Here is a 271,683-nt window from a genome sequence, read left to right as displayed (position 1 = left end):
AGGTGCTCCAGCCCTCTGAAACTGAAACTTTCCAACTATTTTTATAACTTGCTTTAATGCTGTTTAATTATATTTAAAAGGAATCATGCTATTAATGGGAGAGTTCTGCAACGGAAGATTAAGCACAAAGACTTAAAAGTCTTTGTGGCTCCCCAATGATGCGACTGCAACAGAATCTAAGTTTCTAGCCCTCCTAGTTCATAAGCAAGACCCTGACACCTAGTGTGGTTTCTCTGCAGAAACCTGCCTCTGAGTTTGCAGGCTTGAAAAAAACAGCTGAGAGCTCTCTGGTAATTCCTGTCGGTGTTAATCCCAAAATTGCTGCTGTAGCAATCCTGTTCGTCACGGATCTCAGGAGCTCTAAAACCGTGGGGAAGAAGATAGACAGGAGAACCTCAGCAAAGATGCAGCCTGACTGCTGGGTAAATACCCTTTATCCCTGGGACTGAGGGGAGGATGGCGCTTGCAGCTGGGTGTGAGTGCCTGGTCTTGGTGAGTCTGCATCATCCCATTGCCTTATTCCGACCTGAAACAGGAGATGCTGACAGATTAAAAATTGTCGGGTTTGAAGGTTATTGCGATACTGCTATACCAGCTGTAGCACAGCGATACCTAGTGGCAGTGTGAAGGTAAATTCAATGCAAATAAGCTGGTTTTCAGCCAGCTTTGGTCTGAGTGATCCCCTTTTGATAAAACAACAAAAAATGGGGGTAGGGAGTAGAGATGCTACAAGTTTCGGGCCAGGGAGCTACCTGGGCCTGGAGCTGTCCTTTAAAGTAAACGAATGGGGAGCCCCATCTCAAATCCTGGGGTTGTCACTGGAATTTTGGGCTGCTATGAAAATTCCTGCCTAGGAGAATTTTTTTCGAAACCCAGAACAAGACTTCAGTCCCTTACAAATACACTCTTGTCTGAGCTGGTTACAATGGGGAGCCTGCTACACAAACAGCCTATTTGTTCTTTCAAGTTGCAAGAAAAACAGAATACTTCTGGAGAGTTACTCAGGTTTAAGGACTGCTTGCATTTTTTTCTTCAAGATAAAATATTTATGTGAAATCAATGTTGTTTTCCTTATAATATAACGTTTTTCAATCCTAAATAACAGATGCTCCTGTCACTGATTGCTAAAAGGTGCAGTTCAAGAGGCAGCAAACCAAGGTGCTCTTTCCCAATTTCACTGGGTTAGACAGAAGACTGCGGGAAGTGAGGCCCTTGTGGGAAAGCAGGCCAGGCCAGCAGAGAGCAGTATTTTATCAAGAACACCATTTCCCCCTGGACAGGGTGAAATAGTACAGTATTTATTTCTCATAGTTGAAACGTCTTGCATATATGTTCATCAACGGTGCTGCAGTCAGGAGTAGAGACCCCAAAGAATGGGAATGTAACACTGTGGGTTTTTTTCTCTCCCGTGAAAGCATCATTTGTGTGCACGGGTAACAGTTCTCCGTCTGTTCTTGGAAACGCCCTTTGCCCTATCTGGGGCCCTGGGAGGGACAGTAGATGGTTTAAAAGGTTTTGCATTTGTTCCTGAGACTTTCTCATGCACAGTACTGTGGTCATTCCTAGGATTAACTCCAGCCGTGTAATCTGAGGTTTGTAACAAATTTTCAAGTATGGTGTCTGTATATTAAATATATTACTTCTATGTGCACATTTAGAGTCATAGCTTGGTATATTATATACATCATACCTGAGCTAGAAGGCAGGCTATTGGGAACCAGTTATTTGGGAAACTATCACTGTCACTCCAGTGTTACAAGAACAATTGTGCTGGATGTCTGGATGAGGATTAATAAACAGTGATAAAAGACAAATTGTACAACTATGAGCAGCTGTATAATGAAATGTTATTTTACCAGTTCAGTCATGACTCTCGCAAACAGTAACAAGACTACATTATAGATAGAAGTACAAGGTCAGTATTTTGGCACAGTGCACCCATGATTGGTATGTTGTTTTGTGCAAGCCAGGTAGTAGCACATGCCAAATTACGCAAAATGCTCCAGCTCCTCACATCCTCAGAGAGGCACGCAGGAGTTCAACCAGCTGACACGTGGCCAGCGACAGAATTCGGGCTGCCCTGTGTGGACCCCGATGCATGTGTGCAGTTTTGAACATCTGCCCTCTGAGATCTGCACAGTTAATTCAGGCTCCCTGTGCAGAGCTTGGGGCTGCCTCCCCTGCCCTGCCTGGGGACTGGCTCTCCCAGCCAGCAGCGCAGGTTTGGGAAGTTCAAAGCGATGAGGAGTCTGTTCCTAGCTCGTGGCTGGTGCTGGTTGCTACTGCAGCTGGCGCAGCAGCCCACGGGTGCTCAGGCAACAGCCTCCCAGCTGCTGTTGCTCTGCATCTCAGTCCCCAGCTGTGTCCTGGGCCTCAGATGCTCCCGAGCCGCTTAACTGGTAATGCTATTAATACTATTCCATGTTTAAGGTACAAAAGAGTCCCTCAGGTAACTCCCTGAGATACTCCATTGTAAGATTTTGGAGTTCCTCTGCTAACAGCATTCCAGGAAGCCAGAAGTCCTATCCCACGGCAGGCAGAGTTGGGATTGCCTGAAGAAGAAAAATATTGTGGAAATACTAAGGGAAGGTAACCCTTCCCCTCCTTAGCAACTAAACCTATGGCTCAAATTCCCATCCAAGATCTATTTTCTCCCTTCATCTCAAAGAACAAATTAAACTACTGCTGACCTTCTGATGTGGGGAATTGAAAATTAGTTCGATTTTGTTATAGCTTTAGTTTAATTTTGTTATATAATTTTGCATCTATGTTAAAGTAAGAGTTAAACACTGTTATTCAGTTTAGTTCTGTTCTTTTGTAATCTTGCTAACAAGGACTGTTGTGGCTCAAATGTAGCTAACAAGGACTGCTTGTGAGACAGACGAAGAGAAACAAGGACTGATAAACAGAACTTTGTTATCGGTAAGAAGCAACTCTCTAGCTGAAACTGCTTCTATAGTTTGGGACTCAGCCAACACAGACAACTCAGGAATTTTTGAGCCAAAGGTGAAAGCACACAGCGAGGAAGACTACGAGTCTTCATCCAGAAGACCCCCACAGACGACCACCAGACGACACTGCGCAAGCGCTAAAGGGGGGTGGAGTATGATAATGAATTCCTAGAAATAATTACAATAGTCCAGCCTACTTAGATAAGCTTTATAATAAATAGGTGCATGCTTCGTGACTCGGTGTGCATGTTGGGAGGAGCGATCCCCCTTGCACCCAGTGCCGCAATAAACATACCTGCTTTATAACTCTCTGAGTTCTGAGGTTTGATTCTGCACGTCAATTTGATGACCCAGATGGGACCCTGTCCGTCTGGCTGCGGGATCTGCTGAGGACGGGACTCCTCTGGGCGCCCCCGAGATTTCTCAGGAGGACTCCCCTACTCATCCAGGTCATCGCGGGGACAGACAAGGACCATCACTGGCGGACCAGGTATGTTTATACTGTAAGGGGATACCGGTAAGTCGTGAGGAGACGTCCCACGCGAGGTAAAGAGCATTGGTGCTCGCCCCTGGAGTGGGGGTTTGAGGTCCCCATAAGATGGTGGTGGGGGTTTGAGGTCCCCGTAAGGTGGTGGGGTAAGACTTGTAAGTCTTGTACCCCGACTAATGGTAACTTGGGTTCTGCTGACTGCGGTAGCAGGAGTTATATTTAGTATTGCCATAGTTATTGTTATATGCTGTAAAAATTCGGTACCATGTGTTGTGTGAAGGATCATACCATCTAACACTATTATAACACCTAATAATAAGGCCTTGATGTTTGTATGAAGTGCCGGGCTAGCCCCAGAATGTACGTGTATTATTGTGCTGTTATTGTGTGTTAAAAGCATTCAGTGAGTGAGTGATTGGGCGAGTGAGATGCAGCCTGGCTGCAAAGTGAGTGTGGAGTTCTGATCCGCAGTTCCGTGTTCTCTGCAAGGAGAGCAAGCCAGAGACTAAGGAAGCGTGTGGCAAACTGTGAAACAGTGTTACTTGAATCAAGTATTAACCCTTGGTGTTCTGTACATGGGGATTTTTCATGTAACTCAATTTTTAAGTGTTTTGTTTGTGAGAAAAACGTTTGGGTACAATTTAGAGACAATTGTCAGTGTACATAATGTGAAAATTGGTCTGACTGGGACAGGATTGATCGCTCAGGTGGACTTAAGCAAGCAATTTGAGGAAATTTAGGAAATATTAAAAATCAGTGAAATTCGGGCAATAAAAGTATAGCTACAGAATTCTTGTTATTACATGGGAAGGGACATAGGGCAGAGTAGCACTGTGGTCCCTCAATGTGGAGCTCGTACTAGCTCCTGGCCACTTTGTCACTGCTGTTGCCTATTTGTTCACACTCAGTGTTCAAAGTGTTAGAAGTACATTATTTTGTCAAATGGAAGACAGGAGTTTTATGTTAATAATTGTCTTGAATTTAGGTGTATTTGCTGTGGGGCGAGTACACCTCTGCACCTTCTGCCTTGGATAAGGTATTACTGCTGTCGGTTTAATCAGACTGTATTCCTTAACTAGCAAGGGAGGAAGACAGGGAAAGTTCCTGCAGGATACACTAGGAGAGCAAAACATTAAATAAATAATAAGAGGTAAACAAAGTGGAAAGACAGTGAAAAAGAGCCTTTTAAGCTGTATTTTGGCTCACTGAAAAGATATAAGAAGACCACTAGGCAGGAGTGTGAACAAAAGGACCTTAATAAAGTATTGTAATCAGTAATGGCTTTGGTATAAATTAGATGATAAAGAAAATAGCCCTCTAATGGATTAGAGTTATAATACTTTGTTGCAATTGATGTTATTTTTGAGGGGGGAAAAAAAAAATTAAAATAAAGAAGTGGGATAAGGTTTCGTATGCAGCCGGTAACTATTTCTTGGTGGCTAAAGTATAGAAGTTTGGTTAAGAGTTGGAGCTGTCGGTGTTAAAAGGATTTGTTTAAGTGCAAAGTTGGTTTGTCGTACGTTGATTAAGGGACAGAGAGGTAGACGTGGTAAATAATGGAGATTTCACAGAGCAGAGAGATACGGAAGAAAAGCCCTTTGGGCTGTATTTTGTATAAAATAAGAAAAAAGAACAAGGAAGTTGAAAGGGTGTTGCTCAGCGTGTAGTATAGGGCAGAAATGTACTAAGTTGGATACAATGAAAGATCCTGGAGGGATCATGTATCTGACCTGCCAGAACATTACTCATTGGACAGTCAGCAAGAGATGCAGAAACTGAGAGTGGCAGACAGCACGAATTTGGAAAATTTACTAGATGAGGCGTGAAGAGTGTTTAGTAACAAGGAGGAGGAGGATCCAAAGAAAGATAAGCAGATGTTGTTAGCAGCGTTACAAAAAAGTAAAAGAATCAGATGTTAGTAGCAGTGTTACAAAACAGTGAAAGATTAAGAAGTGAAGAACCTGAGAGGCCCTTGGAAAGAAACAAATGTGTGTTGTAGGCAGAGGGGACATTAAAAAAATGAGTGTCCAGAAAGGCAGAGCAGGAGGAAAAGAATACAGGCCCACATCAAGGAGGATTGACGGGGACCTGGGGAATCTAGCCTAGCGGATCCACTGGATGTATTAAAGCTAAGGAAATGGCAACAGAGCGTGGAATTTTAGTTGATACTGGAGCAACATTGTCAGTTTTATATTAGGCTTTGACACCTGTAGATAATGACTTTGTAACGGTAAGGGGAGCTACTGGCCAAAGTGAAAAGGCATACTTTCTAAAACCTCTTGAATTCAAATTAGGGAAACAATTGGGGGGTACACAAATTTTTATATATGCCTAATTCGTCAAGACCTCTATTAAGACGAGATTTATTGGAACAATTAAAGGCAGAAATAAGATTTGACAAAGGGAGAGTAGAACTCTGGGTGGGAAGTGACCAGCTAATTGAAGTTTTGAGTTTGACCCTTATAAATACCCCCATTGGCTCAGGAGTACCTGAGGAAGTCCAGAACCAGGTATACCCAGGAGTATGGGCCACAGAGACACCAGGAAAAGCGAAAAATGCCTCTCCAATAATAGTCAAACTTAAGCAAGGAACACGGCCTGTAAGGATTAGACAATATCCTCTTAGAATGGAAGACAGGGAAGGAATTCAACCAGTGATCGACCGGTTCATCAAAGATGGGTTATTAATAAAGTGTGAATCAGAATATAACACTCCCATTTTACCAATTAAAAAACAGGTGGTAGTTATCGAATAGTACAGGATCTCAGGGCTATCAATAGAATTGTTGAGGATCTGCACCCTGTTGTGGCAAACCCATACACATTATTAACTAAACTGATACCTGAATTGGCCTGGTTTACCATCCTGGACTTAAAAGACGCCTTCTTTTGCCTCCCATTAAGTCTAGAAAGCCAGTTGTTGTTTGCATTTGAATGGGAAAACCCAGACTCCGGAAGGAGGACACAGCTGACATGGACTGTGTTACCCCAGGGATTTAAAAATAGCCCCACTCTTTTTGGAAATCAATTAGCTAAAGACTTGGAACAACGGGAGCGACCCCACGGAGCAGGAACAATATTACTATATGTAGATGATCTATTAATAGCCACTGAAATGAAAGAAGTTTTTATAATAAGGACAATCAGTCTGCTAAATTTCCTTGGACTTAACAGCTATCGAGTTTCTCCACAGAAAGCCTAAATAGCTCAACAGCAAGTAACCTACCTTGAGTATGAGATAGCTGCGGGCCAACGAACACCGGGGACAACAAGGAAGGAGGCCATCTGTCAGACCCCTCGACCACAGACACCTAAAGAGCTCTGCACGTTCCTGAGAATGACAGGATGGTGTCGTCTATGGATATATAATTATGGACTCTTGGTAAAACCGCTCTATGAACTATTAAAAGAAAAAACTCCTCATCTGGAATGAGGAAGCAAAAAGAGCATTCCAACAGCTAAAGAAAAAGCTGATGGACGCCCCTGCTTTGGGATTGCCAGACACTACTAAGCCCTTGTGGCTGTTCTCTCATGAAAAGCAGAGAATAGGCCTAGGAATCCTAACCCAAAATCTGGGACCATATCGGAGGGCGGTGGCATACTTCTCTAAACAACTTGATGAAGTAAGCAAGGGTTGGCCCAGCTGCCTGAGGGCTGTAGCAGCAGTAGTGCTGAACATTCAAGAAGCATGTAAATTTACACTAGGCCAAAAGATTACAGTACCGGTATCTCATACTGTATCAGCAGTATTAAAGGTGAAAGAAGGACACTGGCTCTCACCACAAAAGATTCTTAAATGTCAAGCTATCCTGATAGAGCAGGATGGTGTGGAAATAGTGGTTACTAACATTGTCAATCCAGCATCTTTCCTCAGCAGGACCACAGGGGAACGAGTATCGCATGACTGCTTGGAAACGATTGAAGCAGTCTATTCCAGCCAACCTGACCTAAAAGAGGAGCCACTGGAGGACGCTGAAGATTGCTGGTACACTGACAGAAGCAGCTTCATTTGACAAGGAGTCCGCAAGACAGGATACGCGGTAACCACTACAGATCAGGTAATCAAGTCCAAAACCCTTGCCCCAAACACCTCAGCTCAAAAGGCAGAAATAATAGCCTTAACTCGAGCATTAGAACTAGCTAAAGGCAAGAAAATTAGTATCTGGACGGACTCTAAATACGCCTTTGGGGTAGTCAATGCTCATGGAGCTGTGTGGAAAGAAAGAAAACTCCTATCTACCCAAGGAAAACATATAAAACACGCCGAAGAAATTCTTAAGCTCCTGGAAGCAGTGCAGCTACCCGAGAAAGTGGCTATTATGCATTGTAAAGCTCATCAAAAAGGAGACACCGCTCAGGAACTGGGCAATGCCATGGCGGACTGCGAGGCTAAAAGAGTAACGGAGAAGAGTGAATTGGGGGTGCAGTCTTTAGTCCCAGACAGTAAAGTACAAATTGATTGTGAACCCAAGTATTCTAAAAAAGATAAAAAAAATTAATTAAAGACCTAGGGAGAAAAATAGAGAAAGGTAGGTGGGCAAAAATTCCACAAGGTAAAATAATAATACCATTTACATTGTTATGGGCTGTAGTTATGGCACAACATAGAAAATCTCATTAGGGAACAGAGGCCCTGTATAAATATTTGAACCGGCTGATAGTCACCCAAAATCTATACACTACTATCAAGCAGGTAACACAACAATGCGGGGTTTGTTTACAAAGTAACCCTAAGACAAGACATAAAGCCCAACTAAGACAAATCGGGAAAAGTAATTACCCAAGACAGCAGTGGCAAATTGATTTCTCAGAACTGCCAAGAAAAGGGGGGTTTCGATACCTGCTAGTCTTGACAGATACTTTTTCAGGATGGCCAGAAGCATTCCCTTGTCGAACTAATAAAACTAGGGAAGTAACCAAGGTACTATTGCAAGAAATAATACCGAGATTTGGGGTTCCTGCCGTAATCTCATCAGACAGAGGCTGACATTGTATTGCCAAGATCATTCAACAAGTTAGTAAACTTTTGGGAATAGATCGGCAATTACATACCCCATATAATCCAAAATCAAGCAATCAAGTAAAAAAGATGAACCACCTAATTAAACTGCATATTGTAAAACTGGGTCAGGAGGCTAACCTGTCTTGGCCCCAGTCATTGCCATTAGCACTCCTAAGAATTAGAACCAAACCCAGAACCAAAAAGGACTAAATGCTTTCGAAATAATATACAGGAGGCCCTACATTGTACAAGCAGGAACATCAACTCAAGTTGGGGATGAAATATTAACTAGCTATATAATAAGTCTGCGGAAGCAGCTTCGAAAAGTAGAGGAACTGGTCTTAGGAACTAGAGCCCGAGGTCTTAATGGGCCTGTACATAATATTGAACCTGGTGACTACGTATATATCGGATCTCTTTTAGATTCTCCATTAGAACTGAAATGGGAAGAACCGTTCCAAGTGCTGCTGTCATCCCACACAGCAGTCAAGATTAAAGAACAGACATCCTGGATCCGTCATACAAGAGTGAAGAAAGCTCTTCAGCAGCAATGGAAAATAACGTCCACTGGACCCCTGAAGCTCCGCATTTAAAGACGCTAATATGGACTAACCAAGCTAAGCTAAGAACCTTTGCAATTATGTGGGTGGTAACTGTGCTGAAACTCATGAGGGTTAATATTTGAGAATGGCCTTGGTCAAACGCCTATTTTTAATATACAGGAATTATGGGAAAAGACTTAGAGGGAATGAATCTAGCAACTGTCATCATATATGACAACAGGGAATTGCAATTACATGAATCAGAATGGAAGCATTCGATGCATAGACAGAAGGTCGATAAAGGCAAAACAATACATGTAGGTTACAGAATCTTTAATGCTAGCAGTAGAAAAGATTTCCCTCCTTTAACCCAAGTTACTATGAGAAGATTTTCTGAACAAAGAACAGAACCCATAATAGGTGGGGAACATTGTGCATCTCATGTTTGTTTGTTCAATTTTATTATAATTCAATCAGTATCTGTTGTCTGTTTAGGGAGCACTGGCAAAGGAGACAAAGCATTATCATTTAAATTTAAGTTGAACATATCACAGGAAAAGATTTCGACTACGGCTATACCTGTGCCCATGACGGTGTCAACTTCTCCTACAGCCCAGAAAATGACAGCTTCTTATGTATATGAAGTGGGCCCCTATATAGTTAAGCGTATGGGCAAACGGAAAATGATAGTTCATTAAAGAAAGTGGAGCTAATAATGATTCTCACATCTCAAAGGAGAAAAAGGAATACAACAGGCCTTGTGGGAACGGGTTTAGGAATTTTGAACAGTGTAAATTCCAAGGTGCTAGCGAATAAGTTATCCACCATTACGCAAGATTTAAGTAAAATACAACACCCGTTACGATTGTTACTCTTAGCCGTAAGTAATAACCAATATCTAGTGTCAGATATACTACCCCAATGGGAAGGGCTAAATGAGAAAAACCTGAGATCCATAGTTAAAGCTGTAGAAACCACTTAGAATAGTACCTCCTTGGCCTTTAGCTGTGTTCAAGCTCAGTTATAAATACAATCTATGACAGCAGCTATTGTCAGGGAGGGAGAACAAGGCATATTACCTTTGGAAATTCGAAAGGTAATTTGGGAAAATGCAACACAATTTAAGAAGAACTTTCAGTCTTGGTGGAAATTACTTAATTTTAAATAGAATCCCTTTAATAACATAGACACAGCATTTGTGTTAACAATATCCGAGGCCACCGTATATGACATTTATCCTATTGTTGCATTAGGGATATTCCTTAATGAGACTTTGATTCACCCTTTGGAACATGAAAAATGGACAAAACAAAATAAGAATAAGTGGCTAACAGTTAATGTACAAACATGCATTACAAGAAAACACCAAGGCTAAATTTGTGAAGGAAATTCATTACAGGCCCAAGATATCTGACAGTGACAGTGCCAAATATTTTGCCAAAACCCCTGAGGAGGGTAACTTTATAGCAAAAAAATTTGCAAAAAGAAAAAGAAAAGGGGGGACTTGATGTGGGGAATTGAAAATTAGTTCAATTTTGCTATAGCTTTAGTTTAATTTTGTTATATAATTTTGCATCTATGTTAAAGTAAGAGTTAAACACTGTTATTCAGTTTAGTTCTGTTCTTTTGTAATCTTGCCAACAAGGACTGTTGTGGCTCAAATGTAGCTAACAAGGACTGCTTGTGAGACAGACGAAGAGAAACAAGGACTGATAACCAGAACATTCTTGTCTGTGAGAAGCAACTCTCTAGCTGAAGCTGCTTCTATGGTTTGGGACTCAGCCAACACAGACAACTCAGGAATTTTTGAGCCAAAGGTGAAAGCACACAGCGAGGAAGACTACGAGTCTTCATCCAGAAGACCCCCACAGACGACCACCAGACAACACTGCGCAAGTGCTAAAGGGGGGTGGAGTATGATAATGAATTCCTAGAAATAATTACAATAGTCCAGCCTACTTAGATAAGCTTTATAATAAATAGGTGCATGCTTCGTGACTCGGTGTGCAAGTTAGGAGGAGTGATCCCTCTTGCACCCGGTGCCGCAATAAACATACCTGCTTTATAACTCTCTGAGTTGTGAAGTTTGATTCCGCACGTCACTTTAGTGGAAAAATTGGACAGTGAGCATGAAGCTTGCTTCCCTATGGATCTGGGTCCCACACCCCCCTGACCTCCCTGCTGCAAACCACACATCTGTGGCGTTTGCTGTGGTATTCTATCCCCACGTCCTCCTGGTGTCCCTGAGCAGGACAGGGAGCTCTGCAGTCCTGTCACTCACCTGAAACCCCACCTGGCACCTGCTGCTCTCTGATGCCTTCCACTGCGGTTCCCCATCATTCAAGACAGGACTTGACATATACTGTTGCTTCTTGGGAGCTGCATCTGTCCCCGGTCAGAGGGTCGTGGTAAACATAGTAGATAAATGCCAGGTTGCCATTTTCTTACCTACGGAGAAAGCATAAATAAGATGTTTTTCTGTCTTCTCTGGATACCCACCAGTTTTTGACACTCATAGAAATTAAACATCTTTGAGACATTTATGTTTCTGGCAATTGTGGCTGAAACTAGTAACCAGTTCAAAAGTTTTGGAGAGGCAGCAGGTGGGCAAAACAATCACATAAGCTTCCTGTTCTGCGGAAATCATGATCAAAACATGCCTTTGCCAAATTCATGTGTAGGCTCTCCACTGAACGCTTTGCTTTTCTGGCTCTGTCTTTGCCTTTCTAATGATGCTTCAGTGATTTTGGTGATCCGAAGAAATATGTCTTTTTGCCTTTCGGGATTTTTTTCTCAAGCTAAAGGTATTGTGTGGTGATAAGTTCAAATGCTGAAGCACTCTAGAATTTGGCCAAGTAATTATATTTTGCTCTTGCTCTGCAGTAGGGTGTAATAGCTGGTCTTAGTGGCTTTGCATTGGATTTGTCTAGAATAAATGCTGGACAGGCTGCACCACGTTCTGTGACTGTATCACAAAGGATGTCTCCCAGGGAATGTCACTGATGCTTTCGTTAGTGGTTGTGGCTGTAGTAACACAAAACAGAAGAGCCAAGCAGGTCTCTGCTGTTCCTCACTGCTCTTCGTACCCCATGCGCAGACATGAGCTGTAACTTTGCAAATGCTGCCTCAGCGTGGTGTTTTTGGTGCCCTACAGGCTGAAGTTCTTCACAAATTTATCATGACCTACATAATTGACCTAGATTATGTGTCTATTTGTTAAATAGGTTGCACTAATTAAAACATGAATGGGGATGGGTTAGTGGTTATTTATTTATTTGGAGGTGTATGTCTGTTGTCTGCAGTGAAGTATGGGAGGATCATTTCCAGATTTCCCCCCTCTGCCCCCTCTGTATTTGACCTGTGCCTTGGATTATTGCGATAAAACATGAATCGATTCTGCTTTCAGAGAAAAAAAAAGTCATCTAGGCAAGGGGATATATCCTCGTGCCTGTCTGTATGCAAGAAAATTAAGCATGAGGGAGAAAATGCAGCAAAACTTTCAAGCCCTTGACTTGTCGGGCAGTGAGTAGGAGCTGAGTGTGCTTTGCACTTCGGTCACTACTGAGACACCTTTCTAGGCTGGGAAACAGCCTTACTGCACCCTGCTGATACTTGAACATTTTATAATGAATGGGTTTATTTCTCCTTGCACTTATGCCTCACTTGTAGGAACTGTTTGAAATCTAGGCTGACGTTGAAATGTGGTGAGCAGTAATACCTTGGAGTTCAGTGGAATTGCACCTGCTCCCAGCAACCGTGAATTTTGCTTTTAACGTTTAAGACCGAGGTCCAAAGCCTAACTGATTGGCCTCTAGGGGCAGATTTGGATCAAAGCTTTAAAACAGATGTCTGCTACTACTAACAACGCCGTCAGGCGGTTTCCACTGCTGTGTCCTCATTCATACAGACAGGGTGCGCAGAGTGTAATCTAATTAAGGAGAATTCCCCAGATTTTTTTCATATCTGCTATCAGTGTGTTTTTAACTTCTCCAAATTCATTAGAAATGCATCCATCTGTGGGCTGTCATGTAGCACTGTGTTGAATATTCTTCGTAATTCCTTCAAGAGACTTGTTTTGAAGAAAAAATGGATGGGGAGGATGAGTAAAGCAAAAGCAAATTGCTACTATTTTTAACTGTTCATGATTTCAGGAATTGTCCCCCGTGTGTCATGCGAGGGATTGGTTTCCAGGCAGTCAGAAAAGTATGTTCTACCAGTGAGTGTGTGAGCCAAGTATTTGTTCAGATATATATTTTTCATTAGCTCAATTGGTTGTCAAGTGACACAGATTTGTCTAGCTGAACAGACAGCCTGTGCCTTGACCAGGCTTTTGTTAATAAAGATTTTTGTGATCTTGTCATAATCTTGGAGTCTATTATGAATATTCTGAGTGAGAAGAAAGTCCTTTCTCACCTTATCATTCTGCTTCCCCTGTAGAAAATTGATCCCCCAACCTCTTCTATAGAGCTTTGGAGAGCTATTACTGTATGACCTATGATGTTAAGGTTCAAAAAAGCAGCTTTTGGTAAAAATGCTCTGGTTTTAAAAAACATTTTGGGCATGTTATTTGAAACCTAGAGTAATTTAACTTCCAACTGACCTCTTAAAGTTCCCCTTCACAAACTAGGGCCAAATTTGAAGTTTGATTGTGTTGCTCAAACCCTTCTCCAGTTGAGTTTTTAGTATCTCCAAGGATGGAGACCCTGTCCCAGGACTGAACCACCTATAAAGTGAAATTCATTTCCTGATATCTAATAGGAACTTGCCGTGTTCCAGCTTGCGACTGTCACTTCTTGTGCTGTCACTGAAGATCTCTGGGAAGAGCCTGGCCATGTCTTCTCTTCCTTAGGTAGATGCAGGCAGCAATAAGCTCCCCCCATTGCCTTCCCTTCTCCAGGCTGAACAAACAAGTGCTGAATGGAGGGGTAGGGTCTCTCTCCTCTCGTGCTGGCTGCCTTTTTGCTAACACAGCCCAGGGCATGGTTGGCCACCTTTGCTGATAGGGCATCCTGCAGAACCTGGTCAGCTTGACCCCCAGGGGCTTTGCCATGGAGGTAGCCCCCAGTCTGTCCCTTTGTGTGGGGATTTCTGCCTGTCCTGGGGTGGGAACTGGCATGTGCCTTTGCTGGGCCTCATGAGGCCCCTGTCAGCCCACTTCTCCAACCTGTCCATGTCCCTCTGAAGAGCAGCCCTGCCTTACAGCTTGGTGCAGAGCATGAACTTGCCAAGTGTACATTACATGTCATCTTCCAGGTTGTTAATGAAGACCTAGATGGGCTTGACCTCTGAAAAATGCCCTTAGTAATCAGCTGGCAGTTAGACTGCCAACTACAGACAATAGTTGTGGGTTTTGTGCGATAGACTTGCATCTTTGCATGATTACTTGTTTTCACACTGTTTAGTTTCGTGATGAATTTTCTGTGTGTGCCTTATAATATTTTCAATTACTGTTATATAAAGCATGTTAGAAGAAATTGAAAATTATGAAGAACAGAAAACTAACTGTCTTTCCTCAGTATTGATAATATTCTATTGCTCGAGATGTGTAGAAATGGAAATATGGAAATAAAGGTGGCTGCCAACTCCCCTCTACGTGTATAACGCAAGGTATCCAATCTTAAAATTAAATCTGACCTGAGGAGTTACTAGCACATGTTTCTTCATTGTACAACAAGGAGACTGGGTCAGATTAAAGAGCAAAAACTACCTCTAGAGGTCCATTTCAATGTGACAGTGCTGTCTGAGGCAGCACAGCCTTCTCTTACACTGCCTGTCTTGAGCAACAAGAGGAGCTGAAGCCACGAAAGTCTGAGACCCCAGCTCTGTGGCTTTTGCTCTCTGAAACTTTCATGTCAGCTTTGCGGAGGGAGATGTAAACAGCTGTTCACAGCTGCTGTTCTTGTATTTATCTCAGAAGCTGAAGAGAAACATCAGAAACAAACCTGAACATTAATTTAGTGTATCTTAAAAAACATGGCATTTTATGCAGAGGACTATGCCCAGCTTAAACATCTGCATCACATCCGAATGCGGTATTGTTTTCTTCTTTGCTGAAAGTCACTTCTCATGTGCTGAGAGCCACTTTTGGAGGTGCTTTGCTGTCCCAGTGCCCCTTGAGGAGGACTCCACTGCTCCCAGTCCTCCATGTGGTTTTGCTTGACCCTGTACATTTGTGAATGCTTAGAGTCTCATAAGAGAGAGCAATCCAGAAGGTCACTTTTCTGCTCTGAAACACTGTGAACCTCTCATTTCTAAGGAGATGCCCAAAGTTTTGTGTGTGAAATAAACATCGTGCACCTTTGAAAGAAGTATTCTCAGTTATTTTTTTCATGTCTTGCACCAACTACTGACAAATAAATATCAGTGGCAGCCTGTTGTTAGCCTTCAATCATTTACGCTTTAGGAGCTGCTGGACTGTTCTCCAGTATTTCTAAGCCTCCTTGAAGAAACAAACTGATTTTCAGTGGTTTAGTTCCTATAAAAGGAACGTATTTGCTAGTGGCCCAGTCACAAATTCACTGTTGGTTATAAAGTACTTGTATGCCAGGGGGAATGCAGAAGTGCCTGGATGAATAGTTACGATCAGCTCAGAGAAGCAAACATAGGAAATCTCTGCTTTTCAGCCTGAGGCACTTTAAGAAGGCTTTTTTCCAAAGTCAGCCTCCCTGCTATTTTGAGGACTGGGCCTTTTGGGCAGCCAGAAATGCAGACACCAGAAATCATTAATTGCTTATGAATATAGAGTTTTTTCTCTCGTACAACATTTTTTCTCAGTAAATGGGGTCACCTACATGCCTTCTAACATAATTTATGCAAATAAATTTCCTCTTGCAAAATGTAATCTTAGTCTCTTTGATGAGCTCAGTTACTTTGATATCGTGATGCAGAAAAATTATGCTGTAAGTGAGATTTTGAGAATTGACTTTTGACATTAGGCACCATGGTTTGAGCCATGTTCGGGCCCAACATGAAGCCAAAACTGTGCATTTGTTGGAGAATAAGCAACTGAAATAATTTCTACATTTTAGTAGAATGTGTAACTGTGGTTGCCTGGGAAGGTGATGTATTAACAAGTTAAAATATTTTGGTAGGGTAACTTTGTGAATTTAGAAAAGCTATTTTTTGGTTCAGCTAATGAACTGAGAAGCGCATCAGTTACAGAACAGTACTTTAAATACCCTAAAGGGACCCATTTCTAAAATTTTCTGAGTAGTCTTTGGTGAGTAGTTTGGCTGTGGTTTTCAGGCAGTTGTTACCCCATGTCTTGGTGCAGAAAGCAGTTGCGAGGAAGCTTCCTCTGAAGAGGATGCAGGTGTTCTGTGTGCTGGCATGGAGCCTGGTCTGAAGGGGGTTTCTTAGCCCTGGGGAGATGCTGAGAGCTTGGCTTACAGCAAAGTCTGGGGGAACAGAGAGGGCTCAGCATTTTCACACTCCCTTTGACGTCGAAGCCAGGCGTTGGAGACAGTGAGGTGGGAAACACAGTAAACACTGGCCTTCATCCTTGCCAGTGTGGGCTGAGGGCTGGGTCTTCTGGATCAAAGAGCAGACAAGACCGCAAGCTTCACCTTCCCCACACCCCACTTGTCTTCCTCTAACTGACTTTGGAAGCTGGGACAGTGAGGAACCGGAACCACTGCTGGTGAGTGAGTGGGAAGCAGAAGCAGCGGTGGCTGTGTGGCCAGCTGAGGATGCAGGAGCTGGGATGATGAAGGGACAAGCCTCGGAGCTGTGTCCTGCTGACCTGGATGCAACAGCCCGCTCCTGCCCCTCAAGCCCTTCTGTCCAGCCCATAAGAACTACTAGGGAAGCAGACCGTAGCAAAACCAAGGGCTTTGCCAGAGGCGGGAGAGGTTGCCTGTGTTAGGGACTGCAGAGCCAGAGGCCTGCTCAGGAAACGTACTGGCTGGCCTTCTGAAGTTGGTGGGGGAAGCCCTTCTCCTGGGCGATTCAGCTGTTGGAAGAGCACAGCATCCCTCAGGGATGGGGGAATCAGGTGCTAAACCTTCCCTGGTGTTCCCAGCGTAAAGGGAAAGAAAAATGTGTTTGGGTCGACCTGGCACCAGCCCGTCTACCCCCCTCCCATGAAACCCACTTCACCTCTAGCTTGTCCTCATGAATAACGGGGGTTTGAATTTACCAAGCAAAGCGATCGGCCCCTCCAGCCTGCTATTCATTACTCCAATTAACAGTCAGTTGCCTGAAAAATGGGCCAATCTGTTTCTTGGGGAGCCGCATAGAAAATCCACCAGGCAAGCCAATTAGCATACCAGCCCTCACTGTCTAGGGAATTTAATTTAGTTATTTGGTTGATCCAAGTACCAAAATATTGTTGTTTTGTTATGGAGCATATAAAGTTAGTTAAATGGCTGAAATCCCCCGAGGCCCATATGCTGCTGATATTCTCTGCGTCCTTCCGAGCCGGCAGAGGCAATAAGGCAAAACTGTTTTGTCCTGCACATGGCCCCTGTATTTTCCTGGCAGGACACGGCAGCTGGACGGAGGCAGAACAAACCTTCGCCACCCGGGGTGGGCGGGATAGCTTCCCTCCAAAATAGTTGCACACTTGAGCAAGCCTATTGTCTGCCCAGAAAGCATTTCAACTGCCTCTTACCAGGCAGCCAACCGCGCACAAAAAATACGCGGAGCCAGCGTTCGGACAACCTGTCTGCGCAGCGTATTGTGTGGGGGCAATTAGTTTGCAAATTGCCCATTTGCACATCCGCGCATGAATTAGTTACATTGCTCCCACAGGATTTCTTATTCTTACCATTGCCATTAAGGAAGGCCCATGAATAAATAAGGTGATTTGGACTAACGCCTTGCTCCCCACACGCATGCAGTTCTCACCTCCTTCCTTGGAGAGGACAGGCAATGGGTGGGATCCCTGGGAGGGAAAGAGTGGTTCCCAGGGATGTTGCCTCTCTATTTCTAAGCCTCTAGGTTGCTGCTGGTGCAACGGCGGCATGCGTTGTGCAAAGTTTTTTGCTCATTTAATAGCTTTCTTTTTTCTTCTGGCGAGAGAAAACATGACAGCTGTCAGCTTGTACTGCCATCACTGGTGCACACGCTTTGTGCTTGGAGATGTGACCCCAATCCTGTAACTGAACTACTCCTTCATTTCTGGAGAAATCCCATGTTGCGGTTTCAATTGCCAAGCAAGTACCAGAGCCACCAATATATTCAGACTGATTTAACAACATCCATTTTATTCTGGTCGGAATTTGCTGGAGCTGGTGGAGAGTCATGTTGGAAGGAAAGGAGTGTAACTGAAGAGACGATCGTGCTCAGCATTTGCATCACATTTATTTCTCCAGATCACTGCCACCTAATCAGCAGAAGAAAAATATAGATGAGGTGTGGCTCTGTCTGTCATACTTGGGCATTTTGGTCAGACATTTCAATTAATCTCTACATGCCAAAGAGTTTGTGCTCTTACCACCTTTGGTAATCTCCGCAGGTGTCTAAGGGTTCAGATATCCATCTGTGAACCTGCTGATATTTCTGCACCATTTCGAGGAAGGAGAAGGGCCCTGCTGAGCTGGGTTTTACCTCAGCTGCTTACCTTGCATGCCTTGCAGCCCCTAATATAACTATTCAGCTCCTGCTGTATCGTCATCACCTTCTGGACCACTGGATTTCAGCCAGATGTCCAGAGCCTTGGCAGTCTGAGGTCTACTGCCAGGGCTGTGAAAAGTTATAGAAAAGCAAGTTGTGGTCAGGAGGTGTGAATGTGCCACACGGACATCTGCATTTCTTCTGGGAAATCTCAGAGGCTGCTGTTGTAGGTGCTCTGACCTTTAGCTTCAAGTAGCTGATCAGGGTGAAGACAGAAAACCTACTGCTCTGCAAATATCTTTGACAGCCATAAAGACTGTGAAAAATACTGTTATAACAGGAATTTGCTCTTGAATTATTTGGCTCAGTGACTGACTTCAACGAACGTCTGTGCCTTTGCACCAGGTCAGCCACTTCATTCCTGTCCAGCTTAGCACTGGTGGATTGTTCTCTGACACATAACTCTGGTCTGGTGTATCTTCTTTCGCTGCATTTGTCATTGCCTGTTTATTGCAACAAAACTACATAAAAAGCCCACAGGCATTGCTGTACAGATACACAGTGCCTGATTTTCTGAGGTGCTGCAAGCCTGCAGTGTTCGTAGCTGTCAGTGGGAACCGGGTAGAGTGAAGCACAGGTGAAAATCAGACCCATGTCATGAATCTGTGTAACTGGTCTGTGGTCAGCAGCGAAGCATCCCAGGTTACTCAGTGTTTTCCCAAACAGCCAGTATCTTGCTGAGTGAGGCCAGCAAGGTGTGACCAAGGCAGTATGATTCCCATACTGCTTTTGCAATTTTTGTAGGACTATTTTTTTTCCACTAGATTATTTGGAAGGCAAAATGCAAGGACTCTTCCTTTCCAGTTGCAGAATTTGTGAAGGCAAAAGAAGTTGCTTCTTTCCTGACCTTCTCCTCCAGGAAGTCAACATGTATTTTCTTGCACACTGATTAGGTGAATTACCTATGGCGAATCCCCCTCTAGACCTCTGATGCTCAGTTCCCAGGGGCCACAAAACAACAACAAAACATAACAAAAAGAGAAGAATCTATCTCTGCCTCATATCTTTATGACCTAGTTTCTGATAATGCCTTTTCTGGGGGTGAATAATTTTACTGTACCCCATGTACGCATGACACCATGTATGAACAGCTAAGTTCATAGCTGGTACATTTTTCTGGCTGCTGTAAATAACGTTAGGGAATCCATGGTGAAGAATATGTCCCTTCTTTCTTATGCAAATTCATCTCACTTCAGAGAGATAATGTGTTCCAACCATGGCATTTTATTCAACCTTTTCTTCAGCTATTTTAGGCACCATCCCAAAGGACTGTCTCTAGTCACCGTTTTTTTTCCACGGAGATGTAGACTTGCATTTGGCTGTAGCTTCTTTGAAAACAGTGGTGTATTTCTGCAGGTGGTTAAATTTGTCTGCATATCTGACTGTGCTATTTAGTGCTCATTTTTGAATCCTCTGCAAATGTGACGAAAACCCAGTAACATTTAATGTTTCTTTGCAGCTGGTGGTTAACCATACTCTATTGGGCTGAGAAGAGGCTGCTGTTGATTTGAAGATTTAGCTGTTAAATAGATTGAAAACTGTTCAATATAGGCGCAGACAATGTTCTGCTCGTTCTCTCGTTTATTTTAAAACCAGAATGAAATCAAATTCCCTTGAGAAGCCGTAGTATTATTTTATCAACATGCTTACATTCTTTGAGCCAACTTCTAATCTGAAGGAGAAGGATCATTTGTATTTTCTGAAACCATAAAAAGCAGGACTTCCTTGGTGCTGTGTTAGCTCTCCTGAATTCTTTACAGGTTAAGTCGTCTGTTAGCATTGGAGTATTTCCCCTTGGAAAGTTAAGGAGCTGGTAGTTTCCTGCAGCTATCACCAAAAGATGTGACCACTGCTTCTTCCCTTTTTTGAAACTGCAAAAGTTTATTGACTAAAAGAAAACTATTCTGAACCATGAATGGCAGCTTAACAGGCAGCGTATTGCAGCAAAGCTAGCTAATGAGCAGGAGATATGTTTGCTCTTGGTAAAACTTCCTTTTTACTTTCTTTGATTCTGTTAGTCACCTTTTTTTTCAATGCTTTAAATTCTTTTTTATATTCCTATATCAGTTCTCTCCATTTCCCGCCTGCCAGCCAGTAACCATAGGTGCAATGATTTAATTGGAGCTACTGCAGTTTAAAGCAATTAATGATATGATCCTATGTTTCATCCCATTGATGGTCCTAAGAGTTGAGGAGCTCAGGCTGTGCATGGGGTAATGAAGGACGAGGACCCAGCTTTCCTGGTACAGGCCACCACTTTTTGGTCATAACTGTGGTCCAAATGCTTTGGGGTGACTGCTGCATTTTATTAAAGAGACTCAACTGACATAATAATCAGATAAAAGGATCATTTATTGTCAAATGATTATGGAGCTGCATTATGTGATTTCATATCTTTTCCTTAAAAATCTCTGCATTTCAAACCAGCTTGCGGTTTTACTCTGTGCCATTAACACTTTGGTATTACACAGGAGTATATTTCACGTGGCAAATTCTGTGGAGTATGGATTATGTTATCAGGAAATCAATAAAAATTTCTCAAGCTGGTTTTGGCTCTGCTGGTGGTAAATGTGAAATTGTATGTCCTTAAGCTACAGCAGCGGATTGGATTCTTAAAAATGGAATAGGGAAAAATGCTTTTAGGGTGATTTCTTTACAATAAAAACATGATAGTCTTAAAGCTAACTGATAATCTTTCTGAGTCTGTTCCACGTGAAGCAGAGGAGCAACAAAATTCCCAGCTGATGTAAGTCAACATAGTCCCATTAGCTGACAAAGCTGGGTCAGTCCACAGCAGCTGAGGATCCAGCCCCGTGACTTTGAAAGAATCATCGTCTTGCTGGCAAAACCAGGGAAAAGACTATAACAGGATTTTGTGAGGGCTGATAATATAAGAGAGCAAATAAGATGGGCTGGGGACCAAAGAGGACGGCTGTTTCATTTGTCATTTACTGAGTTTTTTTTTATTGGAATGTCTACCACTGTGGGCAAGTTGTTTTGTAGAGCTGCTCAGGTCTGTTAACATTTTTTAGTACTCTTTAGTATCTGTCTCTGTAGTGGAATTAGACTCAGTATACCTTTAATAACAAAACTCCTGAATTAATCTCCTTTAGAGGTCTGCGTGGCATTACTAGCTATAATCTAACCCTTCCAGGTTATTGTAGATGGCAATATGGGCATATTGTATGGGCATAAAACCTTCTTTGGGAGAATTAGGTATTTTCTCATTATGCACGCTAATAGCTTTTCACTGAATGTCACCAAATTTCCATGAAAATCTGTTTGATTTTCCCTGGCAAGTTGCAGAGTTTACCCAGTTTATGAAAGAGGATCTTAAGAATTGTCGCTAATGAGTTATCCTCTAGCTGCTTCTGAATTATGCAGGTGAGATACTCTCCGATGAACTGACGGGAAATGAAAGCGGTTCGCCTTCAGAACTGTGCGGGAAAGGAAATACTGAAGCAGATGAGTCCCTGCTGTATGTGGAGCCATTTCAGGACAACGACCTGGTGCTCGAAGCATCCACCCATCTCCGTTTGTTGCTCTGCCTGCAGGACCTCATTGCCACATGTCCTGAGAAGATGTGCAGCCACTCCAGCTGACCACTGATCAGCTGCTGAGAAGGTGTTTAAGGTTTGCAGGGTTGCATGTAGGCACCTGAAGTCTGAGCCCCAGGCAGCTAAAGCTTGTATTGGAGCTGGTCTTTTAACCTCTGTGTCTCAGCTCCTTTGGGGAAAATAATGCTCCATTTCTCTGCCCTTGTATGTCCAGGTTTACCAAACCCTTCAGGAAAGGGCCCTTCTCTTGCTTTGCTTGTCATGCTAATAATAAATAACCACAGCAAGGAGACCGGAGTGACCATGGCAAGAGGAGCTGCGATTGCATCACTAGCAGCAGCAGGCATCTCCTGCCAAGGAGGTGACCTCTCGTTGTGCCACAGGTCCCTTACTAATCTTGGCCCTATCTGGGACATTCAGAAACGCACAGGCAGCAGGGCTGTCGGGGCGGTGGGTGCCTGGGCGCCTGTCCCCTGCCTCAGGAGACAGGCGCTGACCGGTGCCAGCTACGGCGCGCTCGTCGCAAGGTGGGTCAGGGAAATCAGGTCACAGCAGAGATGGGCTGCAGCTTTGCCATCTGTAGAAGGGTTTGAGAGAGTCTGACATGCCGGGTCAGTGGCAGGTGTCCAAGGCGCTGGGGAAGTATCAGAGACTCCTGTCCCTCTTGGGTTATGAAGGACAAGGAGGACTCTGCTGGCAGATGGTGTCCCCAGTCCAGTCTGCAGGGTGTCTCCTGCACCCAGCTACAGCTGCAAACCAATGTTGGTCTTTATGCTTCCCAGATACTGTATTCCTGGAATATTTGTGTTTATAGAAACTTTTTGTCGAGACCATTGTTGAGACATGATTATATGCCAAACTCTGAAACACCATAAATGGAACAACCCATTTCCCAGCACGGCTTGTGCATGGCCGTGGAGGAGAAACAAGGTGGAGGATGATACAGTTTTTAGTACTGTGAGCTTTTTGATGGCTGTGTTGTGAAAGACGGGCTCTGCTCCAGGGTGCCAGGTACACAGGACAGACCTGGCAGGGGTATTCCCTCCATGTCCTAGAGAGCTGAGTTGTCCAAGGGCTCACTGAGAGCTTGTGGCTGAGCTGGAAATCAAACTGAAGCCTCTCAAGTGCTTGAGACAAGTTGCCTCGACCTTCCCTTTCTAACTAGCTCATCTCCGGTCCTGTGTGCCGTTTGGCTTGGGCAGCTGCCCAACACTGGAGAAATCCCATACTCTTGCCAGCTAGTTTTACTTCGGCTTTAATACATTGCTTTTGCTTTTCAGAGAGTTGAACGGGGCTTGGCTTAAGAGGGGCTGAAATGCCATCACACGCTCTGCACCTCATGAGAGGAAGTGTAATTAAGCCACCCACCTCTTAAATGCACGACCTGCCTTTGAACAATCAGGGAAAGCCACCAAAAGGGTTAAACACTTTATTTAGATGGCTTTGTTTGTTACGTGTGTGCTTTGCTTGTTCTGAGAATTAACGGAAGATAAGCTAAAAGTTCATTTATAAGAGTATTAAAGGATAATTATGATGGAGTAAATGCAGCGGGTCAAAAGGCATTATGATGAACAGAATCATAATATAGGGCTTGGGAAAATAAGCTAAAATGTACAATGCCTAACATCACACGCTGGACGCCATAGAAATTGTACTTCTTCAGTTTTCCCTCCACTTCTTCCTTCCCACTCTAAATTAAAGTTGCGTCCATCAGCACTCTGCTGTTCACGCACAAACACATAATGATAGTCAATTGCAGTAACTTAAATTAAACTTTTGGGCAGGCATAAATATGTGACCTTTTAATATCAACAAAATGATAAAAAAGATTTGGTAGGAAATCTGTTTCAATCAGATTAGAAGAGAAGTGGGTAAAGCTGATTACAAGCCCGCTAAACACAGTATTTGGGCAGTATTTGTTCAGAAACAATAGCGTTAATTCTACTTTAACAAGTATTATCTGGAAAATCAATAATTAATGGGAACCCATTATCAACTTGTAATTTAGCACAGAGATTAAGTTGGTGGAGAAGTGAAAGCGAATTGGCAACCTGCTTTTATTTGACCTGTCAGGCTGATGGATTTGCAAGTGACAGCAGGTTTCGTATTTTGTGAAAGGAGAGGTGGTAGAAATAAGTCAATTTGGGCCTGTTGCTCTTCGGCACCACCATGCCCTCCCTCTTCCTCACACTTTGCAGAAGAGCTGCCTTGTGCAGCCAGGTCGCTGCAGTCCAGGGGCCGACACCTTTGGTGACGCTTGCTCCTGGGGCGAGGGAGGACATCGCCCCCGAGTCCACGGGGTGGACGGAGGGAATGAAGGCAGGCAGAAAGGTGCTGTTTGCAGATGGTGTGAATGGGTGTGGTCATAGCATCTTGGCTTGGCCATCTTGGCCCCCTTGGGAAGGGGTGTCCCTGGCTCATGCAAGGGAGATGCCTCGCAGCTTGCCAAAGTGCCCCCTACCGCGTGTTCTCCTTGACTGGCAGGACTTGTAACGACATGTGTGAATGCATGTGAACGGCCAGATTTTCCCCAGCCGGCTCCTCCCTTCCCCCCACCACATCATCTCTGTTTGGGGAAACAACCTTATTTGTCCTCTGTGCTGTGTTGGGACTCAGATGTCGCATGTGCGCATGTGGGTCAGAAGTGGTGCACGTGCGACTTGTCGCTGGAGTAGGTCATCGCAACAGATGCCAAACAGATAACAGTTTTGCGAAGACAACATGCTTCCAGAGGATACAGATGTTCTGATCAAGGATCTCTGTGTGTGCGTGCACGTGTGCGTGTGTGTATGTGCATCTCTCTGGGTATCTCTGTGTGTGTTAGCCGAGACTAGACCAGGCTTTTAGAAGAGGAGCATTGCTGTTTGCTAAATTTCAGGTGGACATCAGTGAGCCACCATTTCCACCTTGCTGCTAGCCTGCCAATCTTCTGCTCCTGGGCAGAGGCTCTTTTCTCTTGGAACTGAGTTACCTACCTGGTCTTGGGCAGAGCAGGATGTGGTTTGTGGGCTGTAGTGGTTTAGCACAATGAGGGAGGGAAAGGAGATGATCTGGGGACACTGGTAAGCCAGTGCTAGAGGGCTTGTGGAATGCCTGGTGGAGCTGGACATGGATGGGTAGACATCTGTGATAGGCATGTTCTTTGCCCTGCTCAAAGGCAATGGTTAAAAATGAGATCAAGGAGGACCCTGCTGACACAAGCAGTGGCCTGTGGATAGAAGAGAGGCAGGCATGCAGGGACATACCACCTCTTTTAGCAGAACAGTGGACAGAGCTGGAAACGGTGACGTCTTGGGCTGGCCTCACATTTCCCACCAAGCCTGCCCTCAGCAGTAGCATGGGTGAACGACACTGCGGCAGGATGAGAAGCCCAAGAGCTGTACATGTCTCTCTGTTTCCACTGGCCATGTCCACCGCCTTTGAGCTGCAAAGCTGGCTGGTCTGGTCCTTACAGAGTGGCTGAAAGGCTGATGTCCAGACACTGGCTGGACGTAGGCTGGCCCTGGGGCACAGTGTGCAGCCTGGCTTGTGATGAGGGCTTCTTGACAGTCAGCAAGGCGGGATGCTCTCAGCGAAGGGAACAGATTGAAGGCAGATTGTGTGGGTGAAGCAGCACGGTGCTACACAGCTAGGGAGTGGCTTCAGAAATGGCATTTAATCATTCAACATTAACACAAGACATCTGTCACCGTCCTCAGCAGTGATGGGGCCACACAGCAAAACAATATGTTCCGGCGCTCCTAATCACTGGAAAAACACTACTTTTGCAGAGAGTTCTTTTAGTGCCCAGCACAAATCCTTCTATTTTATTATAGCAATCCCAGCCAAATCCTCCAATAAATGGAGTTTTTATTAATGTGCAGCTGTTAAATCAGAAAAAATAAAACTCAGAAATAAAAAATGAATCCCTGAATAATCGGACTGATCCCAGGCAGTAAGAACAAGCAGGCTGACCAAATACTTACAGCTTTTTGGTATTATTTAAAAATATGATCGGGGCTTTTCTTTCCCCCTCTTTTTTCACACAGGCCTGATTAGATTTTGCTCAGGAAGATCCGGGCCACTTCTGCAAGCTGGAAATGCAGCAAGGAGGAGTGAGAGGCGCTGGGATGAGGGTCGCATCCAGCGCGTGTGCCTAGTATTTGCCTGCTGCCATGGCCGGGAATTTGCTCTGGCCAGGGAGGAGAGTGGCAGGGTGGCACCATGCCCAGGTCGGCTGGGGTCCAGCTTTGCAGAGGGGTCCGCTTGCTCCTATGGAAAAACAAACAGAAGAGAGCGTCAAGAAAAGAGGGTGGAAAGAGGTGAGTGACAAAAGCCCTCCGACCGTCGCAGCTCACATCAGAAGGATGGGGCAGTTTGCTTTCACCAGTCACAGTTTAGGGCTCTTTGCCTTGAATAGGAGCTTGCCAGGTGAAATGTCACCCCCCAAAGTGCCGTTCTGCAGTTAAAAAGGAAGGAAAAGCGATCCCGTGACGACGTGGTGGGTGAGGCAGGTACTGAGTCGGGGGGGAAGAGCGATGCCTGCCCTGGGTTTAGCTGCTTGTCCTTTCCCCATGCACGGGTCCTGGCCTGCCAAGGTGTCTACAGCTCTCGAGTCATGGGTGCAGAGGCCTGCCGCAAAGCAAACAAATCTCCTTCCTTTCTGCTCACTGTTGCTGCTGGGAGACCTGGTCCAACTCCGCTACGCCCACGGCACAGCCACGCGCCCGCACGGGTGCTGGAAGCTGGGCTAAACCAGGTCCCAGGCTACAGTCCAGCTGGCAATGAAACAACCGTCAGGGGCCATTTCCTGATGGCTCCAGCCCAAAGGAGAGTGCTGAGCGAGCAGAGATGTAGGAGACCTGCCGGAGCGGCCATCGGACGCGTGCATGTGTTTCCAGGTAGCTGAGACCTCAGACAGCCCTATGGGGAACCACCTGCAGCTAAGCCGGGGAGGGCAGAGCCAGGCTGGCAGCCCCCCCAGAGCCCAGAGAGCTGTCATCCTGCCCGAGGCACTCAGAGCTGAGCTGCAGCCATCAGGACAGTGCCTGTCACCGGCGGTCAGACCCTGTTCACCCACAGGCACTGCCTGGGGAACGCAAGGCAGGAGGGCGTGCCCCGAGCGGATAGCACCCTGCCCACGAAATGGCACGACCACCTCCGCTACTCATTCTGATTAAATTAGAGCTGAAGTAAAGCCCTAATTCTTCTGATTAAAGCTTAGAAGTTAAGCTCTTCGGGCAGGATGCGTGCCTTGCCCTGTGCTCTCCTAAACCACTTTGTCCACTCGATGACACTAGCAGTACACTCCTATCTGTTTCTTCTCAGACACACATGATGCCCGGTCCACAGGCTGTATGGTGTTCCTGGGACACCCCACCACTTCTGTCTGAATAGTGGCATTTATACGTGTTCACCCAGCTAGTTTTGGCTATAGTGATGACTTCGGGTGTCAGGGATAGAGGCAGATTTAATTGACGCTGTTTTAGCCTTAGTGAATAGGTGTTTTACCTCAGGGTGACTCTGTTATCAAGCTTCGCTGGAGTGCTCTGTACCCTGCTCTTTTTCTCTGCAAGACTTTCTGGGATGGGATCGTGCAAGAGGCTTGCCTGCATCGCGCTGGCATTTAAGGAGGAGCTCTTGGCACTTGCTTGGGAAGCCTGTCCCTGGGCAAGACCTGAGCTGTGGTTTCAGCAGGGGCTGGAGGGACATCCTTAGCACCCGACCTCCACATACATCCAGCTTCTCGAAGGGAAGCTGGGAAACTTCTGCCTCTGACATCTTTTGTGGGGAAGCTCTCCCGTCCCTCCTCCGCTGCACCGCGGGCAGAGGCACAGCCTGGTGTTGCTTGTCACAGATCAATGCATTTACCCATGTGGAAAAATGTCATTACCACCAGGGCTTGGCTTTTCTTTCCCCTTGAACCACTCCTGCTGTGCTGGTGAGGGGCTGGCTAATCGCCTCTTTTCTCAGGTTGTCCCTGGGGATGGCTGCCGTGCAGCTCGCGCTGGTGCTCTCAGGGCTTCGCCCAGCCCGGGCACCTCCTTTGCCGAACAAATGAACACTCAGCTGCCGTGCAGGGCCACAGGGCTCTTTGTTACATCTCCCCTCGTGAGCTAAAGAAACAAAGCGGGGGGGTGTCACTTAAAAAGAGAGGGAAGGGTGGGCCGTGTGCTCCCAGCTAGGAGGGGAGACGCAGGTAACCTGCCCGTGTGTGCTCCGGACCATTATGGTGCCGGGGTGGCCAACGAAAGTAAGGGAAGTGGGGTAGGACACCCTCAGCGGTGGGCCCACTCCTGAGTGGGCTGCATCTATCCCCGGAGATGCTCTGCTGGGCTGGGGCAGCAAACACCCCAGAATGGGGCTGAGGCAGAGGCTTCCTGCCCTGGGCCAGGTTGGGCGACAAGAGCAGAGGGAAGTGTGTTCCCTGGGCTTTCTGCCACCGCCACACGTTCACCTCCCAGGAAAGCTGCAGGAGCCGCAAAGGAGGGTGAGTGGGGGGATGCTGAAGGAAACCAGTAATGAGGCATCTCTCCCCCAGTGAAACCAGAACCTGCTCTTTCCAAACAGGAAGAAAATATGTTTATTCCACTTTCAAAATCCAGCAAAATCTCAAGCCAAAAGGGAAGACTGCAAACAACGATCCCAAAATGTAGAAGTTTATTTCTTCCTCTTTATATTTTCCTTCTCCTTTTTTCCCAGAGCGTGATGATACCAATAATATAAGTTCTTATTTGAGGTGATGAAATAACTGTTCGTTGTTGGCAACATTCAGTCTGTTCATTTTGGACAATATGTTCCCTTTTGGCATCAAGGTCCACCTTGACTATGTTGGAGGAATCACGTCAAAGCAAAGACCAGGAGCTGGTAGGAAAGCTGGAAAGTCTGTTGTGCTAAAATCTGTCCTTTATTATAAGAAAAATTAATCCCAAGTGAAAATTTTACACATTTTACAACTGGTTGGTGCAAACGACAGAGTTAAAGAGAAAAGAAGAGAAAAAGATGGCTCAGGAGTCACATGGGTGAGAGCACGGCTGAGCTATGGCAGGAGAAGCGCACAGGGCAAAGTCTGTGCGTGTTGAAAGCTGCTCTTTCTGCATCCGGAAAGAAAATCACAGAATGCAATGTCAGAGTGCAGAAAACACGTCCCCAGGAGCGCAGAGGGAAGCTGGGCATGAAGAGCTCTCCTGCGGGGTCAAGTAAAACAGGTGGAATGAGCTAGGGGAACCCTGCCTCTCATATCTGTATTTCTAACACCAAGTAATGTGATTGCCTGCAAAGATGAGGCAGCCAAGCTCGTATGCCTCTGCTCATACCAGAAGGAGGATCCATGCCCAGGGATGTATTTGATATTGTTTTGCTTTTAGTTCTGTAGGTCCTTTAGATGGTCTGCTTGGGACAGGATTGCTTCAGTAAAGGATCATCTGCTTGTGTAATGCCAGGTGGGCTCTGTGAGACAGCCACATGTCAGTCTCTTTAGCTAAAAGACCCTGGTTTATGTCTCTTGGGAGTCCGGTCCTTGGGGGCTGGGGAGGCTTTGAAATTCATTAATGCATTATCTGCTCTATCTGAAAAGAAATGGACAGATTGCGTGGTGTTGGGAAGCTCCAAAATCTCCTGGCCTTTCTGCCAATGCCCTCTCCCCGCCCAGCTGCAGAGAGGAGGGAGCTGGGAAAGCCCAGGGTATCGCTTGTCACGGCAGACCCAGCGCTGCGTTGCAAGCCCAGGCCTGTGCTGAGGACCCGGACCTCTTTGCACAGCCGAAACCTCTGAATTCACCTTCAAGCAGCGGCGCTGCATTTTGGCACCTGTTTGCGTTCAGGGGAGCCGATCCTGAAAGCAGTATTAAAGGGAAGAGTGAGAGTCGCCTCCTGCGCGCGTGGTGTCCCCTGCTTTAATTAGGTTAGCTTCTTTCATGGCAAGTGCTGTCATACCAAGCTGAAAAATCAATACCATATGGCACAGCACTCAGATAGCAAACTTGGAGATTAATTAAAGGAGAAGCAATTCTGTCAGGTCTCGTAGCATAGCGCCTACAATTAAGCATGGCTGAACTGGTTTGGAAATGCAAAGGCTAGGCAACACCTTCACCCTGAGCTGAGCTGGACTATCCACCACTTTGGGGTCAGCATAAAGTGAAATCCTCCTTTCTCTACCCCCAGGGGAGACACATTAGAAATACTGAAATCACTGTTTCATGTGTTTTCCTGGATTTCTCTGTGTCTGCGGGGCCAGCCACTTGCTTCCAGCTTGCTGCAGGGAGGTGGGAAGGGATTTATTTGTTCTGGGAGGCTTCTGCTTGGTGAGTTGCTGGGCATGAACGTGGCAAAGGTGCTGCCTGGGGGCTCACCGTGCTCCTGGGCTGGGAGCTGGGAGAGCCATGGGAGGCAGCAGAAAGTAGAAAATGCAGAGAGGTTCAGATGTTGTAACAGCAAGCGCTGGATAAGCACTTAGTGGAAGAGAGGGGTGGCTTGGAGGCTGGGTGGGTAGAGGTGTCTGGGAGGGAAAGAAGGCTGTGAGGTGGAGGAGAGGAGAGGCAGGGAAAAAATCGACCTCCACGTCACCAGAGGAGCAGCCCATTCTCACGAGCACCATTTGCAGCCCAGGCACTTCTCCTTCACTCCTTCACCTCCTGGGACGCAGTTGTCCCTGAGCTGTTCCAACTCCCCTTGCAGTCACAAACTGTGGCTGTGGCTCTTGGGGAGGATGAGTTGTGTCCTATCTCCCAGCATGTTGCTGGGTATTTGAGGGCCAGCCAGGTCAGGAAACCGGCCAGAGTCCTGGAGCCAAGACTAGATTTCCCATGGAAGCAACGGGTGGGCCTGCCACAGACTGGGGTATTTTATGATCACCCGGAGTGAGTGCGGAGCATCAGCAATGCCCACGGCACCTGGATAAGAGGCCTGCGCTAGGATCCAGCAAGATTTGGCTCACAGCTCTGCCCCTGTCCTGCTGCCTGGCCGCGGGCAGGTCCCTTCCCACCCCTCTGTCCATTCCATGTAACGGGCAGAGCAGCTGCCCCGCCGCTGCTGGCATCCTCCAGGCTAAAGCACCACCAGCTCCCCCAAGCCTGCACATATAGATGGCAAACGCTAAAACTGTGGGTGTCGGTGGAGATATTCTGAAAGACCATGCTGGGCTTTAAGTTATTTTAACTTATTTTAACTTATTTTCACTTATTTTCATGTCATGCCATTATCTGATTGAAGGCCAAACATCTGAATGAAGACACGGGCTGACAGTCTCCCAGTCTGGAAGTTAAGAATCTAGGTTCAGTCCAAAACCCACTAGGGTCAGTAAAAATCCTCCAGGTAGTTTCACTGTCCTGGCGTTGGGACCTTCATGGGACCAAAATATTCTCTGCTCTCCCAAACATAAAAGAAAACTGAGGTAGTGGTGAGATGTTGTTTTCCATTAAAAAGAATAAAAAGGAAAAAAAAAAAAAAAAAAGAAATCTGACTCCATTGCTTGGGAAGTTTCATTTCCAGGGCACAGACCAGAGTGGGACAATGTCTACTCCTCTTTTGGGAGATGCTGATTTAGTGAATGTAGCAGCTATTGTGTGTGCTTGGGAGCCTCACAGCCGTTTTTCTTATGCCGATATTTTCTTTTCTTTTCTGCTTTAATGAGTGTTTCTCTAATTGACTTGATGATTTCTGTTTAATTAGCACATTTTGGAGGAATGATCAAAAAATAATACGATAAAGTAATCGGACAAGCATAGTGCGGAGGAATAATAGCTCCTTTGTGGGGCTAATTGGAGCGGACAGTCCATCGGCTAGTTTGGGGCTCCTCACGGCTGGATATTCCCAGCCTAGCTGTGCCGTGTGCCCAGGACTTCCAAGCACCCACATCGACCCAGCTCTGGTAGTTGTTTCGATTAGCTTTAATGAGCTGTGAATGAGCACCAAGGAGAACCGCGTCTGGACCTGCCCTGCTTTGCTGTCGCCCAGATTTTGCAGAAGGCTGCGGGAGCTCGCGGAGCTCGCTCAGGACCTACGGCAGGCGCAGAGCCCCGGGTACAGGCCTGCAGAGGATCCCCAGGCAGGGCTGTGTCCCAGCTCACACACCCTACGTGGGACAGGAGCGAGAACGGCGGGTAAATGGGACTAGAGAACAACAACAACGCGGAGTGGAAGCGAAAAGCACCAGCAAGGAGCAGCCAGAAATCGGAGCTACAGCTGCTGTGCCTGCTCCGCCTGCATTTCCTCATGAACACCCTGTCCCTTATGTTCCCATGTATCACCTACAGGATTACACCTCTGGGATAGGCCCCAGTCTCGTCCCTAGGAGCAGGGACAGGGCTTTCGATGGGCCACCACCTACAGCTCCTGGAGACAGGCTCTGCTTGCTCACCGATTGCCAGCCATGCCTCCAGTTGCGGTTGTAGGTGTAGCACCTTGATGGTCATTTGTTTGCGCTGTGTTTGGCTAGGAATTAATTAGGAGATGGGCTCCAGGCTGCTGTGACAGCTGTCTGCGTGCGGCACTTCCCAGCAGTTTGATTAAATCTGCGACACTCCAGATGTGAGAGCCCTGTGCGTCGGCACATGGTTTGCTCTTAAACTCCACTTAAACCGTGACTGCTCTTCTGGTTTTAATCAAAGGCAAATGCCTTAAGACAGAAATCTGTGCAGAGGAATTAGCAGGGATGTCTCTGGGGCGTGCGGAGCGGGACATGACAAGGGACACCCCACAGCCTCTGATGCCAAATTAGGGCTGCCGACGCGCTTGTAGTGAGCTCGGCTGGCGACGCTACAGCGCTGAGCAGGTGGCGTGCACGGCCGGCTGCGGCTGCGCTCGCCCTGCACACCCTTCCCTTCGCCCTTGTAGACTCGAGCTAGAAACGAAGCGCTTCCCGCAGCCCGGCAGTGCTGGGAGCACGGATTTCCCCATGCGTTTAACCTGGCCATGCCGCCTGCCCCTGCAAACCCATCACCCTAAAACAGAGGATATTTGGCCATGACGTGTGTCTGCTCCTAACCGGCCAGGAGCGCGCACGTAACCCAGCCCTCAGCCCTGGCTGCAGCCTGAGAAAAGTCCCATCACCCGCATGGCGAGGAGGAAGCCCGCCTGTTACTGGGAGGTGGGGATTTAACCTTGGCAAAATACAGATGTGTCTCACTGCAATGCCCCTCTCTCTACTGCCTGCTCCCCTAACGACAGGCTGTCTCTCAGTTCCTTCTCACCCGCGCGTCAGAGGCAACGCTTTCACAACAGTCACTGCTTCCCTGTGCTCCCAGCAGGACAGGGAGGAGGTGGAAGAAAAGCCCTTTTCTTCCTGTCCATGCTGACCACCGAGGCAGGGACCTTCCCCCAGGCTCTCACCCTTGCCAAACTCCCTGTGTTGCCGTCGGCTGGCTGCTCGCCCCGCTGCGCTCCACTCCTGGGCCATCTTACACCCACGCAAGGTCCACCGTGGCTACCAGCCGGCTGGCTGAGCTTGCCGTGCAGAGCAGGCACTCGAGCGCTGTGGCGTTGTCATCGTCCCTGGGGACCAGGCTCCAACCCACGCCAGGTCTCCAGGAGCTGATGCAGCTGTGCAGCATGGAGCCGGCGGGGAGCACCGGGCTGTGACTGCCAGTGCGGGTCCAACGGGTGGGTTCTCCATCCAGCCTGGAGAATGGGAGCTTCTTCCGCCCCGAGCTGCCTGGAACTGTCAGATTGACCTGATTCATATCTAAACCAGGGAGGTGAAAGCTGTCTTATCCCATTACTAATCCCCTAAACCAGGCCCTTCAGTACCTTCTCCTTGCTACACCCTCCTCAGCCGTACAGCAGGTGGCTGCGAGGCGAGTGCACGGCCTTCCGGGGTTTCCCCGAGTTTCAGATCCCTGCAGAGATGGGGGCCCCAAAAGCCCACCAGCCGCTGGCTCGGGAGCCGTCACCAGCTGAGGAGGGTCTGCCAAAATGTTGCAGCTGCCTATCGTCCCCCACACAGACTTGCACGCCTTGTCTCCAGTCACTGCAGGGGACAGCCCCAGGCACCCGTCCCATCCCGTGTGCCCCCACGGTGCCATCCTGCAGGGTGCTGCAGGGCACGGTGGGTGCCTGGAGCAGACGCGGGGAGGAGGGGACCCCTCGGGGACTGCCCCACCTTGCTGTGCCCTGAGCCTACAAAGCACAGCAGGGAGCAGGGCGCAGGGGACGGGGGTGCCGCAGCAGCGGCCGTGGGCAGCACCCACCCACCCACCGCTGGGACATGGGTCTGTGCCGGGGATGGGGTGCTGGGGCACCCCGGGGCTGCCGGGTCGGCTGGCGCAGGCGCCCTGCCCACGGAGGCGGGGGGAACCCCGGGGAAATTAGAGCAAGGGGCGATGTTTGATGTTCTGCTCTTTAAGCGATTAATAATCTTTCGGCGTCGGAGAATCGGCTGAAAATCTTCCCTGGAAAATAATGAGCAGAGAAACATTTACTGATTAGTCTAATCCCAGCTAATCCTATCCGATGAGCATATATCAAGATATCCTTTAACTGATTTATTGTCCGAAGGAGATGGCCCTCCCCGCCACGGCCGGGGGAGCCGGCGGTGGCAGCAGGCGTGTCCCCCCACCCTGTCCCCCGGCCCCGTCCCAGGAGCGGGCATGTCCCCCGTCCCCCGCGGCCCTCCACCCTGGCCAGCAGCGCCGTATCCAGGCCACCTCGCCGGCGCGGGGAGATTTAATCGCTATTTCCATTTCTGCATCTATCGGCTTTCTCTTGGGTTTGAGCTTTTATGTTTCATAAACTGATTAGGAGCAATTATAGGCGCTTTATCCCCAAACTTTCCAAATGCCTAGGCCATATGCATATTTAAGGCTTCATCATCTCTCCCAACAGCTCAGCCTGAACGTAAACTGCTGAAAACAAGCTGATTCTGGGACAACGTCAAAAATTAGGGTTTTATCCACTAATATCTGCTTGGGCAGGAAATTTGTTGTGGGTGGTGGCCGGATTACAGCTTCTAATTACTGTGGCAGATCCTCCTTGCCTAGCAGTGAAAGTCTCCGATTCCAGCAAAACCGCGGCAAAACCACTCCGGAGAAGGGAAGGTGCCCGAGGGGCCCCCGGGGTGCCCTGTCCTCGGGTGGGGACGCCCCAAGCATCCCTGCGTCCGGAGCACATGGGGACCTCCAAGCTTGGCAGCTTTGGGAGCGTGACCTCCCCCCCCCCCCCCCCCGCACCCGTTTGCCTGTCTGGGTGCGAAGCGTGGTGGCCCGGAGGGTCCCCCCCAGCAGCCCCCAGCGCCGGCCACGGCAATTATCCTAAATGAAAGTTATTGTTCTGCTAATCCCGGGAACAGCTTGCGAGGGGAGATTTGGGTCTTTCTTTAATAACGCAAAGTTAATGCGGAGTCCCCTTGTAATTATCTTTATCAGAAGGACCCTCGGTTAATCTGACCGTCCAGCGAAGGCCCGGATCAGGCGGCCCGTGTAAGCCGGTTGTAAATCATTTCCATCAACAGATGAAGGCAAGAGAGGGGAAAAAAAAAAAATAAATATTGCAGCCCAGGTGCAAGAATCTGGGAGCGAAAGGGAGCAGGGAGGCCAGGCGCCTTGGGGTGGCCCCGGCCCCAGCGGTGACACCTGGGGTCACACAAGGTCCTGCTCCGGGGTGGCCCCATCTCCGGGGTACGGGGCGGCCGGTGCGGTGTCCCGTCTGTGGGCGTCTGCAGGGCCGAGGGGTGGGGGTGCGGGGGGGGCCTGGGAGGGAGCCCGCGGGGATGGGGGGGCTACGGGAGAGCTGGGTGGCCGGGGGGGGGGGGTGGAAGCGGAGCCGGGGTGACCGCAGGGGACCCGGCGGGGGGACGGGGAGGACCGAGGGGCGGGGGCCGAGGGGAGCGGAGGGAGGGACGGCGGGAGGGGGCGGGTGGCCGGGGGGCCCGGGGGAGGGGCGCGGGGCTGGGGGGGGGTGTCCGGGGCCCGTTAATCCGGGGATTGGGAGCGGCCCCCCCGCCGGCCCGGGGTGTGATTGGGGCCGATAAAAGGGGCGGCGGGCGGCGGTGCCCGCTCCGGTCCGGGCCAGGCGGCGGCGGCGGCGGCGGCGATGCCGGGCCGGGCGGAGCCGTCGGGGGGACGCGCGGCGGCGGGGCCGCTGGCGGTGCCCGTCCCGATGGCTCCCGGGGCGGCGGCGGCGGGGCGGCCGGGCGGCGCGGGGCTGCGGGCCAAGGGCTTCGCCATCACCGACCTGCTGGGGCTGGAGGCCGAGCTGCAGCCGCCCCCGGGGCCCCCCCCTCCTGCCGCCGCCGGTGGGTACGAGGGCAGCGGGGCGCTGGGGCTGCTGTGCGGGCTGGGGGGGGCGGGAGCGCCGTGCCTGCTGCCCGCCCCGCTGCCGCTGCTGCCCGCCCGCGGCCCCCGCCCGCCCCCCGGGCCGCCGCCAGCCGCACGCCGCCACAAGGAGAACATCTCCGGTGAGCGGGGACCGGTGGGGGGGGGCGGCGGGGAGAGGGGACCCCCGGCCCGGGCGCGCTCCCCGCGGGCGGCTGCGGCCGTGCGTTGGGAGCCGGGTTTGGTGTCCCCCCCCCCCCCGGCTCCCGACGGGAAGGTGACTCCTGCCCTCCCGCACGCTGCCGGCAGATGAGGACAGCCTGTCCGGGGACACCAGCGACCTGAAGATGTCCACCTCCCAGGTCAAGAGGAAGAAACGCCGGCACAGGTAGAGCCCGAGAGCCAGAGCTCTCCCCATTCTCACCTCCTGGCTGCTGCCAGCGGCCTCCCGCTGTCCCTCAGCTGGTCCCCGCGCCGGGGCAGCGGGTGTCCCCAAGGAGCAAAGACGAGACCCGCTGCTGGGGTGGGGGGGACCATTTTGAGGAGGAGAAGCCCCGCTGCTCGCCGTCGGGGTCTGGACGGTGTCACAGGGTGCTCTCTCCTCCGGGCAGGACGGTGTTCACGGCTCACCAGCTGGAGGAACTGGAGAAGGCTTTCAACGAAGCTCACTACCCCGACGTCTACGCCCGGGAGATGCTGGCCGTCAAGACGGAGCTGCCGGAGGACAGAATACAGGTAGGCGGCTGCGACGGTCCTCTCTCCCGCTGGAGTCTGCGGGCTGCCGACACACGGCTGTCTCTGCTACTCTGCGGCCAGGGAGCACAGGTGGTGGGGACGTGGTGGCACTGGGATGCTGCAGGTGGTGGGGACGTGGTGGCACCGAAATGCTGCAGGGTGCTTGCGGGGGTGGCCCTGCTTCCACCCCGCCCAGGCACCAAACAGGCTCCCAATGGAAATGCAGACTCAGGGGACGGACCTGGCTCAGCTGCTCACCGCAGGCAGCTCAGCTCTGTCCTCTGGAGACCCAGCTCAGACGGGAGCTGGGAGCAATTCGGGAGCTGCTGGGCCAAGCCATGTCCCACTAGCTTGCTCACTAGCTTGTCCCTTTGAGGGACACGTGGCATCTCTTAGGGACTGATCCTGCCCCACTGTGGAGCAACTCATTGGCTTACGAAGGGGGTGGTGGTCTGGGCAGCAGCCAGGTTGTATCTACACCCCTTGAGCCTTCAAAGCCAGAAAAGGGGTGTGGAGAGGGACCTGAGCACCCTCTGTCATCATCGGTCACTGCCTTATGGACCCCTTGTTCTGGAGAGGTTGGTGCTCCATGTGGAGGCCCTGCGGGCAGGCGGAGCGTAGGGTGACTTTGGCTGGGATCACCCTCCTATGTCACGATCAGCCTCGTGTAACGTGTGCTCCCTCTCCCCCCCTTCCTCCCCTCTCTCACTGACACCCACGTGTGTGCCCTCCCTCAACCCCCTCCCTACGCTCTGCCCTGGCCGCCCTCCCACTGCCGCCTGTGCATCCACACCCGGTGCTCGCACACCCAAACCCCTCCACACACCCCCGCGGCTGTCCCCTTGCCCTGGACGCACGCTCCCACGTGCCCGACGGGCCCTGGCCGCCTGGCCGCGGGGGCCGTCTCCTCCCCAATCCCACCCCTCCGTGCTCTCCTGGCTGTTACCCCTGAAGGTTTGGTTTCAGAACCGAAGAGCCAAGTGGCGGAAGCGGGAGAAGTGCTGGGGCCGGAGCAGCGTGATGGCCGAGTACGGCCTCTACGGGGCCATGGTGAGGCACTCCATCCCTCTGCCCGAGTCCATCATCAACTCCGCCAAAAGCGGGCTGGTGGGATCCTGCGCCCCGTGGCTGCTGGGTAAGTGGGAGCTTGGGGCTTTGGGGGGGCAGGGGGCGGCTGTGGAGCAAACGGCCCTTCCTTTTCCCTATGGCCGTCCTCACCTTTTCCCAGAAAAGAACTTGGCTGTGAGCAGTACTCAAGGCTGCCAAGCGCCCTGGCTTTCCCACTCCCTCCTTGTGAAGAACAGCTGGGAAAGGGAAAACCTCTTGCTGCGGTGTCAGACAGGTGCCCGTACCGGGTTAGGTATCGCTTTCTAGTGCGAGCAGCCAGTGTGGGAGTTGCAGGGCGTCTAGCAAGCCATCACCCTCCCCCCAAAACTGAAGATAATGCTACCTCAGAGCTACGCTCCACTCATACGCGGTCCTCACTGAGGTGGCACTCAAAATCCAGGCTGGGATGGGCTGTCACAGTACCCCTCTCGCTGTACGTCTTCCCCGCTGCAGGGGAGGTACGGACCAGTTCTGCCAGAAGCCGTCCTCTAGGGCTGCGGAGAGCAGATGGTGGGGCTGTGGGTCGGGAAAGGCTGGTAGCGAGCGTGAGTTCCCCTCGGGATGCAAGTGAGAGCTGAAGGAAGCAGCGGGAGGTGATGCTGAGCGGTCCTGGGCAAAAATAAGCAACTGGCTCCCTTGGCTTTGCTCTCTCCCCTCTGCAAGGCATGCACAAAAAGTCCATGGAGGTGAGCAGGAAGGCAGAGAGCCAAGAGAAGCTGGCAGATGGCTGGCGAGCGGAGCAGGGGGAGGAGGAGCTCAAAGGGAAGCAGGCCAGTTCCCAGAAAGGCTCCGACAAGCTTGGCTCTGCGAAGGATTCGGAGGACACTGCCATCGACCTCTCCAGGACAGCCAAGCATGAGAAGAGGGGTGTGCTGAGGCAGTGCATCAACGGGGACCCCCCCATGGAGCAGAAGGACAGGGACCACTGAGCTTGGGCTGCCCCGGAGGAGGCCATTCCTCACCATGTCCTGGCGAGATAATATTTATTGATTTATTGATACATATATATATATATTTTTCTTAAATAATTGAACTTTTATCTGAATTCAGGGCATTTTAAAACGGGGCACTCACGTCCCCTTGTTCCCTCACTTTCAAGCTGTTCGCTTCTCAGCAGAGGCAGGGTGGAGGGTGGGAGAGGTGTCCCAGCGAGGCCAAGAGCAGTGTGAACGCGAGACCGCGCTGTGATCAGCACGGACGTCGGCTGGGGGAGAGCTGCCCTTCCCCTCTGGGCTGCGGCCAGCGAGGAGCACGAAGAGAAGCGATGCAACGGAAGTCACTCCCTCCTCAAATGCGCGGGTGCAAAGTCGGCGCAGGAGTTTACCGACGCCTTCTCTGAGCGCTTCCACCCCTGCGCAGCGCCCACGTGGCGAGCCCCTCCGCTTTGAAGATGCAGTTCTTCCACCGCAGTTCTTCCACCGCGAGGATCAGCAGGGGTTTTGAACACGGTAGGGTTCATCCTCAAGCTGGTGTGACCTGACAGACGCGCTGGTTTATACCTCCTGAGGATCTGGCCTGCCAATGCAGCCTTATCACTGGATTTACACTGTATAGCTTCCTTCACTCGTATTTGGGGGAAGGGGGTGAAGACACTTTTGTTTATGCAATGGTCTTGTACACTCTTGAATGTTATCTGCCATACTATGCATAATGGAACAGACCTTTTTGAAAACCAAGCCATTGTACCCCAGAGCAATGAAACGATTTTGTGAATTGACATAAGAAGATATTTTGTAATTGTCTGTAACAAGTGTTACTGTCAGAGCTGTTTCTTGGTCGTCCTGTATTTATGTCTAAAAGCACTTTAGTGATCTGAATTTTTGAATGTGGCTCTTCCTGTTTTGTCCACCATTTATTTATTACCTGTTCATAAATAAAATTGTGGTGTATCTTTGGTTTTTATGCTCTCCATTGCAATTTGTACCTTCCTTTGGCACATCTGCTAGTAGTTGCCAGCTTTGAGCAGATCCTCTGCAGACTCGTGCCTAAACCGAGCTGGAGAGCTCTGCTGAGGCGCTGTAGTTGTTCTAAGGGGGCAAAGTGAAGCCCTCGTGTGTCTCCCCAGAACTGAGGTCTAGTCCAGTGGCCTCCACATGCCAGAAGGTGATTGATTTGTGGCAGTCAAAGAGCCAAACCACGGCTGATGGGTTAGCAGACGGTCTGAAACGGAGCGCACAGTTCCTGAGGGAAGTCACGGGGAGAAAGTTTCTCCACTCTCCCAAGGGCTGTTGAAAATCCTCCTCAATACAGCTCAAGTGTGAGGTTCTTCTGCCCTGAGGGCAAGAGAGGTGCCCTGCTCCTTCTCCTGCTGCTTTGGAGGCTGCAGGGTTGGGCCCCATGTCCCCGCATCTCTTGTGGTTAAATACAAGGAGCAGCTGCTCGCTCGGGGCAGGTGAAGGCGTGGTGGGAGGTACAGCTGGGGGCACCTCTGCCTCCCCGGGGAGGCACAAAGAGCAGCTGCGTGGTCCCAACCGCACAAGCACCCTCAGCGAGGCGCAAGGGGGTCTTGGCCATCCAACTGCCCGACTCCGGGTTGCGACGGGTCCTCATCTCACGGCCGGGCTGAACTGGCCTACATGCGTGCCGCGACAGCTCTCCTGGAACACGTCAAGGTTCATCTGCTGGCCGAAACATAATGGAAAATTATCAAAAGGTTTTATTAAAATCTAAGTAATTCCAATCTGGAAAGTTTCCTAACACAGCTCGGGGGGGGGGGGGGGGAGGGGTATGTGAGGCCATGTAATGATGCTGTCACCTGTCCCCACCTCTGCTGTGGGGTCTGGCTCCCGGCACACAGGCAGCCACAGGCGGGAGTGGTGGGATGCCAGCTGCGAAGAGCAGAGCAACGCAAGTGGCATCTGCAGATTTCCCGGCTTTCCCCTCTGCTTGGCCAGGCCCGCCTGGGCGGAGAGCGGGGGGAACATATGCACAGCAAACACAAGCTTTGCAGCAAAAAAAAATGTTTGACGGGGGGGCCGTGGGGAGCACGGTTCAGGAAAGGACCGGCCAGGGCTTATTGCAGCAGCAATTAGGCTCGCCGAGAGCCGAGACTTAGCACATTGGAGGCCTAATCCCGCCTGAGCAGCATCTGCAAACCTTTTATTTGGGCCGTGCCACGCTGGCACTGGGTTCCTGCAATCATTTTTTTTTTTCCTGCCCTGCCCGCCTGCAGATGGCCTGGCTCTTTGCCCTGGTCTGGGCGCAGCGCTGTGAGAGCAGCCACATCACCGCCACAGCTGCTGCAAGGGGAAACACCACGGCCTTGGTCCTGCGCAGGGCGCGGATGGGTCTCCTGGTACCGCCTGGTGGGCTCCCACCTCTCACCCCTCACCATGAAGGGGGAGTCACTGGGAGGGCTGCTGGCCTGAGGCACTTTCCGTGTGCTGGGAAGTAACCGTGGGGTGCAGCCAGGTACGCTGGGGCTCAGGTGAGCCCTTGCTGCTCCGCTCACGGGGTAAGAGCCCAGGGCAGGACACCTGAAGGGAGGTACTGGTGGACGACAGCAACTGCCTGAGGCTCAGCTCCTGGTTGCCTCCAGGAGCCAGTGGCAGGGTCTGGTGGGGCAATCCTCAGAGCAGGGACAGTCACTCGCCTCAGCTGCCTGCGCTAAGCCTGGCAGGGAAGTACTCGCTGTGGTTGTAGCGGCAGGAGGAGCAGGGCAGCACATTCCTCTTGTTGCTTCAGATTTGACCCACCCTGAGATTACTGGTAGCCAAACCTGGCCACGGCTCCTGAAAGTGCCGGTTCCAGCCAGGGCAGGTTACGACAGCGCGACAGAAGAAACCCTGACCTGTGGCAACGGCTGCTGCTTGCTCACCTCTCCACTGCTGCAGTGGGCTTGCCCATGTGAGACCCAGCAGCCGTCTTGGTGACCGCACCGGGGCCTGGCTGGCATCAGCTTCCCTCTATTAGCGGCCCTGGGGTGTGCCTCAGCCACACCAGCTGGGTTCTCTCAGGCAGGAGATCCCTTCAGCATGGCCCAGGCAAGAGGAGTCGGTAACGCCACGACCACCGCCCAGCATCCAGCGCTGCCGCAGCCTCCCTTCAGCTCACCCGGGCACATCTAGACCTTTCCGCAGCGCCACACGCACAGCGCTAGCCGGGGACTGAAGTGACCTCCTAAACCAATCACGGAAGGGGGACGAGGAAAGGGAAAACAGAATAAAACAAGATTATTTTGGCACGTCTATTGGCTTTTACGGGATTGGAGGCTGACTGTCAGGCACACAGTGCACGTCTGCGGGTTGCAAGGAGGCGGTGGGGGTGTCCTGGTGATGGGCCCAGAGCAGGCCAGAACCGAGCAGGCTGCAGGGCTGCATTTGCGGAAGCATCGTCATGGTGCCCACTTCTGCACAGCTTAGTAATATTAATTTCTAACGGGCACTCTGTCTTGGCCAGTCCTCCCGAGCCACTGGCTGGATTTTCAGACCGGGAGGTTGGGAAGCGAGTAGGAATGTTTTGCCGGTGCTCCCTCGTGTGGAGCTGTGTGGGAAACCATTTAATGTGAGACAGAACAGCACTGTCTCATGACCCTGAAAAATCAGCGCGTCCTGCGCCTCCCTTCTCTGTTCTCAGGAGATAAGCTGTTTTCACACATCCAGCTGCAAAAGATCCTGGAAGACAGCAACTGTGAACTGGCATTCGCAAAGCCACGAATCCAAAGCTGATTGGCTCTAGTAACTTGTATTAGTGTAGAAGGTATTCACTTGAGCAATAAAATGATTCTGATGGAGCACAAGACTGGGGTCCGTGAAGTCATTCACCACAGAGCTGGGCAACGGGACACAGCGAGCAGCCCAGGAGTGGGGAAGGCTGGCTGGAGTCTCAGGGCAGCCAGGGGCCGGGAAGGCTGGCTGGAGTCACAGAATCACAGAATGTTCGGGGTTGGAAGGGACCTCTGTGGGTCATCTAGTCCAAGCCCCCTGCCGAAGCAGGGTCACCTACAGCAGGCTGCACAGGACCACGTCCAGGCGGGTCTTGAATATCTCCAGAGAAGGAGATTCCACAACCTCCCTGGGCAGCCTGTTCCAGGGCTCCGTCACCCTCAGAGGGAAGAAGTTCTTCCTCATGTTCAGACGGAACTTCCTATGCTTCAGTTTGTGCCCGTTGCCCCTTGTCCTGTGGCTGGGCACCACTGAAAAGAGTCTGGCCCCATCCTCCTGACACCCACCCTTGAGATATTTATAAGCATATATTAGGTCCCCTCTCAGCCTTCTCTTCTTCAGGCTGAACAAGCCCAGCTCCCTCAGCCTTTCCTCGTTCGAGAGAGATGCTCCAGTCCCTCACCATCCCCATAGCCCTCCACTGGACTCTCTCCAGTAGCTCCTCAGCTTTCTTGAAGTGGGGAGCCCAGAACTGGACACAGTACTCCAAATGGGGCCTCACTAGGGCAGAGTAGAGGGGAAGGAGAACCTCCCTCGACCTGCTGGCCACACTCCTCTTGATGCACCCCAAAGTCCCAGGGGTGGCCAGGGGCAGGGAAGGCTGGCTGGAGTCCCAGCGGTAACCAGGAGCCTCACTCCCTCCCCTCAGCCGGGCAGGTCCCTGTCCACCCGCGGGGCGACAGGCAGGGGTGTCTGCACGCAGAATGAAAGCACCGCGTGGGGTTGGTTTTCCATTACCCCCTACAACGAGCAGCCCCTGTCCGGACCGAGCCGGGGACGGCCGCGGCGGGGCGCTGCCGAGGCAAAGCAGCCGCGAGGCGCCCGCTCATTGCTCCCCGGCCCGCACGGGGCCGCTCTGCGCCGCCTCTCGATGGCCTCGGCGGAGCGTGCAGGAGCCCGGCGGACCGCTCTGCGCCTGCGCGCCGCGCCCGCTCTAGCCGCGCTGCTCTATGGTCGGCGCAGCGGCCCCATGGCGGTGGCCGTGCTGCGGCCCCTGGACGCCCCGCTGGCGGAGCTGGCGCCGGCCTCCGCCCTGCTGCTGGCCCCGGCGCCGCTGTGCGCGGCGCTGCGCGGGCGGGGCGGCGGCGGGCTGGTGCTGGCGGTGCGGCCGGCGGGGCGCGGCGGGGCGCAGGCCGTGCTGCTGAGCGCCGTGGCGCTGGAGGCGGGCGGGCGCCGGGGCGCGGAGCTGTGGCTGCGGGGGGCCCTGCTGCGGCGGCTGGGGCTGGCGGCCGGGCGCCGGGTGGCCGTGTGGCCGGTGCGGCAGCCGCCGGCGCTGGGCTGGGTGCTGCTGGGGGCGGCGGGGCGGGCGGGGCGGCCGGCGGGCGGCGGCGCGGTGCTGGTGCGGCGGGGCGAGGCGCTGCCGGGGCCGGGGCCGGGGCCGGGCCCGCTGGTGCTGGAGGCGCGGCCGGCGCTCCAGGGGTTGCTGGGCAACGGCACGCGCACCGCCCTCGCCCCCCCGCCGCCGCGCGAGCCCCCCGCCGCCGCCAGCGCCCCCTGCCGGCGCCCCGCCGCGCCGCCCCTCGTCTCCCGCTTCGCCGCCGGGCCCGGGGGGGGGTGCGTGGCGGAGCCGCGGCTGCGGGCGACCCCGGCGGGGGGCGGCGGCGGCGGGGCGGAGGTGTGGGTGAGCCGGCGCGGGCTGCTGGCGCTGGGGCTCTTCCAGGGGGAGTGGGTGCGGGTGGGCGCCGAGGGGGCGTCCCGCTGGCACCTGGCGTCGCTGCTGGCCCGGCCGCCGCCCTGGGAGTACCCGCGGGCCGCCCGCCGCGGACCGGCCGACGGCACCGCGCTGCTGGCCCCCGCCCTGGCCTTCAACCTGGGCTGCGACCCCGCCGCCGCCGCGCAGCTCCGCCTGCGGGTGAGCCGGGGCCGGGGGTCGCGGTGGGTCTGTGTCTGGGGGTGTCCGGCTCTCACGGCTCCCGCTCTCCCCGCTCTCCGCAGAGGTACGAAAGGTGCGGCGCGGCGGACGGGAACGGCAGCCGGTCCGTGCTGTCCGTGCCCGCCTTCGCCACGGAGCTGCACCTCGAGATCGTCTGCTCGCCGGCCTACAGCGCCCGGGGAGGCTACGACAGCGTCCTCCGCAAGCACTTCGGAGCGCCCCGGTGAGCTGCCTCCCTGCCTGGGGCCTGGCCGCAGGGAGCACCCTCGCCCTGGCTCCGAGACGCCCTGGCGCAGCGGGCGCTGGCTGGTTTGAGACTGTCCGCGTGTTCCGCGGGCGCTGGCTGGTTTGAGACTGTCCGCGTGTTCCCGTCTTCTCCTCCTGGGTGTGCTTCGCTCACCCGCGACACCCCTTAGCCTGTCCTTCGGAGGTCCTCTTCAGGTCTCCTTCCTCGTGGTCTCCTCCCCAGTGCTGCCCACAAACCTCCATCCTGGGGCGTGTTCGTAACCCCAGTTTCCAGCTTTGAATGGAGTTGAGTAATCAGGGAACTGGATGTGTTGCCGTCTGCTCTTACGGCACCTGCCCCCGAGCCTCTTTCGTTTGGCTGTTGAGGCTTTCTGTTGGAGCTGCGCTCGGCTGTCCCAGGGATCAGGAGGCTGTTGTCTGGAAGAGATGTTCTGTAACGGCATTCACCTCCTGTGCCGACCCCAGAAGGTTCCCCTTGGTAGTCTGGATGTGCCTCCTCGCATCCAGTGCATGTGAAGTCTTTAAGGGGCCATTTGTAGTTTTATTTACAGGAGAAGAGTGAGTTGGTACGAACAGCTACGGTATTTTCTGTAAAATGCATGTGGTACGGGGCGGGGAGTGCGAATGACCAGCAGGATTTACTGTCTCTCACCGGTGAAACTCCCTGGGTGTTTTGTAGGCTTGTCCAGGAGGGAGACATCCTATGTGTTCCAACGTTTGGATACGCCGAGTTTTTAGAAGTAAACGCGGACAAATTCCAAAGGTAGGTGGCAACAAACTATGGCTGTATTACCTGCCTGTTGCAAGAGAAAAGATACTTTTCTACTGTTGACTCTCTTGAAACAAGACAGTTTATTCCGTTCTGACCTGCCCCTGGAGTTTAGAGTTTATCTGCCTGTTATTTTAGGGGGAAGAGGGAAATGTTGGATTATGGAGGGCTGCAGCTAAGAGGGAGGCTTCCCTTAGCTCACTGAAATAGATGTGGAGAGAAGAAAGGAAGAAGAGAGAAAGAAACCGATGGGGGAAAAAGAATGAAGAGGAGGAGGGGGTGGCCTGAGGACAGCCAGTGCCACATAAGGAAAGCACAGTGGAAGCTGGGCTGGTCAATGCGTGACAAACAACAAAGTGTGAATATAAACCCTTACAGTTCATCTTAGAATAACTTTGTTTGGCTGCCAGTTCTGCCTTATTTGGTTTTGCTCGCACGGCTTTGAAACAGTTCTGTGCTAAATGAGAGAAAGCCACCTTTGCATCAGAGTAGAGGTGCTTGCAGCGGGATTTGGCTGGTGTTAATATAAATGCTTCAGCCGTGTCACTGAGGGAGCTGCCACAGGAAGCCAAGGCTTGCGATGCGAAGAATTGCCTTGAGTCATTCATGCAGGGTGTACCAGCGATGTGTAACACTGCTCAGCTCCACTGTGTATTTTAAAATTTTAATAGTTCTATAACAATACTGCAATGAGTATTTTCTAGGCTGTTTCTTGGAGGGAGGCAGGACTATAGGAGGCATAAGTCTTCCATTTGTGCACTAGTAGATTAGCCATGTGGCAAGCCAGAGGAGACAGTAGAGTTCGTGGGACCTAAGGAGCTGTGTTGGTGTGCAAGTGGTGCAATGATTCAGAGGGTGGAGGAAATCCTGGAGGAAACCTCTGCAGATGCCTTAATCTGTCCAGTGGTATATGAATGTAGCAAGAAGTCTTTTTCCTGCAAGGTGTCCAGGGCAGGATGCTTTTAAGACACTTGCGGTATTTGGGCAAGTCCTGGTCTGCAGCCTAGAGGACCCTGCGCTGTAAGGCTTTATACGCTGCGGGCGAATCTCTGCGGAGTTGTAGCGAAGGAAGCGATGGCAGAAGAGAGAATGTCCTGAGCTCTGAGACAGATGAAATAAGGTTAGCGCAGCTGTGCTTGTGGGCTGATGCCACCCGCAGAAGCTGTAACTGTTGACGGTCCTGTTGGTCTGTCTGGCCAGACAGCACAGCGGGGTCTGTAAAGGATCCGTGTGGGTCCTGGGAGAGGGCAGGAGTATCTCTGCTCACCTGTGCCTTTCAGCTGTCTGCTTGTTGACATCTGTGTTGTTCCTGCTTTCAAGATCTTGACTCAACAATTTTGACTGCTTGGTTTTTCCCTTAGGTGGCCAGAGCTTTACTTCAAAGTGAGGAAGGTTTTAGGTGCGGTGGAAGGCGAACAGTCTGAGGGTTACCTGGTGGACACGCAGAACACCTCTCTGTATCTGGTAAGATGTCACTGGAGAGCAGGGAGAGTGTACAGGAGATCTGAGGCTGAGGTTGCACTGTGGGTGACGAAGGTGCCTGTGGAGGCTTGTGTCTCCTGCCACTGAAAAATGCCATTTCAGAACAGACTTTGTCGCTTGGTTTCTGTCTTTTCTCAGGCAGTGGTCCACAGAATGCTATTTTCCCTTCCTCACAGGTGGGTTCAACAAACAGTGCTGTCCCATCTGCCCCAGTCTATAATAGCCACGAGTTCTGGAGCAGTTTGTCTCCCGCTGGGCTTTCTGATGTTGTGAAGCAGCTCTGTGATGCTCTTCGGCCTCACCTGAACAGTCGGTGAGTTACAATTCCTTGTAGCAAGCCCCAGCAGGGCTGGGACCCTGCTCCTTGGTCACCAGGAGAACCACCTGTGTGTTGCAGGGCAAGTGCACTGAGCGGGGCCGGCAGCATTCTCCTCTCAGGGCCAAGCGGCAGTGGGAAACTGATGGCTGTCAGAGCTGCGTGTAGCTGCCTCAACCTCCACCTCTTCAAGGTAATTCCTCCTGTGGTCAGTGGGTTGGTGGATTTACAACATACAAAGAAGTACAGAAATGTTCTTTAAGGTAGCCATGCCAACAACCCCGCTGCCACCGTGGCATGAGGCTACGCAGAAGCTGCATATGGGCAAAAGGAGAGAAGTGTGCTCGGGTGTATATTAGCAGCTCGCTCTGGCATGAATTATGACTGCTGGTGGGCAGAACCTCAGAGCAACCTTTTGGATCAGCCTAAAGGTCTGTCTAGCCCCCTGGCCCGTGTCTGGGACTGGCCAGTAACAGACGCTCGGGAAGAGAGCATAAGCATGAAGAGATGTTGTCTGTGGCGTGTACCCTCCAGTGCTCCGGAATCAGGAATTTAGAGATCTCTTGGCCCAGAGGGTGCGTTTGTACTTTTCTTTACTGACTCTTGCTGTTACTGCTGTTGTCTGATCTGCTTTACAGATACTGCAATACACAGTTGTGTTTCAGCAGACTAACTTCCTACAATTTGATAAGGCACTGAGTTGATGCTATACCCCAGAGAGTGGCAGTAACTAAAATATACTGAGAGAAATGGAAGAGGTGATAAGGGCAGGAATTGCAGTGGCACTGGGTGTTTTCAGTGTCCCCGCACAGACTGAGCAAAAGGCATGTTGGAAAGTGGGGCAGAGATGATGCTGAGATCTTGTCTAGCTGGGTGGGAAGCCTAGGAAAGCAATGCAGCCCTTGGTTTGGTAACAGCATGTGTGCCAGATCTGGTTCAAGATCTCGCAGCCTGTAGAAGAGCTGCCCTGTAACTGTGTTCACATTCACACCCCACCCCCCCACGCCCCCTGCCCAGAGCAAAAAGGCCCCCGGATCTTCCATAACAGTAGTTGTTCTCCATTCAGAAGCCCAACATAAAAATGAGGTTTCTTTAGAAAAAAAGACTCGGCCAAGATAAAGGAAGTGTTATGTCTGTGGAGGTGAATGAGGGGACACCACACCACAACGTAGGCCACTGCATAGATCGTACCAGGATGGGCTTGAGGAAAGTAGGTGGAAGACAAAACAGATGAACACCAGGGGAAGGGCAGTCGCTGGAAACAAGAGGCATCTTTCAAAGGGCACAAACCTGTAGCAGGTTAGAGTGAAGGATAAAGACTCTGGGATGACTTCACCACTCGTGAAGAATACATGTAGTTTTTGCAACGGGGAGTCCTGTCCTGTAAACCTTCAGAAGGTTACTTGAAGATGTTACCAAGCACGTGGTGAAGGTAACTTGACCAACGCAGTCTACTTGGGTTTTGAAAAAGCTCTTTGGGAAACTGAGTGGCGGTGGGATGTGAGTGAAGGTCCTGGCATGGATAAAGTGCTGGTTAAACATTGGGAACGGGATAGGAGTAGTTGGTGAGTCTTCACAATAAGCAGCGGAGCTCTGCAGGCATCTGCACTGGGAGGTCAGAAGTTACCTGGGAAAGGGGGTGAATTCTGATGTGATGGTTTGTTGATAAGTTACTACATGTAAGATTAAAGGGAGACAGACTGTTTTTGGACTAGAGGAGGGCTTTAATGAGACCAAGTGACTGAGGAGTAAAATGTCAGGTAAAATTTACTGTAGTTAGTTGTACATAGAAAATGATAGATTTCAAGTTGACTGTCACCAGTTGGTGTCAAGATTTTGGTTTTACGTCAATGACTCCATAAAGCTTGGGCTCTGTTCTCCATGTGTGTCAAAAATTGGATCACATTTTAGGAAACAAACTGGAGAGGAGATGCTGCTGCTGTGCAGATGCATGTCTTGCCACAGCTTGAATATCTTGCACGGCTCTGGTCTCCCCATTGCAAAAACATAAAGCTGACTGGAAAAAATCAGAGGAGGACACTGGGGAGCACCAGGGTTCTAGACCATTTTCTGTGTGGTGAACAGCTGAACAGGCTTTTCGTCTTGAAAAAGTAGAGAACTTAGGGAGAGTTTGATACAGGTTTACAAAATCTTGTGTGGTCAGCAGAGAGTGGAAAGTGTTTGCTTTTCTCTGTGCCAGGACGAGGCCTGGGGCTGACAGGTGAAGCTAGTGGGAAAAGGCGAGCTAAAGGAGACGATTCTTTGTGTAGGCAAAGAGTATTTGGAGGAGAACTCTACTGTTACAAAACCACATCAGACTGGGAAATCCCTTTTGGTGGGAATGGTAGGTGCCTGGAAAAGTACTGAGGGGAGAGGGTCATGTGTGCTTACCCTGATCTTCCTGCAGCAGCCACTTGTGTTCATGCTTGGAGACAAAATAGCAGGCTAAGTGGACTCTCAGTCTGAACCAGTACAGCTGTTCCTTTGTTTGTACAGCTATGGCTCTACTGCGTAAGCTTCATGGCCAAAATGAGGTCTGGCCCCTGTCTGTCCAGCACTGGAAGTTCTGGGCACGAAGGCAGTCTTCAGTGACTTGTTAAAAATACTGTTTGCCTTCTGCACGCTGCCTTTGTTCACTCTGACAGCCTGGGTGCATCCCGCATATTCTTTGATCTCCTTGAATCTGCAGAGTTAACGTTTGCAAAAGTGAGGGGATTGGAAGTCACGTGGTGACTTTTCTAGGAGAATTTTTGAAACTCTGGAAGGTCTTGGAAGAAGGAGAAAGGTGGAAAGAATAGAGCTGGAAGGTTCCTTTTTGTGGAAGGAAATCATAGGCTTCCTCCTTTTTTGTGGGTATTTTTAGAGTAGACTTTTCTGGTTTTAAAACAGTAAAAAAGTAAACTTTTTTTTGAAAAAGTAAACTTTGAAAAGTAAGCTTTTTCTGATTTAGAGAAAACAAGCTGAGCATTTTGGATATTTGGATTTTCTTCTTCTGTTCAGAAGTTGGGTCCTGTTAAGTTGACATTACTCTCTCTAACTGCTCTTTTCTATCCAAGTAAAAGCCATAGCAGTGGGTCAGTGAGAGAGGCAGATACAGCCTTGGCCAGCTGCCGTGCAGCTCATCTTCTGGACACGATCCTTAGTGGTGCCGAGCTCTTACTCTTCTGCAGATGCGCCGTAGCTCTTGGGATCCCATACAAGGTTGCAGAAACTTCACAGTATCTGCAGATCCATCCGCGTATAGGATGTGTGTGGGAGCGCTGTGGCACTGCTGTGTCCTGGCACGTGGCCTCAGGCCCCAGTGTGATGCTCAAGGCGACACGTCTGGTTTTGGCCTTGTGTGCTGCTTTTAAAGAGTAACACTCTTACTGTTGCAGCTGGAGGTATTCGCTATCCGTCTTATTCTCTTGTCCCAGCTTTTACACTCTCCCCTCCTTTTCTCACTTACTGCAGCGCTCACATTACCATCCCACCTTCCCTTCCTCTGACCGTGCTGCCTGCTCTCCTACCAGGACACAGTAATTCTTCCACACCGTAATCTCCACTGCTTGATGATCAGCAGTTTTTTGTCCTTTCTCTCTGCCCTTCTGCAGATACTGCTGCCGTTTGGCTGTGCCTGCCACAACCCTAACTCCTGTTTTTTTCTGTAGTACATGGAGCACGGGAGTTTGTCTGCTCTGTGTCCCCGTCTTTACCCTTTACGTCAGCTCTTGAGGCTGCGGCGTTCTCCCTGCTCCAAGCTCCTTTTTCCAAGGGTGAGGCCCAGGGAATCCCAGAGGTGGTTTGTCTCTCCTTGCGCAAGCTCGCAGCACCAGGAGGCAGCACTGCCTGTTTCCGGCAGTGTTCAGCTGATGTTCAAGGCTCACCAGTCACCTCCCTTTTGGGTGACTTCATCAAGTGTTTAGTTTGTAAACAGTGTCTGGGCTTCCAGCCACCTCTGACTTCCCCCCTGCCCTCCCCTTACCTTCTACCTTCCTCCTGCACTTTGAGCCTGCATGGCACGGGGTTGAACAGTTTCCCAAGCCTCCCCCTCCACTCTTGGCACTGTTCCTCTGAGACACCTTGTTCTCCCTGTCTTGGCCTCTTCCACAGCTCTCCCATCCCTTCCAGCTTAGGTTGCTGAGCTGCGACATCCACTGTATCGACTCGTCCGGCCCCTTGGCCTCACCTCTTTCACACAAGACCCTCCTGCCCCCCTCACCTCCTGCAGAGAAGCAAGAAACAGCCATTTTTCCGTGCCAGAGACTCCCAAATATGTCTATTTTGAATAAGTCCTGAATGTGTCTATTTGCTGTTTCTGGGAAACATCCACTTGGATCTTCTTTCAGCTGTGAACTGCCTGTGGAAAGCTGTGTGGAAGTGAATGTTGTCCTGGGTCCCTCAGCTGTCCATGTTGCAACCGCTGCAGACTGTGTGTCGTGTGGTCTTTCTTGCAGGTTGATTGTGTGAGTTTGTGCAGTGACACCAGTGGAGCCACAGAGGAGAAAATACAGATGGCCTTTGCAGAGGCCCAGCAGTATCATCCATGTGTGCTCCTGCTGAAAGACATCGAGGTGCTTGGCAGGGACCGGGACAGGCTAGGAGAGGACCCCAGGGTCATCGCTACTCTGAGACAGCTGCTCCTGGACAGAGACCCGGCACTGAGGTATGGACGCTGCATGTTTGCTGCGGGCATCTGAGGTGGTTTTTTGCTTCTGCCATTCCTAGGGCAGCAATCACCATCACATCAAGGTGACTGATTGCTAACATGCCCTGTTTTGTTTTTAATGCGGTGGAGTCTCTCCCAGACTTGCTTTGTTTATTTCAGAGGGCCCTTGTTCTTCCAGCTTAGTGGCAGAGGCAATCGTAGAATCATAGAATGGGCTGGAAGGGGCCTTATAGATCATCTAGTTCCAACCCCCCTGCCATTGCCGGGGACACCTTCCACTAGACCAGGTTGCTCAAAGCCTCGTCCAGCCTGGCCTTGAACACTGCCAGGGATGGGGCATCCACAGCTTCTCTGGGCAACCTGTTCCAGTGCCTCACCACCCTCATACTAAAGAATTTCTTCCTCATACCTAATCTAAACCTACCCTCTTTCAGCTTGAAGCCATTACCCCTTGTCCTATCACTACATGTCCTTGTAAGAAGTCCCTCTCCAGCTTTCTTGTGGTCCTCCTTCGGGTACTGGAAGGCTGCGATAAGGTCTTTCTGGAACCTTCTCTCCTCCAGGCTGAACAGCCCTGACTCTCTCAGCCTTTCCTTATAGGAGGGTGCTCCATCCCTCTGATCGTTTTTGTGGCCTCCTCTGGACCCGCTCCGACAAGTCCATGTCTTTTCTGTGCTGAGGGCTCCAGAGCTGGATGCAGGACTCCAGGTGGGGTCTCACCAGAGCAGAGCAGAGCAGAGGGGCAAAACCACCTCCCATGCCCTGCTGTCCACACTTCTTTTGATGTAGCCCAGGATATGGCTGGCCTTCTGGGTTACATGCGCACATTACTGGATCGTGTTTTTTCTCATCAACCAGCACCCCCCAAGTTCTCTTCAGGGCTGCTCTCAGTCCATTCTCTGCCCAGCCTGTATTTGTGCTTGGGAATGCCCTGACCCATGTTCAGGACCTTGCACCTGGTTTTGTGGAACTTCATTGAGGTTTGCACAGGCCCACCTGCCAAGGTCCCTCTGGATGGCGTCCCTTCCCCTTAGCGTATCGACCGCACCACACAGCCTGGTGTCATCGGCAAACTTGCTGAGGGTGCACTCAATCCCGCTGCCCATGTTGCCGACAAAGATGTTAAACAGCGCCGGTCCCTCTACCAACCTCTGAGGAACACCACTGATCTCCACTTGGACATCGAGCCGTTGACCACAACTCTTTGAGTGCAACCGTCTGGCCAATTCCTTATCCACTGAGTGGTTTGTCCATCAAATCCATGTCTCTCCAGTTTAGAGACAAGGATGTCGTGCGGGAAGATGTCAAATGCTTTGCTCAGGTCCAGGTAGATGATGTCGGTTGCTCTTGCCTTATCCACCAGTGCAGTAACACCGTTGTAGAAGGCCACCAGATTTGTCAGGCACAATTTGCCCATGGTGAAGCCTTGTTGGATGTTGCCAGTCACTTCCTTATTTTCCATGTGCTTTAGCATAGTTCCCAGGAGTATCTGCTCCATGATCTTGCCAGGCACAGAGGTGACACTGACTGGCCTGTAGTTCCCTGAGTCTTCCTTTTTATCCTTTTTAAAAATGGGGGTTATGTTTCCCCTTTTCCAAACACTGGGAGCTTCCCCGGACTGCCATAACTTCTCAAACATGATGGATAGTGGCTTGGCAACTTCATCCGCTGGTTCCCTCAGGACCCGCAGATGCACCTCAGGAATCGGGAAGCTTTGTTGCCAGAAGCTGGTTTCTGAGTTGTTCAGGTGGGCAAACCTGGAGTGTTGGCTGTGAGGCATGCCAGGAGTCACAGGGACCCCGGAAGGGAGCTGGACCCCAGGAGAATCTTGAGGCTGATCACAGGTACCAGGGTGCAGGGAGGGAGACATCAAGTGAAGAAATCAGATGTCACTGGAAGGGCCTTGACTTGGAGACAGAGCTCCCAAAGCAGTTCAAGGGCAAACTGGAGGCAAGTGGCTGCGAGACACCTTGGCCAGAATGTGTGCATTTCTCAGAGAAGGGCTAGCTATTGGAGCGGGACTTGGCATGGATGGTGGCAATGTAAGAGGGAAACTTCCAACATTCAAGCTCAGGTTGGGCGGGGCTCTGAGCAGCCTGATCTAGTTGAAGATGTCCCTGCTCATTGCAGGGGAGTTGGACTAGATGACCTTTAAAGGTCCCTTCCAACCCAAACTATTCTATGAGTCTGTGACAGAGCTGACACCATGCGCTGTCCTGTCCCCCTTTTCTCAACAGCCACCCTGTCCTGGTGATCGGCACAACCTGCAAGCCCCAGGATGTCCCTGCAGACGTGCAGACTGCTTTCCTTCACGAGGTGAAAATCGAAGCCCTTTCAGAAGAGCAGAGGAGGTTGATGCTGAGTATGCTGACTGGCAGCCTGCCTCTGGGCAAAGAAGTGAGCCTGTCCAAGCTGGCCCGCAGGACTGCAGTGAGTGAAACCACAGCACCGCGTGGGGATGGGCAGGCCGGGAGCACTGGGCCAACCTCCTCCCCTACCTGGCCATGCTGAAAGGGGACAATTCCCACAGCACAGTGGACTTCTTCAGTGGTTAACCCTGGTCCTCAGACATCACCTTTAACTGCAGATTTCTTGTGCCTAAGGACTGCACATCTTTTGCAGAGGTGTTGGTCTAGCTCTGCTAGAAGACAGAGCCTATATATATATATATATATGTATAAAAAAAAAATCTAGAGCCTCTAACCAGGGCACAGAAGCTCAAAGAACAGCTCTGTGAGAACTTTTTCGCCACGCACGGCCTAGCTGGAGCTGTGGTCAGGGACTGAACTGATGCTGTTTGTTTCTGCATTCGCAGGGTTTTGTGCTGGGAGATTTCTGTGCCTTGTTGTCCCACAGCAGCCGGGCTGCTTGTACCCGCATCCAGGCCTTGAGGTAGCACAAGGCAACAGGGCAGGAGGCAGGGGAGGGCAAGGGGCTGCACCCAGCCTGAGAACGCCAGGAGTGGGGCAGAGCCTGAGTCCTTCCCTTCTCTTTCCTCATCAGTTTTCCAGGTGGACTGAGTGAGGAGGTGGAGAGAGATTTTTGCACTGCTGGGTTCCCGGTGCTTGAGGAGGATTTTAGTGTTGCGCTGGACCAGCTGCACGACGCCCATTCACAGGCAGTGGGAGCCCCGAAGGTAGGATGCTGGGGCAGGGGAGGGGGGTTGGTTCTCTAGAGCCTGTGTGGCTCAAGACACCTCTCACAGACCTCGCCAGACGGGGCTGTGCTCTGGCACGTCGCTCCTGCTGCGTCCTTCCACGTATTCCCCCAGCCTTGGGTGGGAAACAGTCCCGCTGTGGGCTTTCCCCCACGAGTGCTTTTCACCCTCTTGGCTTTGAACTTGGTTAGGGAAGCCCTTGCCGCTCTAGCTGGAGACGGCTCAGCTGGCTTGTGCCATAGGGCTGCCAGCTGTGTAGCTCAGCCTTCTGAGAGGCAAAGGCAACCGCAGGCTGGCTGCCTCCCTGGGGTCTCTCCAGCCGCCTGGCATCTGGGAACAGTGAGGCTGGGGCGTAAGCTGGTGAGAGAGTTTCCCCATGTGTGTGAGAAGCCTTATACTTGATCCCAGCCTTGGAGGCTGCTCGAGCTGGCACGGGCTTTTCTGACAGCCGGGCGATTTGAAGAGTTGGGTGTTCTTCAGGGAGAGGAACGTGGGGTGTCAGACAAAACGAGCAGTCACCTTCCTGGGAGTGGCGTGATCTGCCTCTGGCAGCTCGGCACCCAGGGAAGCAGCTTTTGGGGTGGCTGTTTTTGCTGGGTAACGTGCTGTTAGGACCAAGTGAAGTGATCAGAGCCTCTTCTCCACACCTGCGAGCGTGAATGACTGCACTCAGTACAACAGGGCATGAAATGCTGGCCTTGGAGCAGTTCTTCTGGGGCTTTCCCCAGCTGCCCTCTTGCAGTCCTGCCCTAGCAGGGTGACACCTTGGTGGTGTGATCGCCCGGGAGCTATTCTGGGACTTAATTCATTCAGAAATTTACCAGAGACTGAAATGAGCTCTGCTTTGAGGCCTGTTTGCCGAGTTCGCTAAAAGACAAATAATATCCACAGAGCATGCTCGGCAGCGAGCTGTGTGAATGGGAGCTAATTTTGTTTATATTTGACAATCCTATATTGGTTTCTTAGTAATTGGCTGTGGTTCAGAAAGCCCATTAGCAGACCTGGATACTCTCAACATATGTAACTTTCAATTCCCTGCTTGCATATTCTAGTTAGTCACACATTTGTTTCCAGTTACAGCTTGAGCCTCCTAGAGAGAACTAATTGCAAACCTCCCGTTCCTAGCAGTGTCTGCAACATGTCCTAGACTTACGATGCCCCTGAAAACAACCTTGCTGCAGTTTTCCAAGCAAGGAAACGTCTGTAGAGCTTTTCCTAGTGAAGCAGTATAAGCAAGAGTGCAGGGGAGAGGGCAACCCTTCCATTCACCAGCACTGAAGAAGGAGGGCCTGTGACCTTTTGCTTTAAAAGATTTTTTTTTTTTCCTGGAAATCCTTATCTTGCCTGACCTGATTTTCCTGGTGGACTTGCTGGACAGCTGGAGAAATAGCATGAGATAATATCATCTCAAGTAGTGAAGGAAGGAGAACCAAATTGGCTGAGGGGGAAAAAAATTTTGCTCTGGACTATTTTTAAGCTCCCCGCTTGTGCTGGCACCTGTTCCCCGCCCAGCCAGCAGCTGGGGGGAAGTGTTCTGGGGCTTTGCATTCTCTGCGTGTTCCCAGGAGAGCTGTGCCGACTCTCACGAGGGCCTGCCATGCAAACTGTGGCATTCCTGCTATTTCTGAAGCTGCGAGCAGAGCAGCAGCATCCTCCAAGACTATTTTGCTCAGCATAAAATAACAGAAGTGGCATGGCTCACCCCTCTCACATTTGCTGTCTTTCCTCTCTTTGCAATGATCCCTTGCGTGTTTGCAGTTGACCCCGTCCCTGTCTATTTCTTGTAAGCATCCATGGACTTTGTTCTTGCATCCCCCCCTTTCAGAAGCAGCTGGTTTTCCGTACAGCATCCTCCAGCATGTCTGTGTCTCACATCCTGCTTCGCGTGACAGAGGTTCCTGGTAGCCCAGGCTTTGTCACTCTCATGTGAAGCCCTTACAGAGTTTCACTGCCCTGGGATTCAAGGTGCCCTGAACACAAGTAGCTCGTAATTGCTAGGTCCAGGTTTCTTTTTCTTTTTTCTTCTTTCTTATTTTTACCTTCCCTTTTGTGTCCCAAGGGCTGTCTGCAGCAGGGCTCTCTCCCCACAGAGCTGCAGGCAACCCTGGTAGATACTTTCTGTGGGGTACTTTTGCGGACTGGTGATGTGAGGTGCAACGGAGGATTGGAGACGAGACAGTTTGCCTGGGGACACATGCAGTTTGTTTTCCCCATTGCAACGCTCAGGAGCAGGAAAACGGGGCTGCTGGGGATCTGGCAGCAGGGATGTCTGTGCGGCGCAGTGTGGGGCTGACTCCCTGCGTAGCCACACACAGCTGACGGCGCAAGGGGCTGATGTCTGGTACCCCACTGGAGCAAGAGCTGCGCAGGCCTGCTCGGGGCTCAGGAAGAAGTGCTGACACGGACTCTCCCTCTCTTGGCAGATCCCCTCCGTGTCCTGGCAGGATGTTGGTGGGCTCCAGGAGGTGAAGAAGGAGATCCTGGACACGATCCAGTTGCCTCTGGAGCACCCGGAGCTGCTGTCGCTGGGTCTGTGCCGCTCTGGTCTGCTGCTGTACGGGCCTCCAGGGACAGGGAAGACCTTGCTGGCAAAAGCCGTGGCAACCACATGCGCCATGACGTTCCTTAGGTGAAGAATGGCGGGTCATGCAGTGGGACTGACTTTCTCCTGGCAGTGGATGGGAGTGCTCTAACTGACTCCTCCTTCTCCCTGCCCCACAGCGTGAAAGGGCCAGAGCTCATCAACATGTACGTTGGGCAAAGCGAGGAGAACGTGCGTAATGGTGAGTGGACACGTCCTGCTCCTGCATGTGGGAAGATGGGGCTTTTCTGTGCTTCTGGAGGGAAGGAGGTAGTGCTTAAACGCCTCATCCCAACTCCCACCCACAGCTGCCAGCAGGGACACAAACCCATCTCCTACACCCAGTCTGTTCCCTGCCTCGCTGCAGCTTCCCCTTCTGCTCTCTCTGCTCCTGTCACTCTTGTCCTTGGTGTTCCTGATGGGACAGCGGCCCCTCAGAGACACAGCTGAGCCTCGGGGCCCATTGTGCTGGGTGCTGCCTGTCCCTGCTCCCGCTGAGCCTCTCAGGCAGGAGCAGTTAGTGGTGGTGAGGCAGTGGGCAGCTGCTTTCCATCCACATCGCTTCCCTGCTGGTGATGTAGCAGGTCACGTTGCTGTGGACCTCCAGGTCTTTCTCAACTTGTGTGCTCTCTCCTCCCAGTGTTTGCCAGAGCCAGAGCAGCTGCTCCTTGCATTATCTTCTTTGATGAACTGGATTCCCTGGCCCCTAGTCGTGGACGGAGTGGAGATTCAGGGGGCGTCATGGACGGGTGAGCGAGCATCATGCATCCTTGGGAGAGCAGCGTACCTGCGTCGGCTGGGGGGGTGGATGCACAGGATTGCCCTGCGAGGCAGAGGCCATCCCAACTCTTTTTCCTTTGCTGCTCCCTTCAGTTCCTCTGCATGGCCTGTCTCCTCTCTCTGGACATCAGTACTGCTGTTTGCGTTGCCACAGATTGCCCAAGCTTGTTGTGCAAACATTTGGTTAAGACAGAGTCTCGTCCAGCTGCTTCTGTGGCTGCTGGCTGCTCCCTTTGGCCTTTCCAAGGTCATCTTTCACACCCCTGCCGTGCTCTCCTCCTATTAGCTGCTGTTTCGCTGCGGTGGGAAATCTTCCAGCTGCCTCTGAAGCCAAGTATGCACAGCTTGGAGATACCCAGGAACAGGGTTATTTCCCCCAGGCCTCTTCTGCTGAGCGGATAGTCTCCATCCAGTCTTCCTCTCCATCCATGAGGGGTTCTGCAGAATTTTCCAGTGACAGCATGGGTCCCCAGCGTCCATCTTCACACACGCCGCACACACGAAGCAGCAGCTGTGGAAGGGGCTGTGTGTGGTGCCCATTGGTCGCCTCAGGTGATCCCAGAACCTGGTGGAGATATCCCCATTCCAGGTCTGTGCAGCTCTGAAGTACTGTGCTGCCAGACCGGCTTAAGCCCCGTGGCCGCAGAACTTGATCTGCAACGTGTGCCGTTCACCACCCTGAGGACTGGTTGGCAGCACCGCTGGCCTGCCAGGGTGTCCCCAGCATGAACTGGCAGGGTGGTCTTGCAGCTGAACTTGTACCACGTAGCAGGGAGAGTTAGGACCAGCCAGCACATCCGAGTGGGGAACCCGAGCCATAGCTATGCGTGCCTGCCTGTGTTTGGTCTGTGTTGCTGGTGTCTGACAGCAAGTGTAAGCACGTGTGGCCATCCTGGAAGGGTTTGGAGCCAAGCGCAGGCCTTGAAGGACTCTCTTGGCACCAGGGGTTTGCACTCACTTTGCAATGAGCCCGCGGGCTCACTGCCTGCGCTCAGATGGAGAAGTCTGTATGGCTGCGTCAGGGCTCTGCAGGGAAGAGAAGTATGAGCCGAAGTCCAAGACGTGGGACCTGCCGGTGGCCTCGCTTATTCCCCTTTTCATTTTGTGGCTGAAAGTGACTGGGTGACTTGCCAAGGCCTAGCTGTGAGCATTCTGTCTTGTTCCCTGCAGAGTTGTCTCACAGCTCCTGGCTGAGCTTGATGGCCTTCACTCCACCAGAGAGGTGTTTGTCATTGGAGCTACGAACAGGCCTGACCTCCTGGACCCAGCTCTGCTCCGGCCGGGCAGGTATGTCGCATCCTACCCTGCCTCGCTCCAGGGCAGTTCCCCAGATCTCCTCAGGCAGCAATGGGCATGACTGTGTCCCCAACACATTAGCTGTGCAGAGACTGTTCCTAAAGCCCCCCCCGACCCTGGTTTGGGGGGTAGATAGAAAGCCAAGAGGAGGCCAGCGCCTATGGCTGTAGCAGCAGCACAAGATACCACTGCTTGTTACCCCACCGCTCTGGTTGTTGCGCCAGCAGCACAGCAGGGCAATAAGGGACCTGCCATGGCACCAAACTGGTGGGAGGAATTGGTCCCCCAGGGCCTGTTCTGCAGAGCTCTGCTCCCTCCAGCGTGCCCTCATACCTGCGGCTTGCCCATCCTGGGGCAGGACTTTCTGCCTGCTGTTGTTGGACCTCATGTGGTTCCTGTCAGCCCGTTTCTCCAGCCCACCCTGGTCCCTCTGAAGAGCAGCCCTGCCCTCCAGCACATGGACTGCTTCACCCCCAAGCTTTGTATCATCCACAAACTCAGCAGCAAGAGGAGCTGCCCCAGGGCCACCCTTCAGTTTCTGGTGCACAGCGCTGAGCATCAGTGGCAGGTTTGTCCTGGCCTGTTGTCAAGTGTCTCTTCTCTCTGCCGACAGGTTTGACAGGCTGGTCTATGTGGGCATAAACGAAGACCGAGAGTCGCAGATGCAGGTGCTGAGCGCCGTCACCAGGAAGTGAGTGACCCTGTGCTCTCGCAGCGGCCTTCCACCACCCTCCAGTGGGTTGCAGTCTTCCTGGGGTCTATGCATAGTGTGCTTCAGCTTGGCTTCGTATCCGAGCCCTGGGGAGCACCTCAGTCACTGACCCATAGCCAGCAGGTAGGGGAAGAGGATGGGGCAACTTCCAGAAGCAGAACTGGGGCTGGTTTTCATACAAGATGGGAGCAGCTCAGCTGGCTGTCCAGGTGAAGGCATTGGTAGAGTTCTGCGGTCACCATGTGCTTCTTGAGGAGCTCAGGCATATGGTGTGATGAGACTGCAGCGCACCAACATGGCAGGAAGCTCCCATTTGCTTCCTGTAAGAGTTCCTCTAGCACATCTGCTGCTATTTCCAGGTCCAAGGGTGAAGGCAGCTCTCTTCTTCTCACTGCCTTTCCTCCTGCGATGCTGCGGGGTGTTCAGCCCGTGCTCTGTGCGTCTTTCCAAACACTGGTTGTGTGGGATCACCGAGCAGCGGGGTTTGGCTGCTTCCCCAGGTGCTCTGAGCTCCCGACAGCATCCCTGGAGGGAGAAAAGCCAGCCCTGCAATTCAGGTGCGGAGGTACCACCCACCACAGCTGGGTGAGCACCTGTGAATCTGCCTCTGCAGGGACATTCTGTCAGGGATAGCTGTGGTCGCTGCTGCCTTTGACGATGACCTAGCAGGAGACGTGAGAGCGTGGGCTGGCAGCGAGCACCTCTTCACGCTGTGTGGCTTGGCAGTCACACCCTCCAGCACCGTGCTGCTGTGCGTGCTGAAGGAGGCTCGCTGTCTGCAGCGTGGCTCTGATGGGATGGCTGGGTGTTACAGTGGTTTGTACTGTCTGTAATTAAACATGTTCTTATCCAGCCCTGGCTGCAGGCTGTTCCCAGGTGTGTGGAACACTTAATTTCTCTGAGTGAGAACTCAAAGTTGCCTTTGATCCTGCTGAGCAGGAGAGAGGGCCTCCCTGCCAGGATGTTTCAAAGAGAAGTGACTGCGTTGAAAAAACCAACCAACCAACCAACCCCTTTGATTTTTTTTTTTTTTTTTTTTTTTTTTTTTGAGCATGCAGAGCACAGTCCAGAAGGGGCTAAACGTGGGGCCTCTGACTCCTCCTGCCCACTCATGCTGGCTACCGTGTCTCTCCTGGTCTGGTTTTATTGTGGCTTTCACACCTACAGTTTTCTCTCTTGGCAGGTTTAAACTGGATCCTTCTGTGAATCTTGCCACCGTTTTAGAAAAATGCCCAGCTCAGCTGACAGGAGCAGACATCTACGCCCTGTGCTCAGACGCCATGATGTGCGCCGTCAAACGCAAGGTGGAATGGATCGAGGAAGGTAGGAGCCCAGCCCCTACCGGCCCCACGTGTTGGGGCGGCCCAGCACGGGGGCAGAGAGGAGTGTTGCCACCACCGATAACTGGGCTTTGTGGGAAGAGCCTTGGTGGCTTTGGGACCAGGTTTGAATGCTAGGCTCTGGGTTACTGGCAGACCCCCAGTTTCTGCGGATGTGGTGATCTGCACCTCCAGTGCTTAGCTCCGGAGGGAAGGAGAGAGACACAGGTTTTCACTCCGGTCTCCAGTGGCTGGAGAGAGGGCTGTTGGATTGTGCCAGCCTGCAGCCAGACCCTGCGCTTGGCTCTCAGCCTTTCCCTGTTCTCTCTCTCGTGCAGGGCTGGATACCGAGAGCTCTGCTCTGATCCTGACCATGGAAGACTTCCTGCAGGCTGCTGCGAGGTTGCAGCCGTCAGTCTCTGAGCAGGAGCTGCTCAGGTACAGACTCATCCAGCAGAAGTTTGCCGCGCGCTAGTGCTCAGCAGAGCCGGGACTGGGGGAGCGACGGGGATGCTGTGTTTGTTCAGGGGTGCGCGAGAACTGGCACACACACACACACAGGCACCCGCCTGCTCTTCTCTGGTGTCGCCCGGGCCCCCTTCTGCTGAGCTTGAGTGAAAAAGCGGCTGCGCGTTTTCTGGAGTGCCGCTGCTGCAGCTGGCCGCGGCTCGACGTGGTCCCTCTGAATCAATACAGGTTTTCGGCACTGGGTATTCTCTGCCTGGCCTGGGGTCGTTGCTTGCTGCTGGTGTCCGTGGGGCTCGGGAAGGTCCCCATGAGCCCTGTGGCATGCTGGGTGTTGTAGAGAAACCAGTGTCCTGCAGGTAGAGGGGGGAAGCCCACGGCGGATGAGGAGAGGCCAAGGGAGTGGGGCGAGCTGAGCTGCCTCTGCAGAGGGAGCCCGGTTCTCCCCGGAGGCTCTGGGTGACAGGACAAGAGGCCAGGGGGGGAAGCGGCAGCGAGGGAATCTCCCACTGGGTACGAGGAAGGCCTTGTCAGGGGGAGAGGGAAGGCTCCAGCCTTGGGAATACTCAGCCCTTGGCCGGAGCAGCCCAGAGGTGCCGTGCGTGCACTGAAGTCCCGAGTCCTGCCTCACTTTCCTCGGCAGCCTCTCAGCAGCGGCCACCACAGGCACGTGTGCCTCCCTGTCCGGCCTTTGCCAAGGATGCCCAGTAACTCCACGCCTGAGCTGTGCGTGGCGGCCAGCCGCTCGGCAGCTGCCCCTGCCTGGTCCCCGCAGCTGCTGGTGCGGATGACGGGCAGCCCCGCATTAAGGCTGGGGCCTCTGCGTGCCCCAGCCTGAGGCATCGTTGCTGCCAGGCTTTGCCCTGCTGCCGCCTGCACCGGGACGGCTGGCAGCGGCGTTGCCGAGCCAAGCGTGGCCATGGAGGCCCAGCCCCCCGCCGAGCTCCTCCCGAAGGGCTGGTTCTTCAGCAGCTGCAGGCGTTCCGTGCACGGCGACCCAGCTGACGCGTGACTTCAGTCCTGTTGCTCTGGCACCCGAGCGTGTTCGGGCAGAGCTGTTCCTGACCGCTGCTGGGTCTGGCCACCACCTCTTCCTCAGGGCGGGCAAGGAGGGAGCTGCAGCCGCAGCAAAAGTGCCGCTGGGGCGTGCAGCGCCTCCCCACCCTGGAAGCGGACACCACCCCGCATGGGGCTGAGGGGTGTCAAGAAGAGGGGTCAGCACCTGGCTGCGGGGTGCAAGGGATGACACGGCTGCAGTACAGCCCCGTGAACGGTGCAGCAGGGGGCTGGGCAGGGCTGTGCAACCACCCAGGAGCCAGACCACCCTTGTCCCTGCAGCAAGGGGAGCCCCAGACCCCACATCACAGGCACCTGCAGCTGGGGACGTAGCTCGCGGGTGAAGCTGCGCCTGCACCCACCCAGTGCTTTCCCCCAGGTTGGGCACATCCTTCCCCAGGAGTCCTGAGGGCTGTCCCCCTCACCCCATACCCTGCCCACACACGGACAGATGGACCACGGGCTCCAGTAGCTCTCACAAGTGCTCTTAATTAAGGGGACGGGGCTCCCCGGCGGCTCTCAGCAATGTCCCCAGACCCCTGCTTGTCCCCAGAGCCACTCACGGCTCTCAGCCACCACAGTCCTGTCTCCACGGCCTCCTCAGGCCATCTTCTTCACGACATGGATGAAGTAGCAGGGGATGTGGGCCTGCCCCGGCGTGTAGGGCTGGAAGTCGCCCAGGACGCTGTGCTGGCACTTCCCCTGGAAGGCACCTTTCAGCAGGGCAGTGAAGGCCTCCAGCCGGTGGGGGTAGTACGACAGCCGAAACTTGCTGCAAGAAGGCAACAACGGTGAGGTGAGGGGACAGCCACCCCCCTCCCTGTGCCAGGAGCCACCTCCCCGCAGCCCCCTCGCACCTCAGCTCCGGGGTGGCCCCTGCCTCGCCGGGGGGGACCTGGACCGTGTAGTCCAGGGTCACCATGTGCGCCTTGTTGTTCACCAGCAGCACCGAGGTGGTGATGTCCTTGGTCAAGTCACTCTGGGGACCGCAGGAGGACGCCTGTGTCCTGCGGGGACTTGGTGGCCCCCGGCCTGGGCACAGCCCTGCACCCTGCCCCGCCTGCCCCCCTCGGGGCCGGGGGCAGTGGGATGGGGCAGGGTCTGCCGGCCACCCACCTTGTAGTAGATGTTCTTGCCAGGCGGCGCGCAGCCCGTGGCCAGGATGTGATCGTAGTTGCGGTGGTCGATGATCAGGACCCCCCCGGGCCGCACCATGCTGGCAATGTTCTTCAGGGCCAGCTTGTGGTCACTCTGGTCCCCTGGGGGAGGAAACCGTGGTGTCCCCAGACAGGCTGTACCCCATGGGGGACCATCTCACCCATAAGTGCACACAGAGCTGCTCCCCCCCCCCCCCCAGCTTTAAGAACCCACAGCCCCACCCATGGTATGAGCTCAGGCATGTTCTCAGCCTCAGCAGGGCAGAGCTGGCCATGCGAGGAACCCACCACCCGGCTTGTAGCCCGAGTCTGGGTGTGTCTCCAGCCTCGCCAGAGACGTGACATCAATGCACACAGCTCCACCAATGCCACAGGACCCTATGGCCCCACTCACGACACGAACTCAGGCATGTTCTCAGCGCCCGCCCCCCCCGAGACAAGCCATGACACAGCAGCTCCACCGTGTGTGACCCGCTGCCTCACTTATGGCATGAGTTAGGGCATGTTCTCAGCCTGCTGGCAGACCCTGTGCACACGTATCTCAGGCCCCCCCACCTCACCTTTGAAGTCCGGCAGGTGCGCGAAGGAGTTGCCCAGGCAGATGACTGCATCAAACCCGTCCCCTGGCTTCTCCAGGTCCTTCTCCAGTGTCAGCCAGTTGGCCTCCTCGATGACTGCGGCACAGGGGAGCGGGTGAGGGCAGGGACACCCCGACACCCTCCCCAGCACGCTGGACACCCCCCCCCCCCCCCCCCCCCCGTAGCACCCACCCGCGGGTGCCGGGCCCGGCAGGCAGCTGAGGGCCCTGTCCCGTCCCTGCAGCAAGGCCACCCCGCCGGGCCGGCGGCACCGGGCTCGGGGTCGGGGGGCAGCAGAGGCCCCGGCGCCGGGGTGAGGTGTCCGCGCCCGCACGCCCCCCCGGCCCCCGCACCCCATCGGTCGAAGGGCTCCTCCTTGCGCCGCTCCCAGCGCTCCTTCAGCGCGTACTTGAGCATCTTGTCGCTAGCGTCCACGCTGGTCACCTGAAAGCCCTCCTCCAGCAGCATGATGGAGTCCACCCTGGGGACACGGCCGTCAGCGGGGCCGGGGGGAGCCCCGGCGTGGGGCCGGGGGGGGAACGGGGGGTAGGGGGCGGGCGGTCGCGGGGCGCGGTGCCTCACCCGGTGCCGCAGGCCACGTCGAGGACGGAGCGGCAGCGGTGCTGGCGGAGCAGCCCCAGGAGCCAGCTGCGGTACTCGGCCGTGCGGCTCCGCGTGTCCCCGATGTACAGCTGCCAGACGCGGGCCGCCCGCCCGTCCGCGTACTGGTCCGGCAGCCCCTCGGCCGCCACCCCCAGCGACCGCGTCCGGTACACGCTGTCCACCATCCCGCCGACACCGACACCGACCCGGCCCCGCCGCGCCCCCGCCCCCGCCCCCGCCGCCCCGCCAATCCCCGCCGGCCCCGCCCCCCGCCAATCCCCGCCCCCCCTCTGGCTCGGCGGCGGGGCGGGGCGAGGCCGATCGCCGCCGGTACCGGGGGTCCCGCAGCAGCCTCCCCAGCAGCGGTTCTGGGGAAAAACGTCTTTATTTACAGCCCCGGCCGGGTGCGGGCCCGACGGGCAGCCGGCTCCGCGGCACCGCCCGCCGCCTCCCGCGCCCGGAGCCCCCTCAGGATGGCGCCCAGGCTGCCGCGCCCGGGCCGGGTGGGGAGGCCCCCCCGGGGTGCCGCCACCAAGTCCCTTTGGCACCCCCAGGGCAGGCGGCCCCGCGGTGGGGGGTGCCGGGCGCCTACAGCTCGTCGGCCGGGCTGTGGGGGAGCGGGGCCTCCTCCTGCACCCCGCTCTCGTCCAGGGCATCCCCACCCTCGCTCTCCTCCTTCCGGCCCTTCTTCTTCTTCTTCTTCCCGCTCCTCTTCTCCCTCTGCTTGTCCCCCACACTCGCCAAGTCGCCCTTCTTGCCAGTCCACTTCTCCGCCAGGCAGCCTGGGGAGCAGAGGGGCCCTGAGGGAGATGCGGGGCTCCCCGAGCCCTGGGGGGCTCCCCAAGCCTCGGGGGGCTCCCCCACTCCCCCCCCCCAGCCTGCGCCGCCCCGGCAGCAGCCGTGACTCACTCGTGTCCTTCCCTTTCAAGACGTGGTCGGCGCAGAGAAACTGGGAGAGGTCCTCTGTCTGGTGGTGCCGGTACCAGTCCTCGATCACATCTTCGTACTCCTCCACCAGCACGTCACACTGGCGCAGAGGGGAGAGCCCAGCTCCAGCCACGCGCGCCAGGGCAGGACCAGGACCAGGACCAGGGCAGCGGGTCCTGCCGACACCCCCGTTCCTGGCGGCGCGCCCCCAGGCCCTCTCCCCGCCCCGTGCTCCAGCCCACAAGGCCACGGTGGCCAAGCCCAGCAGGCCGGGTACCTGCTTTTTGAGGTCAGCCACCTCGGCGGAGGTCTCGTTCCACAGCTCGTAGGGGATGTCCATCACCACCTTGACGCCCTTGTGCACCAGGTTGTGCAGGGTCTCGAACGTCTCCGACATGCCCTGGGGGAGCAGAGCTGCTCGCTCCAGTGCCGCTTCTCCCGCCGGGCCCCCGCACTCCCCACCCAGCGCCGGCCGCATGGCCCTGCCCAGGGACGCCGCTACGTGCACACCAGCCAAAATCACGGTCCCCAGGTCCCAAAATCAGGGACTCCAGGGTTCCGCCTCCCCCCCCCCCCAAGGACAGCACCCCACGCTTGACTCGGGGGGCACCGCGGCCTTGCAGGCTGGGATGGGAAGAGTGAACCCCGGTTCGGTGTCACAGCAGGGCGAGGGGCGCTGGGGAGGAGGGGACCGGAGGACAGCCCTCACCTTTGCGAACCTGTTGCTGCCGCTCCTCTCCTTGTGCAGGTTGTAGTCCAGCAGCCGCTTGCAGATGTTCTCCGTCACCTCGATTAGTCGGATGTCCCTGCGCGGAGAGGAGGGAGGGCTCGGGCTTGGCACTGCGCCCCACCAGCAGCCGGGGCACAGGGCGAGCCTCAGCCCAGCCGGGCGATAGGGAGCGTTTTGTGGCTCCCGGGCTCCCCCAGGCAGAAGGAGCACCCCTGACTCCCCACCCCACCCCAGGCTACCAGCCCTGGCACGGTGGAGGTTTCTCAGAGGAGCTGGGTGCAGCGCAGCCGGCCCACAGGCTCCCGAAGCCCCCGGCTCTGCAGGCCGCAGGCAGGAGACCACAGGTCCCGCTCTCACTTACGACTGCGTGTACTTGACAGCAGAGCCCTTCCCGTCCAGGAAGCCGTACTTGGTGTCGATCACCTCCTTGGTCTTGCCGGTCTCCTCGAAAGCGGACTTCAGCTCCACCGCCACGTACTTGCACACTGCGGGAAGGAGAGCACAGGAGGGGTTACGGGGTCTGGCCACTCTGGTGGGCAGCGCGGGACGGGACAGCAGCAGAGACAAGTGCCAGGAGTCGGGCGCGCGCGAGCCACTGCCAGCAGAAAAGAGATGCCTCAGCCATTCAAGGAAATAACCGGGAACGGCTCAGCGGATTCCGCTAGAGAGATCCCTTCAAGCGGCAACACCCAAACCAAAGCTTCAGTGCAAGCGCATCCACGCAGCCAGCTGCTACGACACAGCTGGGGAGGCAGACGGCACCAGTGCTGCCTGCAGCTTTCTCGGACGGCTCCACTTCGCAGCCACCGAAGCCTCTGTGCCGCGAACCGCTCCCTTCCCACTGGAAGAGGACGGGGTCTTCCCGCACCGCCCGCCCCAGCGTGGGTCACAGCTCCTCCTCGCCCACCCGGTAACAGTTCCCCCGGTGCTCTGGGGACGCAGGGGCTGTGCTGGGGACCAAGCAGCCGGCGGGGCGCAGCGGGACAAGACGCGGCCACCAACTGCGCTGCCGCACGAGGGGCTGCCACCTCCAGCAACACTGCACGAGCACTGCCTCCAGCAGAGAGCACAGCACAGCACGTGTTTGCTTTTATAAAACTAAAAAAAAAAATAAATAAAAAGGAAACAAAAGCTTTATTTCTTCTGTAACAGAGTCTAACAGAGCTATAGAAACAGAAAGCAGAAGAGAAATGTCTCGGGGGTTTACAAGTGGAAATGAGGCGGGACGGAAGCCACAAAGCCAGGCACGGTGTGGCCCTTCCTCCCCTGAAGCCGGGATCCTGGGAGGCTGGAGAAAGCTTTGTCCTGTGCTGCAGGCTCCTGTTTGCCGGGAGCCACCTCTTCTTCAAGCCCCGCTTCAGGAGCAGGGCCAAGCCCCAGGTGGAGCGGTCTGACAGCGACGAGCCACCGCATCTTCTCCCAGGCAGCGACGCGAGCAGAGATGTGCCACAGGCAGGAGGAGAGCGAGGCAGCTTCTCCAGGGCTGCCGTGCACGTGCCGAGAAGCCCCGTGAGCACCTCCCGCATGTTCCTCTCTCTGCTGGCACCAGGGCCTGGAGGTGACCGCAGCCATTCTGAGGTGGGATGAGTGCTCCTTCCCTCTGGATCGGGGGCTCGAGGACGTCCCTCTCCACACCACAACCTGTCGCCAGGAGCGCTCACTGCCGGATCCAGTTATCCAGACGCTGCCCGCGGCTATCGCTGCGTGCTGACACAGGTTCTGAGCCTGGGCAGGAAGAGGAGCAGCGCGCGGTCAGCGCTCGCTGTGAAGCTCCTCTGAGGTTACGCGGGCGCCGCAGCGCAGACATCAGCGCCTCCAGAGCTGCCTCCCCGGCAGGGAAGGCTTTGCAAATTGCTCCGGAGTTTCACATCTTCCTTTTATCTCTTTGCTGTCAAAGCTCCACGTGCCCCTGCACGGCAAAGACAGAGGAAACCGCGGCAGGCAGCAGACGTCTGTCACGACCCGAACCCCGGGCTGCCTGTGAAACGAGGGGCTGCTGAGGGAGAAAGCATCACCGAGGCCCAGCTGCGAGCAGCAGAGACGCCCAGCCCCTGCTGCCAGGCGACCTGCGCCCCCCGGGAACAGCAGGGACGGCCCGGGCGCCCCAGCACCCCTCGCCTCGGGAAGGCCGGGGGAAACGCGTGGGTGGCTGCTCCCCGCCCGGCACACGGCAGCCCGCATGGGTGCAGCCGGGCCTCAGGGCTGCGGCCGCGGCCTCCCCGGCCCCAGAGCAACCCCCGGCCCCGGCGGCCCCCCGGCCCCGCTTACCCTCGCACTTGCTGGGCAGCCGCACCCAGTCCGAGTCGTCGCCTCCCGCCCGCGCCGCCGCCAGCACCAGCAGCAGCAGCGCCTCCGCCGCCGCCATGGCTCCGCTTCCGGGGCCGCGCTTCCGGGAGCGCCCCTCCCGCCCTCGCCGGGAACCATAGCAACCGCGCGGCGTCGGCCAATCCCAGCGGCGCGCGTGGCCCGCCCGGCCAATCCCCGCCTGCTCGAGAGACGCGCGGGCCTGCTCGGCCGCCGTAGAATCGCCTTTCCCCCCACCCTCCCGCCCCCGGGTAGCGGGGCGGACTTACCGGGCCGGTCCCTCAGCGGCGGGCGAGCAGGGCGGCGGTGAGGAGGGCGTCGGAGAGCGCGACCTTCAGCAGCACCACCCGCACGGCTGCCAGCAGGGCCGCCGAGCCGCGGGCCGGCAGCGCTGCGGCGGAGGGGACGGGCTGAGCGCCGGCGGCGGGCTGGCCCTGACCCGCCGTCCCCGCCCGGAGCCCCGCAGGGCTTCCCCCCCCCCGCCCTCCCGGCAGCTGAGGCTCCCGCTGCGGCGGGGCGCGGGGACTCACCGGTCGCGCCGCCGGGACACGGCTCTGCCGCCTCCTCGGTGCCTGCGGGGCGAGAGCGCAGCTGCGGCGGGGAAGGGGGGGGGCCGGGGCCAGGTGCGCGGCACGGCCGGCCGCCACCCCCTTCCCGCCGTACCGGTGATGCGGACGGGGCTGGAGCTGCGGGCCGGGGAGCTCCGGTCGGGCCCCACGTGGCAGGCAAGGTCCCCCAGGGCCGGGGGCTCGTCGGGGAGGAGGGCGACGGTGCAGACGGTGCCGCCGTCCTCCCGGGAGGCCCCGTAGGCGAAGGACTGCAGGGCGCTGCCGTTGCCGCCGGCGATCCAGACGGCCTGCCCGGAGCCGGGGGCCAGGTCGCTCACCACGCAGACCACCAGCCGCCGGCGCTGCCCGCCCACCACCATGCTCAGCGGCGGAGCCAGGCTGGGCGGCGGCCCGGCGCCCCGGCCAGCTGCGGGGTAGGGAACACACCGGGGTCAGCGGCACCGCGGCACCCCCGCCTCCCACCCGCCAGCTCGGCCCGGCCGCCCCCGGGGCTACTCACGGGGCAGGAGCGGGAGCAGAGCGGCGGCCAGCAGCACCCGCGGCAACCCCATGGTCCCCCGCCTCCCCCTCCCTCCGCCAGCAGTGGTACCGCCCCGCCTCCCCTCCCGTGGCACCGCTTCCCTCCCCCCGGTGGCACCGCCCACCCCCCCCCCCCCGCAGCGGTGGTACGGCCTGGCGGCGCCATGGAGCAGGAGCGGGACCGGACCTCGCCGCCGCCCGCCCCGTCCTTCGCCGAGGTGCTGCGGCTGGTGCGGAGCGGCCGGGAACCGCCGGGCCTGCGCCGCCCCGGCGCCTCGCCCACCGGGGACAGCCCTACCGCCTCCCGCCTGCCGCCGCCCGCCAAGCCCTGGGAGAGCCGCCCCCGCCCCCACCCCCGCCCCGCCGGGCCCTGAGCCCCGGCCGGCCCCCGGCAGCGCGGCGCAGGAGCACAGAGGTGACGTAGAAACGTACGAAAGAACTCTTAACGAGAAGCGTGACGCCAACCGGGCGGCCGCCCGCCCGCCTTCCCCCCCACCCCCCCACCCACCCCGCGGCGGCGGAGGTAGCGCGGGGCCGGGCCGGCGTCCAGCGGGGCTCCGGGATCGGGCGCGGCGAGCGGGGGCTGAGATCCAGCGTCGGGATGCAGCAGTCTCCATCCGGAAACACACACAAAAAAGAGAATCCCCGAAACACCACCGCGGTGTCGGACGGGCGCGGGGCTCGGCGACGCCAGCCGCTCCCGGGGCAGGCCGGGCTCGGCCACCTGGGGCTCCTGCAGCTCCGTGCCGTAGAACTTGGTGCCGCCGCCTTCTTCATGAGTCTCAAGGCAGACGTATCGAAAGAAAACAAACCACGTCCAATCACTGTCAGACGTACCCATCATTAAGGCATACGTTTCGCAAGGATTTTTGTTTAAAAAACCAAAATCTCTTATTTTTTTCCCCGTCATTTCCAGCATTCGCTTCATGCCGTTTTATGACCTCTTTCTTCATCTTTGCGGCTGCAGCCGGCGCTCGGAGAACAAAGAGCAGCCACCGCCCTCAGACCCAGCAGCCTGGTGGGAGCAGCAACATCGCTTGATTTCCCCACGCCACGTCTCAGTCGCTAGTGATCCTTTAGGAAGTGCGAACAAGCCTCAGCAGCCACGTTTCCTCACACCCACAAGCCCGGCGACCGCCCCGTCTCTCTACAAACACCAAATTAATCTTGCAAACGTCGGAAGAACCTGAGAACTGACTCAACGCTTGAAACCCGCAGGGGGCAAAGGCAGGGCTGACGCGCGCTTCCTCCCTCCTGGCAGCGTCGCCGTGCCCGAGGACAGAGCTACTCCACCTTGAGCTTTGTTTTTATGTTCATGGCTGCCAGCTCCGCCACGAAGTAACGGAAGACGTGGGGCACAGGGACAGCCTCGATCATGTCCACCTCGCCGCAGACGGAGCAGGAGTACCTCCTGCTGCTGGTCACAGAGGAGGAGTGCGGCGGTTTCTCCAGCACGGGAGAGGTCATGCTACCGCAGCTCATGCAGACGTAGGCGATGGAGCCGTCCGAGCAGTTGAACAGGCGGTCTTGCAGCAAGAAAGACGTGCCGTGAGCCAGCAAAGCGTCGCGCTCCATCTCGCCGAAGCGAATCCCACCTTCCACGTTCCTCCCCTTGACGGGCTGGTTGGTGACAGTGTCTCGGGGCCCTGTCGTCCTCACCTGGAACTTGTCCGAGACCATGTGGCGCAGGCGCTGGTAGTACACGACTCCCACAAAGATCTCCGCCTCCAGCTCCAGGCCGCTGATGCCACTGTACATCTTTTCCGTCCCAAAGAAGTTATAACCTGCGCTCACTAAAGTCTCGCCGAAGTATTTCAAAGCGGAGTTCTTCTCTGTGAAGGTGAAGGGAGTGGCGTCGTAGGAGACGCCGTGCAGTGCTGCTGACTTCCCCGCCATGCTCTCAATTAACATCCCGATGGTCATACGGGAGGGAAAGCCGTGAGGGTTGAAGAGGATGTCGGGAACCATCCCGTTCTCTGTGAACGGCATATCCTCAACTGGCCAGAGCTGGCTCAGGATACCTTTCTGGCCATGACGGCTGGCGAATTTGTCTCCGACAGTTGGATTTCGGGGAACCCTCACGGTGATGCAAGCCTTCTTGAATTTCCCGGTGCCGCGGTCGTTACTGCACAACCTGACGTTGTCCACAATGCCGACTTCCTTATTCCTGTGCAGGCGGAAAAACAAATCACAGCAAAGGATGGTTTTTAGCTAGGAAGGGGAAACAAAGGAAAAAACCAAACCACTTCATAAGTCTCACAAAATGCCCTGGGACAGCTGGGGAACACCACCATTCTTGAAAAGTACTGTTCAGTAGTGGGGGGAATCAGACTGCATAAGAATCAGGGCAAGGAAGCAATAAAGTGGCATCACACAAGTGCCATTCGTTTGCTTTTTCTGATACTAGAGGCACAGCTGCAACTTTCAGGTGAGCAGGTAATGTGCCACCCATGATGTAAAATAAAGATCATTTAAACCAGGTTTCCCTGTATCGCACTGTATCTGACAAACTGCATCCCAGTGCCATCTGTTCCATGTTAAGGCAGCAGTCCCTCTCCCTACCCCCAATAAATTCATGCCATCTTGGCAGGACACTGACATAAAATATCGGGTTCAGGGCAAAGCAAAGTTGAGAGCAGGAAGGGGAGGCACAGTGTGAGCCGAGAGGGCTCTGCCAACAAGTGCCTTGTTCAGGGATGTGCTGCTTCTCCAGGTGAAACCTCAGCCCGATGCTCCAGGTGCTAGGTGTCTGCTGCAGGCTTAACGGTTGTTACAGAGCTTTCAGCCCAAGCTCTCCACTCGTTTTGGAGATGACAGCTAGGGAATAAATACATTTTGTCCCACGGTAAGACAGGGTTACTATTCTTCTCCTTTGAAGTCCTAATGAACACGGTGTTTGCGGAAGGCCTGTACCTACGTTTAGCTATGTTTCAAAGCTATTATTTTGCCATGTCCAAATGCAACCAGGGTACAGGCCATCCCCCCCAAAAAACAGAAAGAAAACTGTGCTTCATTAGATTCTTCCAAGCGTGTTCAAACTTCTGGATTCAAAGCCTCCGTCCTTCCTCTCTTCCAAGCCACACATAAGACCTAGCAGCGCACGCAGCACTTAGGAACTCCCTCTTAAGGGCCCTCTGGGGCGGGGCAGGAGCCAACACTGAGAGCTGGGAACCTCATCTCTCTGTAGGACCAAAATAACCGTCTGATTTGGACCAAGAATGAACGCAAGCTGAGCGGGAGAGAGGTAAAATAGCTCTCTGGATAAGGAACCTGAACTAAGGCTGGGCTGGCATGAGAGAGAGCTGGGGAACGGGAGCGCAGGGTGGGAGAGCCGAAGGGGGCTCCACAAGTACAAGGATGAGGCTGAGCTTACAGATCCCCTCTACCACGTGCCGAATCTCTTAGCCCTGCTCTAGGACCAGCATGACTCACTCTATGAGTCCACAGCAGTCTCCCCAGTGCAGCTAAGGCATCATCTGTTATGGACTAATAAACAATCGTTTTCCCAGTAATGCCAGTTACTGTGTTACTCAAGTGCTTCTCAAACCAATTCGCCCTCACAATGTGAATAACTACACAGCATTATCCTCACTGTCGATGCTGTAGAGAGATACAGCTGAGGCCCGAAGTTGTACGGACAACTGGGAGTACAGGATGCATTTAAACATTATCAGCTTTTGTCAATGTTTTTGCTTCCCTTTCCTGAAAGGATGAAGAGGATTTTAATGAAAGCCTCAGCAGCCTTCTTTCAACTGAAGTTCAAAAATCTTACAAAACTTATCCCCAGAATATTCCAGGGAGACGGAGGGGTGCAGTTGACACATGTTAATATTCTAGCAGTTCGGAAGCTGCAATGTTTATAAAAATGCTCTTTGAGCCCTAACCCTGTAATAAGTTTGCTTACAAGGTTTTCTGGCAAGTCCCTGGAACCAGACACTTTGTTTTGGTTTTGTCTGGTGTTTCCTTGGGTTTTTTTTAAGGTATGCTACCTTATGCAAGTCAATTAACAAAAAGCTGCTGAAAACGACTGCGGGGGACGGCCAGAGGAACAGTCCTTGGGAGACAGCAAAACATTTCTGCAAGCTCTTTTTACAGGCCTCAGATTCTCCTCCTGGGATAAGCCAGGCTCTGCAGCGTACACTGGCTTAGAAAATAGCTGTGACACACACGTGGGAGCCACCTACAACATGAACTTTATGCTCTCTCTGTCAAGACATGGGTGCTGTCGCATGAGGAGAAAAGGGAAGGCCTGTGGGAGAAGATACTGCAGCTGATCAGGGCCAGATGCCCTCAGACTGCTCACCACCGGGTGTGGGAAGCCAGGAGGGACAAGCTGTACTTACGGGTAGTACATAGTGAAGTTCTCCCCTGTGCTGAGGTTCACGAAGCTGTAGAAGGGGTCCCCAGGCTGCAGGACAGAGCCAACAAAAGGCAGCCCGTCGGCATCCAACTTCTCTGTAATGTTGGGATCACCAGGCTTGATGCCAAATACTAAATTATCGCCTGCCCTGCTGGCTTTAAGGGAAAGGTCAATGCTCTCCATCTTGATAACACTACCATAGGCAAACCCTCTCTGCCAGGATGATTTGTTCACAATCTAAAAAGAAGGAACAAAGGCCTGTTAAAGACTTGCTAATAACTTCAACAAAGAAAGCTTACCTTTTTAACACTGCCTTCCTAAACAAAGCCTCCCAGCAAGTCAACGTTCCAAAAGGCCCAAAACTCCTGTAACCCCTGTATTTTTCAGTTCTGGAAGGCCACTACTTTGCACAAGGGAGCTCTGCTCTACTCTCAGTACCTCCAGCATTACCTGCGGTAACAACACTTAACCGCTGTGCTCCTATGTCTGCCCTAACAGAGTACATGGACTAGCACAAGCCGAAAACAGGCTCTTCTCAGCTAGGTACCACCATTTTTCCCAGTGCCCCACATCAAATTCCTTTACAGGGCAGCAGGACTCCTCCTTTTGGTAGCTTACCATTGCATCTTCCATGTCGTAGCCACTGTAGGAGATGACAGCCACAATGGAATTGGTGCCGATCGGATAGCTGTCCATACCGTAATAGTCATACATGCTGGGCCGCACCAGAGGGCTCTGGGGAGTGTGAAGGTGGTACAGCTTGTTATCCGAGCGGTCCTTGTAATTATAAACTGGAAACCCCATGGTTTGCTTTCCTATAAAGAAAGTTGGATTTATTCAGGATCAATTCAAAGCTGATTTGTGTTTCAGGATCAATTCAAAGTTGATCTGTGTTTCATCCTCCATGTATCTTGTTAAGAAGAAAGCTGGAAATACTTGCAATTTAGCGGGATTATCAATCTTAAACCCCTTGGAATTTAGTAATTGCCCTAAGTCCAGCTGTAAAAGTTTCTATGAACCACAACACTCAATTCCTTTTGCAGCATTTCATAAGGACTTTTTGTAATTTTGTGTCTTTTCTGCAATTTCAAAATCTCCAATAATGTTGATGTGGTGTTTTTTGGTTTTGTTTGTTTTGAGTTTTTCTTTCTTCCTCTTCCCAGAGTTTTCCATAATGAGGCACACCTTACATATTTCCAGACCAAAAACCGTTTGCTTCTGCAGTATAGACTTATTGGCAAGGAAAACAACTTTTGAACATAGTCACATTGGTGCCTTCAGAAAAAGTATGAAAAAGTGGCAGCGTTTTAAGGACATCTTTCTGATAATATTGTCAGAAATGTAATATGCTAGCAGTCCTATTGAGGTAGTAAGACCTACTCTCTTGAAGTCCCTACCCACACACTTTCTCTTAGCCTGCCTTTTTTTTTTTTATAAGCTTCTTGCACATCACTTGCACTTCAGCTGATTGAAACTCTACTACATACCCTATCCCAACTTCTTTCAGCCAGAGAAACTGACTTAAATCTTTGTCAAATAGTTGTCAGAAAAAAACCCTCCCTGTTGCCACAGTGCTGTGTTACTGTCTTGCAACAGATGCCTAGCACATGTCCTCTCCACAGCTGCAGTGTCAAGACGGCAGTCGCTCACTGCAAACAGGTGGCAAGGAAACCTCACACTAACTATGCAGAGCATCTACTGCAGCTACCAGTCAGAAACAGGTTAACCTCTGTCAGTTGTGGGGATGAGACGACGGTTGGCAGCACAGCTGTCAGACACCACCAAACAGCTGGTGCAGTGTCCTTCACTCGTCCATACGATCAACAACACCAATTTAAGAAAAAGCAAGCAAAACGTACTAAAGGCTTAAGGAGAACAACATCAGTGCAACAACCTAGAACTGCCCATTGCAAGGCAGCCAGGACGATAAACCTGACTTCATTTACTTTGCCATGAAAAAAAATGGCTGTTAATCAACATCGATGTTGAAATAACGGCTGGGAAGAGCTGTTATCTGGGAATGTGGGAAGACACGCGAGAGCTTTTTTTCTTCCCCCTCTCCCTCGCCCAGTGACTTGCAGCATTAGGTACTACAGTACATACCCATCTGGCACTGGTACATGTTTCGTGGACTTTGGTTGTGGTCGGAGAAGGGGATGAGGTTGGCCACCACGCTCAGAATGCTGTGAGGGAAGAGCTCCTGGTGAGTTGTCACTCCGGGCACCACCTCGGACTCCAGCGAGGCCACATTCATGAATATCTGGAAGCATCAAATCGGACAACACTCATTTGCTTCCTTCTTTTAAAAGTTACTAAGCAAAACAAAGCTGCCTCCAATGTCTTTCTACCCATTTCAGTTTTAGCTGTGGTTGCTGTCTGCACTTTAGTGTACTAGCAGGCAAGGGAAACATGAGACAGCTGTTAAACTACCTATCACCAATGGCAAGGAAAGCAAGTCTGGAAATACAAATCTGCAGTAATGTGCCCTCCTTCCTGTCTCCCATTTTAATTGTTCCGAATGGGCAAGTTCCCTGGCAATCCACTGCTTGGCTGCCCATGGGCAGTTTGGGGAACATGATATAACACAAGATGAGACAGTCACACAAGACAGCAATTCTTTGCCTCAAAAGCTTCACTAAGTTAATACTGAGAGCAGATTTCAGTATCTCAGAAAGATCCCTACAGTCCCTCCAAGACACTTATTGGAAACCAGCTAGCAGGAAGTGAGAAAACCCTTTTGCCACCTATTCTAGCTCTTCAACACAAGCTCCCTATGTCCCATCCTCAGCTCCTTCCACAAATATTTTCCAAAACATTGTTTTTGATGCCAGGTACCTCTGCAGTAGTCAGTGCTCTGTAAAGGAAATATGCAACCCCCACCTGTTCCAGAGTACCAATCCATTCATTCTTTCCATAGAACAGGTTTCTGACAGGCCGCACCATCCGGCAAGGTGTGGTAAAAATGAACAACCCAGGATACAGACTGGGTTTTCCTGTCATTTGGATAAGGACCACTTCTGCCCGTGCAGGAAATCTCTTCTCTTGTGTTATCTGTTTTTGCAAAGAAATGCAAATTTAGAAACACAAACCAACACTGGTTTAGTTAGGCTGCATCCAACAGGCTACACAATGAAAATGCCCACCACATGTGTAGCTACTATTATAAAAGGGTGGAAAAAACATTTTAAAAATACTTGCAGAAAAATCTCCACCAAGGAAAGGACAGACTATGTCTATCTTACCTTTTTCAATAAAAAAAGTTCTTCTAAAAATGATGACTTCATAGACCAACAGACCAAACAAATGGATATAAATAAGAAAAAAAGAAAAGCCCACTCCAATATTAACATACAGCCAAAGATAACTTATTGTGTCAGATTAAAAAAAATCCTAAAAAAGGAAGTTTAAAAAAAAAGTTCCAAACATGCCTATTTTTGACAACTGCATATTGAGGATGTTTAGCTAAGGAACATTTTAAACAAGACAACCTTGAAACGGCGGAGGGTTTCTGCAATCTCAGGAGCCAGCTCCCACTCCACCCAGCCCACCACAGAGCCATCCAACACAACTCGGTAACACTCCGTGTAAGGCTTGCTTGGAGTCGCATCAACAGGGGTGACACCTGTGAGAAGAAGGGGTTGGTAGAAGGAACAGCCAAAACAGCAAACAAAACACAGAAGTTACTTCTGCAGGAAGCCTCAATCCACACCAAAAAGCTTTCTGAGGCATCAAAAAGCTCAGACCTACAGGGCAAAGCTGCAGGTTACTTAATGGAAAATATAAAATGTGCACAATTAAGAATGCTGTTCCCCTCCCCATTTTTCAGATTGAAATAAGGATTCCCATTATTGTGGTAATAACAAGTGAGCTGCAGTTTAATTCAAGTCATCAGCAGCATTAGAAAGTCACTGCTTGGTCCACTTTCTTAGCGCTTGTACCGTGTAATTCCTTGTGCTTAAGCGAACATCTTCACTCTGCAGCATACAGCTGAGAGACATTTGCATCGAACTTTACACTCTCCTAAAGGCTGACACGCCTGTATAAGCAACGTGGTACTTACCACTAAGCAGCAGTATGGGAAGAACAGGTTTAAACTGATTTCACCTTCTCAAGTTAACAGCTTACAGTGACGGTATCTAGAGAACCTTTCCCAGATACGGGTTTGCAGGGCAGAAAGGTAAAAAGGGAAACTGCTTCATTAAATGATCAAGCCAGCAAAGCGTACCTAGGGAACATAACAAAGGTGGAATGTCTGTCACGGGCACCATCTCGGTCACTATTTCACACACAGCTGTCATGTGGTTCATCAGACCGCAGGGTTCTCCATCTGGGGTGTCCACAGGGCACAGGAACCCCCATGATTCGGGCAGCAGCTTGCGGACAGTTGTAGTTCTCATCTGGGAAAATGCTGCCCCTCTGTGTATGCAGCGGAAGTGGGAAAGGTAGCGAACGAAATTGAGCTTGTCTCCCACCACACACAGACCGCTGTCCTGCAACATGCCCAGGCCTAGGGAACAAAATTGAGATTTATGTCAGGTTGTCATCCAGCTTTAACAAATAAAGTATGATGTTACAAGGTGGTTTCTTATTTTTCACTGGCAAGCCCTAAAGATCTCACACAGGATCCCAACAGAAGGAACATGTGCTGCTGCCTGTGCACAGGCAAACTGGTGACCTGCAAGAGGCCTAGGGACTTTAAATTCCCACCTATTGCTTAAAATCCGACTCCTTTTAGAAACACGTGACAGTCATTCCCAGTGAAGTGACCTGGGGTTTTGCAGCTGGTACTTTTTGCTGAAATTCTATGGCCTTCTAATCTCGCTCCATTTTCTAGTGGGCATTCCATTACAACATTATCACACTAGACACTTCAGGGTAGCACCAGGCAAATTTTAAACACGCACTAGCGAAGCAGTTTCTCTCCATTTAAGCTCACACAACCAATGGGGCAGTCCTGACAAACAAATGCCCCTTCTCTGTCTTACGTTGCACCTTCCAAGAAGAAATCATCTTTGGGAAAACAAATCACAATATGGTTGCTGTTTTGGACAATGCTAAATTTAGTTTCAAATATTTATCTTTGTAGAGGCCTTGTTTTAATAACTAACCTGTTTTGTACCATGCATAAAGTCTATGCTTGAGGAGAAATCTTGCCTGTTTCCTCAACTATGCCTCTCCTCACACCACCTTCATTAATTCAGTTACAGCGTACAATGTCTGCGTAGAAGCAGTTGTTTTCAATCAACATTTTATGTTGTTTCTCATTCCATTTAGCAGGAAAAAGCCTGAAGACTTACCGGTTTTAGACCGCAGGTTTCCAGTTGCAAGAAGATATTCAAATGGCTTGGTAAAGTCTGTTGCCAGGCTGAATGCCTTCACCAAGCTGTCCGCATTTATGCTGATATCTGCCTTTTCTGTTCTTTTCTCCAAAACGAACTTAACAGATTGCAACCAGCTTTCAAGCCTCTCCTACGGTTTAGAAATGAGAGATTTAAATTTAGAACAGCAAAATAAAAGCTCAAATTAGAACTTCACATCAGTTGCATCTACTACAGAAATCCCCTGAAATCAGCAGGATTGACAGCTTTTAGTGAACTGACAGTTTTCCAACCATACTGCCCACATTGACTTCATTTATCAAAATGCTGTGTCACACCAACACAGACCTCCAAGGAAAATACCCATCAAACAGCTTAGTAACCACTTCCACCCAGACTGGTAAAGAGTCTGGCAAGTGAAGTACAGTAACAGAATTTCATAACGGCGACTAATCTGACCACAAGAACAACTCCACCAATCAGCCTCCTAAACACAGTGACGAAGAAAAAACACATTATGAAGTAAGTTGAGATACCAAAACTTGAAGGCCACAGACACACAGTAAACGTTGCTGCGAAAGTCTGAGACAGTTAAAATGAAAATCTAGTCCACTATAATTTTATCACTGCTGTGATCTCAGATACTATATGAAAACAGGAAAAAGGACATAAGATACCAAACAATGTTTTGAATTCTTAGTAAAAACCCACTGTATCCAGCCACACTGTGTCTAACTGTACGCTCTAGTCTATTTTGGATCTTTGCAATCAAAACAGGGGCTGTTAACTCACTCCCCTGCTGATCTGACAGGGTCAGACAGGAAAGCAACCTTCTCTGGTTCCTGCTGGCACTTCCATATAGCACTAAAATGCTTCACAGAACTCACTTTTTATTTTATTTCTAAACCCACTGAAACCACTCAAGAACTAGAGAGCCTTTAGTAGTCTTTCAACAAAAAAATGCTAAAGAAAATTTTGGCTAAAATGGAAAAGAAAGGTTAAAGAAGAGTTATCTAATATCTCATGGAAGTATCTTTATTTGGGGATGGGAACTACTATTTCACAATTATTTTCATGGGACAATCAAGCTTCTGAACAGGAATACTTTCCTGTCGGTGTCCTAAAATGAGGAATCCCTAGAAATAAACTGAATTAATATTGAATTGGGATAGATTAGGAAACAGCATTTTTATATCACCAGTAATAAATTAACAAGTCAGAAGCATGCTATCAGCTTCCTGATCCGTAAAGGAATTTAAAGACGGCCGAGTTATACATCGCGAATGAATCCTCACTTTTGCAACACTGGGGGGGAGGGCAGTTATTCGCTTGCACTTTTGCCACATGAAACAGCAACATCACCACAACAAGGCAGATCTTTACCACTCCTGTATCAATTGATACAACAGAAGTATGCTCTTTCAGAACCCTCTTCAAATACCAGAAGGATGGGTATTCCTACTTCCTCAGCCTCCCACCCCTGAATGGGGCACTTTCATTTGTTCTGGAAAGCTACAAAGCTCTTTATTCCAGGTTTTGTACAGGCTTTTCTTCAGCATATTTAGTACCCTACTCCGAGACAGCCAAGCCTTCCCTGACCACACTGCCTGGCTGCACTACATCCAGCACTCTCTCAGCCGTCACAGCATATCCAGGCTCTCTGCTCTTCACTCTGGCTCCTGCACTTCTCCTGTCCCCGTGGTCACTGTGGGGTCTGGACTGGATGACCATTACATTCACAGGCTTAAATCCCTTCAGACCCTACCTTTAGAAACATTAGGAAAAGCTGTCCTGGGGTAAGCACTTCTTGATTCATCAGACTGTCTGGATTATCCTCCATGCACTCCCCTTTGGCAAAAGCATACAGCTTCCGGGTCATCATACAGAGCAGGTAAAACTTTTCAGTTCTGTTCGTGAGGTGTATGCAGATACACTTGCTGGAGAAAGAGAAAGCAGGAGGACAACTAATGCTGTATCTTCACGGTAGCTGTTCTTCAAGTTTCTCCTAAACAATTGCAAACCAAATTTTTTGGCTAAAAAGCCTTACGAGGCACAAGCTTTTCCAGTTGCCCTTAGTATTATTTGAAAATTCCAAGAAGTAATAATAAAAAAACCCCAGAGACTGAGCTGAAAAATTATCAACTTGTCTTTTTAAGGGGCTAGTTTGTTAAGGATAGATCTGGTTGGTGAACCTTGTAAAAGGTTGATTTTACACCCTCCCATGTCAGAGGTCCTTGTAAGTTTACAGTTTATGTAAACAGATACTTCAGTCAGGACCAGCCAACAGATAGGGTTTGTGCGTTATTTTACGGTAGCTATGACACCAATCATATACACGCGCATATCCACATACATGCATCCCACCCAAATCTGAGCTGGAAACTAGTAGCAAACCACAAAACATTTCTGTTTAACACCATCAGTGTCCTGCCGCAGAAAGTCCAAATCTCCACTCCTGTCAACCCACATGCAGAAGAACTGTGGGCTGAACAGCACTCTAGCACACGCAAAAAGGAAAGCCACACCTAATTCCCATTAAATTCCCTAACTCAGCCACTGCTTTCCATGCCACTTGAGATCACTTGCTCTCCAAGACACAAGCGCAATAGTCTCCTGTCAGCACTGCAGGATTTTTTCAGCTTTTCACATCTGCTCTACATTGCCCCCTACCGAAGCCTTCACAATTTCACTGCAAAGCAAGACAAAACTCCAAAGGTAGGTTCTGTCCAGGGAAGGCACAGCTCCAGCACTCTTATACACGGGGTACTTCCCAGAAAAAGAATTTATTTAGGTGAATGCCTGTCACACTGACAGTCTCAAAGCCAGCTCTTCCCTTCTTGTCTAACTTATTCCATGGAAGAAGCAAGATTTTAAAGCATCTCATTTCCACCATTTTAAAAGATAAAGGCAATTCTCATCACAGTTGCCAACAACTGTGTGAAACTGATAAAAAAGTACCACAAACTGCAGTATTTCTGTTCAACTTGAGCAGTCACAGACCTAGCTTCAACCTTCTCCTCCTTGATCTTTAATATTTACGTTTGCCATCAAATACATCAGAAAATCATATCTAAATAACAACTGATAGCCTCTCCTGAAACCATTTTGGGGATACTTGTGTCAATCCATTAAAATACGTATCTCTGAACACCACAAATAGAGATTATTACAGTATCCTGGAGTCCCGTCAAAAACTGGCCAGTGGCTATAGTGGCTATATAATATATAATAGAGGCTATATAAACGCACGTGAAAACCGTAACAGTGTGATGTAATATGGCAAAGTATTCTTAAATCTGCCTATAATTTCAATACAATTACACTGAAATACACACTCCCACATGCATGCATACATACTTCAAAATGAAATCTGCAGCCTGTTCATTGCTGTACCACTCAGGAAGGTTAAGTTTTATTCTGAAGCTCTTTCCCAGGTATTCGAGGACGTTTTGCTGTGTAAAACAGCCTGCATCCACTACTGCTCTCATCATCTCAGTAACGCAGTTAACATAAAAGGTGTCACTTTCCTTTCCTTTGACCAACTCTTCAAAAATCTGGTAGTCTGGGAAATTAACTAATGCCTGAAAGACAGAAGCGTATCAGATCAGAAAAACAAAGCCATAGCAACATCTGTCTATAAAATACAGAAAAAGAACCAGGGCACTCCACTGATGCAGGTTTTCAGTCCTCTGGAGATACCCTTCCACCACACAAACTGAAAAATACTGTGAGGCTGAGGTGCTTAGGGAGTAACGCAGGGGATATTCATACTCTGATGATCATCACAAGTACTCCCAACCCAGTGAGACCCTTGGAAAAAACCAAACTTGCACCCTCTCAATTAACAGGCTTCTCTTGTTATTGTTTACTAAGATTTACTAGTATCTTTACAGAATAGGCTCACTTAGAAACATGAATTTAATTCACCATTGCCTCAAGCTGCTACTTATTCTCATGCAAACCAAAAGGCAATTTAGCCTTTTGATGAAAGCTATTAGAACGAATCCACTTTAGTTTCAGCACTTCATATACTAAAGCTCATAGTTCAATCCAGCATTCTTAGCTCTTGGTGTTATAATGGTTTCCTAGTTTTTTCTTTACATCAGGGTTAAGCAAATATGTTGTCCACCAATGACTTCTGTATTTACTGACAAATGTGCCTCATCTTTAAGCAAACTATTTGTTCATCACGTTAAAGTAGGCTTCAAAACGTTCAGGAAAAATTAAAGGCTGCACAACAGGACACTAAGGCAGATTTCTTTATGAAAGAGAGCAATGTAAGCTCAGTTCTGCCGCTTGGTAATCACGATGTACGCAATTTGGAAGCAGCCAGAGTATGTGCTGCCTCTTGTCCAGTAGAGGAGAGCACTGGGATGATTACATAGCAAGAAGAAACCAGAATTACAGCCAGAACAGCAGTGCAGCGGGGCCACAGCAGCAGCAATCTGCCGCAGTGGGGCCTGGACAGGACACAGGAAACCAGTACAGAACTGAGCTTGATTGATGCAGCGGGGGGATGCAAACCCGTGGAGAGTAACTACTTATGGAAGAATTTGAACTTCAGATGACAGGGCCTGCTTATCCTGAGATCTCATGAGCTACCAGAAAGTCAGTACAATTCCTTTGCATATTAAAAGAACAGGTAATGAGCTACTTTAGGTAACTACTTTTGCTGAAACCAAAGTTGAAGAAAAGTGTTGAAGAAAAAGTGAAATGTAATGTGCAACAGCAATATGAATACAGCAGGCTGAAGGAAGATGATAAGAATTCACTGAGGCTGATTTACATGATGCTTTCATCACGTAGTACCACAGGCCTCTGATTTGCTCTAATATCTAGCTGCTGTAGTAAAACACACAGCTGAAGTACTCTGGCTCTGCTACTAGAAAAAGTCTTCGCTCAAGTGAAACTTTTGCCTGCTATCCAAAGAACAGTTTACATCCACAAAATATGCTCAAATTGATCCTTCCAGATCTTCATTGCTTCTAGTGCCAATCAAAACCAGCACTTTATTCTTCTCCTTAAAAAAAAAAAGCAGCTGGTGCACTGGTTTCCTTTCAGATGGGACAACCTGCCTTTAATCATTAATGTTGTTCACTCCTGAACACTCAGCTGTCATTCTGTTTCAAAAAGATTCCTGAAATCTTTCACATTAGGTGACAAACTCTTACATCCTCCAAGAGCCATTCATCCAGAGCATTCATTAGAAAAAAGCCATGAAGCCCTTGCATAACTCTCCCCTCGTCTCTTGATTCTGCACAAACTTCCTCTGCTGCAGATGAGTGTTACATTGCAGGCATAGGTCTGGACTATAGTTCTGCAGCCAGTATAGAAAGGATGACTGAAAATACTTACCATGGAATTAGCTTCTTCTCATTGCTTGAATAAAAATGCTTAGCAAAACTTCTGTATTTATTCAACACAGAAAGCACAAGCATTAGCTGTTTACCTTCAGAGCAAATCCCAAGGGAAGGAAGAACAACTCTTTCTGAAAAATGAAATTCACCATGATGCAACCATTCTCCAAGTAGTGAAGGTTCATATTTATCGCAGTGTGCTCATCCTTCACACAGTGCATCACTACTCCTGCAAAAATGAACACAAGCAGAGACCAACATGAGCTGTACAAAACCAACTACCCGCATTGCTGTGACATGTCCGAGCAGGTGCGAGACAACTCATGAGAGAAACTTTGGAACTTCAAGGCTCAGCATGCGAAGCAGATCACTAGTTTCAGCATCAGTTTCCCACTTCAAATAAATACACCAGCTCAATTCAGTTCTTACTGGACAAATACCTCAGGACAGCCAGCACACTTGCTGAGAAGCTTGGAAGACGCATACAGTTTTTAAGAAAAAGAAAGCCCCAAGCCTCAACTATTCAGTCTGTAACCTTAGGCTGTAAGATACAACAACACCAAGTACTCTTCCTAACTGCACTCTGGGTCAAATTTTCACATCTCTGTGTTCATGTGGTACTGCTGAAGCAGTGTTTCCTGGTCTTGTCCCATGCTATCCACTGCAGGACAAAGTAAAATAAAACAAATGGCACTTACAATGGTACACAACGGTAAACATTTACAATGGCACTACCTCAAAATTATTAATGTGGAATTACAGCGTGTGCTCAAGCACCACGGTCCAGTCAAATCAGCAGCTGATAACAGCCAAGATTAAAACTCTAACTTTTCTGGTTAAATTAAGCTTTACACTGATTTTACTGAGTATGCATGACAAAGGTATGGGACAGCCAAGAACCCAGCTGATCTGCTTCACGTAAGTTAAATCTGCCATCTCAAAGTACAGATAAACAAACTCAACGAAACAAGTTCAGCAGTTTACACTGACTTCTAGTGAAAGTGGGGTTTTAGTTACACCTGCCACCTAACAAAACATTACGTGTGCTGCAAGGCCTGGCATACAATCTCCTCGCTCAGCATGGGAGGCTCAGACTGCTCCCACCAGGCCAGCACCTGCTGCACACTTGTACCACTATGGTGGTGCTGACCCTTTATTTTCATATGTAGTAAAACCTATAAACATCGTACAAGAGCTACATGAAAACAAACTACCAAAAGTCAGCTGTAGATGGTCACTCCTGTTTGTAGTTACTCGCAGGATGCTGCAGGAAACTGCTCAGCTTACCGTACTCTGTGAAACCAGGGCCTCTGTTTTTCCATTTATGTCTTGTCATTGCAAGAGGGAAATTTCGCCTAGGCATAATCAGCATCCTAATAACTTTTTCTAAGCCATTAATTATAAAGTAGCCTCCCATTTCCTGGCGGAAGAAGAAAAATCATTTTAACGTGATTTGAAATTCACAACCCAGCATTTTAAGTAAAAGACAAAAATGCCTGTTATACAGTAAAAAACAAAAAATTGATGTTTTAACTATGAAATACATAGCAAGACATATGTTTCAGCACTGCATTTGGAAAGGCTGCAGTCCTTGCCAGTAACTATTAGAGTCTAAACGTGGCATACAGTGCAAGGAAAGGGATGAATGTTTCACAATTTAAAGGAAGAAAGAAAAAAACCCCACACCCCTGTGTAGTCAACTGAATGGCTTTGAAGAGCTGACATTAACTATTTTTTTAATAAATACTCTGAAGTTCTCATTTTGAGTTTATAAACCCCAGAGATCTTCAGTGCAGAAAACCACTTTCTGGTCGTATACAAGCTTAACACTCATAAATTTATAGCTCCCCAAACTCGCAGCCTCAGCTGCTGGTTAGCAGTTGGGAAGTCGTATACTGGAACTGCAGGTATTAGCACCAAACAGATCCCTGTACTCAAAGACACTTGTGACTGCACGCTTTTCAGGATGCTGTATGGAACCACCATTCAGGGTACATTCAGAGAAAACAACCAGTCAAACTTGAAATAAAATACAAATGCTCAACTTCTGTAAAGAGAAGCTGGCCTGGGATACTGCTCACAAAAAAATGCAGATTTTCCTGACCCACAAAATCCCTGTTACCTCTTCCTCCTCGTGGTGCTGTATGAGCTCTTGTGGAGAAAGATTATAAAGGTTGCACAACTTGGACTTCACCATGATTGGAATATAGCCCAGGGGCTGTTTAATAGTCCCCTGCGGCATGCCATTCACCGACCAGCTGATGTCCACCTGAAACGACACAATGCAAACAGTGAGCAAATTTAGTTGCCCTTTCAATCTTCCCTGTTATATTAACTGTACATTCAATATAACCACAATCTGTTTAACAAAATTCCATCATTGTAAAATGGTCTGAAAAGCGAGAAAGAAAAGCGTGCATGAAAGAAAATAATTTCTGTACAATAACAAGATCTGTCAGTGGGTCTGTAGAAGGACCCCTTGACTGCAAGAAACAAAGTGATAAAATGCACTCTGGGAGCAAACAATCCTAACTTTATATGCAGAACGACAGGCTTTAAAAGAGTTGCTGCTGTGTAGGAAAGAAACACCAGCACAGCAGTACAAAAACATTGGTTCAACATCTGGCAAGAGTTAAAAGAGTAAATCGAGCCTTAGGAATCACTAGGAAAGGGAAGGGAAATGTTACTGTGCCCGCTGAAATCCACAGTGCAGCCTCACAATGAGATCTCTACGCAGTTCTGGTCTCCAGTTTGAGCAATGACCAAAGGAATAAAGTGGCTCCTGGACAAGCAGCCACTCAGCAGACCAGGGCTCACTTCTCCCCCTGGGGAAGCGAGAACTGCAGGAAGAATCTGAGTGAGGGGGATACGGTTAAAGGCAGCGTGGTGGGAGCAGGTAATGGCTACATCTGCAAGGGCAGGGAGCGGGATCGACCAACCAACCTGTCCAAGCACAAGGCAACGCCTTCTCACACAAGGCACAGCAAAATGTCTGGTTCCAACTGTTCCTAACATTTACGCGGATTCAAAAACTAACTAAACAAACCAACACTGGAAAATAAAGATGGGAAACAATTCAGGTATGAAAAATAAAAGCATCTCTAGCTCAGGAAAACCTAAGAGCCACTGGGAAAATGTCTGTGAACAATCCGTGAGTACCCCACTTTCATGTTCAGGTAAGATACTGCACGTACAGTCACTTTTCCCACTGTTCGTTGTGATGCTTTGGGCAAATTAAAAAAAAAAAACTGAAATTGCAAGCAAGCATTCCCTCACACTGGGTGCCTCATGCAAATGTGCAGCTCAGATGCAATTACATAATTTTAACAGAATACAGCAACGGCTGGGCAATCCTTTCACAGTGCAAAGGAGAGTGTTTGTTGTGGATGCTTCTTCCCAAGGCAAATTTCAGAGCAACTCAGGAAAATGATGAAGACATAATGTGAATGAGAGGGACTTCTGCCAGGGAGCTACACTGCTTTTGAAAACCGGATTCCTGCAGAAACAAGATTCGGATTATCACGCTCTCCGGGACGACACAGCTCTTCCGAGCCAGCCGGCTGACGGCAGGGCAAACTCAACAGCCGAGCAAAGCAGGCAGCTATGGTCCTGCCGAGACAGGGCCTGCTACGAGCTCGGTTTGACGGGAAGCTTGTGCCGTGGGCTCGTCCTCCACCGACACCCGAGACCCCACGCGGGACACAGAGCTCTTCGAACCCCCCCCCCCCCGAGGGCGGTGAAACCGGGAAGGGGTCTGTAACCAAAGCCCACCGACACGCGTGAAGGGCCCCCGAGGGGAGCGGCGGCGGCGGGCGAGGACTTACGGCGATCCTGCCGCGGTAGGTGCTGCGCAGGCCGCGGCACTCGGCGGGGAACACCCTCCGCTCCTGGCAGATGGTCCCGGCGGGGACGGCGGGGGGGGCGACGGACACCCCCGCCACCACCAGTGTCACCCGGCTGTCCTTCAGCGCCAGCTCCAGCGGCGAGAGGTCCTGCAACGGCACCGGGTGAAGCGCGGGGGTTGGGGGGGTGTGAACGACACGGCGGGGGGGGGGCGGGGGCTGGCCCCAAGCCCTCCCGGCCTCCCTCCCTTCGCCCCCCAGACCTGCACGGCGCGGTAGACGCCCTCGCTGACGGCGTAGTTGAAGGACTCGATGTGGGCGCCGGTCAGGTCGCGCCGGGCCCCGCCGCGCCCCGGCGGCCGCGGCCTCAGCCGGTGGGGATCCGCGCCGCGCCCCGCCATGCCGGTCCCGAGCCACCGCCTCGCGCCGCCTCACGGGAAGCGGCGGGGGCGGGGGCACGCGGCGCCGGGGCCGCGTGCACGGCCGGCCACGCCGCCGCCAGGCCGCCTGGGGGCGCTGCGGCACAGGCCGCCCAGCAGGCGGCTACCCGCGCCGTGTCCCCCCCGTTAGGCACACCCCGCACCGTGTCCCCAGCCACGCGCACCCCAGCGCCCCTGCAGCACCCCCCCCATCACTCCCTGCCGCCTCCGCACAGCCAGCCCGCTCGGCAGCTCCCACCGGCGCTGGGACAGCCCTGGGTGCGAGGCCCGCGTCCCTCCGGCCACGCTGCCGTCTCGCATTTGTCGCCCCGAGGTGAGGAAACCTCTGCTGCGGAGCTGGGCTGGCTCCCGGGGTCCCACATAGGTTTCCTGGGGGACCCGACACCCCGGGGGCTCGCTGCCCCAAGGAGACACCGCAGGCTATGGGGTCTGCATGTTTTTAATGATGGTTTAGGAGAGATGCGGATGGAGTCTCCGGAGATCCACCAGCTCAGGCACCCGCCGGCCCCACACGCGCATGCTGACGTGCGAGCAGCCGGGGACACATACGCTGTACGTCCCCCACCATCCTCTCAACACCAGGGTTTTCTGAGGGCTGACACAGCGGGCACTGGCCTTGAGACATGATTATGAACCTACAGATGGCAGAGGATCGCTCTCCTGGGGGAGAGCTGCACGTGGAGAACAAGAAACGGTGGGAGCAGGGACATGCAAGCAGTCCTGAAGGGTGCTGGTCACAGCAGGGCTGGGAAGCCGGGCCACCTGGATGAGGTGGCTTTTTGAGACTTTCTTAAGACTTCTCCAGCGTTTCCCATGGGCTGTGGCCGGCCACCAGATCTCAGCTGGAGCGCAATAGCTGTTACATGGTAATCGCGACTAATCTGGTATGAGACAAGCCACATGGGAGTTACCTGAAACCCAGAGTCCAGCGGGAGCAGACCCTGCTGGAAAATGCAGCCAGAGCACCTGGGCCTGAAATCCTTCATGGCTGACATGAAGGGATACAACTAAGACAAGAGACATTCTGCAATATGGCAGGTGTCTTCTGGAAACCCAGCACCATCCTTTGGGAAAGCTCAGGAAAGAGGGTAACACCTTTTCTATTGACCTTTTAGCTGAAATAAGGTAGAAAACATATCTTTTTGGGTATTCCTAAAAAAAAGAAACAAAAGTCTCACAAGGGCTTGTGAGCATCACTTGCAGGGTGCACCCACGGCTGCATTGCTCAGGCCTCAGCCATACACGCATCCTCTACTCCACCCCATAGCTAATATTTTGGGCAAGACCGTAGGCACTGTGCCCTCCGTCCTTTATAATTTACCTCCTGTGCTTCACCTTGGGGAGCACTTTGAGAGCAGGTGGTAAATACATGTGATGCCTGCTGTGTTCCTCCAGAGGCTGTTGCTTATCTCTGAAAAATTCAGCAAACAAGCCAATGACTACAGCACCCCTCAATCGCCATCTCCCCCAAGCCCAGCTGAAAAGGCAGGGTGTGAATAGCTGCACTGCCTGTGGTGGCGGCTCTCTCATCAAGCTGAAGCCCCACTTTCAGCTGCGCAGGAACAACGGCCAGCTGCTGACGTGCCACAACGCAACCTGGGGTGAAAAAGGGGGAAGGAAAGGCCTTGGAGTTAGGCAGAGGCTGCTGAATCACTGCTCCTCCCCCCGGTACCAGCTGCTCTGGTGGTGGCCGCTGCTGTTCCCTGCATCCAGGCAGCTTTCTGGCCCTTATCCCACTACATTGGCAGGAATCTCATGTTACTGTGCAGTACGGGACCGATTTGTTTTTTTTTAAATTTCCCTACTGAGGGAAGAAGAAGGATGTAGCACCCCAGAAAATGAGCACTTCTCATTTCATCACAAGGGGGAAAATTTTCTCTTCTCACTTTGCGCTCTGTTCTCGTCTGCCCTCGAGCTTGTGAGAGCCCAGTGTCTCCTCAGGCACAACCTGGGCCAGGGTGATTGCCATTAGATCTTCCCTTTGCTGGGCAAAAAGGTGTTGTTTTTAAGCTCATGTGAGCTAACATGAAAATGTCAATGGAGAAACCAGACTTGGCACTCAGGGTCTTACACTGCAGGGGAACAAAGCCGCAGCCCCTCTTTCAGACAGCTCCTGCTTCCCTGTCACTTCTCAGCGTGCACCATTGCACCCTGTGTCCGTCACCCCTCCTGCAGACGTGGATCCACGACGCGCTTCAGGGCATTGACCAACTTCAGAGGTGCTCGTGCAGCTCTTTGGGATGTGCTCTCTCTGCGACGCTTCCATGGGGTTTTGCCAAGCCCTCTGTTCCCTCATGGATTTGTATGGCCCTATGTGAAACGGTGCTGCTTGTAGATTCACAGCGTGTCGCAATGAATGTCCACCCCATGACAGCATGATCAAAACGCATCGCTCCAAAGAGGCCTGGACACTTCAGCCCTGCCTACAGAAAGGTGCCAGGATCATCTGCTAGCACGAAGATCTCTGAAACTGAGCAGAGATCAGTATGCCAAAGCACTAGGATCTTCTGAGGGAGGCAGAAATCCCTTTGCCTGATTCACTTCCCATTACACACAGGCAGCCAGAAGCTTGTAACCTCCACAATCTCTTCTTGTCTGTTTTGGGTAACAGGAACCAGTTCATTTTGGTGTCAACCATCTTTCCCTCCCAGAGGCAGCAGAACACAGCCCTGAACACCCCCCACAAAGCCCACTGCTGTTACAAGCGCTGTTATAGTGCTCTGCAAAGAGCCCTAGCTTAGGAGGGACATGCTGGTCTCACACTGAAAATTCAGATACGCTTCACAGGGTGGACAGTATGCCAGGGATTTAGGTTATAATCAAAAGTAGCCCTGAGCTCTGAAATTCAAGGACCTTGAGGAATTTAACCTTCTCTCCTCCCCGAAAACACCTGCCTTCGCAGCTGTGTGGCAAACCTGTGGAATCTCTCTCCTGGTCTGTGCAACCTCGCCCACCTTCCCCCTAGCTGGGACCGAGCTGTGGACTGTGCTCAGGGCAGAAATTTGTCAGATGGAGGAGAATAAAATTGGCTGGATCAAATGGGATAAAAATCATTCGGGTTGAAAGGTTTCAGATTCAAGCCTCAAATGCATGAAGGTGAGAGCTGAGAGAAGAGCCTAAATTCACTGCGGTGTCTCAGAAGAGATCGTCTTTCTGCTATTTGAAATGCTCTTAGCACAAAAGTGATGCTAGAAATCCTACAGCCTGCCAGTGAGCCCTGAAGGGGTCTCTCTACCCCTTTTAAACAGAATCCGACTGCACAGACTGGGATGGACACTGATTCAAATCTCATTAGGAAAAGGGATAGCTATAAATAAACAAAACTGCCTTCCTTGCTTGGGTTAATTCACCACCTGCAGTTCAGCACCCTTTCGCCAGCCGTTGCCTGGGTGTTCAGCCAACCAGCTTGGAAAATGACCGAAGGAAACTGAATTCTCGGTGTTCCTGGTTTTCGGCATCCTGCGATGCAAGAGAGCTTGCTCCTTTCTAGGTAATAGAGCAGGAACAAAGGAAAGGAGTCACCTATTTAGAGCTGAGCTAAGGCACTAATGATGCAGTAGGTGAGGAAAGAAGAAACACAGCAGGAGGAGGACAACTTCCCAGCCACGACGTCCTGGAACATCATCATACTCTTTGCTCAATTCCCTTAAAAAAACCCAATGTTATCTCTATAGAAAAGGAGGAGCTAATACAGTATTACAGTATCCCTGTTGGGGTTTCATTTTAAGGTTATTTCGTTGTTCTCCCAGAGAGATTTGTTTCAGATATCAAAGTCACGTGTTCTGTTTCTAAAATGGATTTTGGTGAATGCAGATAAGAGTTGTCTGAGCAGCTCTGGCTCATCACAGCTCTGTGTAGATGCCTGTTTTGTTGTTTTTCCTTATGATTTTCCAGAAAAGAAGCTTGTCTCTGTCACTTTTTGGCATGATACTGAGATAAGCCACCGAACTGTGCTGACCCGATGGGTGCAGCCTCTCCCTGTGCACAGCAGAGGCATTCCTGTCGTCGTCACAGCTTGATAAAGACTGATGATGGCTGGCTTGTCTTCTGCCCAGTGTCATTGAGGGGGAAAACGCTAGAGATGGCTACGTCCACAATTCCTTGGCAGAGCTCTCCATACAGCTTCCTAACAGATGAGTAAGAGAGAATCAGATGCCCAGGCAGGACAAACCAGCAGGCCCCCAGCCAATTTTTACACAGACATGCGTTTTCCCAGCAGGATCTAAAAGATCTAAAAGATCCTGCTCCCATTACAGGTAGCTCCCGGGTGAGAAACGGGAGGAGGGTGGCATCTCTCGCATCTCCTCCCTGCCTACCCCAGCAACCATCTTCTTTTTCAGTGGTGCTCCCATTCCCAATATTCTCTGCCAGACAGGACCGCAAAACTCATTATCTAAGTTCACTGTCAGAACAGGCTCCTCAGCAGAGTCTCCACACTCTCAGGCCCCAGACTCGAGTCACTGCAAGATGCATGGAGGCAGACAACAGCTGAGCATCCCTGTACCGGCCTTCCAGCTCGGGGAGTCATGACAATCACACCAGACCCCGTTCATGTGGGGACGTGCCCCAGAGGGACTGCTTTGATGCATTCATGGTTTCATGAAATGCTGCACTAGGGTGCAGCTGTGCACATCAGCTTGTGACCAGGCACAGAGGCTGCACCCTCTGGAAGCATGGGATACATTTCACCATGGCTCGTGGAGCAGGATTAGGGAGAAAAGAGACAAGGTGTTTCAGAAACGAGTTAACAATAGGTTCAGTTTCCGCTGAAGCAAATACACATGTAACCTCCCTGAACATGCTGGCATCTGGGACATTTTTAGTACCAAAGCTGTCTTTACTAGGATTAATGACATCTTTCACCCTGTGCAGTTGAGGCCACGTGACGGTAAAAGACTTTTTCAGCTTCTGGGAATGTTACTTGCTTTCAGCAGCCAATTTTTGTCTCGTAAATGGGAACTGTGTGCTATGGGTGTTATAAATTAGAATAGCCCTGAAGAGGAGAAGCCACAAACAGCCAAAACCTACCTCAGCTGCTTTTGATGGCTTCCAAGTGCTCACAGAGGTACAAAGCAAACAGGGTATTGCTGCAACCCAAATGCACCCAGCAACAGCCAAATTCTGCTCACACAGCAACACGTGGTGAACCGGGCATCCCAGACTCAGAAAGCTGCCCTAGCTCCGAACAGGCTGCTGAACAGGCTGTCTGGTAGGTGTGACCTGTATTTTTTGTTTACTGTTAGTAATGATCTTATCTAATCTACATCTAACCTACATCTAATCTAATCAAATTCTAATGTAGTGATGTACAGCCTGTTTTGTTTTGCTGGGCTCGTACACGATACAGATGCCTGTTTAGCAGCGCTCTCAGTCACGTAATACAGCACATCCCTCTGTGCCTATGCAGAGATGTTCATGGCCACGGCTGTTCGGCTGTCCCAGTCTCCCTGTGGCTGGTGGAGGCTTTGATCCGATGTCTGCAGCATCCACAGTGTGCTCTGAGGTCCCGCTGTCTGCAAATTCAGCCATTCACTTCCAGCTGCTGCCCTTAATGCTACTCATTTATCATGTGTTCAGGTAAAGACCAGCCACCAGTGGCTCCACAAGAGAGACTGAGAAACCATCTGACCCTCAAAGCGTTAATTCTGCAACATAACTTCAACCCAATAGTGTGAATAAAAATATTGTTATATTCAAACCCACTTCTCCAAAAACTGAGGTTAGTGTCCCATCTCACTTGGGAAAGAAGATGGGACTTACCAAACACAGAGACAGGAGCAACAAACTTAAATCAGCTGGCACTTAGAGCATGGTTAGCCTGGTATGGGTTAGTCTGGAATATTCCCCTGCCATTCCCTTTCTTCTACCTTTTTCACCTGGAGCTGGGACACAGCCACGTTCTGGGTGAGGCACGCAAATGGTGGCATCGCAAGGGGATCACAGAACCCGATTACTCACTGGGCACACGCCGGGGCCCCATTGACTTCTATCAGCCAGACCTTCAGCTCCTCATCCACCATGAAGTCAAAACCAAAGAGCTGGAAACTCTGGTAGTGAAGATGCTTTGTGCTGATTGCAGGCTCTATGCACATAAGGCAGCTTCTGTGAAGGGAAAAACAAAAACCCAAGATTAAAAGCCCTGCGGACATACCTGCTGCACTGCAGCTTCTGAGGGCACATGCACATTACAGTTAAGTGGAGGGCTCCTCTCTTGCCCTGGGATTGCCCCAAATTACAAGCTACATCCAACACAGATCATGGTAACCAGGTCCCTGCAAGTGACATCATGCAACCATCAAAATACACATGGGGACACCCCAAGTTAACTCCCAAAGAGCTGGAGAGCAGCATCCACCCTCACTACTGGATTAGGCAAACTGAAAAACATGATGTGCCCTCAGAGCCTGGGGCAGAAGGCAGAGCCACAAAGGGCTGCACCAGGTCCCCACGGAACTGGCATTGAGAGCTCATTTACCTCTAAGTCCCTCAAAGATCATGTCATGTATTTTTGGTGTAAGTAACGGCAATGGGAAACTTGCAAAGTAAATTCCACCATGAAGGATCACTTTGTCAAGACCTGGATTCTCTGCAGCACCGTGATCTCCCAGATCTCTCTCCAGGCACACTCTGTGTGGACCGAGTAAGATGACCTATGCCAATGAGATGTGGCGCTGCTTGCTGGTGGTGGGGAAAGCAGTGAGATCCTGAAGACTGGAGTCCTGCTTCATTTCCCCTCTTAAACCTTACACCTTTTTTAACCTCAAACTCTCCCAGCCCTGTCTTTTGACCTACCCTCTTCCCTTACCAAGCGATCTCACTCCATCCTTCTCCAGCCACACCTGGCAAAATGCAGACACACCGACGCATGCCTCTGAGAGGACAGCATCTACGGAGGTCCCTTTTCATTGCGCACTGACATTGGGGTGTTAATGGCTTTGAAATTTAACTCTGGTTTGCAACTCCTGATCCATGCAATTGAAACTCCTGCCTTGTCAGTCTGTCTGCTTCTCAGGCTGTGTCCATAACACATTCCCTGTCACTGAAGGGTTATGTTCCCCTATGCAACAGGCAGCTGGCTACCTTATTATGTGTTTGATTTGCAGTAAGATGCTATTCTCAAGCGTTGTGTTCAGGGCATCCATCAGATACTGGTTGAACTCCTCAAAGAACATTTCATTCCCTTCCTCATACCGCCCGTAGTTTTTGGAATATTCCTTCTGAATGCAGTGATTGGTCAAGTGGCAAGTTTTGTCCTGGAAATTAGCACTGTTATACGGTTCGGAAGAGGTCCGCAGGACACCCTCTCTGTAGAGGTAGATATTATATTGATGATCCACGAGAACCCAGCTCCTGGGGGGGCGAGAAAACAAACTCTAGTCTCAGTGGCTTAAAAAGAAACAGCATGAAAACTGATACTGGTACAAAAGCAGAAAAGGTTACCTAATGTCAAACTTGCGATGCCCTGGCTCTAAAAGCAGAGGCTTCTCCAGGTACTTCTGAATCACGTGAACCTGTCCCTGCTCATCGATGAAGTCCAGGAGCTCTGCAGCCTCTGAAGAAATCAGGATCCCTTCCCCTGTCACAGAAAGACGAAGATAAAATTAGGCAAAGGATCCCCCTGCCTCTGCTGGAGCTCTGTCAAGGCCCAAGTGGACCATGGCTCATTTGCCCAAAAAGCCAGGCGACATACAAGAACCCATGGCCCCAGGTCAGTGCCTAAGTGATGCCATGTTCGCTCAGGGTCAGGCAGTGCATCGGCGGAGGGAGCTCCCAGTTACTGCACCACAGGGTGTTCAGCTCCCCAGTAACCGGAGTTCACACAAATGGCAACTGAGGGTACCTGAGATGGCATGGCCTGCCGGGGGCTTGTCTGCAGAGGGGTGGCTATTTAGGGACAAGCGAATGCACAGCAGACAGTGACTTTGGCAAGCAGTGAGGCAGCTGCTTGGTTTGGGGGATTTTGTTTCCTTTTCCATCATTTTTTTCCAGCTGGGCTTGCCAGGGGAGCATGTTCAGCACTTGTTGAGTTTTGTTTTGTTTTTCAGCAGTTTGGAGAACAGGGGTTTTGGCAGTTTGTTTGTGAGATTTGTCTTTTTTTATTATTTGTGGAGGGAAGTTTGTGGGTTTTTTTATCCTAGACTCAGACTTTCTCTCCTTGCCTGGCTTCTCTGGCTGCCAGAGACAGTCACACATGGACACTTGCACAGCTTGCCCTGCTTACTGAGCTGTTACTCATAAGACAATAAGTTACTATTAAAATCATTGCTGAATTAGGAAAAGAACTGTTTCTAAATGTTCATCCATGTAGGCAGTGTTTTTCCCTGCTGTGGAAGCTCTTCATTAAAGAAGTTAGATGTGCCTTTTAAATACTGCCACATTTTGGCTGAAGCTGTCACTGTTCATTTATTGCAAGAGTCCAGATATGAAACCACTGTTGCAGAGCAACGAAGAGAGAACATATCCCTTCTGGGACTTGATAAAGGGATGGCACAGTGCCACACGAGGGATAAACCAGCTCAGGTAAAATTATCTAACGCTTCTCTGGCACTATGTCCACTCTTCAGGCATTTAGTTAACTTGTTGGACTAAAGCTGATGACTTAAGTCTTAATTTTGTGCTGAGTTTTTTGGAGGAAATACTGAGTGAAAAGAAACAAACACTGTTCAACGGGGCATCGGAAGAAGAACACAGTTTTGGAGCACAGGCGGGGTTTAACAGGATCATCCCATGGAAAACACTCCTAGCTGCGACTTCTGAAGGTCGCTGTTGGCACAGCCCTGCAGGTACTTTCACTGTTGCATGCTTTGTATACCTGTGAGTCACAGCTTCCCAGCACCACCGATCCCCTACCCATCCCAGAGTCCTCCACCGAAAGGAACTTCATTCATCAAAGTATCTTTCTCTCCCATGTTTTACAGCAGGGGGAAAGATTGTTAGTCCCCTGCAGAGCCAGGCAGAAGACTTGCATCCGTACAACCACAGGGCTGCATGCTGGGGGAAGGGGGGAAACAACATCTCTGCAAGCCAGTAGAACCCCTGCAGTGGGAAGATCAGCAGACACCCATTCCACACTGGACAGACAGTGAATCAAGGGGGAGGTTAGCTTCCCTGTGCACCCAATTAGCAACCCAGGGAGGCAGCAAAGCAGCTTATATGGGGCAGCTGTCCCTTCTCTTGGAGAAAACATCAAAACCTCTAACCACAGTTGAAAAAAATCTCTCATCTTTTAAGTTAGGACATCCTAAACCTTTAGTTTTCCTTCTATTGATGGATGACCAAGCTTCCACTAGACCTGTCCTGAGTCAGGGGCTGTGCTTGAGCTGGATCTGCCTCATCAATTAATGTCGATAAGCTTTCTTCTTCATCAGAAGTAATCCCCAGACATTTAAAACTTCACTCTAGAAGATTAACATGAGGCTCTGCTTTCCACTTTAATTCCCAGCTTGAGTTCTGCAGCACGCTGATGAATATGGAAGGTTACTCTGCTCTAACGCAGAAAAGATGGGATCACACTTGAATAAAGTATGCGGACAGTTTAAACCTCCCCATCCTGCAGCGAACCACAGCAATAGCCTCTTCAGCTGCCCAGATTGATTCTTTGCCTGACAGTTATACTACACAGAAAAGCATTCCATTACTGGTGTAACAAAAGGACTCATCTCCCCTTCCTCCTTGATGAAAATAAGAATACTCTTCTGGTGCTTCTTGGTAACACAGCCAAGACAACAGAGTGGTGAAAGCAGCATGAAGGACAGTTTCATCATGCAGCCTCCCTGCAGCACCTCTGGCTTTCACATTCTCTGCTGATTTTTTTTAAGACTGCATCAAAAGTGACTCTGCAAATAAGAGTGACACATGTGGGCTTGTTCCCTTTGAAAAGACCAGGTCCATCCTCAGGCTGGGCTATGCAGCCTGGGGTCTGCACACATGGCAAGGCGAGTTTTCATAAAGCGATTCATAAAGCGATTCTGATAATGTGCCCGCGATAATGTCGTAACTGACACACAGTAAATAGTTACCAAAACACTGCATCTACAGCTGTGTCCAGCTATCTCATCTAATAGCTCACGATTTCTGTAGAGTGAGTGATGCGATGACCCTGGAATAAGGAAGGACACATCCTCACTTAGGTATTTATTGCCTTATTCAAATTAAAGGGACATACAGACACTGCGTTGCTTGCCTTTGCCCTGGTACCTTCCCCCGAGGCTTAGGTGTAACCTCGATGCACTGAGCTGATGGCTGCTCAGCCAGTCTCTCAGTGTGACCATGGGTAGCCCATTGGCACCACGCATCTGGGTTTGGTTGAAAGGCAAGCAGCAGTATTTCTGCCCAGGTAAAACCAGGCTTAGCTGCAGCACGGAGAGCTGGGCTCCTTGTCCTTGCTGCTCTCCTGCCTGCTGCCCTCCTCCCTGTATCCTGTGCTGCTCCCAGTTATCTCCCGCACTCCACATTCCCCTTGCCTGCCGGTCCCTGCTGCCTTCTCCCTGCAGCCAACTTTCCTGTATTTTCAGGTGCCTGAGTAGAAAAGTGGGGGTCCTTTCACTGCCATCCTTGTCCTTAGGTAGCATGTGCATGTTACAATGCTCGTCAGGAACCCCATGCCACCAAGCAGAGAAAGAGCCCTGTGCTGGCTTGACTGGCATGATGTTGGTAGGCGAAGCCCTTCATAGACAGGCTAGACATCAGCTGGGCTCAGCCAAGCCCCAGGACTCTATCGATCAAGTAAAGAGTAAGGAATAATGAGAAGGTGGCTCATTTTGCTGCAGAATGAACCTTTGGCACCAGCTGAGGACTTGGCGATCCACACATTGCCTTCTTTGCCTTCCCGCCGCCTGTTGTAAGCTGCCAAGAAGACTTCCCGCTCATCTGTCCTTGTGTTGTTTATGAGATGGCGAATTCCATTCTGTGCTGGAGCCACGGGGGTCTTCAGGTTTGTCGGGTAAATCACATACGACTCGGGGAACCATGTGCAGGACTCCGATAGTTCAGGGCTTGTCTTGATTAGCCTGGGTGAAGAGAGACAGGCTGTTAATCTCCAGCGTGTCCCCACCCGCATGGACATAATTTAGTAAGCATCTTTAATAATTTGATAAACAGTGTCCAGGCCTGTTTTCTTTCAGAGTCAAGGGAGCTGCCTGCTTCTCTGAATGCTCGCTCTGTACTTTGCATAAGGCCCAAAGCAGAGCTCATGGCTTGCTGACTCTCTCTGTGCATCTGTGCCTCTCTGTTGAAATGGCAGTCAGTCACCGACACCCTAGCAACCGTGAGGAATGTCATTTGTGGTCCCTTGGTTTCATAAGCAGTTTGATGCATGGTTGACCCTACAGTTAGAAAGGTCAGCCAAGCTTCGGGAGAGAAAAACAGGTGTGCAAGCAGTTTCCATGCTGCCCCTAGAGCACAAGCCACAGAGAAATCCAGCTGGGGAGTGCCGTGAGTGCTTGTTTAAAAAATACTCTGCTACTTCCTGACAAAGACCATCACCACTGTAAAGCAAGCAATTGGGACCAGGTTCTTTGCAGGGGAAGGAGAGGCCCTGGGTCAGCACAGTCTGCAGGACTGCATCAGCACGAGGCAGCACAGACACTAACGTGGAATCAGATGCTTGAAGGAGACCAAGAGCTCTGACGTGAAGATGTCCTAATGGCCAGAGTTTGCACAGGGACAAAGGTTATCTACAATGAAAGCTCATCCACATTTCCCCAGCAGACCCTACCATGGCTGGTCATGCAGAAATAACTCCCAGAGCTCTTCCTGGAGATGTCTCCAAGCATTTGTTTGACCAACAAATCGGATTAGCTAAAGGCATATTAGTGCCTCATCTCTGTATGAAACAGAGAATAAAAGGAGTAGGTTTTAATTAAATGTCTACAGGGAAAAAGAGCATACATGTGTGGCATTTTTTTTTCTTCTTTTGATTTGGCTCTAATCTGATTCACTACTCTCTATGGTTTCAAGCAGATGTAATTCAGTGGAAAGAGCATTTCCCCTGAAGATACAAAGAGGTCTTTGTGCACACAGAGAGCTCTAGAGACCAGCACAGGAGTCTGAGGACAGCACATGCTACGACACTCCCAGGGCAGCAGTATTGTGAAATACCCTTCCAAACAGGTTCAACGCTCAACAATAGTTAGAAGAAAAACTTCTGCAAATCCCACGTAACATTTCAGCAGATTTCTTACTTCACCAGAGATGCTTTGCGGCACAGCTTGTCTGCTCCCCTGTAGTAGTTCACCAGCTGCACAAGTCCGGGTTCGTGGCCTAAAAAGGGGAGACAGAGAGGTCAGACAAACTTTTCAGTTAATGAAGGAAAAACATCTGCTTGGTGCAATGGACCTGTGCAGTTAAGAAGTGAAAGGAGGTCGTTTCCTTGCCCTGTATCACAGAAACAGGCTCTAGGCTGGTACTGGGTCCTGTGGTTTGTTTCTTTCAGTTACGAAAACCCATCCATTTACCCAAGTCTGTTTTGAACCTGACACTTCCATTTTCCAAAGGAAAATAATAATTTCCTAATTCACACTGGGAACCGGCAGCACCACCCAAAAATGTTCTCCATTTGCTGGTGGCAATTTTTAAAAGCCAAGATTTCAGTTACTCTCAAATGCAACAGGAGGACGCAGGGAAGCAAACCATGATACAAAGATCACGGCCTAGGAAAGGCCCTTGTTTCTTTGTCACATACAGCAGGACTACCTGTCAGACCCGGTATCGCAAAACACTGGGAAATGATAAAAGATTTGAAGTCTTGCTTCTCTCTGGCAGCTTGCAGCAAGCCCCCTTGGATAGCTGGGGTGGGAAGCGACCTCTGGGGGACTCTGCTCCAACCTCTTGTTCAGTGAAAGTCCGAGCAACTCTCAGCACAAAGATCCTGCTGCTTCCACAGGTCCTTGCCCCAGTGCTTGGCTGTCATTCTGTGTCCCCCTGACTATCCCGATGGCCCCTGCTGGAGTCACTCCAGGGTGTCTATGCCTTTCTTGTACTGGAAAGTCACAAACTGGTCCCAGTATCCAGCTGTAGCATCACAAGTGCCAAACAGAGTGCCAAACAGATGGGTACCTCCTTACCAATACTGGACTTCACGTCACAGCCTGCCTTCCTTCACTTTCTCACACCACACGAACACGTGCTCAACTGGAAGCTCCCTGGGAGGACAGGATGGCAGCAGTTGTCCAAAGGGTAACGTGAATCTGGGCAACACCACGCAGCCTCTCCCACACAACCAGCACAGTCAAACATGGATGTGCAAGAGGCAAGTGATGCCTGGGGCAACACCTGCGTCACCGGTGACAACAACCGACAAGAGCATTGACAGGGAAAACTTGACGGAAAACGGCTCTGGTTTGAAATGAACTGGGACCAAGGGGATCCTCCAAGCATGACAGTTGCTTCCATCTTCACCTTCTCTTTTCAAAATAAATGCTTGTGGGAATGATTTAGACCCTAAAAAAGGATTCAGAGTTCTAGTTATCTTTCTTGGTGTTTGCCTGGGAAAAAAGGCAAGGAGTAAATATTACCTTAAAGACCAGGCAGCTGCGAGATCACAGAGAGTGAAAATGTATTTCAACCCCACGGTCACTGTCCTGACCTGGCTCACTATTTTCTTCACAAATCTTTCAATAAAGATAGCTGAAAATCATCTTCCAGAAAAGATCTGTAACTTCAGGCCATTCAGTGTGTAGCCAGCACTGGGAGGCACTAATTTACTGAAAGAAATTAGTAAAAAATGTCAAATTTCCTTCCGTTTCCAGTTTATTGATTTTCCTTGGCTCCTGGAGGAATCAAGGTCCAGAAGGAGATCCTACCATTCTGGGTGGGCTCTGCCCCACAGAGGTCAGTCCACCCTGTCACCAGTGACAGAGAAATGGGGCTGGTGAAAGGAAAACAGCTGAAACCTGGTTTGAAACCACTGCTGTTGGGTAACTCTGATCCACTGCTCATTTCCTGAGCATCTCCATGGAGTAGCGGGCTGCGATGTGGAGTCTGGTGGTCAGCAAGGAGGGACTGCGAGGGGGGAAGTGGAACAGGTTCTCGGGCGTGTTGCGAGGTCTGCACCATGCATTTAACAGGGTTAAAAAGCTGCCAAGGCACTGTGCAAACTGGCAATCCTCCTGTGCCTGGCAGGGCGTAGTCCAGCATCATCTACAGCCTCTTCCTCCTTTCCCTCCCGTTAGCACAGACTGCTTTTCCATTAGATAAGACGCAGACACTCACAGCTTAAGGGCACGATCCCTGAAGAATCAGGGTATCAGTGAGAGCAGCAGAAGTCCCTGCAGCCAGAGGCAGCAGTGCACGCCAAGAGATCCCACTTCTACCCCTCTCCCACGTCAGATGATCAACCTTAGCCCAGGTAATGCAAATCCCTGCAGTTCCCTGAATTAATGTCTGCTTTCACTGAGCAGAGCCTTCAGGAAAACCAAACCAAGCCAGCTGTGATGCAACAGTTGCTCAGGAGGCCAGCTTTAGGAAGATGTACCAGAGAAGACACAGCTTTTTAGAAAAGGTACCAAAATGACCGTGTTATTTTTGGTCTGAATCTACTGATTTCAGGCAACCATCTCCTGCTGCAGGAAGAGGGGTTAAAGAAGCCAGTACCAAAGTGTGGACCCTCTCCATGGGCAATAGGTGTGTCTTGGCTGTAAGAAACGGTTTGAATTTTTGGGGTATCCCATGGCAACACAAGCTGACAGGCTCACTGAAGCCCTTCCATCACCCCAGGGCTCTTTCCAAGGACGGAAGGGGTTAGCACAAGGTGGCCAGGAGCCCACTATGACTGGGCATGCTGTGCAGGCCCACTCACACTAAAGAACTGTACTCGTTCTGCAGCGAAGCCCGACGCTCACAGGCTGTGCCCGCTGGCCACACTGAAGCACCGGTCTGCTCGCTGTGCCTGGCCGCAGCGCGTGCGAGCATCCTTGCTGCCTAAGCCTCTCCTGGTGTCTCCCTGCCTGCCGCAGACCCCGACGCTGGGGGGGTGACCAGATGGCACGGCCATGTGACGGGGACTTTCCACTCAAATGCATGTGGAGAAGAGGGAAGAGGCACTGGAGCTGGTGACTTGCAAATCTGCAAGAGCGGTCAGCGGTGATCTAGCGGCGCTGGATCTCAACTGTGAGAAAGCGGCTGCAAAAGCCCTCCTGCCCCGGAGCTGCTGGGGTGAGGGGGCTCCTCCCGCTCCAACGTTTCCGCAGCCAGAAGCAGTGCTGCAAAACCGCCCCAGGAAGGAAGAAACCAGGGCCAAGAGCAGGCAGGGAGGCCAGCAGGGTCCCGTCAGCCGTCGGACGCCGACGCGGGGTGGCTGAAGGAGGGAAAGCCACTGCTCTGCTCGGGTGTGCAGTGCCCTCATCCCAAACCCGCTCCCGACAGGCCTGGGGAGAGGAGCCAGCACAGCATCGTGCGGGGAGACCTGACAGCCCTGCGGCTCCTGCCGGCTGGCCCCCGGCCGTGGGCAATGACGGGGCACCCCTGCTCCCCGCCGGTGCACCCCACAACGCTGCCAGCGCCGGGCTCGGCTCTCCCCGCTCCCCGGCGGCTGCTCTGGGGCTCTCCAGCCCGGCGGGGCTGGGGGCCGGGGCGGCAGAGGGGGAAAAGGTACGGCTGGGGGGCACGCAGAGCCCGCGCCGGGCAGGGCCGTGCCGCCGGCACCGGGGAAAACGGGGGCCGGGAGGTGGGGGCTGCACCCCGCGGGTCTGCGACATGCGAGGGGGGGGTCCCCGGATGCCCTCCGCCCCACAGCCCGGACCCCACGCTGGTACCCCCGCCCTTCGTTGCGGGCGACACCGGGGCCAGCCCCTCCCGAACCTCGGGGGGCTCGGCGGGGGCCGGGGGGCTGCGCCGAGCCGCGGGGGACCCCCACCCAGGCAGGAGGGGCACGGCCGCCGCCCGGGAACCGGGCCGCAGGATGGGATGGGGGGGAGGAATGGGGCGTCCGGGGGGGACCCTTACCCAGCCTGCCGAAAGGGAGCCGGTTCCTCTCGCCCAGCATCAGGTTGAAGCGGGGGTTGTCCCTGCGGAGCCGCCTCCACTGCCCGCTGGCCAGCAGCAGCCGGCTCACCTCGGCGTACACGCTGCTGCCCTCGTCCCGCACCACGAAGGTGTACATGGCGGCGGGAGGGGGTAACGGGACGCCCCACCCCGCCCTACCCTACCCCCGGCGGCCCGAGGGTCACCCCAGGCCGGGCCCTGCGCGGCCGCCGCCCCCCCGGCCGGCTCCGCATGGCCGGGGCCGCCGCCCCCTCGCTCCGCCACAGCCTGCCGGCGGCGGGGGCTGACCCGGAAGCAGAACTGCCCCGCCCCGAACAGCAGTGACGTAACAGAGGCCGCCCCTCCCGTCCCGCTCCCCGTGAAATTCGGTCCGAGGGGGGCGGTCAGCAGCGGCGGGGGCCGGAGCTGCTCTTAGGGAGGGCCCTGGTGGGCCTGGGCCTGCGGGCTGCCGGCAGCGGCGGCCCTGCCGGCCGGGAGCTGGGGGAAAGGGGGGTTGTTCCCCCCGGCTCGGTGCTGGCGGGCCGGGGCGATGAGCTGCTACCGGCGGAGGGAGGCCTCCGCCCTTTGCTAACCCAGTCCACTCCTCACATCTCTCCTGATATCTTGCCGTTTTCCTAAAGATGCGGCCTCGTCTTCCCGTGCGTTGTTACCTAGTTTGGTTTTTCCATGTGTGAAAACCTCTCTCTGTTTGTAGCCGTCCTTTCTGGCCTCCTCGTAAACAAGTCTGCAGCGACCAAAGGCGACTTGCCTCACAAATTCAGAACCTGGAAATCAGATTTTCCCCTGGCCCCAAATCGGGTTCGTCTCCACAAACCTGTCAGTAACAGAAGCTGTGAGTTCCTGATTTGCTTAATGCCCTGTTTTTCCTCGCAGACCCCATGCGAGGAATAACATCAGCACTGCGTGCTCCTGTTCATCGCTATAAACCATGATGTATTCCCAACGAATCAAGAACATTTTGCTGAAGGAAGCTCAGAGGTGCAGTAGACTGGTCATGACCTGCACACTGATGCTATTGGCTTTTCTGCTTTGACAGAACAAGCTGTTACGTGATTCAAGGACAGAAAAAAAACAAATTTAAAAAATGGCTGCTATCTCATTCTCTCCTGCTAAATTGTTCAGAATGTTTTTAATGAAATGCTTTTCCAAAACATTTTCAGTGAAATGCTTTTCACTGTGAAAGAATTGTGGACGGGGACAATAATTAATGTTTCTAAGCTGGTATAATAAAACACCGGTTTTATTAACAGTCGAAGGAAAATACAGAGCACTTATCTGTAGGCCAAAGGGATGATAACAATATTCAAATGAAAAAGAACTGCTGGATTATTTTTCATCGACTTGGACTGAACGCCAAATTGGAGGTTGTTAAAATGGAACGCCATTGTGTATTCCATTTATTACTGGGATGAGACTTGGGATACTGAATTCAGTCTTTTTGAAGCTAAAAGTTTTTTCCTAAATATAAGATGGGAACAATGAGAGCTTAAAATACCTCCCCAAGAAAAAGAAAAGGGTTTTAAAGCAATATTGTCTCAACCTCACCATGCAGGAATAAGCCATGGTAATGTTTTAGTGCACACCTTGGTCCGTGAGGAAGAGCCTGCTCCTGCATGAGCAGAGTGGGAACGGGAACTGTCAACCCTCAGCCCCATTAGCATGGGACCTCATCAGTTGTCCTTTTGACAAGACTAAAGAGAGGGGGAAGAAATCAGGACATTAAATCTCACCTTTCTCCTGCTCTGGAGCGAAATTTTACCTTCTTCACTGAAAGTTTTCCTGAACTGGCACTTGCCAGGTTGTGACATAGTGAATTTCACAGCTTGTCTTGCCTCCTGTCCTGGATGGCTCAGAAGAAAAGTGCTGTAGCGTTGGCCTGCTCAGCCTCCTAGCAGGATGGCCAAAATAAGGCAAGGCTGTACTGCTCCGGGGTCAGAAACTGACAACAGCATTAAAAATATAATTTACTATACTCGCAGGCATATAGAGAAGATGTGAAAACTGTGATTACTAAATGTGAACTGGTGAGACATATCAGGCTTGTCCAAACCCAGAAATTTCTACTAATTTCTGCTCTTTGGCACAGTTTGCGTGGCACCTCATGGCACAAGCAGCTTGGGGTATCTCCACCACATGTTTGCTCTAGGAAGGGGAATGCCCTGAAAAGGTGCCCAAACAAGCACGCTGGACGTGGCGCTTCTGAAGGTGTGTTGTGCTCTGTTATCAATGTCAGCGTGTTGCAGCGAGCCGATTATTAGCTCCGGCCAGCTGCTGATGAGCTCAAGGCAGTGCACAGATGCTCTTTTCCCAGGGATTTGGCTGGTTATTTGACTCGATCTTTAAGAAATACGCAAAATTGTCTCAGCCTTAGGGTGGTTCCGAGGAGTTTGCTTTCCTTTTGTTGCCTTAAAGCAAAAAAGGTGATGGAGAAAATTTTGCCAGGTGGTTTATTTCTACTAGGAGGTGCTCCCGGACCTGGGACTGGATGGGCCTCTGCACCCGCCTTCGGATGCACCCCCGGTTTGTGTTGTCCTCCTGGGGCTGTGCGTGGCTTCGCTCAAAGGCCCCGCAGCCCAGGGAATCACAGTGTGCCTGGGGCTGGGCTGCTGGGGCCATTCCCTCTTCCCAAGCTAGGAAAGCGCTGTTTGTCAGGGTTCCAAATTTATAGGTAATTTGGTGGCTCATCTCTGTTGTTTACAGAGGTAAGAGCAAGATGCAAAGGCATTCCCTAAATTTAAGATCAAAATGTTAGACCGGTAAGCAGAATGAAGTCCAGTAATGAGTTATTCAAAATTCCATGCAAAAGTTCCTGTAGTGAGGTGGGTTTGTCTTTTGTTTTTGGCTTGAAGTATGCTTATTGCTTACACGTGAGATTTAAATAATCTGCAAAAGCTTTGCTGCTTCTTTTCTATGTGGGACAAATGTTTGCAGTGGTCCCATTCTCAGTGAAACTCCAGCATGTGCTTTTTGCTGGCTTTGAGCCTCGGTGTGAAAAACGTCCAGACCATTTCCAAACTCAAGAAATATTTGTAGCTACAGTTTATGGTTTATCCACCATCTGGTTAGATTTACTTGAGATTATTTGGTTTTCACACTCAGTGTTTTTTATCATTGCATTGCACTTCTTGTGGTTTGTAAACCAATGGATTGTCATTTCTGGCAGGCTGTGCAGTGATCTGAAAGCTGCTGCTAGTCCAACAAGGCCAAAGATGGGAAGAGCTTAGCACAGGGTGCCTTTATTTCCAGACCCTGCTAGACCTCTGCATTCTTGCTCTTGGCCACACTACAGAGTGGGCTTAGCTCCCTCGCGCCCAGTTCATGATCCGCCACCTCCCTCCAGTGTCCTCAGCCCCACTTCCCTGCAGAGGGAGACCAGGTGGACAGTAAAGGCTCTTTTATTGACAGGTCAGAGCACGGCTCAGTTTTGCAGTCCCACATAGTGGCTGTCCCACGGAGCCCCTCACTGCCGCAGGGAGTGCAGCGGCACGCCCTCAGGAGCACCGATTTGTGGCGGCCCTTTCTCTCTGGAAGGAAAGAAGGCACGTTTGGGCTGATGGACAGAAGAGCAGGGAGCCTGACAGCCCCAGTCCCCACCGGGCTGTCCCTTCACCCGCTGCCGCCCACAGATGGGGAACAGGAGGCCGCAGAGAGGGATGTCCCCCGCCTCCCTTCGCAGACTCCACGTGCAGGGCAGGATGGAGCTGACTCACTGTGCCTTCTCGATGTCCTCGATGCCCTCGGGCAGGCGCACGTTGAGCGTCTCCGGGAGCAGGAAGGCCACTGAGCCGCAGCACACTGCTACACCACAGTACGTCACCTCCGGCAGAGACCTCCACACCTCATCCAGCAGAAACACAAGCGGGGCCAAAGACCCGCCGAGGCGTGCCACGAAGGAGGCGTACCCCATCCCATTCTGCCTGGAAAGGGAGGGCACCGTGGTGGCGCAGACCACCACGCGAAAGAGATGGGTATTTCTTTCATATCAGACCTTGGGAAAAAGCACAGAACCTCTGCCCCTTCCCCCTGTTTTTCCGTAAGTGCTGAGGCTTTTTTCCCCCCAGATTTTTCCTCTGCCAGTTTTTTTCTAGGTTGGTTTTTTCCTTTCTTCATATCTTCCTGCGGGGATAATATTTCCTAGAGAGCAACTGTAGCTGCTGTGAGAAATAGATTTATGTCTATTATGAGAAAGAAGCTGCATTTCCACACTAAAAATATCTACTTGAAAGTTGTTTCCACTTTAAGTGTGTAAAACCCCGAGTGCATCTTCTATCCATCCCCTAGTACGGGGATGTAAGGGCTAGGAAGTCTTCCGATCTGCTGAGAGCAAACCGAAGTCCCTTCTTCTCCCAAAGTACTTCTAGGCAGGTGGCATGCACTATAGATACCTGTGAGCACCTTTGGTCCTGCTGTAGCTGTAAGCCTGGGAGAGCTTGGAGAGGAGGCCAAAAATAAGGCCTGGGAGCTATTCCCTGACTAATTTTCAGGGGATGGGTGGCATTTCATGCTAACAACAAGGATCCCAGGACCTGCTTGTGCATATGCAGAGTGAGTCCTGCAGACAGTACCAATGTTTTTGTGTTTATCTGTCAATGTCTTTGAGCACGTAAAAATACAAACCAATGTGAGAAGAAAAGCAGCAGATCAGTGTGCCTCCTCCAGTTTAAATACGTGCCATTCTCCACATGCAACTGACTGGTGAAAGTTAAAGGACTAAATGACAAAGAAGGGTACTCTGGGCAAGGAGGGACAGAGGTGAAGCAAGCTACAAGGCCTGCTGTGATCCATGAGGGTTTTTTTCAGACTTTCACAAAGAAACCAGTGAGGTGATTCCCTCCATCAGTCTCAGCTGTATCCCAAACTATGCTGCTGCTAAATCTGGTTTTATGTCACCATTACCCAAGTATTTCAAATAAGCTTTCTTTTTCCTCCTGAAAGGCTGTTTAATCCCTGCTTTAATATCATCTGATGCCCAGAAGACTGTCAAATGTGGTAGTATGTGTGCCTTCTAAAACCTGATATTTCAAATTGTTATTTTGGGGGTTTTTTAACAGTTATTGGCAGATTATCACAGGGAACTAAGACTTTACTAAGCACAGAGGCCTTATGGAGTTCAAAAATCTTCCCACACAGAATACTCGTCACCTTTTGATACATCTGCCTATCAACATAACCTAACCACATATAACCTAACCACACATAACCCAGGTATAAAAAGGGTAGCTTTCTGCCCCTTTCTTGTGAGTATGTGTAATCCCTAGAACCTGCTACTTGTAGAGGCAAGGCATCAGTCCTCCAGTCTAGCCAGCAGCATGTCCTGCTGTGCTGATGTTGACGACCTGAGGGCGACATCCCACCGAAGTTCTGGTTGTGCATGCAGGCGAGTGGCATCTCTTACCTCAACACGGTGGGGTAGAGCTCAGAGGTGTACAAGTAGACGGTAGTGAATGCAGCTTCTGAGAAACCTTTGCCCATAATGGCTACTACAGAGCGCAAGGAGGTCAAGGCTAGGAGGAAAGAAAAGACATTTACGACAACGGTCAAAGAGCAGCCTCTAGGAAGAAGATTCTTGTGGCCTCAGGTACGAGAAGGAATGTGAAGGAGCTTCGTAGCCCTGGAGCTGCTGTCTCCAAAGTCTGGTTCAGTAAGCTTAGTAACTATTAGCCCGAGTGGGAGCTGAACTGATGGAAGGATAGGTCCCGACATTTCCCATTGGACAATGTCTACAGTAAAGATCGGCACTTCACCTTGCTGTCACTGGACCCTCACTAGCCACTTCACAGTGACTGGAGACCATCTGTTGCCACCAGATATTAGGGCTAGCCCACATTAGCAGCCTTGTCCTACAGATGCCCTTTAGGTGGAGGACGTCTCCGTAAAGAACTGCCAGTGGACAAGATCTATGGTTCTCCTTCTCTAGCACTGCACAGAATGGAAACCTCCCCTTCAGCAAGTACTGCATATAGCAGAGGAGCATCTCACGCTTGGGAATGATGACGTTGGCTCCTATGCACAGTCCGGTCAGGATCAGCGCCCACGCCTGACTCTGCCGTCGTCCGACTCTGTTCACCAGCACGTACATGATCACCTTGGCTGGAATCTCAATGATGCCAAAGACAAACTGGGAGAGATACATGTTGAGCCCAAAGCCAGTTAGGTTCATGCTCATACCATAATAAGAGAAAGCAACACCAAACCTGCAAAGAGTATGTGGACATGAGGATTAGGGAAATCCAGCTGGGGAACTGCAGGACAAATCCCCTGTGTGAAGTGACACCGCTTACCACACAGCCCCACAACACAGAGAGATCTTCCGCAGGACTGGTGTCCTGAACAAGCTGATGTAGGAGTAACTGCCTCCTGGCTTTTTGTCTGTTGCCATCCTTCTGAGGGCCTGGGAGAGGTGGAAAGAAGGAAATGCTCAGCTGCTGTACTTTTAGGATCCAGACATGAAACCCTAGACAGGCTGAGGCCTTTGCCCTTCCCAGCTCCACCTTGTATTTTCCATATGTTCCCACTGCAGAAAATTCTCTGGGCATGCATTGTCAGAAGCACGTCTTCCTACAACTTTATAGATTGCCTACCATTTTAGAGCTCTTTTTATTCCCATGGCCCCTATGTCCCTCTTAACTATATACCCCATGTAGCAGAAAGGGTTGCAGAAGAATGGCAGATCGTGGTGTTAGCAAAGTCAGTTTTGGCCAGTTCCACCCTCTTCCCCATGTGGTTGCCTGCCATTGTGTCAAGTCTCAGCAGCTAACAGTGAGCTGCATGCTTTGTTCTTATTAATGCATTTATATAAAATGTGATTATTTATACATCTGTTTATATAAATACAGACTATATTAAAAAGTCAGGCTGTGAGAAGTAAGCCCTGCCTATAGGGAAGAAGAGAGTGCTTTTTCACAAAGTCTTTTAGCAACTGAATTAGGGGTAAGTACCAGGAGAGTTTGTAAGTTCTACTCACTGGCTGAGATGCAAGAGATTCGCACAACTACGGGTCTGCAATGCAGGCAGCTGTACCTAAGCTAGTTGCCATAGGCTCACTGTGTAGGTAATAGAGATCACCAGTGGGAGTGACAGAGTCATTTTATCCTAGAGCGAACAACTGCATTTGGTTAGAAGAACTGTGTGCTAACCTCCATCAGCTATTCATTAGATTGCAGACTGTAAAGGAGATTGCAGACAGTGCTGATGTGGACACCTAACATCAGGAGAGATGAATTCACAGAATCACAGGATGGTCGGGGTTGGAAGGGACCTCTGGGGATCATCTAGTCCAACCCCCTGCCAAAGCAAGGTCACTTAGAGCAGGCTGCACAGGGCCACATCTAGGCGGATTTTGAATATCTCCAGAGAAGGAGAATCCACAACCCCTCTGGGCATCCTGTTCCAGTGCTCCGTCACCCTCAGAGGGAAGAAGTTCTTCCTCATGTTCAGGTGGATCTTCCTACTCTTCAGTTTGTGCCCGTTGCCCCTTGTCCTGTTGCTGAGCACCGCTGAAAAGAGTTTGGCTCCATCCTCCTGACACCCACCCTTGAGATATTTCTAGGCATTTATAAGGTCCCCTCTCAGCCTTCTCTTCCTCAGGCTGAACAAGCCCAGCTCCCTCAGCCTTTCCTCATAGGACAGATGCTCCAGTCCCCTCATCATCCTCGTAGCCCTCCGCTGGACTCTCTCCAGCAGCTCCTCAATTCCTCTCAGGACAGCCTTGCTTCACCATGTCCAAAAATCATCAGCAAGTGCAGAGCAGGACAGTTAAAACTGATAAGGTTATGAATCACAGGAAACCTTGAAGAGAGAGTCTGGTTAATTAGTTACATGTATTCTCAAATCAATATTCTCTTCAGAGAAAGCAAAGCCTCAGCCAAAGCTTTTGCATAAACACTTAATCCCAGCCTCAGAGCTGCATAAGAAACCTACAACTTAGATGGTTGAAGAGGGCCTGCAGCGTCTTGGACCAGAGGATCATCTTCTCCAGTGCCTCGTCTTCAACAGCATCCTGCAGTGGAGCGTACAGAAGAGCCGGGCAAGCATGCAGAGATATTCCCCTTGAAATGTCACCACCTCCAGCCGTTCAGGGACTTTCTGAACCAGACAGGGTGTCCGTCTGTTTAGCAGCTCGATGACCCTTTCCCACCTTATCTACTGGTTTGCTGAACCCACGTTTTTCTTGTATTTCTGTATACCTATCTCTGGATCTGGTAACTCCTGTTAATACTGCAGTATGCCAAGTAAGTTATTTTTTTTAACTTTTACTTTTTTTTTAACCTTTTTCACAGACAAATAAGTCCTTTCATCCAAATGCATAGGATGAATCATAGCACTGATAACAGACTACTTCTGCAATGCTGAGAATTCCAATATTAGATTCACGTTAACTAGATGGCAGTCTGTCCTCTCTTTAAGTTGCATGATTTGCTATTAAAATGGGTAACATAAGACATTAACATGGAAAACATCTTCCAGTATGTATTATTAGCCAGATTTCTTGGCATGTGGAAGGATAGCTGGGAGAGCCAGAACAGCAAGAAACCCAAGAAACAAAATGCACTTATTCAGTGACGGCTGGGGAGGGAAAAGGGTGAGGCAACCTGCAGGCCTACCGCATCACCTACCATTAAGACAGTGCTGAACAGTTATGGGGGCTGGGGACTTGCAGAAATACCTAATAAAAGAGAAATCCCAGCCCAAAGAGCTCTCTGATTAAAAGAATTGTACAAAATGAAAGAAAGTGTTAGGAAAGGGAAGAGGAGAGATGTAAGTACCAGCATGTTTCACTAGGGAAGAGCTAAGATTTTAGTTCTAATTGTGTACTATTCTTTGCAGTTTTTGGATGAGTTACAAAGCTTTTTATACTGAAAGAATTTCACACTGGGAAATTCCTTACTCAGTTCTATAAGGCAATGCTATTAAACCTGAGAGTACATCAGTAACATGCTGTGTAATTATCCAGAGATGATACATCTTTCAAAGTTCAGTCTCTGAAATACAGAGTCCTCAGCCAAGGCTGAATGAAAGAGGTTATAAGTTGTTATTTTTACGTATTTGGTCAGAGCTACTGGTTTTGTTAAAGGCAAGGAAGGATCACACTAAACTCCTGTCTGCCACAACCAGCAAATTCAGAATTTCTCACATTTTCTGTCGTGAATCAAAAGGGCTAATCATCTCTTCAACAGCTATTGAGAAACTGCTTTTAAAAAATCACATGCTAGCCAGAAGAGGACAGCAGTGTGGGTGCAGGAGCGCTGGGTGCACACAGAGATGCAGCTGGACCATGACAGCAAAGCACAAAGCTCCTGTAATGGTGCCAAGGGTTTCCTATCTTCCTCTTTTGGTAAGAGGAAAAACAATGGACATTAAAGGACAGACTGATGTTTAATGAACCACAAACTTCTGTAACTACTGGATTTCACAGCTGAGCTTTGTTGCTCTTGAGAAGGTTGAGACAAATCATGTGGACCAAATTAGTCAGAGTTGACGCACGTGCAGCCATCCAAGCCTGGCTGTGAAGCGTTGTTGTGAGCACTGACTATGCTCTGGTGTCTCTCCTAAGCGAGGGACACGATTCTGCCTGGCCCTTGAGTCCTCCCTAGAAGTGGGACATCACTTGAGCTTATCACCATCCCCTGGAGCATGTTCTTAAGTAAGCATCATGGACCAAGGTCTTGACATTTGTGAGACTGAGTGCAAAAATACATTTGTAAGATAGAACTCAGCATGAGATGAAGATCTTCAGATCAGCCTCATACCTTGAGCTTTGGAGCTGAAAATAGGTGGCTATTTTTTGGGGTTCTACTTCCCCTTTATTTGTTCAGTCATCTAGCTAAGCATCTTCACTCCATCCTTTGCACATCTGGGGTCAAGTAAAAATGAATTTAAACCAGTGGGTGCATGCCTGCTTTGCCCAATGTCTCACCCTTGCCTTGTTCCTTTAAAACTGCTGACAAAGCTGTGACTGACTTGAGAGCAGAGCTTTAGCCAGGGGAAAAACTTGTTTATGCTGAATGTTCTTTACACCCGCATTCATCACTGGGGCATTGTCATGGCTGACAATCTTCCAGTTTCCCATGTACACTAAATGAAGCCTGAGGTGGACTAGCCTTTACATTTTTGGAAAACACTACATGCAGTATCTCAAGTGCAACATGAGAGAAAATATGCTAACTACATGCTATTAATGCATGTCTGCTTCCTACTAGCACTGTACCAACACTTGGCAAACACTACGGCAACCGAGGCGGCAAACACTAAGCTGCACAAATTGCTCAAGCGCCTGAACGTTCTCCTCTCTGTTATGGCAGTGATGCCACTGCCTTATTTCTTTCAGGCTGTGCTGCTCTCTTTCTGCCAGTGTCCAGTGCATTGAGGCTTCTTGTCATGGTAATAATGAATGGAAAGACACTGCACCTAATGAAGGGGATTTCTGACCTTATGGGAGCTGAGCTGCTGCTTTATCTTTAGGAGTGGATCTAGCTGCTTTCTAGACTAAAATGGAGCATGGCACCCTGTGGACCACAGTGCCTCACAGATCCCACTGCAAGCTGAGCATTGCTTCAGGTGTCAAATAGAAGTAAAACAGAGAGGAAATGGGAGAGGAAGAACCTGTGTCTGGATCTTCAGTTTCTCACCTCTGGTGAGACAGTGAAGTCTTTCCTTCCATTCATTCTTGCACATCTAAGCAGATGCCTGTGAGCTTGTTTCACTTTGCCATTGGCTATGAGCCACCGGGCAGACTCTGGGACCCACCTGGTGCGAGGAGAGAAGACAGTGTTCCTGTTGGCACTCCACGTTTTCCACCACACATACATAGCCCTGGCCGAAGAAAGGTGGTCTTCTCTACGAGGCTCCAATCTCAGCTAAAAATAGCAACTGTGGTGCATGAGAATAATAGTAATGGGACACCCTTGTCACATGTACATGCTGTTCTACCCTTAAAGAAGCACAGACTGCTAATTGAAGTGTGTCTAGCCAAATTTTTTTATCATGTGAGCTCGAGTTTTCTGAGCTGGTTGAAGTTTCAAACTCTTCTCAATTAAAATTGGCCCCAGAGTTTTTGTATTTACAGATTCATGCTTTTTGGCACTCTTTAAACTTTGAAATCATAGGAGATTAAAAATTATTATGTAGGAAGGATTTAGTGGGCTCTGTACTTACTTAGTTAATTGCTAAAATTATTTGGTTTTCGCCATAATCAAAGCCTTCTGCACAAGAAAGTCAATGGGGTCTAAACCATTGTGGCTGTGGCCCCCAGTGAAGTACCCATGCTAGTCACTGAGTGACAGGGGGTGCTGTACTGCTGTAGAGCTAATTAGCAACTCTGAGATGTCTGCCTAGCAGACCTGTGTAGGGTGGGAGTCCTGTGACTCTTATTTTTCTGTCTGTTCCAGCAAAAGATCCAGCACTTGTCATAAACTGGCATCTGCAACTCCCTTTTCTTGGACTTCTCTCTGATCTGCTGTCACTATTCAAGCAACAGCTGAAAAGGATGTGTAGAGAAAAACATTTGCAGAACTGGTCTTCTGGAAAGTTTTCAACTCCTTCCCATAAGATCTATTATAACCTAATGCATCTTGGGAAATACAAAGAGTGAAGGATGGCATTTTGCACTCATTGCACGCATCTCCAGAGTATAATGTTATGTCTTTTGGTTGTCTAACGTCTCAACTGAGTTCTGACATTGTGTCAACAATATCTACAGAGTGTGCTAAATTAGATTTTTATTCCATACTTCAGGGACTTCTAATTATCCAACAATTGCTGACCTCTTGGGTGCTTGAATTTTGATCAGACTACAGAATAATTTGTAGGAGAACTAATCTCCGTAAAAGGAACTAACACAGAGGAAAAAAAATCAGCTGTCATGGAAAGGGTGGGTCCAAATGTATCTGTGAATTTCAGCACTTCCTAGGACTCATTTTTTCATGGCTGGTTGTCCTAGAGAAAGAGCAAAACAACTGGAACTAAAAAAGCCAGCAGAACACATATTTTAGTTCTGTTGAACTTGATCAGCAAAATATCAGATGCTTCCCTTTGCCAGAAAACCCTCATCACCAGCAAAACAATGCATCTTTTTGGAGCCATTGATTAACAACAGCATCAGTGTATATCTGATTTTTTATAAGTATCATTTGACATTTTTCAGCTAGATCTGTGCAGCTATTTAATCTACTGCTTCATGCTGATGGACAGACATAGTAAGCAAGCGAACCATAGTCTCTAGAAGCCTCTTTGATGGTAGCTGAAAGGCACTTCAGCATTGGGATATCACTCTTTCTGCTCAGCGATTATGCATATAATTTTGGGGCCCATATGTCTAACAATCAGAGCTTATTCTGCATGGTTTCCAGCCAGAGCTCCCCATTGCCCTGAGAGATACGTCTGTGATTTCTGCAGTGTGGTCCAGCATGACACCGATGTCCAAGAGGAACTGAACAACCACCGTTAGGTAGAGGAGACTCAGACACCCATTTATGAATGTTTTCAGTGAGGCAGTTGTGGGAATACCTGCTTGCTTATTTCAACACGGGACTTTTGTATAGCCAGGAAAAGGAGCTGCTTATTCAAAGGACTGTTTTGGATCATCGAATAAGTTGATCCCATACACTTCACATTATAGTCACAGCATCAGTGTGATGTAGACCTGTATTCTAGTCTGTGTTACTACATGATAAAAAGAAGAAGGAAAACGAGTTTCTTTGATTAAATGAACCATCTCCCATTTTAAGGCTTAAGAGATGTCAGACATTTCTTAAATAAGGCTACAGGAGGGAAATAGCCCACAGAAAGTGGATGCATTTGACCCATCAGGATGGTTACGCAGCTGAGAAAGGCCACGGGAAGTGCAGAGATAAATGCACCTGACCTAGCCTGCAGATGTCATTGGCTCATATGGAAAAATTGGTACCAGCTGTATCCTCCCCAGTGAGGTGGGGACAGAGAATGGATAAATTATTTATCTTGGGTCTACCAGGGATTAAAGCCAGGGATGTGGCCTGGCCTTGCCTCCCTTTATTGGGATCTCTTTGCTTGCTCTGAGCCACATCTGACAGTGCTTGCAGCACCAAACCCTGCTCCTTTGAGCTGCAACGTGTCCCCCATATGCCTGGCCTCAGCCCCAGTCCTGCCTCCTCCTTGTCCCCAAAGCCGTGGTGTGACCTTGGCTCCTGGCCTTGTTGGAGGTGAGGAGAGATGAAACCCAGGCCACCTCAGTTTTCAAGAGCTGCCACGCCTGGGCTGTCTGAATGCAGGACACAGATGAGTCCTGCTCCTCTTTCGGTTGCTGGAGCCAACCCTAGGGTCAGCGTTGCAACATTTGCCATGCTGACAGAGCAGAGGAGGCGAACCGCAGCCCGCTCCCATCCCCACCAGCCGTCCAGCTGCAGGTCACTGCACTCACCACAGGCAGACAATGCTCAGAAGACAAGGTCCTGTTACGGCTACTAATAGCCAGTGCCATTCCCGCACCAGGTACGCCACCATGGCCAGCAGCATGTTCCCGACGCTCCAGAACATGCTAATCAGGATCCCGGAGAAGGTGCGGTGCTGTATGTCCACCCACTCCATCCCTGCAAGAGGGAGGCAGAGTTCAGCTGGGACACACAGGACTTCTCCAGTAAGGGGTCTGTAAGGGGTCTGCAGCAGTTGTGAACAAGGATGAAGTGAGGTAATGTCCCTGGTCTTCTCCTCCGGGAGAGCTCCACTGTTTAGCTAACATCTGGCACATTTAAAATGTTCATCCACCTCTTGCAAAGCTGTAAGCAACTAAAATAAAGCCTTAAAAGAAGAAATACTGGATATATAGGAAGAAACAGTGCTAAAAATACCTTAGGTGATACTTTTTTTTAATCCCATTCAGTAACATTCAAATGGCCTTCTTCATCAAGCAGATGATATTTTTTTTCCCTAAACATTTTGCCTGCACAGTTTCCCATTATTCCAGATGAAAGAAATATATTAAGATGAATTGTCGTTCGTGTGGAATCTACCCAAGGTAGACACTAATGCCAGAACAGATGGTGGTCTCCTTGCTTGTGTGTGTGAACTAAAAGCCAATTTTCCTCTGGAGATCTGGGCATCTTGCTGCAACCTCTAACAATCAGAAATGTCGCTCCCAAGCTCTACTTTGCCTTGAGGGCATCAACCTTTACAATGATAAAAAAACGTAGCAGGCCTGGGGATTTGTCAGGTCTTGTGTGGACTTTTCCAGTGTTGAAGCCATTTAAGCCTGATTTTGGCTGTATCTGTAAAAATCCTGGAAATTTTTGCTGCACTTGCAACTTGCTTTTGGGTACAATGAGTCTTGCCTAGTACGTCCCAACTGTAGCTAGAAAATCATCCGGTGTTCTGTTGGGTACCCTGAAGTTTGGAGCTTGTTTGTATTATGTAATTACCTAAATTCCTCAGCTTCCTCAGCTTCAGTTTTGCCTGGCTCTGTATGATTTTCTTTTTTTTTTTTGGTGGTTCTCCCCCCCCCCCCCCCCTTCTAAAAATACAGATTGGGAACTTATGAAAACTGTGATCAAACTCAAGACTGGGGAGGTAGAAACACCCCACGAATGACACACCATCCTCCTCCTGCTGAGGACATGGCAGCACTGATAAATTGCCTTAACAGCAGCTTTGAAGGGTGAGAACTCAGTATCAGAGGAAAGGGGCAGATACTTTGGTCTGTGGCTTTTATTGTGCTACTGATTATCCTTAACAGGAATTGGGTAGCATGGATTGCAAGTATTAATGTTGCAACAGAAGTACTAATAAGTGGTTGTTATATTTTGAGCAGACTGTTAGAGCATTAATTAGACTAACAGAGAATTGTAATTCTTGTGTCCTTCCAAGAGGGATGTTCTTTTGGCTGCCTGTAGTGCAATTGCACACATAATGATTTCCAAACTCCTGTTCCTACTAGCTCTGCCCTGTCTGGTAGACAAGTCCCTACCTATCCACTGCCTGCCAGAAGTCACCCTGTACAACTGAGCACCCACAAACCCCCCCATACTTACCGAAAGGCAATACAATAAGGGAGACGCCGCTCAGGCCCACCCCGGTCAGGGTCCGTGTGATGGCCAGCATGCTGTAGGAGATGGAGGCGGCACTCAGCATCCCAAACACGACGGAGAACACAAGCGACAGCAGGAGCATGGCTTTCCGTCCGAACCTGCCATGAGTACAGGCTGGGTTACAGCGACTGGAAACCTGTCCTGGGAGTAGGGTTTGAAAAGGGGCAAACCAGAGACTTCAGAAGGAAAATGCTCTCTCTGCAAAGAACGCAAGATGCAATGCCCTAGAGAGGAGGAAACAGCTCTGGATGTAGCTGGTGCCACAGTGGTGCCATCTCAGTCAGAGGGCCAGCCTGCCCCATGACCATCAGGCACAAGGCTCTCCGATGGAAACAGCAACACTGACCAAAACAATATTTCACAGAATCACACAGACTCACAGAATGGTAGGGGTTGGAAGGGACCTCTGGGGATCGTCTAGTCCAACCCTCCTGCCAAAGCAGGGTCACCTACAGCAGGCTGCACAGGACCTTGTCCAGGCAGGTCTTGAATATCTCCAGAGAAGGAGAATCCACAGCCTCTCTGGGCATCCTGTTCCAGTGCTCCGTCACCCTCAGAGGGAAGAAGTTCTTCCTCATGTTCAGACAAAACTTCCTATGCTTCAGTTTGTGCCCGTTTCCTCTTGTCGTGTTGCTGGGCACCACTGAAATGAGTTTGGCCCCATCCTCCTGACACCCACCCTTAAGATATTTATAAGTATTTATTAGGTCCCCTCTCAGCCTTCTCTGCTTCAGGCTAAACAAGCCTCATCCTTTCCTCGTAGGAGAGATGCTCCAGTCCCCTCATCATCCTCGTAGCCCTCCGCTGGACTCTCTCCAGCAGCTCCTCATCTTTCTTGAACTGGGGAGCCCAGAACTGGACAGAGTACTCCAGATGAGGCCTCACTAGGGCAGAGCAGAGGGGAAGGAGAACCTCCCTTGGCCTTCTGGCCATACTCCTCTTGATGCATCCCAGGATGCCATTGGCCTTCTTGGCAACCAGGGCACACTGCTGGCTCATGGTCAATTTGTCATCCACCTGCACTCCCAGGTCTTTCTCCATAGAGCTGCTCTCCAGCAGGTCCACCCCAAGTCTGTGCTGGTGCATGGGGTTGTTCCTCCCCAGGTCCAGGACCTTGCACTTGCCCTTGTTGAATTTCATCAGATTCTCACTGAATGGCAGCAGAGCCTTCCGGTGTATCCACCACTCCTCGCAGTTTTGTGTCATCAGCAAACTTGCTGAGGGTGCAACTAACTCTTCATCCAGGTCATTGATGAAGAAGTTAAACAAGACTGTGCTAAGTACTGACCTCTGGGGAACCCCACTAGCTACAGGCCTCCAACTAGACTCTGTGCTGATGATGACAACCCTCTGAGTTCTGCCATTCAGCCAGTTCTCAATCCACCTGACCGTCCACTCCTCTAGCCCACGCTTCCTGAGCTTCCCTAGGAGGATGTTATGGGAGACAGCACCAAAAGCCTTGCTGAAGTTGAGGTAGACAACATTCACTGCTCTCCCCTCATCTACCCAGCCAGTCATGCCATCATAGAAAGCTATCAGATTGGTCAAGCATGATTTCCCCTTGGTGAATCCATGTTGACTACTACTGATAACCTTCTTTTCCTCCACTTGCTCAATGATGACCTCTAGAATGAGCTGCTCCATCACCTTTCCAGGGATGGAGGGATATTGAGCTCCCCTGTTCAACACCATCATCAAAAGCAGTGACGTCATCTTGAAATCCTATGCTGCTGGCGCACCCTACTCCCTCCAATGGCTGTCACCATGCCTGGCTCAGAGTGTCCTCCTGTGGCTCACTTAGGACCAGCCACTGTCATGGCCCTCGAGGAGGAGAGAGAACTGTGACATTTCCACCCCAATCCTTGGAAGGAAAACAAAGATCCCAAATGAAAATAAAAGGAATCCAATTGTCAGCCCACATGTGCAAACAGCCCTGATGTCCTAAGCGTTCTATGAGGAATCTGCTAGTAGGTTGTTCCCCAAGGGTTTTGGAAGTTGTAAGACCATCTTACTCCTGGTGCCAAGTCCTGTGTGGAGAGTGTGGAGAAATGCAGAAAATCAAATACACAGAAATGCACAAGCATACACACACACATACACAGAGAAATATGTGTGTGTGTATTTCTACGCAACCTATGAAAATCTGAAAATCAAAACGCAGCACAAGGCGTCAGTCTTCTGATGAACTTCAGGCCTGCATGTGACAAAAGCTTAGATTCAAACTGGAGTAGTAAATTAACCCCGTCAACAGGTAATGTGCAGTCTACAGGGACTGAAATCCTGGTCTGATTCTGGCATTAGGGCTCTTTTAGTGGTCATCTGAGAGGATGGTGGCAAGAACGATTGCTCCAGAGGAAAAAGTGATGTGCTGGGACATAATGACACAATAACTTTCCTAAAAAAGATCATAAATTACTTCATGCAGCAGCTATTTAATGAATCTACTGGAGAAAAAACAACTTGTGGCTTGGGCCCAGGTAGTTTGGTGGATCTGCTGTGAAATTTAAGCAGAGCCAGTTTGCGAAAGTCATTGTAATGCCTCTGGGTTGGAGTAGCAAACACCCAGAAACACGCCAGAGGTGGATATGCTTTCTGATAGAGTAACTGCCTAAGAAAGCAGATACATTTTTTAAATGAAGATTTTTCTTGAAAATACAGTAAGAAGGATATAAAACTTCAAGATTCCCTGCAGGGCGCAAGGCAGCTATTTATGGACCCATTACTAGACTCTCTCCGCAAGTGCATGCCACCTGCTAGGGAAACCACAGGCAAGCTGGCAGGATTGAACTGCAAGCTACAGGGAGGCTGCTAGAAATAATGCTGTTAAAATTGTCTTCAAAGGGAGAGGTAGGAAAGCACAACCTCTGAAAGATTAAATGTAGAGAATACAACAAAAGGAGCAAACTGCACAAGCATAAAAATTAATAGAAAAGCCATTTTCACAAATATCCCAATCTGGGAAGTCTGCCAAAGCATCATATAGCCAATTCAGTACAAGGACAAGGCACAAAAGGGGTGTTTGGAGAAGAGCAGACAATAACAGAAACAATATATATATATTTGACTATATATGTTCACAGTAAGGTTGTCGGAGGGTTTACCAGGGTAAAATTTGTCAGTAGGGATGTTCTCAAATCCAAATGTCTGTAGAGGCTTAGAACAAAACAAACCTGAACTGTAGGAAAGTGTGAGGACCAGATGGTTTTCACCCTGGAGCACCAGAGATGAAATCTCTGCATTACTGTTAGCACAAAGAAATGAGACGTCTTCTCTGTTAGAGAAAAGGAAGGCTGCTAATGGGACGTCAGCTTTTAAGGGGTATTAGGGAAGATGGGGGACACGGCACCTGAGGCTTAACAGACCCACCAAATTTACTGCAAATATACTGGATTAGACAAATTTACTGTGATTACATAGGCTGCAAGCCTTTCCTGACGTGACCTGCGGGCCCTGTGGACAGGTAGCCCAGATGGGGAGTGCACACCCAGCTCTGCTCCAGGCTGCTCTCCAGGGCATGGCTGGCTGCCACACCCTTGCCAGCTGCTGCTTCAGCAGACTGAAGGGTCCTGGCCTGCCTAATTGGAACTCAAGCCATAACCTGGTCTTTTTTGTTAGCTTCGCCAAATTTTCTCCATTTCTTCTGTATCGGTTTGAGACGGGGAAGGAGGGTGAAGGGAAATCAAAACTGCACACAGTATTCAAGATGTGGGGCCACCATGCATTTACGTGTTACTGCATAGTGATATTCTCTTTGATTTTATATTCCTTTCCTAATGATTCTTAATTGTCCATTTGCTTCCCCAGCCACTACTCATTGCTGAGTGGATGTTTGCCTAGAGCTGTCTGTCATAACCCCAACATCTTGCTTCTGAGCAGCTACGGTCAGCTCAGAGGCCTCAATTTTAAATGAGAAGTTAGGATTGTTTCTCTCTTTATTTTAGATTAGTCTACTCTGAAATATTGTCTTCTGTTGTTCCCATCCAGTCACAGAGCTCTTTAAGCTCCTTCTGCTGTTCTCCACACTCAGATCTCGTCTCTATCAGCCTGGTCACTCAGCATCACCTCCCCACTTACTCCTTTTCCAGATAATGTTCTGATTTCCAGATAATTTTCCAATAAATGTGCTGAAAAGCACACAAATCCAAACACAGGTTCCCACAGGTCCCTCTCCATTGTTATAACTGAACACTTCCATCTCCCTGCTCCTTCCTGGCTTTTAATCAATTTTTTCAGTGATGCAGAGACCTTCCTTCTGATGCTAGGGCAGCTCAGTTTCTGTAAAGAGACTTTGGCAAGGAAAATTCTTGAAATCTGTGTAGATGGTATCTCCCCTTTTCGTGTGCCTGTTAGCAGACTCAAAGAAATCTGGTATGTTTGTAAGGCATGAATCTTCTGCAGCCCCCCCCTGATTCTTCATTAGTATGTCATATCCACCCATGTGGCCTATGGCTCAATTTTTCAGAATAGTTTCTACTAATTTGCCTGGTACAGATAGATGTCAGGCTGCCTGGAACATATTTCCAGAATCTTTTTTGGAAACCAGTTTAAAACCAATTTGACACATGATAGCTTCCCAGTCCTCTGCTGTGGGGGTCCCACAATGCCAACAGCGTTCCAGCTTTTTCATCCCAAAGGTCCTGTAGGGCTGTAGGGTGACCACTCCCTGCTCCTGGTGCTTTACTGGCATTCATCTGATGTATGTCTCTATGTCGCCTTCTATCAGCTTGCTTCAAAGCTCCACCTCCGACACCTGCCCCTACATGTTCTCCCACTGTGAGCGCAAACTCATTTATGTCTCACACTACAGCATTTTTATTTCCAGATGCTCCTTTTATGTCTTGATCTACTGGCTCTTCCCCCTCGCAATCCATCTGAAAACCAAATTATTTTTCATTTTGCTCTAGCAGAGACCCCTTCTGCCTTATTTTGTCCTGTTTCTTTTCCTGATTCTGAATTTCGTTCTCTCCAGTTGTTCTATAAAACTGTTTTAGATACAAAGCCAAGGCACGCAGTTTGAAGATCAGCCAGACGTCTTGAGTCCTTGTAAAAGTACACTGACATACTCGTAGGTGAAGATAATGGATGTAAAAATTCCTACCTTCAGCGCTAATTCCCTGTGTGCTTCATACTGTGAAGCTGGTTCCCCTCTGGTCTGCAGCGATTTTTTAGCCTGCTGTACATTAATGCTTGTTTGCTCCCACAGGAAAGAAATTGGGAAGCAGTCTCCTGTGCAGGAAACTCCGATGTTAAATAATGAATAGCGTACAGCGAATAGCCCATTCTGATTGCATGCCTGCACTATGTGTTCTCTGGTAGGTTTCCTGGTTCTGCTGTTTGCAAAAATATTTAATTGCTTAATTGATGCCCTTTCTAGGTTATTATTCAGACTTTTTTTGGGGTTTATATTATCACATTCTAACATTTAACCAGAGAGAGCAGATTTGTTCCTGTTTTCCTCATTGCCTCAACTCTTCCTCAAGGAATGCCTCCCTGCTTATAAGAACCTTCTTTACCCTGCTTCTTTAGTAATGACTGAATCAGTTTTTGCTTCCTGGAGACTTTTTTTTTTCAGCTATGCCAAGCATTTGCTCTGAGCCCCTCACTTGGGTGTCCTTAACAAATTTCCATATAACTTGCAACGAGTTCACTCTTTTAGCCTCTTGTTATGGCTTTCTTCTAGCCAGTTTTCTCCTTTTTTAGACAGTTGCCTTTTCTGAAATTGGTGGATTTTTTTCAATTTTTGCTGTTCCTGCAGCAATGCTGACCACAGTGGTGTGGGCTCTGTTGCAGTGTATCTTGCCATGGGCCATTTAGCCCCTGCGTTGCTTCCTTGTACGACTTTAATCCAATTATCATGTGAGAGGCTGGATTCTCCCTTTACAACTGTGTTTTCTCCTTCTCTGCCCCTCTGATTGCCTTTTGTAGGTCACAGGTTTGTGAAGTCCTCGTCATGAAACTGAAGCCCTGGAGGAACAGCCTGAAAGGGGTCAAACCTGTCTGAAAGGTATCCAAATACCACGGCCCCCGTCGTAACGCCAATGAAGAAGAAGGTTGCAGTCGCCTGGTTCAGTCCGCGCTGCTCGCACACGAGGTCCCACTGAAACACAGGGCCAAAATGACACTTAGTGCCCATTTCAGTCTCTGTTGCCCTTCCCTCTGGTGGTCACCATCATATCAGTTTACATCGGCCTAATCTGGTTGAGGGGTAGAATCCTGCACTAAACTGTGCAGAGGACAGTGCCAGAGTCCTGAAAAATGTAAAGCTACGTCTTACAAAACTCAGAGGCCTCCCAGTTATCTATCCCCACTGTGACAGCCTCTCTGTGGACACTCGTTGGGCATCAGTAAGTTTTCCTGGGTACCACTCATCATGGAGAGATCCCCTTTTTCCTCTCCTGACCCCTGTGATAGCTGCTCTCAACCTGCTCGGGTGTAGGGCTCCCCCAGCTCCCTCCGCATACTCCTGGGATTGCCTTGCTGAGATGGGCGATTGCAGGGTGCCGCACTGCAGTGAGTTTAAGATATGCCTCAATCTTAATTAGGGAATGTTATGTTGATATCCGGTTCCTGTTGCCCTGACCAGTTTCCTCTGAAGTTGTCCATGCAGGGAGGAAGGAGGGCAGAGGGGCAATCAGACCAAATACTTGCTCCTGATGCTAACTTACTCATTTCTTACTGAGAAGTTGGTCTAGACATTCTTCCTAATTAAGTTAATGAGCATTGCTTTACTTTCTTGGAGGTGCAAATGTCACTAATGATTACAGAATGCTGTGCTGAATCTGCAGAGTTAATTTTCTATACGTTCAAACTTTGCACAACGTAATTTAATCATCAACCCAGCCTCACAGCCTCTCTGACAAGACCAGCCAGACCTTGAGCAACCGTCCTTAATGCAAGAGCAAAAGACTTCAGAGAAAGCCCTGGTCTCTTGAGCATGTCCTGGGGTCACTGCATTGTGGGTGCAGCATCACAGGGCTCCATGCTCAGCATCTGTGCTGCAGAGCACCTCCTCTGCCTTTTCCCCAAAGGTGCTTTATACCTTTCTCCCTGAAGCAGTGCAGAAATCAGGTACAGGCCTGGTGCACCCTCAACGCCATGCCTGCCAAAACCAGGGGTGGTTGGGTGGTGGGGAGGAGGCACCAGCTCTAGGTTAAGCCTTGGCCCTGCTCTCGCTGAGACAGCCAGCTGCTGTCATTTCAAACCCAACCATGCCCCTTTTGTCCAACCAAATTGTCCTCTTCCCTAGGACCTTGTGTGCTTTGGGCCACTTTTCAAGGAAGGTAAAGCATTAACACTCAGAGGTATCACTGTTAGCCTTAGCAAAGCATTTCAGAAGGCAGGTGGTTAATATTTGATGGGCAGGGACCTTGGGCAGGTTCAAAGTTATGGCTGGCCAGCATGCTGCATCTCAGTGGGAGGCATTTGGAGAGCACATTGGGTTTGACAGCAAGAAACACTGGTGGTAAGAGAAGAGAGGCAGCACAAACTTGGGGAGAAGCGGGGGAAGCCAGAGATTAGTGAGGAGGGGTGGCCAAAGGAGTAGAAGGGTTTGGAAAATCACGAAAGCAAGTCGTGGGCTCATATGAAATCCTGGCAGGGTGTAATCCTGTGCAAGTGCCATGTGGCCCAAGCAGAGAAAATCCTTCATGTGTGTCTTCCCCTCACCTCCTCCAATCTCTCAATCACCTGGAGAAATTAAAATGCTTATAACAAGAAATGTTGGCTTCTAATTATCAATCTAAGCAAGATGCTCATAATAATAATAATAATAAATGTTGGCTTCTAGCTCTGAGCTTCAGAGAGCTTCCCCATCGCAGGAGATCTTCTCTAAACAAGTCATTTCCACGGGTTACAATATAAAGATTCCCCTCTGACTCTGTGCACCCTGTGAACATTTCTCCATCTGCTTCTCAAAACACTGAGCTAATTTCATTTTTGGCTAGATCACAGGCCAGGCGTTACCTGGGTGGAGATGGTGGAGGTGAACTGCGAGTGGTCATAGACCCATCCGTGCTGGCAGTGCTGGATGATGGAGCTGTTTTCTGGTTGCAGAGAGGAATTGAGCAGCAGGTGAAACTGAGGTTGTGAGAACATCTCACAGGACCTGAAAGTGCCGTCGGGCTCCCGGGGGATGCTGATGAGCAGAACTTCCTCCATGGTGAGGTTCACAAATGCCTCTTGGTGTGGAATTGCACAGTGATGAGAGGGGGTAGCAGCAAGAAAATTGTGCAGCAGGAAATGCATGGGAACGTTGATCCTTGGGAGGCAGAGGATAAACAAAACCAAAATCTGGAATCTGCCAAAGCCCCCAGTTTCCAGCAAGAGATCCTCAAATTTCATGTCTTCTGTGGAGTTTGCTCATGCAGAGCAGCTATATACTGAGGAGCAGCAACATGAGCCTGAAAAGCAGTCTCTGTCCTTGAAGCTCAACTTCCTGTGGCTTTTCATATAGCCACTGCGTTGGACTTTGAGACCTTGCTGAAAGGTTGTCAAAAGTCACAGTGAAACTCTCCATTTGGGGTAGAGCCAAAAAAATTATCCTGTGTGCACACCATACATCCATTTCTAATGGACCCAGCACAAGGCACTTTCAATTTTTAATGTCCTTTTCTCTTTGTTGTGGTGTTTGGGAGGGACGTCCACATTAGGAAAGGAGGCTGTGGGAAGAGTGCTGTGAAAGCACAGTCGTTTCTAGTTGGGGGGGGGTACCATGCAGCATCTCAAGCGCTGCAACAAACTCTGCCTAGAGTGAGCTGGTCACCAGCCAGCCCCGCTGGATCATAAAACAGGGTCCCAGGAGAGCAGGGGTGACCCACTGTGTAGGGATGCCCAGGAGTACCAAAGCCTGGTTGCTGTGCATCAGATAAGCGGGTTTTGGTATGGCTTGTGTCAAGTCATGACCCTGGGAGCAGGGAGTATGGAGAGGGTGCGAGGGTGCCCAGAAGAGAAGAGAGCTCAGTCTCTGGATGGATGCAAACAGGGAGGTGAGCACTCTGGAGAGAAAGGGTGGGATGCAGCTGAGGGCCACCTGCTCACCAGTGTCCTCCAAAGGATGGAAAAAGTCAAACTGTTTCCCCATAAAGTCCCTTTCTCTGCCTGGAAAAGTGCTTTCCCAGGGCACATGCAAAGAAGTGATGAGAGAGGCTGCCCGTACCATGTTGGAGGCCATGACATACTCCTGCAAGGTCAGAGCCACTTGCCGGTGTGCTCTAGGGACGATGCGACACCCAAAGGGGTGAGTGTGCAGCCCCTGGCAGGGCCACAGGTACTGCTGCCACCACTGCATGGGTCTTGCACCATGGTTCTTCCACTGCCTGCTTCAGGGAGCGATTTCCTGAAAGAGGAGGGTCTTTAATGTGAATTTCCACTCTTATGCTCTTAACTGAGAAATGAGCTCTTTATTCAGCCAGAGCCACTGCAGAAGAACAATAATGGACCGTGCGTCTGAGAGGCTGAAAAGGTGGCTGGTCATCAAAGGCATAAACCACACAGTTGTATATCACACAGCTGCTGGGCAGAAGCTTTGACCCCAGGGTGGCAGGGAGCAGAAAAACTGCTTAATTTTTTGAATAGTTATAGAAACAGTGCCTGGAAAATGCAGCAACTGGGGAGATGTGGCATCAGAGCTGGCACAGTTTGGTTCACACGACCAATATGGTTCAAAGAAGAGTCCCTAGTCCGTGAGCCAGGAACAAAAAAATCCAGCAGCAGTGGCAGCTCCAGGTACCCCAGGCCTGCCAAAATTTCCAGGAGCTGTACAACTTATTCCATGGCCGGCAGAGACCTAGCTGGAGGACGACTGGCACTTCAAGACAAGATAGATACAACTCCCTGCCTCACAGCTGAGCAAGCTTAGGAAAAGTGATGAGATCAGGGCACATAAACTGGGAGCAGTGGGAGAAGGGGCTCTGCCCTGACTGGCTGGAGAGCCTGCAGGACCCTTTCTTGAAAGTCCCTTAACACCCTCGCCACATCTGGGTGCAAGACATGGGTATGCTTCCCTTGCAGCGAGTGCTCTGGCCAGGCTGGACCCATGGGGCATTCCCTGGGGATAACACATCCCAGACAGTCGCGTCCTGACAGGTTCAGGGAGCTGCATCATGCAGCAAGCAGGGGCAGCACCCCATGGCCCGTTCAAAGGCCACAACTCCTTTGCAGGGTGCACGTGAAGTGGCACAGTTACTGACAGCTTGCTACAGGTTCTCTCCTGCGGCATCTTCACACTCCACACCTCTCTCCTCACAGCCTGCGTCCTCCCTGCTGCATCAACCCTGCAGTCTTGAGTGCTGTGGATGCTGATGTGTCATCCTGAACCTTTCATAGAATCATAGAATCATTAAGGTTGGAAAAGACTTTCTCCAAGCTGCTGTTCCAGGACATGCTCTGCTTTAAAGCAGCTCTAGTTTGGCCATCCACCTCGAAAGTGGTGATGTTTGGTGTCAGGATGCAGGCGCATCAAGAGGCCGGGCATAGATAAAGTGCAAGTGCTGCCTGCTGCCAGGCGCTGCAGAGAGCTGCCTGTCTGCCTGCCCCAGTCCCTGCAGCAGACGACTAGCGAGAAGGGCTGTAGAGCAGCAGGTAGAGATGAGGAGGTCTGAAAAAGCTTTTTGGAGTGCCTTCTGCTGTGGTTGAATGCCCAGGCTGAGTGTCACCCAGATATTAAATGCTGCAAGGGCGCAGAGCACACTGGACAGGATAACGCCATGGGATCACACAAATAAGGCAAAGGACGCCACGCTGTCACCTTAGGAGATCTTTGCTCTTTTCAGTAGCATTTCTGGCTGTCCTTGTTTAACTAATGTGCTGCCCCAGTCTGCACTACAAGCCATTTCAGTGCTCATCCCAGGACGAGCATGAAGGAAGCATACAGGAGTGAAGCAGGGGCATCTGACAACGCTCTGCCTCCGGGGTTACAATTTAAGCTGAAGTTGAACTACAGGACAAATTGTTTTTCTTCACCACTGGTCTTCTAAGAGCAAGGAACAGAAACTCTCACTGATATGCTGTTGCATATTTAAACTGCAAAGCAGCCTCCCCATCAGAAGTGAGGTTATGGGTCATTGCTCTGCAGCTCCTGGGGCTCTGTTGTTCATACTGCAACTGCTTAAAATGTACATCGGTTGATTGCTGTATTTCTCTAATCCAAAAGTGTTAATTTAACCAGTGAACAGATTTAGTTAATGACCACCAAGCATACAAATGCTGTGTCTGACTATGCCCTACCACTTGGTTAATTAGACCCAGGACCTGACTCTGATGGCTTGCACTTGCCTGGCAGTGGTGAGAGCAGAAGGACTTTGCTGCTGCTTTCACCTATAAAGCTGGAAAGAAGAGTTTACTTTTTACTTCATGAGTGTACAATTTTCTTCTGCAATCTTTCTTTCTTCTCCTTGTTGGGATGCCAGCTAGATGTCAAGAGGGAAGATTATTAAATGACTCAGTCACTAATGTCCTGGCTTTTCTGTTTCCAGCAGTAATTTCATAGCACCTTGTGTGGAGCTGCAATAGGCTGAATGGAAAATAGTGAGGGAGTTGATTTGTTCCTTTAGCGATTAGAGCCACCCCACAGGTATCTCAGCCGCTGCAGAGTAGCTGGAGATCTGATCAGTTGTTGCAGGATGGTGCTTAAATGGTATTTTTCTCCTATGGGAAATCTGTAGATCCTGAAATCCTCCCTCTCCTCTGAGTTATGTCTGACTGCCATGACAATATGTGTCCATCAGAGCCAATGAGCTAGACTAACCCTGGTCTCAGAGGGCAGAGTTGTCCCCATCCAACTGCAGCTCATCGCAGGCTGGGGTGCCTGCAGGAGGGAGGTGCGCCACACACAGGAAGTCTCAATTTTTTGGATTATTTGCAAAGGCTGTTTGGACAGTGAGGTCCTACAAAGCTGGCCAAAGTCAGCTGAGGATGCCCACAGTATCAGTCTAAGGTGCACCATACAGCAGCAGCATGTCCAAACACTCTTGGCAGGACGTATGCGCACCAGATTTTGTAGCTCAGTTGGAGAAAGCGGAGGAGAAGTCAATGAAGAGGTTCTGGGCCTCCTGAAGATTATAGAATCATAGAATTGTTTGGGTTGGAAGGGACCTTAAAAGTCATCTAGTTCCAATACCCCTGCTATGGGCAGGGACACCTTCCACTAGACCAGGTTGCTCAAAGCCCCATCCAAGCCAGCCATGAACACTTCCAGGGAGGGGGCAGCCAAAACTTCGCTGGGCAACCTGTTCCAGTGCCTCACACCCTCATAATGAAGAATTTCTTTCTTCTATCTAGTCTAAATCTACCCTCTCTTAGTTTAAAGCCACTATCCTTTGTCCTGTCACTACATGTCCTTGTAAAAAGTCCCTCTCCAGCTTTCTGTAGGCCCCTTCAGGTACTGGAAGGCTGCTATAAGGTCTCCCCGGAGTCTTCTCTTCTCCAGGCTGAACAGGCCCAAATCCCTCAGCCTGTCCTCATAGGAGCAGTGCTCCAGACCTCTGATCATTTTTGTGGCCCTCCTCTGGACCCACTCCAACAGGTCCATGTCTTTCCTGTGCTGAGGGCTCCAGAGCTGGACGCAGGACTCCAGGTAGGGTCTCACCAGAGTGGAGTAGAGGGGCAGAATCACCTCCCTCAACCTGCTGGCCACGCTGCTTTTGGTGCAGCCCAAGATACGGTTGGTGACAGAGGCACTGTAATAGCGGGACGATGTGCAGAGCAGAGGGAGCAATCTCTGGATCCAACTCCCAGGCCCAAAAATCCATTTGGTGTAAGAAGAAAGTGACTTTGTGCCATTCTGACTTGATGCCACATTAACAAGACTCCTATACATTCCATTACTTACAGCTGTTTTGTGTGCAGACATTTTACTCAGTTACACAAACAAATAACAACTGTTTTGTAAGTAAACTGGCTCTGGCCAAAGCTGCTTTTCTTGCCTACCAGAAATAAGAACATTGATCCTGCTTTAATGTGAAACTACGTGAGCCATGTCCACATCTTCTGCCACATGTGATCATGAGTCCACAGCCAGCCCTCGCATCCTGTCTGCTCCCTAGCCAGACCCCACAGACCTCTCGTGCCCCTTCCTATGGTTGTCTTATGGAACTTTTTTCTTTATTCTTTAATCTCACCAGAGCTGTTGGGAAACTGTAGCAGGGCTGAGATTCAGCCCAAATTATTAGGATGGATTTTACTGAGGGAAGAGCAAACCCAAACTACTCCTTCAGCCAGGGAAAGGACACAGCAGGAATGTAAAGTCCAGGCAGGATCAAATGTTTTCTGGGGTGAGATACCATCTGATTAAATCACTGTCACTTGCAGAGGATAATCCTGCGTGAAGTGAAACATTGCCAGGAACCTCGAGACACAGACCCACTGATTTGAGGAGCAGCGCACAAGGAGCGGATGAGCCAGGAGCTGGGGGGACTCCAGTGCTGGTCATGCTCTCCCCAGCAGGGCACAGTCCCATGGGGTCTCAGCATGGCTGGCAGAGCCAGTGGTGGGACAGGCAAGCAAGGGGACACAGCAAGGGGATGAACCGGTACCACGGTCCCTTCAGGGAGCCTGGTCTGAAGCAGGAGATGGGATAGGAGACAAGGCTATGAGGCAGGTCCAAGGTCCATGAGACAGGGACACATCTAATACAGCTCAGATAGTGATGGGACACCCAGGCCTGAGCTTAAATGAGGTCCTGGGCCATAAGCAGAATGTGCATGGGTGGCAGGTGTAGGGCATTTGACACCCATTAGTGCCTGTGAGGCCCTGTCATGCTGTATCTTAAATGAAGTTCCAGGGTTTTACATTAAAAAAGTCAGGCAATGCTGCCTGGTGAGCTTGGAGCAGGCTTTAGCGCTGGCTGGAACACTATTTTTGGAAAGCCTGTGGAGACATTAAAGGCGTGGGAGTGAAAGTACACCCAGTCGCACACTTTCTTCCACTGAAAGAGGAGATGGGGAGGCTGGATGCTGAGAGTGATTTGTAGGTAATTACTGAGTGGGTGAAGCGAGGTCTAACACTTGTCCTGCCGGTGTTTCTCTGCCCGCGTGGCTTTGTGCTCATCACATCCCAGCATCTCCACAGATCCATCCTGCCCTCCCTCCCGGGCCATTCCCAATGGGTCCCTCCCCAAAAGGAGTAAAGAAAAGCTGCAGAGTGCCCAAGGGAGCTGCCTTCACCACACAGCACCAGACCTTCAGCATTGGAACTGCTCCGTCTTCCTGCACTGATCACCTTCCTCCACTAATTACCTTCCTTCCATCAACTTTCTCATTTAAACCTAAGCATCCCCTAGCTCCTATCTCGACTGACCAAGACTTCAGTTTTGATTTTTCTTCCCTGTGTTTGAGTGGGGATCTTCTGCACTTTGCAGTTTCAGCAATACAGGAACTGACTCAGGCTTCGACCCCTCAAATCGATAAGAAACTCAACCAGTACTCGATCTCCAACACTAGCAAGAAGTCTGGGAAAGAATGTAGGGATAGGGCATTTATCTAGTATTACTTTCCAGATGGTCTTCTTGCCTCCAACCTATTCCTTGTTTGAGGATGCAGTTTCTGTGACTGCTTCTATTAGATTCATTGTCCCAAACTGGATGCTTATTGACAGCTTTCAGTTTACACCTATGTTTTGGGTTAAAATTCCAACATAATTTTATTTTTATGTACTTTATATGCCTGCAGACAGGTTGTATTGCCATGTACGTAATTGCTGAAGGTAATGTCATGTAATGTCATGAATGTAATTACTAACATGCATTTCATGTCTTTATATCAGTCCATCCCAGTACACAAGCTTCTGAAGTTCCTCAATTCATCTCTTTTTGCGAAGCATCTTGAGCCATGCATTAAAACTCTGCAGCCCCCGCTGATCTGCCTGTCCATCTGTCCTGCATGTGGCATTGACAGTACGTCAGAGCATGTGATGTGGCTGTAGGGAGCTCTTCAGTGCAAGCAATGCTTCCTTGGCAATGTTGGCTGTTCCAAAACATTCCTCCTGCCCTCACCAGCTGGGTGTCCTCCTGCTCACCAAATGTCCCCTTAGGCAGTCGCTGGGGTTGCAGATGCAGTGGCTGAGCAGGGAAGACTGCAAGCTGCCTGCACCGTGCCCAGCCCATCCAGTGCAGGCATGTTCAACAACAGCAGATCTTGATGGACTCCTTCCTATCATCAACCTTACCTGAGCAGAGAGCTGTTGCTTTGATCCTCACATCATGCAGCTGGGCTTTTTTTTTTTTTTCTCCATTTCTTGCTGAAATTAGAGCTTGGTGGCCTCTTGACACCACAGACTTGCCTGGGCTTCGTTGATGCATCTATGGACAGGACTTGTGGTGATGCCACGTCTGGGTCTGCAGTGATGGCTCCATTTCAGCCAGTGTCCCCCATGGGCAGCTGTGGGACAGGACCCAGGAGGGTGGCTTGGTGGGTTTGCTCTTAGTGGAGGGCGAACTCCTCAGTTGCTGTTGTGCTCTGCACCTCCACGCCGGCCTCAGAGGCTGAGAGTCAGACGTGCAGCCGCCCCCCGGTCTCCTGAGCAACCTGGTGGGACCCCAGCACTAACCCTGCTCTGAGCAGGGGCTGGCTCTAGAGATCTCTCCGGGTGTCTTCCACCCCGAATTATCCTGTGAGCCTATGAACATTATGCCACAAGGTTTTGGACTAGTTTTGCCTGTTATTTTAAATCTGAGGCTTTACCTCATTGTGTTTTAAATATGAATTAGTGAATTTAAACAGCTGGACTCCATTGCATTATTTTCTTTGTCTTTGAGCTTTTTTGTAACTAATGAAACCTGTGTAGATGCTCTCTGTGTTGGTCTCTTGGTGCTCTCTGCAACCAGACACATTTTAGCAGCTTCCGTGAAGCTGCAGGCTTGAAGAATCCTTTCTCCCGTCAGTGGTCCTTGGGTCTAGCTGACTCCAGAGCCCCACTTTGAGAGTCCATCGCAGCTGCCCTCTGACATTAGAGGGCAGATGAAGGCAAGGCCAGGAATAAGAAGTGGGAGCTGTGCTTCCTTGCAGTGCTGAGGCCCTTCTGTGGCTTGCCTTGCCCACACTGGGGCTTTTCTTGTCTTGAAATATCTCAAGGTGGCTGTGTCAGGTCCGTAGAAGAAAGATCTCTGTGCCCAAAAGTCCCTTTGGTTTTTCCAGCTATATCTGATGGTCCAAGAGAAGATATCACCTCCTCCTACAAGCCTGTATTTTCCTATTTTCCTGTTCCACTAAGAGCAGCCTGTTTTAGTTTCTTTCTCCACTTGGCTTCTCAAAGGCAGAGTGCCTCAGCCAATGCTGTACCCGGCACCTTGCATCCGACAAACACGCCTGCCAGAGGACCTCTCATTTCACCATCTAGGGAGGGTGATGGAGCCCCTCTGGCAACCCCTCCTGCTGGCAGCCAGTCCACGCGACTCTGAAATGTTTCTGTTTCCCAGTTGGTGCCACTCAGCTTTAATTTTAATCTGTCTGCTCCTGACATGGACTGTAAAGAGCTCCTTAGAACCCAGTGATCCCTTCTAAGGATTTAGATTCTGCACTAGAGTCAACTGTGTTTTCTTTTGGCTGTAGGAGAAAGAATAAAATCCGTCATCATAGGAACATCTTTCCAAGGGAGCACTTCTTTTTTCTTCACTCTCACCAATTTTTCACAGCTTTTTAAAGCTGAGAGGAGCTGACGGTGTTCTGCTATCAGATTGGTGTACCTAAAGGACATTAAGCTTTCTGCTGCTCCTCAGTGCTCCTTAACTGGTTTACGATGGGCTACTTTATCCCAGCTCGGCTTAGTTGTGCCCTGGGGCTCGGGGGGGTTGGCAGGATTCACCTGTGAACTATGCAGCTCAGTGTATAAATGTGGAAATAGTGTGTTTTGGCATTGTTAGTCAAATGCTGTATTAGATTATCTATGCAATGTAAAAAAAAGAAGCCACCATATTTGCCTAACAAAACCAACTTCCAGAAAATTGCGTTGACTGGTGCGAATTATATTCTTACTCTGTAGGTATTTTATCAGCTGAAATCTCAGACAAAGCACTCATTTGGTGTGTTAGACCATGATGATGCTAGTTGAGGTATTTTACCATATACTCAAATGTTTCAAATAGGTATTTTAATCCCAACCACAGTCATGAAACTAGGACAAAGCAAATTTGAATTTCTTGTCCTCCCCATATCCTCCTGCTGCTGCCTGGGAGCATTAATGCCTAGTAAACACTGTTTTAACCAGTGATTTAAGCCATATTTAGATTATTCTTAGTAGATAGCCATCTTCACTGGCTAGTGGCCACACTTATTCCTGCCTGGGCCTTTTTTTTTGGTTACTGTTTTTTATTTATTCATGGAGCTGAATATTATTTTACTACTTGCTCTCTGCAAAATCCAATTCTTCTTTTGACTTTGCTTGCTCTATTTCTGCACCACTTGATCTCTGCAATCCGTATCAGTGGCTGATGGACTTGCTTTGCTCACTTTTTGTAGCAGTGAGTAAATCTGCCTTATTCATTGTATTGCATTTACCATGTCTTGTATGATATGTGTCAGTAAATGGGAATTATGACGCAACTGCCAAGACTCTTGCTGTCAGCCTCATTCTTGCTCCTTCTTCCACGGGGATGGCCAAGTGGGACTCTACAGTGACAGAGTTTGCTGGGAGCATTGTTCATAAGAGTGGCTGAGCCTGCCTGTGGATGACCTGTGCTGGTGCATGGGCAGGGAGTGAGAGCCCCTGTCAGCTGGAGCCTGAAGCATCACCAAGAATCAGTGAGCAGACGCCAACCATGCCCCTGGATCCATGGGAAGACCTGAAGAGACATTTTCATAGGATTTGGGGGTACTGTAGATAGTTGGCTGCAAGCCAGGGAGCCCTTTGAAAACACTTGTGAGAGTGAGCATGAAAAGAAAGACCTCACCACACAGTGAGGTGGACGGAAAGCTATTTATAAACCCTTTAATTGTTACACTTCCTTATCTAGCAGCTCTCAGTTTCCTTCTTTTTCTAGGTGCAAAGTCCCTTTCATGTAGGTGTGCTTACCTGAGGGAAAAGGCAGCAAGAGATCCACATCAAAGCACTTAAGTCCTTTGTGTTCAAATATAATAATCTAGTGAGTTCTTCCTGGGGTGATTTCTCTCTTCCCTCCAGATATGAACTCCTGACAGTTTTTGTTCCTCTATAAAAAGTGATTCATGTTCATGTTCTTCAGCTCTAAATCCCATCAAACTCACCAATACAGTGAGTTCTCAGAATTAAAACCTGTCTTTTGACATATAGTCGGAAATGTAAAATGCTCAGGACAGCATCACTACAACTGGTCTAAATCTAGCACATGAAGTAGCAATGCCTCTTCCTGTAGGAAACAATCACCTCCGTGCTATAACAGCTACCAGCTGTCACATCCAAGAATATGTGGGTCCTACCTTACCAGCAGCATTTGTGAAAACCTCCCAAGCATTCATCTTTCTCACTACTACTTCTTCTTCTTCCCAAGTCCTTGGATAATGGCCATATGGTCATTATTGGACATTGCCAGGATGTGTCCTCTCATGTACTGTCTGCCATCCCTTGATTTCCATCTGTCTGGATCATGCCATGTGTCCAGTTAGCTGTAAATGCATCTAAGGTTGGAAAGGGAACCTTACAGTTCTAGACAGAGAAATTCCAGACCTTGAAGCTACATGTGAAATATGCTAGTGTTGATCACATTAAGAGTGTCACACGCATAGAAATACAGGCATAGCTACCCACAGGGTGATCTGAATCAGACACAAGGTGGCTCAAAGGAAGCTCAGAAGATAGTTGTGGTGTCAAGCTAGGTTCATGTCCCGTTCCATGGGGACAGGATGCATAAATGCCTTTGTGTTTACTGGTGTCTTAGCTCCTATTTTTGCTAGCTCAACTCAAAACCCTCAGCCCAGGGTTCAGGCTTCGGGGAGCTAAGGACTAGATTTTATGCCAAACCCTGGTTCAAGTTTAACGAGAATATCTCTAGGTTGTGGGAAAGACCATTGTGAAAGACTCCGTGAGCTAAAACAATGCCAGAGATCAAAACTAAAAACAGAAGCAAAACTAAAATTGTTGAGATGGTCACACTGAACAGCACAAGGACTCACAGGCGAAAGCCTCAAAAAAAGCAGCAGAGAAACTGAGATGGCAACAGAGCAACAGGAGAATGAGCCTGTTTCAGGGAGCCACGGAAGCTGACACCCACTTGCCAGCAGACGTCTGCTGTGTGCCTGCAAGGTGGCTGTGAGTTTATGAATGTTTAGCCAAGTACGTGTTTGAGCCCCGTACTGCCTGCGTCAGGCTACAAAGGACGGCTGTCTGCTTGTAAGCTGTGTCTAACCCTGCCTGCGGAGTGCTCAGTAAAGGTGCCCAGGTGAAGGTGGTGAAGGGGTGCGGTCTTACCAATTGATGAAAATGATCCTTCGTAGCTGCCCTGTTCCCTCTTCCCAAATCCAGGTAATAAACTGTACTACACATACCTGGATGGGGTCCACACGAGGGCCACCAAGCAACTTGCACACAGTCAAACAAGTGTTGTAGGAGCCATCCTCAGCTTAAATGTCAGACTGTCAGAGAGTATGAAAAGTCAAACCGTGCCAAGTTACGGGTTTGCTTCTGCTCCACTCCCAGCACATTACTGTGCAGGTCCAGCTGCAGCCGCAGCTGGCTGGTCACATTGGGAAGACCATATAAAGCAGGAGAGCAAGAGTCCAGTCATGTAAAATACTGGCCCTGGCCAGCTCTGGAGTTCAGTGAAGATCCCCCAGGCAGGTCCCAGATGGACTGCATGAACCAGCCAGGCATGGGTCCTGCAAATAACTGCATAAATGTTACTTAGTTGTGGCTGTTTTGGAAGTAGATAACTAGTGGCAACACCAATAAATGGGAGAAGACACCAATGAAAAGGTAGACGGGCTTTTAATGGCATGATCAAGAATCCCCTCGTAATAACAAATCTAATGACGACTGTGTCTGATATGAACAAGAAATGGCATCATCATTTATTTTTTTTTAAGATGTGATCTGAAATTATGACAAATGCCAGGTGGATCTGTACACAGACAGGGCCTCTGTGATGCATGCCAGATTTTATGGCCAATAAATTTGCCATGCAGTTGAACCGGATTGTGGTTCCTCGGTCGGAGTCGTACATTCTGTTTGCAGTGTGTAAACATTCTCCAGCTGCTTTCCTAAAGAATGCAAAGAAGATATGTAGAGAGATTTTGCCTTGGGACCCAGTCGCATTTCCAGGCAGGCAGTACCAAGGAGCAGTAGTCCTGTCTCCAGGTCAAAAGACTTCATCAGACTGTGCCAGAGGCGAAGGAAAATGTCGGTGCTCCAGATACAGTGTCTGAGTGTAGAGTCACGTGCTGTCGTGTTAAAAGGAGATATACAAAATTATCTGCATTTCCAGCTCCAATTCCTGTCCAGAGAAGAAGCAGCGCAGGTCCCATAGCACAGCAGTGTCGCTGACACTGGTTTTCACACACGCTGTTACTCCTGGACTCCTCGCCTAAACCCCCACATCCTGCAGAGCTCATTGCACCATCTGCAGGCGATGGTCCCAGAGCCTCTGCCTTGCGCCCCAGCAGCCATTTACCCAAGCGCCGAGTAAACATCAGCCCCTGCCTCCTCCAGTGACTCTGTGTCAGATCTCCTTGCACTTCGGGCAGAGGCAATACAAGGTGAGCCAGAGGCAGAGCCCCAAGCTGATACCAGCCCAGCAGTACCCTTGCCAGAGCAGAGATCTCACTCCTGCATCCCCCTCTGGTTTCGGAGCTAAGAGCAGGAGCAGTTCTCCCCTTGGTCCCTGCCAGGAACCCACCTCTGGATTTGCTGTGGTAGCTTCCTTCCTCCTTTTAGCACAGAGGGCATCAATACATACTTTGAACCTGCTTTCCAGACATTTGCAGCTGCATAAATAAGAGGGATAAGGTCGCTCCTTATGACTCGGAGCACCAGCCTGCATGGTGCAGGGCGTGCTGCATAGGTTGGCAGCTAAGTCTGCCTCAAGCTTCGCAGAAATCCAGGAAGGCTTCAATCCCTCAGCCAGAGAGGGACTGACCTGCAGGGAGTATACGGTGACTCTGAAGACAAGGTTTGCTAGAGGAGCTGTATTAGGAATGAGCGGACAGGAGAGTTATGGCATACAAATCACTGTCATTTCATGGGATCCTGGCTGTCCTCGGGATCATGGCTCATCACAGCCTGCAACCAGGGCTATTCTCTGGCCTCACAAAGATACAAACCCCAACGCTCATGGAGATGCTGCCAACATGTCTTAATGTCAGCTGACTCTGCTGTTACTGTCAGCACGGTCCCAGCCCCTCAGAGTGCAGCAACAGGCTGAGCAAGAGTGAAACAACCATTCAGGGTTCTGCAGAGGACCTTGGGAGCCCGTGGGCACCCACCCAGTATGAGTGGTACAGGTACGCACCACAAGAGGAAAGGGCCTGAACAGGAGCCCAAGCTCGCGCTCTCGTGTGCAGATGTTGGAGTAGCTGGCAAACAGATGGAATCAAAGGTGGATGCAGACTCCCAAGTGGTCCCTGTGTGCTTTGTGAAACCAGCCTAGTACCGCTGCAGCACAGGCACATTTCAGTTAAGCCAGAAGAAATTCATTTGAAACCAAACTCATGTCCACAATGGGACTTTTACTGTGTTCACAAAATTAATTTAACTGCAGTTGATTAATCTGTGGGGAAAGGCCTTAGGTGGGCATCGATGTCTGTGCACATGGAATAGTGGTGGGATCATGCCATGGGTCAGTAAACTATTCAGAGAAGAAAGGAGTATGCTAAGGAACCATCAAGCTGCTACTGGAGCTGATAAGGCTATCAGTAGATACTTAGCCATCTTCTTACAGAGTGTCTACACTGAGAAAATACCTCTGTGTTGGAAAGGAGAAACATCAAAGATTTTCTTGCCCCAACACATCTTGCTTTGGACTGAAGCGTTTCACTAGCAATCAAACCATGCTTGTGTTAGTCAAGGGCAACCATGTGAGCAGGGACTTTCCAGACCCCGATCCATACCACACAAAGATGTGTGGCAGTCCAGCAGTTATTACAGCTCTGACGGTAAGCATGATGGCTGCCAGCCATCCAAGCTGGGGTGTTTTGCCCCTAGTTCAGGCTCGAGCGAGTGGAGCCTCACAGCTCACATGTGCTTTGGTAGAGCGGTACCCTGTTGCTCCATCCACATCCACCGCACACAGCAGTCAGTCTTGCACACATCGGAAGTCACATAGCATCAGAGCACTTCTTTGAAGGTAGCAAGATCTTTTTCAACTTTTAGCCACTATATATAATGGGTCCTACTTATATATATTGTTATAATAATATGTATATTATAATATACTTTACTTAGAAAGGGCAAGCAAAGTCTCCTGCCTGTCACAGATTCCAAGCACAACTGACTCAGAGAGGTCTGCTACCGAAACACCTTTAGCAACAAGACAAGCAGAAGTGTTTGTGCTGCCAACCAGACGAATCAGTTACGCAGCTCCATCCGTGTGTTCAAGCCCCTCCATGGCATTAGTCTGACTTGTACCATCAGCCCTTTCACTCCCTCTGCTCACATAACCTGTCATCACACTGGCTTAGTGCTGAGAACCGTCTGTCAGATTCACCATTTGGCACATCGCCCCCGTATCCTTGTTTCTTTGCAAACATCTCCTGGCCAGACAGCAGCCATTGACTCTTTTTTTACCAGCCAGCATGCCATCTTCTCAGCTGGCAGATAAGAAAGCAGGCGGGACCTTCATGGACCCCAGCAAAGTGAAGACTCTCAGCAGTGCTTGTCTCATGATACCAGGCAGTCCCAAAGACACTTAGACTCCCAACACATATAGGACCCCACATTGCTCCCCTGAACAAGTCCTGTCTGTTCCTACCAGCTGTGCAAATGCACACACAGATGCAGGCATGGTGGCAGTTTGTCCCAGGAGTCCACTCTCCCCTACACATGGGCACAACTATCTGCAGCTGGCCAGGATAGACCATGCAGCAAAGACACCGATGGGGAACCACGTAGTGTCAGGCTGTTCCCAGAAATTCCCACAAACGTGGGAAAGTGCTGGGGAAGCCTGCTTCTCATCCCCCGACCCCAAACAGTTTTCTTTATTCTTCCTGGCCATTTCCTCTACTCAATCTTCTCTTTGCAGTGAAGCAAGGACCCAGCCACACACCACCAGCAGCGCTTGAGCAGCCCTGTGTGTTCTCGAGGCTTGACAGAGCTTGCACACCATGTTTCATGGCAGAGAACAGCAGGGTCTTGCCTCTCCCACCTTTCTGGGATGTGACAGCCCACCATGTCCTGTGATGCCCAGACTGGATTGTCTGACATCCCTCAGCCACCTAACTTCTTCCTAACATCACAGGCCTCATCCCCTCCTGCCCCCCGACATGATCTCCCGTGTTTGCTCCAACTATGGCAGGTGCCCTTCCAGCCTCCCTGCAGGGTAGAGGAAGAAGAGGAGGATGAGAGGACCCAGAGGAGTTGTTGACACTCTTGCAGGGCTGTTTTCACAGTAACACGAGCAAAGAGCATCACTGCTGGTCCACCTGCCTGCCAGAAAATCTCTCCAGAGAGACGCACAAAAGGAATGGGAACTTCTGCAACCAGGGTATGCTGAGCACCCCAGTGACGGGAGTACCCTGGGGTCACCCTTGCCATTGAGCGATTGAAGGATAGAACCTTGAAAACCAGAGCCAGGGAGGAGATCCAGAGCAGCATCCGCATGGCAGGGGCTTTCCTGAGTCCCTCTGGGGACAAAGCATTGCTGCAGTCAGCCAGCTTTCACTGCCATCGCGCCTGATGGCGCAGCCCACTCCAGTCCAAAATGATCAGAGGAGCACCGTGTTCTCGATGCATTCTCCTGCTTCCCTCCGTGCCAGGTACAGCTGGGAAGCAGGGCTGGGCTGGGGCAGGCAGGCTGGGAGCACAACCACGAGGGGAGACAACTCATGCCAGTTCCAGATCTCTGTGGACGCAGCTGCATCCTCAGCCCAGCCCCATCAAATAACACTGGGAACGGATGTTATTTTCTGTGCTGGAAATCTTCCACTGGCTTTCTGAAACCTGCAGGAGCTGATGGTGGCTATCCAACATGTGACAGCTTTGGCATGTGCCCATCAAGCCCAGGAATCTATTGCACCACAAAGAGAGACGGTACCTTGGTGTCACCAGCATCCTGCCTGCTACTTGTGGTTGGGTCATGGTAGGAAGACCTCTTAGAAGACTGCTAGGTTTCTCGGAAAACCTTTTAATAACAAAAAGTCCCCGCATTCCTGTGAAATATTTCACTGGGGCAGTCGCTTCACAACTAAAAGCCTGCCTGATTTCTTCATTGGCCATTCTTGGCTACTCCGTCTTTCCTGCTCTCATGTGCCAGATGGAAGCTCTCTGCCCTGGAGCTTCCTTCCTGACTCGGGTATAGCTGGGCCACAGAAAAGTCTCCTCTAAACTTTCTCTTGAACAAATTGCTTGAACAAACAACACATTGATTGTGCTTCATTGGTTTGCTAACCCTGTTAATAGTCCTATAGCCCTCTTTCCAAGCTCTTTCAATGTAATTTTTGGCATGTGCATCTAAGACACGGATGGAGCATCTGGTAAAGGCTTCACGACCAAGTCTTACCACCTGAACACTCTAAAATGAACAGTCCCTCAACAAATTAATGAGTACCATTACGGTTTATATTTCTGGAAAGAATCTGTGTTTGGGTTTATTCTGTTTTCTAGTTTCTAAACACACAGGGCATATTTAGGTTGCCACTTGACCCACGCTTCAAACTCATATGAAATTATAGTGCCACCAGATGATGTGGTCACACTCTCTGTCCTCTCATTCGCCCGCTTCTGTTGTGTGACCAAATGTTGAACCAGACTGATGAGCTGAACCAGATGAAAACCAAACCAGCAAACCAGAGCATTTGGTGTCACACTGGATCAGCATTTCCAGCCACTTCACCAAATAGCTTCCCCAGTGTAAGGTGGTGGGACAGTGCAATGAAGCAGCTGGAATTTGGAGGAACCACTGCTCTTGGTGGTAACATCAGCTCAGTCCATCAAACCACAACTTGACCTTGGAGTTCCCAAAACTTGTCTGCAAAGGTGATGGCACATTCTTCGACTAGAAGCTGTGCTTCTTACTCTACCAGGGTGAAAAATGTCAATGGAAAACAGAAAACACTTTGAGCTAGGTGAAATAAATTCTTACCATTGGCAACACTGAGACTGTCATATAGAGGTAATTCCTGTCACCTATTTCTAGACATTTCCCTGTTCAGACGTCCAAGAAGCACCCTGCTCTCCCAGCCCCGTCACAGCTCTCATGCTCCTCTCCAGAACAGTTCCTGTAGGTGTGAAAACTTCACGATTCCTTGGACTTGATGGCCCTCAGCGTGACTGTTTGTATTTATGTTCAAATGAATCAAGGTTCATACCATCCAGATTCCTCTATCAAGCTTTGCTGTCTGCAAACAGTAAATATTTGCAGCTAGTTGCAGCTGCGGGAATAGGTGTACAGAGCAGCCGTACTTTTGTTCAGCCTCATGCAAAGCCTCTTTTAGGCATGACAGTGGTGTGAAGCCCGAAGTATTTGGGTCTGGAGTGTTTCCCCCTGTGAGGTGTGGGGAAAATTTTGTGACTACTTCAAGATCTCATCGAGCTCGGACAGGTGTGAGTCCTCCTGGCTTTCATTTTCAAACCTTCCTAATTAGTCTGGGGGCTAAAAAGTTGGCTGATTTATTTCTAGCTGAGCGCTAAGCTTCTGCTCCAATAATATTACTTGAGGAGCACAGCCCTTGCTTTTATGTTCACATTGTTAGTTCTCACGCAACGTGTGGAAGAGCTGAGCACCGAGAAAGACATACGCCCGACCTCCGCAACTCAACCCACTGTACTTGCGGATAGAAATGCACAAGGTACCCACGGTGTGCCAGCAAACCTCTCCTTGCAAAGCAGCAGCTTTTGAGTATACTACAGGATAATAATTTCTCACCCTGCCGTGTAGGGGAACTTTCAACCACAGTGCCAAAATTCACAAACACCAAGAGCGTGACAATAAAGCACAAGGAATTTAGGTGCAAGGGGCACCCAAGCTAAAGGCATCCAGTGACTATTCACATCTTCAGGATGGAGCTGTGTTTGGTGGACTACGGGTCTGTGGCACCAACCACACTCGGGTCAAGAGGAACCACCCATGTTGGGAGATGTGGTCTCCATGGATCACAGTTTGGTATTTGAGACAGAAGCGGCTGCAGTGTGCTCCCTTCTACATCAGTTAGCAAGCGCTCTTGATTTCCCAGCAGGCTGCCAATACATCCCTACTTCCATCTAAATACCCACAACACCGGCATCTGCTGAAACAGCAGCAGTGTCGCTGAGCAGCAACGCCAGACGGCCTCCTCTGCGGGCCATACTGGAGCAGGTAGGAGCATCCAGCAAGACCTGACTGTCTGCTGTTCCCACCTACAGAGGCATCTCTGGAAAGGAGAGCCTCCTCCACCCTTCCCCTGCTCTTATCTCAGCACACAAGGACGCATCCATCCCTCCTGGCTAAGCTGGTGACAATACCTTGCTAACACAGGTGGCAGGAGGCAAGCCAACGCTCAGGTAGATGGTGGTGGCTAAGGCTGGTGTTTTCCCAGCAAGGAGAGAGGAGGGAGCTGCCTGCGGGACAGGAGCCTTCCTCTCCGCAGGCCTTGCTCTCATCACCTCTGCTCCTCTTTCCAAAGCCAGGGTTGGTGTTGGCAACTGGTATTGCTAACAGAGAGAGGGGAATGCCTGGGGTGGGAAGAGGGTCAGGCACTAGGCAGGCTGCCTGGGTGGCTGCTTGGTGCTGTGCGTTAGCAAGCGTGAGCTGCGGGCTGGATGTCTCCCTTGAAGAAGAAGGCTCCGTGGCTCAGAGGCTCTCAGGCTCGTGGGAGCTGATCGCGACGGTGTGGGGTGAGAGTGAGTGAAGCATTGAAGTACAGCTACTGCTATACACTCGTGGGTCCAGCATGGAAGGCTGTGCTGCAGCATCTCAAGTGTATACTATATGCAGAAGTTACCCAGTCTGTTGGGCTGGCAGAAGAAGATCATTATCTGGCAGCTGCCTTACTTTCCAGGGACACCTGCTTTCCTTTGGTTGCTGGACTCTGAGTCTGGGTTTTTCCTTTTTGTCGTTTTTTGGCCACACCAGGAGAGGGCAGGGAATCTCCTGTCGGCCCCAGGGCCTGAGCTGGGGGCTGAGGTCGGGGGGAAGGAGGAACTCGCTGAAGAGCAGTCCCTGGCTTATGCTGTCGGCAGGGAGAAGGACTTTCCCTCCGAGGCGGCAGCTGGCTTCTGGGGGAAGCACTGGGGTTTCTTGAAGGAAGGACAGGGCTCCGAGGCGATGCACAGCTGGACCTCCGTGAGCTGCCCCGTGGAGGAAGAGAAGTGGAGCTCGGCGAAGGAGGAAGCCGACTTTGTATCTGCATTGTTCGGCACTCATTTGGGACACTTCCAGTCGGTCTCTGTGCCTGAAGCCTGCAGAGGAAGAGAAGGGGGACGATGAAGGGGATGTTCTGCAAGGGGCTCCAGGCTCCTGGCAGGTTTGGCCTGAATGTTGCTGGGCAATTACAGGGAGTGTCCAGCACCAGGATGACAGGAGCTATGCTGTGAACAAGATGGGGCACTGGGTTGAACACCATCCTTTAACTCTCGATGCTGTTAACTAGTAAGTGTTTGCCCTGATTCTCCAGTACCCTCTGGGACACACAGGCATGGTTTGGCGGATAGCATGTATCTGGGACTCTTCTTAACATATGGCATGGATGCAGCAACCTCTGTCAAGGCAGGAGATATGGTCTGGAAACATGGACGTAAGCTGGATTGCACCAGCTGGCCTCTAACGGTAACTGAGCCGGAAGGTAAACCAACCCACAGGGATCCCCTCTTTTCATCCCACGTCTCTGAAAGAGCAGAATTTGCTGGATCTGTGGCAGAGTCGCAGCAGCAGCTCTGCTCCTGGGCTGGACTTCCAGCCCCAAGGCCAGGCAGAAAAACCAAACACTGGTGAATTCAGAAGGTCCACCTCTACTTAGACCTCTGTGCTTATCTGATAGAGAGCCAGGTACCTCCAAAAAAAATCAAGGTACAGGGATGTATAGGGAATTCAGACCATGTGGAGGTGGCCCACACTGTTCCAGGTCACTGCCAAAGCCCACGCATGTGCACCTCCCCCTCTCCAGCTCTTTGCATGCTGGCTATCTTCTGAGCAATCACAACCAGCAACCTCGCAGCCCTTGCAGCTCTCATCACAATAGCCAGGCCAGGTCTCCCTGTAGAGTCACGGCCATGTCAAGCATGCTGCAAAACTGAGAGCTTGACACCCGAGGGATCTGCTATTAGCAGGATCAGACCAAATGAAAGAGCTCGTGGAAAGGAAGGAGGCCTGAAAGCCAGGGCAAGGGAAGAGGGGCTTGGCCCTTTGGCCAGAATGAGCCAAAGAAGACAGAGAGGAGGGAATTTCACACCCCGGTGAGCTGAAATGACTGTAGGAAACATGGATGGACCACACATTCAAGCCAAGTGAGGGGTAGAGCAGTGGGAGGTGAGCAATGCCCTGGCTGCACCTCCTGAACAAGTCCAACCTTTTGCATTGCTCACCATTTTGGTCTTACCTGTAGGCAAGAGCTGCATCGTGCAGCGAACTACACTGCACTGCTGTCCCGACGGCCACGGAGCTCTCAGACTTCACTGCCTCTAGCAGGGTTTTAATTGGCGTGATGGGCCGAGGAATTCTGCTCTTTGTGCTTATGGGTCTCTCTTCTTTCCCCAGGAGGGCAGACTTCTCCTTCCCTGCCTTCCTTGGGATGGAGTCGTCAGAGTCGTGGGTGTCCTCCTCAGAACCGGTGGCCGACAGGGTTTCTGAGGCCCGCCGCCTCTCGTCGCTGGAGGATGCTGAGGAGGAGGCCCCTGAGGCCAGCCGAAGGAGCCGGTTTTGTCTCTTCTCCATCACAAGGCGAGCCAAGTCAGGTTGCTTTGCCCTCTTATAAAGCCTCTCTTTGGCCGAGAGTGAAGTTGAAAGGTCTGAGCCGGTGTCCTCCTCAGAGAACAAAATGGGTATCCGACTTCGATACCTGGAGCCCAGAGGTCTCCTGGGGCCCTTCTGCGGTGTGTCAAGGAGGGTCTCCACTCGCTTAAGGTGTTCTGCCACCAATGCTGACTTCTCAAGGTCAAGCTCCCTTGCAACCATCTTGCCAGGCTCTTCCAAATCCAGTGAGAGCGCGACGTTGTCGGAGGGCTCTGGCTTGTCCTCGAGAGGCTTCGCTATGCCGCTGGGAAGGGCCAGCTGCTCTCCCACTGTCTCCAAGGTGGTTTCAATGGGATTAGCCGAAAGTGCGCAGCTCTCCGTCTCTGCCCCTTCTAGCCCTGAATGTATGCTTCCGTTCTCTACCAGCACCAAGTTGTCCTCCAGCTCTTCTTCGATAATGACCTCCTCAAACTGGCCTGGAGGGCAATATTCCTCATGCCTCATCAGCTGGCCACTGGAAGACATGACATTTAAGTGGGTCTTTTCAGCAATATGAACAAATGTGCGCTCGACTTTGGTAAAGGGGGAGGAAGCTGTAGCCACTGCCATGGGAGGCTTTGGTTCAGATTTAAGGACTGAGGACAGGGTCCCTGGCTCGGATACATCCAGTTGGCTCCCCATAGGCTGTGGCCGCTCGCTCTGAGGTGTCAGTGCAGCGAGAGTGCCCAGATCGACTTCTGGAGGCAAGTCTGTGGTCACCGGAGACTTTTTCAGATCACCTGGTGAAAACAGCACTAGTGTTTTTGAGCCTTCCTCCAGCTCCAGGTCCCCATCAGCGGTAGATGCTCGACCCTTGGATCCCTTCTGGTCGTCAGCCAGGAGCGTGGATGGTGCACACTCCTGGCTGCGCTCCGTGCTTTTTTGACTCAGGTCGCTGCTGGAACCACTGTGCATGTCAATCTCATCCCCTTCCTCCTCCACCTCCTCCTCCTCATCTTCCTCCTCCTCCTCTTCTTCCTCGTCTTCTTCTTCCTCCTCTTTTCCGTTAATTTCCAGATAAGGTTCCAGAGGTTTGCAAGGAGCAGTCAAGACAACATTTGAGAAATCAACTTTCTTTATCCGCTGGGATATCCTAGGCTTTTCCCAGTAGTCTGACACATCTTTTCTGAAATCTTGATAAGGCAAACTTAAAGGCACCGCCTTGGGCAGACCATTCATTTCAAATGACTTCAGCATATATGCCTGCAAGAAGACAGATGTGACAAAAGAAAAGGGTTAGTATTCAGCCATAGCATTGACACAGAAGACATCAGGATCAACAGCAGTGGGAAGCATCAGTGGAAAGCATCTAATCCATCATGCTTCCAAAACACACGTCTGAGCAGTGATCACTCAATCATTCAATTCATACAAACCTTGGAAATGAGAGACTCACAGATTCTTATCAAAGAAGGCAAAAAAACGTGCCAGAGGAGTTCCTTTGTTAGCAGTCTTTAACTTGGACCTAAAAGAGCTGTTGGCAAGCAGTTCCTCAGGATTTTTTCATGTTTCCCAATCTTCTTTAGTATCTATATATTTACATATTCACTCCTTCCTTACTGGAACCATTCAGCAACTCTCTTTTATGCCCAGGTCATAGTGAACTGAAGGGGCCCTTCTGGGCTACATAAATTTCCCGATCACTTTCCAGTACCACCCACCATCGTCCCTGGGGCTACACTTGTAGCGCTCCTGTGTTCTCCTGCTGTGCTATTCCTCCCTCCCATCTGCTCCCACGTCCCTCCAGCAACTCTTAAGACTGTCTTGTACAGGCTTCTGCTTTCATTAAAATGATCAGCAAGTAAGTCACGAAAGCTGACACATAAAGTATCATTACTAGACTCCGGGGTGTCCAACCACTAAAAGCAATGGGAGGACAGGACAGTTGGTGGAAGCAGGGTTTCTTGAGCAGCAGCCTGCGGTGGAGAGACTGCCCATAAGGTGCCAGGAGTGGGCTGTGAAATGATTGCAAAGAATACTAACAGAAAAGCAGCAGCTCACACACTCATGCACACGCTGGACCAAACAAGCAAAAAAAGGGCAAAATAAATAGGAAATGTCCATCAAAGTTTGGCCTAATTAACAATTAGTTGTAAATGAAAACCACAGCAGCAGCACTCCGCGAAATAGATTTAAAAAAAAAAAACATTTAGGTCATCCTTCTATAAGAGGGCTGGAAAATCAAAGCCTCTCCATAATTTCAACCTGTCAATAATGCATCATGTGTTACCCTTGAAAAGTCCTAATCATGAACAGAAGGGCTCCAAACATCTGCATTTTCAATTGGCATTCAACAGCGTCAGAGGGTATTTAGGCTACACGACTAAACAAGCACCCGTTTAACTATGGGGGCTACAGAGCTGCCAACATCTAGCACAATCACCTGGCTATGGGAACAGATCTTTTTGTCTCTAGCGGGTGGGGAAAAAGCCCTCAACAGCTTTTTGGTTCAATGACAATTTCAAATTGTGCTGAAAGTCTGCGTGTTCTTCTGTGCAGAGCAACTGCCCTGCTAGCATGCCTGAAAAATGTAAGATCTTTATGCTCATGTATAGCAGCAACATTTCAAATAGGCTGGTGGGCAGCATCAAGCTTTTATACATGGTGATAAGTTGTTATCCATTTCATATTTCTTTTTATATCTTATAAATTAAAACACAGGCTGGTTTTGGCAACGCCTCTGGAGTAAAAGCTTCTTCTCTTCTTTCATTAAAGCTGAAGCCTGGCCCCAAAGATGGCCCTGTGTTAGACTGATTTGGGCTTTCACTGACCCACTCTACCTTTTGTAGCAGGATGACAGATGTGGAACTTGGACTAGCAAGAGGGACTTGCCACCCGTTGCAGAGGAAATTACCCACTTGGCTTCCTCCCTCCGGCATTTCTTGGAAATTAGTCCATTCAGCAGCCTAAGATTGGATTCTGCCTGTTGGCTGGATTTGGTTTTCCCAAGAAATACACCCACAGTGCTATTCCTGGAGTCCTGATCAAACAGATGTGCTTCCCCAGTGGGACTGGGACCTGATAAAGAAGCCCTGACCAACACCTTGCCTTGTGCTGAGCCTCCCACTGGAAAGCATACCCCATCCTCAACAACAGTTCACCTGCTGCTCTGCTTCACCCTATTTTCTAGATGCTGTGGTTGATGGTAGAGTTGGAGGATCACTGGTTTCTCTTTGCACGTGTAAACCTTAGAACCTCCTCTCAGCTATTAGGAGCTTGTGTCATCTCATCTGCTTTCTGGTCAAGGAGAACTGAATCCAGTCCTGCAGTGCACATCCTATATAGACCAGCAATATGGTTTCTGTGCCCTGCGGCATGTCCCATCAGCAGCCCTGTCTCTAGCAACTCCTCTTTCTTCAACAGTTCTTTCCCTTGCAAGACATCAGATGTTTTCTGATATGAGATTGCACTAAGCAATAAGGTATGACATGGAGCTGGACAGCGTGACATTAGTATAATAAAAATAACGGTTCTTTCCTTCTTCTGCTCTGCTGTCCCTTTGCTCTGTCATTGAGTTGTGCTGTAGATACCTTTCTAACCTCCATGTACTTCCATCTCTGGCTGTACAACTTCCTTGTGGTATTTGGCAAATGGACTGCCTTTCTGTCTGTCATTTCATTTTCCCCACGTATTTTCTATTTTCCACTGTGGACACTGCACCTTAAGCACAACAGTGATTGCTTGGCTTCTACCTACCTTTGGGAGACTTGGACTGCTTAACCTGTTGCATGCAGTACCCCAAAATTGCCAGAATGCATTCCTTAAAGCAGCCTGAGACTGTGGTTGTGTTGCCACTGTAAATGCACCATGGAGAAAATCCAAAGAGCATAAATATGCCAAAAAATATGGAGGACAGAAGTTACCTACAAACCCAACGAAAAGAAACTTTGTTGAAATGTGTCTTGGGTCAAATATTATTTTAACATATATTTTCTTACCTTCATTACTATCATCACCTGAAGCTGTTAACAAGGAAGACTGTCCTAGGGCATCAAAGTCTGAGACTGTCTTCATTGTTCAGTTAATGTGATCAGCAGCTAGCTGCAAGCGGACCCCCTGCTGAACCACACACTAGAGAAACGTGTGTCCTCTCTTGATAGCCATCATGTGTCTTTTGTACTACAACACACTCAGCTGCTCCAGAACTATTCCGCAATGGCTGGAGAAGAACTTTTCTGCTCTGCTGTACCAGTGGGGAAGAACTGTGGGAAGATGCTAGAAGATCAGGAGTGGAAAGGCTTAGCCTGCATCTTAAAATTGTAGAATAACAAAAGTGTAAGGACCGTCTGGAGGACTCTTCTCCAACCACCCCTCAAATCAGGACCAACTTCGAGCTGGCTGCTCTGGTCACTGTCCAGCTGAGTTTTCAGTATCTCCAAGAATGGAGATGCCACAACATCTTTTGGACCCTGTCCTAGTGTTTGCGGCTCTTCATGGTGAAAAAGTTTTTATTTATATCTAATTCTTGTATCTAATTTTCCTTTCATGCAGCTTGTGTCCATCACATCTCATCCTTTCCCTAGGCACCACTGAGAGGACTCTGGCATCATCCTTTCATCAGGTAGTTCAAGAAAGAAATAAGATCCCACTCCAAGCCTTCTCTTTTTAAGCAGAAACCCAGCTCTCTCAGCCTCACCTTATGTCATACGTTTTTAATTTGTAATCATCTTGGTGGGCCTCTGCTAGGCTCACTCCACTACGAGCAGGAACTATGCCGTGGCTGAGGCAGCCACCCCATTTTAAAAAGCTACCAAGACTGTGAAGTAAGCAGAGCTACACTGGAGCTGGCCAAACCTGAGTCAAAGGGAGTTCCTTTGCCTCCAGCAAGCTCTGATCTCTGCCTATGTTCCTCATTTTCTCTGAAGACACACTGCCTGTCCTTGGACAGTGAACCATTTTTTCCCACCTGCCTGGGCTCAGATCTTCGCTCGGGGCTCTCTTTTGACTTGTCAGTCAATTGTCCAGGAACGCGTGTGGCAGCATATGTGTCTGAGCGTAGGTTCCCCATAAGGTCTGCGCCTTTCACCTCTTTAACAGTCTGTCTCTCCATAAAACCTGAATGCATTTAGATTCAATTTGGCTGTTAACTAATTTGAGTAACAATATGTATTTGGAAGGCAATAAATATCCCTGCTTTGCACAGAGGCCACAGTCAGAATATAGAGAGGAATCAGAGTCAGGAGAGAAAAAGATCTACCTGCTCGTATTTGGCAGAGGCAGAAACCACCCCCTTCAAGTCCATCTCTGCCCCTGTGCTCATGAACAGCTAAGTGGAGTCTGGGCGTTTGTCTTTACTGTAAACTGGTGAGATTTCAAATTAGCAGGATCGTTGGCATGAGGACATCCTCAGACGAGACTTACATCACCCAATATGGGCAGCAGTAAGGTTCCTACATCCCAGTGATGCTGCAAACACTGCAAGAATCAGCACAGATGCAGTCTCTGGTTTGCTACAGCAAGTTTACAACCATGCATTAGAAGTTCCCAGGTCTCCTTGAAACCAAGAACGCAGCCAGACGTGTTCTTCTCAGGCAGCAGCACGGAGCAGACTCACGCTGGTGGGTTCAGGAGCAATTCTGGCATCCAGCTTGTTAATATGCTCTGATATGTCCTGCCCCATGCCATGTCATGCACACCCTGCCCAGGTCCCTACAGTAATGAAGTGACAGTACCCGCTCTGCCTGCATGGCTTTCTGGTGATCTCACAACTCATGAGGATACAGAGAAGAGACCCTACAGCTTGCCTGTGCCTATGTCCCTGCAGCAGAACACTCTATGGCACAGAGCAGATCCAGTGTCCACCAGAAAAGCATGCTCTCGCAAGCAGTTCCGCACCTCATTAGGGAAAGGGAACAGTTTCCCACGTGAGCATTATCAATTTTGCCTTACAGTGTAGAATTTTGGATTTTTTTCTCCCAGCTCCGGGTTTTAAACATTTAAAATGCAGTAATATGTGAAAAAAATACCAGCAAAAAAACCACCGGGTAGAGGGAAAAAAAAATCACAATATTTGCATAATATAAACCCAGGAAATGCCATATCTCCTCTATCTACTGTTCTGTTCCAATCCATCCTCTAAACCATGTCTCAGACCATGGTTACCACTACGGCATCAGTGCATCCTTCTGCAGTGTTTGACAGACGTACACATCTGCCACATGCCAACAGGCTCACCAAGGCAAACTAAAACACACTTTGAGGTGTTCATCATGGAGCAGATGGGCTTTGGACCCTGCTAGAGGCAGACTCAGAAGAAGCCTGACCCTCCATACAATTCCCAGGACAAAAATGGGACTCACAGATTGTACAACCCTCTAAGGCAGAGACCACAGTCTAATCCTAGCTCTTCCTCCCCAACCATCACCTGCCTGCACGAACAGCTCTCTGCCTTTGAGGAGCTGGGGTCTCGTGCTTCTCTTTCAAGAGGGAAAGTTTGCACCACCCTCTCCACAGATACCAGAGCCTTTGCACGCACCTACTGCCCTGCAGCCTCTCTGTCCAGCCACTTTTAGAATAACACTGAACTAGTAACTGCGCACTGCACACCAAAGCAGACAGGGTCTATCGCTGTGTTCCCTCTTCCAGCCTGATCCCAGACAGACCAACAGTAACTGCGGTTGAACCACATGCCACTCTACAGCAGAAGCTGCTTTCAAATAGGAGTCACAATGAAAGGCAGAGCATGGTCGGATCCACTGAGCAGCCCAGGCAGGAGTACATTACTTGCAGGACAGCCACAGTTTTACATCCATCTCTGGGGCTTCCGGGGGGTGGAACGGCTGGAAGTTTACCAGATGTTCTTAAACACCTTGTCAAATGGGAGACAACCATCCACGCACCCTATGCACACTGCGCTGCCAGCCAGGGGAAGACGCCCAGGGTGAGAAACCAAGAGAAATGTGAAAAACTCTTTCTGCTGTGTTTGTAAGTGTTGAATTGTACCGGCTTAAGTTTAGCCAGTTGGGATGCTGGTAACCATCAAGGCAGAGCTCTGAAAATGTACGTAAGTTGGGGCTAGTTGTACCCTAAAGCTGCAGTAGGACTGGGTTCAAGTCAGTGAAATCGGTACTAGCCTAAATTTGCTTAAATTGAGCTCACAGCATGGCCTTCCCAAAGTACATGGAACACACCTCCAGCAGTCACAGAACTTTGTTTCTATTCCCAGATCTGTCTTAACTTCAAGTTTTCAGTCATCACATTAGTAAACGATGATTAAACTCTCACTGTTCTACCAGAGCTCCTTCATCTCCCTGCCTGGTGCTGCCATGTACCCAAGGATAAGCAAGGGACACCTTCCCAGAGCTGGAAAGCAAAGGGAGTAGAAAAACAAAGCAAGAAAGCAAATAAAAAAACCCAGCCATCACCAAGGTGCTGCCTTTGATTCTTTAATAAGGTTTTGGTAGTATACAAGCTTTTTTTTTCCTTTTTTTTTTTTTTCTCCGATTGTCTGGATTAACATACATGGATTTAAAAAAGGCACAAAATCCATTGCACAGCTTCTGTTTTGTTTGTTTTTGATGACATTGCCTGTTCGTTGTGGTTTCAAGTGTAGGATTTTACAGTACTCTGCAGCATTTACAGCATGGTCTACATACAGGTAATCAATGCATGCTTTTATACAGGAGACAGAATTCAAATTCTCTCTCAGTATTTCTATATACACAATAATACAGTGTTTTTCTTCTGAAAAAAGCTTTAAATTGGTCTTGCATGCTCGGTGTGCCAGAAGAATTAGTGCAAGCATATATTACAGTGTTATTGCAGTACAAAAAGGGGTTGACCTTAGGCTCTAAAGGGATTAGATACAGGAAGAATAAAAAGACTCAAGGAAAACAAGCTTTGGATCCCTTTAGTCAACTACGTCCTTCCAAATGGATCCCTACTCAGTACCGCCTTTAAAGCTACAGCAGGCTGCTTCCCCTCCGACTCCCTGCTGCCCTCCCCCTGAGACGAACTTCCACAGCTTCTTCAAACCTTCTGGCCCTCGCAATCGATGAGGACTTCTGACAACTTGAGGAAGCCCTTCTGCTGTGCCTCCTAATGCCGGAGACCTGCTTGAATGGGACTTCCCTGAGATCCACTGCTTCAAGGAAACTCAAGTCTCAGCAGATGAAGTTTCTCAAGCAAACCAGGAAGCACAACGGATTACCTACAGCTTTTGTCTCCTCTCAGTAGACGTGACTGCAGAAACCCACATTCATCTCCTACTTGAATAGCAGTTGGTTAAATACGGTTTGGACTCTCTTCTGCTTAGCAGCAACAGAAGTCTAATGGGTGACACAAGGTAATGCAAAGGAAGGATATGCTGGTCCCTGAGATTCTTCATGGGAGCTGGAAAGTCCAAGAAGCAGAAATCAAGTTCCCAACATGACGTCAGTTGTTCCATTGGGAATGGGAAGAGGCCTTAGTCCTGAGAGATGCAGAGGGCACACAGACAGCAACAGCTGTAGTCCGGTCTTCCCTGTAACAGCTTTGATTTGGATGCTATCAGGACCTTAGCATATCCTGGAAGTGACATTATCCTCTGCCAACATAGACTAAGCTTGTTTGGGACTGGGAGATCTGACAGGATTGATAACAGTGAGTTGAAAAAAACCTAGAATCTGAGTTTCTGAAGCAGCTCGTTCTTCAAACCAGCATCAGATGAGGTAAAAGTAGCAGGGGTCTTAGAGCTGCCATGCTTGCTTGCAGGATCTTCTCCACGTTCCAAGAATCAGCACCATAAATGTCAGAGGGATGTTCTTCTTTCCAGCATCTTACCAACAAATGCTCCACAGCCTTTCTCTTAATTTTCTTTACCAAGGTGAGTAGGACAGTCCAGTCCTACGCTGGATAAGTGCTCTGATCCTCCCTGTTTGTGCTTTCATATGTTGTTAGGTTTGTGCCAGTTTTCCTAGCGTCTTGGACGGAAGCAATAGCTCTATAAGGTGGTATGCCTCCCACTTAGCTTCCCACCTCTGCACCCACCAATGTCTCCAGCGACAGTCAACGCAGAGCTCCCTGTCTGAGCAGACACGGGGACCATCTCATTTTTATCACTCATAAGAGACTCAGGAAATGGCAAGCAAAGTGGAAGGAAATGATAATCCAAAAATTGTTCTAGTCCCTAATTGTAAAGGCAACTTAATAGCAGCAAGAAAGAAGAAGAAGGAGATTCTGAAAACTAAACATCTTCCTTAGTCATAAAAATAACCAGAAGTCAGCAGTGCTGAATAAGAACCTGATCTGGCTTTTTTTTAGGAAGGACCAAGCTAAAGGGGCAAGAGTCCCACAGAAATCCTCCTTATCCGACTTGTTCAGAGGAAATTTGCCATTACTGTGTTTCACGTTGCCAGACCAATTAATTGCACTCGTAATTCAACTGAGAAACTTCTTGGAGTTGTTGGAGGAAGCCCTGGGGATTCTTATGAGGCAAGTGCACTAGATGAGGTAACCGACTTGAAACACTTTGCATATGAAAAAATAAAGCCTCCAAACATAAAGCAATTTTCTTTTCAAACACTAAAAGACATGCAAGTGAATGTAAAATGGGGATTGCTTCCAATCCCCAGGTTACATGGTTAGCAGCTTGTTTCAAATGTACATTCATTGTAACATCATTCTTTTCAATGGCAGGTGTAATACAAACGAGTTGCAATGCATTAAATAATACTCAGAAACATTTCCCAGAAATTAATCTTCGCACTGTCCCATGGAACTGCAAATGCAGGTCTGTGAGTTATAGCGACCCAAACACAAAACACATGGTATAAAAATGCAACAAAAAGGAAGGTAGTACCACAATGATCAGCCTTTATACATTTTATTTAATGTTTTAACATTACCCAAAATAGGTGTTTGCATACTAATAAATTACGTCCCAAGTGGCAGCACCATTCCTACCACCAGAACACTCTGCCACCAGCTGATGGCGAATGGAGGGATGCGTATGCTACAAGACACTGAATGAAGAAAACTGAGCTGGGCCAAGTTGCTGAAATCAGATCTGCAACATGCAAAGGAGGCCAGGCTTGCCATCTGAACCAGACACCATGAGGATAATTTCTGCAACTGACGGAGATTCGTTTTTTACAACAGCCTTCTGAGCACTTGGATATCTGCAAAGTGGCCTGTTACCGGCACAGAAATGCTTCTGTAAGGCATGACCATGTGTGGCCATCCACACTTCATGTGTGGGTCATGAACACATATAAACATACATACAATCAGAAATGGAAGCTCCAGCAAAAAGCATCCCAAGACCACCCTGGGGAGAAGAGTGAAATCAGGAAGCACATCTGGCTTACTTTGGTCAGCCTCTCCAGAAATTGTTGTCTCCTCCAGTCACTCTGGGGAGGGCTGGCAACTACAAGGGAAGCAGGTCAGGAAGAAAAGTGCCCCATGTTCTCCAGCTGAGAAATATCTGGGGCACCTTGTTTACTACAAACAGTCATGGGAGTTTAGGGATTTGCAAATCGTCCATGATTTTCAAGGCTTCAGACCTTGTCTGCTCGGAAATGCAATTTTATTTTCTTCAGCTAGCCTCTTGAAGCCCATCTGTTACTGCCAAGCAGAGCCAGACAAATATACGATAGCTATCTCCAAATAGTTCTTTCCCATTTGTCACCAAAGGAAAAACAGAAAAGGAAAAATAAAAATAAAAGCTTCTCTTTTGAACAGATTGGGATAAAAGAGCCCTTTCTTATTCAATGTGAAAGTCACAAAATGGTTTTAGCTCCAGGTAAAGTTCTGAGAGTGGCGCGACTAAATCTCCACTGACAACAATTAATAAAATGTGTCATCCATCTAGCCCAGCAGTTTACAATAAAAATAAATTAGGTCATTGACACAGTATTATGTGGCTGTAATATGAATGCGACTGGATACCACAGAGACTCCACGTAGTCTAAAGAAGAGATGCTAGACCCACTGGACAAACACGGTGGGTATCTGTCACCAATCCCTCCAGACGCACAGTAGAAAATCTCCTTATATTTTACAAGAATAATCTTGTGCCGCTGCCAAGCACTTAAAAGTTTCGCATATACACATCATGGAAGATTAATTGATGGAGGCGTGAGAGGGAAGGACATTAGAAAACAGGAAAAGGACTGAACACATCTTTCCATGCTTTCTGATCTTCAGTCTCACAGTGCATCCTATTGTTGAGCTATTTTACAATACAGGACTAAACTAGCAATGTTTATATTTTCTTGCCTTAATTTATTTACATAGGATCACAGCACCAGATTCAAATAGTGCATTTTTACATGAGAGAGCAAGTGAAGTTCCTGGTGATTTGCAGTCAAATGCCAATATTTGGTATATAGGTCCCACCCACTGTCCTGACAATTTCCAGATCATGAAACAATATTCTGCCTCCTGAAATTCTCTCTGTGCAATGAAACTCTCACATCTGGCTTCATCTGGACATGTTCTGAAAAGGCTTTATTTGCTCCTGACCTCCTCCGGTGGTCCCGCATGTCAAACAGCAGGGAAGTGACTCACAGGAAAAATAAAGCACTTGGGGGTCTTTTGGGTTAAGAGGCCATAGGAAGGTACGAGTACTGTGACTATTAGTAATGTTTCTGAATAAATTCTGGAAAGGCTAAATTGAGCTGTTCGCTCTGTTTCCCATCTGCCTGCAGAAGGCTTCTACTACAAAACAAATTATCAAGTCTCTCAGAAGAGGCCGTACACGTTGGGGCAGTGCAGCCAGCGACAGAGATGGTACCAAACCCTGGTGATGCTACTGAAACAAAAGACAAATGAGGTAGTTAAACGTTCCAAAGTGAACTCTTTGGAAGAAATGTTTGAAGCACAGAGCAGAGAAATGTCCCAAGCGACATTTGTTTTGTTTCTCATCTCAAAGTGATCACAGCCTAGAGGAGTTAGAAAAGAAGATGTACAGTAACCAGCTTCAGAGTCACCTTTGGAAAAGAAACGCAGCCCAGCTACGGAAGAGCCACTCAGCCTCTCTGCCTCGTGACCAGGCTAGGGAAGCTGCTGAGGACACCTCTGGTTGCCCAGAGAAGCTGTGGATGCCCCCTCCCTGGCAGTGTTCAAGGCCAGGCTGGATGGAGCTCTGAGCAACCTGGTCTAGTGGAAGATGTCCCTGCTCATGGCAGAGGGGCTGGAACCAGATGATCTTTAAGGTCCCTTCCAACCCAAACCATTCTATGATTCTATGATTCTATGATTCTATCACTGATCAGTTTGAAACAATAGGCCTCTTTGCAGAAGTCCTATATGCAAAAAGTTATCAAAAATGGATTTTTTTCACCTTAAAAAGGAAAAAAGATTGCTGACTCGTTCATAAGGCACGCTGCCTTCTCATGTAACACCCAGGTTTGACTGTCGCAGAAGCAGCTGGGGAGAGCTAGCTGCCAAATGGGATCACAGAAGAAACACAGAGCTTGTTTAAAACAAGACACTTTGGTGGCCTAATGCCAGTGGCACAGGCTAGATAGGGGAAGAACTATCATTATACATGCCAAAGTGAAGAACACCAACCCTCAAGGAAAAAATCCACCACTCTGTGATACCTCCAGATAAGACAGGCAATGAGAGGAAACACCAGTGAGTTAAAGTTTAGAATTAATGAACAAAGCCTCAGCTCTGTTGCACTTAAAATTGCCCTGTCCTGGCTGTTTGAAATACTCTATTTATTTCTGATTTTACTTGGATCCCTAAAGAATGTGGACAGCCACTTTTGTCAGTCCAGAAAACATCCAGTTGGAAGAGCTGGTACTATTTTCAACTGGAGTCGAGACATTTTCTCACTCACCGAGACCAGGCACCAATTTAAATGGAACTTAGAGACAAGCTCACAACAATTCAAGTGGTGTTTAACCAGCTATTTGCATGGTTTGCAATCACAGATGGTAGCTGTGTCTTAAGGGAAAGAGCATTACCAGCTCTCTAAATTTAGCTGCTCATGTACACAGTAATTCTGGGGAGTTTTCTAAGTCCTAAGGATTCCAGGATTTGAAACCCATGAAACTGTCCTGAAAATGGACGGTATCTTCCATTATCATCTTTGAAACCAAACTCCCCTTAAACAACATGATCGCTGTTCCTCACAAACACTCTGTGTAGAGCTGAGACTGCTCCAAGTGCCAAAATGTGCCATTGTTCACTGTTTTCCTCCAAGGAAATCAGCGGAGGGAAGGCAAGAGGCTGGCAGTGCTGCAGGGACTGTACGGTGCAATGAGAGATACGCAGCGCATAGGAAACTGGTGCAGGAGGCGAGCCTCACGTATTCTTGGGAACAGCAAGGGCAGGAGGTAGTGCAGGTACCCAGGGACGCAGTAAGGATGCGAGGGATGAGATACCACAGATGGCAATGGAGGTAAACCATGGGGGCAGGTGAATGTGAGGAGTGGGACAAGCACTGGTGACTGGGGTGGAGTAAAAAGAGTTTTGTCATACAGAGAAGAGATGGGATAGGTGAAGGGGAACAAAGAGGCAACTAGATCTAAGAGGGCTTCTCAAGCAGTCAGGTGAAGATGAGGGGCTTCTGCCTCCTCATCACATTGTATGCGATGCCTACCAACAGCTCAGGGCTACAGCTGACTGTTGTTGTTCTTGCATCCAGATTCAGATTTAAACATAAGCTAACTGGGTGGCAGCTGAGTAGTGATATCTCTGCTTATGGAGCAATGGACAAGATCCAGAGGAGAATGTCAGCCAGTGCTGGGGTCAGCTGCCTTATCTCAATCCAGCCTGATGCCCAACTGTCCAAGTACAGCTTCTTGCTCCCGGGCTAGGAGGTGGCTGCTGCCAACACCCTCCACAGCTCAGGCGGTGCTTGTTGCCTCCTAGCACGGGAAGGGAGAAGGTGTGCTCCAACTCTCACCCTCAGCTGTGTACCTAGTAACTGGAAGGAAGCTAGAGCAGCTTCCTACACACTCCTCAAAAGTCATTTGGACACAGGATTTGAGAGGTACGCTGATCTGCCTCTGCCCTTGGGGACCCTTAAAGAATCACCACGTGAACTACAGGAAAAGAGCTGAAGCAAAGGTCTTGGAGTCAACACCTGTCATGCGGAAAGGAAAGCATCAGTCCAGGTTGGAAGTCTCTAGGAACCACAAAGACACTTCGCCCCACAAATGCAACTTCTGGACCAGTTTGTCCATTTCAGAGCAACAGTCTTGCAGCAGCCTTGACCACCACAATGTCCAGGTTCAGACAAAGAGAAGCAGTGGAAGAGCAAGAGATGCTTTTCATCATGAAGAGGCAGCATAAGGATGGGATTATATCACCCATATGGCTGTTTTACAGGGCATTTCTATCTTATATTCTGTCATCATTGTAACAAAAGAGACTTTAAACAGTGAAAGAGGTGATGAATTATAACTCTTCCACTTACCTGTCCCTCAACACTGGCAAAAAAGTATGGGAATGGCAGACAAAGTCACGTTCACACCAGGGACTTTGTCAGCAGGGGTATATCAACAGGATACTCCTAATGCAAATGCACTGGCATCTGCAAAACTGCACCCTTGTCAGTCCAGCTTATTTTCAGCCCACCTCTGCACTCCAAAGCCTCCTCTACTGAAAGTGAATGCGTGCTGGCATAACTATATTTACTCAATTCATGCTAGCGTAACCCAAGCATTTACAGTAACGTTTTCACAGAAATCACATCTCGTTAGCTCCTTCCTGTGGGAAGGAGGCTGGGGAGAGAGCGATAAATTGGAAACATCTCCCAGTCTGCATAGAAAGAAAGTGAAAGGAGCCAAGAGACCAAAATATAACAAGATGCCTTTTGTATGTATATGCAATTGATGTGCATTTGCTCACTGAAGTAGAGCACAAGATCCTAGCAACAGCTACCTGTCCTTCTGATGCTAATGATCTCTGTATTTTAAAGGAGTGGTAAATGCTCGTTTCAATCCTCATTTTGGATTCTGATGAGAACAAGTGCTATGTACAATGGGAAGTAAAAACAAGAACATCTCTTTCAGGATGCAAACCCCATTCTTAGACCCTTCCGCTGAACACAGTTTGCCTAAGAGTCTGATGCTGAAAGGGAATTTTAATTCACTAGTATTGATTTACACTGACTTACCCCAGCTGAAGAATTTAAGGAACCTTATGAAGCATAAAAGGGAAAATAACTAGGGCAACTAACCTTTCAGCCCATAGCCCCGTGATCACTGTTTGTGTCGACAGCCCTCCATCAGTTGCTTTTTACCCTCCTGACCCTGGCTTGCCAGTGCTGGCAATTGTGCAAACGGACAGTGAACCGAAGCGGGAAATGAACCAAAGCTGAAAACAGATTTTCTTCTCCCCGTGCAGGTCCATGCAGCCATGTGAACACCGGCACCAGCACAGGGGAAAGGGCTGAACAAGATGGATGGGATGGGGTAGGGGTAGGAGGGTACTTCTTAGAGAACAGGTACTTCTGCTCCCCTAACTTGACCACGAAAGCACAGCCTTCAATGGGAAATGGCTGCTTGCCACTTCCTTTGAGCTTTCTAGGTGTTTTTTTACAACCAGTTATGGACATATTTACATTTATAATTGCAGTCATTATAAACAAAGCACAATAAATAAATGCAATATAAATGTAATCTGCAGAGGGTTTTTAGAATGCCACTGTAACTCGTTTTAATATTAATTTATTACATTTCCATAGATATAAAAAGAGAGCTATTTTCACATTTCTTTAATTTGCCAACTGTTCCTCAACAGTATGTGGATTCCATAGTAATTATTACAGCATTAGATGAAGATGTTAAAAAAATCTGCAAATTGACTATTCTTAATACTCTTTGCATACTACTATAACATCAGGATTCCAGCCATTAGCACCAATTAATTTGTTCAGAATTAAGTTGTAAAAGCCATATTGATCACAAAATAAAACTTCCCATAAAACCCAGGCGACAGGCAACATGTCCAATTATTCTGGTATAGAACCCAAATTTGATAGTTTAACAGGACTGGTTTAGAAATCAATATCCCACCTTACAGAATCCGAACAGCAAAGAATTCAGTGTCTTTTAATAATGTATTTCAGTGGTTTACCACCCACCTATGTCTTTAAAATTAGCATCTTACTTCTAGTTTGACCTTTGTTACTGTTATCTTCCAGTACCTAGATCCAAATCTTTGCCTGGCAGATTGAAAACCCGTCTTGCTCTCTTCAGGCAGGTACTCCTAACAGCAATCATGTAACTCTTTAGTTTTGTCTTTAATGACAGACTGCATTTCTTCAAGCTCATTCTACAAGGCAGGTTTTACAGAATCAAACAATTCTTGTATCACTTCTTCTTTTTTAGGTTTTGAAAATCTTTTTAAAAATTTCCATACAAGACTTGTATATGATGTCCAGTAGTGATCTCACCAGTCTCACCAGTACAAAAGATCTCTCCTCTGCTCAGATCTTCATTTTCCTGCTGATACATCAAAGAAGATTTTTTTTTCTGTTTTTTTTTTTTTGCTATAGCAGCATAATGAGAACTTACATGCAGCTAATTATCTCCCCTAACTCCCACCTCACTGTGGGAGAAGCACCTCTCAGGGCACAGTTTCTCCCACTTTATGCATGACCTAAATTCTTCATACTCGAAACAAGACCTTGTCCCTGGCTGAATGCAATAATTAGTTTGAATTCAAGCTACTTTCAAGTGATCCAGATCATTGTGCAGACCTGGCCTGCCAATATGATTTTATCAAGCCCCCACCTTCCTGTGACTGCAAACTTTCTCCTCAGTGATTTCTTTTTTCTCCTTGACAGCCTCTACAGGCATGGAAGAGCGCTGAGCTAAGGGCAGGGGATCAGCAGTCCTAATGAGAAACATCGCCACTTGTAAGAGATACCAACATAGCAATATATTTTGTTTGGTTAGTTGGTTTTCAATTTATTAATAACTTTAACTAGAAGAAAGTCTTACTGAAGTCTATATAAATCAACCATCTTTATCAATCAGACTTTTGAACTTGGACAGTATCAAGTTTACTTGGCAAGAACAGTTCTATATATAACCATGATGAGAAGCATTAGATAGATTACTGCCCTTTAAATTTTATGTATGGAGCTAGTTATCAGCTAGTCATTGTTTTCATCTGAAACGGGCAGGTTAGAGTTTATAAATACCCAGTTATTCTGTCTGTTCCCTCTTCTCACTGGTGAAACTAAAAGTTGTTCTTTAAAAAACAGAACAATAGAAATTTTTGTTCCTAAAATTGACCTTGAAAAGTGAACACCAGTGTTTTGGAGACTGAACTAAAAATTATTAAGAGCTACTGATTTTAAGTCTACTTCTTTCACAAATTCCATTTTCTCTGGAATCTGCTGTTCTATTAAAGTCTCTACTGAACATGGAAAAAATAATGCCAGAGCAGAGTCTACTTAAGGAAATCATCCCTACTCACATCACTTTGAGAAAAGCAAAGCCTTGCTCTTTCTGGTCTCTGTGCTTGACAAGAGAAGAACTGTCAATAGGATTAGGCTACTGGTTAATTCAGTCCAAGTACTTCTGGTATTTTTAAAAAAATAAAACTGATCAACAAATTGCAGATAAAAATTTCGTCTGGGCAGTAAAGTGTCCTGTTCACTCACATTCTTGGGGCAAACCAAAAGAAATTGATGTCACTGATTCAAGAATGACTGTGGGAAGAGACTGGTCATGTCTATGCTGAATCTTCTCAAGGAGAGTGTGTTGTCCCCTCCATCTCCATCCCTGCGCCCACTGGGATGCTCTGTGGGCAGGCAGGAGGCAGCGCACACCCAGCCTGCCAGAGCACGCCCTGTGGCATGCAGACCCACCGGGCCAGGTCCTACGAGCTTCAGAAAGCACCACCCACCCCGTCTGGGGTTGCTTACAGAAGGGTGAACCTGATATGAAGGGAGCCTCAGGCAGGGCAGATATACCTACAGAAATCAGTATTTGGAAGGAAGCGTTCATTGTAACTCCACTGGAAACACCCTACCTCTGCAGCAATACCTCCGTGTCACGGCTTTCTTCCAACAACCATACGTATCCCATGCCATTTTCACATCTGCCTGAGCTTTCTGTATTGTTTTCTTGTCTGTATCCTGGGCTTACATACTTTCTGAAGAGTATTTTACTTTGGACTTCCACCTTCCTAAAGCCCTGAGCACCAGCAATGACCCCTTCTTCTTTAACCTTAACATCCATACTGCCTCTTCAACTACAGAAGGTCTTCATACAGCCTGGTGTTTAACACTGCAGTTATACTAAGAAGTATAGCTGCAGTGTAAATTAGCTATACTATCCCTGCAAACCTGGGAAATAAGGATACTTATGACAATTTAAATTACCTTTGATCTCCCCTTTCCTCTAAGATTCAAGTCAGTTTTAGACAAGGGCTCCAGGGGCTTTGTACACCAAGTGCTGAGGCCAGTTTGTTTCTCAAGTGAGATCTGTTATCATGGGCATTTCCAAGCAAGGCCAAGAAGCAGGGCTGCTCTGCACTGAGAAGCTGCAGGTAGCTAAAATTTCTGGAATTTAGAAACAGCGTAATATACAGCTGGATCAGTAAGAAAATCCTTGCTATCCAACTCTTGACAGTCAGCGCCTGCGGGGGAAGGCAGGTAGATTTGGAGCAGCTTAGGAGTGGAGAGCAGACAAACGCGTCCACTGTCATGTAACAGAGGCAAAGGCAGAGCGACAGAAGTATGTGGTCACTGTATGGAAACCAAACGGCAACAAAAGCAAAATTTCCAAAGCGAAAGCAACAGAGAGATACATGATCGTAACTCCACAAGAGGGACAAATCCTGAGGTCCTGCCTCAGGTGAGCTTCCAGTGGGATTCTGCCTATATCTAGAAGGAGTAAAACCGCCTACAGATTTGGCCCAGTGTAAGATACCAAAAAAGATGCTTGAACTGATTTGCCCGGGGAAGGTAACGCCTGTGGATACCTCCACGGTCTCTCCACTCCAGTCATAATTTGACAATATTTGTGGCTTGATTGCATGTGTTCAGTGAGGCAGCCCTGCGCTTCCTACCCCAAGGCTGCAGGACGCGCGAGCGAGTCTCTGAGACGAGCCCTGGCATCCACCTCTTTCACGCATCACACGTTCACCATCTGCGTTCTCATCTTCGGCCACGCTGCTGCCCCTCGCCCAGGCTGCTGGGAGGTTTAGAAAGGCAGGTGTTTTCAGTCTCTGTGGGGTCTGGTTGCAGGGGCTTTGGAAGTTACAGTACCTTAGGCCAGTGTTGTCTGGGATTCAATATTGCATTAAGTGGTGACACATTGTGGGCAGGTGGGATCTATTATTGCATTATGGAGGCTGCTGCTTCCCTGAACAGGCTATGTTTTGTGTGTGAAGCGGGCCCACACCTGCTGGAGCTGGGACCTGGAAATGCGGAGGACGGAAGGCATGAGTCTGTGGTTTCCTGCCGTGAGGGGCAAGTGCCTGCGGTGGGGCATGCGCACGGGACTGCTCTCCGCTGAACGGCTGCGCTGTATGAAAGTGCCACCAACGTGAGGGTAGTGTTCTGTCTCCAGGGTTGAGGAGGAGAAAACGGAGGACGCCAGTCTTCTCAGGGGGCTGTACCTCGGGAGGGAGTGCTGAGAAGGCCTGTCCTCCTCCAACTGAAAAAGACCAAGAAGAGTGGAGGAAAAGGTGTCAGGCAAAGACTTGACTCGCCCCTGGTTTGTGATGCGCATGCTGCAGACATCTTCGCCGGCAGATGAAAAATGCTTTTGCCCTATGCGGGGCTTACCTACTTCTCTGTGTCTATGAATTCCCAGGGACCCTATGAGCACCATGGGAGCCTGCCGTTACAGGGGGCCTGCCACGCTCTCCCCGGCCACACGCAGATGTGAGTGACACCAGTAGTGTCGGGCTCTGCTACGCCCGGCCCCTCCTCCGGCTCTTCGGGCCACGCACCTCAACTCTCTGTTCCTCTGGCATCACTCATCTGGACATGTCATTAGGCCACTCATGCATCTTGCATATAGGTAACAGTCAAACTCTGAACACACTTGGAAACCACGTGTACAAGAAAAGGTGAAACACCTGGTGCTAAAATGATTATACGTATTTAAAAGTGAGGGATTCTCAGGGGCTCTATCAACAAGTCTTATTAAAATTCACCCCAGGGATCTGCAAAGGCAGCTTTGGGGACTGTTAGCAGACTTTCTTTTCCTCACACTTACACTGCTGGCCTCACGATACGCTTTTATATTGAGCACCTGCAGGGGGAGAGTTAATGCTTCCAGTTCTGGTAAGTGGAGGACAGGCAGCAGCTGGGAAGGCAGGCAGAGTAATTCTCCTTTCAGTGAGAAACTCCAAACACAGAGTCATGGGAGGACACGAAGAGAAGATGCACTCTTAGGTCCCTTTTCTGCTTCTGTGGTGCTGGGATGGCCAGGAGAAGGAGGAAAGTATACTCACAGAGGACAGCTTGTGCCAGGATGAGATCGCAGTCCCTACCTTCCCTTTATGCACTGAATGGAAGAGAGAGGCATCACAGGAATGACTTCAGATTCTTCACTCTGAAATTGCTAAGCCCTTCCTCCCCTTTCTACTTCTGCTATTAAACCAGTGCTTTCACAGGGGTCAGCAACCTCAGTTTCTGAAACCAGACCATTTTTCCTGGCATTACACTCTTCCTTTCAAATCCATTCTCTTCCTTGTGCTGCATTTCTTTTCAGAAAGTCTCTGCAGGTTTCAAAATGTAGTTGGGAAATGTGAAAATGCAATACCCTATTTTCTTAAGCCAAGAAGAAGCTCTCCTTAGCTTACTAGAGATGCTGCCCTTGCAAATGATATGAGAAAAAGAGCTGAACTTCATCCAGTCTCATCTCTTTCCTGTCACCTTCAATATCTTTGCAGTGCTTTGAGGCAGGTATCTTATCTTCACAAGCGTCTGAGAACTACTCAGCTTGTGGTGGGCATTAAATGTGAAAAGCATTTATTCGCAGTCCTAAATACTGCATGTCACTGCATAGATCAGACCCTCAGATAATGATAATGAAATGCTGTCACAGCGGCTCTAATTTCTCATAAAGACAACTGTCTCTTCATTGCATAGTTGGTGTAGAAATTCAGTCCTTGGGTGTACTGTCTATAGGCTGCACAACTAAGTATACTGGAATTCTTATTGTTACTTTTTGCTCCATGTTTGGGCTCAGCATATTTTATGATTTCCAATGTATACAGCATCCCAGTACGGTAAAGACTTCTCAGATCAAAAAGGAACACTCCAACTACCCAGATGGACCTCCTCTACAGCACAGGAGCAAGGACCTTGGCCAGGCCATGAAGGGTCAAATTGCAACACCCCACCAGCAAGCACACTTAGGTATTGCTGCCTCCTGGCTGACGCTGAGGTTACAGACACACCGCTTTTCTTCACTGGTGCTCTAATGCTTAAATAACACAGTCAGCACTGGAGGTGCTGCCCTCTTTTGTCCCTCTGCCCTGGGTAGCAATCAGGCTGGACCACCTTCCATCAGGCCTATCCTGCTCTGTTTGGACAGGAGCAGTATGACACTTCTCATGCAAAGTCCCAGAAAAAAGTGATGTTGATACAGCTCAATACATTTTAAAGAATTTAAAATGTAATTAGGAATTTCTATTGAGCTTAAGGTTTTGATTCTTATGACTTGTATATATGTAATGAGCCTACGTGACCATTACTTCTCTTACCCTATCACCCTTTTGCTGATCCTTTATTCCTAACACATGGATGGAGAGGGATCCTGAATCTAAAGGGTGTAAGGGATAGAGGCCAGCTCCACATACATCCTTCTCCACCAGCTGGCGGTGCTGGTGTCTCCCCTCTCATGTGGAAGGAAGTCGAAGGAGCTGAATGTCAAAGAATCGCATCATCTACAACAGGCAGCAAGCGTGTCTCAATGGCAATTACACTGAGTGAGGGGCAATGAGAGCCTGCCCTTCTTCTGCAAATGCCCATTTCTCATCACTGAGAAATGGTCCCTCAGCTACCCCCAGAGCAGGCCACAGACCATGCTGTAGAACGGAAAGGAACCCAAGATACATAGCACCTTTTCATATCTCATTTTCCCTGCTGCCTTCTGCCCCCAGCCTACCTCTGCTGCCCAGGGTTATAAACCTGAGAGCCTGCTGTGTTTTGCTTCTACCAGTTGCTCAATTATTTCAGCCCATCTTTTCTTCTTTCTGCCACAGAGCCAGTGAAGCTGTAATTTCTGTCCTCTCCTCCTGCTGTCTATACCCACTCTGGGAGTGACAAGGATTTTCCTCACCACTGCTCCAGGGTCTGGGGCCACAGAGGCCACCGGGCCCAAAATACAACCCACAAAAAGCCCTGCTCAGCTTTCAGTCCTCAGTGCAAATCAGAGTTCCTCTAGGTAACAGACCCGGGGCAACCCAGGGCTCTACACCACACGAACCAAAGAGGTGGCACAGATCACTCAAAATGCTAGAGCCCTGTCCTTGTTGTGAGGCAGCCCTCTCCAGTGTCTCTGCGTCCCTTTCCGAGGAGTAATAACCAACTCAAATCAATGGGGGAAGCGAATGGCATACTGGGGTTGCTGAAGATGTCACCCCTGACCAGCTGTGCTGCTCCCAAGGGTATCAGACCACTCACAACTATATCATCCCTCAGATGAGGCAATGATGAAGTTCAGGAGCATGGGGGCACCCGTGGGCTCAGCACCAGAACAGAGAATATTTTCTTGGCTCAGTGTGGGTCCCAGCTCAGTTTTTTACAGAAGAAAACCAGTGGCTATAGCTAAAGTTGAACTCCCATGTGAAGCTGGCCCAGGCAGCCTATGCCATGTGCTTCTGGCTGCCTCCTGTCTTATTAATGGAATTACTAACAGAGGTCTGCACGCTGAGCATCCTTGCGTGATCTCTCAGCAAAGACGCCAGCTGGGGGGTATGGCTGGGAGGGGCTCGTAAGCTCCACAGCTGCTGCCATCTCAGAGTCAAGATGTGGACAACTTTAGATAAGTCCATTTGTGGCATTCACCTGACTGTGGGAGGCTGCCTGTGGGAGAAAAGAGGCCTAATACAGCACCAAGGGAGATTTTTTTAAGAGTGATTCTAACTATGCAGCTGAGTCGGTAAGGAAATGCACGAGCACCTCTTCACATTGGGACCTTTTCTAAAAGATGAATTCCTGGCTCTGGGAAATGGGACTGTAAGACTCAGTGTAAGCAAAATGCTCTCTGAACTCTCCAGAATATATCCAAGAATAGCTAAGGAAGAGTTAATATGCTCTCCCACTACGCTTCATTTTTCTTGTTTTTTTTAGATGCAGCATCATTTGCACAGGCATGTTTTAGGCAGGCAAGTCTCAAAACATTTTGCACAATGCCAATTGCACTAGCAGCAAGAGAGATTCAGAGTCAAGAAATACGGATGTGTACAACTAGAAGTAACTGCTAAAACTCATCAATGTATGAACATTTCTATTTCTTTCCAACACAGAAGACAGCAGTAAGTTGCCATCTCTGTCAAGTGGCAGTGCGTTTACTCAGCATATTTAAGAACTTGACAGATTTTTAAATTATATTGCTGGGTGTGGATATAAATGATTTCCAACAATAACAGCAATCATATGTCAGGATTAATATGTAAACAGAAATGCACATTTAGTCTTTTTTTCCACTCATTTTTAGCTATTTCTATAGTTTTATCTGCACATTAGTGCATAAAAATAAGCAGAGATTTATTAGTACATTCCTGAAATGCATACATTAAAGTAACCCTAGAGAGCTCTGTTAAACAGCCTGCTGGGTGCTCAGTGCTGCACTGAGCGGTGCACAGACAGAAGGGCTTGAACAGGATATAGTTTCATGACAGACCTGTTCTCCCTCTTTACCAGGGCTTCCCATGAGGTCTACGCTCCACTGCAGCTGTCTTCTTGTCAGCTGAAACTGGAAGATATCTAATATGTGAGAATACTTGGGTCAGAAATTCCCCCAGGCTATTCAGAGCCTCCTCTGTACTTGACTTTCCCCACAGCAGCATCCCTTCATACTGTGCTCCCTCTTACACCCACACAGTTTCACAAGGACACCACCACCCCTCACACTTGTACCAGAACATCTTTCTTCCAACAGATTAATACATTTGAACAAACACCTGAGCTCTAAATGAGGGTAACTTGAGGGACTACAGGCTGGTCAGTCTGGAAAGGGCCTGGAGCAAATCCTCCTGGAAGCCATTTCCAAACATAAGAAAGACAAGGAGGTAACTGAGAGCAGTAAGCATGGATATATGAAGGGGGAATCATGCCTGATGAACCTGATAGCTTTCTGTGATGAGATGACTGGGTGGGAGGTTGTTTACCTTGAATTTAGTAAGGTTTTTGACACTGTCTCCCATAACATCCTCATAGACAAAATGATGAAATATGGTCTAGATAAGTAGACAGTGAGTTGGGCTGAAAACTGGCTGAGCTGCTGGGCTCAAAGCATTGTGCTTAAGGGCACAAAGAACAGCAGGAGGCCAGTCACTGGTGGTGTAGCCCAGGGGCCGATACTGGGGCCACTACTGTTTAACAAGTTCATTAATGACCTGGATGATGGGACAGAGTGTACCCTCAGCAGGTTCACAGGTAATACAAAACTGAGAGGAGTGGCTGACATACCAGAAGGTGACGCTGATATTCAGAGGTGCCTGGACAGGCTGGTGAAATGGGCAAAAAGGAATTTCACAAAGTTCAGCAAAGTGAAGGGCAAAGTCCTGCACCTGGGGAGGAACGTATACACTGGGGGCCAACTGTCTGGAAAGCAGTTTGACAGAGAAGCACCTGGAGGTTCTGGTGGACGTCAAGCTGAATACGAGCTAGCAAGGTGGCTTTGTGGCAAAAAGGGCCAACAGCCTCCTGGGCTGTGTTAGGAGGAGTGCTGCCAGCAGGTTGAGGGAGGTGGTCCTTCCCCTCTGCTGAGCACTGGTGAGGCCATGCCTGGAGTGTTGTGCCCAGCTCTGGGCTGCCCAATACAAGAGAGACATGGGCATACTGGAGATAGTCCAATGAAGGGTCGCAAAGACAGTGAAGGGATGCAGCACCTCTCATTTGAGGAAAGGCTGAGAGAGCTGGGACTGTTTAGTCTGGAGAAGAGAAGGCTGAGGGGGAATTTCATCAACATTTATAAATACCTGATGGGAAAAAGAAGCTGGATCCAGACTCTTCTTAGTGGTGCCCAATGAAAGGACAAGAAGAAATAGACAGAAATGAAAATACAGGAAATTCCACTTAAACATAAGAAAAAGGTTTTTTTACCATAAGGGTGATTCAACACTGGAAGAGGTTACCTAGAGAGGTTGTGGAGTCTCTGTCCTCAGAGTTATTCTGATTGGACACCGTCCTGAGCAACCTGGTCTAGTTGAGCCGTCTTGGAGCAAAGGATGGGACTAGATGACCTCCAGAGGTCCCTTCCAACCTCAACCTCAACCATGTTGTGATTCTATCATAATCCATAATCCTGTCTTTTTGCCAGTAACAAATAATGGCTTATATATTGGAGCTAGAGAATGGAGGAATAGAAGAAAGCATTAGAGCAGGAATTACCCATTTGCTCTTAGTTTGTACACGGCTGACACCAATGGATGTTCACCAGTTTTCAAGAGAGCAGAATCAGGTCCCAAATTGGTACAATAAGGCCTATGATAGTCATGATAGTTCTGCATTTAGTGGCATTTTTACCTATCTTAAAGGCTCAGGTCGTATTCAAAGACAAGGAAGATTTACTGACATGCAAACTATCTAATCACAGTTTGATACGAACCCAGAGGAAGCCCAAGCCTGAACTGCAGGAAACATCTGTCATTGCTAGTGATGCCTTCAGTATTTTCATTAGTTAAGCCCTTGGTCAACTTCTTATTAGTGTCCCAACCAACTGTCCCTCCATCTCTGTTGTACCTAAGGGGAACAGGCTTCTGCTTTCCTTTGGGCACCAAGTCATTTTTCCTTTGAGAGTTAGCAGCTGGTTTTGTGACAGCAAACAGAAAAATATGAATGTCACTTCAAAACCGTGTATATAGAGGCACCTGAAGGATCCAGACATCAAAGTAAGCTCACAACTAAATCCTGGCCAGCCAGAGAAATCCAGTGTTGGTCTTACCATGTACGAAGCTAGGCCCAGGCGTAACTAGAGGGTATTTCAGAACATACAAGCAAAGAAATGCACAGTCTGCTGGAGAACCAAGGTTGTCTAATATAGTGATCACCCACAATTCCATTATCTTTGTTTAGTGACAGGAAATGAATTTACCTTTTTTGTCTGCTTTTTAATTATCACTGTGCAGTGACAAGCACCCTTCATACTGCATCATACCCAACTCCTCCAGTCATTTCACGTAGCAGTTATTACTTGCTACAGCCAAGAAGGCACCTCTAGCCTTCTTTAGCAACACTAAGTATGTGAAGTGTTCCTGCTGGTTCTTACAGCTGGTTATTCAGACACAGACCTTTCCAACTCTGCCAATCTTGCCTATGCAATCTCTAGATATCTGGGGCATTTAACATACCGGTTTTATGCAGCAAACACCTCCACTCAGGAACCTTGCAACTGGATGCAGTCTCCATGAGAAGAAGCATGTACTGCTACTATTGCATGCTCAGCAGGACAGACCCACAAGTGCCTGCTGTCAGTATTTCTAGCCTTCCTGTAAATGTTCCAGCCTCATACACCTGAGCAAGGAACACCTTGCCTGGAAGGAAAGGATTTGGTTTGATTCTTTTTATATAGTTTCTTGTATCATTCATGTTTTGCTGCCAAAACTAACAGTCCTTTTTTTCTTGTACCTCTTTGGGGTCCAGAGAAGAGAAGAATCTGGAGAAGGCCTGAGCGGAAGAACGTTCTTTGAACATACTCCTGTCCAGTGAACACCCTCTTAGAGAATAAGCTCAGGAGGGAATGGGAGATGGAGTTACCATCTTCCAGAGCAGATCAAGCAGACTGCTCAAGTGCCTGCTATAGGAAGGTATCACTGTGTGCATGACCCGAAACTCGCCTGCTCTTTGCTGCACTTACAGATCCCACGTGCATGAGAGATCTTCATTAATACACAAATATAAAAAAGCCCTCAGGAGAACAATGTTACTGTCTCTTGCAGTGAACACTCTGGCACAGCCTTCTTCTGAATGTCTGAGAAATGATCAGATATGACAGAGGAACTCTGAGCCTAACAGTATATCATGTTTTTCCAGGTAATCTAGTAAATTACCTCCAGTTGAAAACTGAACTTCTTTATGTCTTAAGAGGACCACAGAAAATAAGCAAAACCAAAAGAAAAAAAGCCCTCTACAACTATCTGGAAAAAACACAGTACATAAACAACATTTCTGGGAGTAAATACCTGGTAATAACAATGCCAGTCACTGAAGTAGGGTTGACAGGATATGTGTGCTGGTTACCCTGAGCTTTTTATTAGGTAAGATTAATTTCACAGAGTTATTTTATGATTTGCATTGCTGCAGGCCTGCCCAGTGCTGATGTGTGATTAGATTGGAGGGCATTCTCTTGCCATACACTGCTGTTGATGCTGACAAACTGTGTGGAGAAGATTTGCTAGCGACAGCACCATACAACTAAGCAGTTATTAACAAAACATTGTGGGAGAGCAGTAATAGAACTGATTAAAGATACCCACAACCAGAACTGTGCTCTACTCTTGTGCTTGTAGCAAGATGGCTGAAAGATTCTGATAATAGCATGTCCTTCTTAGGGGACAACATTACTAGCTAAAGGGAGCACTTCTAAGGCGTTCAGAACATTTGCAAGCACTGTCGGAAAGAGTTTCACAAGACCATCCATGCTTGGAATCACAGACGTCTCCAATATAGCTGAGGTTTCCTAAGATGATGACTTTGCTGCGCTAGCCAACAAGATACAGACCAAGGGATCTTACCTGTCTCTGAGGACCAGTAGGTTCAGATTCTCGTCTCCTTTGTCGGATAGCTGGTGCTGAATGTAGGGGGGAGTGGGCTGGACTTCCTGTCTGCTGTTCGTGTTTACTGTCAGATACTGTTTGAGAAGGTCCTTCATGTCTGTGGGAACTGTCCTCCTCAGTCACAGGCTGCATACCCCGACTTCGCCCATCATGTGTCTTCGGCCTGACTGCAGCATCTGCCCCCAAACGCCTTCTCTCCTCACCCTCTTCAATAGGTCTTAGCTCCTCAGGCTCCTCATCCGTGGTTCCAGAGGTGCTTGGCTCAGCACCTGGGTGAAAGTCCTTCAGCTCTGTCTCCTTATCAATGATAACCCACTCTTTGCTATCAAAGTCCTCCTCCTCTGCGAGTGGCACTGAGCGGAAAGCATTGCTGAGGGCTTCATGTTCCACTGAAGCAGACACATCCATCCTACCACTTGCCTGCCGGTCAGCCTGGCCAGTATCAATGGACAGCATCTGGGCTGGCTGGGAGGAGCACACAAGCCGTGATGGAGAGCCAGGTAAATCCATTCGAGATCTAAAAACAGAGCATGAAGCCATTAAAAACACATCAGGTTTGTGGTTAAAGTCAGGGATCATCAGAGCTGAGAGAAAACCTGTATAGTCCTTCTCACTCGTTTCTCGGTATGCTTCAGAAACAGAGGCTTAAGCAAAAATATTTCTTTAGAACCTACAACAGCATAAACATGTTCCCCATAAAGTGCTTCAGTATGACAGCCAATTCAGCATCTCTCTTCCTTGTAGATGACAGGATGATAACCAGTTTCTGTCAACAACACCAACGTACTTTCCCCTTTGGTAAGTTTTATTGGTTTGTGAGGAAAAAACCAACCACAAACCACCCCTAAATCCTGCATCTACTGTCTGACTTAACAGTGTCTCTGCTGGGATCCTATAACCTCTTCAGCTGCACTATGCTATCTCTGTGGTGGCCACTGAGGCCTCTGAGGTGGCCACATGAGTCCTCTGATGACAGCAAGAATCTTTGATCCCATTGTGCATAGATGACCCCAAAATACTTTGTAGGAGCAGGAAGGAAATATGGCAAGTATCCTTTTACAAAGGGTAGCATAATGTTCAGTTGCTCACAGTCTAAGTAGCAGCAACTTCTGCAGCCATGCAGAAATACCTTTCAAAGAGGCCCTGGAAGCTCCCTGCACCCCAATGGCCCTGGCAGCATCTCAGCTGGAAAAGCCAGTGGCACTTCTGTCCTTCTGCTCCACATTGTTACGATCCACGCTTCTCATTTGGCCTGCTCCTGCTGCTCACTTTGCTTCTCTCTCAAGTCCTGCCTATCACAGAGGTTAGCAGCTTGCTGCACAAAGCCAGAGTGTCTGCTACCCTGAAAAAGACAGCTGCAGTGTGTTCTACAAATGGATTTCAACTAGGACCATCCAGGAACCTTGCCAGATTCTTCTTGGAAAAGCCTTCCATGTGTAAAAAAAGCATGAGGGGAAACAGAAAAGTGGTTGACCATTGCGTAAGGGTTGTTAAGCAAAACTGGGTATCTTTAACACAGTGGAAGGTCAGAGCTGAGATGGAAAGAATTACAAGCAAAAATAAAAAAGATTTCATGAAGAAAGGGGAATTAGGGAAGGAGGTGAACCAAAGGTTGATGTAGAAAAAGCAGTGAGCAAAACCAAAGTTATCTGATGGATCTGAAAGAAGCAAGGCTGTATTTGCTAAAGTCTTAAAAATACATTATTGTGAATAGGGAACACTAAGTATGTAAAGTAAGAACAAAAAATGGCCTACCCTGTGTGTGTGAAGAACTGGATTTAAAGAGCTGCTGCTAAAAAACCAAAAGAAACTCTGGATTTAGCCAATGTATTAATCCATTCCTCAGCAGAGGAGTGGAAGAATTTACTCCAGAAAGCCAGAAGAATTTTCCAGTCTGTATTGGGTTTTTTTCAGACATTTCAGGTCTGTGTTGTGAAAAGATAAAAACAGAATAAAGAGAAAACTGTGTGGCAGAGTGGGATTGTATTTGCACTGTACTTGGTGCAGGCTACTTGGAAGATAAAAAAGAAAAAGGATTTTTTTTTTAATTAACAGTAGCTGTGGGAAGAAGACAGGAGGAAGGGATGGGTTTTGGATAATCCACGTTTTCTATCTCAAGTTAACATGATGCTGAGTAGACAAGGAAGAGTAGGAGCAATAAAGGAAGGAGTTAAAAGCATTCAGTGAATATACAGGGCTAGTGTTGCTGACTTATAAATGGCTTTTTTCTCTTCCTATTTCAAAGAGCCTTTCTTCTGAGAAAGAAAAAGAAGAGGTAGCAAGACCCAAGATTTCACAGAATCACAGAATGTTCAGGGTTGGAAGGGACCTCTGTGGGTCATCTAGTCCAAGCCCCTGCCAAAGCAGGGTCACCCAGAGCAGGCTGCACAGGACCGCGTCCAGGCAGGTCTTGAATATCTCCAGAGAAGGAGACTCCACAACCTCCCTGGGCAGCCTGTTCAAGGGCTCCGTCACCCTCAGAGGGAAGAAGTTCTTCCTCATGTTCAGACGGAACTTCCTGTGCCTCAGTTTGTGCCCATTGCCCCTTGTCCTGTCACTGGGCACCACTGAAAAGAGTTTGGCCCCATCCTCCTGACACCCACCCTTCAGATATTTATAAGCATTTATTAGGTCCCCTCGCAGCCTTCTCTTCTTCAGGCTGAACAAGCCCAGCTCCCTCAGCCTCTCCTCATAGGAGAGATGCTCCAGTCCCCTCATCATCCTCATAGCCCTCCGCTGGACTCTCTCCAGTAGATTCTCATCTTTCTTGAAGCGGTGAGCCCAGAACTGGACACAGTACTCCAGATGGGGCCTCACTATGGCAATGTAGAGGGGAAGGAGAACCTTATTCAAATCCTAAATTACTAATAGCCAAACAAACAATCTTTCCTGAATTACAGAGAAGCACTACAGCTTCCCCAGCCACCCAGAATAAAACAGTACCTAACAAACTGGAGGTAGTGCTAGGGGCTTATCCTCTCTCTAGTTCTTTTTGATCCTCCTTCATTTCCAGCTACTGTCTCCTTGTGATTGAAGTCTGTCAGATGTTCTGTGAGAAGAAGGCCTGTTTCTTCCCTGCCTCTTTCAGAGGGGCCTGCAGTACGTCCTGCAATCACAGTTCATGCACTGACTTTCAGCGCGAAGAAGAAGAGAGAGTAACAAATGATGTGCAGGGAGTTACCAGCACCAAGGGCTTACATCTTGTAACACGTTCTCCAGCTCACAGTACTTCAAACAGCTTCTTTTCATTATTTTTATTATTCTTGGGTTTTTGTTTATTGATTTGCTGTGGATCTGAGAGAAGATGTTCCTATTACCCTCAAAATCAGGGTGTGATGTGTACCTTGCACATGCAAACAAGTGCAATGCGATATGCTGAAAAATGAATACTATTCCTACTATGAATGAAAAATAATGAAATAACGAAACCCACCAGCTCAGGATCTGCCAGCTAGCTCCCAGAATACATGCATCCCTGTATGTATCCTAACAATATCCATTCTTCCCTCCCACCTCAGGCCACCCAAAAACTTTGTGACTGTCCACGTTATCTCTGATCTGATGCCTTGCCTGCCCTCCGACAAATGCCCCTCCTTCCATCTGTGGCGTTCTTTCCATCCAGGGACAGACAGGGTGAGAATCATTCCCAGTAAGCCTCCTTATTAACAGACATGAGTGTCTCATCAGAAAGATCATAAAGCCCATGAACACTGACACCTCCACCCAGAAATGATCTTCCAGTGCCTGCTGATCTAATGACTAGGTTGGTCTCAACAGTCAATCCTCAAGACACTGCTAAAAGCACTAAGAGGCTACAGAGGGTGAGCAAACCTTCTTTCATGCAGATCTGCTTTGCCATCAGCAGTGGAGAGGCGTTCTGACTCAGGGCTATTCACACGGCGATATCTTAGGGAGCGCACTTGTGTGGTCGGGGACTCCGGAGGCACTCGAACAGGGGAACTGGGGCAGACACCATTTCTCTGCTCCTCTTCCACCATGCACTGAGTCTGTAGGAGTAAACACAGAGAACCTCAAAATCTGTGAAAATTTGTAAAAATGTAGATTTTCATAGTCTACACAAGCAACGTTTGAAGGAATGCAAGGGGCCACATGCCCAGGCAATTATCTAGTATTAAAACAAGCTATGGATTTTAAATTAATTCAAATATTTAAACATCTTTACAAGGTGACCTTTGCATTTCAATTACCCTGAATAGTTGATCCAAAGGCGTTATCATGGTCTACCCTACTGCATACACAAACCCTAACTGCTCATCCAAGATGTCTAAGAGCTCTTGTTTGTCAATATTTGTCTATGCAGGATCCAAGCATTTTATTGTGATGTACATACTTTTACTTCTGATGAACTTGATAAGACTAAGGCGTCTCCTAACTCCCAGGGTGGTTTGTTGTTTTGTTGTTTGTTTTTTTTTAAAAAAAACTTGGTCCTGTAAACCAAGTCATCCAGGACATATATTCAACGACAACATCTTTCCACAGACTCAGGGTCACGCAGGGACCTGAACATGCTCGTGAACACTTGTGAGCATTGAGTGTTCATACTCTACCAGTACATATTTTCTGTTTTCATATGGCCTAGTAAATTTAATTTTTTTTTTCTAATTTAGCAGCAAAGGGGCAAAAGTAGGTGACTGCAACACAGCTGCCTTCTGCCTTCCACTGTGCTGCTTCCCCCTGGAAGAGAAGAGGCAGAATGGTCCAAGAGCTAGAGCAGAAGTCTAGGATTTGCATTCAACCCTGTTGTGTTGCCAACAATGCAATATCAGCTGCTACGCACTGCATTTGTGTGGGGATGTGCACTGAAGTGCCAGTGCGAGTTCCTAGTATGGAGAGTGTTTACCCTTCTCTGCAGCATGACCTACATACATTCACTTGTCCTCTATTAATGACATAGGCTCCGAATGTTAGCAGACTTCTCAGTAAAATGCTGCTGATCAAGACAGTTGCCGTTGTGCAAGTACTGTGTATACAGAAAGTCAGTCAAGTGTCCATAAATTATCAGTTCTAAACAACCCAGGCTGGCTTTGGAATGTGTAACTAAGGAGTCTTTGCAGCTAGGGGGAGCAGAGGAGAACTTTCAGGCATCACAGGAAAAGCGGAATAGATGATGATTTAATCTGTAATCCATACAGGCCAAAATATGTGAGAAGGTTAGTGAAGGAGGATTTAGAAAGTTCAGTGACAGTAAGCAAGGAAACTGTCCTTAGTACAGAAATTGGAGAAGTGTGACAGAAGGAGATCTCAACTGTGTGAACAGAGAAATAATGATGTCCTTAGAGAGGAGAAAAAGCACGGCAAGATCTACTTATCACCTAAATACAAAGAGCAAGACAGGGAGAGACAGAGTTACTTCTAGTGCTGCAAGACTGGAAGATTAAGGATGCTGAAGCTGTGAACAGCAGAAGGGTGTTTTACACACCAGCTGCCCTTGCAGTTCTGAAAGACACAAGGGATGCCTGAGATTACAAGCAGAGGTGAAACTGTGCCCTTACATATCACATCTGCAGCTTCCTTTTTTTCTCCATGTGGTGACTGTGACTTAAATGAAAACTGATGCTCTCTCAGAGAACAGTCAGATTAAAGATAATAAGCCTAGCAGAGCGAAAGGACAGGCAAGAGTCAGACTAAAGATAACAACCCTCACAGAGAGAAAGGACAGACTTCTTTAGCTTTGGAGAGCATGATGCCCTAGGCTCTATTTCATAGACTGCTGTGTAGCTACAGAGCTTGTCAGAACTGAAGTGCTCACTGCCGCACTGACTAACTCCCTAAGCTCCTTTGCCAGTAAACTGGCAAGAAATAGCACATCCATTGGCAGGAGAGTCACCTGGTCATGCTGTCGATCTATGACAAGGCTTGTGAATGACAGTGCTGGGTACCTAAGACATGACATACAACTAGCAAGCAGAAAGGACATTTAGGACTCCCTTGTGCACATCTCAGTCTGACCAAAGAGCATCAAGGCACCTGGTGGTTCAAAGGAACACAAAAACACATAGGAGTTACCAGGATTTTTCTGTAATACTCTTTTTTTGTTGTGTTGTGGAAACAGAACTATTCCACTCTACTAGGCTTTTCTTATTTCATGTGCCTTCACATAACTTCTGGGAATGCACACAGTTTACCAGTGAGAGATGAAGAAGTGATTTCAACTTGGTTTATAATTCTCGGTATTGGGGAATGCTACTGGTAATTTTCCATACAGATAACACATTGATCCAAATTATATGTATTGGAGATTTTTAAGCAAGTTAGATGAGATTATTTCTTGTCCATGAATAATGTTTTCTAGTAAGACTAAGGATAATGGAGGTATCTACAGGGCTGAAAGCAGGACTAACTTTGCGTGAGTAGAGACTGAAGTGAATCCTGGTCAGAACCAGAAGATTGGTAGATTTAACATGCTAGTCCACAAATGTCTGTTAAAGATAGGTTTGTAGAGTGAATCCAATACACCCTGATAATATTTTGTCTGTTTGATGAAGGTTTCTCTGCTAACAGATTCTGTATGTATCTGATGTCATGACATGTGACATTCTGATTTTTAAAAGAGAATTGAGATCAACACAACAAATACTAATTTACTTGCTACATGTAAATTGACCTAATAAATTAACCAACTGTGAGATTCTCATACCTAACATTTACTATGGAATTATCATTCAACTGGGATTCCTCCAAGAAATTAGGTAACATTTACAGAAAGGACTGAGAAACTTTTTATGGATTATGAGGAAAAACAACTGAAGTATACACTTTATGAAAGCAAAAAAGTCTAATATGATCTTGGAATGCAGAAATATGAGAATATTCAGTGATAGTTTCTTTTTCTTCACAGGGGTGAAACTAACATTAGATGCTCTTTATAGATTGCACTACCCTTAGAAAGGAAAGTTAAAAAATTGGAAGAGAAAAATTAGTGATGATTCAAGAGGTACAAAATATGGCTTATGAAGACATCTGTGATGAAATTTATTTATCCAAGAGGTTAGGACACAATACAATTTTGGTTTATAATTTCCAAACCTGAAACATTTCTGAAATTGTATCATCTCTGCAAGGACTAGAATTCCGTTGCCTGAAGTATCGAGACCCAGTATAATGATACAATGATTGTACGAAAGATTCAGTCTAGCATTATTGGCCCCCAAAATGTCATCTGCATAAAGAAGCAAATTAATCCCAATAGCTTTTACTCTGTGAAAAAAATCATTTGTAATTTCCCATTTCCATAGGGAAATTCCACAGTGCTTTTTGGGCTGCACTATGTAGGATGCTACATCAGTGGATCTGGGTGGCTTCTAGGAGTCTATGAATCCATTGCCCTAAATCCAGCAGCCACAGGAGATAAATAAATGTTCTTTACTTTGCTGATGCTGATCCTGAGTTTGTTGCGATTCACATCTGTCTCTTCCCAAACTTCACCCTCATTGAAAGCGGTGTTTGGAGTCTGACCCAGACCTTCCACTGGCCGGCCTGACAGGATGGGAGGAGCATTCTCTTGATCACTCAGATGTTCACCCTGTAGGACATCCTCAGTGTTCTCACGAAGCAAGTCCCCAGGTACTGGAGTGACATTAACCACTCTACAGAAGAGACAAGAAGAAAGGTAAAATTTTTAGTACTTACAGAAGGAGGTCTATCACACTGCCTCACAGAAATTCCTTAGAAGCTTTTAGTCTATTACCAGGTTGAAAAAAACAAGCAATCCAGCATTATCCCAGATATGACAACCTGAAACACAACAGGAAGATTCCACCTAACATGTAGTCACAAAGACAGTGGGATGGATCCATCAAATCATCTTGGGACCCTTGATACGTAGGCTGCAAACTTTTTCAGAAGTGCCCATTACGCAGTATTTAACTTTGAAGAAACTTCCCTTCTTTGCACGAGCGAATGAGGCTTAATAGGCCTTATGGCTTTTATTTTCTATAACATTACTAAGGATTCTTGTTATCCCTTAATGTCAGCCCCCTCAAAAGCACCAAGTCAGACCAGTGAACTAAGTCTTTTCAACTTTTGTTTGGACTTGTTTCCATCTCTGAGCACCAAGCTCTGTGTACCTTTGCACAAGCATACGAAACACCCTGTGAAGGTCAAGGAGCTGTGTTCAAGGCAATGATCAGTGCATGCACTCTGCTGTGTTCAGTTCACTATCACAAACCCACCCCACATCAAGGCAACAACTGCCTCACAGCAGGCACTCTCACAGAAGCTCCAGCCATGTGTGCCATATAATATGCAAAATATATAAGCATATGGGTAGGCTCCATCAATCCAAGCCAAAAGTCTCCAGACATCCCTTAACGTGACTCCAACCCACACACTCATCCCCTCAGGACATCAAGGGTCTAAAGCTGGGTTCCACCACCTTAGATGTATGTTAATATATATAAAGTCAAATCAAGTGGTGGCTGCCATGCAGCTCTGACTTCTCAGGATCATAATGGCCTTGGAATCTTTTAAAAATGAACTTGTTACTAAACTTGTTATTGAGGATGTCCACAGTCTGACTGATGCAACTGGAATACTCACCCAAACATGGCTGCTGTTTGCCTGGTGTTTTGCTGTGGTGGAGTAGAGGTGCTAGTGGACAACAAGATATCTGTACCAGCCTTCTCCCAGTCAAAGGCTTCATTTTCAGTGATGCCTCTTTCTTTCATGCTGTTCTCGAAAACGGACATGATAAGCTGGAATAAATTTACCAAAACAATGTATGTTAAGTAGCTAAGGGTGGCTCTCAAAAAATCTGAAGTATGAGCATGAGGACTAAGTGCAGCTTATGATCTCCCTCTTGCCTACAAAAGTTACCATGAAATGAAAGCAAACGTCATAAAATCGTAACAGTTGTTTTTCAGGCTGGTTTTGTCTTGGTAACCGAAATTTCTTTAAATCTACAAAAGAAGCGCATGCAATATTTTGACACTGATTTGATGAAATCTTGTGGTTGGCTTGTATGTCTAACTCTAAAGCCTTAACTTCAGCTCAGCTTTCCTGCAGATTAGACATATGCAGAATAATACATCTGATATATGGAGTTCAAGGGCTGCCAGAAGACACAAACACAACAGGAAAACACCAGTCCTAGGATGCAGAGTCATTGCAGTGTCTGGCTCAAATACAGCTTGATCAAGAGTGCTGTGATATGCTTACGCACAATGTAGCCTACCACATCTAGCTGTGGAAGAAAAAAAAATTGTAAAAGGGATGACACAATTTTCTTTACAAGATGGCAGGTACAAATGCTGACATGGTTTATGCTTGTTGCTTTCTAAGAACAGATATTCTTTGGGAGAGAATGAAACTACTGGCAACAGTGCTCCGTGCATCGATGCGTTACCCAGGGCAATCTGATGTTGCGCTGTCAAAGTGAAACCGGATGCTACAGGCCAACACAGCCGTATGTGAGGTCCTGCATTTCTAATAACATTATTCAGCTAAATAACGCAGAACTGCCTACAGCCTATACGGAGAGAGAATATGGTGACAAATATATTTGGCTTATGGCATAGAATTAGTGCTAAGTTATGAATAAAAATTACCATGAACAACCCCCCTATTTGTTTGCATTTATATTCTGGTTCTGTTTATCAGCACGATCAGCAGGCCAGGAGAGCCTGCCATTTCCTACTACCTTCCACCAAGCTGCAATAAAATGCCTATTTGCAGCTTTCAGCTGAGCCATCTTTTTCCTCCTTTTTGTGACCCAGAATCCCAGAATTAGGTGCTCTACTCCTGCAGCGGCACTACACTTGATTAGAAGAATTCCCAGAGTTGACTGATGGTCTGACCAAAGGACAGGTAACACCTCTCAAGAGAGTGTGCGTGACATGGCAGTGGTAGCAGCTGCTTTGATCTAAAAGGGATTTTACTGTTGTGGCAGTTGAACATGACAGGAGTGTGTTTCTGCTTGTTAGCCTCCTGTCACAATGACCCCTTTCACCTCTGATGGAAACAGGAGTTGTGCTGCTGCTGTTAGCAGAGAGTTTTTTGCTCAGAACTGAATGTGAGTAACTGAAGAGTCACAGTCTTGTTTTTAGTAAATGCATTTATGGTATTTAGTAACTTTAGATGGATGTTTTCTCAAGAGTTTGCCTAATTACTTATTGAATACATAAGCTTTTGGACTACACCTACCTTACGGCAAAGAAAGCACCAACTATGTGAACTATCTTCTCTGCTCATTCCAACCTGTCACCTGCTAATTTCATTTGGCAGTTTCTCATTTTCATAACAGAAGAAGGAGAAAACAATCATTCTCCATTCACTTCCTGCCATTCTACCTTTGATTTTAAAAAAGTCCTGTATCTGTTAATCCTCCCTTTTTTTTCAGTGAAGTGTCCTAGCGTAATTAGTCTTTCCATATCTGGAAGTGAATCTATCTCTGGCCTCCTTGTCACCCTTCCCTACACCTTCTCTGATTTCAAGATATCCTTTTTGAGACGCAAGAATGGAACTACACACAGTATTTAACAGTATGCTTCACACAGATTTATGTGGTAGTATGAGGACACTTTCTGTTTACCCTCTAATAATACTCTAATTATTCTTAGGATTGTATTTGCTTTCTGACTGCTACTTTGGCAGGGATTGCTGTTAAAAGTCTTTTAGAAAGTAAAATCCCCACATCCTCAAAGACACCTTCCAAGAACTCCATACATTAGTAGACAGAAGCCCTTATAAATAACATACTGACTTCTGCTCATTAGATCATCCTCACCTAGCTGTCCACTAATCCCAGCCTCTACCACAGTTTCTGATTCTGTGTGATGTACACGTCAGTGTCAGCGACTGGTATCTTCTGAAGCCATTTAAAAATTGGTATTGCTTCTTCTACCTTCCATTCCTTTGATACTGAAGCAGTCTGAAGTAAGAAACCACATGCTAAAATGAGAAGTTCAGCTGTCTTATTTTCAGCATTTCTTCATGCTGTCAAGGACGCACTCAGCCAAAACAACTTATGTTACCTTCCGCTGTAAGTTCTTCTGTAACACTTGCATTTGACTTTCCAGGTCATTTGGGATTTTACAGACCTCTACTGTATTCCTTGTAGGATCTTTTTTCACAAGCTGAAGGATACTACTGCCCTTAGCTGCCATTATTCATAAGCTATTCCATGGTTTTACTGAGCCTTCTCAGCTTTCCCTGAACCTTTTACACTTCTGATGGAAGGTCAAAGCTTTACAAGGAGAAAAGTGGAGGGGAAACTGCACAGAACAGTGTCACCAACCACCACTACTCCCAGAGGACATGCAAAGAGTTACTGGATCCTGTCTAGAGATCCTCTGCCTGCAAACATTATTAGGGACCAGAGGAGTTTCCACAGTCACTGCAAGCCTCCCATGCCAAGTTTCCTTCTGCTGGGCCCAAGATCAGCTAACTTGGCAGAGCCAGGAGCAAGATGACAAGAGATCCATCAGTTACACGGGATGTCAGGTAAGGAGCACAGGAAGAGCCTCGGCAGCAGTTGCTACAGATGCAGAGGGCTGGAACTCACAAGATCTTTAAGTTGCAAGGGAACTCAGGCAATCACCTAGTCCACCCCCTACTCAAAGCAGGGCTTACCTTCAAGTCAGATCAGCTTGCTCAATACCTTGTCAAGTTATGTTCTGACTGTCTCCAAGGATGAAGATCCTACTACTGTTTGACATCCTCCTGGTGATAACTTTTTCCCGTACAGCTAATTGAAACTTCCTTTGTTGCAGATTGCATCCATTGCATCTCATCCTTTCACTGTGCCCCTCAGAAGAGTCTAGCTCAGTCTTCCCTATAAGTAGTAGAAGGCAAAACCAGGATTCCCTTTGATCCTTCCCTTCTTAAGGTCAAAGAAACCCACTTTTTTCAGCATCTCCCCTTATGGCATGTGCTCTAGCTCCCGCCCATCTTGGTAGCCTTCCACTGGGCTCACCACAGTTTGTATGTCTTTCTTGTACTGGACACAGCTTTCCCCATCTGATTAAACAAGTGCCTAACAGAACAGAATAATCACTTGCCTGACACTGCTGGCTATGCTCTTCCTAACACAGCCCAACATGCAATTAGCTTGGTTTGTCTCAAGGACACACTACTATTTCATGGTCACCACTAATATATACAGGTCTGCAGAAACAGAGCTCATCCCTAGCCAGTTAGCTGATCCACAGCCTGTACTGTTCCACATATTTATTCCACTCCAGGTGCAGAGCTGTGCGCCTGCCTTTGCTAAAAGTCATGAAGTTCCTGTAAGCCCATCAAGGTTTCTCTGAGTATCAGTACTACCCTTCAGCATATCAACTGCTTCTCCCAAGCTGGTAACTTCTGTGAACTGTCTGAGAGCGTGCTCTGTTTCCCTGTCACATTGTCCAGGTCTTTAACAAAGACACTGAACATTACCAGCTCCAGTACTGTTCCCTTGATACCACTAGTGGCTAGCTGCCAACTGAATTCTGCATTGCTGATCACAACCCTCTGACATCCAGCAATCCAGCTAATTTGCCACCAACCTTGTAGTCCACTTACTCGAACCATCTCTTTCCAATCTGGCTACAAAGACATTATGATAGATTGCGTAAAGTCAAGGTAGGTAACATTCACTGCTCTCTCTGCATCCACAGAAGATGTCACTTCCTCACAGAAGGCAGTAAGGTTGGTCAGGTATGATCTATCCTGGATAAATTCATGCTGGCCCTTTCCAGCCTCCTTCTAATTTTTCACATACCTGGACATGCTTCCTAAAAATAGTTGTTTTGTAATGAGCCCAGCATCCCTCTTCAGCAAGCATATAATGCCCACCATAGCTATGTCTGTATACACCACTGCATTAAGAATATTTTAGCTTGTATACCACAGACCTAAGGGTAGATAGAGGCTGACTTGCCATATTTTCTTGACAGTAACAGATCTAGCCTTTTGGTGTCTGGACAGAACACAGAAGCATGGAAAGTGATTGAGTATGAGTAACCATTTGATGGGGTTTGAGGCTAGATGAAGAGACATCAGCGAAGGCTGAGTTCAGTGATGAAGGAATGCAGGAAAAGGTAGTAGATGATCAAGTAACATGTTCTCATAAGACTTCCTTGATGCAGGAAGATATTCCAATTTCTTTCTGCTGGTAGAGAATAATGTATATGTCTGTCATCCATGCACCAGGTAACAAAAAAATTACGTACAACAAATTGTAACCTAAAAATTAGGCTCAAATCATGAAGCTACCAGACATGACTAACCTCCAGTACACCCAACAGGTCTACACCACATGCAGACAGGGACCTATGAAAGCACCTGTTATCATGGTGCCTGTAGCTGGCCTTACTTGGAAAAGAGCTTCCAAGTCACAGGGAAGTTGTGGCGGAAGACCAACAGTTTGGATAGGTCTCAGTGGGAACTCCTCAGATGCAAAGGAAATGCTGGCCATTATGGAACCCTGGGAGGTAACAGGGAAGGCACAAGGCAATATATTTCATTCAGACTAGCTGCACTGTCCAGCAATCTCTCCACCTCTCCAGGGTTCAGAAAGAGAGGGGAGGATACAGATGCAGATCAGATCCTCCTCCCCACCTAGAATCATAAAGGTTGGAAAAGACCTACAGGGTAAGTAGAGATCCATAGCACCCCAGTGAGAAGAAATACATTTTCCCTTGGAAGGTGATCAGAGCCACAGGAGAATGTTATTAAACAGGCGCAGGGCATGGACTGGATCAGTTTTGCTCCTTTAGGGCTGTTCAGACTCCTGAGCTTCCTATTGGGCCAGATTTAACAACAGAAAGGAATAAGAAGTAAATAAAATACATTGTATAAACCAAATTGTGGCACCGCAATTGGAACTAGTGAACCCTTGCGGTACCTTTCCCGCTTTATCACTGGACAAGGAGTCACGACTCAGTAGATGTAGGCTGGTGAGGGCATGGCTTGTCAGGCCATGTGCCAGGTCCAGACCATGTCACATCAGAGTACATCAACTTCCACAAGACATCATGCAATTCCAACTCTTTTGAGTATCAAAACCAATGATGGGATAAAGAAAAGGCCCAACATATTTCTCTGTTAAAAATGTTAATGTCCATGAGGACATAAAGCTTAGCTGCACATTTTTTAGCAGCATAGGATGTTTTGGACTGATGCCTCATAGAATGAGGGAAAAGATGCCCATCGTGCAGAAATTATCCATTAAACTGTCATGATACATCTTGTCAAATGCCTTCTCCTGGCCAAGATTTGGGAAATGAATTGCAGTCAATCCTGAAATATCAGGTGAGAAAGGTCCCAAAACGGTTATAGATTGTCCAGATGCTCCAGCCTGGAATTCCTCAGGGCTCATCTAGGAAGATGGAATCTTTCACCACAAACTTCAGGCATGGCAAGTTGCTCTTGCTCAAGTTTCTGACCTGCACTGCAATCCTCAACACAGTATTGAAGAATAAATATGCATGTCTTTTACATGGCATGTGTCCCCTTTTGACAAAGGAATGCTCCAGATATGTGTTTGTAAGCCTCAGAGGGATGCCTGAGGAGAAAAAAACAAGCCTACGATGGAAAACTTCCACTAACTTGGCCAGCATGAGAGAGCTCAAATCAGCACTGGATGTCCAGAGGGAGTCTTTCCCAAATCCTCTGACAGTATCTGGTATTGACTGGATCTGAAAGGAAGAAGTCCATGTACAAAGCTCTTGCCTTCCTGCGTCTAGTCTGGATGTGTGCAAGACAGCCATTCTCTTATATAGAGTCACAGGTGATGTGATCCCTTTTTCTTGGGCGAAATGCAATTCACAATCCACCAGCTGAGGGAATCTGATGGGCTCCCAGGCAAAGGCACCCCAATTTCTACAATATGCCAGGACCGAAGGTCATCATTCCTTTTCTGATACTCATTGCAAAAAAAGGGAGCGGTCAGAATGACCTTATCATCAGATGCTCACATGCACATTTTATGCATCACTCCTCACTTAAAAATGATGGAGGTCGGAGAGGAAGGATTTTACCAAAACTTCATGCTACTGCAAAAGAAGCCAAAGATTTACTTGGTACACGGAGATGGGAGCAATCAAAACTGCACTGCCACTGGATAGAACAGAACATTAGAAAGTCTTAGGAATGGAACAAATCATCGTAACTGTTTATCACGTCATGGGCTATATACATCTTGAACACACGATGCTGGCAAGTCCCCACCTCACAAAGGTACAGTTGGGCAAGGTTCAGAGGAGGACAAAAACTAAAGGAGTGGAAAGGTTTCCTTCTGGGCAAAAAGCAGGTATGTAGACTAGGATCCTTCAGTTTGGGCAAAAGAGAAGAGCAACATCAGGTAGGTCTGTAAGATTCTGTGTGGCTGGGAAGTGGGCCAGGGACCAGCGTTCACAGTTATGTCCAAGATGTAAGGGGCAGTGGCAAGTTTAGAAGAAACAGAAGGAAGTAGTTCTTCTCACAGCAAGCACTCAAGCTGCGGTGCCTCCCTGTCACACAGTGGATGCTAAAGGTTTACTTGAGTTCAGGAGGAGACTGGACAAGTTCATGGAAGACAAGTTCATTGAGGGCTATGAAATACAGAGACATTTTTGGTTTAGAAGATTCTTGAGCCTCAAGGATCCTTGAGCTTTGAGAGTTTTCTGGGGAAATATCACTGAATGCTCATTCTTTTACAATCTTCTCACAGCCAGCACTGTCGGAGACATACTACTAGGCTAGAGAAGCCTTTTCCCCAGCCCGGTGAAGCTGCCCTTTCATCCTAATTTCTCTCAAAGAGAACTCGGAAGTCGACTAGAGCTGGGTAGCTATATGAAACACTAAACCTCTCCAGCTACAGGACAGCTTTCAGGGTCATAATCCTCACCTGGTGACTAGCATATATATCAAATTGAAGTACATTAAAGAGCTAGGAAGGGAAATGGTGAACTGTAACTTCAACTTATATTCATATACAGTTTATTCTGTTTCTTATTTCTAATCTTGTCATTCCAACTTTTAAATAAACCATGACTTCGTATATTAGTAGACATACTTCCCCAAGGGTCTGGTATTGGTATTAGTAGACATACTTCCCCCAAGGGTCTGGTATTGGTGACAAATTCAGATGCCATCTGATATACTTTTTAATCTTCCACAGTAATAAATCCAGATAAATCAATATAAAGACATCTCTGGAGCTGTTTGGAGAATTTGCTGGCTGGAATATGCCTCCAAGAATCAGTGTTTGGTGGCAAGCTGCAGGTGCCAGACTTTAGTGGGAAGTTTCACAGAATCACAGAATCACAGAATAGTAGGGGTTGGAAGGGACCACTGTGGGTCATCTAGTCCAACCCTCCTGCTGAAGCAGGGTCACCTACAGCAGGCTGTAGAGGACCTTGTCCAGGCGAGTCTTGAATATCTCCAGAGAAGGAGACTCCACAACCTCCCTGGGCAGCCTGTTCCAGTGCTCCGTCATCCTCAGAGGGAAGAAGTTCTTCCTCATGTTCAGACGGAACTTCCTGTGCCTCAGTTTGTGCCCATTGCCCCTTGTCCTGTCACTGGGCACCACTGAAAAGAGCTTGGCCCCATCCTCCTGACACCCACCCTTCAGATATTTATAAGCATTTATTAGGTCCCCTCGCAGCCTTCTCTTCTTCAGGCTGAACAAGCCCAGCTCCCTCAGCCTCTCCTCGTAGGGGAGATGTTCCAGTCCCCTCACCATCATTGTAGCCCTCCGCTGGACTCTCTCCAGTAGCTCCTCATCTTTCTTGAACTGGGGAGCCCAGAACTGGACACAGTACTCCAGATGGGGCCTCACCAGGGCAGTGTAGAGGGGAAGGAGAACCTCCCTCGTCCTGCTGGCCACACTCTTCTTGATGCACCCCAGGATCCCATTGGCTTTCTTGGCAGCCAGGGCACACTGCTGGCTCATGGTCAACCTGTCGTCCACCAGGACACCCAGGTCCCTCTCCCGCAGAGCTGCTCTCCAGCAGGTCCGTCCCAAGCCTGTACTGGTGCATGGGGTTGTTCCTCCCCAGGTGCAGGACCCTGCATTTGCCTTTGTTGAACCTCATCAGGTTCCTCTCTGCCCAGCTTTCCAGCCTATCCAGGTCACGCTGAATGGCAGCACAGCCTTCCGGTGTGTCTACCACACCTCCCAGTTTGGTGTCATCAGCAAACTTGCTGAGGGTACATTCTAACTCTTCATCCAGGTCGTTGATGAAGAAGTTAAACAAGACTGGGCCCAGTACTGACCCCTGGGGGACACCACTTGTTACCAGCCTCCAACTAGACTCAGAGCCGCTGATGACAACCCTCTGAGTTCTGCCATTCAGCCAGTTCTCTATCCACTTCACCGACCACTCATCCAGCCCACACTTCCTCAGCTTCCCTAGGAGGATATCATGGGAGACTGTGTCGAAAGCCTTGCTGAAGTCCAGGTAGACAACATCCACGGCTCTCCCTTCATCTACCCAGCCAGTCATGTCATCGTAGAAAGCTATTAGATTGGTCAGGCATGATTTCCCCTTGGTGAATCCATGCTGACTACTCCTGATAACCTTCTTTTCTTCCACTTGCTTGATGATGGCTTCTTCTCTTACCTCCGGGGCCTGGGATTCCTGAGGGCCAGTCTTAGCACTGAAGACTGAAGCAAAGAAGGCATTCAGTAGCTCTGCCTTCTCCGCATCCTCCGTCACCAGGACACCCGCCTCATTCAGCAGCGGCCCCACATTGTCCCTAGCCTTCCTTTTGCTGCTGATGTAGTTGAAGAAGCCCTTCTTGTTGTTTTTGACATCCCTTGCCAGCTTCAATTCCAGGTGGGCCTTGGCCTTCCTCGTCGCATCCCTGCATGCTCTCACCACGTTTCTGTACTCTTCCCAAGTGGCCTGCCCCTCTTTCCACATTCAATGGACCTTTCTCTTCTGCCTGATCTCCGCTAGAAGCTCCTTGTTTAACCATGCAGGTCTCCTGCCTCCTTTGCTAGATTTCTTTCTCAGGGGGATGCATTGCTCCTGTGCATGGAAGAAGTGTTGTTTAAAGAGCGACCAGCACTCATGGACCCCCCTGCCTTCGAGAGCCCTGGCCCACGGGATTCCCCCCAGTAGCTCCTTGAAGAGGGCAAAGTCAGCCCTCCTGAGGTCCAGGGTTTCGATCCTGCTTATCGCCCTGCTTCCTCCACGCAGGATCCCGAACTCAACCATTTCATGGTCACTGCAGCCGAGTCTACCTCCAACCTTCACATCCTCCACCAGTCCCTCCTTGTTTGTTAACACGAGGTCCAGCAGCGCACCTTTCCTTGTTGGTTCCTCCACCACTTGCATCAGAAAGTTATCATCGATGCTCTGTAGGAACCTCCTGGATTGCGCCTGCCTAGCTGTATGGTCTTCCCAGCTGATGTCAGGGTGGTTGAAGTCCCCCATGAGAACCAGGGCCTGTGACTGTGAGGCTGCTTGCAGCTGCCTGTAGAAGGCCTCAACAACCTCCTCCTCCTGGTCAGGTGGCCTCTTCCCAGAGCTGCACCTGCACAAAACTGCAGGCAAAGAGGCAATTCACAGCTTCAGACAAATCCCCTACTGTGAAAGAGCTGTTCATGGTTTGTACTGCACTAAAATTGTCTGGAAACATCTTCCATTTCCATCTCAAGAATGGCTTTTCAGTACTATTAGGACACAATTATTTTAAACTGGAAGAGAATATAGGAGCATGCAGGTTCAAAACGACCTTTGGAGATTTCTGATCCACTCATCTGCTCAAACCAGGGTTAATTGCGAGTCAGATCAGGTTCCTTGTCCAGCTGACTTTTGGAAATCTGCAAGGATGGAAATCCCACAGATTCTCTAGGTACCGGTTCTGTACTTAAGAACCCTCATGCTGATTTTTTCCCCTAGTTCTAGTCACAATTTCCCTTGCTGCCTCTGAGAACAGTCTGCCTCTATTCTCCCCACAATCATCCTTGAAGCAGTGGAAGACAGCAATCAGATCCCCTCTGACTTTTCTTCTCCTGACTAAACAAATCTGGCTCACTCGGCACCTCCTCAGTCCACCTCCATCTCTCTGTAGCCCTCCATCTTAGTGGCAAATGTTATTTTTCCACCGTACTATCCAGAAAGTACGTGCTTTTTTTTTTTTTCATTTTTAAAGAGTTGTGGTCGCTATACTGCAACACAAAGGTGGCTAAAATTCAAAAGCACTGCTGGAGAGAGTTTTCTGGAACACCCTCCTACCATTTTCCCACTCATGACGCAACAGGAGCAGGCACTCATATAAGACTGCATAGATCTGCTAATATAATGTTGTTTTCATCGCTCTGGCTTTGATGTACAGAGAAAATCACTGTGATAGAAAAAGGACATGCAATCAAGTTGCCTCAGTGATATTGTGTTAGTTGAGCTACTGTAACTGAACACATATATGCTGATAGCAAACAGTGAGTGGGAGAAAAAAATTTGTTAAGATGACTATTAAAGAAAGAGATAATAGCTAAGGCCCCTATGAATCCATAAGAAAACCAAGGGGTTGGTGTGCACTGTTCAGCTGTTGGCATAGGCTCTTTGCAGACTTCGGCAAGCTGTGCTAAAATTCTGTCACATTTGCAGTATCTCAAAACTTTTGTGTTTTGATGAAAGCCAGAAGTACACTGTTGCTTGGGAAGAGCTTTCAGGTCTGGAGTACAGGATTATTTTGGACAGGGTGGTGGAAGGGGAAGAAGAAACTTTTGAGATGTTGAAGAACAGTACAGTCCAACCTCTTTCTTCTGGACCTAGGAAAGGTATTTCTCAGCCAGATATGAACACATGCACGAAAATGTTAGAAAATCCAAATGCCAATCTAGAGTGCCATGCATCAGACTGGTAACAAAGAAAGGCTCCTACCTGATAGTCTGGCTTAGTGAAGTAGTCTAGGCTTGCAATATGATCCAGAAAAAGGTGGAACTCTGAAGGCATGTGTTTCAGCAGCATTCGGTGTTCATACTTTTCTTTTATCATGCCAACCTGCTCCTGGAAAAAAGAAAATATCTCAGAGCCAAGAATCTCTTCTATTGCTTCATATTCATATAGTCCGATCATTCATGGAATACCATCTAGTCTTATCATTCCTTGAACACAGTCTCTTCTTAGACTCAGCACTGCATCTACACACTTCTCCTGTTTGGTGTCCCTAGCAAAGTGAGGTTGGTCACTGCAGGCAAAGGTCAAAGGGGTATCCTAAGTTGGAAACACTCTTCAGAAGCTGTCCCCTTAGCAGAGCCTTCTGCAGAGGTGACCTATTGCTTTCCAGTGACTTTATTCTCTAGCACAAAGTACGTCCAAGACAACATGAACAGTTAGCTTTATTCTGCTTAATTTTCCAGTTGCAATTCCCATTTGGCTTGCTTGGCATGGCAAAGTGTTATCCTCCCACCTTTCTAAAGGCTCTGTTTATTTGTCTAAAGGACAGCTCAGCATTTCCACTTTTGTTGTTTGCTTTGCAAGAACAAAGTCAAAGTCGCTTGATCAAATGCGATCAACAATGTGCACAAAAAAATGTCTAGCTACTCCAAATAAGGCAAGCTTCACACTGTACATCAGAACATGCAAAAGCAGGTTAGCATCCTGCAGACAGGTCTGATGAAAAGCAGGCTCTGGCTTTACTTCAGCAACAAGCCGCACTGAGCTGCAGGAGGAATGATGAGAGTCATAATAATAAAAATGTAGTACCCTATTTTAGGCACAGACACTAGGTTTCCTACCTTATCTTTGATCTTTCGCCATGGAAGCTGACCAACCGCAAACTCCACCAACATATAAAAGAGGGACCACAGATCATCATGTCTACCCATCTCCTGGAGAAAAGAGAGATGAAGACTGAGGAGCAAAGTTCCATGCTGCTCAGTGGTCCAGGCATGCTCTCCAGATGAGCTACCTCATTTTAAAAAGCAGGAAGAGAAGTCATACTTCCCATTCAATGATTAAAGAAACCAGATTAAAGACTAAAGATGCAAAGTCAACCATTTATTAAATTTGACAATGTTAATAAAGTCACCTGAATAACCTCATTTGTCTTCCTTTTTGTGAATATATTAGGAAAGAGTTTTTTATGTATACAACAAAACACAAGTTTTCGATAAGACTCTCCCTCACTGAGTATACAAGAGTGGAATATTTATTAATGGGATGTGGAATAACCTAGATTAAGAAAAAAAACAAACTGTGTGTAGAAAGTCTTTTTTCTGCTTTTTAAGCTAAATATCACTCACACTCTTTTCACAGGACGGCATTTACTCAAGGGCTTTTGCAAAACACTCATCACCAAGGACCACAACAATTTATAACATTTCCACATACCAGTCTCCTCCTGGCCTAACAAATAGGAAATTGAAACATGAGGATTAGGGCTGAAATTGTCAAAGCACACAAAATCATTTTTGGTGCTCAACATCCAATGTCTAGAACATGATTTCTCAGAACAGCATGTATTCTACAGCAATTTTCGTGTCTAAATATACCTTCAGCTGATACTATTCAGCTCTTCCAAAAATTACACCTTAGGTTTCTCAGAGTTTCCCAGGAAATAGAATGAATTCGTAATGGCATTCAACTGCCCTCCCCACATCACACTTTCCATCTTCTCCAGACAATAACTTCTTTCCCTAACAAAACTGGAAACTTTCTCATAATGTCACAGATCATCTGACAGACTCATCCCAGAAACCCGCAGGGCTGATAGTTTTCATCTGGCAAGCACTTACCAGCAGAATCAGAGGACTTATGGTTTACTGTCTACGCAGGAACATTACTGAAATAGGATAAACGAGTGTTTTGAGAAGAATGTCGGATGAGACTTCAATAAGTGTTTAGAATGAAACAGGACAGACACTATGGAAATAATGTCTCTTTTCAGGGAAAAATAAAACTAGCTTTCACTAGATGGCTCTTCACCTGAGGCCATGATGTTAACATTAAAAATTCCAGGTAGAGAATGGATTTGGGGACCTGGCACTTGCTAATTCACAGTCAAGTTCTGCTAGAAACTAGCAGCAAACAGACTTAACCCGATTTCCACTTTCATGTTTTTTTTTTCCCCACCTTAAAAAGTATCTGATAATGCAATAATTACAATTATTAAGGCTGCCAACTAGAGAGGATCCAGTAACTGAATCATAATTCTGATTTTATACTAGCCTTGACCACCTAATGGAATTCATCTGATATACTATGTCTGTAGCTAACAAACCAGAATTCGTACCTCTTACTCCTCTGCTCCTGAAAACAGGTTTCTGAGGAGAAATAACCTTGCTGTTAACTCTTTATAACCCAAAAATACTCACTCGGTTTTTGTGTGCATTCACTGAAGCGTAGCGGACTGTTCCTCGAAAACCAGCAACATTACGAGGCTGAAGGGAGACAACAGAAAATCTCAGACACAGACCAGATTACTAAATCACCTGTAGAGCTAACTCCTGAGAACTTCTCTTCTATATCGTTATTTCATATGTACCCAAGGAATACAAAGCTCTTAATGCCTTCACCTGCTCTAGCAGCCAGCTAAACAGACGGCATTCTCCAATTCTGCATTTCTATAAAAGCGTATTTTACAGAGAGGGCAAGATGGTTACAGTGACAGGTTAGAATAGTAACAGTCTAGGCATAGAGCTAAGAACGTTATACAAGATCACATTTTCCTTTTTAAACTCCAGGTCAAGGGAAAAGCCAATAAAGAAGTGCAAGTGCAAAACTGAGTCATGAATAACATGAGATAAGCAAAGCCTGAGGACAGCCTGGTCAGGACAAGAACAGGGATCCCCTACTCTGACACAGGGCAGATAACCACACACATTTGCTGACACTGCTTGTCAACATCCTCTGTAAGACTTAAACAAATTAAGAACCTCTGACTTTCAGAGTCCTTGCTTTTTTCCAAATTCTCCCCAGTATATCCTAAACCACATATCTTTATTTTCTCTTTCTCCGATTCTCTTGTTCTTTGTGTCCTTGGGAAGCCAAGGTTTGACACAGTGGCAAGTCCTCCTGTGATTGTTTCTCTGAGCTGGAGGCTCCTCCTGTTCTGGGGCCTGAGCAACACTTGCAACTGTTTCCATTGCTGCCTCCACAACAACATTAGACCATGTGAGTTCACTTACTGAAGATGTCATTGCTCTGAAAAAATTCCATTTAAATAATGACATCCACCAAATAATTTCAGCTTTGCTAGAAGCACCAGAGTTACCAGCAGTGCATTTGAAAGCCACATGGCAAAACGAAGTTCAGGCCCAGACATCTCCCATCAGAAGGGCTAAGCTTGGGCAAAGAACTAAACATACTGATAATTAAGATCCTACTCTTTCAGAAATTTGAGCACATTAATAACAACTCTAATTGGGTGACTCGTCCCACTTAGGTCAGTTGATTCACGTTTCTTCTTTCAGCTGTGCCTATGCTTTCAGAACTAAGCCTAAAACTGTACTTTTATTATAGGGCACCCTTCTGTCAGTTTAAATATGTACAATTCCATTGCTTCCTTTTGGGTACAAGGAAGTTGCTCTGAGTTTCAAGACTCTCACAAAGAATAAAACTTCAAGTGTTTTTTAAACAAGTTCACCAACACCGTGCCACTAACACACACCTGAATGGTGTATAATGCAGCTCTTAAGTTACTGTGACTCCAAGCAAAAAAAAGCTACAAGTCTATCTTACAACTCCTTTACGTTAATGAAATCCTCCACAAGTAGAACCCATCTGCATATCCCATGCACTTAATGCAGCATTTAATCTTGCAGTACACCAGCTTGAGCTATAAGCTACTTGTTTAGCAGCAGGTAGTAGTCAAGGTATTATTTTTATGATGGTGTACCTCATTCCTCCCGGAGCATACATATTAGGATTCTCACTGACAAATGACTGCAAAATATTTTTCAGAATTCCAGTGACTTCACTGTTGTGAGTTCCTGAAAATCAGAATACTGGCCACTGGATACATCTATTGTAATCAGCCATCACTGTAAATGTCCTCCACATATTCAAAAGGAAGAGATCATTCCTCTTTTCCATTATGAGTGGAAGCTAGTGTGTTTGAATACTTTTTATCACCCATAAAATAAGAGCATATTGTGAACAATTCTGGTGTGTAACCCGTAATGCTTTAAGAACAAATTTTGTTTGGTGTTTGCAGTTCACAGGAGTTTGTCTTTCATGTTCTTCTCCTACTTCAATGTCTTTAGTTATCAAACATGGATGTACAGAACCAAGTACACATCCTGGTTTCAGTACGATTGGCAATGTCTGAAAATCTTTTTAGACTAATACTTAGTATTTCCGGCACACAGGCTGTTTTTGCAATATTTAATTAGATCTAGTCTGAAACAAACTCTAGGCAATTTGCAAATGCATTCCCCTCCTCTTTCAGAAGCAAAACAAAAGTCCAGGCATCTTTTAATTGTGCATCTGTCCCACAGCCAACACGAAACAGTTCACCAAGCGTGTCTTGCAGCTGAATTCAGAGTTCACTCTCTAGTCCTCTCTCTTGTGGTACCTCAGCGAAGGAAGAGCACTGTAATTGAGCAAGACTCTGCAATTGTTTTGACAGGATGTTTAGAGCTTTGAACAAAATAGGTAGATGCTGTGTTAACAGCATCTTTTCCTCATAAAGGTTTCACCTCTTTTAACCATATTTGACTGCCCTGCCAGTCACAAGGCAATTAGTCATGCCTTTTGACCGTGTCACTAATCACTGCAATCAAATATTTCCATGACTGTGGAGATATCCGGTTTTTCATCCAAACAAACAGCTCCAGCCTGAGCATTTCTCATAGCACATGCTGTATACCCAACTGTTATTGACTTTTCTTCTGAATTCATCAACAATTTTCCAGATTATTTCTTTATACACTTCAGTTCTTCCAGTTAATAAATTTTGTCCCACCACTGTGTTGCCCAGAAGTGGAAAAGAGCCTGGAAAAAGCATCCTTGCTGTCCAGACCTGTGCACATTTGACACAGAATGGAAATTCTTAGTCATGAACTTCAGACATAGAATCATATATAACCCAACTGACTTGAATCCCCAAAATAATAAGAAGGTAATAAGCTAGCAAGCTGAAATACAATTTTAAACCATACATGATTAATTTTTTAATTTTTCCAATTTTTCAGTATCACTACTGAAACTGTTACTCAGAGTAAAGTATGCCTCTTCCTACTTTCAGATTGTGTCTAGCACAAAGCTAAAGCAATTTATTACACAGCTGTTAGAGATATGACAGATACAAAGTATATTGCATTGTGTAAGAAGTTTGGTTTAAAATGAATTTTAGCTTGGGAGAATGTGTGAGGTCACTACCACAGAGCAAAAATTATACTCTGTGTTCCTTCCAATATATTAGCAATGTATAGTACCTCACAAAGACAGAATTAAGTAACAAAATCCTGTTCAAGGTGGATGCATTGTTTCAAACTGTGCTTTTTTGCACCCATCAGCTTTTCGTCATTCTCCAGTTCAAATGCTTATGATCATTTGTATTTTAGGTGCCAACAGTGTCCCCCCTATGACTATCAGATGAAGTCTGTCTTTCCTGTATATGCTCCCTTTATTTCAGGAGTTTTCACATTTCCTCATTAATCTGAAAGCCCTGCTCCTTACACCATGTTCATACACAGAGATTAAAATTTTTCCTCTTGCCTCACTCGTGCCATGATTGTTATTTTCAAGGTCCTGGTTTCCAGCTTCATTACTAAAAACTTATATTTGGATGCCAGTACTTTCCTCCTGCCATTTCTTATGCCTGTGGTACTCTCATTGAACATGACCGCTTGTTCCTCCCCAACTTGCTGGAAGCCTGTGCAAACACCTCATGAGATCCACCACCTTACACCAGGAAGGCCTGCTGTCATTGGGGATCATTAACCCAGCTCTCCTGGAAACACGAAAAGAATTTCCAGCAGTAAGAAAATGAAAAGAAAGTTATCACAGATCAAAGAGAAGGTGGTAAGGGGAGAGAGGAAATGCCACAGATCATGGAGAGCACCTGGAGATACGTCTTGGATTGAAATGACTGGTTGGGAAAGTTGGGATAAGAAGGAAAAGTGGAAGCAAGCTTTAAGTCAACTACAAGCAAGTATCTCTGTGACTTCTAGGAATCTCCTCCTTCCATCAGCTAGGCTTATGTGGGAGACACAGGGATATGCATCTCCACCTCTTCTGTGGAGACTAATTCTGCACCCTGCATGTGCATTTTGAGTTGCTAATTTAAGCTGCAGCACTTTGTAGAATCATTAATGACAGCAGCATATTTTATCCCAATGGAGTCAGAAATGCATAGAGGAAGCTGGAGTCAAAAATGTAAGATGAGAGAACTCCCCTCCCCTTGCCTCTGAAATCACAGAATTGACAAAATCACAGTCTCTGACACCACCCAAATGTCTGCCGGCCCCTCAGGCAGAATCCCAAGTGTTCTAGGTCTCTGCATCACGTTTAGGTAGCTGTCACAATCCTGCTGAAAAACAAACACATCATGAGGGAAAAAAAAGAAAACCAGGTGTAATTTGGACTTCCATATACAACAAAAGCACAAAACAAAAAGAAAACCCAGAAGCATGGTGATGGCTCACTCACAACTCATAGCAGAGATGGTTACGAGCAGCAGATGGGAAGCCAACGCATCAAACACAGCCTCAAAAGAGGAGCCCAAAAGAACTGTAAAACAGAGAGAAACCCAAAGAAAAACATGATAAAAAACAACAAAATGAGAAAAAAATCAAACAGAAATAAATTAAAAAACAGTTCAGTATTGTATCCCTCCAGAAACCTGGGTCTCTTACTTATCTGTTGCCATCTCCCAGCTTCCCTCCCAGGGTTGTTGCCCCATGCTGTATTTAGTTTCATTTAGACACAAAGCCTTGAGTGAGTCTGCGTGTTTTGTCAGTGCTCTGTGAAGTGGTGAGAGGGGTCCCTCTAGAGACTAACTTTCCCCTGCTCCCATACCACACCTAATAGTATAAAAAAAAAAGCTGAGAGCAGAGATGTATGCAGCCTAACCACAGGTCAGTTGCACAGTTCTGCTGTGATTTTTCTTCCTAAAACTATCAGATACCTACACCTCCCTCCCTCCTCCAATCAAACTAATCTAATAACCAGCAAGGGGATCTGCTCTTTCTCATCTCTTTGCCCTTTTCACCCACAGCAATTTCTAACGTTACCACGTAAGTTTCTAAAAATGAACAGAGATGTCCTCTTCCCCATTTGAACTGTCGTGGGTTCCCACCCAAGATATCTGGCTTTTTCTGCAACCACCACCTTTCTTTCTCAACAGCTATCTCCATACAATCACTGCCTTGCCAAGTTTACAGGCTTCCCAGCTGTCAACTTCAGACATCTTCCCCTTCCCTAGGAGACCCTGCTGCACCTAGAGATAGCGGGGTCTCCGCCATCTGTGGTGGGATGCAGTATGGTGGTTTGAAAGAGAGCAGAATGAAAGTCAGCACTGCTTTTAGGCCACGTGAGCAGTATCTTAAGATGTGAATTGCACAGTATGGAAACATGAGAACCACCCTGATCAGAGGCAAGAGCTAATATTATCATGGACCTTAAAACTCAATTCAGTAAACTGACCTTGGCTGAGATACTTATCTCAACAGAAATCCACTAATCCAAATCAATCAACCCAATGAGTTTCTTATTTGCGTGTCAATATTCCTCATCCCTAAAAATGTTCAAGTTCTAGGAATTCTGTAGATTTTGCACAAAATTTCATTTTGAGAAGGTTACTTAATAGCCTTCTACTATTCTTTCCAAAGGAAAAGACCCAAAGAAGATGAGTTAAAATGCCATCTTTCCTCCTTTACGTTAGGAGAAATCAAAATTTCCAATGGATTTTAACATCAGAAAAGACCAAGGTAATAATTTTGTCTTTCTGAATAGCATGTGCCAACCATCGCATCATGCGATTCCTGCACCAGAACTTGTGCTGGAGATGAGGATGCCTTTATCACATTAGAAACAGGGCTAAGAATGAGCACTTTTTTTAACCAACAGCTTATTCCAGCTATAATCCTATTATTCAGTTATCATTTGATTTTTAACAAGAGAATTTTGGCCTCAGAGCTGCACTGCTTAGATGCATGGTCACATATGGCAACAAGCAGCACAGAATATCCCCATGGAAAGCATGGGGAGTGCTAAGTAAGAAAGGTACATTTTCCGTGTGCTGTATCACAGACCGGGGGAACCACTGAAATTTAAATGTTTTGAAGAGTGTTGTAGAGTGTTAGTCACATCTCATTTGGGATTTATAGCTCATAATGCTTTCCTGGAGTCACATGGAGAAGACAGTCCTTTTCTATCAAAAGGAAGAAGACAAAAGACAGTTGTGGCAATCACTGAGAAGCAGGAGGGCTAAATTAAAATCTCTCCACTCCTTGGACAGACATGAAAACCACACCTCCCTTCTTCCAGAGTACACCCTCACCCCTAAGCTACAGGGTGCTTTCAGACCCAAGTCTAAGAACATCTATGTTGGAAAGAATCCTTTTTGCATAGAATAGTTGAATTTATATCACAAAGAGAAAGTGTGTAACAGGTACTCTGTAACCTGGCAGCAAATGCACTCACCTGATGGAGGAGATATGACCTGCAATCCAATTCAACAGTCATTTGCCCAGGGAGTGAAGCCCCTGCTCCCTCACCACTAGACACAGTAATAGTTTTCTGATCCTCTCTCTGTAGTCCAATGGGAAGAATAATCAGAACTTCACATGGAACAGCATCAGCCACAAGGAATGACATATTCAGATGTACTGTATTCCCCCTGCAGCCTGGCAGTAAAGGCACTCAGCAATGGAAAATGGGATACCAACTCCCTCCAGGCATATATGGGATTTGAGACTGAGTTGTCCTTCTTTTTCCCTCACCCCAGTAGCACAAGAGCTCTAACCAAGAGGCGCTACATAAAATAAAACCAGCAACAACCTGATATAGATGATCTGAGGTCATTCTCACTGAACCAGGTCTTCCAGGGGAGGACAGCAGAGAAACAGGTAGTTATAACGAGATACAAGAGTCCCTGCTTGCTAATAGATTTTCAAATCCATCAGCTAGTCTGCTTTTCATACATTCAACTGCACTGGCTTTCTGTAGTTGTAACGTTTTAAATCAGAACATCAACTCCTCTCTCAAGTCCAAATTCGCTACTCTAAAAATGAAAGTAACAATGAGAACCTTTACGTAATTTTCACAGTGATCTGTTTTATGACTACCCATTCCCACAGGAACGGCATTTCCATAATATATCAAATATGCAATATTTTTAAAGACATAGGTCCATTTTTTTCCATTTTCCCTATTTCTGTGTGAACCAATGTGACTATGCTGTGCTTGCAGCCTTTTCTCTGATTACCTTTTACAATACAGAGTTTGAGACAAAAGTTATATCCCTGCCTAAGCTAATACAGTACTCCAAGTACTACAGATCCACAAATCCGTTTATTCTATTGCAAAATATTCATCTTGCATAACATTACAGCTTTACATATATTTCAAGTACAAATTAAGTATAAAAGGTACTTGGCTTCTATGTTTGAACATTTGGGGTCTTAGGATGTAGGAGTAAATATCCTTTGTGTTATTTTATAGCTCATTTTCTAGTGGGGGGAAAACAACCTAGCAGAAAAACATACCATACTCTCCTATTCTAATACCTTGTTCACTGCAGTGAAGTTTATTTTTAACACTATGCACAGACATTTGAAAAATAAATACCTTTTTCTCAATTAGCTGACACATTTCTGCAGCCTTCATCATGCTCGTCTAAACAGGCAATGCACTGTCCTGCCCACAGCATCTTCTCTCTGCCCACTGACTCACAGAGCCACCCTCGCACATGTACAGTATCTTCAGCAAGGCACTGCAAACTACTGCAGTGCAGTCTGAGCCACGAGGAGATCGAGATCTAATCAATGGGCTGCAGCTGACTAAGCTAAAAAAAAGCTTGCTGAGCAAAACAGCCCAGTGTCAGATCCTGCAACGGGAGACAGGCTCCGGGAAAAATACAGCCTCTCCTCTATATTCCAATAAATAATAAAGACCAAGCTGCTAAACCCTTGACCACTTTCAATTAGTATTTGTAGAGCCACCGTGAATATGTTTCTGAAGGCAGGGTGTCACAGACCAAGGAAAAGTAAAATGCTTTTTGTATTGCACGTTAGTGACAAAATTAGCAGACCTGAACAAAGACAAGTGATGATCAAGGAGTTATTGTCCAAAACCTGACTTACATTAGCACAGAAGACCTTCATGACTCAGAACTCCTCCACTACACAAGCATATGTTGTTCATCATATTATCTGTATAACAATGTTTATGTCTGTTTTCCCCTCCAAGTTCAAATTTTCTTCTCAGCCTTAATTCTCTGTATCAAACACATTCTGCAAGTCCAGCTCTCTGCTATAAAAATGCAAGATGAAAATTTTGACTTGCACATTTTCTATAGAGGATATTTCCACAAATGTAAAATAATCAACGTTTCAATTCATTCCCCAGTTGCTTAGCTCTGTTTTCCTAAGATGCACAACAACACTGACTCCTTACACTGCTGCACGGCAAAGGTGGGTTGTACAGCCAGGACATCACAGTGAATAAAACTGCTCATGTCTCTATCTGAACTACGGCAGAAGGTTGCATCTAAAAGAAAGAACAGTTAAATCCCTAAAAAAACCTCTCTGCATCCTGTGATATCAAATTTGTTACAGAAGGTCTTGAGATTCACCCCCAAATGGACTTTTTCATGGGAGGGTGGAGGGGAAAAAAACAAAATCACAAAACCCCCCTAGACTTGTTAATCAAGAGTACACTCTATATCTGAAAGCACTCATTAACCAGAGCTGAACTAACAGACACCCTTCACAAGCCATCTCTTCTTTAAGCAGATCTCCAGGTCTTCCACAACTGAGAAACACATGGCTTGAACTACTGCCCACTTCAAAGCCACTTGGATGGGAACCCTCACGCTGATAATAAAGTATATAACACATCAGCATAACCATATAAAAAGCTCTGCTTCCTTGTCACTGAAGTTATACAATAGCACAAACCCCGGCAAGATCTCGTGGAGAAAAATGTTTTATGGGGTGTGGGAGGGTACAGAATGTAAGCTTGAAAAACAAGGACAGTGGCCATAGATGAGGCAATGAGATTGTTTTAGGTATTAAGGGAAGGAAAAACTGCTTCCCATGTATCAGTGGTCTGGAAAAGGTCAGGTTGGTCCAAGACAACATTGCCCCCAAGCTATTTATATTTCCCAAATTTCTTCTCCAACAAGGAAAAAATTGGGTGCAAATGTTCTGCAGGAAGACCACTGATATGGAAGAGAACACCAATTCTTTCTTTTACCTCTATTTTTTAAATCCTTCTAAACAGATTTTGTATTTCTAGGTTTTCCTGCTGCTGGGCTAGTTTGCCCGCATGCAACCACAAAGTGAAGCCACTGCAAAAATCTGAGAGGAGAGGGGTTAAAAAGTAAAGCACCCTAAAGCAAGCTCTTTTAACAGTAGATGGCAGAGATGGCCTATACCCACAACTGCTGCTAGCATCACACTATGACCAACACAAAGAGAAAGGCTATCTACAAGAACAAGGCAAGTACTCAGTCCACCTCAGATCAGTCTGAAGTTTTCTCTCAGGTATGCTAAGAGAACTCTGAAAAGCCATCGCCGTTCTCATCAAGGGTCCCAACAGTGATCTCTGATTTGTCCTGTATTCCTTTCCCAATGACTTCTCATGTTTAAGCACCTTCTTGAAAGCTGTTGAACATCAAACCCACGTTTTCATGAAGCTATTCCATAACATCAAGGTCTCGCTTGTCAGTGATACCTGTCAGCTCAGAGGCCACTGTCATACATGTGAAATTAGAACTGTCCCCCTCCCCCCCAAGCATTACCTTTCACTTACCTACACTGAATTTCACCTGTCGGTTTATAGCCCCTGCTATTTGCTACAGCTGGCCCTTACCTTTACACAACACAGTGTTCCATCACTGCTATGTAGACCACAGTCTCTTGACCCGCACGCAGATGCTGTATTACTCTTCCCAATGCATGCTGACTACCTGTGGCAGCAAGTGATGCCTCATGACTAAATATATCCCTTTATTGGTTTAAATTTGTCACCTGTTTCATTGAGCATCTTGTTCCTGTATAACCAAAGAGAACTGAGGCTTCCTCGCTGGCTTCTCAAGACTTAATAGTATTTTACAGACTTTTATAAAATTCCTTTCATTCATCTTCTTGCTTGAGTTATAGTCACAATCTTTCTGATCCCTCTTCATGTAAGTTTGTCATTACTGTCTTCTGAATACTGTTTAGATCCACAATACCGTCTCTGAAACTGGATGGGCAGTATCTTATGCATCATCAACTGTTATCTCATCTAGATTTGTATAAAGGCACTAAAAAAGGTTTTGTAGGTTTCATCATCCTATTCCATATAGACCATAACAATTGCATCACTGGCTTGATGCATCTCATCTGGTAACCTGCCTCCAGTCTGAAAGGAGTTGCTTCTGGGTATCCTACAGGTAGGGTACATGTACTTGGGCAGATGCAGTCCCCTTGCACTCTGTTTAATCTAACATGTGCAATGCTAATTTTTAAAACGAATAATGTTGGTTCAGACCCCATGCACCAGAACAAATACTTGAAACTCTCCTAAAGAACAAAATCAGTAGAAATGTGGCTAGCTGGGACGTAATTAGGAAAAGTCTACACAGCTTTTCTAAGGGAAAGTAGCATATCACCAACCGTGCTCTCTGCAGCATTTGTGCATATAGACAAGGGCAACCTAGTCCATATAGTACATCTGAATTTTCAAAAACATGAGACCCTGAGCAAGTCCACACTTCAAGAGATTACACTGCAAAAGACATTGTTTTTCTCATTTGAGTGGTGGCAATTACAATTGTCCTTTAAAGAGGCAACAAATTAAAGACTTGCACAAAACAAGAACTTTATTATACAATCTGGTCAAAGTTGTGTTTTGAGGTTCCCCTCTCCTGTTACATTATTTGTCATATCATGAGACAAGAAAGTTTTAAGATCAGTCAAATTCAGAACCTAATTTCCTTTAGGTCAAAGTTTAGCTGTGAGATTCTCGATGTTTAACAAAAACTTTGGCATGAAAAGCATGACAATTTTAGTTTAATTTTTTCCTCTCTTTATGGTAATTTTAAGCAGCACAGTAAACAAACAACTAACAGAGCTGTAGCAGCTGTGACAACAGTTAGCAAAACTAGGGTGTGAAGGGGCCCACAAACTTTGCTCAGGACGGCACAGGCCTGACTGATGCTGCAACAGTGGTGCTGATGGGCTTGGTCACCAGCATGGGCTGCTGCAACTATCGTTAGCATGTTAGAGACCTCAGCCTGGAAAAAGCCCCAAAGAAAGGACGTGGCCATCCGCACTGGGCTGCAGAGAGCACCTGGTGCCTCCGCAGTGGCCTCATTTCTAAGAGAAATACTGTGGCTGACGTGCAGCATTGCCTCATGAAAGCGCTGTGGTGAGGCAGGAAAGGAGGTGAGCAGACTATGTAGCATCAGGGAGAGTGAACAAGAGATCACAGAATCACAGAATGGTAGGGGTTGGAAGGGACCTCTGTGGGTCATCTGGTCCAACCCCCCTGCCGAAGCAGGGTCACCTACAGCAGGCTGCACAGGATCTTGTCCAGGCGGGTCTTGAATATCTCCAGAGAAGGAGACTCCACAACCTCCCTGGGCAGCCTGTTCCAGTGCTCCGTCACCCTCAGAGGGAAGAAGTTCTTCCTCATGTTCAGACGGAACTTCCTGTGCCTCAGTTTGTGCCCATTGCCCCTTGTCCTGTCACTGGGCACCACTGAAAAGAGCTTGGCCCCATCCTCCTGACACCCACCCTTCAGATATTTGTAGGCATTTATAAGGTCCCCTCGCAGCCTTCTCTTCTTCAGGCTGAACAAGCCCAGCTCCCTCAACCTCTCCTCGTAGGAGAGATGCTCCAGTCCCCTCACCATCCTCGTAGCCCTCTGCTGGACTCTCTCCAGTAGCTCTTCATCTTTCTTGAAGTGGGGAGCCCAGAACTGGACACAGTACTCCAGATGGGGCCTCACCAGGGCAGTGTAGAGGGGAAGGAGAACCTCCCTCGTCCTGCTGCCCACACTCTTCTTGATGCACCCCAGGATCCCATTGGCTTTCTTGGCAGCCAGGGCACACTGCTGGCTCATGGTTAACCTGTCGTCCACCAGGACACCCAGGTCCCTCTCCGCAGAACTGCTCTCCAGCAGGTCCGTCCCAAGCCTGTACTGGTGCATGGGGTTGTTCCTCCCCAGGTGCAGGACCCTGCACTTGCCCTTGTTGAACCTCATCAGGTTCCTCTCTGCCCAGCTTTCCAGCCTATCCAGGTCACGCTGAATGGCAGCACAGCCTTCTGGTGTATCTACCACACCTCCCAGTTTGGTGTCGTCAGCAAACTTGCTGAGGGTACATTCTAACTCTTCATCCAGGTTGTTGATGAAGAAGTTAAACAAGACTGGGCCCAGTACTGACCCCTGAGGGACACCACTTGTCACCAGCCTCCAACTAGACTCAGCGCCACTGATGACAACCCTCTGAGTTCTGCCATTCAGCCAGTTCTCTATCCACTTCACCGACCACTCATCCAGCCCACACTTCCTCAGCTTCCCTAGGAGGACATCATGGGAGACTGTGTCGAAAGCCTTGCTGAAGTCCAGGTAGACAACATCCACGGCTCTCCCTTCATCTACCCAGCCAGTCATGTCATCGTAGAAAGCTATTAGATTGGTCAAGCATGATTTACCCTTGGTGAATCCATGCTGACTACTCCTGATAACCTTCTTTTCTTCCACTTGCTTCATGATGGCCTCCAGGATAAGCTGCTCCATCACCTTTCCCGGGATGGAGGTGAGGCTGACCGGCCTGTAGTTCCCTGGGTCCTCCTTCTTGCCCTTTTTGAAGATTGGAGTGACATTGGCCTTTCTCCAGTCCTCGGGCACCTCTCCTGTCCTCCAGGACCTCTCAAAGATGATGGAGAGTGGCTCAGCAATGACATCCGCCAGCTCCCTCAGCACTCGTGGGTGCATTCCATCGGGGCCCATGGATTTGTGGACATCCAGATCACTTAAGCGATCCCTCACACAGTCCTCCTCGACCAAGGGAAAGTCATCCTCTTTGTAGGCTTCTTCTCTTACCTCCAGGGCCTGGGACTCCTGAGGGCCAGTCTTAGCACTGAAGACTGAAGCAAAGAAGGCATTCAGTAGCTCTGCCTTCTCCGCATCCTCCGTCACCAGGACACCCGCCTCATTCAGCAGCGGCCCCACATTGTCCCTAGCCTTCCTTTTGCTGCTGATGTAGTTGAAGAAGCCCTTCTTGTTGTTTTTGACATCCCTTGCCAGCTTCAATTCCAGGTGAGCCTTGGCCTTCCTCGTCGCATCCCTGCATGCTCTCACCACGTTTCTGTACTCTTCCCAAGTGGCCTGCCCCTCTTTCCACATTCCATGGACCTTTCTCTTCTGCCTGATCTCCGCTAGAAGCTCCTTGTTTAACCATGCAGGTCTCCTGCCTCCTTTGCTAAATTTCTTTCTCAAGGGGATGCATTGCTCCTGTGCATGGAAGAAGTGTTGTTTAAAGAGCGACCAGCACTCATGGACCCCCCTGCCTTCAAGAGCCCTGGCCCACGGGATTCCTCCCAGTAGCTCCTTGAAGAGGGCAAAGTCAGCCCTCCTGAGGTCCAGGGTTTCGATCCTGCTTATCGCCCTGCTTCCTCCACGCAGGATCCTGAACTCGACCATTTCATGGTCACTGCAGCCGAGTCTACCTCCGACCTTCACATCCTCCACCAGGCCCTCCTTGTTTGTTAACACGAGGTCCAGCAGCACGCCTTTCCTTGTTGGTTCTTCCACCACTTGCATCAGAAAGTTATCATCGATGCTCTGTAGGAACCTCCTGGATTGCGCCTGCCTAGCTGTATGGTCTTCCCAGCTGATGTCAGGGTGGTTGAAGTCCCCCATGAGAACCAGGGCCTGTGACTGTGAGGCTGCTTGCAGCTGCCTGTAGAAGGCCTCATCAACCTCCTCCTCCTGGTCAGGTGGCCTGTAGTATACACCCACCGTAATGTCACCCATGTGAGCCTGTCCCTTAATTCTAACCCACAAGCTTTCAACTCGTTCCTCATTTGCCCCCAGGCCAAGCTCAATGCATTCCAGTTGCTCCCTCACATATAGAGCAACTCCCCCACCTCTCCTTGTTGGTCTGTCTTGCCTAAAGAGTCTGTAGCCATCTATGACAGCATGCCAGTCATGCGAGTTGTCCCACCACGTTTCTGTGATGGCGACCAAGTCGTAGCCGTCCTGCTGTATAATGGCTTCCAGCTCCTCCTGTTTATTGCCCATGCTACATGCATTGGTGTAAACACACTTGAGCTGGGCTGTCAATCTCACCCCTGGCCTTGGCACTCCAAGCCTAGGCTCATCCCTAGTGAGCTGGGCAATATCCCCTTCCCCCTTCGAACCTAGTTTAAAGCCCTCTCAATGAGCCCCGCCAGCTCGTGGCCAAAAATTCTTTTTCCCCTTTGTGATAGCTGAGTTCCACTTGTTGCCAGCAGGCCCGGTGCTGTGCACACCTCCCCATGATCAAAGAAGCCAAAATTTGACCGATGGCACCAGTCCCTGAGCCACCTGTTAACCAGGTGAGTTTTCCTGCCCCTTTCAGTGTCCCCTGCCACTGATGGGATGGAGGAAAACACCACCTGCGCCCCTGATCCCTCAACCAGTCGCCCCAGTGCCCTGAAGTCCCTTTTGATGGCCTTGGGACTTCTTTCTGCTACCTCATCCCTGCCAACCTGCATTACCAAGAGGGGGTAGTAATCAGAAGGCCGCACCAGACCAGGGAGTTTCTTCGCAACATCCCTAACCCGGGCCCCAGGGAGGCAGCAGACTTCCCTGTGGGATGGGTCCGGTCGGCAGATCGGGCCCTCTGTTCCCCTCAGAAAGGAATCACCTATGACAATGACCCTCCTTTTTTTCTTAGTTGAGGCAGTCGTAATTCTTGGGGCTGTCTGACTCGTTCTAGGCAACCCCCTGGATGGAGCCTCACCTTCACCCACATCCTCTGTGGCCAGTCCCTCACATTCCAGAGCCCCATACCTGTTGCTTAAGGGCAACTGGGCAGGTGAGGGAGGCCGGGGGGAGATTCGCTTGCCACCCCGAGCAGGGACCCGTTTCCATTCCCCCCCATCTCTTAGGCCCCCTCTTTCTGCTCGGTGGCAAGAGGGTTGGGGGTTCTCTGCTTTCTGTGGAGCCGCCTCCTGCTGCCTCAGCCTCATGGAGGGCAGGGTGCGGCTCCACCAGTCGATCTCCCTCTCACACTCCCGGATGCTCCTCAGCCTCTCCACTTCCTCCTTCAGCTCTGCCACCAGGCTGAGCAGGTCATTCACCTGCTCGCACCGAACACAGCCGTTGTCTCTGCTGTCCTCCGGTACGAGCGCCAGGCTCAGGCACTCCCTGCAGCCAGAGACCTGGACACCCGCGTTCTTGCGTGGGGCCTCCGTCTGGGTCCCCACACTCCTTCGAGCAACAGCTTTACCACGGGTGGTAACCATGGCTAGAATATCTCCTGGAAGAGCGATGCCCCCTACTTGAGTTGCCAGTTGCCAGACTGGCTGCACCCTGCCAGTCGCCTTCCCCGCTCGCCCTGCCTGCGCGAACTGCCGCGCCGCTCCCGGGCTGCTGCGCCGCCTCTGTTTGCCGGCTCTGTTCGCTCGCGCTCCCTGGGAGCTGCTCTTATCCCTGAGGGGGTTTGGCCGCTGTCACACTCGACTCCGCCCCCGCTGAGTCAGAGCTGCTGCTCGTTGGCACCTCCCGCTTTCCCGCTGGGCGGGGGGGCTGGGGTCTCCTCTCTCTCTCTCTCTCTCTCTCTCTCTCTCGGCGCTTTTTGCCGCCTCGCCGCTGCGGTTTTGCCACCGGAGAAAGGGTCCCTCGGCGCGAGTCTCTGCTCCAGAACCCTTCACCTTCAGTAGCTTCGCCGAAATGATCAACAGAATCTTCACAGAATCTCTAAAAATAAAGATCATGAACCCTGCAATGCAAGGAAAAGGGGACAACTAGCAGTTACACTCAAAGGAGCAACAGATGGAGACTCCCAAGAGGAGGGATGGTGGCAGCAGAAGGGAGGCTCCTGCTCCATATGCAGATCTGCAGTTGCAGAATAGATTTTTGTAACCTGGAAACTGGTGAGGAGGAACAAGACCTGACAGGGGAGCCAGCTAAACCTGAACCAAATGTCCATACCAAGAAGCAAAGGTGAGTGACACTCACTGAAGACTCCTGTCTGCAGGAAATGGAAGCCCCATCTACTGGCCTGACTTGATGTCTCAAGGGCTTTGTGGCTTGTTGGGGGCCTGGACATGGGATGATAAGGACAGATTGCCAAGGTTTGTGCAGCTCTCTGACTATTAACCCTTGCTGCTCGTTCATGGAAGCATCAAAAGCACCTGTTTTTCAAGTGACTATACTAAGAGTATACTGAGTGACTACAGATCTGTGGGCATGGGGGCCCAGGTGCTGTCCTAAATCCTGCCAGTGAGTGGGAAAGAGGTAGAAGTGGATGCATCCTGCAGGTCAACACCTAGCTATCAAAGACAGGCCTTTACCTTCTATGACCATGGGTCCCTCTTTGAGGAAAAAGGACTATTGGTGAAAGAAGGGACCCATCTGACAGGGTGGCAAGAACATCTTTGCAAAGGCTTTGCAGCTAGGCTTGCTAACCTAGAGAGGAGGGCTTTAAAGCAGGTACAATGAGAGATTACCATAACCTCAAGAGAAATAGAAGAACAGACGCTGTGATAAGGTGACTCAGGAGAAGATGACAGAGGCTTTTGTGCCTCCACTGGGAAAGCAGCACAACTGGTGGCCCACCTCAAGTGCCTGTCCACAAACACCTAAACATGTGAAACAAACAGGATAAGTTAGTAGTCCATGTGCTGTTGCAAAACTATGATCTCATGGGGATTACAGAGACTCGGTGGGACAGCTCGCATGGCTTGAGTGCTGTAACGAATGGAAAGAAGGACTGGGAAGGCAAGGAGGTATGTTTGCATATGAGGGGCTTGAATGCAGACGCTGTCCTTGGAGCAGGTGATGAGACAGTCACTATTGATGGGTAAGTGATCAGCACTAAATAACACAGGTAACAGAATGGTAAACATCTGCTACTGGCTGCCTGATCAAGAAGAAAAAGTAGATGAAGCCTTCTTTAGAGAACTGAAGGAAGCCTTGCAATTGCAAGCCTTGGTACCCACAGCGAGCTTGAATAACTCTTGTATCTGCCTGGAAATGCAATACGACAGGGTAAAGCAATCCAGGAGTCTTCTGGTGAGCTTTGTGCAGAACCAGAAAAACAAGAAATGAAGGTTCAGAGTCACAAAAAAAGGACAACAACGAACAGGAGCGCAGTTTCTTCTCTCCAGCATTAGACCATTCACCCAAAGTTTTGGTTCAATAACCTCCTCTTTTACAGGAGTTCCTGCATTCTCACCTGACAGCAGAGTACCGTAAACATTGTGTATTTAAGCCCCAGACAGAATGGGAGCAAGCGTATTGCGATCTTTCTCATTGAAGCTTTACAGCTTTGCATAAAATTAAGACATATTCCCTATGAAAGGGACCTCAGGAGTCTCACAGCCCTGGAGACAGCCCTGTTTACTGTGACCAACTAATTTTTCCACTCTCTGTTCCAGTAAATACGTAAGTATTGGGCACCAAAAAAAGCTACTAAGGGTAATAGACCAGGAATACTTTGTGAATTATTACTGATAGTGCTCCCTTGAGAAATGGGAAATCCCAGGTCAAACATACCCTGCTGAATACAGATCACAGATCTTAACCAGTATTTGCCACCTTTCAGACAGAAGAGAGTGGGGGTTAGGGAGGTAGGGAGGAGCAGTAAAGAAATCAGCATCTCCTCTAGCAGTTTTGTAAAGGTGCCTGTCTTTTCCTTCATTTCCCTGTCCTCCTCAGTGTTTGGAAACAAAATCCTCTGGAAAGATTGGATTTTTTTGCACTAGCAGTCTGTCCTGTTTATAATAATAGCCAGGGTCCCTCCTGCTATCCAAGATGCTGACTCTGATCCAAATGCCAGAAATACTGATGGTAGCCAAAGTAACAGCCTTTAACTAGGCCCTTAGAAGTTCTCAACACACAATGGACACCAAATGGCTACACGACTGATGCACATCTGCTCCACCTGTCCAAAGGGCTAACTATCGAAGACTGACTTCATCAGTCCTCAGAGAAATATCAAGTAATGAGAGTGTTGAGAACAGCTCAATTCCCCTGATTGCTAACAGAGGGAAAATTTGTTGCTGATGCTTCCTTACAAACCTTCTGGCTCCAACCACCTTTGTCTTTATAGTGCAATGTAAGCTCCTACAGACTGTTACCCAGGCGATTTTGCCACGGCTTGGACTAGATGACCATTGTCGGTCCGTTCCAGCTGAAAGAGTCTAATCCATTCTGTCTGGCAAGGGGTAGAGGAATGAGACCCTTCCCATGAAAGCAAATCTGTGCAACAACAGCTTTTCTCCAAAGAGTAGCATTTGTGCAAATATTAACATCCCACATAAGGTATATCAGTTTTGTTTTCCTAGAAGCACAGAATAAATTCAGATTCAGAATAAATTTGGATTTAGTTAAGCCAAGTGGCCCATAACTTTACAAATGCTCAGCAATCAAGTTGAACTGCCAAGTAGCGATTCTCTGTAAAAACATACAAACCAAATACCTAGCATTCATCAGAGGCTTAGCAGGGTAGTGGCTCCCTAGGTAAAAGCTACTGTGGTAGCCCTTGAAACAGGGTCTGGAAAGCCAGAGTGGCAGCCGCTGAGGATGGAGGAACTAATGCTCAGTGAAGATCATGAAGAGCAGAAATGATCCTACCTCAAAGCTTTAATCAGTCTCACAATGAGACCCTTTTAGTGACAGCCTATGCTATCTGCCTACTAAGGAGCTCCTTGCCTTTTCATATTAAAAAAAAAAAAAATCATACAATTGGGCATCAGTAAATTGCACATAAAAAAACCCAAATCCATAAAATCACTGCCAACACTGCTTTCCAGTGGATTTTGCTCCACAGAATCACTGGCTTTTCCCTTTCTTAAAATCAAAGGTGCTTTCAGAATAAAAAAGTGACTGATAATAATAAGGCAAAAGGTAAGTTAAGCAAACAAAACTACAGCGTCCTAAAGGCCAGGCCCATTATCTGTATTACTAGCAAGTCATTCAGTGTCTTTCTGAAAAGCTGGCAAGCAATACTGAAGTTACCAATTTCAGAGGATGTGAAAACAGCAAATACTTTTTATAGCATTACTCATAAAGTATGACAATGCTTCTGAAACTGTAGCAAACTGCACAGAACCTACTTGAACAGAAAATGTCTGTTAATCAATGAACACAGCTGAAAGCAAAATTCAGACATGCTTCCAGAAAAAGAGAAAGTGAGCTCCTTCCGCTACCTATCTTGTGTATTGTACTTCAGAACCAAATGACAAAAATACTAAGCACAGGATAATCACGTTATAAATCTGGAAATTGTGTTCTTCATCGATAAAGGAACTGAAAGAGAATGAAGAAAGAAGAATCTACCTTACTGACTTAAAACAATCTCTTTGGTGAAATAAAAGATAGAGTTCTTCATTAAAAAAAGGAAAAAACCACCCTACGAAAATCTCATTTCACTTGTCTTCGTATCGCACTTCACCCCCACATCCTTCCTAATCCTCAGTGCATTATCTGGGCAGCAATCACACCATGCTTCTCCAGGCAAATGTCTCTGTCTGGTAAGTGGAACTCAACAGTGGTATCAGGCAGCAGGGACACAAAAGCATCAAGCAGCCTGGTTACTATATCATAATGTTAAACGGGACTGAAGTAAATATTTATGTATTATTTATTGTTTCATTTTTGCCAAAAAAAGCCTCACCACCTGAACTGTGGCATTGGAGAATAGGTGTATTATGTATATTAGGTATATGAAACTTAACCTCATATGGTCCTCCCCCATCCCAAACAAAACGAGACTTTTTATCCCTTTCAGCAGAGCATATTCCCACCCTTCTGAGGATCCCAGTGTCTTTTTTCAGGAAAAGATTTTGTGTCATTAGTCCTCCCATGAGACCCATCTGTGGCAAGCAAGCAAGCAACCAACCACTAGAATGACCAGAATTAAGACCAATCGCCTCAGAATTGTGTGTCCTAATAAAGTCTCACCTCACCCATGCCAACCCAAGCAGGACACACCTTGCAAGACACAGCTAAACAATCTTTTGCTCTGAAAAATGTCAAGACTGAATGTAGCACTGTTTCCAAAAACAGGGCCTGGGAGTATGCTTTAAGGATGTAGCAATATAAAAGCAAAGTAATTCTAAATTAGTGGGAGAAAGGAGGAAAAGAGAGGATCCAAAAGAAGAGACATCTGGAAAAATTAGTTTCTTTGACTGTAAAGAAAGAACAGTGTTCAAACAACGGGGCTTGAAATATGAGACATAAAACATGGTTGCTTCACTGAAGCAATGAGGAAATTTTGCAGAAAAACAGTGTTAGTTTCAATCCATAACCGCCTTGAATTCTGACTGCAGAAAGAGGAAAGGAGTGGGGCAGTGTTTTGAAAAGGGCAATATGGAGAAGGGTTATCTCCAAACTAAACAGCATTGACAAGGAAGACTAGTGGTACAAAGTGTGTGTCTTTTTAAGAATAAGATGTAGACACAACCTTTGGAGCTGGTCCCATCTACAGCTAAAAAGAAAAGGCTTGCAATGTCCAACTGAAAATACTTATAATAAAAGAAGAAAAAATAGAAGAAAAATCCACCAGCGGTGTTCATCCACAAAAGGCATAAAATCTGCTCACTGATCTTTGCTTTCTTCTCACTACCCAACCATATCCAGCACTACAGAGTCTCTGAATTTAGCTCTCACATTGTCAGCAGCTTCTGAAACAATAATTATCTTGCAGATGGAAAAGATTTGCACACCAATAGGTATAAGCCTAGGATGATAAACAGAAATATTGTCTGAGCCCTCCATGTTTGCACTGTGTAGCAAAATAAATCTAGGAATGCTCTGACTGATACCTAGAACATGTGAAGCTTATCACCTCCTCATGAGTGACCCCAGGTAACACAGTGTTGGTAAAAGGACTGAAGATAACACGTCAGATGGTGCAAGTTATGTCCCCTGCCCTTACCTCCCCTCCAAGCAGGCATGCTGAAATACTCCTGCTTAGAAATCTGGACAGGGGCCAATATACACAAAACCAGAGCCAGGGAAGGATGAGAACAGCATTACAGGTTCCAGTTCACAGTAAGCTCAGCCTCAGAGATCAGGTCAGCCTCTAACTTCTAGCATTTTTTTCATATAAAGCTTTAAGAACACACTGACCTTGTTCCTCAGATCATACTCTCAGAGAACTGAACTAGAGCAGTCCTCTGGGACTACAGAAGTTACATGGCCAGCATTGGGCTCACCCTCTTTGCTTGGCCATGAGGTACTCAGTAAGTATTCCAAGCATGTTGAAAACATGATTATCCTGAAGGAAAATTAAACAAACAAACAAACAAGCCACACACCTTGTAAGAAAAAAGCAAGTATCCCTCCTTAGATTACCAACTCAGTTGAAATCACCTGCTGCTTCTCACCTTGCAGAAAATGCAGTCCAACATAATGACCAAGCATAACAACCACAAACCCAACAAAATCACAAAACCTTTCCATGCCTGAGCAGTTGCAGAACTGGAAAAAAATTACTTAAAATTTACTTACTGGCCGGACTTCACCAGTAGTGTTGGTATACTGACGGGCCAGACCAAAGTCTAACATGTAGCATTTCCTGTATGTTGAAGGTAAGCGGCCCATGGCAAAATTGGACTAGACAAAAAGAAAGAAAAAAACCCAACAATTTGATACCAGCAACTTGGGTTAGAGTGGCCATTTATTAACAAAACTTTGTCATATAGCATCATGACTGGAGAATCGCTGCTATGTTAGGAAGTTCACTTTGCAGATAAGTGACTGCGGAGTCTCAAAATAACTAAAATTCACATTAGCTTAGCTAAATTTCAGCTGCTATGAGAAAGAGCTACATTTAACACCACTAGCTCTGCAGCGAGAGCTCCATCACTTGCGTAACAGGCTGGAGTTATTGTAGACAAACACTTCTGTTCATGGTTCAGCTGCTAGCTTGCATTATTCTGCCCTAACTCCCAAAATCTCTATCCACTGTATTACATTACCTAAATTTATCTGAACATTCAGACATCTAAAAAACACTGAGTTTGGTTCTGAGTAAATAAACTCACAACACACAAATGGAGCAGCTCTCTTAACCCCCATCTTGAAGTTGCATCCTTTACCATAAAGGATGGCTGCTAAAGGATTTGTGGCCAGTCACATTGGTGACTGATTTTCAGCTGAATCTCATCAGCCAAAACCAGCTGATTTTAAAAGCAGCAAATTATTTTGCTGGAAGGAAGGCGGTCTCAGGGATAGCAGGAAGAAGCGTTCAGGTCAAGTAGTGAAGAGTTGCAGGAAAAAGACTGGATCCTACAGTGAGGCTTGGAATTATTGTGCCTCACCTAGGCAGGTGACCAACACTGTGACTGTGTTTCCAACACTGGAAACTGCTTCAATTTTTCTGGCAATTGCTCAGAAAAGATTAAAAGGATTATTTAGCCAAGCCAAATACATGAAATGGCATTTATTCAAGTGATGGGTCATAGAGCAAGACAACTTTTTCAAATGCCTTTTATAGTAATAATTGATTGGACTCGAAATGATTGTTGAAAGTTAGATTGCTTTGTCACGTGATCTTGACTGGTACAAGTATGAATGACAGCTACTAACCCACCATGGAGCAGCCTCTGTTGATAAAAACTAGTTTGCTATGCTCTTAAAAGGAATGACAATATTATATTACTATTCTGTACTTATAGAAAATAGCCAATGTGGCAGATAGTGGCTCATTGCAAGGAGGCCTCGATGCCTCCACTGGGATCTGCCCATATTCCACCCACCAGACTGTCTTTAGTGACTCAAGCAGGAGAGACAGACATACACCCAAAAGGAAGATTTCCAAAACAACATACAGGCTTGATGTCACGATGCAAGAATCCCACAGAGTGAATAGCTTCTATTGATTCCAGAATCTGTTTGCCTAATCGCAGCGTTGTGCTCAGCGTGAAAGTCCCTCGAGGCTGACTCCTTCTGAGATCTGCAAGATTTCGGCCCTGAAACAATCAATAAAACACTTAAACCATCACACTAAAGCATAGCATTTCACAGCTGCAAGTTCTAACATTCACCTCCAAAAAAGCAGAAATGCTAATCAGACACGTGCTCACCTTCTGCCTGCTTTATTTCTTGTATATGATCTTCCAATAGTTCATTTTAACTTTTAGAGGGATCTGTTTGCTGATAAGAAGATACCAGCCCAATATCTTGCGAAGTCAGCTAATCTATTATGTGGGAAACAGGCACAGCATGGACAGCAGTGCCTCAGACTGTAAGAACCCAGCATCTCCTTACTGTTAAACCCAGACTATATAGAAACTGATTTAAGAACATCTTTTGACTATTCTCTGAGCCATCTAAAGATTAAAGCAGTACAAATAATATGATAAGGAGGTCATGAAGACACCACCTGTTACAGCTCATAGAAGCAGCTTCATCAGAAATTCCCTAGCACACAACTGCATGGCTCAAGCTCAAGTCAGCATTGTTGTGGCAACGTCACAACAGGGAAAGTTGTCCATCAAAAGAATCACACCCAAAATCAGGAGAGGAGAATTTTTCCACTGATTTAAAAAATACTTATTAAAGAAAAGGTAATTTACTTCCAGTTAATTAAATTCAGCAATTTAGAAGGGGGGGAAAAAAAAGGACAGACTAAACATATGAAGAAACACAGTGTTCTTTGATCTGTCTTCTCAGTTTTGTCTATACCTCTTTATACTGGCAAAGAGAAACAAAGTGTTAAAATGTATATTCTATAGAAGAGTACCCCTCTAATATACAGAACTAATGCATTTATCAACTGATCAAAAACATTAGGAATAAGAGTCCACTGTTTCAGAGAACACGCATCAAGAACAAAAGTTATAGAGACATGCTGATTACCACTATGCTACAGAATCTCAATTCTGCTTCTGCAAAAACATACATGCATACAAGTCCAGATGTATTCAAACAAAATTCACAACAGAAGATATATGAAAGACTTCAAACATTTGATGAGAAAACACAGATTGCTCTCCAAACCAGTGAAATGCCTTCTATTCATCCACCCATTTTCAGTTCTCAAGTTACTTACAAACATTAAGGGGCCAGCTGCAACTGGCTCTTTTAGCGTATGACTAGTCTCTCAAATTGGTTTGACCCACGTTTCACTTCAGGGCTCTGGTCACTTGAACAGCCACACTTGACACGGGCCAGCTAACACAGATAGAGCCAAGCCACAGCATCCAGCCCAGGTTTGCTCCTTAGCATGAACAAAATAAGACGAGGCTACTTCTCTAGTGCTTATCTTTTATAATTTCTGTGACAGTTTACTACAGGCAGCACAGATTTGTCATCACTATACTGAAAGATCCAAGTTACTGAACTGACAGAAGATCTTTCTTTCTACTGTAAAGTGGTTCCTTGGACATCAATTCTTTTATCCAATGGTAACAGGGAAAAGCAGATTTTTTTCAGAGCCACACATTGAAATGTGCCATAATTTTCGCCAGCTGGTTTGGGAGATGGTCTCAGACATCTGCTCTCCAGAAACAACCCAAGGCATGTGAATATCCAATACTGCCCCCAGGAAAAGACAGAAAATAAGCATTCTTTTCCAGATAAACACCATCAGGCTGGCTAACAAACAGAGCAGATGAAATGAGCTGCAAAGCTTAGAGTGGTAGCCTCAGTCCCAGTGACTAAAGAGAAAGGGAGAATTGCAGCACATAATAGTCAGAGGGACACATAATAAAGCATGTCTCAGTAGACCTTGAAGGAGAATTTTAGCCTGAAGAATGACAGCGCAAAACTAGCTAATGCTTTAAGCATCAAAGACTTCATTTGCAAATAATTAAACTTTTTCTAGCTCTGCCCACTCTATGAGCTCAGCTACGTAGTCAAGAAAAGGCTAGAAAGTAACAGACTCTGTGCAGAGTATTTTCCAAGGTACAGCAATCTTCATCAGGCTTCTTAAAGACAGGATTGGGGAGTTAGGAACCCTGTTGTTCTACAAGCTCCAGATTAGCCCTTTGAAGTATCATACACACGCTCACACTGCAGCTGCAGCAACAGCCAGGGCTGGTTAGAAAGCAAACGTTTTTTTCTATCCATGACAGCAGCTGTGGTGCCAATGGTGCATAAAAGACAAACCCAAGCACCAGGAATTTACTGGTTTCATACATCCACCTTGCAAAGTAGAACTACACTTTCAAAAGAACCAGAAGTTTATTTTAAAGAAGTATTGGGGTTTGCTGGTGTCTATTTTACTTCATTCACCATTCACTAATTAAAAACAACCTTCTAGTTTATGCAGCAGCTTGCTTCTCATTACTTAGTGCTTCAACCTTCTCAGTTTCCTGCAGCATGTTCTATCACCCAAATCATACATAAAGTAACATGTCATGGGCCTTAAGCTCTTCAGGGGAAGAGCAGGCTTCTACCATATCACCAGACAGTGCTTTGCACAGCAAAGCCCTGATCATACAAGCTGCAAGAGCGATAGGGCAAGTTCCCTGTCAACTCTTATGTCAGATGCTGAAACAGGCTAGCTTCCAAGGCAATTGTGTCAGAAAGAAGCACCTTTAGTCTGCAAGTGTTCCCCCTGAGCCGAGGACAATCTCCCTCTCCTTAAAGGCCTTTCTTCCACGTGTTTTTGACTTAGTTATCTCTTCCCACTTGTTCCCCTCTTTCTCCTGTGACTGTATGGTATAAAAGAAAGCTGCTTTCATGAAAAGGAAAGCTGTTTTCACGACAGTGCCACCATATTTGGGCTCTGAAGACCTAACTATGTATGTTTTCTTGGTGAAGTTTTATGTTGAACCATGCAGAGGTCCCTGTAGCTCCTGCTGTTATCATGGCTTGTGTAGACACCCATGTAAGACTTCAGCTGGCTAACTCTGATAGGAGTAGCTGGCTGTCTAGCAGTACAGTCACCATGTGCTAGCTAACCAAGTATTTACCCATACTGACTTAATATCATCAGTGCTCAAACAGGAGAAAACATTTTCACAGAAGAAGCCAAGCTACTGCTGAGCTTGGTAGAGATGGGGGAGCCAGAGATCACTCCCTCTCACAGAGAAGACTGTGCTGCTGGTGTGACACCACCAGCTCCCACCACAGTCTAAGCTCTGATACAAGACATATTTTGAATGCTGCATCATAGAGCTCAGTAGAAGATATTTCAAACAGCTGCCACTGCTGCACAATATTGTGGGTAGTTCCTGCAAGCATTCTGAATTGTTTTCTCCAGAATATTGACAGAAAGTCATCTTAAACAGAACAGCAGAGTTATGAAATATCTTCGCACATCTTGACAACTGGAGCTACACCAAGGGATATCACAGCAACATTGCCCCTTCTCATTGTCTCCCATTCCACTCACCTTCTACGTACAACTAAGTCCCTACAGCTGTGCTTGGCCTTATTCTCTCACTGCAAATCCTTCCCTGTGATGTCATCTCCATGGGGCAGGGGGGAGAGAGGAAGCACAGAACTCACCTGAAGCTGCATGACCACATAATTAAATTTTTCATTCCTTCCACAGCCAATAAATCTGCAAACATGATCCTTCCCTGAAAAGAAACAGAAACATACAGAATGGAACACAACACAGTATTTAGAAAAATGGTTTCTGATCAAGGGCTTGTAACTGTAAATGGCATCAGGCAGGGAGTTTTGCAGAACAAACCGATTTTGCTTCTACTTCCCAGTCCCAGAGATCAGGAGGAGAGTGCTGACATTCAACAAGAAAACTGCCTGTGGAACAGCCGTGAGCGAAAATCAGTGTCAGGGATCCTCAAATCCTCAAACTGACAGAGGGCACAAGTGAGAGTGTGACAAATTGCAGTTTATACCACCACCGTGTGCATGCAGCACCACTCCAGCCACCACCACCCCGGAACTAAACCATGGGTAACACACATGACCACATGCGTTCACAGGTTCACTGTCAGCACGCTTAAGCTCATTACACCACATTTACTCAGTAAATGCCGACTCTTACACACTGCCACCACTACTACACTTGCCTGTTAGCATTGCTTACCCTGAAATGGCTAAACTAATGCTGCTTCAGCATGGACAAACCCTGATTTTAATTGTCAGAAACACCTGGAAGAGAAAGAAGCTTACAGAAAAACTCCAGTGAAACATTAAAGTTACTAAAGGCAATTTCATAATAAAAGAAGGGAATAAACCTGGGTAATTTCATGTTGAGTTCTGGCATAGTGTTAGAAGTACGAACTGCATCTACTCGGGCAAAATCAAAACCAACCAGCCTCCCCGCAACACTCAGCCAGTCCTCTAAGTTCACTCTCTGTGGTACAAAAGTGCTGTTGTAATGTCTACATTTCATCACGCAGCACCAGGCAGGAACTACATTTAAAAAGAAAAAAAATTGCAGAGGGAGCAAAGGCTGTGGTTTCAGATCCTGACCTGTAATGCATTTGTGATGGTGTGCTCTCTGTATTAGCAAAAATGCGATCATCTAATAGCAGACTGCTGATAACAGAGTAAAGGTTGATGCACACCACAGTGGTGAACATGTGGTTCCTGGTGGGGTTTTTCTAAGCAGGGAAGAGGGTGACTATCATTGCGTAGCTTTGCCCTGTATTTCTTTGTAGCGCTTGAGCAATGGCGATTTTAATTAGTTTTTAAACCAAAGCTTACTGTTTGATACCTCCCAGTTTTAAAATAAAAAAAGGAAGAACATGAACATATATAGTAATCAGTAATTGCACTGCCTGTAACACCCTGTGGACCCCGCTACTGCTTTCATTGTGTGCACCATAGGCCTGGGGCATCAAAAACTGTTGGGGACAGCAAAACATGACAGAATAGGGACATGGAGGCCAGCAGGAGAAACAGAGCAATACATACAGCTGTGGAATATGAAGCTTCATCCCAGGGCTCTCAGTAAGAGCATCAAGAGCCTGCCCTCCAGGGCCCGGCAGCATCCCACAGCAGAACACCCACACTCTCCCTCCTAACACAAGAAGATAACAGAGACGCTGGCAACCAGAACTGGAGGGACAGAGGCCTTGGCTACCCCTTACTCTCTTTGGAAGAACAGGCTTAAAACCAACCAACCAACTAACCAATCCTAGTATCCACCTGCATCTGGTTAGATTAGCAAGTAGATCATGTGGCTGCAGACCCTTCATGTCCCTGGCACAGACTTCAGGACATTGTCCAGTTTCAGGACTGGGTGTGCAAGACCATACCAAAATGATCAAGGAATGCCACAAGCTACCGTATATCAGGGACAGATATTCAGAGATCAGAAAAGTACCCTCTTCGGTACACATACATCAGGGCAGCCTGCACACTCTTCCTTGATCCTTTTTCTCACACACCAAGCCCTTGTCCTGTGTGTGCCCGTGAGTACTGGGGGCCACAGGTCTCCTACTATCGCAAATTCATTTCAAATCCAGTGTTGATTTTGACATAGAGATGTTCGGTTTTCTAAGGGAACTCCTTGAGACGCTGTCTGGATGCGGCACACGTCCTGGCCTGGGCATTACCAAGAAGGGACCGCCAGCAAGCCTCAACTGTCCTACGCATCTTCCTGCCATGGGTCCCAGTACAGATGGCCTTGCTGCCTGCCAATGTGAAGGCAGCCTCAAAGCAGATTTGTGGCGACAAAGTCAACATATCTGGATAATCTCAGAAAGAATCAGTTATGTTTCCTTAGGAGCTTATGATACCTGTGTGCTTCAGCAAACTGTCAAACTACAGAGGTCTCAGACAGGATGGACAGGCCAACGCAGCTCCATGCTCATCCCAGACCTGACTCCTTTCAGTCCATACAGATTGACACAGACCAGCCTGGCTTACTTATAGACACACTGTGAGTCCCACTCTGCTTTGTTTTGCCTTTCAGAGCACCAGGAGATGGATATTGAGGGAACAGCAAAAACAATGAGTGTTTCTACTGGCAATGCAAGCTACTGTGTGGTAAAAAGGGTAAACTACTCCACATTTTACCCGCTTTTGTTGTTTTAAATAATTGCAAAGCACTGATAGGGAGAACACCATGTGCTTTTATTGCTGTAAAACTACAGGCAATACTAGAAACCAATCCTCTGACAGGGAGAAACTGGCCACGTTAAGTCAGTTATTTCAGTGAAACAGGAATGGTACTGTCCAATACACTTGATTGTGACTTAAGACACATCCCTGCTAATTCAGTATTGCCTCTTCTGATTTTGAATATATTCCTGAGACTTTTTTTTTTTTTCCCAAAAATCAGCTTCCTCCATAACATCATTGTTTTCTGGATCACAAAATTTTATAGAAATAAAAAAAAATAAATAAATTTTGAATTTATTATCTTTGAGAATTGTATGGATGTTTAGGCGGACAACATGTTTCTGCTGACTATAATTTTTGAAAATTATGAATGGATCGACAGTCTTAATGACCCACATCTCTAAACTGACTTGATTTTATACCGAATCCTCCTTTCCAGTCTAAAATGAGCTCCTACCTCACCTGTTGGTCTTGGGAATTTAGGCTCTCCCACAGCTCTCCCATGCACTATTCTGCAACACAAGCAACACCAGGAAAAGAAGAAGAAAGGGGGTAGGGAAGACTGTGCCAATTCCTGCACGAAACAAAAGGAATATAACAGATTGTAGAGAAAGCAGGCCACATTTAGAGGTGGTGTATGTACAGCCAGCTGGTCATATAGATGGGATAAATGCTTGCAGCATTTCTGAGGTTTCTGAGGCTTTTACTCATGTTTCAACTAAAGGAGGCACCAGGTTACAACCGTTTGCTCTCTCGGAGGAGTTCATGCCATGCTGAAATAGCAGATGAAGGCTGACAGTCAGGCGTGACTTTGTGATTCTTGCAGATCAGTCCTGAGGCTGATGAGAACTATGAAGCCCACAAGAACAATCATGTTAATAACCTCCTGTGCCGCCAGGATGATGGGACCATCATGCTTTCCTTTAAGGCAAAAGGAAATAGTCCTCCTTCGTCACACATGCTCTCCTCAAGCATGAAGATCATAGCACAGAGAGCAACAAAGCAGATTTTAACCCAGAAAAGTAAGCAAAGGAAAAAAAAAAACACTTTTCTCAAGGAGCCTCACAACCATTTTACTGCACTAACTGCCATCTCATGCTTCCTCCTCTTCTAGATTGTTCCACTGAACAGCCACTCTGATACTACACAAGATCACAAGCTCATACGTTAGAAAATAAGTCCTATATCTGTATTTGTTTATTACTGAAACAAAGCAATTATCTTCCAACAAAGTAAAGGAAGAAAGCAAGGGATTATAATGAGTTTTGGCCTGTTAACTAACTAGCATAGGTTGGAGGAATGAGTCAGCCTGATGTTCATGAACACTGACCTGAGAAAAGTTTCAGAGAACATGTGTTTTATTCTGTTTCACATGCATTCATTTTTTTCCAAGCATTTAGTTAAGGCAATGTTTTAATGTTCACCCATAGAAAAATATTCTTTCTACTGCTGCCTTTAAACTAAAATGAACATAATAATCTCCCATATAATACTGGGTAACAAATACAAATATTTCAGTTACTGAAATGATCTTCACCACCCTTGTTCTGAAGAAACTTAAAAATCACAGTCAATAACCATGTCCTCATATACAAAAATAACTTCAAGCATCTGGAAAACCCTTCCACCCTACGACAGGTATTCATCATCTTGTAGACATATGATTAAAAACCCCATGTTAATACTTTAAAACTTTCATTACATGAAAAACTTTCATTACACAGCACTTAAAAAACTAAATGATGATCCTGTTTTGAATGTATGTTTCCACATGGATCAATTTCAAACTGCTGGATACCAATATTCATTCCAATCATCTACTCATTAAAGTTCTTAAATGTTCCTAATGTATTTTCAATACAGCAATGAAACTAATCAAACAAATAGTAAGAAAGAAATATGTGACATTACTGTTGCAATTTGAAGTATCTTTTTCTAGGTAACAGACTCCGTATTTCCTGCATTTTCACCTGCAGAAAACAAATAACCACTCTTCTCCCCAAAGGAGTTCAAGAATTTAATCTTTTAAATTTATGCTAAAATTATTTTGTGATTCATCTCCATAGATGAGCTGTCTCATTGCTAACAGTCCACCCAAAACACTGAAGAACCTTCTACTGCATGGATTACCATAAATCTCACAGCAATTATTGTTACTCTTACAATTGTTACCCCACCAATTCCTGCATTTCCTCTTTAGTACAAGACCACAGTGACCCAACAGCGCGAGCCCATGAGGACGGCTGCAGGAAACGCAGAATGTGACACTCCAGGAAAGCGTCAGAGAACTAGGTTTGTTCAGTCTTAGGAAGGCAGCAGAGGGGGATCTAACTGCTGATCAGAGCCAACTAACAGCAGAGTGCCAAGAAGATGGAACCTGACTTTTCCCAGAGGTGCACAGAGAGGCACTGGACAGCAGCTGCAACATGGGAAATCCCCATTAGGCGTCACTGCTTTTTAACCACAAGGGTGCTCAAACCGTGGAATAGGGGCCCAGAGAGGCTGTGGGATCTCTGTCTTTGGAGATCGTTCAAAACTTCACTGGAAAACCTCCAGAGCAACCCCATCTACTTCTTTCTGCTTGGAGCAGGGGGCTGTACTAGAGACCTACACAGGTGCCCCCCGCCAGCCTAAATTATCCTCTGGATCCATCTGTGTCAAAAACTAATTTTTCTTTAAGGCCTGCCTCTCACATCAGCAGCAACCTCTGATATCTCTAATCACAAACTCAGCTTAATTCCAGAATCATCAGTCAAGTTTCTTTCAGGTAGTACATGAAGTATCAAAACCAGCGGTATAATGCTGGCCCAAGACAACCAGCATGGCACAGCCACCCAAGCAGCTCAACCCTAAAGACAAGTGCATAGGAAAAGCCCATGTGCATGGCGACATAACTTGCTTGAGCACCTGGCACTGCCAGGGCCTCTATTCTATGCACAGCTGTGGGCACCCAGCTATACGATTGCTCTCACTGGCATTTGGAAAGCTGCAGCTACTTCTCATGCTCTACGTTACCAATACACTATACATTTTACAGCTTTTTTATTCACCTGTCAACATCAGTGTCAGGTTTATCAGCCTATCACAGATATTGTATTGTGGGGATATTGAATTCATTTCTGTACAAATATTCTAAAGAAATGGAGGACTAGAAAATGAAATGAGAGTTATTTTCATCATCATCTAACTTGGAAATTGTGTCTGTAGCTTGGCAAAGCTGACTAGCACTGAGTTTTCTTTCCTTCGCAGTTAGCAAGTTTCATCTCTGGCCAAACTAGCTGACTTCAGGGACTTGTCAACTCAGCTGGAGACAAGGATTTTTGAACATGAAAGAAAACAAATTCTATGCTGGAAGTAAAGCTTAAATAACTACATTATCCAGCAGTAATCAACTAGGATTTAATCAACTCGGTTAACCTTGCTAGTGCTTCTGTAATAAGCAAATGAACTAATGGGCATAAAAACAAAAGGCTGGTCATCATCTTCTAATCAAACAGTAAAAGGCAAAACTGTCTGACCTTGCAGGGCATAATTTCCTCTACTTGTTTCCCAAGACCACCAAAAACTTTAAGATGAGCAACTGATAATAGATCCCACGCAGCACAAATAGAATAGCAAAGGAGCCAGAATTTAACACAGCCTCAAAAAAGTGTGTTTTAAACCCTCTTTCAGCCATCTCATGAGCTTCCCCCACCCCACGACACCATGATTGACACAGAAAACATATGGCCCAAATGCTAGTTCATTCAAACACCCATAAGGCTCTTCCACACAGAAAAATGCAGTGCTGGGCAGAGAGGCTAGAGCTACATCAAGTAGTTGAATCCACCACCCTGTGACAGCCTAAAAACACACCAAGGGTAATTTACCCTACTTTCCAGCCTTTGCAGATAGCTTGGTTACATCAACCTAGCAAAACACCATAGAAACATATAAAACGTGTCTACAAAATTAACAGAAACTGAATCACAGAGAGTCAAGGCACCACTTTAACATGGAAAAACTCACATATGCTAAAAGAAAAGACTATGACTGGCAAATGAGAAAAAAAACAAGCAAGATCCCTTTTCTTCCCTTATTTTGTGAGGAAACCCTTACCTGTCCAACCCCTGGCAGTAAACAGGGAACAAGCAACACAGCTTCACTATCTGTTGTAATAAAACCAGGTACTCAAAACCTGCAGTGCCTGTGACCAGCCTGCATCTTGCACAACTACTCAATATGCAGAAGATCTCTGCACTGCAGAATAAAATTAATCAGAGTCTTATGCAATGAGATTGGTTACGCTGAACAGAAGTCATTTACAAAGAAAATGACACACTGAAGAGAGCTTAGGAGTATCTGGCTGCCGAGTGAGGTCAAGGGCAAGTACAGAGGGCCTTGTAGCCTCCCACCAGGGCAAAATTGCCACCATGAATGAATGGAAAGCAGTGCTCAGCACCAGAATAATCTGGCCATTTTAACTGATAATCTGACTGTCAGGCTGCTCCAAGGAGAGTCCCAGCAAAGGAAACTGGATGCCGTGGCCACATCCATATTTTGGAGAGCCTGTGGACCAGAAGGCAAACAAAGTACACACCTCGTGAGAGATCTTTTTGCACCATCCTAGTCTCACAAGGCCTCAGAGTGCTCTCAGACAGACCCATCAAGAAGTGGGTAAGGACAGGGAGAATACTTCTGAATTCAAAGCATCTGCTGCTGGCCCTCACACAGCCCCAGCTGAGCACTTAAAGCAGACACAGTGCCTGGTCTGGCATGTAAAGATGGTTTCCACACCTCTCTCTGCAGCAGCCCAAAAGCTAGAGAAAATAATCCACTGGATTTAATCAGGGATATTGGTTTTCTATTTCTGCAATTAAGGCTGCTGTTGGACTGACACTGAGACAGTCCAAGTCAAGTGTCTGAAAAGCTGTGCAAGAGCTGTTCTAACAGAGCCGCTGTGTTTTGATCAACCTTAAAGACCTCAGAGATGGGAAACAGAGTCCGGACAGTATTTCACAAATGCTCCTTTGCCACCTGAATGTTGCTCCACAACTAATCCAGGGTGGGAAAAAAAGTCATAGAGAAAGCAGGCAGGTTTCTGTCTATCTGCATTCCAAAGGGTTAGAAAAGCATTGAAGATATGGAAAAACATCTGCTCTTCTAGAAGTGACAGGACTCCTCCTTCCACACGTTCAATGACAGAAAACCATCCCATTTTTTCTCCCCATGATTCCAAAGAGCAGGAGTCTCAGAGTCATAGTTTATATTAGCAATGAGGTTTTAAAGCAAGCCCCCATACTGCCGTAAATCATCACAATTACCATGTATCAGTGCTGTTCACAGAGTGGCTTTGGGTCATGTAAACTTTTCCAAGCAAACAGACGCAGAAGCTCCATTCCAGGTGCACACTGAATAGTCCACTAATCCTAAAGGAGACTGTCCAAACCAACAACGGCTCCCTCAGACAAGGGGACCATATCAAAACTAACCCAAGGCAAAATCCCCCCAAAATGCTTCCTGTTTATAGTGTAAAAACCCCAAGCCATATACGCTGTAGATGCATAGGCTTGAGAACTGCTTCTGTCCACTGATCCGCTGGTACTATACTGGTCACGAATGTAGACATAGATTAAGTGGGTGAAACATAGAAAACCCAGGAAAGGCCCTTCATGATCTCTGGATAAGCAAGTTGCTAATGCACGTAGCCATACAGATCTTACTTCCATTTGCTTTTTAACATACATGATCAAAAGGCTTGTCTACACAGCAAAACACTCACAACTAAATTAGCAGCCTTCCCTGCTGGAGACAAGATGTATCTGCAAGAAGTATTCTGCCAAGGCAGCTCAGGCTTGGTTTCAAAACGCTCGACTGCGAAGTAGAAAAGCCCCATAGGTTAAAATTACGTGCAAATGGTACAATCATATACAATTATCTCACTGAAAGATAATTTTACAGTAGTGATTAAGGTAATAACATGAGGGCTTGGCACTAAAGTAGTATTCTTCTGACAGAGAAGCTGCATTCATGCAGAATCTGCCTGTGCAGATGTGCCAAACTATCCCTGAAAGTTTCTGAATTTGTTATAGATTTTCATCCCTAGTAGGGTAATTCTCTATTAGCTGTCTATAAAATAATTTTTCTTATTATCTTTTTTCATAGTATTACTTTCATTTATTATCCCTGTACTTGCCAACTACATATACACATTTCTTATTGCTGTACAGTATGATGTTTTCATATCATTTCCATATTGCTTGTTACTTATTGCACATTTTAGAGACAACTATGTATATAATATATGCATATAATATTACTGCAAAAGTCTACTCCCTGATGTGGTTCCTTGGACTCTCCATGACACTGAGTAGCTGGGAACTGCACAGCAGCCTTCTTCAAGGAAGGAAAATTTTATGCTCCTCCAGGTAAACTTAGTCCTGCTTACTCCTTCATCCATGGAAGGGACAGATAAGCCAGAGATAATCAAGACCAACAGAAGTGATGAGCAGCTCCTGTAGTTAGGCCAAAAGGGTTGCTCAGGCTGGTGTTTATAAACAGCAGAGGACTTCACCTAGAGCAGACAGTGGGTAAACACATAGTGCGATCTCAAGTAAAAGAGAGGACGAAGTCTAATCTGTAGTTGCCACTGGTTCTACAACAAGGTATGGCTGCTTCCATGCCACCACATGGTGAGGATCTGGAAAGAAAGACTTGTTTTCAAATGGTGACTCCTTATGGAATAGGCTTAGCATCATGGAGGATCCCATCTGTTCATGCTACAATGACGATACGGCCAAAACCAGGCACTGTGGAGGATGCAAGCCTCCTTGAGCAGCAAAGACAGTAGTACACATTGTGATACTGAAGTCAATATTCCTAACAGTACCAAAAAGCAAACGCAATTTCCCTGTTCACCAAGCAAGTTAACCAACACACACTGAGAAAAAGGGCTTTGGTTCAACGGTGCCAAGGCCCTGTCAGAAGAGGGGAGCAACAGGACAATGTAAGCCAAACAGTGCTTGACAAAGACGAAAAAAAAAAGTTGTGTTGTGGTGCTCTGATTATATTTGGCCAGATAGAGTAGCACCAGACAGAATGTCCTGAGCCCTGCAAACCCAGTCTGAACAATGAAATACTCCATAGCAACCCTGTAGGACATAGAGGTCTTGATTCTCACTGAAATAGTCCATGGAAGGCGAGAAAAAGACAGAAAATTTGCTGGAAACTTTTCCAGTAAATGTGCAAGAACAGGAAAACTGAGAGCTCCAGCTCATCCCCTGCTTGAGCAAGAAACTCTATAAAGCTGACTTCTCAACTGTGTTTCAGCCAAACCTAAAAGGGCACCATTGCTGGTGCTTCGCAATCCCAAGACAGTATAAACATCAGGAAAATTGGACAGAAGATGATCTACGATCCTTGCAAGTAATAGTACAAGTCAGAAAGAACTTTCTCTTTGCCAAAGATATTAATATCTAAACAGATAAAGAAAAAAATCACTATACAGCTAGAAGAATCCAATCAAGTAAGAGCAGAACAGAATGACTCTACAGGGCAGTTGAGAGATACTGAAGTGGCAGTGATCTCATATACCCAAGCACAACTATCGCAGAATCATTTTTGTTGGATGGGACCTCCTGAGATCACCTGGTCCACCCTCACTGTCAGAGAGATACAGCTAGAGCAGGTTGTCCAGGGCCGCATCCAGCTGCGTTTTGAGTATCTTCAAGGACAGAGACTCCACAACTTCCCTGGGGAACCTGTGCTAGCGCCTGACCACCCTCACAGCAGAAAACTACACACAGTGTTTATTAGAAGGTACAGAGACTCTCTAGAAGAGTCATTAACTGATTAGTTCCCTGGTTGTTCTGTGTGGACTGCCAGTGCAGAAAGGACATTGTGAGAGACCTGAAGCTGTGTTCCTTATGTGGCTATTCTAGAAAGTGTCCCAGAAAGTCTGACTGTTGGCAATACCCTGCAGTCCAAACTGATCAGGAGCTACTGCACTGAGAGGCTGGGCTGCACCCAAGCCAGGTCCTGAAGCAGGTCTGTAGTATGGGCTAATGGCCAGTCTTCTCTATCCCACACTCTGTGAAGCTCTAGCAACTTGAAAGACCCTGATCACAAGCTCTGAGCAGAGCAGCAGGTCATTCGTTCTTTAACGTTGGTGTGATACCCAAACAGAAAACTATAAAGCTGTATTATTTAAGCAGGACTGCAATATTCAATTCTACCAGAAAAGTACAGAGGAATTTTATACAACACTGTTCCCTTGCTTTTCCCCTGGAAAACCATGAAATACTACATCACCTATGCTAATATCACCAACTTCCTCCATCCACCAACTGTTCGGATATAGTCAGCATCTCCCTTTCCGAAATGTTTCTCACCTCTTCGCAACAGCTCACAGTGAAAACATACACAATACATGATTCCCAACTCTCTCAACCTTCTTTCTTATTTTAACTTTATCATTTATTTCAGTAAGGCATTTGGGGATTAACCTTGAACCAAAAAAGCTAAATTCTTCACGGAACAGCTTGATTTGTAAAAACACGCCTGAAGTGATTTGTCTTTCTTAAATGCAGGACAGCTGATGCATAGCCAGTTCTGCTTCTTCTGTCTTTTCTGTCCCTTAATATTTGCTAACTGCTTTGCCAGGGGACTTCCCTAATTCCACACACCATCACTCCCTCTCCCCAGTTACCAGGATCATGCTGGGTACAACAGTTGGTGTTTTTTCAAGCATTTGGTATTTTCAACTATTTTCCAGAAATAAACACTGATGGCAAAGCACGACTATTAGCCAACTCCTTGCACGTTTTCTGATGCTAGTTCTGATTTGGTGACTTCAGGTCATGCTTTTCAAGCATTCCCTGCCCTGGATATAACACAAGCCAGCATGTTTGCATCGTCTCTTCGTATTTTAATAATCTGCCAATCTACACAATCAGACCCTCACTCAGTTCAGACCAGTTCCAAGTGTACAACCAAATGCAAAAAAATCTAAATTTCTGCCTTGCTTGTCCTCACTACGTTGTTTTCAGACCTTAGCCATCTGCTCTGCTGTTCTCTGGGAGTTCTGTGTACCCAGGCCTTCCAGTGGCCTGCAGCTGAGCTGTGTCAAGAGAATTGAAGCAAAGGAGATATCAACCCAGATCAACAGCAACCTTCCTCCCAGTGACCTGGGTTGATCTCTCCTTTGCTTCAAGTCTCTTGACACAGCTCAGCTGCATCTATTACAATACAGCATATTCCCAAAAAAACCTTATCATTGCTCCTCTGAGAAGAGCTGAACTGTGGAAAACTATTTGACCTTCAAAAATAATTCACTGACTTTTACCTAGAGCTGATCTGTCACAAATCTTGAGTAACCCATTTCATAAGACCTGCAACAGTCTCATCCTCCAATTCAATCATATCTCTGGAGATTTTGTGCAAGGGCAGAGGTATAGACATGGACATAGGGCCACAACAGTCTCTCTGAAGCACGAGACCCAGTGATAAGGATACTACTCACTGCTTCATGGGAAGGTATTTCCTCAGACTAAGTGGGAATTCTGTAAAAAGGGACATCTCTTCAAAGGCATATTATACTAGAACACGTAAACTGTACCTGTCAATAGCTGGCCTTGCTTTCACAAGGAAATCCATGCCCAATGCACTTCAGCAAACAGAAGTTCTCAGCTCCTTAAAGGCAGATTTGGAAATTCCTAGTTTACATCCTCCCCTAGTGATCAGTTTTTAGTAGAAGCCCCCTCACTGTTCCTTCAGCTAGGAACAAGCGCAGCAAGACTGCTCCCTTTCCACCCTTTGGTGTTAGGCTGTATCTCATCAGCATCGCAATAGGCTTTGGGATACTGGCTGGCTTCTTTCACCCTATTCTACTAGCACACTCCTGAGAACGACTGTGACTTTAAAGACTCTAAAAAAAGACCAGCACAAGAAGTTTTAACTTTTAGCCTTATTTAAAGTTTCATCTGAACAAACAGAAAACAGAATCCTGGCATAAGGCAGGTCCCCCTTCAGTGTAATTTCTTCAGTGGAAGCAGGGTTGGGCATGAGTCAAGGAAGGTTCCCACTTTGCTGCTTCCCACTCAGTTTGAAACCTGCTCATAAGCTTTGCCAGGTTAGCTACACAAATCGTTGGTCCCAGAGCTGACTTCCACATCCAAACCAATATAAAGTCGTGTTAGGGAAAATTAAAGATTAGGCATATCATTCAAATTAACATAATTCAAAACCACCACTCCCAAAACTAAAAGACCTAAAATCACTTCATATTTTGTCTTCAGGACAGTAAGGTACATGAAAAATTGACTAATTGCCAGTTTCCCTATACTTCACGTTATCCACTTTTTGCACTCATCTACTAGTCAACCACTTCACTTGGAGACTCTGTCACGCTCACGGTGCTACAGTCACAAACATTGTTCCGGTCCTCTGGGAGGCAATCGTCTAACCTCGTTTCTTAGACATTGCTTCCTCTATTCCTTATTATCTTATCAGCATCACTAGACTGCAAAGACCCGTATACCAGTAGTTCAGTTTAAGTCTCCTCATTGTTCTTATAGCCTGGCAGACAAAAATAGTCCCTGTAGTTAGAACTCACTTGAGTAGGATGCTTTGCAGAATGTAATAACTTTCTGAGCTGAATGACTTAGTGTAACACCACATATAGATGGAAGCTGAAGAGAAAATTATAAAAAACATTTGCAGCTTTGGATTCTAATTGTTAACACACACACCCCCTTAGCACTTCCAAAGAGCTTTCTGCCTTACCTTGCAGCTTTTTCAGGACAGCCACTTCCATCTTGAGAACTTGCTTGGGCTGCTGGGCTGATTCCACCTTCAAGGCCACATTCTCACGGGTTAACAGATCCATTGCTTCATAGATCTCCCCAAAGCCACCGCCACCAATCTTCTTCAACTAGAAAAATAAAAAGAGGTTTGGTACAATGTACAAGAGAGACAACATAAAATTTGCTCTGATCGAGCCAGGCACTAGTTTCTTTACTGCATAGGGAGAAAAAGCTCTGCTCCCAGCCTGTGCTGTGCCTGAATCCCTTCACTGCACAGCTAGGCAAAAGTCCCGCTACTTGCTTGACTGTGCTATGTACAAATCCTTTGCTGTAACAACAAAGAACAAACCTAGCAAGTGATGACGTGATACATTTAAAAGCAAATGATAATGCCTATTACCTCAATAATGTTCTTGCCAAAATTCAAGGAAAGACCCTTCAAGGAGACAGTAGAACCACTATCCAGACCACGGTAGATAAAAAATGTCATTCTCTCACAAGAAACACATCTCTGCACTAAAACACAACTCCGGTAGCTGGAGCTAATGCTTTCAAGAAACAAGTTAAATGAAGTTTACATCTCATTCACAGGATTTTAAATAGAGAACAAAACATCCACTGGAATATGTTACAAGATGCTTGACCTGCTCTTGCTAGTGAGATTACTTCAGAACCACATTTCAGAGAACTGCCAACTGCATTACCTCAAAACAGTTACGTACAAGCCACAAGTATAGCTCCATTGTTTCTCATTCTCTCTCTCTTTTTTTCTAATTTTAAATCACACCAAATGATGCTTTTTGTGTCTCTGAGCAAAATGAAAGACGGTTTCACAACAGAAGGATACCACTACTTGGAAATCATAACAATTTCAATCGACATGAACTCAAAGCTAAAGATGTCGAAGTTTCAGCATATTTGATATGCACCTACTAGAGATAGATTGTCTGCCTGTTCTAGAGTAGCCACCCACTCAGAGAGCAAGCTGGGATCCTCTGCCTTTCCTGGAAGGTGAATCCTTGGTTCTCCTTCTGCTCAGACTTGACAGCATATGCACATATAGTTATACATATGCATGTATAAGACAGACACCTAACGTGTTGCAAGCGCCAACATCTATGCCAGGAAAATTATTTTGTATTTGTTTCTCTTGGATGTATTTAAAGCATGCTAGGCTGCCCAGGAACAAATTCAGGTTTACAACAGAGCTAGATCAGGGCTCCTTCGATCTGATTAGCACTTCTTCATTGAACCTAGCTGCAGCCCTTCCCTTCAGCATTTCGCATTCCCTCTGTTCACAACTGCTCAGGAAGCACTGTGCGTTGCTTCTTTCCAATGGCAGCAATAACATTTGAAGAGAAAAAGAAGTTTAAATCAGGCAGATAGTCAAACATGTATCTTACACAATGTTTAATGAGGTTTAGTGTCTCATGCACCACAGCAGGCCTGTCCAGTGCACCTGTCCAGTTTGCTGAACAAAGGACCTTAACTCTCAAGGGCAGGTTTTTTTTCTTAAGGCAACCCAAACCATTTGCTATTCTGGCTCCCAGATCAAGAAAAACAACTCTGCATGAAGAAGGTAATACTTTCTGTATTAACAGATTGACTATTATCTCTGAAGCTATTTCTTGATTACCCTTTGAGAGTTGCAGTTCAGATCCATTCTTCTTCTCCTTTTACTTGTTTTTTTTCCTCACAACCTTCCACTGGGCTAAACAGACATATTCATACAGTAAACAGCCCAATAACTAGGTCACATATTACAGTGCAGCCCTACTTCTACTTGGAAATTCACACTAAGCGAGCTGGCTTTCTATCAAAACAATGCTGCATTCAGCATAGCAACAACATGCCAGCTAATACCTCAGGATTCAGTACACAAGATGTTCTGTTAACTGATGTACTAACGACACAGAAGGGAAAGGGAAAGGGATAGTAAAAGCTGCAGAAGGCAAAATGTTTCATAAGGATCTGGAAGGACTTTGAGGAAGATTACAGAACTCTCAGTGGGAAAATGGATAAGATAACAAGAAAAAGTCAACAGTAATAAACACAAGATAGCTGGGATGGAGAAGAGAGATAGGCTACCCAAACATCTCACTGGGTTGCAAATTCAAGAAATGGATCTGGGGAGAAATATTGCTGAGTCAGCACAGATGCACACAAAGATCATTTTCCATTCACTGGCCTCACCAGGGACAGCTCCCACATCCAACACACTTGTCAAAATGCAAAGCTACTCCAATATAAATGCAACAATACAGTAATATGGTTAGGACAGCAGCACTATAAGGATTTGTAGAAGATCTAGTCATGTACAACGCACAATATCAATCACCTTGCTGCTAGAGGCTCTCACTGAGTTAGAAGTGGTTCATTTCAGGGTGAAGATAATGATGAGGAGCCTGGAAAAACTGAGGACAGACTAGGACTGCTGCCTCAGAAAAAGCAAAAGAATGTGTGCAACAGAGAAGCAGGTTCAGGAAGAAAGGTACAGGTATTGAGACTGCTCACCTGGGAAAACAGCCAAATCAGAGGCCCCATATAAGTCTACGGAAGAACAAATGCGAGATGACACGAAATCAGGATCAGAGCTTCTGCTGAATCAGAAAACCAATTTTATATGCACATTCCAGCCAACAGATGCACCTCACTGTCCAAGAGCCCTCAAGCTGCCTCTGCTTCCTCACATCCTTTCTCACCCTCTCATGGAAATTATTCTCTGGCATACTTTTCCGAGCACACCAGATGGTCCTCTTCATCGTTACCAGCACTGCCATTCTCCTTGATTTTTCAGCAACATCCAGAGGCCATCAGCAGCGATTTCATTTTCTTTGTTGCAGAGCAAGTTGTTATCTTGCTGCTCGAGTTCTTGGCTGAGGTCAAGGGCTTACCACACAGGCATTTCCTCATTGCATGGGTACTCTGTGGGAGTTCACTCTCTAAGGTGAACTCAGCACAGCCTTCTGCTGGACACAAAGCAGAGATGGGCACATACCACTCAAGAAAATACATGAATAATGAAACCACTAAACACCAAGTCAAGAAAGAGAAGAGGAGAGGAGAGGAGAGGAGAGGAGAGGAGAGGAGAGGAGAGGAGAGGAGAGGAGAGGAGAGGAGAGGAGAGGAGAGGAGAGGAGAGGAGAGGAGAGGAGAGGAGAGGAGAGGAGAGGAGAGGAGAGGAGAGGAGGAGATCTAATGAGAATCACTTAAGCAGTAATCATGAGTCACCAGCTCATACTAAGCCTCACTGCTCTGGGAATATTCTCTTCTCATCCCGTTTCTTACCTTCCATCAGTCCATTTGCTTTTAAGACTGAGATACAGGCTGACAACACCAGCAGGATTCATTCTACCTAAATGTACAAGCCTATATGTGAGCTCGGTGTCCAGGTTTCCATTACAGCCTGTGAAGTCAAGTGAACAATCCATCTGATCAAACACAGGTATCTGATTGGACTTGCACGTAGACAACTAAAATTAAGCAAGCTGCATCTCAGACATGATTTCAGTCCTTCCAGCATCCCACTAACGGCCACATGACCATACACCTCATTGCAGTGCTTCTTCCATATTCTAAGAGGTTTCATTCCATATATCCATTGCCCTTGGAGCAAACTGTTACCAAAAAGCCACTCTACCTGGCTTCTCAGTGTGGCAGCGTCCAACTAGGAAGTTCCAGCAATTCCCCAAACTGAACTGTCCCTCAGGACTACTGACACAAAACAGCCATGGTGCCATGGGGGAAGCCACTCCCAACAGCCCCGCTGGATGTATCAGTAGTTACACAGGACACAGGTGGCTCCCTTTGAAGTCTCCTTTAAGTACCCTGAAATATTTTGAATTTATCCTGAAAAGACTCTTGCAGCACAATCCTCCAGAGCCTATTAAAAAACCTCAACACACAGCCTTCCCACTAAGCAGAAATCAGCACTCACAGAGGGACAGTTCAAAAAACCAAGGCAACACCCCCCCCCAACCAAAAATAGCCTTCAATTACACATTTAATCTTTTATTCAGCAAGTGTGGAAGGCACTGCTTCTCTAAACAAAGTCTGGCTTCCAACGATATTATATAAAGACTAGATGTTCCCACGAAAACGCTCCAGGAAGAAGGCATGATTGGTTCAGTCTCAGGATCAGTAGCAAGGTCAGGAACAAGAACATGTGCTCTGAATCCAGAGTGAAGGACCAAACCAAGAGCCAGTAACCTATGATGAACTCAGCCAGCGTCAATGCTGTCACCCACAGGCTTCAAATGTTGACAAGGTCAAACAGTGACTACTGTGATTGCCTTTTAGGAGCACCTGTATAGTCAAGCCTGCAACTCTTGCAGCCCAGCTCCATAGGCTACTTGATCCAGAAACAGCTATCAGGCCTCATCTGACTTAAAAACAGGTGAGGAAGACTCTCAGGCTCCATTCAACTTACCTAGGAGAACTGGAGTTACACTGATCTCAAGGGAAAACTAACTTACATAAAACAGGCATTAACTGAGAAGCCAATCAAGGAGAAGTCAACCAGCCATATTCTAAATCATCTGAAGACTTGCCAAAGCCCACTTTAAGCAATTCTGCACAGAGTGAGACCAAAATAGGCCTCAGAACTGACAAAGCACCTCCTTGTCCCAGGTTCCCTCTTGGAACCATAAATGACCTTTGTGACCAAGACAAGGTGAAGAGTCCACAAAAGTTTGTGGAGCTTCCAGCAAGGTTTCCAAACTAAACAGGCGAAGGACAAGAGTAACCAAAACTTCAGTTCAAGAAACTCAGAAGCCCGGAAGACACCAAAGCACAGATTGCACCTGACAAAAGAGCATACACACGTACAAGAGTCATCACTTGCATTCAAAGCTCAGTGCAGGAGCTGCCAACTCTGTCTTGCTAATAAGTCTCAGTTGTGACTCCCCAATGCAAAGCGTTCAGGTGACGTAAAGAGATAGATCCGTTCAGCCTTAACATCTATACCTAGATCAAAGCAAGTACAAGTTATGTTTGATTTTGTTCCCTCCCCTGAACAAAGCAGCTCACATCATTCAGAGCATGTGTGGATCAAATCACCCTCTGGGGTCTCAGCAAAAGTCACATGGTTCCAGTACTGTCCATGTTTCACCCAGTCAAAGCATCAAAAATATCTGCAAATAAAGAATGATGACTCAAAAAATGAAGACTACTTCTTCAAGTCCAAAAGTTTTGATAAAGAGTGTAAGCACTCCCTATCCATGCCTTTCTCCAAAAATAAGAACAAAAATATCATTGCTGTCAGACAGCCAGACTTTATGGACTTGGAGTGACAGGAAAATGAACTACCAACAGGCTAACTGCAGAGAACCAACATCTTCATTTGTCAAAACTTTGCCAGCCAGCATATTGCAGGAAAGGAGGAAAGGAATTCAAGGAATTCATTACACAGATCTAAAATTAGAAATTGGTTCAATACTGGAAGTATGCCAGAACTAAGAACTACAAGGTTCAAGCAGATGCCCAGCCAAAGACAGTCACAATGGGAGGACAAATTACACAAAAAACCTTCTGGCAGCTGAACCCCAGCATCACATAAATATGCCACACACCTGCTTGAGCAGGATCCATCACTCACAGCAAAGCTTGGACTGTCTGGCTTGCATGCTATGGGCTAGATTCAGAAAGGTCTACGATAAAGAAAAAAATGCTACTACTGATGTTACAGCTGTACACTCACTTTAAGGTATGCTCCCTTCTTCATCTGTCACTTGATCCTATGCTATTCATTTCCTTGGGCCAACAGAGGCATTTTAATAGTTTTTCCAGATGACTTCAAACCCCATACAGCTCACAGTTCTGACTGGTCCCACACCAACATCAAGCACAGCAAGGGGACAGCACAGAAGGCCTGGCGAAAGGGTGTGCACTTTTGGGGGGCGGGGCGGGGGGGAGCTGAAATGACTGTTCAATGAAGGCTCACAACACACAACCCAGCTAACACAAGGTCAAGTTCACAGCTCTGCTCAGAGCTGGCAATTAGAATTTCTCATTGCTATTCACGCCCTCTAGCAAGTCATGTAATTTCTCAGGGCCTTCAAGTAATGACCTCACTGCTGTATTGAAGACTACTGTGAGCCAACATTACAAAATATAAAAGGCTATTTCTCTAGTTAGAGGTAGTTGTTGTTGACAACGTAGCTGCTCATTTCCATATTTTCTAAGGCAGAGTTAGTGGGTAGAGCTTCCAGCAGTCCCCAGTCAGAGATTCATGCAACAATGAAGTCACCGAATCCCACATTTAGTGCCTCTACTAAATTTAAAATCAGTTTAAGATGTTCCCTTATGAGCATAACTGAGCGTATTTTAGGCTTCATTTGGAGTTTTTGATGCTTTTAAGAGTTCTGCTGTTTCCAAGAACAAAAAGTTACTTTGTTTAGACAGTGTTAAAAAAATACTCCCATCATTTACAGAAGTTTTATCAATCCTGTCTATGAAGGAGAAACTCAAAGTTTGATGAACAGTAGGAATGGTACAAGCCGAAGCTAGCCAGGGTAACTGAGAATAGAGATGACTGAGTATTTGCAGTCATGCACCTGAAGCATTGGCTTAGCATCAGGAGAGCATCTAAATTCAGCTTTGCAGAGAACATGCAGCAGTCTGACGAAATTGTAGGCTCTGAGGAAATACCCATTTGTGAAGGGAGGGTCAGATAAAAGCTGCAAGCACTATTTTCTGAGAAGTCTGTTAGCACAGAGCATGCTTCAAGTCCTACATGTCAGTTAACCTGCACATGTATCATCCTGCCAAAACAAGTATACACGCTCCAGCCCAGAGCTGCAAGAGCACAGCAAGACTTTCCTTCAGCTGTGCCAGAAAGCTTTGGGAGGGGGAGATAGGGGTTGTCTCCATTTTGGTATCTAATCACAGAGAAAATTGAGATTCTCCATCTGCTCTCAGGAAGCATGGAGAATGAAGAGCAGTTTGAATTGCTTAAATATAAATAGGCTGTTGGGGGATAGGCCAGACAGAAAAATGAAGGCTGCGGAGAAAGCAGGAACAAAGTGCTAGGATGAAGAGAGGCAGGTAATGGGGGAGTAACAAAAACAGAGCAAGGTGGAACTGGCCAGGGCAAAGAAATACAGGCATGAGGCACGCCTAATGAAAGGACAGTATGTTGTATGAAGTGGGCTGTTCAAAATAACCTATCCGCAGCCTAGACCTGAAGCGAGTTCAGAGTCATGAGTCTCTTTAGTCCTCTGCTCTTCACAGCCCACTGCAAAACTCGCAGGGCAGCTGTACCATAGCTAGTTAGCACAGAGAAATGACTTGGTGCTACTACTACAAGTCACTTGTAGTTCAAACTAGCGACACTTCTGCTGTGTGTTTAATGATTCAGACATTGCTGGTAATCCAAGTTAAAAAATGGACACAATGGCACACAGGGGATTTAAATTTTCTTCAGGTTTTTAAAATCAAAGCTTTTAAAGCCAGAAGACAAAAACTCCCAGAAAACACATACAGAATTTCAAGAAGTATAAAGGTATATGATCCTTTCACGTGTTATATTCTAGTTTCTTTAACTGAGGTGATACTCACACACAGAATAATATAATGCTACTTCCCCCACCATCCCAGAAACCTCACTTTACGACTAGAGAAAGCCTTATACATAAGAGGATCTGCATCCTCGGAACAAATCTGGTGCCAATGAAACACGTCTGCCGCAGCATTCTTGCACGATTCTGGTCCGGCTGCTGAAGTCTGCTCACAAGCCATCGTTAATCACATGCTCATCTCCTGGATGCCTACGGCAAGATGGCCAGGTCCAACCTATGGAAGTGACGAGCATGCCTAGATACCCATGTCTAGTAGAGTTGTGATTTAGTCATAAATATTAAGCAGTCTGTGAAAAATAATAAAAATCAAGATGCAACTAAATTTGAAACCCTATCTGTAAAAGCAAGCTAATAGTTCTCTCTTGTATCACCTGGTAAAAGCATGAATAAAATAAATAAATAAATAAATATGTCACAGATACTACAGGATTAAGAAACATAAAGAGCTGAGTTTAAATGGCAAACTCGTGCCATGAATTTAAATGGATAGTGAGATCTGCAGCCATACAATGAATACATAAAAGATGAAATGGCTACTAATTCAGTGTACCGCGTCCAGCTTGTGCAACAGATTAGACAATTGTCCCATGAAGAAATAAAACTCTCAACGTGTGATAATTTTTAAACATATCCTAATAAATTTACAGTGAAGTTGTATCACCAATCTAATTATGGAATTTCTCACTTTTGAAGTAGCTGACTTTCCAACCTTAAACGTTTGCTTTCAAATTATTTTACTGTAATGCAATTTCTTCGCAGGCACGTCTGTAGCATTCTTTGCCACAGTAGCTTGAAATCTAAGTTTCTTACTAAAAGATGACTCAGCGTGCTGCAACAATTCAATCCTATCTAAAAATCCTTGGCAGGTTTAGTCTTCTAAAAATACCAGACAGTCTAAAAAACACTAGGGCAATATTAAACATCTTCTTGCAGTATCTTACTAACATGTCAAACCACACCACTTCACTGTTGCTTGCCGAAGCCCAGGATTAACTAGACAAGTTTCTATACTACTAGAGTAGGAGGACATCTGTTTGGGCCACCAAAGGAAGCACAAAGACAGAGCTACTCACCACTTTCCAGCGATCTTTGACCACATAATTGGCCGGAAGAATGTCGACCTGTTCCCCTCCTCCACTCATGTTTGGTTCGTCCTTGATGACTGCTGCTAGGCACTGCATTTGCCAGCCAGAGAGTATTTTAGTAGCTCCCAATTTAAATGAGCCATTTATCTGGGGAAAAAAGGGACGGGGAAAAGGAATAACAAAATTAGTACAGGTCATGGCAGAAGTAAATGCTACATTTCCACAGGTTTTGCTTATGACTAAATCAGAATTGGCCTCTTAGGAAAGAAGGCAAACTCACCTTGCAAACACCTCAGCTCTCTCCATGCACAAACTTGGCAGACACAACTATGCTTCAAGTCAGCAGCACAAACCAAAAGGGTGACAATTACCAGCTATATCACGCAGGAGTCCAGTGCTCTTGGGCCTGACAGCCAACAAGTCAAAGAGAATCTAATGCCAAATGCTGCAAGAGTTGTTATTGTTAACAGGCAAAAAGGTCTTGCTTTAACAGAGCAGCTGCTACATAGTCAGTTTTTATGGTTTTCATTGGATGACATCCAACACAAATCAGAAAGGTTTGCCAGGTATTGCATTCAATAAGCCTGAAAGCATCTGAATAGGGTAGAAGGGTCTTTACAGAGCCAGGACACTATCACTGTGATGAACAGCCAAGCAAAGAAGATGGGGATGGTTAGAAAGGGCTTCAGTCATGTATAAATTAGTCCTCCTCATAGCATACACACAGTGCTAAAAATGATCAAATTAGAATACAGAGAGATATCTTGTTCCTATGGTGTTTGCATTCTACCTCATGCTCCTTTTTCCTGCTTTTATAGGGAGCTCCAGATAGCTTATGCTGAAATTAATTTTGTTTTGAGTTTTTTTGGTTATAATTCTTCTACAAAAATGACTTTCAGATACACATACATTCCACTTTCCTGGAAGAAAATGAATTGAAACAGGACTAATAAAAGATCTTCCTAAGGCATTTAGTCTCTTCCTGTAAGATATTTTTCTCGCTTTAGAAGTAGGACAGATCTTTTATTAAGCACGGATCTTTTATTAAGCTTTCTTGGCAGTTCTATTGTCCTTCCCCCAAAATATGAAATATTTTCCTTCCTAAAAACGAGTGTTACTGTAGCACTCTGACTGCAGACTTAAACAAGATTATCAACATAAACAACAAATTAGAAAAAAAGACTAGAGCTGATCATTCAACTATCACATTTCTTCAGGCCCAAACAAAGGAAAAAATCACCAGTGAGTTACGAGCTCAAGGAGAGAAAAGAGCTCATTCCCTAGCAATAAAAGGACTGAGAAAGAAGGACAGAAGTGACCAGCATGTAGTGTGCACAAGGAAGCAGCAGACAGAAGTATGTCAAAAGTGCAAGACATAGAGGATGATCAAACAAAACACGAACAAAAGATCTCACAGAGATCTTCTCAAAAGAAGATTTCATTCTAGATATAGAAGATAACTACATAGAAAAAAGGAGTAGCAGACTAATGCAGTAAGAGGGCTGCTGAGAAATGTTCATACATTCCAACACTGGCTAAAGTACAATCAAAATAATAGAAGAGAAAAAAGAAGAAACTGAATATTAAAGAAATTCAGGAGAAAGGTGCTGCAAAATGCTCCGAATTCTCATAGAAAGAGTCCTGCATCTGTATGAGGTAGCAGCCCTTTCAGTTGCTTGGTATTGAAGTGAGAAACTGGAAAGCTCTGCAATGAGAAAGTACATGTTGTGTTTGGCAGCACAACCTTTGTGCTTCTTCATCCTAATGAGCAAGTCGAATACCATTCCCAGACTCCTTTATGCTCACCAGAACATCCGAACTGACCACCCCTAAGCTACTAGAGAGCTCCGCACATGCTGTGCACCCAGACTCCCTGCACATCTCCGCAGACGGCACAGAAGAGAGAATGCCCGCAAAAATATCTTCTAAGACTTGCTTTTCTTTTGTTATTTAAAGAAAAGTCATTTATTTATAGACTGTCCCAAACCCTCAGCATTACAAAAACATAAAACACCCAACATCAACACACAGGTACAGAGGCAGGTATGCCCCCCCTACTCTTGAAGGTCTCTTGGCATCACTTCATGAAGACAAGGACAGCACAATGCAGGCTCTGGATTGCAGGGGATACAAAGGCAGCTAGAGATCCAGGACGTGGGGTGGCAGCAGCAACAAAGACAGACAGAAAAAAATTCAGGACTTAGCCAGAGAAAGTCAGCCATGCACTGCTTTTCACTTTTAAGCAAAACACCTAAAAAGCATGGTACATGATGTAAGCATCAGTGATGCATACACATAGTAAGATTTCCGTCTAGTGACTAGTCATGGAAAGTAATCCCAAGGAATAATTTTAGAGAAGAGACACAGTGTGAAAGCCTACAAGCACTCAAAGCTAGGCATGGTAGAACTGCTTTCCCTTGTGCACTATTTCACTTTCCTTTTCAATGTTATAATACCTGTGTACAAAGATAACACATTTGTTATTTAAAGGACTCACACAAATCTTCACTAGCTTTGAGACAGAACAAAATCCTCCCAGGCACTACCATGAACAGCCGCCATTTGGAAATACGGAATTGCAGAACTAAGTTTACAGATATGTTCTGGTATAGCCAGAAGGATGCAGCCAAACCAAAAGCCAATTTAATTACAGCCTGAGACAAATCTCAAGCTGTTTTAGATTACAGTAGCAGCACAAAGCAGTGTTAACTTATTAAAAATTTGTTCCTGAGGCAGTACCGATACCGCAGAAACATGCTCAGGCCTAGGGACCGATGGTTTACCAGAGTGACACTGAAGCATTGCCTACATCCATGGTAAGACATAACACATGCTAACCTAGATCTCCAGAAGCATCACAAAAAAAGGGCAAAAGAAGGGATGAAGTTACCTGCAGTGCAGAAAACATAAGCACATTTAAATGATGCTTTTAACTTATGCATGATTGTAGTTCCTTCTAAATCAATAAAATATAGTGTAAATATTGTTTGACTAGCATCAAAGCCTGCAGCCAACCTCCTGCTAGAGCTGAATTTGCTAATGTAGCTACAGAAGGGAGGTGGCAAAGGACGGTCAGTGGGGGAGAGGTAAGGCACTACCGTCTCTTCCCCTTCGCGGAGCAGAGAGCATCATTTCTGCCTGTTAAATGTTAAGTTGGTGTTAAGAGGAACTGGAGGAGAGATGGAAGGATTATAACTCTCTTGAACTCCAGTAAAGCTGTTCCTGATTCAAAGGGTGACCAAGCATATGAAGTTTGACATAACCGCATCACTTTTAAATTGAAAAGGTACAGACCGCAAAATGCAAAGGTACATAACTTTGAAAATAGTGACTGAGAAGACAAGAACTTTCAGATTGTCTTTTCCTGTAAGAAATGTACAGGACGTCAAGAAATTATTGTACCCCTCTCTCCCATGAAGACAGGCAAGAGAGCTGAGCAACCCTAAAATACTGTAAAACTGGCTTTCTAGAAATGTCAAGTGAAGCAGAAATGAAAGCAGCTGTGAGAAAGAAACAGTGACAACAACAGGACCAAATTCCATCTCTTGGCCAACCTCAGCATGAAGAAGTGTGAAATCAGCTCTTGCACACTGCTGTCTCTTTCAGCCCATGTTGGAGAATCTTTATAGTTTTATAAATTTAGTCTTGGCCTTTAAAAAAAAATAAATCCAAAAAAACCCATGCATAAACAGGCTAATGACCCTCACCATATATTCTGACACACTGCTCTGCTAGCTGTTCCCTCTATTTGGCATCAAGACAGTTCCAGTCAGTAGCACTCGCAGGTAAATGGTCTCCTTAATTTTAAGGCAGCTTACAAAAATCTGATGCACTATAGCAGCAATTCTTTAGCTGACATGAAAATCAAGACCCGGCAGAGAAGCATGACTGGGATACGCAACAGTAACAAACTTAGGATGAAAGTCTGCAAGAATTTCCGTGCAAGCCCTGATGCTGCAATTAGTGTGGCGGAGTCTTACATCAAATGCATCTGCCTTGTTCACACGTGTGTCCATCAGGAGACAAACTAGACCACGCAAAAGTAACTTCATACAGGTTGTTAGGCTGAAGAAATCTTTGCTGCAGATGCTAAAACCTTACATAAATTCAAAAAGTGACTTGACAAATTCACTAAAAATAATAACAAAAAAATCCATTAAACAGTTACATACAAATATACCATCTTTAGCTTAGCAAGCCTTCAATTCACAAATCACTGAAGGTGACGAGCATTCTGTGGAGTCAGTGTATATGCTTTCCCTGCTCTTATTCTCTACCCTAGATATCCTGTCTACCAACTTAGGACAGGACACTCGCCTGGATGGACCTGTGATATGACTCAGTATGGCCTGACTTGTGTTTTTATCAGTTACTTTCAGAGGAAGTAGTGTATATATAATATATGTGTCTCATTTATCCCTTCAAGGAGGTTAGAGACCACAAAATAATCAATCAAAAAGTCTCATATACACAACCCAATTACCTATCTTACAATGTTCTCTTTCACCCAAGCAACGTTTTAAACAGCTTTACTGGAAAAAATATTTCCTAATTTTACAGGATCATAGCACTCTTAAAATTAAACTTATAAATACGGAGTATTCCCTGTGGAAATTGCTAACATATACACGAGATCTTTTGTATGCTAGCTTACTGCAGTCTCAATATACTGTGGTAGCAGTGCTCAAAATACAGCCAAACTCAAACAAACGTTGAGTTGAAAACTCATCAGACGCAAGGTGGTTGCTAAACAGCAGAACAAAGCTATGGAGGTCTGTCTCTCACCATCTTACTAAAGGTCCCGGATAATCTTAAGCGTCTCAGTCTCACTGTGGAGGAATTGCAATATCCCACTTTATTTCAGGACACATCCTCACCTCTGGAAGCCTACAAATTGGAACAATTAGAACAAGTGAAGTTTATTCAGCTGTAGCCCATGACCCTGTTTACTCGATGAAATTTCCCACCATCAAATTCTCCACCATCAAATTCTCCACCTTAAGAGCAGATCCCAATGGTGTTTTAGAAAGCTGATGCAAACTACAGTTTTTTAGGTGAGACAAAGTCGGACATCTGCAAAAGCAAAAGAAGTAACGCCAGTAAAATGCAGTCTAGAAATCAGATCGATCTCCCTGTCCAATACTTACTTGGGAGAAACAAACAAACAAAAAGTTGTAAATAGAATTTCAGCACAGCTTAGCTGTTCCAAACATGAACTTTACCAGCATTAAGCCAAAATGAAATAGACAGGGTGGGGAATAAGAGAAGAATATAACCAGTAGGATTGAGACTGCTTAGAATTAAGAAAGAAAAACAGTGGACTTTCCAAGTGCAACTGAGCAGCAGAACTGGGGCTCAGTTAATGGCAGCATTAACTGCACGTATTCAGCGTCCCTCACTGTTTTACAAACACCATCTGCTCCCGACCCACAATACCAATTCTAGAAATTAAATCCCTCACATTAAAACAAACAAAAACCCCCTTAAATCTTTGTACAAATAAATCGTACCATGCACTGGCATTCTGTTATTAGGGTAGAAATGCATATGACAGTGTAGGAAACCAGATGATTAAAAAAAAAAATACAGTGCACTGGACCAACAGCCCCTCAGCCCTGGAATACATCATATCTCCTGCTGAACTTGAAACAGCAGTTAAAAACAAGTCATACACTGTTAGGGTAGGTCTGACAGCATGAGCTTGAAAGGTTTTGAATTGTTCCTTGAAGACACATATCTTCCTTCATTGCCTGCCTCTGCTGTAGCAAACCCTGCTTCAAGAGCAGGTTCAACTCCTAGCAGCTGCGGCTTAAAGTCTCCTCTGTGACATATTCTTCTCATAAGCATGCAAGGGCATCAGCCTTAGAAATTCTGGATTTGCTATTCACAGCATTTCATTTCTGTAAAAAACAAAACATCTAAAGGTGAGGTTGCAAGATACTGGGACTGCTTTTCACCTTTGAAAGGTTTATGACCATTAAGGAGTGATGTAGCTATGATTGGGAAAAACGAAAAACCAAAAAACCCAAACAAGCAAAAAAACCACTCCCCAAAAAAGCTGCAATCAAGATAGACAGGTCCAGGATCTCTGCTAACGCCAGGCTGCACTGAACAGAACATACATAAACATATTAAATATGATAACAAATGCACCTTGACAGCATTATTACGGCTACCTGGTTGCATAGCCAACTGAATGTAGTGTTGCCTGCCCAGTGACTTACAAGTAAGGGCATATGACCTAAGCAAACCAAACCAAACCCCCAAACACATAATTTCATACTGCCAGAGACTGTATTCACATACCTTACAGAGCAGTCAGACACACCAGTGATTTCGGTGCCAAACCCACCTATCTACAGGGAGGATTAGCACAGTTAATTATGACAACAAATCATTAGGAACGCACACCAGATAAGCACGCCTGCACTACCGGCAGTTCATGCGATCCTAATCCTCTCCAACTACATCTCAGCAGCAAAGCTAAAAAAACAGGGAGCAGGAGAGTTCGAAAGGAAAGTCTATTACCTTCCACCAATCTCCCTGACGAAGTTACTCCAATTTTCGATCCAAGCAGAAAATTAAATCCAACACCAGGAAATCCCTCTAATATCATAACCAGCTTAACCCCTACTAATTTAACAGGCAAACATTATGGACTTCTTACAATAAACATTTAACATTTAACTGCAGCTTATCTACCTTCAAAGTCAATATCGATCACTACTTGCAAAGCTTGAGTAGTCTGCTGGCAGCCAAAACAAATATATCTGAATAAAAAGCAAGAACTAAGTAGAGTTATACTTCTGGTATCAGACTCAGTAAACACCTGACACCACCAGAAACACCACACAGAGGTATATTTTCGTCACCTGAGCCTGGATGAGTATGTTCAATGGATCCTTAGGTAACGCAAAATGTCCCTCTTAGGGAAGCCCTCTCCCTTCTCCCTGCAGGGTGCTTTTGTGGGGAGCCTGTTATACACCTTCCTACAAACGTGGCCACTCCAAGTTGCTTTTCACAGCTGTGGTCCACAGTACCTTCCTCCAGTCCTTTATCTTGGAGAACGATATTTTACCTCGAATAACCAACTCATACATATGACTCATATGTAGTCATACAGCAAACTGGTAACAGCTGTTGCTCAATGGTTGTGCATATAACCTATTATATTAGGTTATTAAAAGACCCACAGCCTGAGATCAGTCATTTTAAACCTCCATTCCAGGGAAAACGGTGCTCATCTGACCCATTCAAATAATTTTATGATAGACGCAGTCACCATAATTATCAAGGATTAAATAAACTTGTCAAAAAACTATTCAGAAGTTAGGAACATACCTCCAAGTTCCTGATCAGAGATTCGGTATTTTGATTCAAATTCTGAAAGACAGGGTATTTTGCAGGGAAAATCATGTATTTATAGATTTGCCACATAGACTTTATGTTGCCAAGTGCTTTCTGAAATTTAATAAAAATTAGCATGAGTGGGGCAACTGCCACTTGCTACACTGATACATCGTAACAGACTAAATGGGACAAAAATTTTTGCGGTTTTCAAGCCCATAGCTGATCATAGCAGATATTCTGTTTGTAATTACACAGAAGAGATTTCCCGGGACTGACAAAAATGTTCTATCATGCCAACAGTTAGTCCCTTAAATCATCTCTCTACAGCCCTTCTGTAATGATTTTTCCCATTTTTGTAAGGAAGTCTTCCCCCTAGTTAGAGCATGCTCAAGGGAGCATGTTCCACCTTCCTCTGCCCCCTGCAATTCTACAGTTTCATTCTCTGATCTGCAGCCTCACCATTTTTCAGCTTGCAGACAGCTGGTGACTTGCCCGAAGGTGATGTCCTCATGGCTGACCCACTTTTTCTTCTACCCTTGGGAAATCCCAGTGCATTCTCAACCATATTCCACAGTTCCCTGAGCTTTTTTCTCAAAGATAGAAGCCCCCAGAGGTAAAACTTGGTTTTAGATTGGAAGCTCAAATTTCATTGTTATTTGAAGGATCTGCAGTTCTAGAGGAATTTTGTTTCCTTGGTAGTTAATATCTAAAGATAATATTAACAAAGAAAACAATAACATCAATGCAGATAATGGCTGTGGCCTGCACCTGCTTCTCTCTATGCCTGAACATCCTAAAAAGATACACAGAAACTCTTGAATATGCAAGCAGAGTCTGTTTAATTCCTTTCTGCACTGCTGTGTGTCAGTTTCCAAGGAGAAATGGTGTTACTAAGATTATGGCAGAGTTTTACAAGCTGGTCTGGACTGCCTCCATGTAAGCCATTTCCACGTGTGTTGATGATGCCATCTAGTCCACAACTGACAGTGTGTGCTTGCACTCTCCCAGCCCATGAAAATAATCGTTTCCTATCCGTAAGCTTCCTGTCTGTTGAGTTAAGCAGTTGTATGACTTGGGCATGTCTTCTCATTCTGCTATAAGATCTTACACCAGCTCGTTGTGCTTGACAGAAAAACCCCTGGAGCATTATTCTCAGGGGAAAAAAAAAAAAGAAAAAAAAAAACTCTTCAAAATGTGTTCTTCAAGGCAGATTCATTGTAATAAAACCGTATTTGTACTTTGATCCTTAATTTGCCAGTGCTATGCCAGGTAACTGGATCCTGAGAATTTCCTGTTACAAAACACAGATGGCAAGAATTTGTTTCTATAAAAAAGCATCATAAACCTTATGTCATATTTGAATGTAAAAATAATTTTAATTCTATTCATAGCTGTAATAAAGTAATGGAAAACTAAATTTTGTACCTGAGCTGGCCAAAGCTCATAACAATTTTTCAAACTGATCTCAACCCGAAATGGGTAATTGCGCATTCTGTGCTCAACTTGCCAGAGGAAGCTGGCTACCGGCGAACGCTTCTAATAATACTCAACAGACAGAACAATTACTGGTTCAAGTCCAGCCTAGGCTGTTTGGAGGGGGAAAAAAATGTATATAATTTCATCACAGTCAGAAACACAGGTAGCAAGGTTAAAGAAAATCTGTTTCGCAAAAGAAGCAAGAACCACACTAAAAATACCAGCTTCTGGGTTGCCATCAAACTTGAAAATAGGCTGCAGAGACCCGTGCAACCAGATAGCCCCCGAGTCCTACAGCCCAAATGTCCCCTGCCATTTCCCCTGCATCAACTGTCATAAGAGTGAGAAAATACTTGACTACCTGCCCTTTGCATTTACACCTTTTACATTTTATTTTTTTTCCTGTTAGCTCAATGGACAAAGCGCCTTAAGCCTCATCTCTGCTTGATAAGCAACCACTCCTGATTCTTTCTAGACATAGAAAACAGCGGAAAGAAAAAGTGCAGCTTCCACAAAATGCTTCTTAATACAACCAAAGTCACACTCAGACATCTATGAATAAGTCATACAGGTCATGCATACAGAGCACAGCATTACTACAGAGAGAAGCAGGAAAAAAACGGAGTCCATTCTGTCCTTGCTTACAATTGGGGAGATACAGCAGAGTCCAGCAAAGGGCCAGCAACCATGACTCACGGTCACTAAAAAAGCTGGAGCTGAAAAAAGGCTGAAAGATGCCTTCCAGCCACCTGAAAACGAAACTCTTTAAAATGTATGTATCTTACCCAAAAGGCACACTGAAAGGAAATAAATGTAGTGTAGAAGTATCTCCCTATGATGAAAATTTCAGAAACTGAAAGGCTCTCCCGTTCTAGCTCATCTTCTCCCAGAAGCTGAAGCCTATCAACTGCAAATTAGTTTTTCATGGGAGTTCTCCTTAACGACAAGACCTAGAACAAGGGAGATGGTGGATTCTAGATCTCTTGCTCTTTTCAGATCAAGGCTTGGCATCTTTAAAAATGCATGCTTTAGCTACTGCAAGTTTTACTAAAAACAAAAACAATGACAAAAAAACAAAACCAAAAATCACATTTTTGGGTACTTAGACACTAACAAATGAAAGCTGAGACTCAATGGAGGCACTGTAATTACCTACACTGCATTACCTACATTCCCTCTTCCATAAAGCCTACAAACAGACACTGATCCTGGATCCACAGCTTCAGGTTCCTGGTTAGCCAGACTACAAACCTACCTGTAATGAACAGCAACAGTTCCCCTCACCCCTGCCAGCTCAGAACTCCTGTATGCAGGATTCCACCATGGGCCAGTTCAGTGACTTGTACCAGCAGAAAAACTATCCCTCTTCCTAATACATCAGGCTATTTCCTTGACTTAAAGATCCTTGAACTGGTTCATTGCAGGGTCAGTCAAACGCAAGTGCCAGCACAATGGAGGAGCGGTACCTCAAATCCATTTCAGCTTCAGTCAAGCTGTGCTCCGTGTTCATCTCCGCAGCAGGAAGCCCTCAGCCTTCCATGAGATCATAGGATTCAGCCACTTCTCCTTAAAAGCAGTGGAGTAACTCTGCCTGAGGCCAACTTTTTTTTTGAAGGAAAGCAAAACTTAAAAGCAACCAGTTAGTTTCGATAACTTACTTGCATAACCCCTAAACTAGTAGAGTCTAATGCAGCTAGATTCTGTTTAAATAATTCAAGACGTAATTAAACCACAAAGCTCCAAGTCTCCTAACACAATGTCACCACAAAGCTGAAAAGGGAGGGGAAACACACAATTTAATGGAGTGTCCAAGCAAAAGAAGCACTGAACATAAAAGACAGCTACACTGTCCCCTTGTTTGAGTGAGCAAGACATCTATCAAGAATTTAAGCTATACGTCAAGAAGACTGTGAAGTTCTTAGTCCCTAACTGTGGAAGTGACATAAAAAAAAGTTATGCTAAAAGAAGAGGGAAACAACAGAACTACCTACTGACTGCTCTCCACTACGTTTAAAAAGGCTGGAAGCTGGGAAGCAGGCAGCACTGCAGCAGAAAGGTGAGATGGCTCTAGCCTGCTTCAAGCACTGCATGTACGGCTACCTACCTGTGACAGATGTACACACACCTCATGGTCCTCAGAAGCAATGTCTTGCTTCTTCACGTTAGGGATGGATGAACTGCACAAATCAGGGCTTGGGGAGGGGGAAGAACTTCAGATACGTTCCTGCCTTCAGACTATGCTCCTACCAAGCAGGGGAAAATACCTTGTACCAGTAAGTTTTAGGGTGACCAGCGATGATCCCGTTGGTGACGCCTCCTCACGGAATGGTGGTATCCCATCCTCATGCACCAGGAATACCCACCTGCTGGGCAAAGGAAAAGGAAGGCTACAGAGGCACCTCAGATACCTGGTAGGCAGACAGCTGAATTTGTGAGGTCAGCGCAACAAACCTGCCAGTTGGGTGCAAGAGTGGCATACCAGGTGCTGGGAGGCAGATTCTTATGAAGAACAAGAAGCTGAGGTGTGGTATGACTGAGGTCTACACAATCAAGTATCGCATGGAGAAGGTGAACAAGAAACGATTGTTTACTGCTTTTTCCAGTGCGTTAAGGAAGCAGCAGTGGGCAACTCCGGCAGGTGGCACGTTAGAAACAAATGCAAAGCACAGAGGAGTTGTGCAGTATCCTGCTGCAAGACACAGTGGAGGTCAGCATTTACACTGAGGCCAAAGAACTGGACAATTTCATAGGGAACAAAATACTAAGAAAAACAAAACAAAAACCACCAGCCAGTGGAGGATACCTGAATACGATGACAAAAATCTCTGACCAAAAAAAAAAAAAAAATCACTGAACTGAAAGCAACTGAGCACTGAGAGAGCAGTCCAGGAAAACAGCACTGCCCACCAGCTCCAACCTCCGGCTCCTCCCGGGACATTGAGCATTGTTCATGGTCATAGGTAACATGCTGGGTGGTCTAATCTGGAACAGCCATTTCTGTATCACACCAGGGAGAAGCTGGCAAGCATTATCCACATGGCTTTCGATGGTACACAGGCTAAGAACGATAGCCTGGATGAAATCCCAAGTTCTGTAACTTCTAATGCAGCATAGGGAAAAAACGGGCAGAATTTTAGAAGAAATACTCACCCAACCTCCCCAAAGAGGAGCTTTGCGCGTATGTGATATTTAAATGGAACACAAGAAAACATACAGATGAAACAGGTCTCAGAAGTAAGGTGGGGAAGTAGGATGTATGGACTCAAGGGAGAACATGGAGGTAACATACCCCACGAACCTGCTAACAGGGTGGCATTCTCTGGTGCTCCAGGGAAGAAGGTACAGAGAAAAAGGCCACGTCACTCAAGGGGAGGAGTAGTACTACATACTAAACAACAACAAAAAAATAGACTCAAAGGACATAGAGAAATGAATTGTATCAAGCCTAAATGGAAAATATGTAGTAGTAAAACTACCCCATCGGACCAGAATTAAAGCAGCAACAGCGATTTGCCATGGGAGAACAGATGGGCTGTGCCTTTAGTAAACAGGCAGCAAAGGGGATCTTCAGTTTCCTCATGGAGATCGGGACACGTCACCAAGATGAAATTTTAAATAGCAACTTTATAACTCAACAGTAACTCAATTTTGTTGAATAAGAACAGAAATATATCACCTTCAAAAAAGAAAAAAAAAGAAAAAGTCTTTAGCCAGTGCAATTCCTGCTTGATGCTCTAAATGGCTTGATTTTAAGTCTAATTGACTTGTTGCACAAACAAAACATCTCTTAAAAATAGAAGATGTGCACAAAAGAAGAAAACAGCACTAATTCTTCCAAGACAAATATGGTATTTTTTTCTTGATGATTTTAAGAGATGAAGCATATTTCTACAGATAAAAACTACTTTTTTTCCACACACACCTGACCAGAGGCCAGCCATCCAGTCAGCTGGATGACAGAGGGACAAGAAATAGAAAGACTGAATCAAAGACCTATTAGGAAAGGCCAGGTGCTTTTAGGAAGACTCAGCTAGCACACAGATAGGGCCATCTCACTAATGACAATGCTCTGGCCAGCCAAAAAGTTCTGGTGTGGTATCAGACCACAGCCCTTAAAAATTAAGATGTCCCACGATTAAAACTAAAGTTTGTGTAAAACTAATAACTGGCTAAAAGAGAGGAAAACACACAAGAATGCATAGCTGGGTTTCACAAGAGAGTGCTGTTACCAGCAGAATGACATACCACCTTGTGTACATACAAAATGATTCAGGCTAACAAATAAAAAGGCTGAAAAACTGCAGACTGCAACACCAGGAACGGTGTAACTAGGGCAAGCCCATTATACATGTCCTCTTAGCCTTTCCTTAAGCATCATCTCTTGGTCACTGGTAGAAAAAGGACTGGAACAATACGGGGTTTTGCCCTGAGCAGTTGGGTTAATATTCCTACGATCAAAACCTTTCACTAGACATCAACTTCTCCTTGTACCTTTTGCAATCTTGTCATATCTGACTGGTAGGCCACCGAAGCTTTCTACACATATACCCTCCAGGCTGATGGTGAGCCTCCTAACATTTACAGGGGACAGCAGCAGCGACAGAGAGCAATCCACTTCCATCTGTCATGGCTGACACTAAATCTCTTTCTTACAGCTAGGCTGTCCCATTTCTTAAGTGAAGATGAAATCGGCGCCCACAAGCCTTGTCTCTGCTCCCCGCTGCACCTATATGGCTGGAGTCAGCCCATGATCTGCAGTTTGTTCCTTTCATATTCTTCACCAAATTAAAGATGACATGGCTTGACACCAAAAGGAAAGGGTTTCCAAGCACATCTTATTTGATTACATCTACAGTCCATCATGCTGTCAACATCTTACTTCTCAACTACAAAAAAGACCCTTTCCCATGTAAACATCTCTTGAGTAGTGAAGAAGACTTAATGGGAAACAGTGTGGAACTGGGTAGGACCAAAAGGGATTGCGAGTCTGATGAAAAACACTAGTGTGGCAATTTTCCCCCCTCCACCCCCCAGTCCAATATATTTATGGATCTGCTGCTTTCCAAAAAACAGAAAAGTTAATGTGAAAAAACACTTGGCATACACTGAGTTCCAAGTCACATCACTATTGCTAGATTACTTCCTGTATTTTCTGGATAACTGTCGTGGGTCTCCACAGTGTGATATGCAGGCTGTATGTGGGCAGTGTTGTGGAGAATACCAAGAGCTGGTCCTGCACGACATGGAGGAGGACTGCCATTGCCAAATTTGTAGCTGGTAAGACTCTTACAGGCAAGGGAGTCTCAATTCGGGTTGAGACAAACAGTGTAAAAATCACAACGTGTCCCTCACCTCCCATCTCTCCTTCCTAACACTTCAGTCAACGTCCAACAGATTCTCCCATTCTTCCTCTGCCCTAGGGAGGGAGGCTTCATAGCTGGCCTTCCTTATTCCTGTCTCTCAAAGCAATCTTAACATCTATTCCAATTGGACGGTGTCCCACAATGACATTTAAGATTTCAGGGTGTTTCAGAGGAATACCCCCTTTTTGGTTACTTTGGATGGAAGAAGGGGAGGGAAGCACTAGTCATGCCCATTCTGTATCTTATTCAGTAAACTAGCAGAGCTGAAACACCCTTTTAGCAAATGCTTCCACAATCACTCCAGCAAATGGGAGTGCCTTGCAGCGTTCAAAGGACGAGATACCAACAAAGCCAACAAACCCTTAAAAATGAAAGTATAGTTCACAAAGCCCTTGAAGGCTTTGTACACACATATTCCTCTATAAGGCCCTACTTTCTGTCTTCTGCTCTGTTTTCAAAGTGAAACAATGTTACTGGAAGGTCATTATCGAGCTCTGGCAAATGAATCTAATCTAGGACCTTCCCAGGATCAGGAGCCATTCCTGCAAAGTTTATCTGGACCCTGCACATTGACACACACATAAGAGCAACGCAGAAAACTGACAGGACACAACTGAAGAGGTAAGCCCATAGCTAGACCCACAGGGGAGCAGTGGGCTACCTAACAAGCTATAAAGTGATGTGGCAATCTTTCTGTAAGTAAGCGCAAGAAACAGCATGAAGGGATCCCAGCACTAAAGATAAAGCAGAAAAAGGGATTCATCTCTTCCTGGATCTGCCTGATCGCTCATGCTTTGGAAAACGAGTACCAACTGCTTCCATCGGAGGAGAGCTCCATGCTGCCTGTTGCAGTGTAGAGATACACTTGCCTTTGCCACCAAACGGGGTGGGGATGGAGAGGGAAGGGGAAGGAAATCCACACATGGGCCACAAGCACCACTTCATTAGCATCAGCCCTGAGAGCTGGTGAAATAGATTTCCTCACACTAGAGACACTCCTTTCTGGAGGACCAAGAGCATTGATGGGGATCCGACTTTCCTCTTGCTAACTACTTCCAGACAAAAAGGTTAGGCAGGTATCCCCAGGACTGATCCTGATAAAATCGTCCTACAAGGCAATGATAATTCCAGTATTTTTCTTTACAGTCAAGAGAAGAGGAACTTTGCCTGTTCCTGAATGAATGAGATATTACCATAAAGCATGCATAAGCACACAGAACACAAAAGTTAACAGCAGTGGACACCACATACACCATTCATGAGCATCGCCTCTCAGAAGTTTCTGACCCCACACACATCAGTGTGAAAAAGCTTGTTGTGAGCTGGATGATCACTGGCATACAGAGGAAAAAAAGCCAAAACATTAACACATAATTCCTAACTTGCCCCTCTTACACTGTCTTGTACCGATAGTCTCAAAAGAAGCCGATACACTGAGATGTGGTGAATAACTACTAGTGAGACAGTGCTGATGCGCACTGCCCTTTAGTCATCGCACCTGTACAGCCCCAGCACCTATAAGCATTAGCGTCAAGGGAGCATTAGCACACCCCATCTCACACACAACATGAGGTTAAATTTCACTCATACAAAGAAAAAGTTCTCAGGCTGCAAATCTCTGTTGTGACTCACTGAGAACTTTGTTGCTTAAAGGTAGTGTTTTTAGTGGCAGTACAAGGAATATCAAGAAATTCACGTGCAATGGTAAAATTAGGAAACCTTTCCTTCTACCAGTCCAACTGCCTACAATTCCTCTTCACAAGCCTAAGGAAATTCAAAAATACGTAAGAAAGATTTTAATATACAGCTGGTTTGGACTGCTCAGAAACACAATACCAACGGGTACCGAAATTCCCACCCCCCCCCCCCCCAAAAACACAGGGGGGGTCTTGAACTGGGCATGCAGGTAGCTCAGCAACACAGACGGAGCGGCAGCGTCACTCCAGCGCTTCGTATAGCGTACAGGCTCCTCGTTAAATACAAGATGCACTTCAAGGTCATGGTGCTCATCTCGACAGTTCTCAGCGGGTCAGACCCAGGCCACTGGACGCCTCCTCTCCTGGCAGGCAGGGAAAGCGTAACGACCACGGCCGCATCCACCAGCGCAAACTTGGGCGTCGCGAGCGAGGGAAGACACAATGGCAGGAGGCATCAAGCTACCAAGCTGCGGAAGATGCAGCAACGCACGCAGGGGTAAAAACCTCCCACTCGGCCAAAGCTAACGGGAAGCTCCCCCGGCCGCCCCGCCGCGGCCCCGACCCGGCCGCCCGGCACAAGGCCGCCGGCTGCCTTCGCACCTCAGCTCCCACCCCGGCACCACCCGGCGGGGCCGGGCCCTCCTCGGCGAAGCCCTCCAAGGCGAGGCGGGACGGGGCGCCCCGGCTCAGACCCCCCGCGCCCCTGCGAGGCCGCCGCCCGCCCCTCCCCCGGCGGGCACTCCCCGGGCCGAGCCCCGAGCCCCGGTACCCGCCGGCCCGGAGGGAGACCCGCCGCCGGCCCGGGCCCCCAGGCCCCCGCGCCCTGCCCCTCACCTCGGGCCGCCCCACCTCCCCCCGCCGAGGAGGTGGCCGCGTCCGCCCCTGCACTGCAGCTGCCGGCACGCCGCACCCCCCACCTCAACCCACCCCCCCCAACCGCCCCTCTCGGCAGATGGTTCGCCCCACCCCGGCACGCCTTTTCATTGGCGGCGCCCTCCCGTCACTCCGTTTCAGGCCCGCCCAGCCCCGCGGGCACGCTGGGAATCCGAGTCCTCCGCGCGGGACCGGTCCCCTTCCGCAGTCGGCACCGGGCGGAGGGGGCGAACTACAGTTCCCACAGTGCCCCGCGCGCGGCACCGGAGCAGCCCGGCCCAGCCCAGCCCGCCGCGGCCCGCGGCCCCACACCTCCCCGGCCGCTAGCGGGACGCCCCCTCCCCCGCCAACGACCGCAACCGCAGCCGCGGCCCTGCCCTGCCTGGCCCGGCCCGGCTCACCTGGCCCCGCCGCCGCCGGCGCCTCCCGCTGCGGCCGGCGTGGGCAGCGCATTACCCCGCTCCGTTCAGTGCGGCTCGCCGGGCTCGGTGCCGCCGGCCCGGCGCGCTGCGGCTGTGGGGCGGGCCGGCCCCCGGCGCATCCTCCCCCTCGGAGCCGCGGCGGGCGGCGGGATTCGCCCACAATGCACCGCGAGCCGCACCGACAGCATCAGCCTGACATCACCCGCGGGCCGCCCCCGCCCGGCCGGGACCGCCCCGGGCCCGCCCCGCCGCCACCGGCGAACCGGCAGTCGGCCCCGGCGTGACAGCGACGCCGGGCAACGACGCCGGGACAGGGACCGGCACCGCCAGGATCGGACTGGGCACTGCACCGCCAGGATCAGCACTGTCCCCGCCTGCACGGGGCCGGGTCCTGCCCTGCTGGGGCTGGGAGTGGACCCGGCAGCTCGCAGCACCGACGCTGCCAAAACCGCACTGGGCACAGAAACGGCTCGCACAGAATCACAGCATCACAGAATGGTGGGGGTTGGAAGGGACCTCTGTGGGTCATCTAGTCCAACCCTCCCGCCGAAGCAGGGTCACCTACAGCAGGCTGCACAGGGCCGCGTCCAGGCGGGTCTTGAATATCTCCAGAGAAGGAGACTCCACAACCTCCCTGGGCAGCCTGTTCCAGTGCTCCGTCACCCTCAGAGGGAAGAAGTTCTTCCTCATGTTCAGACAGAACTTCCTGTGCTTCAGTTTGTGCCCCTTGTCCTGTCGCTGGGCACCACTGAAAAGCGTCTGGCCTCATCCTCCTGACACCCACCCTTGAGATAGTCATAGGCATGGGTGAGCCTCTCTCTGCGCTGCCCGCAGCTGACAGTGCGCCTGTCCAGAGGTACACAGCTGTGCCCCTGCTTCGGAGACGTGCCACTCTCCACGCTCAAGCTCGCCGTCGTGCTCGGAGCGCAGATAAGCACGTGGATGTGCCGTGCGGTGCACGCAGTTGTGCTTTCTTGTTCCCTTTCATCCCAGGTGTGCGCTGCAAATCGCCCGTATCCCCAGCCGTACCTCGTACCCTCACCCCAAACTGTGGATGTGCACCGCCCCGTGCCCTGCAGATGTTCACGCAGCACGCTGCAAGGAGAGCTGCTCCCAGACCCTCTCCATAGACTGGCGACACACCCGTGCCTTCTCCGTGTCCCTGCCGGAGTGACCAAACCCGTTGTTGGTCCCTAGCTGGAGGGTTCCGTCTGATTTCATGTGTGGGTGGTCGCAACAGCTTCCACAGGGCTGTGGTGCTCCTTGATCCTGTGTGGGACGTATCTCCTAGCCAGGACACTTCACTCTCCCAAGGCAGTCCCTTTGGGGCCAGGGTGGTAATGAGGGACATACGCTGTGAAGATTGACATCCCTGCAGACACGCCCGTGCCAAGGCAGACCCACCACAACCATGGCCACCCCCAGCCACTCAGAGCAGGGAGAACAGGGCTACCAGGCCCCCGTGATGTTCCTCCAATGGCTGGAGGTGGCCCTGTGCCCCCTGCATTGAGGGCTTGCTCAGTGGAAGCATCCTGCAGAGACTCCAGGGAGTGTGCAGGCCTGCAGCAGCTCATCCCGCAGGTCCCAGGGTGTAACACAACCCTTCACAGGCAGTTGCATCCTCATGCCCAGGCCCCTGTCATTCTAGGTCTATGACTGACAGATGACTGACCGTTGCCGCATGAGTTCTCTGTACTGCAAGTCAAGTCCCCATCACCTGTATCCCCAAGCACTGGCTCCTTGTGCTGGGCTTGAAAGGGCTTGAGGGAAACAAGCAAAACAAAAGGAGAAGGTAGGGGAGCTGTCTTCCCCAGAAAAGGCCCTTTCACATGCTTCTTGGTACCCTCCAGACCCCTTTGTCAGAGGGCTGGTGGAGCACCAAGCACAGACCCAGCAGCAGAGTTGGATTGGAAGAGACTGTCACAGTCCTGAATGCACTAATAAGCCTCAATGGCCCTTAACCAGCCTCACCAGGGGTTCTCCCCACCCCCTGCCCGTGGGCCCTTGAGCTCCACTTCAGCTTAGTCTTCAGTCCCTGCCTGAGCAATGCTGTGCTGATCTCCAGCTCATCCATAGCTGTACCTGTCCATGGACCCTGATCTGTGGATGGACTGTCTGGCTGGAGCTTGAAGCTGTCTTGTCAGTATGGGCCTGCCCAGGAATCGCTGGACAGTGTCTGAACCAGGCTACCATCACTGGACCTGATCCTGGTCTGTAGATTGGTGGCTGGCTTGACCCCATACCTGCCTCATCACCACAAACTTGCCTGATGACTTGAGATCTTGGTTGAACCTGGCTACCACCGCTGCGTCCACCTTGCTGGGGTACTGTGGCACTGGGCCCTGGCTGGGGAAAGCTTTGCCTTGCTCACATGGCTGACTTCACCATTAGAACAGGGACTTGGCCAGTCTGGTTTGGAAGATCTCCAGGAATGGAGAGACCACAGCCTCTCTGGGTCCCTCAACCCTTTTCCTGGGAAAGCAGTTTTTCATGCAATCAATCACAGTTATGTCGCAACTTGTGTCTCTGACCTTTACTGAAAGGAGAAGGTAATACCAACTGACGAGCTGAAGTGGAAGTCAAGCGAGAGTTAGAGGCTTCCCTGACTTCCTCAGTTGTTTCCCCCAGGCAACTGTCTGCCCATGAGTGGGCCTCTGCCACATGTGGACACAGCCCAGAGCATCAGTACCAAGCTGGAGGGAACAGAAGAGCTTGGTGCTGAAGCCTTTAGTTCCCCCTCAGCATGGGCAGCCCCAAGTGCTGCCAGCATGGTGGGGAGGTTCATCAGCAAGGACTTTCTAGAAAAAAGCACAGAGCGAAACCAGTGCAGACTGTGCTGGTGCAGGAGAGGGGTCAGGGAGAGTTCAGTGTTAATCGGTACGAACAACAGCACTGAATCTCTTTGGTTTGAAGTCCAGCCTTGAGCAGGAAACTCGTGAAGATGAGACAACTGATGGCCTGGTCAGGATAACCACAAGTGCGATGGAGAGTATGGACACTAGCAGGGAAGGATACCCAGAAAAAGCAGTGATCTCATTTGCTACTGGCTGCCCCAGTGCTGTACCGTACTAATGGTGGCAAGGAGTCTCCAGAGGAGAAGGAAGCCAGCTCTGCACTAAGTGCCAGGCTCTGAGCAGTGGCACCAAGGCATCGTCTCTCTGATGCCAAACATGACACGCCGTCCATGGATGCCGGACAGGCAGCCTGGAGGAGCACCAGAGGCCCCTGCACGCGGCAGCCGTGCCCATGCCATGCACTGCAGCCAGACCTCGCATGGCAGACGCCTGCTCTCCTGCTTCTTGGTGCCGGGCTGGGCTCTGCGCCTTGGTCTGGCGCTGCGTGCTGCATCTGGGCAGGCACCGTGCGCTGTGTCTGCCCCTGTGCTCAGCTGGGCAGTGGGTCTCCAGCAGCCTTATCGTGAGTTTGAATCATGCTTCTCGAAACATTCCTGGGGGAGAAAAGGCATTTTTGTTCATGAGTTTTTTAACACTTTTAGGTGTTGTTTATACTGTGTGCAGCACATGCAAACCTTGCAGCCAGTGTAAGGGAACTATGTGCAATCTCACGAGGAAAATGTTTGCAAGGTGGTGCTATAATGTTAGCGATGTTTTTTAGCCTCTTTACATCTGTCTAAAAGCAGTATAGTTATTTGGATATTTCTAAGTGTTGTTTTTCTCCTTTGTCACTTACTGTGAATTTATTGCACATTCATAAGTGGGAGTGCAGAGAATCTTTATTTTTCACACTGTTTAGACCTTTATTTCAGGTGTGGCTAGATGTGAGAATATCTGGCAAAGATTCACGTCCCCAATTAGCTCAAGTCCTCTGCTCCTTCGAGCCTGCTGTAGTTCCTGTTGCTTTGGACCTGAAGTCTGTGCTGATCTGCACCGCTGAGTTAAAGTGGTACCTGAACAACTGCATTTTAGCTTTATTTCATCCCTGCTCTATAACTCCCTCTAAGCCTTCTTCTCTGCAGATGGAGCTGAATGGGCCCACAAACCCGCTGGAACGACCACCTGGGAACATCTCCAGTTTCATCTGCAGGTCCAAATGTAGCTGAAAACGATCAAAAGATTTTATTAAAATCTGTATTTATTGTGACTTGGGAAGATTTCCAATGCAGACCGGTGTCTACATGGCTCTATAACAATGTTTTTGCCTGGTCCTGCCTTTCTTTGTGGGGCCAGATATCAGCTGTGTGCACGCCTTGTGGCAAGACCATTGGAAAGTATGGTTAGGAGCAGAACAGCGACAGGCAAGTGGCAGTCATGGATTTCACCATCTTCTTACTCTCCTTCTTAGGCCATTAAGGGAAAAATAGGGGGATGAGCAACTGGGAAACATAACTCATGTGAAACATCTGCTTTGACAGAAGAGATAGAAAGGTGAAGCAAAGCGGTCAGAGAGCATCGGTGCGTGTGCCGGTAGAGTAGCTGTGCCCGAGAGGGGCACAAGCAGAAATCCCCTGATAATTCTCTTTCTCCCCGGTGTCACAGGACTGGTGCTCTCCATGCTGTCCACCGGAGAGAGTGCAAGCTGATTTGTGGGGTAAATGCAGAATGAGCCCATGGAGAGCTACCATGGCGTGGAGGTTGTAGCTGGGATTCGCCTGCTGGTTGTGGAACCAGCTCTAACCAGGAAGGCTTCAACTGGAAGCTGAGGCTTCAAACCGTCTCCAGCGGGCCAGAGATGGATGTGGGAAAGTCAGGCAGGCTTGCTAGGATGTCATGTGTTCTTCAGCCCGTCAGGGCTGAAAATCCTGTGCCCGAGAGCTTCCAGTTGAAGGTCCCATCCTGCCGACACCTCTGCCTGTGCTCAGCACAGTGCTGGCACTCATAGGGCTTGCACACAGCGTTGAGTAAGTCTTGTATATGTTGGCAGGCATCAAAGATAAGGCAAATAAATAACTGCTGGTAGCAGTAACACTAGGAGTAGAAAGAAGTGGGAGGTTGATTTTTTTGGTTTTAGTTTTGATTTTTTTTTTTTTGTGACAGATATCCGCAGATATTTACAAACAGATATCCACAGCCAAACTCACCCCCTACTCAAACCGCTATAGGCATGGTTCATTGGTGGCTGCCACGATATCAGCACGGAGGACCCTTAACATATGCCAAGGGCTGCAGCTATGCAGCGAGTGATCCTGTTAGCTGCCAAAATCTTATGCAGGGCAGTGAGGTTGCCTGGCTGGACCGGGAGGCCACGCCAAGAGACTTGGCTGCAGCAGGGAATGACTTCTTCTGCCCTGGTGGCCACAAGCCTTTGGGAGCTGCCATAGAGAGGTGGCATTGGCAGATCACGGTAACTGGGCTTCCCCAGAGCTGGTAATGCCAGTATCGCTGTTGGGACTCCATAATGCCAGGAGGGTCTTCCGAACGGAGACACAGTGAATGCAGGC

General features: G+C 47.9%; 8 protein-coding genes across 14 annotated transcripts; 2 read left to right on the top strand and 6 right to left on the bottom strand.

The window, feature by feature from the left end:
* Nucleotides 1–36,160: 36,160 nt before the first annotated feature.
* On the top strand, nt 36,161–39,152 carry VSX1 (visual system homeobox 1). The gene is made up of 5 exons (XM_075446096.1): nt 36,161–36,524; nt 36,691–36,769; nt 36,993–37,116; nt 38,071–38,251; nt 38,887–39,152. Exons 1-5 carry the CDS (start codon nt 36,161–36,163, stop codon nt 39,150–39,152), a joined length of 1,014 nt encoding a protein of 337 aa, XP_075302211.1.
* Nucleotides 39,153–44,076: 4,924 nt separating this feature from the next.
* On the top strand, nt 44,077–62,996 carry PEX6 (peroxisomal biogenesis factor 6). Its single transcript, XM_075413244.1, has 17 exons — nt 44,077–44,958; nt 45,042–45,202; nt 45,905–45,988; nt 47,356–47,458; nt 47,653–47,789; nt 47,874–47,985; nt 52,229–52,437; nt 54,678–54,870; nt 55,256–55,332; nt 55,444–55,576; nt 58,021–58,226; nt 58,319–58,380; nt 58,819–58,927; nt 60,129–60,245; nt 60,868–60,945; nt 62,150–62,289; nt 62,624–62,996. The coding sequence occupies exons 1-17, from the start codon at nt 44,077–44,079 to the stop codon at nt 62,758–62,760; spliced, it is 2,940 nt and encodes a 979-aa protein (XP_075269359.1). The 3' UTR covers nt 62,761–62,996.
* Nucleotides 62,997–64,270: 1,274 nt separating this feature from the next.
* On the bottom strand, nt 64,271–66,357 carry GNMT (glycine N-methyltransferase). Its single transcript, XM_075413242.1, has 6 exons — nt 66,124–66,357; nt 65,895–66,022; nt 65,524–65,637; nt 64,923–65,065; nt 64,664–64,785; nt 64,271–64,578 (listed from the first exon to the last, which is right to left on the bottom strand). Exons 1-6 carry the CDS (start codon nt 66,327–66,329, stop codon nt 64,407–64,409), a joined length of 885 nt encoding a protein of 294 aa, XP_075269357.1. The 5' UTR covers nt 66,330–66,357; the 3' UTR covers nt 64,271–64,406.
* A 190-nt stretch (nt 66,358–66,547) lies between these two features.
* On the bottom strand, nt 66,548–71,225 carry CNPY3 (canopy FGF signaling regulator 3). The gene is made up of 9 exons (XM_075413243.1): nt 71,174–71,225; nt 70,636–71,080; nt 70,351–70,496; nt 70,070–70,240; nt 68,163–68,286; nt 67,781–67,877; nt 67,349–67,471; nt 67,054–67,171; nt 66,548–66,926 (listed from the first exon to the last, which is right to left on the bottom strand). The coding sequence occupies exons 1-9, from the start codon at nt 71,223–71,225 to the stop codon at nt 66,733–66,735; spliced, it is 1,470 nt and encodes a 489-aa protein (XP_075269358.1). The 3' UTR covers nt 66,548–66,732.
* Nucleotides 71,226–71,705: 480 nt separating this feature from the next.
* On the bottom strand, nt 71,706–90,470 carry POLR1B (RNA polymerase I subunit B). The gene is made up of 15 exons (XM_075413239.1): nt 90,334–90,470; nt 90,053–90,220; nt 88,351–88,497; nt 87,516–87,648; nt 86,321–86,457; nt 84,229–84,452; nt 82,637–82,808; nt 80,851–81,022; nt 79,779–80,060; nt 79,042–79,175; nt 78,434–78,604; nt 77,657–77,813; nt 76,172–76,368; nt 75,537–75,790; nt 71,706–73,360 (listed from the first exon to the last, which is right to left on the bottom strand). The coding sequence occupies exons 3-15, from the start codon at nt 88,468–88,470 to the stop codon at nt 72,478–72,480; spliced, it is 3,036 nt and encodes a 1,011-aa protein (XP_075269354.1). The 5' UTR covers nt 88,471–88,497; nt 90,053–90,220; nt 90,334–90,470; the 3' UTR covers nt 71,706–72,477.
* A 465-nt stretch (nt 90,471–90,935) lies between these two features.
* TTL (tubulin tyrosine ligase) lies at nt 90,936–106,736 on the bottom strand. Its single transcript, XM_075413241.1, has 7 exons — nt 106,453–106,736; nt 102,693–102,771; nt 101,287–101,519; nt 97,951–98,086; nt 97,591–97,860; nt 96,469–96,612; nt 90,936–94,636 (listed from the first exon to the last, which is right to left on the bottom strand). The coding sequence occupies exons 1-7, from the start codon at nt 106,607–106,609 to the stop codon at nt 94,519–94,521; spliced, it is 1,137 nt and encodes a 378-aa protein (XP_075269356.1). The 5' UTR covers nt 106,610–106,736; the 3' UTR covers nt 90,936–94,518.
* A 3,215-nt stretch (nt 106,737–109,951) lies between these two features.
* SLC22A7 (solute carrier family 22 member 7) lies at nt 109,952–129,887 on the bottom strand. Its single transcript, XM_009939956.2, has 10 exons — nt 129,510–129,887; nt 127,541–127,644; nt 121,491–121,645; nt 119,888–120,056; nt 117,120–117,237; nt 112,773–112,882; nt 112,471–112,685; nt 111,887–111,995; nt 110,202–110,408; nt 109,952–110,015 (listed from the first exon to the last, which is right to left on the bottom strand). Exons 1-10 carry the CDS (start codon nt 129,885–129,887, stop codon nt 109,952–109,954), a joined length of 1,629 nt encoding a protein of 542 aa, XP_009938258.1.
* Nucleotides 129,888–145,207: 15,320 nt separating this feature from the next.
* TTBK1 (tau tubulin kinase 1) lies at nt 145,208–266,388 on the bottom strand. Of its 7 annotated transcripts, none has more exons than XM_075413232.1 (15): nt 266,265–266,388; nt 249,093–249,251; nt 240,423–240,570; nt 227,130–227,203; nt 223,502–223,642; nt 222,180–222,284; nt 200,669–200,734; nt 199,091–199,183; nt 198,234–198,359; nt 186,976–187,130; nt 185,804–186,023; nt 182,248–182,423; nt 178,375–178,933; nt 150,170–151,764; nt 145,208–149,033 (listed from the first exon to the last, which is right to left on the bottom strand). In XM_075413232.1, the coding sequence occupies exons 2-15, from the start codon at nt 249,198–249,200 to the stop codon at nt 148,607–148,609; spliced, it is 3,993 nt and encodes a 1,330-aa protein (XP_075269347.1). In that variant the 5' UTR covers nt 249,201–249,251; nt 266,265–266,388; the 3' UTR covers nt 145,208–148,606. The 7 variants fall into 7 exon arrangements, with proteins under 7 accessions (XP_075269347.1, XP_075269348.1, XP_075269349.1 ...); XM_075413233.1 differs by lacking the exon at nt 266,265–266,388 and adding an exon at nt 265,825–265,871; XM_075413234.1 differs by lacking the exon at nt 266,265–266,388 and adding an exon at nt 260,195–260,280.
* Between the last annotated feature and the right edge of the window lie 5,295 nt (nt 266,389–271,683).

The sequence above is a fragment of the Opisthocomus hoazin genome, chromosome 2, assembly GCF_030867145.1.
Source record: "Opisthocomus hoazin isolate bOpiHoa1 chromosome 2, bOpiHoa1.hap1, whole genome shotgun sequence".
NCBI classification, from domain to species: Eukaryota; Metazoa; Chordata; class Aves; order Opisthocomiformes; family Opisthocomidae; genus Opisthocomus; species Opisthocomus hoazin.
The sequence above is the reverse complement of the archived record's forward strand: the minus strand, read 5'-3'. Positions and strand labels throughout refer to the sequence as shown.

What these genes read in the sequence shown, in the direction of transcription:
- VSX1 (XM_075446096.1), top strand. Translation starts at nt 36,161, where the DNA reads ATGCCGGGCCGGGCGGAGCCGTCGGGGGGACGCGCGGCGGCGGGGCCG. An exon ending in CCACAAGGAGAACATCTCCG is followed by an intron (nt 36,525 to 36,690) that starts GTGAGCGGGGAC and finishes CGCTGCCGGCAG; the next exon opens with ATGAGGACAGCCTGTCCGGG. An exon ending in CTGCGCCCCGTGGCTGCTGG is followed by an intron (nt 38,252 to 38,886) that starts GTAAGTGGGAGC and finishes CCCCTCTGCAAG; the next exon opens with GCATGCACAAAAAGTCCATG.
- PEX6 (XM_075413244.1), top strand. Translation starts at nt 44,077, where the DNA reads ATGGCGGTGGCCGTGCTGCGGCCCCTGGACGCCCCGCTGGCGGAGCTG. An exon ending in AAGCACTTCGGAGCGCCCCG is followed by an intron (nt 45,203 to 45,904) that starts GTGAGCTGCCTC and finishes GGTGTTTTGTAG; the next exon opens with GCTTGTCCAGGAGGGAGACA. An exon ending in GCTCTGCTCCGGCCGGGCAG is followed by an intron (nt 60,246 to 60,867) that starts GTATGTCGCATC and finishes CTCTGCCGACAG; the next exon opens with GTTTGACAGGCTGGTCTATG.
- GNMT (XM_075413242.1), bottom strand. Translation starts at nt 66,329, where the DNA reads ATGGTGGACAGCGTGTACCGGACGCGGTCGCTGGGGGTGGCGGCCGAG. An exon ending in GCACCTGCCGGACTTCAAAG is followed by an intron (nt 65,066 to 65,523) that starts GTGAGGTGGGGG and finishes TTCCTCCCCCAG; the next exon opens with GGGACCAGAGTGACCACAAG. An exon ending in GCAAGAACATCTACTACAAG is followed by an intron (nt 64,786 to 64,922) that starts GTGGGTGGCCGG and finishes TGCGGTCCCCAG; the next exon opens with AGTGACTTGACCAAGGACAT.
- CNPY3 (XM_075413243.1), bottom strand. Translation starts at nt 71,225, where the DNA reads ATGGGGTTGCCGCGGGTGCTGCTGGCCGCCGCTCTGCTCCCGCTCCTG. An exon ending in GTGTCCCGGCGGCGCGACCG is followed by an intron (nt 70,497 to 70,635) that starts GTGAGTCCCCGC and finishes CCTCCGCCGCAG; the next exon opens with CGCTGCCGGCCCGCGGCTCG. An exon ending in GCAGCAACAGGTTCGCAAAG is followed by an intron (nt 67,472 to 67,780) that starts GTGAGGGCTGTC and finishes CTGCTCCCCCAG; the next exon opens with GGCATGTCGGAGACGTTCGA.
- POLR1B (XM_075413239.1), bottom strand. Translation starts at nt 88,470, where the DNA reads ATGCCGCAGGGGACTATTAAACAGCCCCTGGGCTATATTCCAATCATG. An exon ending in GCTGCAGATTTCATTTTGAA is followed by an intron (nt 82,809 to 84,228) that starts GTATGTATGCAT and finishes CTCTTTCTCCAG; the next exon opens with CAAGTGTATCTGCATACACC. An exon ending in ACCTTTGTTATGTTCCCTAG is followed by an intron (nt 79,176 to 79,778) that starts GTACGCTTTGCT and finishes TTCTTCTCACAG; the next exon opens with GTGTCACCCCTGTTGATGCG.
- TTL (XM_075413241.1), bottom strand. Translation starts at nt 106,609, where the DNA reads ATGTACACCTTCGTGGTGCGGGACGAGGGCAGCAGCGTGTACGCCGAG. An exon ending in GTCCTCAGCTGGTGCCAAAG is followed by an intron (nt 98,087 to 101,286) that starts GTTCATTCTGCA and finishes TTTCTGTGACAG; the next exon opens with GGGAAGGGATCCTGATTTCT. An exon ending in CAAATCAAACACATAATAAG is followed by an intron (nt 96,613 to 97,590) that starts GTAGCCAGCTGC and finishes TTCCCTTCACAG; the next exon opens with AAGCTGCCTTATGTGCATAG.
- SLC22A7 (XM_009939956.2), bottom strand. Translation starts at nt 129,887, where the DNA reads ATGAAATTTGAGGATCTCTTGCTGGAAACTGGGGGCTTTGGCAGATTC. An exon ending in TTTGGATACCTTTCAGACAG is followed by an intron (nt 121,646 to 127,540) that starts GTTTGACCCCTT and finishes TACTCATGGCAG; the next exon opens with GTTCGGACGGAAAGCCATGC. An exon ending in CCTTATTGTATTGCCTTTCG is followed by an intron (nt 120,057 to 121,490) that starts GTAAGTATGGGG and finishes TCCCTCTTGCAG; the next exon opens with GGATGGAGTGGGTGGACATA.
- TTBK1 (XM_075413232.1), bottom strand. Translation starts at nt 249,200, where the DNA reads ATGCAGTGCCTAGCAGCAGTCATCAAGGACGAACCAAACATGAGTGGA. An exon ending in TGAATGCACACAAAAACCGA is followed by an intron (nt 199,184 to 200,668) that starts GTGAGTATTTTT and finishes TCTTTTCTCCAG; the next exon opens with GAGATGGGTAGACATGATGA. An exon ending in CAAACAGCAGCCATGTTTGG is followed by an intron (nt 186,024 to 186,975) that starts GTGAGTATTCCA and finishes TCTCTTCTGTAG; the next exon opens with AGTGGTTAATGTCACTCCAG.